At 43.6% G+C, this 249103-nt stretch overlaps 2 protein-coding genes and 1 long non-coding RNA gene across 8 annotated transcripts; 1 reads left to right on the plus strand and 2 right to left on the minus strand.

The window, feature by feature from the left end:
• Positions 1-58406: 58406 nt before the first annotated feature.
• LOC133496761 (uncharacterized) lies at positions 58407-60438 on the minus strand. Its single transcript, XR_009793851.1, has 3 exons — positions 60205-60438; positions 58879-59129; positions 58407-58690 (listed from the first exon to the last, which is right to left on the minus strand). It is a non-coding gene; the product is annotated as an uncharacterized LOC133496761 (long non-coding RNA).
• Positions 60439-64256: 3818 nt separating this feature from the next.
• Positions 64257-239260, plus strand: LOC133496745 (MAM domain-containing glycosylphosphatidylinositol anchor protein 2-like). Of its 6 annotated transcripts, none has more exons than XM_061812668.1 (20): positions 64257-64442; positions 71642-72123; positions 72248-72359; positions 125425-125564; positions 134220-134394; positions 148528-148723; positions 149843-149979; positions 150477-150746; positions 159939-160030; positions 160100-160337; positions 172157-172477; positions 182351-182623; positions 194316-194464; positions 203594-203771; positions 216262-216282; positions 220334-220489; positions 222074-222235; positions 233325-233455; positions 234860-234956; positions 237430-239260. In XM_061812668.1, exons 3-20 carry the CDS (start codon positions 72287-72289, stop codon positions 237516-237518), a joined length of 2898 nt encoding a protein of 965 aa, XP_061668652.1. In that variant the 5' UTR covers positions 64257-64442; positions 71642-72123; positions 72248-72286; the 3' UTR covers positions 237519-239260. The 6 variants fall into 6 exon arrangements, with proteins under 6 accessions (XP_061668652.1, XP_061668653.1, XP_061668654.1 ...); XM_061812669.1 differs by having other exon boundaries at positions 71642-71893; positions 72187-72359; XM_061812670.1 differs by having other exon boundaries at positions 71642-72359; positions 148528-148724; positions 149847-149979.
• LOC133496427 (low choriolytic enzyme-like) lies at positions 108336-113588 on the minus strand. The gene is made up of 8 exons (XM_061812004.1): positions 113473-113588; positions 111821-111839; positions 111638-111697; positions 111402-111548; positions 111209-111326; positions 109493-109671; positions 109314-109395; positions 108336-108522 (listed from the first exon to the last, which is right to left on the minus strand). Exons 1-8 carry the CDS (start codon positions 113542-113544, stop codon positions 108390-108392), a joined length of 810 nt encoding a protein of 269 aa, XP_061667988.1. The 5' UTR covers positions 113545-113588; the 3' UTR covers positions 108336-108389.
• Positions 239261-249103: the final 9843 nt, after the last annotated feature.

Consider the following 249103-nt stretch of genomic DNA (forward strand, 5'->3'; position numbering starts at 1 on the left):
ATGCCTGAGTATCGGCAAAATAGACGCCATCACAAAATATCCGCCGAAAGAAGGTGTGCTATTGACGGTTGAAATCGACATATCAAACGATAACGACGGCGTTTTAAAGTTTTTATTCGAAAATGTAAAAAATATAAATGATCTGTTATTAAAACAGAAACTAATTAAATCACCATTTCAAGACCTTACTGTTTTGTTGCATGCTAACCGCTAGATGGCAGCATCACCCCGTTATTATAATGACTAATCCCGGAGATTTAAATCAATTTTTGTGTCTTAATTTTTTTTTCAAAGCTCAGCAAACATCTTTTTGTGTAGGTCATCGTATCACTTTTCATCATAATGATGTCACTGACGCAAAACATCACCATTCAGTATAACAATGAGCTTCAAGTATAAGTATACTTTATTACACATTTCTAAAACCTGCCCCAAACCGAATTTTTATGGTTATCAATTTTGGCACCAGTTGACAAGGACAATTTTTTTTTTTAAAAGAAAAGTTTATAAATTGGTTACTACTACTTTATCAGACCTTTATAAAGCTCACCCAAAACAGTCACAGTAACCAGAATGTTTTCCTTTTTTTTTTTTTGGTAAAACTCAGAATAAGGAGTATAGCTTTATCAAGGTTTTATAACTGTATTATAACGCCTTTATTAATCCTATAAGTATGGTTATGAAGGGTTTATCGTTGGCTGTTTTATAAGGAAAGACAGAGTGATGTTTGTCATGGTAACTTGTTTTAGGAATGCTTTATAACAGAGTTATTACACCTATGGTTCAGTTATAAATGGGTAATCACAACCCCCCCCCCCACACGCTTAAAATAACTACCTCAAACCGTGATGTACGTTATGGTAATCAGAGGCTTTTCATTCTTATGGGTACATTAAGGCTAATATTACATATGTTCGCACTATTTTCATACACGTCTATAAGGACCACCAATTTCCTGCTTCTTCCATGTTGCTGGTTTTCATGGTAACATGCAATCATAAAACTGATGTCAAACAATTTTTGTCCCTCTTTGGCGTACGCTTATCATAACAACCCTCGGCGGTCATGCTGGGTGTATATTTAAGGTCCCCCTCTTTTTATTTTCCTCCTCTTTCCATTTGCACTTCAATAAATTGTACACGGAAATCATATTAAATACTACATTTCGGTCAGGTTGTATTGGAAAAATTCATGAAATGGGATGCAAATAATAATTTAAAAAAAAAAAACATATTGGGTCACGATGAGGCTGAGCGCTGTGAATTTGAAAGTTCACGCGCAAAAGCGACTTATTTCCATACGGCACTTACGGGAAAATGAATACACCTGTATTCGTACGCACACACGCACATATTATAAATATACATGAGCGTGACCTCCGAGCTGCAGGACGCCGCCGCGACCCGGCATGAGGATGCGGAGAGAACGCGACATTCTCTTATTTTAGCCCCAGGAGGGCGAGGACCAGCTTCTTATTAAATGTCGCCATGATCTTTTGAGCCCGTCGGGTTGCGGCTCTATGAACCTGACGCTCGGTCACAGTGCGGCTGCGGCCGGGCCGGTACCGGTAACGCCGTTGCTGTTCCGGGTAGGGATTTGTGAGCTTGCTCAAGTTTGCGCTAACATGGCCGCCAACGGAGTGCGGCTGGCCTACAAAAAGTGCATTCAGTATTGCTAAATTAACTGAAATTACCTTCTGCTCAGAATCTTCTACTCTCTTGACCCGCTACTAGTTTCACAAAAATCAGACTAGCGCTGTCAATTACCACTGAGCAACAACAGTGGATTAATTTTGACTTTTTCAGTGCATGACAAGAAACGCGCCTGCTAGAAGGCAATCATAGATTCAATTAAGGATACATACGTTTCAAGAAAAGGGCCGTTTCTTTCTCCTGGCGAGAGCACTTTCACATCTGGAAAAAAAAAAAAGTCTATTTCAGTGAAAGTTGTTAAAAGTTAATTCTGGAGAAAAATGTCATAAGGAGAAATAAATCAAATCTAATTAGGGAAAAAAGGGCCGAAATTGTTTTTTGGATGTAATAAATTAGTTATTGCTCCTTTATTAACCTGTTATTTCAGTTACAAATGTTTTCTTAATGGGTTATTACTACTCGATTAACTTTATAAAGACCCCAAACAGCAATTGCGCCCAGAGGCTTTCCCATTAATTGTTATTACCTCGTTATAAAGCCTTGTGAACACCTCCATCGAATCTAATATTTGAAACATCTCTAAGAACCGTTCCTTCTTTATTTAGAGTAAGCGTTACCAAATATAGCTAAAGAGCAAAATTCATGCTTGACACGAAATGAACTAAGCTCACGAAACATATTTTCCCCCAAACATTTTGCGACGGGCTGTACAAGTCCAGTGATATTTTTTTCCGTATGAACAATAGAGTCGCTGTGAAAGATGACGCCTTCGGCCGCGACTGTATTTATTTTATGCCTCCCACAGTCACCACCATTATTGTCCTTCTCAGGCTGTCCGGCGTATCCCAAAAATGTCCGCCATTAAATATGACATACGGGGTTCTTCTCGGGACCATTTTCCTCTCATGGGATATTAAAGTGGGCAAAAAAAAAAAAGTCCCATATTTCGGTCAGCCTGCTTTCTTCTGCCCTTGTTGCTCTATGAAAAGAAACATACTCTGCTGTTGTAGTCATATTGCAAAAAATAAAAAAGGAATTTGCGTTTAAAATAAAAGTGATTTTTATATTTTTATATTAAACACCCAAATGTTCAATTAAACGGCAATTTAAATGTCATGATAGTTAGCTAGCTTAATGCTAACGTCAAATGTGGCTGACAGAAGTTAGCATAACGGTATAAAACTTTGAACATTTTTAACAATTTTAACAGATGGTGCATCAAACCATTGAGAGCATACAAAATACTCGTGGGTATATTCCCTGCTGTGTCATGGGAACCCAAAAAATATGAAAATGGCAAAACATGAAGCTGTTACTCGAATGAAACAATGTTGTCCTCGTTCTACCTTGTTGATGTCGACCTCAGTGCTGCTTGACATGTTGTGGCACATTGTTGTCCTACAGTGCATAATCCGAAATTTGGACGAGCTCGTATATTACAATCAACCATGTCGACGGCCCTATGCCAGACACACAAAAAAAAAAATCATCAAATTCATTTTTTTTAATACGTTTATTTTAGTGAGAGAACCCTGCCAGTGTGAAATTTTGGCATGGTTCTCCTATCTTGGATGTGACTCAAAATCTATTCATCCATCCATTTTCTGAGCTGCTTATCCTCACGAGGGTCGCGGGATTGCCAGAGGCAATCCCAGCTGTCGACGGGCAGGAGGCGGGGCACACCCTGAACTGGACGCCGGCCAATCACAGGGAACATAGAGACAAACAGGCGCTCACAATCACACATAGGAGCGATTCAGAGTGTCCAATTAATGTTGCATGTTTTTGGGATGTGGGAGGAAACCGGAGTGCCCACCCGAAGGAAACCCACGTGGACACGGGGAGAACATGCAAACTCCACACTGATGGGGCCGGGATTCGAACCCCAGTTCACAGAACTGTGAGGACAATGCTCTAACCAGTTGCAAATATGGAACTACTACGCATTTTTAATGACAATACTTGTGCACTAGTAGATAGATAGATAGATAGACTGATTGACAGGTGGATAGACAGGTGGATAGACAGACAGATAGATAGATAGATAGATAGATAGATAGATAGATAGATAGATAGATAGATAGATAGATAGATAGATAGATAGATAGATAGATAGATAGATAGATAGATAGACTGAATGACAGGTGGATAGATAGATAGACTGATTGACAGGTGGATAGATAGATAGATAGATAGATAGACTGATTGACAGGTGGATAGATAGATAGATAGATAGATAGATAGATAGACTGATTGACAGGTGGATAGATAGATAGATAGATAGATAGATAGATAGATAGATAGATAGATAGATAGATAGATAGATAGATAGATAGATAGATAGATAGATAGATAGATAGATAGATAGATAGATAACTGTATTACAGTGAATTCTTCCTCACTCTTGCGTTACTAAGCAAAGAGGATCAGTCGGAATTTTGGACCTGGGTTTGACCTCAGCTGCACGGCCATCACTCCAAATCAATAGCGTCATTGGCGAGACAAATTGATGTCAAGCAGGTGTGTCCAAGGGGTACAAGCGGACGCGCCGGTCGGCGGAAATAGCGGCGGGCGGGCGAGCGGGCGGGCGAGCGAGCGAGCGGACGGACGGCGGCTTGCAAATGCCTCCTGTAAACAGGGCCTGGAATTCCCCGAGCCTTCTGCCGTGATCCCGGCTGACATTTATGAATTAATAAAACGACAACGGAACGTCAGTGCGTCTATCCGGAGCTGGGCCCAGGGAGCGCTTGTGTGCGCCGCCGTACATCGGTACTCAAACAACAACTCCACCCCGGTCTCATAGACGTTTGTGCCTTCTCCCAATGAGGCCTGCGGACTAAAACGGCCCGACACATTGGGAACTGTCTATTTCCTGGCACGCGCATTTCTCCTCCGCCACCGTCAGCGGGCTCGCCGTCCTCCTCTCGTTCTCCCTCCAACAGGGTCAGGCAGAAGCTTCCGCGGAGTTCTAGCGTGATTTGTCCTGACAGCCCAAGCCCCCCCCCGCTACGTTCATTTAAAGCGCTCGTGTGTGTGTGTGTGCACGCCTGTGGTGATGCATGGGGCCAAAGAACACTTTAATACACACACACACACACACACACACACCACACACACACACACACAACACACACACACACACACACCACACACACACAACACACACACACACACACACACCACACACACACACACACACACAAAACAAGACAATAACAACTTAATAACAAAAAATAATTTATACAATTTATGCAGGTTATTAAAAAGATTCATCACCAACACTCAGTTTTACTTCATACCTGTTGTGCTTTTACTTAAGGAACAAATTTATATTAAAAAATGTTGATTTTTTTTAACAATTTTTTTATTTTTACTTTGGCTGAACAGTCATTTTTAGTCATTTTTTAAAAATTCTGGAACAAATTTGTTTCCATTTTAAAAGGAAGATTCATTATTTTTAAAAATTTTAGTCAAAAATTCCAAGTATTATTTCTTTTACTCTTGAAACATACACTATTTTTAAAATTTTTTCTATTTTCAGTTTTTTATTGGAGGGTGAATAAATAAAAATGGTCAATTATTATGATTTTTTTTTATATGTGACTAAATACAAATGGTTAATTATTATGAATTGTTTTTTATTTATTCATGTATTTATATATATTTTTTTAATTTTAGGTCACTAAATATATTTCTTTTGCTTTTGGAACATATTTTATTGAAATTTAGGAAAGAAAATCTTTTATTTTATATTATATTATATATATATAATATTTCACGTTTTTTTAGGGGGGAGGGGGTTCAGTTTCTGTTCAACATTTCAGTATTTCTTTTTACATCAAATGTGTTGATATTCTATAAAATTTATAACCAATTTTAATTATTCCCATGATGATGATTATATTTCTTTTTGGGTGTTTTTTCTTTTTTTGGAAAAGTTATTTCTTTTTCTGTAGAAAAACATTTGTATTGAAATTTTTGGTTAACAGTTCCTTTTTTTTCAGCTTTTTTACCAAATTTAATTTTTTATTAATTGAAAACAAATTTGTAGTGAGATTGCAGGTTTGAATTCTACTTTGGGACCAAATTTTCCAAGTACTGTAAGTCATTTCTGTTGATTTATTTATTTTTCGTGTACTTTTGCCACACATTTGTGTTGCGATTTAAGGTCGACACGTGCACGTTTTTCCCAATCCCGAGCGGATTCCGGCGCCGAACCAAATGACTTCACTCGCTCCCCACGCTTGATTGAAAGGTCAAATGAAAGCCGTCGCTGATTTCCCCGAGCGCGACGGGCCGGACGTTGTCCCAAATCAATTGGACTTCGCGACAACAACGAGGTGGAAGAACACATTGATTCTGGAGCATTGTTCAAAAAAAAAAAAAAAAATCGATGGGGTACTTGAGAGAAATGAATGTTTTTAATTTTAGCTGTGTTTGCGTTCCTGTGCCGGTTCCTTTTATTGTTAACATGATGACATCACAACTCTTCATTTGACTTGTCAAGGCTCATCTTGTTTTGCAATGACCTCCATTGATTTTTTGGTTGTTTGGTGGTGGTGGTGGTGGTGGGGGGTCTCCCACACACACACATGATCAATCCTCACCTGATTCCTTTCGCTCCCAATTCTGTCAGTCTCCGTCGGCATGACGACACCGAAGAGCGGTCCGATCCTCTTGGGGTGGATATGATTCAAAATCAGCAAGGGTTCTTGTGCGCTGTGTGCAGATGAATCACGTCTGAATTTTTAAAAGTGGTGGGGGGAAAAAAAATTGAATTCTGATAACTTTTCAGCAAGCACTGGGGAACTTTTCATAAAAATGTGGTCCAAACCGATGAGAACCAATAACAGAAGGAAATGGGATTTTGTACATAAAGCTCTATCTATCTATCTATCTATCTATCTATCTATCTATCTATCTATCTATCTATCTATCTATCTATCTATCTATCTATCTATCTATCTATCTATCTATCTATTATCTATCTATCTATCTATCTATCTATCTATCTATCTATCTATCTATCTATCTATCTATCTATCTATCTATCTATCTATCTATCTATCTATCTATCTATCCATCCTTCCGTCTGTCCTTCCATCTATCCATCCGTCCGACCATCCATCCATTCATCCATCCAACCATCCATGTGATTGGGGGACTTCATCAATTGCAAATGAATGCATTTTTGGGGGGGCTACACTCAAGTGACGTCACTTTGGGTTCAATCGGGACAAATTCTCACGCCACTTCCTGGCCAAACGCCAGGCAATAAAACGAGGCCGAAGCAGCAGGCCGACGCGGTTAATATTCACGCTCTGTAATTTCCGCCAAATAGCAGGAGATTAGCGCACATTTATGCAGGCTTCCGCATGTTAAACCGTCGCCGCGTGCTACGACTTCCCTTCCGAAAGCCGGCGCCGCGGCCGCCTCGGAGCGAGTCGAAATGACATTTTGCAAAACGCTTAATATCATAAAAGTGGGATTTTTTTTTCGTGCCGCTCTCTAGCCTAGCTTTAAACGCTATGCTAGCTTGAGCCACCTGTGTCCAATTTAAATATAGAAAAGCCTCCATTTCCAGAAGAAGCGGAAGCGTCATTGTCCTCAAGGGGAGAGCGCTGGATACTCTCGGGAGTTCGAGATGCTAAAAACATTTTTAATTGCGTATTGAAAAGGGTTTACAAACTAAGGCTCGGGGGATATTTTGTGGCCCATTGTCCATTTTTTAATGGTGTCCAAAAAGTGTCGGGATTGTGATCCCACAACCAATCAAGGCTGCAATGCCAAACAACAACTAATATATGCCCATTACTAATATCACTAGGAATAATAAATTTCTTTGATATGAAATTTTCTAGATATGCAAATACACAAAAAAAAAAGAATTTCTGATTAAAATAGTACCATATCTCTTCACAAAAGCTAATAAATATCATTCATAAGTTTCAGTAGCAAAAATGGTTTGGCCCGTACTCCTCTGGTCCGATTTGTAAAGATATCACATTAATGGCCCTCAAGCAACTGCTTTAAAAATTGTATCTTACTAGATATTGTACATGATAAAATATTAAATATTATGAGCTGCTCAGTGCAAGGACAGAACCATTCCCATGAGGTACGGAGCTGTAGGCCACTGTGAAATTTGCCATATAATGTTGAACAGAAAGCGGCGACATAGCAGATTTTCAAAATAACTATGATTTATGATATTCCAGGCAGCACGGTGGGTCAGCTGGTAAAGCGTTGGCCTCAGAATTCTGAGGTACCGGGTTCAATCCCGGACCGCCCTGTGTGGAGTGTGCGTGTTCTCCTCGCGCCTGCGTGGGTTTCCTCCCACATCCCAAAAACATGCGACAATAATTGGAGACTCTAAATTGCGCCATAAACTTTAAAACTTTCCATACATTTAAAATCATTTAGTACAGTACTGGGGGGGGGGGTTGAGCCAGAGCTTCAAATTCTTGGACCCCCGCCATCCGTTCCATTGTGCAAGGGCATTATAATAAGTAAAGGATCACTTAAAAAAAAAAAAAAAAAGCACGTCGGGGCTCGGCGCCGTAGCTCCATTCCAAGCTCTATAGATCCGGCTCAGCCGTCCGAGCGCACCAGTAATGGCGCCCGTGTTTGCTAACGAAGCTGACGGATGAGAAGAAGAGATAGCGCGTCGTTGTTTACGCAGCGGCGATAACAACAGCTCAATCACAGAGCTGAGCGGAATGCTTAATTGGGGTCATTATTAGAGCGAGGACAAGCGGAAAGATAAGCTCACTACGGCGTGGAGCACAACTTGCTAGATTTACATACACAACACGCCGTTACTCTTACGATCTCGGTCAAAGAGAAAACGGCGCCGTGCATTTGGTAACTGGACGTCCCTTCGGTGGAGACTGACCCGACTTAATCAAACTCTAAATTTCACCACTCCCATGTCACAATTATAGAAACCCACAATTGAAAATAATGATGCGGTCATTTCTTACTGATTACCGTAATTTCTGGCCTGTAAACCACAACTTTTTACAGATTTATGCGGTGATGCGGATAATTTGTGCAAATTTTTATAACGGCCGCAGGGGGGCACTCGAGAGTGAGACCGGGTTGAATATATGTGCTGAGGAAGTCACTTTTACCGGTATGTTTTTTTTTTTTATTTAACTGGCCCTGTTAGTGCCGTGCTAGCGTGTTGCTGCTGCTGTGTTATTGCCATGTCTCAGTGATTTTTACTGGTATATATATTTTTTTTAACCAGCCCTGTTAGCGCCGTGCTAGCTTGTTGCTGCCGCGTCTCAGTGATTTAGGTATGTTTTTTTTTTTTAACCAGCCCTGTTAGTGCGGTGCTACCGTGTTGCTACTGTGTAGTTGCCGTGGCAGTTTTTTTTTTTTTTTTACCGGTATGTGTTTTTTTTTTTAACTGACCCTGTTAGGTCCGCACTAGTGTGTTGCTGCTGTGTTACTGCCGTGTCTCAGTGATTTTTACCGGTATATATTTTTTTAACCGGCCCTGTTAGCGCCGCGCCAGTGTGTTGCTGCTGTGTTACTGCCGTGTCTCAGTGATTTTTACCGGTATATATTTTTTTAACTGGCATTGTTAGCGCTGTGCTCGTGTGTTGCTACAATGTAGTTGCCGCAGCAGTTTTTAAAAATTAGTTTTTTTTTTTAAACCAGTGTTACCTGTTCGTGCTACCGTTTTGCTAAAAATATTAAAACTTTGAAAACTCTTTCTGTCTTTCTTTGTAAATATCTCGTGTTTCAATGTGGGCACTTGCAGCTTTTACACAGGTGAAGCTTACATACGTACCAAATGGTATTTCCTTTACAAATGTGCTGGGTGAGGCTTATAATCAGGTGCGCGCTGTAGGCCGGAAATGACGGTGGCTATAAAAGTTTTGCGCTGACCAATGAATCAAAGGAGAGAAAAATTGCCGACGTTATTGTGGGCCAGCCATCTTGAAATTTAACGTGCCGGCGCTACTGGTTCTGAAAACCCAGGGCAGATTTTGTTGACATGGCAACAAATGGAAATGCACATTTGTGAGTGAATGGAGACAAGCTTCATCGCTATTTGCGTATTCGGTGGCATTTGCTTCAATAAAAGCTGGGAATCACTGCATAATGTAGCATCTGTATTCCACCCCTCCAAAGCCTAAATGCAACACCTCTGCGACAAAAAAAAAAAAAAAAAAATGACTGAGTCGGGTCATCCTCATCAGAATAGCTCGACTGCGTGCCTTGTAATGACATGCAAAGTGCATACCACTGAGGCACAGAAATGGATCAAATCTATTTTCTTGTTTCACACGTGCTAATTTGGACCGGCGGGGAGGTGGGAGGATGGAAGTAGGGGGCCTGCACGTGTGTTTCTCAAGGACGGTAAGGAGCGCATCAATAAGAAAACTTTACTTGCCGTCTCCCCTCCCTCCCCCTGACGGATGGCGGTCCCTGAAGACCCTCGCATGCGGTGCGGGCCAATTTACGGCTTACTCCGTCTGCGCTTGCAAGCAGGAGTGCTGACTTTACGCTTTACCTGAAGACATCTGTCGAAACAGTGGAAATAGCTATGTCGCACCTAGCTAAAAATACCGACGCTGAAAATTTGAAATTTATTTGGAGTCAATTGGAGGCACGGTGGAGCAACTGGTTAGAGTGTTTGCCTCGTAATTCTGAGGACTGGGGTTCAAATTCTGGATACGCCTATGTGGGGTTTGCATGTTCTCCCCGTGCCTGCGCGGGTATTCTCCGGGCACTCCGGTTTCCTCCCACATCCCCAAAAAACATGCAACATTAATTGGACACTCGAAATTGCCCCTAGGTGAGATTGTGAGTGCAGCTGTTTGTCTCCGTGTGCTCTGCGATTGGCTGGCAACCAGTTCAGTGTGTACCCCGCCTCCTGCCCGTTGACCTGCACCTTTGTGACCCTCGTGAGCATAAGTGGTGAAGAAAATGGACATATGGATGGATGTTTCTCTCTAGAGTCGTCGGGCAGTGTACGCGTCAGTCATTGTCAATGTTGGGAATATTTAAAGCAATTACTGTCTACAAGTTTATTGTAACACATCACAGCAACGAGAACTACATTAATCCACTTCCGCTCCTGATTTCCCCTTCCACCCCAACTATTCTTCTTCGGACGAAGACTATTTACTAGTCATTTGTCAAAGGTAAACAAAACGTTCCTCATGGGCGACGGCAAATTTACGCACCGCTGCTCCGCGACATACAGTACAAATGACGCTGTCTGCCGAGTTCACCGGTGGCTGATTGTTGGCTTTCCGGGGAAACGTATTTGTAATAAAGAGTAGTCGAACCCGTCCCGTCGCAGTAGGGAAGTCGCTAATCCACAGGAGGCGTAGCGCGGCGGACGCAACATCGCTTCGCCTCTCTGCTTGGTCGCCATGAACGACAATGCCAGCTCTTCATTTGCCTCATAAATAAACTCATTAACTGGCTCCTGACAGCAAACGCAAATAATCACATGGTGCCCGCACACCTGGACTTGTCCATATATACATTACGAGATGAAGAAATCCTATGTTTACACACGCCACCTCCGAGTCCTCCACAAGAATACCAATTAGCCTAACCCCTCCATGCCAGATTATGTACGGGACCCTGGCCGGGATGACTGGGCAAGGAGGAACGGGGGCGCAAACACACAAAGATGGAAGATCAGATGGTCAATTAAAATTCAACTAAGCAATCAAACAACTACCAGTCACTCAGATTTAAAAAATGTACGGGTGTGGTTAGTCATGCCCGCAGATATAACCCATTCATGGGCAGGGTGGCAATTTTTTTGCCTTATTAAGATAAAAGTCTCCTAACAGGCCACAATCAAGGAAATAACACTTCTTTTTAGTTTATGGTAAGGTTATATGATAACTTTACTAATTTATAATCTTGTCCCACAAATGGGACGCTGCCCGCGAGAGGGTACTTGGGTTTTCTTAGTAGATTGTCTCAAAAATCAGTATCAGAGTCAGATTAAAACACTTAAATATTTTGATATACTGAAGGATATGCGTGAAAATCATGATGTCCCAAAAATAGGACGCTGCCCACGAATGGGATAAAGTTGTGGGTTTGGTCCACCAGTCATGCCCGCAGATATAAAGTTGCGGGTGCGTGTTCCGTTTGTAATTATGAGTGTACCCCTTTAAGAGCAGAGGGGGGCGGTGTCGGGTAAACTAGGAAGTAGAAGTAGGCTGAGGAGCAGCTGTTAGAGGCTGTGGGCTTCCGTGTTAAAAAAAAAAAAAAGACGTCAGGCTGTGGTTCACGTTGTATCGGTTTTCATGTGCGCTGAGAGTGTGCGACAAGTGCGCAATTGCGCAGTGTCGCAGCTTAGAGCAGGGCTCAGCAACCTTTTTGAGGCTGAGGGCTACTTTGTGAGCACCGATCATATGAAGGACGACGTGACCTGTTTGCGGCAAATTTCAGACTCAGTTATTTACATGTACATAAAATATTTTTGTTTTAATTTATTGTAGTAAATGACATTACAGATATTTTAAAATTTCAATTCACGTAAGCAAGTCAGATTCAGAATTTAAAGCACAAATAATAGCAACACTTTGTGGCCTATGGTATTTTTAGAACATACCTCGCGGGTGCCTTATATGGTCCTCGCGGGCTGCCATTCGCCCGCGGGCACAGTGTTGGTGACCCCTGGCTTAAAGGGAACATTGGTCAAGATTACCGTAATTTCCAGCCTACAAACCGTGATTTTTTTTCCACACGCTTTCAACCCTGCGGTTTATGCGGTGATGCGGCGCTAGCGTTAAACTTTTTGTGTGTACCGAGGCTTATAACCAGGTACGCTCTGTAGGCCGGAATTACGGTACACCAAATAAGCGACTTTTTTCACCATCTATGTATTTCTACTCGTAACAAATTTTATGCGCGTGATCTTTCGTGCTTGTCAAATCACAGTGACTGAACTTCCCAACCAAGCAATCAATTCACCTACCAAATAACCATTTATTAGACAAAATGTCCAACTGGCCAAACAACCAACATCAATAATTCCAACAAGCATTGCAGTTTAGAAGTGTTTCAAACTTGCTAACATGAAATACTCTATCATAAACATAGTTGGTAATTCGTTATACTTTTATTGCCGTGAGTCTTATGTCAGCAAAGCAGCAGCTGTAACATAAAATAAAAAAAAAAGTCTGCGATGTAGTTTGCTCATTTTGCAGCAACACTACTCGCTCGTGATTTGCTTTTTTTTGCCCGATCAGCAAAAAAAAGCTGCTTTCACTTGTTGGCAAAAAAGAAAACGTCTGGGATTTAGCTATCATACCATAAGCCAATGTAGTGCAAAAGCCCAAAGAGAAGTGGTGTACATTCATTTTTATTCTTTTTTTTTAATCCGTTTGAACTGAGCCGGGTCTCTATTAGCGTCGACTTCCACGCATGTCTCATTGCTTTGTGTGGCGGCGAGTGTGCGTGTATCAGCGCAATAGTGTCAATAATAAAAGCGCCACAGTAGTGCCGCTCTTCAAATAAAGCATATATATTCTCTTTAATGGCCCGGCCTTTTGACTTTGGGGAGGGGGGGAATCCAATATACTGCCTGCATGCCAGAGAATCTTTTTCCGCCTAACATTCAGGACCGCTCAACGCGCCAACTCGTAGCTGCAATTACCCGGAAATGTCCGCCCTCGGTCATCAGAGGCTTACAGTGAAAACATTTGAAAGTCAGAGACAACCTATCGCACATCTGGGAATTTAGCCCACATATTTGGTGGTGGTGGGGAAACGCATCTTTGAAGTAGTGCAATGGCACTTCACTCTATACACAGTACTGTATGTGAAAACACAGGTCAGACGATATGATAAAGCATAAAACAAAGTGATGTGGGTTTTTGTCTGCATATTTCAAATAAAAATCAAAAATAGTCTAAAAAAAGTTACTGGATCTTATTTTAATTGGTTTGGATTAGAAATAAGAAAAATATTCTTGGTCAGAGTCATTGCAGTGCAAAGGAAGCGTATTGCTGCCACACCCAAAAAAACAAAACAAAACAAAGGTCGCTATCACGTTACGTGATACGTTTCATGTTATAATGTGGATGTTTCATCTTGTAGCATGTTTCACATTATAATGTGGTTAATTACACGTTATAATGTGAATCATTTCAGGTTATAATGTGTTCATTTCATGTTATAGTGTGAAACTTTCATGTTATAACATGATATACTCTATGTTATAACGCAGAAAATAATAAATACATACATTTCCCCCCCTCTTCACCCCGCCCTCCAAAAGGCAATTATTTCTGGTTCTACTACATGTTTGACTACATTACTACATGTTCTTGCTCCATGCGTGAGAGGCAATTGGCGGGTACACCACAGAGCTCACCAAATCCACGTTTTGTGCAACACTCACTTCGAGCTGTGTCTTCCTGTATGCCACCTGAGAAGGATGTGAGTGACCACAGGGTCGCAACAAGTTGACGCCAACTTTTCAGGTTATAACATAGAACTTATTCGGTTTTACTGTGATATGTTATAATGTGATAAATTACATGTTATAACGTGGTTAATTTCCCATTATAACATGAAACGTTTCATGTTATAACATGAAATAAATTATAACATGAAATAATTCACGTTATAACGTGTAATTAACCACATTATAACGTGAAACATATCATGTTATTACATGAAACATTCCAATTCTAACATGAAATATTTCACGTTATAATCAGACTTTTTTTTTTGTGTGGTAGCAATATGTTTCCGTACAGTGCAGCTTTAATAAGGAATTTTTTTTAACCCCTTTTCTCCTGATTGAATGTGGCTATAATGAGAAATACAGCAGCCTATAAGGAGGCCAAAATGTTTTTTTTCTGGTGGGGTGTGTGTGTGCAAATGCTAAATTTTAGCTGATTCACAAATACGTGCAAGCGCGCGAGCACCCACACACACACACACACACTCGCACACACACACACACACACACACACACACACACACACACACACACACACACACACACACACACACACACACACACACACACACACACACACACACACACACACACACCACACACACACACACACACCACACACACACACACTGGGCTAACTAATCAATAGATGGAGTGAAAAGTGGATCAGAAGAAGAGTACCATCAGTAAATAGGTTGCGTGCTCATTGGGACCAAATGAATGTATCATTGACTATTAAACACATTCTGCACAGCTGCAGTGTGTGTATGTGTGTTTGTGCGTGTTTGTACGTGCAGTCCGCCGGCACTGTTTGTGCACACATTGTACGAATATTGGAGCTGCAGTTGTTTTGGCCTCAGGCATCATGCACCTTTCCCCTCAACAAAAAAATGTCTTCCATTTACTCCCACAGGATGGAGATAGTTGGACAAGTGGACGGCGCTATTGTTGTTGTTGTCATGAATCTACGCGAGCATACGTTGAGACATTTTCAAACTGAATTGGATGAATAAGAAATGTTTGAACACATGCTACTGACCAGTCGAGCGTCAAACCGACCACTTCACCCACTAATCCAACTTCCAGTCAATCACCCAAGCAAACGTTCAACGGCTGACCAGTCGCGATTGGTCCCCTCTCCCTCGCTCAAGCCATCGCACTGGAAGAAGCTCCAGATTCGGCAGAACGCCGCCCTCAGAGTCGCCACGGCTAACGAGGACCACCTGCATCATGAGACCAAAACCCTACCGGTGAAGCAACACAACGAACTACTTGCCCGGCAGTATCAGCTACGCTGCCAGCTACCCGCGCACCCGTGCCAACAGGTGTCAAACGAACCACCTTAACCGCGCTTATTTCGCCACGACGTCCGTAAATACCATCAAGACCTCGACGAAGATATCCCCACCGACACGGTGTTCGACGAACAAGCCTACCGAGACGGGCTAACGTAGGCTCCATCGAACGGCGGTTGAAGACGCAGTGCCTGGCTACAAACTGGTAGTCAGCCTTGGTGGCTATCCTACTCCTGAGGTGGACATAACCGAAATCGATCTTCCGCGGGCCACAAGATCCAAACTATCGCAACTGTGGCTGGGTTCCTGGAACTAGAAGTCAACTGAACAATGTGATTGCCTGGCTACAACAACAACAACAACAACAACAACAACAACAGAAAGCACTCAACCATCTGGCAAACTGATTGACTAATCTACCTGTTGGTTTATTGATAGGTAGTTGTGATCTGTTGGACTATTATTTGCTTGCTTGGTTGGTCAGTTTGTTAATCGAACGGTTGGTTTGGTCAGTGAGTTAGTCTGAGTCGAGGGTTAAGTAGTTATTCATTTGGCTTCTTGGTTATTGGTTGGTTGGTTTGTTTGTTGGTCGAATGATTGATTGAGTTAGTGGTTGGTTGGTAGATTTGATAGCTAGTCGATGAGTTGGTTGGTCATTTTTTTTTAGTAGGATGGTTGTTTGGTTTGGTTTGGTTTTGTTGGTCTGTGGTAGTTTGTTTTTCCGGTTGGCTGGATGATTGTTCTGTAGGTAGATTAAATGGTCAGTCGGTTGATTAGTTGATTGGTCTATTTGTTAGATGGTTGCTCATTTTGTTGCTTGATTGGATGGTTGATTGATGGTTCGTTTCATTATATTTGGGTACATCCGGTTGACGGATCGGTTGGGAGGTAGATTAGATAGTTGGTTAATTGGTTTTTGACAGTTTGCTTAATGATTGGCTCGTTGTTGTCTTTGCTCCTAAAGAAGACTTTGAGCGTTTGTTCATTGGGCATTTCAGCAACTTGATGTGCTCTTTTACCTTATTTGATTTTTTGCGATTGTATTTTATGAAAGTGAATTTCAGGTGTTCTTAATAAAGAGACCAGTGGTCCATTTTAAAATCGTTTTGCACATGCTCAATCACCATTTCCCTTCCCTCTTGTTTCTGTGTGAGGGTGGGGCGGGTGGTTGGGGGAGGGGGGTGGGGTGACGAAGTGAGTCGTGCGTGTCATGACTGCGTTTGCCCTCAGCTGAGCCCGAAATGACACGACGCCGGTCATCTCGGGATGGGGAGCAGGCGGTGACATTTAAAAAGGACTCACTTTGTTCGGTTTCCATTTTGAAAAGAAAAAAAAATGAAAGCAGAAAAAAAAAACCCACCCTTCCAAAAACACCCCGCGGCGGCGTCCTCCTCGCAGGTGCGCAACCGTTGGGGCACCGAAATCATTGACATTTTAATCATAATTGTGAATCCTGATGGATTCATATTTAAAGTGTAACCTGTACTGTGTAACGTAGCTACAAGTTGTGATAACATGTGAGCTGATCCATGATGGTGCATGGCAGAAAGACAATGTTAATGCGTCTATACGCATCCATCCATCCATCCATCCATCCATTTTCTGAGCCGCTTATCCTCACAAGGGAGTGTTGGAGCCTATACCAGCTGTCAACGGACAGGAGGCGGGGTACACCCTGAACCTGTTGCCACCCAATCACAGGGCAGATGGAGACACAAGAGTCGCACTCACAATCACACCTAGGGGCAATTTGGAGTGTCCAATTAATGTTGCATGTTTTTGGGATGTGGGAGGAATTGAACGGGATTGAACGGCAGTCCTCAGAACTGTGAGGCCAACGCTTTACAGCTGCGCAATGGTGCCGTCTGTTAATGAGTCTTTTATTTTGAAAATACTTTTACCAAATTTTCCTTTTTGACCAAGCGCTCGTGAATCAATTTATCCAAAGGTGCCTTCATAAACATTTTTAAGCCACGGCCTCCTTTCAACATCCCGAAAAAGTTGTCAACGTTGCTGCACGGCCGTAAGACCATGCCAATGTCCACTTTTATTCACTATTCGGGGTATTTTTAGAACCAGTTTTCATGAGTTGGTTCGTCTACAGCACTCCCCAGATGTGTATTTTGTTTGTCATGCCATACTTTTCTTGTCTTTCGTGTCAAGAATCTGTCACCCCTTCTCCTCTGTTTTCCCGAGGAAGAAAAAATATGAGGACTCGTATATAAATTAGTGATTATTTCTTTCCACGTCGCGTTTGCTTCAAGCGTCCAGGGTGATCATGACTGCCGGTCACGTTCCAATCTGCTCAGGTGTCGTCACAACGGAGGGGAGGAGGGCGGTTACGATTTGGGGTGGGCCTAATCGGCTATTAGTCACCTCTGCAGCGCACAACGCCGCCATCTGCTGCGGGGAGTCCCGCCTCGGAAACGGCGACGCGAACGACGCTAACCCGAACGCACCGCAGCTGAGTACAGACAGACAGGACTCTGCAACATATGGACTTAAAAAAAAAAAAAATAAATAAATGTTTTTCCTCATTTAGTCGGGTGACCTCGAACAACACAGATGGGCGGCTGCGTGAAAAAAAAAAAAAAATCCTACTGATCTTGAAGTTGAAATGAGATGTTTTAACAGCATGAACAGATGCGGTCTGATGTGAGACTTTCAAGTAGTCACAAACTTGCCTTTAAAAGTTGTTTTTTTCTTTTTTCAGCCTGGTGAAATGCGGGTATGTGGGTTACAAAGTTTGGGGCATCTTGCATTAGACAAACCAACCCACAAGAAGTGTCAAAAACTGGTCTTGAGACAATCCTGTGAGTTATTACTCTTAATGCTCCACTTGTATGATTGTCAAGAAGATGCTTGGCTGGAAAACGAGTCAACACAGTCTGATCTTGGTTCTGTGTTGGTCTTCGACTAAAAGCCTGGAAACATGAACTTGATATTCCCGCTCAGGCCCAGCTGGCTCATGGAGCTTTGCGCAAAAAGAGAAAAGAAAAACAACTACAAATAGAATGACAAAAAAGAAGCTTTTTTTTTTTTTTTTAGCTTTCTGGGCCGTGAGGGGAGGAGAATGATCGGTCCAATTAATGCAACATGGATTTACGGGCAAGCTGTGGAACATTTGGTGCCTGGGCTGTTTTGTTAGCAACCCCCCCACCACCCAGACCCATGCTTTTGATTTGTCATCTATGTCGCGTGCGTACAGCGAAAACAAATCGGAACAAATGGTCACACGCGAATGTTCCAGGACGACAAACAACACGAGTATTTGCATGCAAACATAAACGGAAATGATTACAATGTTTGACCGTCTCTCTGAAATCTGGCAAAAGCGCGGGTAAATCTGAACGGAGGCTTTTCACGACAAAATGTTGATGCTGATTACAAACACCAATCCCAGAGTAGCTATTTAAAGGTCAAGTGTCATCCCTATAAACATTCTAAAATAGATATTGAAATGAAAAAATACATATAACATTATTCACTACAATGTGTATACAAAAAATAAATATGAGCGGAGAGCACGTCATCCATGCGCAAATTTGAGGAAATCTCATTCGACTGCCAAGTGGTCGCCATATTGGCTGCGTCTACTGTCTGTGACGTCACGCCGGACACCCCCCCCCATGCCTGTGGGTTCTGCCCCCCCCCCCCCCCCTTTCAAGAGACTAGTTTTAAAAGTATGGTTTCGAGCCAATGTGCAAATCTCTGACCCTAAAAAGAACCAGAGTTTTGGAAGGGCACGTGTCTGCACACGTGCCCGACCCGAGGCCACTCTTGAGCGGGCAACATTCTGACTCGGCCAGCCACTCTGCCCTGGAGCTCAGAGAGTTTCCGAAAATGAGGCTTCTGAAATTCAGCAATATTTACAGATACTACTCGGAACAAGGGGGAGGACAAAAACAACTCGAAATGAGTCACATGCTGCTTCACTAAGAGTAAAGACATTATTATCTGATCACACGTGGCAGCCTGCTCTGGTAAATTTTCATTACCTGGCTGTATTTTTCCGCCCAGCAGCTACCGAAGCAAAACAACGGAACGTCCTTTTGTCTCCGAAGGATAAATCATCGGATCTCATCTCGACATAGCTGACTGGCTGAATTGTTTACAGATGCTCGCCGCAATCGATCGCTCTGACATACCGGGAACACGAGACCCATCTATATATTTTTTCCTCCCCACCTCTTATATCCCCTCATCCCCAATCCACCGGAGATTAATAGGAGGCATCGCTAACATCGAAAAAGGAAAGAAATGTGCATCCAGGAGAAGGTCGACTGTCCGAAGAAACGTCGGATCTCGCTTTGCTCACGTACGTTATTTGTCTTTCTGGCAATAACACAAGCAAACACGCGTGGTTTGTGCGTGCGTCGGCTGCGCGGAGCAAGTTCGTGCTTCCTCCTCGGAATCGGGAAGATGTGTTAAATCTCGAGCGCACACCTTGTGGATGCCCCCTCCCAACCCCCACCACTCATCTATGACCTTTCCCTTCAAAAGTATACCGAGGTTACATGCACATGCACACACACACATTTATTTCGCCTTGACAGCCAGCCTGTGGACAGGGGCTTCCATCTGCTGCAGCAACTTTAGAGCGCCTCGTTGTAAAGGCATGGAAACGCTAGAAAAAGCAGCAAGTCCAGCCACGGCGGGCTTTTAAGCAGATATATTTTTGCAGCTCACACATGTAGTAATGTTCAGGGATACAAAAGATGATGACATATTTATTTTGATTGACAGCTGACAATTGAGTGGGCGTGGTTTGTACGCATTCAGCGGACACGCCCACAGCATTTGAAAGGGGAGAGAATAGCTTAATTTTGTATACAGTACTTGGCAATGTTTTTAATGATCCATCCATCCATTTTCTTAGCCGCTCATCCCCATGTGGGTCGTGGGAGTGCTGGAGCCTATCCCAGCTGTCAACAGGCAGGAGGCGAGGTACACAGGGGAGATAGAGACAAACAGCCACACTCAGAATCACACCTAGGGGCAATTTAGAGTGTCCAATTAATGTTGCTTGTTTTTGGGATATGGGAGGAAACCGGAGTGCCCGGAGAAAACCCATGCAGGCACGTGGAGAACATGCAAACTCCACACAGATGGGTCCGGGATTGAACCCGAGTCCTCAGAACTGTGAGGCCAAAACTTTACCAGCTGATCCCACCGTGCCGCCGCAATGTTTTTAATCATTCAAATTTGTCAGGCTTGTTAACAACTTTTTCACTTTACCCAAACTTGAAAAAAAAAGTACTAGGGTTTGCGGTTTGAAGCCAGGTGTAGGGTTTCAAATTACTACTATTACTTGGCTACGGTTTGGAATTAAAGTGTCAATCCCACAGTTCGGGCTTTAAGGTTAGGTTAAGGTCTTGGGGTCTTCTTCAATCAGGCCATACTTTTTGATGAGATATTACAATTGTATTTTTTTTTTCATCTCAATGAAGTAGAAAAGATCATTCGTGCCTTTTTATCCTCACATCTTTATGATTGCAATTCCCTTTTCAGCCGTTTCAACAAAACCTCATTAGACGGTCTCCAATTAGACAAGAATGCCGCCACTGGGCTTTTGTCAAGGCCCCATCGGGTCAGACGTATTATTCCCGTTCTGCCGCTGTCGCACTGCCTCGCTTCCTTTCCGTTTAAGGATTCAGTACGAAATGGTAACTTAACGGTCAGCCTCCTCCATACTTGGTGGATTTGTTCTCATTTTATTGTCCTGTTAGGTCAGCGCCGTCTCCACACTCCCTTTAACTTAATGTCCCCTCGCAGGAGATTAATAACGAAAGGTGACACGGCCTTGCAGTCCGTTAGCCCAAAACTGTGGAATGCACTTTTCAAGTCAGGGCTGGGTCTTCGGTAGACATTTTTAAAAAGGAGCTTATGTCACACGCGGTTAGAGAGGCATCACCGTAACACTCGACATTTTTTGTTGCTTTTATTTCCATATATTTTAATTTGACTGATGTGCTTTTCAAAACTGCATTCGCGTTTTTATTTCAAGTCTACTTGAAATAAAGTGTTTATTGGAAAAAAAAAAAAAAGGTTTAGCAGAGATTGTGGTCCTCTCTCTAACATGAACGCTATTATATTTTTTGGTGTTGTCTATACTTTCATTTAAATGATGTCAAAGGCAACATTCCAATTTCAAAGAGACATAATTGGTATTTAAAATAAAAAAAAAAAACACCAATTAGCTTGCATAAAAATCTTTCTCATGACCCCATTGTGCATTCATTGGTACTGGGTGGCAGTATGACATAGTAATGCTCACAAACAAAACAGTTTTATTCAACGACTGGAAGTTACTCAGTACTTAGCAGTATGACATTTATATCTCTTCACAGAGGATAAAGAATATATGCCTGTGAGTGTCGTTATATTCTGTCTTCACGAGTTGCTGCTCCACTTGCTTAAATATATGGCATTTTAATGCCACTACATTGATATTACACATTAGTCTGTTAAATGCATTCGTCATCACATGTTAACATTATGTTGGAATATTTCAAAGAAAAGTGACGTTTTTTTTTCCTCAAACAAACAGCGTACCATTCTGTTTGTTTAGTTTAGTTGTATTATAAAATATCATCTTACATTTCTGCTCACATGTCAAGGCAAAAAAAAAAAAAGTCACGCAACAGCTAATTAAAAAAAACTCAAGTCGGGTGACTCATAGTTCAAGGCATCCCCTGTATTCCTTGAGAGTTGCGTTCTAGCGCGCCATTTCCTGCACAAGTGCGGGAATTCGCGTGGGAAATAATAAACGCAGCGCCAGATGGAGGCGGGTTTTGCGTCGCGTGGCCCCAGGAAAATCAAAAACCTCTTTATCGTCCCTCGCTCTCATTCCACCACCACCGCGGAAGCCATACAAGGCGGCCGAGCGCGACGCTTAATTCCCTTCCCCCGAGCTCAAAAACAGGAAATGTCAGGATGATCCGAGGCGTTGGGTGAGGCGTAATGAGATGATAATGGCGCCTCCCGTGCCGATAGCCCAACAGAAGGACAAACAGGTTTGTGTTTACGTCAATAATGCGCCGCCAGATACATTAGAACTAGTGAGTCATTATGACAATTCCTTCTACGAACATGGTATACATTAGCGGTAGGGGATGCATTTCAGACCTACCTGAAAAAGCAGAGGAAATCTGACATGTAGAGACATACTTATCCTTTAGAAATACATTTATATCATTTTCACCTCGCATTAACACATATCCATCCATCCATCCATCCATCCATTATCTACCGCTTTGCCAGGTCGGGTCGCGGGGGAAGTAGCCGAGAGACATAAGTCTCTCCAGCGTGTCCTGGGGTCGTCCTCGGGGTCTCGTTCCGGTGGGACGTGCCCAGAACACCTCACCGGGAAGGCGTCCGGGAGGCATCCGAATCAAATGCCCCAGCCACCTCATCTGGCTCCTCTCAATGCGGAGGAGTAGCCGCTCGACACTCAGCCTCTCCTGGATTACTGAGCTTCTCACACTATCGCTAAGGGAGAACCCGGACACCCTGCGGAGGAAACTCATTTCGGCTTGCTTGTATCCGGAATCTTGTTCGTTTGGTCACGACCCACACCTCATGCCCATAAGTGAGGGTAGGAACGTAGATAGACTTAGCTCCCTCTTTACCACAACGGACCGATACAAAGTCCCATCACTCCAGATGCTGCACCGATCCGTCTGTCGATCTCCTGACCCCAAGATACTTGAACTCCTCCACTCGGTGAAGGATCTCATCCCCGACCTGGAGAGGTGCACGCCACCCTTTTCCGAGCGAGGACCATAGTCTCGGATTTGGAGGTGCCGAATCTCATCCCAGCTGCTTCACACTCAGCTGCGAATTGCTCCGGTGAGAGCTGGAGATCACGGCTTGATGAAACAAAGAGCAGAGATGCGATGCTGAGGCCACCAGTTCTTGATTCTGGATATTTTAGCCAAAGCGTGTTGCAGACATGTCATAAAGACACATGAGAACTTTCAAAATGAAAAACCTGCATTCTAAATGTCTTTCTCGGAATCTGCGAGCCACACAAGGTTGGATGATTGATTCATTTTGAACCAGTGAAGTTTTTCTTCCTCTTCCCGCACGCCTCAGTCTGCTGTGTGACAGAGTGAGACACGGTGTCAGCCGGCAGACACCGGTAAGTAAAATTTAGCGACGCCATCGGGGGGATAATGACACGACTAATTGGAATAAATCTCCTCGGTGTCGCATGGAGGCTCTAATTATCGTCTGAGGTCGGACGACGACTTGAGGAGCAGCTGCCACGAAGAACGTTAATGTGACGGATGGAACGCGGCCTCTGGTGAAAGGATGGCATCTCATTGATATGAATTGTTACTCCTGCTGAGGAAGTTTTGTTTGAAAGACTCCGCAAAACTACTACATACCGTTAAAGAGGAATTCAATTTGGCTGAAGATCGGGATAAAAATCCTTAACCTTATCTATTCCCCTCCTCCCCCTTCTTGTAAAGCACTATAAAAGTGTAATTTATTTATTAGATACAGCATGTGGTCTGTTGCTATGGTGAACGTGTGCGATGGTTGCCGCGAAGCCCGAGGAATCAGTCTTACAAGAGAGAGAGAGAGAGAGAGAGAGAGAGAGCGAGAGAGAGAGAGAGAGAGAGAGAGAGAGACTGGCAGTGTACTTATCAAGTCCCTGGGGAAAAAAAAGATGGCAAATTCCCTTTTCTGCCCAACTATCTTGGATCTGCCCGTGCTGCCTTTTCACCACGTTGCTTCTTGACCATATTGGATCGGAGAACTATCAAATCAGTGCGAATGCTTTGGCATACTCCCCATCTGTGAATTTAAACACACACCCGAACCCTCCATCTCCACAAAGGTTGTCCATTCGGCACAAAAGAGATACACAGCTTCCTTTCCGCTTGACCGGACAGCTGAACGACTTCTTTTTCTTTGGGCTTGTCCTGTTAGGGGTCGCCACAGCGCGTCATCTTTTCCCATCCAAGCCTATCTGGTGCATCCTCCTCTCTCACATCCACAATCTTCATGTCCTGCCTCACAACATCCAACAACCTTTTCTTTGGTCTTCCTCTCGCTCTTTTGCCTGGCAGCTCCATCCTCGGCAGCCTTCTACCTCTGGACATGTCCAAACCATCGAAGTCTGCCCTCTCTCACCTTGTCTCGAAAACATCCAACTTTGGCTGTCCCTCTAATGAGCTCATTTCTAATCCTCTCCAACCTGCTCACTCCGAGCGAGAACCTCAACATCTTCATTTCTGCCACGTCCAGTTCTGCTTCCTGTTGTTTCTTCAGTGCCACCTCCTCTAATCTGTACATCAAGTTCCAGCCTCACCACTGTTTTATCAACTTTGCCCTTCATCCTAGCGGAGACTCTTCTGTCACATAGAACACCAGACACCTTTTGCCAACTGTTCCACCCTCCTTGGACCAGTTTCTTCACTTCCTTACCACACTCACCATTGCTCTGTATTGTTGCAAAGTAGGATGGGTTAAATTAGGGTTTTAGGGGTGTTTGCAGTTTTGCATTAGGGCTCCAAATTGGGGTTTAAAGATTAGTTATGATGATGTAGGGGGTAGAGTTTCACACTAGCCGCAGATGGGGGGGGGGGGGGGCTTCGAGGGGAGACTCTGAGGGCGGCACTTAATTGTCTTCCTCTCAGACATCTTCTAATTACAGTGGGTGCTTTAGATCTCATTAGCACTTCTTCACACACACGACTTGTGGATGAAGAGCAGAGTTTGTTCCACGCCACTTCACCCTCGCAGGGGCTGGCTCCGTAAACACGTGCGACCGCATCTCCACCTCCACCCCGGTGGGGGGGGGGGGAGGAGGAGGAGGAGAGCGTGCTCGTTGACCCGCAGGAGGTCGCCGCACGCTCGCTCTTCACCTGATGGGGCCTCTCTGCGATTCAGCGGCGAGCTGCGGTGGCGTCGAGGGTCGTGTTGAGCACTTAAACTGACAACGGCCATCCAGAACACGTTTCGCCCTCGTGCGTCCTCAGCCGCTGCAGACTGTTGATGAGTCACTTTCTTTAAAGAGTTGCTTTGCTGCAGTTGTGCGCGGGTGACGAGTATTAGCCCCATACCGACCTATTACAAAAAGTAAAAATGGGGAAAAAATATCAAATAACACAGCTAAGCTGTCTTCAAAAATTAGTCAATGCAAAATTTCTGCCTTGAAGCTCCACCGGGACCAAAAAAAACAAATGTTCCGCCAGGAGCCACATTCGTGCCGCCGGAATCAATATTTCAGATGGAGATTTATTGCAGACAGATGCAGTGTTGAGCCGAACATGATTTATGAGCGAGCTGCATTCCAAGTTAACGTTTGTCGGCCTATAATGGTTATCGGTGGTACGCTAATGCTAATCGCAATGGATGCATTTGTTATTTAGCATTTTGCTATCAACAAATTTATGCCATACATTCAAAACCAACTTATAGAGTGAAGGAATGAAGTCCATCCCACATAAATTAAAATAAAACCTGTTAGTTGTTCTACTTCTGACACAACACATTTTCCTCCGTGGATTCAAACTAGGGTTACGACTTCAAAATAGGATCTCAAGTTAAGTTAGAGGTTCAAAGAATTATCGTTTCAAGACAGAGTTAGGATTTAAAGTTAGCATGGCAGGGGTAGGTTAAAAAAAAAAAAAATGGAGTCGAGAGCAGGGGTCCTCAATGCGTCGATTGTGATCGAGGCAGTCTTGGTCGATCGCGGGACGGCGTGCAAAAAAAAAACAAAAAACAAAAAAAAACCACCACCGCTGCTTTAGTTAGCAACACAGTCTGGGCAACGTAGAACAAAGACGAGCTAGACATGCAGCTTATGTTTACTTTTGATATTCATGGAGAAAGTTTAAAAAGAAATGCTGTTGTTTTAACATGCAATGACTGTCGGAGTATGTGAATAATTAAAGAAAAAGTGGTCAAACTGCACGAGATTCTCATTTTTTGAGTAAAAAATGTCTGGTCTGCAGCCAAAGTAGAAGGTGCAGGATGAGATGGTGTGTCATTTTAAAATTCCAGCTTGGCACAACCTGATCTAGGATGAAAGCACAGACAATACAGTGCACAAAAAGCTAATTCTGTATTTTAAATACAGGAGGCAACATAACATTAACCTTAAAACGGTTTGGGAGCATCATCATTAGGCCCCCCCCCCTTCAAGTCAGGGTTTCAAGCCAGGCGTAGTCTAAAGTTAAGCAACAGGTTCATAGTTTTAGGGTTTTGGTTTGAAATGAGTTTTCAAGGTAGTCTTAGGGTTACAAACTATGCTATTAAGTCAGGTTGAGAGTTTCAAATTAGGGCTTTGACTGATAAATAAATCCCCCGCGAGCTGATTTTGTAGACTATTCAATGGACAAACTTTTACACCGAGTAAGCGTAAATAAAAAAAAAAAAGTTCTGGAGCTGCAACCCACACATGATAAATAAAATAAAATAAAAAATTAAAAAAAGTCTTGAAGTAAAGAAGCCAGCAAACAACATCTGGAGCGTAAACCTTCCTCAGGCTTCACGTCGCCATAGAGCAAACATCTGAACAGCAGTTTGATTATTTACTTCCTTTTTTTTTTTTTTTTTTTTTTCTCGTGATAGTGTGAAGAAGGCCTGCTGTCGCTTTGGACGTACGCACACATTGATCTCACACCTTCTGCATTTCAATCCTCCGCCTTCATTTCCCGTGGCAACAACGGCGCAGATGCGGCGCTTTTGACAAAACACATTTCAACACAGCTTTAACGTTTCCATCCATCCATCCCTCCTTATTTAACCGTTAAAAATGTTTTTCAGTGGGAATAGACTAAATGCTAAATGCGAGAGAAGTGTCATTTTGGACTCGCTCGGTGCTAAATAAAATTGACACGAGTTAGTTGCCACGTCGATATCCAAAAACTGGAGAAAGTCCACAAGAACTCTTGTGCTACCCTCACTAGATTCTACAAGTGTACCTAATCCTGATGTTGCACCCACTGAGTGTACCCTTTTGTGCACTCCAGCCGAGCATTCATCGCCGTTGTGTACAATCGAAACATCAAGGACAGACGCGCATTCAAACTGGCTTATTGAGTACACGGGCAGCACAATGCAAGCTGCCTCCTCCTTGCACACGCATTAATATGCCAAAGCCATAAAAACGAGATTATTGTGTCAGTCCCCCCCCCCCCCTCCTTCTCGGTGCACAATCAGCATAATAATGTCAACGTGATTAAATAAAGATTTGCGCGTGACCGTGCCGACAGCTCCCCCCCATTAATAAAATGTCAAAATCAGTTTATCGAATGCATGCTAAGAGACGGCGGGGCCGCAATCAGCTTCCGAGCTCGTCTCAGGTGGTAATTTGCTGCCTGTTTTCCATATGAAAGGGAAGCGGTGCGCTTGATTGGTCCGCCTGTGTACGCGCGCCTCTGACGGTGCGTGCCCCGCAACCTGCTACTTTCTGTGCACGGTGACTCACGTCTGCACATGCGCCTTTTATATCTACTCTGTGCGTTATATACTTTCATACATATGTTACATGTTTGTTTCCTGTGCAATCTCAGCGGAAACGCGCAGAACCACAAGATAATAGATGGACCAGTTTTAGGCAAGGCTTTCAAGTCAAGTTGTAGCTCTGGTTTACCTCAGAGGACGGTTAGGAGTGCGAAAACATCCGTCCATTATTCAAGCTGTATATCCTCACAAGGGTCACGGGAGCCTATCCAAGCATACTTTGGGTGAAAAGCGGATTACACCCTGAATTGGTCGCCAGTCAGTCGCAGGGCAGATATCGACACCATCACTGAGCGGGACTCGATCCCACGCTGCCCGCACAAAAGGCAAGCGCGTGTGTACCACTACACCATCAGTGACACTGCGAAAACTCACAACAATATAATTACCTTATAGCCATAGTTTCATTACTCAAAAACTCAAAATCTTGCCAACAATATTTGTCTTTTTGTAGCCAAAATTAATCAAAACAAGACTCGTCACGTGAAAAGTAACTTGTTTATTATGGAAGTCAATAAGTGACACCAGGATTTTAATTTGAAATGCCACAGAAAACAATGAATTTGAAATGTAAAGTGATCACAATTTCGATTGTTGTATTTCAGTGTAACTTTTCAATGTTAACAATTCAACTGGCTACAATTCGCTGTCTAAAATTCACTGTCTGTGCCACCAGGCAGGGTTACTTCAGGTCAGAATCGAACACCCAGCCAATCGCAGTTACGCTTTTTTAGTCACGTGACAACACATGCTAACACAGCGAATTGTAGCCAGTTGAATTGTTAGCATTGAAAAGTTACAATGAAATACAACGATTGAAAATGTGATCACTTTACATTTCAAATTCAAATCATGGTGGCACTTCTTTACTTCCATAGTTTCTTATTTTCAGTACAAGTTAGCTTGAATTTGAAATTTTACTACAAAAGAACACTAAGTAGACACGGATGATATGCTTAGGCAGGCCACGTTAAATGATGTGGCGGGCCGGATCTCGCCCCGGGCCTTGAGTTTGACACCGTTGGGTAAGAGTTTCAACTTAGAGTCCGAAAATTGTTTTCAAACTAGCATCAGTGTTATAAATGGGGGGATTAAGTAAGGGTTAATGTGTCTGTTTAAAGGTTCTAAAGTATGGTTTCAAGTTTGTTTCAAATTAGATAGATTTCAAACTGGGTTTTCAAGCCAGAGTTATGATTAAAAAAAAATAAATAAAAATTAGGGTTTAAGCTTAGTACCTCCAGCCTAAGTCTGGTTTAGGATGTAAACGAGTTATTGTTAAGTTACGGTTTTAAAGTAACAATGTTATGGTTTCAAGTTCCAGTCAAAATTCCCTGAATGGCCGTTTAAGGTGGAATGAAATCTTTTTGGGGTATCACTCAATATAAAAAAGGGTTATTACCACAAAAACTGGAGCTACGCTGCACTATCTGATGTGAAGTACATACTGTATGTCCAAATTTGAGCACTGGTACTTTTTTTTAGCTGGGCAAAGCAAAACACGGCAAATTTATTTGCATAACGCATTTCAAGGTAACAAAATTTGCTTTACATGGTTAAAAGCATCCAAATACACGAATAAAAACATGTGGAAAAAGTAAAATTAAAACAGCTTTTATTGCGAGAAATATCACAGAAAAGTTGAAGTATTTTAAAATGCATGAGAATTTTTTTTTTTTAAACCTGGATATGAAAACACTACACCGAAACACTCATCTTTTCTTTTTTTCTCTTAATTTAACACCGTATATTTTCTGTTAGAAGCCATGGTGTAAGTTGCCGCAGCTTTAAAGACGGGGACATAAACAGGAAATCAATACGAGGCGGTCGATTCTGTTTGGTTGCTATTGCGCCGCGCTGAGAAAATAAAATAAAAAACAAAAGCACAGAGGCTGCTATTTTGGCGAGTGAAATGACATTTTGCGGCTCAGGTCAAAAATGACTGTGAAGGCAGCGTGTCTCAGAGGCTTGTCTTTATTTCTGTGGAAATGATTTTCCTCTCTCCGACATCAGTCAGGGGCTCACAAGGCAGGGCTAAATCCCAACATGGAGCTCAGTATACACATAAATATGCTTTTATTATTTTTTTTTTTTTTTTTTGGGGGGGGGGATCGTTTGTTTTTCTTTGTAAAGCCGCTGACCTCGTTTTTGGAAGTAAACAGAACAACTCTGACGGATGGACAAGGAAGTCGATAAGGCACATGTTCCTTTGATGTGATTTCAAATGAAACGGAAACAAATTGAATCGAACCCTATATGCGTTTACTGCCTCGCCGTAACCTGTACATTATATTATCGTGTTATATTCCCTGATTGCAGAAACCTGCAGGCAGCTTTACAGCACATGTCACAATAAACAGTGCTTTGGCAAATAGAGAACAATTCAATAAATAAATAGCTCAATAAGTAAAAAGAAAAGTCTTGGAGCTGTTTAATTTACTTTCAAACTCAACATCAAACTAGGAGTAACATAGCATTTAGCCTGCTAGCCTAATGCTAACACACGGGAGGGAATGCAGAGACCCTATTAAAGAAACTGATATTTGAACAAATGGTGGAGCAACACATTTAGACATTCAATGTAATAGCACGGCGGAACGGTGGATCAGCTGGAAAGCGTTGGCCTCACAGTTGTGAGGTCCCGGGTTCAATCCTGGACCCGCCAACGTGGAGTTTGCATGTTCTCTTTGCGCACTCCGGTTTCCTTCCACATCCCAAAAACATGCAACATTAATTGGATACTCTAAACTGCTCCTAGGTGTGATTGTGAGTGCGGCTGTTTCTCTATGTGCCCTGTGATTGGCTGGCAACCAGTTCAGGGTGTACCCCGCCTACAGCTGTGATAGGCTCCGGGACTCCTGTGACCCTCGTGAGGATAAGCGGCGAGGAAAATGGTTGGATGAATTTTTAAAAATTATGTATATAGCATTTAGACTGCTAGCTTAATGCTAACTCGAACACATGGGAGGAAATGGAGAAAACCTATTATGGCAACTGATATTTGAACAAATGGTGCAGCAACACATTTAGACATTCAATGTAATAGCACACAGTCATATTCTTTATCCTCTGTGAAGAGTCGAGACTTCAACTCCAACTTCTATGTGATGTCTTTCTGTCTTAAACAGGTGGACAGCAGCACAATGGTGATTTAACTGATGCAAATTGGACAAAAACTGGGTAATTTTACTGCTATTTAATTATGTAGTTACTGCATGTTTTTATTGAGTAAATTATCCTAGAGGCGGCACGGTGTCGCAACTCGTTAGACAAGGGTTCGAATCCTGTCCTTGCCGACGCGCATTGAAAAAAATAGTGGAATCAGTCACTGTCAAGGTGACTACCGCCAGTTATCTCTTTTCTCGAGGGGTGGGTGGAATTTAAAGAGGAGTAAGGGGGCCATCTATTTGGGCTGTGACGTTTATTTATTGAAGTGGACGTCGCAACCGACTCCACGCCGGAAACTAATTGCGCTAATTAAAACAAGAGGGAAGCGCCGCGGCGCACGCAGCAGGTGGGGGAAAAAAATGCCGATGGCCGCCGTCGCCCAAAGTGTCGAGTCCTCCACGCGGTTGCAGAGGAAACGCCGGGAGAGTCGAACGCCGCCAGCTTAACACGTGTCCGAGTGACCTGAGTGCATGCGTTTGTCATGGAGGTGACACCCGGCGGCGCATCAGCGACTCATCCATATTTCATATTCTTCTTCATTTTTTTTTTTTTTGGGTTAGCCTTTCAGACCGCGTTAGGCACACAGCCAAACAGCACACACACAAAAAAAATCTGGCTCAAATGTTGCTTTTAAAAGGTACATTTTTGCTAAGATGACAAATGGTGGGGAAATTAAAAAAAAAACATTTAAAGTTAGACTTCCTGTATGAATTATTGTGATCGAATACAAGCATGCATGTCCAAATTGAGTGATTTTCTTTCTTTTTGTTCCATTATACTGATATGCATGTGTACATATAGCAATGTGAGTGAACATGTATTATTACTGTACAATTAGATTTTTATTCAATCAAATCCATTTTTTCTATATTGAAACACAAAGCCAGAAATAGAACTTATAACTCAATTTTGTGGCAAAATTCCATGTATGTACAGATGTTTTTTCAATCAAATTTCACAATAATACACTTCTTATGTATTTGTTAGACAAAAGAAAAGCACATCTCCAAAATCTGTGCGAATCATAATTTTGACATTTTGTCCTTTTGAATATCTTTACAAATAATTTAGTTTTATCTTAAACAAAGATCCATTAAAATATTATATACGGATGACCAAAATATATTAGTCATGATGTGTATGTGCCGTTTTTATATTTGCTTTGTGTCGTTTTGCTTGTAACTAACATGAGCTTTACGATTATGTTATTATTATAGGATGAATACTATGATGGCAATCTTTGTGTACTACGCAGTCCCACATGCTGTACTTCCAGTACGTCCGGGCTGTGTGCGGCGCTCTTTCGACATGCCGCACTATTACTTTGTACATATTTGACCTCCACAGCTTTTACAGTACATTACTCTTCATTTTAACAACCCGAAGGAACATTACCGCCGTAATAAGCGAATTGGAGCGTGCTCGCCCGCTGCGGGTGCGCCGTAAAGCGACTTTGACAGTCTAAATAGTCTTCTGGATATGGTGTTGACATTTTATGAACTCGGGTAAAGTATCAGCCGAATCGAGAACGCGAGGAAAAAGTACTCGGCGAGACTGACTCTGCGGCAGACCGCCGAGCGTTATTCCGCCCGTTTTTTCCTGCTAAGTGCACACAGGTACACAGTCCAGGAACCACACGTATAAATTATGCAGCCAGACGCGCTACATGAGCCGTCTTTGTCCTCCGTGTGCAACACGTCACACTTACTTCTTTCTTAAAACATCAAAACATCAGCAATTTGCATTTTTTGGATGTTAAATTTTTGAGGTGGTTTGCTATTTAGCTCATTAGTCAGGTAGGCATTGACTCATTAGTAAAAAAAGGTGTAAAAAAAACAAGGTGATGTTTTGATGTAGTACTTGAGTTAAATGCTTCGCTAGCAATTAGCTCTCTAGTTAGTTAGCTAGCTCCTTAGCGAATGTAGCGGGAGTATTGCAGGGTTATTTAGAGGGAAGCCATTTCCATTCCTAGCGCGTCCATGACACCGGGGGCATATAAATAAACTCCCCGCAACACATTTGATTAACTCCTCATATGCCCCCGAGGTACGAGGCCTTCGAAGCTCACCTTCGTTTAATCCTTGCCTCCGCTGAGAAGACTGTCGCTAACTCCGAATCGCGCGCATCTGATCCTGCGTGGCCGCCGGCGTCGGGCTCTTCTATTCCTAGCCGGGGGAAAAAAAACACCAACGGCATCGTCAAGTTAATCGTGACAAAAACACGAGCAATGGATGAAAGACTGTAAAAGGTGAGTTGATCAGAACTGCGAGTGCTATAAAGATTTTTATATTGAAGTCTTTAGTTAGTCGTGATTCAAATCTTTTTTCTGAGCCACTTATCCTCAATATAGGTCAGGAGCCGGGATACACCCTGAATTGGTTGCCAGCCAATCGCAGGACACATAAAGACAGAAGACAGCCGGACTCACAATCACACCTAGGCTGCGCTACACAAAGAAACGTCCAACCATCCAGTTTCCAAGCTGCTTATCCTCACAAGGGTCAAAGGTAAGCCGGAGCCTATCCCAGCTAGCTTCATACGAAAGACGGACTACATACTGAACTGGTTCCCAGTCAGTCGCAGGGCAGATAGACATGATACCTGAGCAGGAATCAATCCCACGCTGCCCGCAACAAAGGCAGGCGTGTGTACCACTACACTATCAGTGACTATTTATTTCATGAGGTATTATTTTAGTTATTGGTAAGGTTTCTAGTAACCTCTTTACACCAAACATCAAATTCAATGGCGGCAATTTTGTTGACTTTTTAATGTTCCTAGCTAATGGCTGCCGCATGAGCTATGTAGTTAGCTACCAGGATAAGACAAAACTTTATTTCATCAGTTCGTCAGTTATACCCTTAGTTATCGAACTGGAGCGCAAAAAAAAAAATGTATCCTGTTCCAGATGCAGCAATCCTAACCCAAAACAAAGGCGTTGGAAGGCCCTGGCATCATTTCCCAGTGATTTAGCCCGGATGAGTCGATTATATCGTGACAGTGGTGTAATTATGCGAGGAGTCGGCGCCAGCAGACATGTTTGAACAGCTGCAAATGTGGACACCCCCCCCCCCCCGACCCCCGCTGTCATTTTAGCGCAATTATTTGCCTTCATCCGACGTTTAATGGACAGCTCATGTTCTCTACGCCGACGTCTTGGCATGGTCCTGGGTCACCGCAATGTCCCTTGAATATCTTTGTTTCGGCCTTTTATTTTTTAAATTAATGGGAGCGTTTTGAAGGTTTTAAATGGGCTAGCAACACCTATGGACAATTTTTCAAGCTAAAGGAAAGCAAATTTATTTGTATCGCGCATTTCATACACAAGGTAAATCAATGTGCTTTAAATGATTATAGGCATTTGAAAATAAAGAACAACAAATGATTTGAAATGGCATAAAAACAATAAAAATGAAAATATATAAAAAAAAGACAATTAAAACCGAATACAGTGCAAGTAACCTGAGCAAAAAGTGGATATATTCCCAAATTTTCAACCTGGATTTAAACACCATTCACACTTGGGGCTGACGTCACCTCTCTTGGCAATTTAATTCCATTTTTTTTGCAGCATAATAGCTAAATGCTGCTTCATCATGTTTGCTTTGGACTCTGCGCGCCACTATTTGACCTGAGTCAGCCGATCTCAGAGCTCTACTGGGTTTGTATTCCGGAAGCATTTCTTTCATGTATTCAGGACCTGAAACATTTAGTGTTTTATAGACCAGTAGCAGAACTTTAAAATCTATTATAAAGCTAAAGGACTTCAGGATTGGAGTTAGATGCTCTGACCGCTTTGTTTTAGTCAGAACGCGAGCTGCAGCTGTTTAATACTCTTTTTTTTTTTTTTTTTTAGGAGTCCAGTCAGAAGACCATTACAATAGTCAAGTCGACCTGAGATAAAAGCATGGATGAGCTTTTCCTGGTCTGCTTGATGAAGACTTCACTCTCGATATGTTCTTCAGATGGTAGAAGGCAGTTTTTGCGGTTGATCTGATATGATTGTTGAAAGTCAGGTCGGAATCAAATCAGAACACCAAGGTTTCGGACTTGGTCTTTGGTTTTCAAAGCTAGAGAGTCGAGATGTTTAATAACAGCAATTCTCTTTTCTTTATTGCCTAAAACAATTGTCTCAGTTTTGTTGAAGAAGATTTTGCCTCATTTGATTTAGACGGTGGCACAATACCTCAATTGAACTGTCGTCATCCGGAGACACTGCGAAATGTCATTTGCATGGCTCTGGTCGTTAAAATTAAAGTTTTGAAGGTAGTCAAAACAAGCCATCTGCCACTCAGTTTTGATGATGACGCGCTGTTGTTGATGAGCTTGGCCAAGAAAATTACAGTCAGTCGCAAATGTTGATTACTTACATTGCTGATGTTTAACAAGTCATCCAATGGCTCAGTCTATGTGCTAAATTTGTTGATTACTTTGCCAATAAAAATGACAATATCATACCACAAACAGCAGTGAAACAGTGTATGTGCTAAATAATTTTGTTTTCTTATTCTGGATGATATATTGTAGGTTACTTTCCCTTAAAGTTCCCTGGAAACCTTTTTTTTTGTTGTTGTTGTAATGATAGCAACAATAAATATGCGCTCCTCATTGAAGGTAATATACCTGCTCAAATATCAACCCCAAAAAGATATTAAAAATAAAGCAGTCTGGCTCGTAAAGCAGCGCGTCCCCAACCTCGGTCCTTATGAATATCATTGTTGGGTGTTTGGGCCATTTTTATTTCCCCGAGAAACAAGGTGTCTAAATAAAAATAATAACAGAAAGCAATCTCACGCTGTTTATGATTCACCGAATTTGTGCGTCCAGTTTTTACATTTCCCCAAGTTTGCAGGCCAATCTATCGCCTCCTTTATCGACAACTTCAGATGAGATTTAAAAAAAAAATAAAAAATAAAAATATGATACAAAACTGACCAGGGTGTTCTTGAGTTCATCAAGCCGCGACATCATTCCACCGGTGAAACAACGTTCGCCCGTATCATTAAGGCTTCATTGGGAAGGACATTTGCTATTTAAATCACACTTTTCTGATATCAGACGGGATCTAAAAGCACAATTACCGTCATCGTCGCAGTCGTCCGCCTCTTAATTTTATCCCTTGACGTGATTTGAACATGATTGCAGAGCTGCCGCTGAAAATGTAATGGAAAGGTAATTAGCTGAAGGAGAAAAATAGTTCCCTTGCAGGACTGTCTGGAATTTAGATGAAAGAGTTCACATTGGTTTTTTTTTTTTTTTTTTGCTCGTTTGATTGGCGCATGGATGCGATCATTGAATGGACAACTAAAATGAAAAAGAACTTTCTGGAAACACTCAATTGCCGTGCAGTGCTAACAACTGCAACTTAGCCATTAAATTCAAGCCGTCTTGTAGCAAACTGACATAAATTGCCAGTTTTATGAACCGCGACTTACTTGTCTTGGATTTATGCAAGATTTACAGTAACTTTAACTTTACTTGGTATTCATGAGACTACATTTGAAAAGAAGGCAAAACCTAAATAATGCAAATAAAGATACTGAGTGCAACGTGGCTAATATGCAAATATACCGGATGTTGATAACTTGCATCAGTTAAATCACCATTATGCTGCTGTTTACCTGTTTAAGACAAAAAGACATCGCATGAAAATTGCAGCTTGTCTCGACTCCTCACAGAGGATAAAGAATATGGCTGTGTGCTGTTACATTAAATGTCCAAATGTGTTGCTCCACCATTTGTTCAAATATCAGTTGCTGTAATAGGTTCTCTGTATTTCCTCCTATGTGTTAGAGTTAGCATTAAGCTAGCAGGCTAAATGCTATACTACATACTTTTTTTTTTTAAATTAATCAATTTTCTTTGCCGCTTATCCTCACGAGGGTCGCGGGAGTGCTGGAGCCTATCGCGCTGTCAACGGGCAGGAGGCGGGGTACACCCTGAACTGGTTGCCAGCCAATCGCAGGGCACATAGAGACAGACAACAGTCGCAGTCAAAATCACACCTAGGGGCAATTTAAAGTGCCCAATTAATGTTGCATGTTTTTGGGGATGTGTGAGGAAACCGGAGCGCCCGGAGAAAACCCAAGCGGGCGCGGGGAGAACATGCAAACTCCACACAGGGAGGGTTGGGATTGAACCCGGGTACTCAGAACTGTGAGGCAAACGCTTCCAGTTGCGCCACCGTGCCCCCCATTATTATTATTATTTTATTATTTATGCCAGACTGACTTGAAACATGAAGTTAAAGACTTGACACTTATTTTTGGTTGGCACTTCTCCGTCTGCTTTTAAGTAAAATATTGAATTTTTAAAAATCCCAAACAAGCCTATTTCAGTACTGTTTAGCTCGTCACTTTCGTTTTCCCGATGCATTCATCACAAAAATAAGTTCTTTATAGAAATTATAGCAATTATTCCGGGACGGCTGCTTTGCATCATTTCCAATCAGCGTCTTCTATGCTGACTTGTCAGCTTTTTACAGTCACGTGAAGGCAACGTGTTTTTCATCCCCCGCCACTGTGCTAATTCACAACGCGCGGAATGCAGTCAAAGGCACAGTTACGCATGACGGATCGGCGGCGCCCAACTTGATTAAAATCACATTCGGTGGCACAACTGAGGCTGTCGTGCATAACAATGGCACACGCTAGACCAGAAACAATCAATATAAACTGTAAATATTTTTAATATACATCATTTCCACCAAATACCAAGGGAGGGTATTTTAACTGTCACTAATCTTGCTCTATTTGTTGTTTTTTATATTGATATAAAACGTTTTTTTTCTCTGTTTGCAACAATTTATATACATTCAAAATGTAAATTTGAGAAATTTGTCAGACCAAAAAAAAAAAAAAAAAAAATTAAAACTATTTGCAAAACAGTAATATTTAATTTTTTAAATAATTGTTATAAATTAAAAAACAAGTTTCCATAATTTGTAGATTTGTGAAAAAAATTGTTACATTTCTCTATATTTTACTGAAGCACTTTTAAATGCCCATATGTCATATTTTGTGCGTTTGCTGATGATCCGGACAAATTTAATGTACTTTTTATGTGGCGTAGGGCATGTGCAATTTTGTTGCGTTTATATGCAACGACGATAAAACAAAAACTTGAAACTTCAAAACAATATAGAAAATGTAATTCTGTGAAAGGAATGTGAATTTGGGAAAAATTTGAAAAACCTTCTTTGTAAAAAAATCCAATTGTAAAGTCAAATCTGTTTTAAAAATGTGCATTAAGTACATACATTTGTAAAATTGTGAAAAATACAGTAAAATTTAAAAACAAAAAGTGAAAATGTCGATGAAAACATTGTAAATATTGTTTTGGTCAAATGAATTCTACAACTTGTAAATTTGAAATTAATTAATTTAAAAACAAAAAAAATGCAATGGAAAAAATATAAAAAGTACAATTTAAAGAATAATATTAATTTAGTCTTCTCCCCACTGTACATATGTTTTGATGCAGTTTTTTAAAATTTCATTTATTAAATGAGCGACTGGTTCTGTTCTCCGAGCATGAAAAGCTGTTTGAAGTGTGCAGCGCACTGTAACACGGGATTGACATATTATTTCGTATGCATGAACACAACGAGGTCGGAGTATCATTAAAACGACGGCTGAACAGGAAGTTGCCCCCTTTCTTAACGGACAGAACCAACGGGCATTTATTTTCCTGCATACGAACAATAGGTTGTAATCACACTGGGGCAGCAGCGAGGGAGTGTACTCCACTTCCTGTATGCTGCCGCACGCCACTGAGCTCACTGTAGCCCATAATGAGCTGCCTGGTGCCTCAGCTTGCTCTGATCAAGTCTTCCCTGTGATCACTTCCCAGTGTAATCCCTCGTTGGGCGGGTTCCGAGCAGCCGGCGGCCCGCTTCCCATTAGCGCCGCCGCCGTAGCGTGCGTGGCCACGGTAACTCTCTCCAGGCCGAATTCATGAAAGATTCCGGCTCCACGCGCACATGCACGCACGCGGTCTTAAAGAACTTCGTGTACGTTCTGCAGCATCTAATGAGGCCTACGCGCTGTACAAGACGTCGGGTGAAAAAGAGCCGCAGCCCCGTGGAAGGGACCGCTTAGCCTCCAGTTTAAAATGTCACACATTTACATGAGTTTCCAGGCTCCGGGCTCAGTGCTGTGCAGCGGTGAATGTGACCTGACACACACCTTCCAAATAGCACATAAGCAAATGCGTTAAAATGTCGCCCTTTAACACGTACCCTTCTCTGAGAACCACTGAGGCCCACTTAGCAACGTGACCGGAACCAAGTGAAGTGTTGCACGGGGTTCAGCATCAAAATGTTTAACGGGCCTCCAACTGTTGGCAAACCTCAGGCACTTGAGAGAATTCTGAAGCGACGCGAAAAGTATTTATCCATCCATTCATTATTTATCTTTTCCAGGTCAGGTCGTGGGGGGAAGTAGCTTCAGCAGGGATACCCAGACTTCCCCTTTCCCCAGCCACTTCTTCCAGCTCTTCCGGAAGGATCCCGAGGCGTTCCCAAGCCAACCCAGAGACATAAGTCTCTCCAGCGTGTCCTGGGTTGTCCTCGGGGTCTTTTTCCGGTGGGACGTGCCTGGAACACCTCACCAGGAAGGGTCTTGGAGGCATCTGGATCAGATGGCCCAGCCACTTCATCCGGCTCCTCTCAATGCGGAGGAGTAGCGGCTCGACACTGAGACCCTCCCGGATGACCGAGCTTCTCACCCTATCTCGAAGGGAGAACCCGGACACCCTGCGGAGGAAACTCATTTCATTGGCTTGTATCCGGGATCTTGTTCTTTCGGTCACGACCCACAGCTCATGCCTATAGGTGAGGTTAGGTACGTAGATCGACTGGTAAATTGAGAGCTTCGCCTTTCAACTTAGCGCCATCTTTACCACAACGGACAATACAAAGTCCGCATCAGTGCAGACGCTGCACCGATCCGTCTGCCGATCTCCCGCTCCATTCTTCCCTCACTTATCCTCACAAGGGTCACGGGAGAGCTAGAACCTATCCCAGCTAGCTGAGGGCGAGAGGGGGACTACACCCCGAACTGGTCGGTCGCAGGGTAGATATCAACACCATCACTGAGCGGTAATCGAGCCCACGCAGCCCGCGCCAAAGGCAGGGGTGTGTACCAGTGTGTCAGTGATTTGCAAGAACATTTATCACCTCTATAATTTTACATTCTAAAAATTAAAACAAACGAATAAATTTAGAGTTCTCGGGACACTATCAGAAACTAGTCAAGCTACAAGCGGAACAGCAATGGCCAAAGTTCCCTTGTTCATAGCGCTAATGCGACCTTAAAATATTTATCTTAATCTTAAAATGTCGCGTTAAATGTTTGCTTTTTGTTAGCTTGAAAAATGAAAAATATGTGACGTAGTAAAATGCAAAACTGCCACCTACGGAACTGGAGTACAACAATTCCTTGTATTGTAAGTCAATATAATGAAAACTTCTACATTTGTCCAGCATTGGCTGATGTTTTATTTATTAGGTGAAGCATAGCAACTCTCGCCTGCGTACCTGTTGAAGAGATTTGAGTGATACCACCATTTTTTTTTGTTTTTGTTTTTTTGTGGTTATCAATTCACTGGCTGCTGCCTCTTTGCACTGCATTGAAGCCTTGAGTGGACAACGGGTCGTGACAAGGATAAACGATCCCCCGGCCAGGGAGTAGTTCAGATCCCGCAGGTGCGTGAGGTCAGATCTTGCAGTTATTTGGATTAACTTCTACTAACCCCCCCCCCCCCCCTCGCCGTCCTCTCTTCGGGCCTTTGCAAATCCCCCGTCCATGCATCACTGTATCAACATGGCCTCGTGTCCTTGCTGCTGCTGATGAATTATTCAACAACGGCAATGCTCATATCAGGCAGAAGCTTCATGCAGTGACTTTAACAGTACGGGTGGGAGACCAGTAGCTCCCCAAATACTGGACGAGCTAATCCCCCCCCCCCCCCCCCACCCCCCCACCAACACTACCCTTTCCTTCAACTGCACAGAAAGCTATGTAGTTTCTTGACAGTGCCGAAGCCACCACACATTTTACACAGTGTTCCTTTGACTTTGAATTTTTTTCCCGTCGATTATTTTTGCTTTTTTTTTTTTTTTTTTTTTTAACTTCTGCAACCCTCTTTTATGTGGGAAAGGAAAGCCAAAGTCACTGATGCACTTTTCAGTTGTTTATAGGATGCCAAACACACAATTACAAACATGACAACAGTCAAGGAGCTGCTGCAGCCCACAAGTCGCGCCCGATTGATGACACACACAGACTAATCTAACTCAGTCGATCTGGCTCATGATGCTGATGTCAGTCAGGAGGCCACGCCCCTCAAAGGCACAGATCCCGTACAAATAATACTGTATGTAGACTACGAGGTGGTTTATCGAGGACCCCCAGTATCCGCAGGGGATAGGGACCGGGTCGGACAGCTAATACTGTGAATCTACGGATAATCGACAGTCACGATAATTTGCATTGGATTTGGAAATTTTAAGCACTTTGGTTTGGGGTTGAAAATGAAAAAAAAAAAAAATATATAGAAACAAATACAATTATTGGAAAACAAAATATGGCAAGAATCCCAAAGCTTTTGACTCATTTTGATTCAAGGCGGCCCCCTGTAAGACAGTGCTGTGCACTGGTCACAATATAAAAAATGATTTTGTCCTTGTTGCTGCATGAATAATTCACGGTTCCTATCACAGCCAAGGGGAGCAGAGCTCCAACATACCCGACTAGCTAAACCCCCCCCCTACTCTTCTTTTCCACTCCTCCATTCACCATCACTTCTTCACCTCTCTGTTCTGCTTTTTCCCAATCCTTTCTTCAAGCCCCGCGCTCGCTATCTGCCCGCCGCTCTGCGCCTTTCCGAAGGACAGCCACTTTAAACCTTTTGCCCACATCTCGCCTCTCAATATCACACCTCTCTCGCCGTTCCTGGAAACCGACCTCCGCGGCTGGAACCAAAACCCTTTCAGAGAACATTTCAAGGCTAATTTGCTCATTAAAAGGTCATTTCTTTGGCGGTTTGGACGGACAAAGGCACAGACTTCAACGCGCCGATCATCGGTTTCTTTGCGTTTGTACTGTATGTCACAGTCTTTACGTTGAAGAAGGAGAGGATCCCTTTTGAATGTAAGGGCTCGATTACTACCACATTGATTTTGAACGGTTTTAGACATCCTCGGAACCTGAGCTCAAAAAGTGAGTTCCGTTTCAATGTTATATCGGTCACAATTTTGTACAGATTTTCTCAATTTTTTCCATGGACTATTAGTTTGGTCCGGCGAGTTTGCAGCACATCACGCACAAGAGGAACCCGGCATAGCAGGATTGAATCGTCAAGGTCACAATTTTGTACTTTCAGTGATGCTTGAATTCTGTTGACTTTGAACGATAGCTGACATGTGACTTACTATGTTGTAAAAATGACAATTTTGATTGTATCAGATTTAAGATGGCCTCAATGTCAAACCAATTTATTTCCCTTTCAGCGGTTACAATTCTGTACAGATATTTCCACAACCTTTCGGGGATGATTAGTCTTTGTCATAGCAAAAAAATCCATTTATTAATTAAATCAGATTTAAGTCGACCTAGCAGTGGAGGTAAAATGTCAAACCAACTTGTCTATTTTCAACATTTGACTGACTGACATTTGACTGACGATTGATCCAATATCAGTTTAAAGGTCATGAATAATCCATGTCCCCCCCCCCCCCTGCACCAGAGTTGAGCAGACATGCATGAATTATCCCATTTGTATGATCCTCTCACCTCCCCCTTCCCGTAATCTTCCATCATTTTTGTCACATTCATCAGCCCTCGACGTAATCGGTCTATCGGGCCATCTCCTTTTAATTAATTTGTCGACGCAGTAAACATGGCGCTTACTGCGGCACTTTTCTGTCTGGGTGAAAGAAAAAAAAAAGTCATAAAAAAATAAGCAAATTGGCCTTTTATTTGCTGTTTTTATGAAGGGGTTAAAACATTTCAGGACGTTGAAGACTAAAGTAAAAAAAAAAAAAAAGAAGTGGCGAGATAAAAGTGTTGTTTTTGATTGCGAGTCAGAAATGTTGCATGCATTGATACATATGGACGATTAGAAATAATTAGTCAGAAAGATTGATTGATCGAAGGTGAGGAGATAACACGATTTAGAACAGCCGTGGGAAACAACAGAAAGACACTGATTTCACTTGCCTTTACTACTATGTTATAACAGCTTGCTAATACAAACCCAAAAGCTAAGATGATGCAATAATACATTTTGGATGGAGTAATCCACCCCCCTCACCCGCAACCCACCATGAGCAATTAGTTCTGTTTTCTATCGCCATTTGTTTAGCTCGCCCCCCTCCGAGAATTCACAGTGCCTGAAACACACTGTCACTCGGGGTCAACATTCTGAAAGGAGAGCAATTATAATATTGTTTGTGTCAACAGGTAACTAACCAGCCAACTGCTGAGCCATTTGTAACAAACTAATTCCTGGGTCCCAAAATGAAAATAGAACATTTGTTACTTTCCGTGTAATTCTGTTAACTAGCTACATATCTAATTTGACAATTGTTAACAATAGAGCGAACCAAATAGCTAACAATATAATCAAATTTTTTTCTTATTTTTGATGTAATCCTAGTAATGAACTGCATAAATAATGAGACAAATTCTAGCTAAATAACTGGATGTTTGCTGGCTGTCACGGGCCATCGGTGCGGGGACGGACCCAAATGCAGGACTTCGAGGCAGAAGCATAACGTTCAATGTAGTTTATTCTGGAAACTGGGTCATACATACACGGTGTAGCAGTCCGACAAGGCAGAGGGACAGAAACGCGAGGCTAGGCTAGGCGGGAACCAAAAGACATGCAGCAAGGTCTGATGACTATGAGGCAAACTGACAACTCAACAGGACAGGAACAGAATCGCTGTGACTAGGGTTACTCTAACTTATGCGTGGAGCGGAGAGTCCCACAGGCAGTGAATGCAACTCACTAACACAAAGCAATGAACTGGCAAATGCCAGTGACAAAAACTCCAACTTAAATGCCTGTCTAATTACAGTCCCGATATGAAACAGCTGTGAGCGGTGACAGGTGCCACCGCCCAGAGCGGTGGCGTGGCCACGCCCCTCTTGGCAGTGGCCAAGTCTTGTTCATGACACGAGCAAGAAGCTGAACTGCGCTGGATTTGTTTGCAGAGTGAATGTGAAATGGCTGTTCCTTTTTATGCCTTTTATGCCTCGGCTACTTACTGTTGGGGAAAAAAATGGAGATTGAAAAAAAGTTAAGAAAATCTTAGGGGGTCAATACCCAAAAAGAACCAAAAAAAAATGAACCCCCCTAAATCCTAATAAAAAAACTAAATCAAATGCATGGGGGGAAGGGGGGGATCCTTGCACCTTAAGGTCCAAAACAACATCCAATCACAAACTTTCATTTTTGGTTATTTTAGAAGTTTTTCCCCGACAAATACTTATTGTCATTATGACTTTTTACTGCGTTAGTATAGGTTCCAACAATTGGTACAACCCGAGTTTTGGGATTTTGTTGTGAACTGAGGGTGCCCGTATATAACAAAAGAACAGAGTTGTCTCAGAGGCCTGTGGGTAAAACCCCAAGAGTTCCTCATCTTTACTGTCTATTTGAGACGATGCCTCGGTAAGGCACGGGGTTAACAAGCATTTTATTGTGTTTAGATCGATACTATTTTCTCCGCTCCTCCGAGACCGTCCAAGGCAAATCCTCCTCGCTGAAGGTTGTAGTCCCCCCTCCCACCCTTTGCTGTTGGTAACATACAAACATTCCATTCTACTGGGAACATTTTTTGCAGAGGCGTTTTGCTTGATTGCAAGACCGAGAGCCGGCATCACCTTTGCCTCCGACGCAACCGCGCTTGTAGGGCTACCTAGCGTTGGCGTGCGAAAGAGCTTTGAGAGGCTAATTTGGTTTGTAAGGAATATGCTTGTTAATAACTAACTCCCACTGGAGGAGTGAGGGGAGAAGGAAGAGGTCTTCCTCGATAGGACTACAAATGAGCTTTTAATCTGATAGGATAATGGGGGGAATTTAGAGGCTCCTATTGACAGGTGAGCTTTGGTTTAGCCAGTTACAGTAAATCTACTGCACAAGAATTGACAGTTATTAATTGATGCATTAATTCGACAATATGTCGGTGTGGGAGTACAACACTACTAGCTCACCTCTCGTTACAATACAGTGCAATGCTAATTGAGTTATTGCCCACCAGAGAGCAGCATAAACAAGTGGCTAACTCGCATGACATAACCACCTTTTGAATCGATTTGTTCGGATACAACGCCATAATGTGGCCTATTCTTTATCACTGCAAAATAATTTGAGGATAATGTGTTTGATGGCAACTCTTCTTCTTTCTAATGGGGGAAGCTAAAAGGGCTTTAAATGGATTGGGTAGTCAACATCGAAAGAAATACTTTTATTCATATCTGAATACCTTTCGGCTACCTCAGTTAGTCATAAGAAGGAACAGACAAGCGCAAATTCCATCAACAGAAAACACGTGCTGCTGGAGCAAACCCGGAAAGCAATCCCATCCAAACCTCTCAGGATTTTTTTTTTTTTTTTGTGGGGACCACAAATTGTTTGAGATTCAACAATTGCAGTTATTTTCACCAGAACATTTGATTGGACTTGGTTGGCACCAAGTCTGCGCGGAAAATCCCTGGATGATTTGGTGTCAAGTAATGTAACTTTCTCATCATTCGCTCCCAACCACCTAGTATGGTTTTCCGGAGAATGATCCAACTCATTGGTGGTTCCAATCAAGAAGAGGAGCCACAGTACAGAGAGTATCATCCCCTGCCATCCTGGTATTAGCTTGACCAGACCAGAAGTTAGTGATATGTTCAGAGACAGGAGAAAACCAATCAATAAAGGACAACGGATCCTGACAACAACCATTTCAGACTTGGCAGTTTAGCCGTGCAGTTATTCTCGAAAGAAACTGAGCCAAGCTCATTTCTACTTCAACTGTTTTTGCAAATTCCACAATGTCTGTCCTGATTCACCCCAAGACCCTTGTCATTGAGTTAGTGATACCTCAGTCGTCCAATAAATTCGACATTGTAAAGAAGGAGATTATCAGTGTGGGCCTCCCCAGAGCACCGTGGCTTTGCTGGTCGCTCCCTAGCCAAAGAGAGCGTCGAGAGAAACACCTGTTCCTTACTTTTCACGGGTAACGCTTTCACCTGGGAAGACTGAAGAATCATTCTTTTCAGTTTGGACATAAACGTATTCGTATAAAATTTTCAAAGCCTGTGACGTCAATCTAATATGTCAGGTTTTGGCTAATGAATGGTTCGGACCCATCAAACAGCGGAACATGTGACTAATAGAGCACCAGGAGACCATTATTTTGGTGTTAGTCAAAGGCAGTGATTTAAAAGTTATTTCCAGTGCTATTAGCACATCAACACACCACTTGGCCTTTAAAAGAAGTGAAAATGAAAGTGCATTTTAATGTAATTTAATTTCCACTTTAGACTTCCCATGCTTTCGTCAAGACATTTCTTCTACGTGGAATATGTCTGTGACATCTGAGGTCACAGCTATTGGAACCAAACTCCTCCAGTCGTGTCACTTTAGACATTTGTGTGTATGGTACTTTGTCAACTAGGAAGACAAAATGCTCTTCAAAAGTTTTCCCACAGAAAATAAATAAATAAATAAATAAAATCTCTTGCTTGGATTTCTTCTTGAATGTTATGGGTCAAATCCGTCCCCTGCTGTATAAACTTTACAAGGTTTATTTGACATATTTGAGTTCATAATGAGATTTAAAACAAACAATTGGGATTGTTTTCCAAAATCTCCTTTTTGTCACACTTTTGGAAGATTAAAGCCGTAGGTTAAATGGATCCAGGAGCGTTATTGCTGTTCCTTAGACATATGAATATGTCCTTTGACAGAACATTATATATCCAAAATTCACTTGATTAGACACTGAATGCCGTGCATTTTCAGTGCATGAGGATAAGCGGCTCAGATAATGGATGGATGGAATCAAGGTGGTGCAATTGTCGGAAATCCACAATGCTATTTTGTTGGACAAGGAAAAACAGAAACCTGGACTTCTGGATATATAGCATTTTGACAAATTATCTGATGAATGCCATTTTATAATTATCAAAAAAAAAAAAAAAAAAAAGAAGAGCTAACATTCAAGGCCCTTGTTCCAATCTCAGATGGGTTAACTCACTGATCAAGCTGTATAAGTCGCGAAAGCGATCAGATTATTTGTGCGTAAACTGGAAAACCGTCTGCTGCAGCGAGGGGAACAGTTGCCCGAGCCCCGCAGTCGCGCTCCACTGCGGCTGAAATACGAGAGGCTCATTAGGCTCACAGTTCCCCGATGAGACGTTTTAATTACAAGCCAGTGGTACTCTCCTTGCATTCCAACGCGTGTTAGCGCCGTAGCAGAAGCGCTGTGTCATGTTCCTGTGTGAGTTAGTGAAAGCTTGTCTCAAAGCACTGAAGACAATGTACCTATTGTAGACCTACAGTCGGGGTGCTGGCACAGTGCATGTGGACTGTTTTCAGGGGTTAAGGACCAAGCCCTAATGAGGATAGCAAAAAATAAAATAAATTGTTTGGATCCCGCCTTCAGTCTAGCGTTTTTGTGCCTCAGCCTTGTCGGTCTGCTACAACTTGTTTTGACCTGTTTCTGGAATAAAGCCACTCTGATCATTATTCCGTTGCCTGGAAGTCCTGCATTTGGGTCCGCCCCCGTATTGCTGGATCATGACACTCTTCGCTGTCAACTTGCCCGGCTATCAAGAGGCTACTCCTCCATTAAGATGGTGCGCCTTTGAGGGACCAGGATGTTTGGGCGCCATATTTCAGCATTACAGAAAGAGCACAAATAAACATGACTAATGATGAATTGGTGTGTTTTTCTGTCAATATTAAAACTTAAATCTGTAGGGTTTACTGTATTCTACAGGGCATGATACATGAGGAGCCTTTTGCTGCTCTGTTATGATGCAGATCCGATTAGCAACCAGCATTGCTGCGGTAGAACATTACACACGCAGATGTGGCTTTCCCAAGAAAGGAAAAAAAAAAAATTATAATTATAGAGCCCTGAATTTGTCTGGGTAATCCCACCTGTGTCCTATTACGGAGAGAAGTCATCTCCCAGGAACACATTCATCAGGTGGCAAGTGTCATCTATTAACAGGCCAGGCCAGAGTGGATGGGAATTAGACCCACCACCCTCCAAAATATAAGTAACAGCATGCACTTGTTAGTTCTTGGATTTACACCAGTCGCAAAATATAATCCCCCGGTGATTCCCTGCTGCTGCCAGATTCTGGGGAATTAAAAAGTCAAATCCCGCTCACTTTTACGAGCATTTCGTGTACACAATGGAAACCCCTGCCAGCAAAATTTATTATCAATGGTGCGAGTGCGAAAGGGAGATGCGAGAAAATTATTAGCGAGGAAAGAGTTAACGCCAGCATGTGGTGGGATTACAAAGATCCATCAGAAAAAATGCGGCACCAACAGCAAATATTCCAGGTATGCAGCAATAATAATAATAATAATAAAAAATACCGCAAACACCATGTCATAGTGTTGTTGTCATCACAATTTTGTAACAACTTGTTCGTCCAGACGGAATACTTGCAGATCTAAAATTGTTACTTTTCAGGAGAAAAAAAAACCCCATCAGGTTTAAGTTTCCAAACGGCGCATTGTTTAAGTTGCTATCACATCCGATCCCATTGCACATCCGTATCACAAAAAAAAAACCCCATAAAAATTCTCTACAATGGCTAATTTAATGTGATAAATATTTGCAAATTTAAGATTGTATTGACAGGTTGCCACCGCCAACGATTTCCCAAAAACACAAATAGCCTTAAATGCTTCATATAAGCAGAAACCTGGCGACAGTATCATCCTAAACTGTTTTTCCCCAAATCCATCCATCCATTTTCTGAGCCGCTTATCCTCACAAGGTTCGCGGTGAGTGCTGGAGCCTATCCTACCTGTCAATGGGCAGGAGGCAGGGGACACTTTCCACATTTGTTCAAATATCAGTTGCTTTTATAGGTTCTCTGCACTTCCTCCCATGCGTTAGTGTTAGCATTAAGCTAGCAGGCTAAATGCTATGCTACATACTGTTTTTAAAATCAATCCATCCATTTTCTTAGACGCTTATCTACAAGTTAACATGTGAGCTGGTCCATGATGGCGCATGGCAGTAAGACAATGTTAATGCGTCTTTCTCCATCCATCCATCATTTTTCTGAGCTGCTAATCCTCACAAGGGTTGCAGGAGTGCTAGATCCCATTCCAGCTGTCAATGGCCAGGAGGCGGGGTACACCCTGAACTTGCTGCCAACCAATCACAGGGCATATCGAGACAAACAGCCACACTCTCAATCACACCTAGGGCCAATTGAGAGTGTCCAATTAATGTTGCATGTTTTTTGGGATACGGGAGGAAACCAGAGTGCCTGGAGAAAACCCACGCAGGCACGCGGAGAACATGCAAACTCCACACAGGCGGGTCCGGGATTGAACCCTGGACCTCAGAACTGTGTTGTACCAGCTGAACCACCGTGCCGATTTTTTTCCCAAAATGTTAATGATAATTTTCGCAAGGTAACCAGTTAGTCTCTCAATCTATGAATTTGCTTGCCAGATCTCTTGTAGAATTTTATCACGCCTCTGTTTGCAAAAATTAGGGGACAGTCATGCACGTGTTTTTTCGTTTTGTACAGAAAAAAAAGGGAGTTACATACTGGCATGTTTTACTACATTACAATAAAAGCATGTCATGTTAAGACACGTGGGATCTGTTTTAAATTGTGAAAAAAAAAAAAAAAGTCAAACTCCCCAAGGGCCACTTTGTAACCCTTTTGAGTGTCGTTTAAAAAAAAAAAAAAAGGAAGCCGTGAGGTGACAAGACAAGCATTGTGTGAATAGTTGGTCCGCTGCAAAAAAAGCATGATGCGACAACATGACAAATTAGTTCTCCCTGTGTGCCAATCATCCTGACCCAGCCAGGCAGCCGGAGTTGGTTTGATGCCACGCAAATACGCAAAAAAAAAAAAAAAAATGACACTGTTCACATAAAATAAGATGCCACCAGTCTTCAGTTTTGAGGGCATTTAAAAAAAAAAAAAAAAAAAAACGAGGTTCCGCGACAAAATGATATGATAATGGGGACCTATCTCATGTTGCATGTTACTTGAATTTTTCACGTCATTAAGATGCAATTTAAGAATGTTTTTTTTCTGAGTTCATGAAAAGATTAATGACATTTCAAACAATGTCGTTGGAAACAAAGGATATGAGCAGTAAATAGAATTGTTGGTCACAGAAAAAAAAAATGAAACCTTTGAATCAAAGTAGCGACGTATTGGCTCAGATCATTGAAATTTGAAAGCGATCTCAGACTGACAAACTGTAAGATTGAGAAAAAAAAATGGAGGCCACGTTTCACACACGCCGCTGTTAGATTGCATATCTGCCAGACACCTGACAAACAGGAAAAAAACTGTTGACATGGCCCTGACACGGGTCGCCATGGCAACACAGGCGACAACGAGCACGGAAGAGCGCGCGACTGCCATTCAGCGAACTTTCTTCAATGGTGTGAAAATGCAATCCCCCGCTATAAAAATGTATTAATAATTATCCTTTAAGCCCCCCCCAACCCGTCAGTCTTTAAATCTAATCAACCAGAAAATGATTATTTCAAAATGGTATATTCTGCCTCTTTGTTCGCATGATAATGAGGGAGGCGTAGCTGATGTGCTCTTTAATTATCCCATTCTCGACTGCTTTGTGTCACTTCACAGAGGCAAATTACCGCACAGTTATTGCACTTTTCACATCCCGAATCAAAACTTCCAAAAAAATGTGTCAGGTGACCTTATGTGTCGCATACAGCACATGGCCAAACATAATTACCGAAGCTAATCTGCGCGTCAAACAACAGTCCTGCTCCGCTTATCTTTCGGCGTTGATGTTTCCTTGTTGTCTTTTGGGATTACAAAAATTTCCCATGTTGAGACATCGTAATCTGGCAAAATTCAAAATGTTTACCCCCGGAGATTTGGGCGGGAGGGCAGACCCTCCAGCGACCCAACTATGATACATACAGAGTAGATTTTCAAAAATAGTTGTTATGTGCAACTAACGTCCGCCATCGTTAAAACAGGTTGAAGCACGTAATTCCATTTTGGACTAAAATCTTGCTCTCAATATTCTCAATCTGGTTATTAGTTAATTTCTTCACGCTGTCTGTGAGTATAGAGTCCTGAGTATAGAATTTGATTGCCTTCTTTCTTTTAATCTCATTTGCATATTCCTAATGTCTAATTTATCCACTATTTTGAGCACTTGAGTGATTTTTTTTCCCCCACCTAAATTCCATGTAAAATTATTCAGTTTCTTTGGCTTTTCCTTCATACCATATTTCCTCATCTTTTCTGCATCTCTACTGCCCCACTCAGTAATTTTTTTTTCCCCAGACAAATTGACGTTTTCAATTAAGTTGCGTGGCGTGGCTCAGCTGGTTAAGCGTCTGCCTCACAGTTCTGAGGACCCGTGTTCGATCCCTGGCCCCGCTTGTGTGGAGTTTGCATGTTCTCCCCATGCCTGCGTGGGTTTAATCCGGGCTCCTCCCTCATTCCAAAAACATGCAATATTATTTGGACACGCTAAATTGCCCATAAGTGTGATTGTGAGTGCGACTGTTGTCTGTCTCCGTGTGCCCTGCGATTGGCTGGCGACCAGTTCAGGGTGTTGCCAGCCTCCCGTTCGTTGCCGGCTGAGACATCCTCCAGCACTCTCGCGACCCTTGTGAGAATAAGCGGCTAAGAAAATGGATGGATGGACGATATGGCTATCAAAATAAGATGCACCGTGCACCTGGTCTCAGTTACGCTTTGTCAAAATGCAGTCTTAGGGGTACTACCATCTGGTATACAATATGCAGATCCATATTTTAATAGGTTCCAGAGTAAAGTAATTTTAATTTTGTTATGGTGTGGAGTTGCTAGTTCTACCACCAATTCTCTATGCCTCAATATGGTTAATGACCTTGGAAACAAGATGGAAAAGTTATCCAAACAAATCTGCGCTTTTTAAAACTGAATATTGGCTCAAATAATTCAAAATTGACAAATATCTCACTCTGACACAGCGCAAGTTGCAGTATTGACTGCTGACATAGTATGAGACCACCTCCTCATTACACAGCCCCCCCCCCCCCCTTTCCCCCGGGAATGGCATCCACTCCTATGTGAGAGCAAGACGTGCCATTAGCAACACGGCAGTGACATACAATCAACACGGAGAGAGTGAAGAGGAGGATGTGCATAAGTGGAAACGGTGCCGCACAGAAAAGGAGGGTCAATACCCTGAAGAGTCATTACGACCCATCTAGCCATCCAACACGGCCTCGCCACCCACGCCGTGGCACTTTTAATTAGACCCCGCGCATTACGACGTCCTCTCCAGCACTTTCCGAGTTTCGGACAACGGCCCTGCAGGGGCTCGCGGGAAGCTGAGGGATGCTGCGTGGGCGGGTGAGGTGGGATGTCGGAGCGTGGTCCGGAATGTGTGCGGGGCTCACCTCGAAGTCAACGTGGGGAGGTTTTCATATGCAGCCACACGAATAATGAGCAGCTGGAGTTTTGGTGATTTCCTGTGAGGGCGACATAAAGAGGAATCAGCAGTCTTCAGGACTCATTATCTCGCTGCTGCTGTCACTGCATTAAAAGTAGCGGTCACTAAAACCCTCACCGCAAGCAAACGTACGTCCGCGTTTGTGTTTGGACAAAAACCTTAGTGACAATGAATGTCAAGAGTGGCGCCTGACAAAAAGCAATTGAGATTTCTTGCTTTCAAATCGTGTCCACGTGGTAACTACGTCAAGCGCGTAGCCAAAAGGTGTGACCACAAAGTAATGTCGCTATTTTCCTATTTCGGTCACAGGAAGGTGGATTTTTCAATAGATAGCGATGAGTGAATAAAGCAGTGCAAATAAATACATGATGGAGGCAAAGTGGAGTCTGTCGATATGCTCTCACGTGCTATTTTGTGGTTTATTACTTCCAACACTGTTATATCGTGTTATTTTAAACGCCGACTAACCAGGCCCCATCTCTTAAAGGCACATGCATGTACACAGACAACAATACGTGAAGTATTTTCTCTCCATTTTATGCTTGCAATTAGTTTGTGCTGAAATAAGTTTACAATCTGTTGAAAAGTGGTGAGTTCAACCTGTGCGTGTTTTCTAAAAGTGTGTGCGAAGGATAAAACCCATTTTTTTAAAATGGTATTTCCATATCGTGGATTTTTGTCAGTCTGGAACGTTTTTCCTGCATTAAACGGGGGATGAACGAAATTATGTGGACAAGCTAGCAGGCTATAATGCACCAGTGTATAGCTGACTGCGCTTTTCAAGTACGGTAATTTCCGGCCTGCAGAGCGCACCTGATTATAAGCCTCGCCCAGTACATTTGTAAAGGAAATACCATTTGGTACATAACTAAGCCGCACCTTTGTAAAAGCCGCAAGTGCCCACATTGAAACGAGATATTTACAAAGAAAGACGGTACACCGAAAGAGTTTTCAAAGTTTTAATACCTTATCTTTACTTAACATAGGAACAACACGGTAGCACGAAGAAGCTTGGTTTAAAAAAAAAAAAAAGCCACAGCAGCTACACAGTAGCAACACGATAGCACGGCGGTAACGCTAGCACTGTCAAATGGCCGGTTTAAAAAAAACAAAAACATACCAGTAAAAATCACTGAGACACGGCAGTAACACGGCAGTAACACCACAGCGCTAATAGAGCCGGTTAAAAAACAAAAGCAAAAAAAAAACATACCGGTAAAAGTCACTTCCTTGGCACATATATTCCACCTGTCTCATTCTTCCTTTTTATGCTCGAGTGCCCCCTTGTGGCCGTCAGAAAAAAGAGAAGCACAATTAGCCGCATCACCGCATAAACCGCAGGGATGAAAGCGTGTGAAAAAAGTCGCGGCTTATAGGCCGGAAATTACGGTAAAACTTGAGCATATTGATAAGATATTGTTATCAAATGTCTTTGCAGGTTCTAACTGCAACAATACTAAGACGTGTTTGTTCAGCTTATCTGTTTTCACACCCCAAATACAGTACTGATGTCATGTTTTTACAGCGTGGTGGGACCATATTTTGAAGATGTTGCTTTATCCCGTTAGCTACCACTTTTATCACGAATGCTACATCATCAGGATATAAAATATGAGGGGGGGGGGGGTCTGCAGAGAAAATGCGGAGCAAATCCGTTCAAAATAACTGCCTATATTGGATGATGAATTCTAAAAACTCTCAAATGAACGTGACGGTTCTGTCGGACTGAGGCTTGCGGGACACTCGCTGGCGCACGATGGATGTGCTGAGATTATCCAGTCGAGACGGAGATATCGTACCGTATGTTGAATGAGAGCGATGACATGTTACGGGCGAGTCGTGGTGGATATGTCAACTTGGGGACTGAAAGTCCAGTCCATCTTCATCAATTGAGTGGAACATGTTGTTATAGTCATGAATATAGAGTAGTATGGATTACTGTCACATCCTTTGAAAAGTGCCAATAGAGCCAATGGTATTGAAGGAGCTTTCACTGTGTTATTGTGTGCTACTGGCATTGGTGCAAACTTTAATAATTCACGGACAGTATGAATACATTTGTATAATATATGATAATATGAAGGTTAAACTTGATTTCTACACTCAAGGACCATTCAATAGATTTCCCCCCAGATTTCTGGACTTGTTCTCAAGGCCTTTTTGTCAGCACGTTGCACAGTCATCCAATTACAACAATTTCTGCCTTGAAAAAAAAAATGATACTTTTTATCATGAGTGATGAAAAGCTGTCTTTACGAATTTCAAAATTGATGGTTACGAAACATCAGCTAATTAGCAAGCCCTTTAGATTTTCTATTCCTAATGTAGCAGTTCTTGGAGTATGTTTTTTAAGCGAGAACACACACAAAAAAAAACCAAGAGGTAGAATTAGGTTGGCCTAAAAGTAAAAGTGAACCTCGCTACAGTTTAAAACAATCAAGAAATAAAACACATTTTTCAAATTGGTACCAGAGAACGCCAATGATAGCTGTAAACTCTACATCATGACTCCCTTTTTACTGATACTGTGACACACTGAGATGACATTTCTTGACAACGGGGTGTCCTTGAAGGCAATGCATTGACGCTAATGTGTTCCAATCTTTATCCTTGCATAAATGAATGTGGAGAAATGCTTGCATGCGAGAAAACGCAATGCAAAATGGAAGGACAATCAACAGTAAATGAAGGACACTGTGTTACAAGTCCAATATGATTTAGTTTTAAGCCACAGTCTTTAGTGAGTCTCATATACAGGTTTTACAAACCTCAAGAACCAATTCAATTAACCTTGCGTACATATTTTTGATATGCCTGTTCAGTCTTCAACAAAAAAAAAAAAGACTGCTAGAAATCTACCACAACTACTGTTATCACGTACCAGCGGGACAGGGTGGACCCAAATGCAGGACTGCAAGACGAGGGCATGGTATTGAGCGTGATTTTATTCCAAGTCAGGGTCATACACGGTGTAGCAGTCCAATAAGGGAGAGGTGCAAAAACGCTAGACTAAAAGGCAAGATCCAAACAACGTGAAACAAGGTCCGATGACGATGGAACAAACTAAGAAACTTGACAACACATGAACAAACTAAAAGGGCACAGACTCGCTGCGACAATGATAACCCTACACTATACTTATGCACAATAGTGGAAAATCCAACAGAACGAACTGGCAAATGCCAGTGACAAATTCCAAACCCAAATGCCTGGTCTAATTACCTTCAAATGAATCGCGGCTGTGCATCAGCTGTCAGTGGTGGAACCGCCCAGAGCAGTGGCCCGACCATGCCCATGACAACTGTAGGTTATGCGTTCAGGAAAAAGCTTGATTCAGAGAGAACGACACCCTGCTCTGCACAGTCGACATAGATGGTGCTCCAATGAGCGAAAACAGAGACCTGGCATTGATATTTGTTTAGAATTGGTATTTGTTTTTAGATGCCAATTAAATTATTCAAAGAGTAACTCAAGCACAGCGATTGAGGTTGGAGTCGTGCTGCCCATTCAGCCTAGACTAGGATTGTGTCACGAACTGCCGGTACAGGGGTGGACCCAAATGCAGGACTTTGAGGTAGAGGCATAATGTTCAATGTGGTTTATTCCAGAAAGTGGGTCATACACGGTGTAGCAGTCTGACAAGGCAGAGGCACAGAAACGCTAGGCTAGGGGGGGGATCCAAAAGACATATAGCAAGGTCCGATGACTCAACTAACAAGCTCTACAGGACACGATCAAACTAAAGGGCACAGAATCACTGTGAACAGGGTTAGTCTAACTTACGCATAGAAGCGGAGAGTCCCACAGGCAGTGAATGCAACTCACTAACGCAAGGCAATGAACTAGCAAATGTCAGTGACAAAACTACAACTTAAATACTTAGTCTAATTACAGTCCCTCATGTGAAACAGCTTGGTCGTAGTCCAGCCTTGCTCATGACGGGATTGGATAGAAACATTAGTTGTGACAAGACTCAGGTGAACTGACCTGGAAGATATTGGAGACAATAAATAAAGATCTGACAAGAAATGAAAGGCACAGTTGAAGAAAAAACCACACGGGCGGCATAATCCACTTGTACAGACCACAACACATTGAAATCAAGATCAGTGACAGAAAGGTACCATAATTGGACGTCAAGTACAGCAGCCAAAAGGAGATTAACGGCCCAAGGCAGCTGAATAAGCAGCGGACAAAGGCTTCAGAGCCCGAGGAGGGCATTGTCGTCCTCCAAAACAACATCAGAGACCTTGACGAGAGCACAGAAACTGCAGAATTCCAGAAAGAAGAAAGAGCAAGCAAGATCACATTCTTTCAAAGAGTTTATAAAATAACTTTTCGCCAAAGCAGTCTAACGTACATCTTTTGAACATCAAAGATGTCCTATTTGTAAGAAGACGATTTACAGTTTTCAATTAATTTGTAAAAAAAAAAAAAAATGAACTGATGGAAATGGACTAAAGTGACACAACGGCAAAAGCCAGTGGGGGGGGGGGCAATAATTCTCAGTCAGACTGAAGGAAAAGATTCATCATGCCAATCGAGAACCATTCATCTTGAGCATCTTATTATAAAAGCTCGTGTTGTACAGTCTCCAAATCATTCAAACTCATCACTCTCTCTGCGTATTTGCTTGCCTTTGATTAAGCATCAAATGAGTGGTGCATCTGGTTTGTTTAGCCCTTGCAAAAAAACAAACAAAAAAATACACATCAATTTTACAGCCTAGTGACAAAGGCTCCGAGCTAAAAACAACTGCGTACAATATTTGCAAATAATACATCAAGATACACGCAGGTACCCTTGTATATTAATACTGTATCACAAGATGAAATGATACATCAAAACGTCGATATTTATGCTCATGTATGGATATTTTATGGCATTATTGATGGTTACCTCTGTGTATCACAAGAGAAAATGGTCCACTATATTTATACTCTTGGATTAGACTGTAACGCAAGATGAAATAATGGTGATACTGTATATATTCATGTAGCTATATTGCCCTAATACAAAATATTACATCACGGAATTCCTTGTGTATCAAGATGATTTTGTCACTTACCTTATGGTCATTCTCCGCTGGTGGCGGAAAAAAAACACCAAAACAACCAACCCCAAAAAAAATAAATAAAAAAAAATAACTTGGCTTAACTCACTACAAATATAGGTCGACAGAATTTGAGTTTCAAAACTCAGCCCAAACAAAATGTTAGCCAAAAATCCCGGAAGCATGATTCACACTGATAAACATCGCAGAGGACGCTGTTCTGGGCCACTGATAAACTAAACCAGAAATACTAAAGGAGCGTCAGTAAATGAGCTTTAAAGCCACTTTTAGATGTGTGCTGTATATATAACATGAGTGAGTTGAATGCTAAAATGGTAATCGCTAGCGTGCTAATGCTAGTCGCAATTGCTAACATTTTAGAGCTCTCAAATTCTGTACACCGGATTTACACTATCCACTCAGTATCAACATACGATATTACTGCTCGTGTAGCTACAGAAAATGCTACATCATGAATAACTACTGTAGTTACTTGTGTATCAATACTGTATCGCAAAGGTCGTTGATTGATACAGAGTCACGTGACAAAATGATTAATATTAATATATTGTAGGGATTTGCGAGGAAGATATGACCAATGATTAGAAAAAAATAGCTAATGGATTTATTACAAAGGAATGTGCAGTACAGACGACCGGGTCTTATCTAGGTATCTGCCGCACACGAGATGTGTGTCTTCTGCCAGGATAGCCAAAGGAGAAGACAAAAGCTGCCGAGTAACACAAAGTTTTTGTATGTATGGGTCCATGGTAGAGTCAGATCCTGGGCCGGGATGGTAACTTTCCCCTCCTTATCTGGTGTCGTTCGTCTCCACGGCTAGGCCTGGGAGAGGAGTATGGCGCCAGCCGGTTTTCTGCGTACAAAGATCAAGGACAACCACCGGCTCCACAACACATCCTTGTCTGATTAGCAAATGGGCAACACTTTATCCGTTGATTAAATGTATAAAGTCATATTTAAGCAAATAATGAAAGTGCAATAAAAGTAAAATAGTCAATATACTACTACTACTACTTAATATTATACTACAAATAAACTTACTTAATATTACTAGCAAGAAATAGGTAGTTGTAGGTATGTATTGAAACAGGGCAGTTTCACAGTTACACTTTTGAATGCGTCTTCTGAAAGTTCTCCTCAAATTGATTGATTCATCTTCGGTGGCCTCTCCACTTTAATCCCACGCAACGAGCGGCATGCTGGTCGCTCCGTTCCGGCGCTACCGCGCTGGATGATAATGCGTCCCCAGCTACATGAATGGAAATCCGGCCACTCCAAGAGACTATGTGCAGCTGTGGAGGGAGGGGGAGTCGGGGGGGGGGGGGGGGGGTCAATGGCACTCTGTTCCACAACAAAACTCCAAACAGACACAGATAAGAACACATCAAATTTGATCAACGATGAATTATGCATTAGGCCACTTAAAGTGTTCAGGCTTTCATCTCTTCGTCTGTCTCTGTAATCACACACTGCTGCGTCCACCCCCCCCCCTGCATATTCAGATAAATTATGTGCGCACTTGAGTGGGAATAAGTCCCATTCTTAGGCAAAGTGATCTAGACAAGTCACTTTTCTTCATCCATTTCCTATCACAGCTCACGTAGGAAGTTGGAGCCTTTCCCCGTTCATTTGAAGTATAGACCGTAAGACCTGTATAAACATTGATGAAAATTTAGTCTTGAGTAATGCATGCATTTCTGTAAACAGATTAAATCTCAAACCTCACCCACTAGTTTCCGCGAACCTCAGAGACACATTGCCGTATTTTCATGACTGGCGTGAATCCAGTACAGTGCTACTGTACGTCAGACCGTTGTTGGTGATTTTGTAGACAAAAAGTTGGTGCACTACTGTCGGAGCATTTACAGTAGGCTACAGTTTGCGCCAATCCAAGCAGCTCCTCTCATTCTTAAATATGTTAGCGTACTTCAGAATCTTACCTAACTGTACCCCAAATAAATTCAGCTACATTGTGTTTAATCAGGGGTCGAGCTTGTCCAGTATTTAGACGTGGTCTGAGCAGGCATACGTCTTCTGTTTTTAGGGAAACTAACATACCCGTTTTTGAGGACGTCACATACTGCACAGTGTCTCTTCGACAAGAACGCCGTTGTTTTCATGCAAATGTTCAGTCGACATTGAAAACAATACAGTTGTCAGTGCATGTGACAGCTTCAAAACAACAATTTAGTTTTCAAAGATGAGCACGTTGCAACTGACTTTCTTTGAAAAAAATAAATATTCAAGCCTTATTGTTTTTGTAAATTGAAAATCAGTGAAGCCAAAACACTGTTTGCAAAAAACTATCAAAGACAATTTTCGGTGGGCATCATGCTCATGTTTTTGTAAACACTGAAGACAACTCACAATAATCGGTGTGTCAGGTTGATGTTTTCGTGGTGTTAAAGCAGGCAAGAAGGTGGACCCAAGTGCAGGGAAGCAGCGAGGCAAAACAGCAGTGCAGGAATCTTAAAAATTGGATTGATTAAAAAAATATGAAGGCAAATCAGACGTGTCGTTTCATCTAAAAAATAATTCAGCACATTCAAAAACCAAGCTGCATAATAATAATTGGAAACGAGACATGATGAGGGAACAGTGACTGACAATAACAATGATCTAAACTAGATTGACGGAAAATGAGGAAATAAATACAAGCAAACTGACGCGACAACGAGAAACACCTGGACAAGACACGAGTGGCTGGAGGGAGACGATTGGTAAACTCAAGAAACGGGGTCAACAAGAACAGGTCTAAACGAAAAGCGACTGAGCAGTACAAGAGAAGATGGCAACATTGGCAAAGGACAGGGGAAAAGCATGACAAAACAAAAACTAAATCCCATCAAAACCACGTCAACAAAAAGACCGATCATGACAGAGTGGATCTAATGCACGGATTTGGGATAACAAATCTGACAATCTCGAATTAGCACTTTGCTTACGTAGAGCCTTATGCTAGTTTGTATCATTGCTTAGGCTTGATGGAGATTTTATTCTCCACTGAGTTCCCTTTACACCGTGTCAGATCAATGACCCTCCTGTCATCGCTACTTGGTTTTTTTGGAAAACGAGCTGCCAAAAGGATTATGTCGTGGCAGCTTGACGGGAGGCACGAGATCGATATGTGACTAATGCGATCGGTCTTACCCTTTTGAACCGTGCTGCACGATGCAGCAGATTTATTTTTTTTCTCTCGTCTTTGTCACCGACTCTTGTATCTCGTGCCGAGACTCCCTGGAATCTGATGCGTCTGACATCCTGTCTCTTCACCCAGACCAAACGTTGGATTCTGCAGTGCATCAGGCTTCCTGTCAATAACCATTCAGAGTGCACCGTCATCCACCTGCAAGTCGAGCTCATTAAAACAGACTGCAGTGTCTGTAGAGATGGCGTTCCTCTTTTGTCCTTGCTAATATTTCCAAAATAGAATTCCCCATTTTTTTTCTGCTATCCCCACTGAAGTTAATGAAACCGTCAAAGCACCTTAGGAAATCGCCGGCGTGCAAGCAAAAACATCTGGCAAGGAGATGGCCCATGTAATATCCACACGCACACACGCACGCAGGCAGGCACACGTGCCTGTTCAAGAGTCACAGACATAAAAATATACAGAAAAAGATTAGCATGTAAACGATCCTAGATTCAAAATCTTAAATTTTCAAAATGGTCCTCAAACTGTCACTTTGCTCGTCCCACATCAGAGACCGTACGCAAATCAAATGTCGCAAGGACACCTGGAAGTGACTGCAAAATGGCTGCTTGACACCAAGCTGAAAAACTCAAGTTATTATGGGGAGTCATCAAAACTACGCTTGCTTTTGCTTTGCACACATGCAAAGCCCCGAACTCAAATTTTCCCCAATTTAATGTCTTATGTCTAACAGGGTTTAAATCCAATCAAATTTGGTTTGAAAATGCCCAAAATCATCTTAAATGCCCACATTAAAGCAAAACAATAAACCTTCTGTGTCTTTTCAGGCCCAGCTTTTTTTTGCGGGTGTCCTTATTACATGCTTACTGAAATGAAACTGACTGCAGGGGATGAATTTTCCAGAAAGAGGGAAAATTGGCACACTGAAACAAAATGACAGACTTCTTATGTCTTGTCAAACATGGCTTCTTGAGACTTTTTGGGAGGTCTACTCGTGACAGACATGTTTACCAAATTACATGTGACTCAGGGAAGCTGGTTACAGGGGGCATTTTGAGAAAAGAAAGAAAAAAAAATTGGGGAAAATGACCGTAAATTGATGTTTCGAACAGGAAATTGCAGACTTCTTATGTCTTTTTGGACATTGCTCCTTCAGACTTTTGTGTGGACCCACTCATAATACACATGCTGTACCTTGTAAATGTTATGTTGCTAAGTGACAGTAGCTGTAGGGGTCTGGCTGCATTTTAAGAGCAAAAAAAAAAAAAAAACCCTAAATGCAGCTTTGAAACAAAATGGCAGACCTCCCGTGTGGCTTCTCAAGACTTTTTTTTTTCGGTCCGTCTATTCATGAAATCCGTAACTAGTCAGTTTCGTGTTGTTAAATGAATATGGCTCAAGTGTCAGAATTTTCAAAGCATTGTGGGTGGGTGGGTGTGTGCCTCTCCTGCACCACATCTAAAATTTATCCTCACATTTCCATCAAGGATGCAACAGTGGATGTGAGAACAACCTAAGCCCGATAGAAAAGACTTGTGTGCTCTTTAATGAAGTCTTTAATCAGCCCGCGACGTGACCATCTATTTATTAAGCAGCACTGCAGGTGCCTCCCAAGTTCTTCGGCATGTGAACATCTCAGCAGTGCTGAGGGCAGCAAATTGAACCAGCTTGAAAACACACACACACTCATGCAGTAAATACGTACATCTTTTTTCTGCTTGGCTATGCTCTCGGGAGACACTCATCATCATTTCTACACTCAGCACCCCCCCCCCCCACACCCCCACACACGACGGCCTAAATCAGTTAACACGCTCATAAAAACACGCAATCTACAGTAAAGCCTCGGTTTTCGAACGTCACTGTTTTAGAACGAAAATTTTGAGATGTATTTTTTGTTGCTTCTGTTTTCGAACGAAAATCGGTACTCAAACGCCGCCAACGAAACCCGGAAATAACATATTGCGCGCGGCCAGACCAGCTGACCCACGACTCGCTTTGTTATGAATTCCCACGCCCCCGAAAAAAAAAACTGAAATAAGAAAACGCGCGCAGCGGATGCAGTTGACCCACCCACAACGCGTTTTGTTATTGTCTATTTGAACGCCCCCCCCCCCCCCATAAAAACCTGGAAATAACATAATGCGTGCGGCGCAAGCGGCTGACCCACCCACGACGCGTTTTGTTATAGTCTATTCGAATGCCCCCCCCTAAACCCCCCCCCCCCACCCCGAAAAAACACGCGCAATTCAGTGCACTTTTGTTATTGTATAACGCAGCCTCTGTACACAAACGTGTCCCGGTAGTGACTGTTGTTTTTCCTTCTTATGGAGGACTGTCGTATTAACCCCCAATCGTGGCTCCAAAGAAGGCAAGTTGCTTGTTTAAAGTTATTCTGCACTTTTGTTCATAAAAAAAGTTTACAAGGCCGGGGGCCGAGTCGCTACAGATACGGCAGTACACTCCCAGCCTAGCCTACTGTACTCCTAAGGCATACATTTCAAGCAAAAAATAAATATATTTCTTAAATTATTTTATTATAAAAGTATTTAACCTATACATGTATATCTACTATGCAGTTTATTAACAGGAAAAGCTAAGAAAAAGCTTTAAAAAGCCCATTTTTTTTTTTTAAGGCTTGGAACGCATTATTTCTTTTTCCATTCATTGTAATGGGAAACATCGATTCGGTTTTCGAACAAATCACTTCTCGAACCGTTTTCTGGCACGGATTGTGGTCGAGAACCGAGGCATCACTATAAATGAATTTAAAAAAAAAAAGTAAACACTAAAGTAAAATAAATAAAAACAACAATTGCTTTGAAATACTGAACAGTAATGTGTGCCACTCATCTTCACGCTTCATCTTCTTTCTTACAGGAGCTGCAGTCCAAATTGGTGGTCATTTTGTCACTTTGTGTCATACAGCTCAAGAACAAAGACAGTTTTACCGCATATCCTCTACCTTTTGTGATGAAGGTAAGAATTTCCTAGTTGCTTTTATGCTTACTAAGATTGCTTACTTAATTTTTGTTCTATCTGCTTTTCCCCCTTTTGTCTGTGCCTGGCTCCACTCTCAGAAAACGCAACAGTTGTATCTTTTATTCTGTGCATATGTGAAGAATTAAACTCTCTGTGACTGATTATCATCATGATTATTTGGCTTCAAGGGGACTTTTGATTCTCAATTGTCGTTTAATAATAGAATTGTGACTTATTTTTCCCCCTCCCTCTCGCACCAAAGGTACTTCCTGTCCCACTGATTCCAGAATACATCCTGTCATACTTCCTGTTCAAGATGGCAGCCCACTTTGGGAGGTAAAGTGCGGGTCAGTGTATTCCATGTTTGCGGACGGCTTAGGAGGTCTGCACGATGCGCTGTACGGTGTACTGTATATGATTGTACACAATGCTGTACAGTCGCAGCAAGGGCCCCTGGGAATTATCTAAGGTAACCATAAGTCCAAATAATTTTTGTTCTCGTTCTAAAAATATTGATAGCACATGCTTTCCGGTTGACGAAAAAGTAATAAAAACGTGACTGTTGTGTGTTTTGGACGCCACATTGGTGTACCCTTCACAGCAAGATAATAGTTTAACTCAAAGAAGGTTATATCGTACCGTGGACATTTTTGCATTGCAATATTCTTTATGTTCATGTTTAATTCTGACTTTAGGTTCAGAAAGTTATTATTTTTTCCTTTCAAAAATTCTGTCTCTCTTGAGAGCTTTTTGTCCTTGTAAAATTCCAACTTTATTAGTCTGTCCTCAACACTCAAAAACGTGCAAACTCGGCACAGGCGGAGCCGGGATTTGAACCCCGGTCCCCAGAACTGCGAGGCCGACGCTCTACAGCGGCATCACCGTACCACCCTATCCTTGAACCAGAACATTATTCTTGTTTTTCCTTTTTTTCCTCCCCATTGTTTTGCAATATCTTTAATCAGTTCCTTGGTTATCTCCTGTAGTTCGGAGTGCTTGCGGCACATTTTTAAAAAATATAATCTAGATGTGACTGACTTCATGTTAATAGGAAAATAGACGCAAAAATGATGTTTGTGTTGCACGCCAGGAGAGAAAATGATGACGCAATAACAGCCACGATGGTTTCTTTTCATGTGTTGCGAGGTGATTAGAATTCCGCTTCATCGGCCCAGTGGAAAAGTAAGCGTGTAAATCCAATCCGCCGCCTTATGACGGCGCGAGAGACGGCAACAATTTTTGTAGCATGATATGCAATATTCATCACGCATCAATAATTCATTTGTTTTCTCACAAGTCGGCGTAAAGTGATTGTGGCCCTATTTCGTTTGGCCCTGTATCCAGTGGCGAGATGCGGATCGCTGTTTGGATATCTTTCCGTGTTCTACACTTGGGTTTATGCTGCCTTATGGCCAAGTGTCGTTTCTCTCCGACGAGTCACCTGCAGGATTTTATGTGAGAAAAATCTCATGGGACAAGATTTTTTTTTTTTCTTCCCAGTACAAAGATAATGGGGCGGCATGGTGGAGCAGCCGGAACAACGCGATGGCCTTACAGTTCTGGGGACCCGGGTTCAATCCCGGACCCGCCTGTGTGGAGTTTACCTGTTCTCCCCGTGCCTGCGTGGCTTTTCTCCGGGCACTCCGGTTTTCTCCCACATCCCAACATTAATTGGACACTCCAAATTGCACCTAGGTGTGATTCTGGGAGCGGCTCTTTGTCTCGATGTGGCCTGCGATTGGCCGGCAACCAGTTCATGGTGTACCCCGCCTCCTGCCCATTGACAGCACGGATAGGCTCCAGCACTCCCTGCGACCCTCGTGAGGATAAGCGGCAAAAGAAAATGGATAGGTGGATGTAGCATACCATTTAGCCTGTTAGCTTAATGCTAACACTAACACATGGGAGGGAATGCAGAGAACCTTTTAAAGCATTTATGTGAACAAATGGTGCAGAAACACATTTAGACATTCAATGTAATCGCACGGCGGTACAGCTGGAAAGCGTTGGCCTCACAGTTCTGAAGACTCGGGTTCAATCCAGGACCTGCCTATGTGGAGTTTGCATGTTCTCCCCGTGTCTGCGTGGGTTTTCTCCGGGCAGTCCGGTTTCCTCCCACATCCGCAAAACATGCAACATTAATTGGACACTCTAAATTGCCCCTAGATGTGATTGTGAGTGCGGCTATTTGTCTCGATGTGCCCCGCGATTGTCTGGCAACCAGTTCAGGGTGTACCCCACCACCTGCCTGTTGACAGCTGGGATAGGCTCCAGCACTCCCTGCGACCCTCGTGAGGATAAGCAGCTAATAAAATGGATAGATGGACAATGATAATGCACAGATTTTTGCGGTTCCACTATATACAAGTACTGAAATAATGACGGTCCCGTCTCAATTTAACTCCCAAATGTCCTCACTCAGTGGGAACTCTGCCACTCCCAACAAATTCCAATTTTAATTTTTACGTTTCATTGTGTCCAGTCAAATGAAGTTGCCGACACCGGAACGATAGGAAGCATTTCGAAATTAGTCAGTGACAGAAATTGTATTTGAAAGTCAGAAATGAAAATTCAAAGTTAAATGGCAGAGAAAGACCTCCACACAAGTGGCTGTCCCAAACTGCCAATTAGCCACATCTGCTAGTCGCCTCCCCCAGGTCCAAACAATGATTACCTCTGGCCTTTTGGAGCGCGCCTCGTGTTTTCATTTGGCACCCATCCGAATCTGGCAGAATCCTGACAGTACAATTTGCGGCGTGCGCTCTCCTCACCCGGAAATGTACAGCGACGCGTGAGGCCCTTTTGGTGAACTTTTCTCGAAAGATAATTGCAGTTATACACCGAGCAGTGCGCCGGGGGTGTCTGCGCGGCGCGATTGCGCCGGCTCGAGCGGCGACGTTAAAAGTAAATAGGCCTTTTCTCCTTTTAAGGAGGTGTTGCTCATCTTTGCCGGGTTAATAGCGTGGAATAAAATTAGCATAAATGGACAGTTCAGGGTAATATACAAGGATAATGATATCAAACATGAAAATCTATGTACACATGAGGGAGAATAGAGTTTCCATGAATAATAAACACTTTCAGCGCAGATGTGGATGGCTACATGCAAATGAATAAATAAGACACGATATATACAGAAGACAATCTGGTCAGCAGCATCAAGTGGAATTAAATGATAGGAGCAGAAGCTGAGATGAAAGCAAGCAATTTTGATCAAAACTACAACAGGTTTCAACCCTTTTCACGCTGACAAATATCCGTGACCGACAACAGCAAGAGCCAGACGGAATTACAGTACCCGTACAGATCGGACCGCTTTCGGCGTCAGCCGAGGAGAATGCAGTGGAAAAGAAAGGGAGACCGACACGAGGGACCATTTTCATCACCAAGATGCGGTTATTAAAGCAGTTCAAAATGTTGATTAATGTTCGTTTTGATTACAGAAAAACATTTTAAGTCACCTCAAAAAATACTTAGCGCTTTGAGTACTGTACCAACATAATAACAATAAAATGAAATAAGTAGTAGGTGCATTCCTAAAAAGTAAATTAATTATTTCAGTATATTCTCAGCCACTATAACATTATGAATAATTCCATTCACACTGTGCTTTAAAATAGGAAACATACTCACCTTCAAGTTAAATTTCAATAAAACTTTTTGATTACAGAAAAACTTTTTAAGTCACCTCAAAAAATATTTAGCACTTTAAGTACTTTACCAGCATAATAACAACAACAAAATGAAATTAGTAGGCACAAGTGTTAGGTGAAAAAAAGAGATTTTATTCCTAAAAAGTATATTTATTATTTCAGTATCTTCTCAGCCACTGTAACATTATGAATAATTTCATTAACAATGTGCTTTGAAAACAAGAAACATATTCACCTTCAAGTTAAATTTCAATAAAACTTTACAAACAATGAATAAATGCAAATGTATTTTACGTAAAACACATACAGAATAACTGTAGCTATATAAAAAAGGTACCACACTTGAAAAATAAAAATATTATTAGATATTATATATATTATTATTAAAACACAAAGTAAAAAAATGGCTCCAAACTTATTTTGAATGTTGAATTACTGTTAATGTTGGAAATATTTGTTTTTATCTTTGTGTGCTAATTTTGCGAAAATTGTACATTTGTCGCAAAATGTATCACAATTAATTGATCGATCCGAGTTTTTATGCAAAGTATCACTAAACAGCGCTCCGAGCAAGCAGCGTTCCCCGGCCCACCTAAGTGGCCGAGCACAGCTTAATTAGCACGGCGCTTCGACTCTGCGCTGTCTCGCCAAAACAGCCGTGACAGAATCAATCGGACGAGTTGGGAGGAATCAGCGGGGGAGCGGCGGTGGTCGATAAAGCTGATAGAAGGTTTCAACGGTGTAAGAATGGATGGACCGCCGTGCAGGTCAATCGATGACGACGCTAATGGTTAATGCCTGATTACAGTATAGACATCTGGATAGGTTCTTCACAAATTTGAAATAGATTTTCGAGACGTGGCCTGTGGGATTTGACTAAAGATGCGTGATACTCCCATCGTAGCGTTTAAAAAAAAAAAAAAAAAATCCACTTTCGAAAAGACTAGACATGGTTCGTCTTTGCCCCCGACTACTTTGAGTTTCCGCGAACTCCGGTTAGCAAAATGGAAATACAATATCGCAAGTCGCTCGAGCTCGCCGACGCTAAAATTAAACAGCGACGCGCTCTCCATGGCCCGTGATAAAACAAAAGCAAGTTACGAGTTGAAAATAAAAGCTTGACACCGCCGCTCAAGGGCACCGACGCCCGGCGTAAAAACGGACAGCGGGACGAGATTAGTCCATTAGATTTTAACGGCAAATTTCCGACCGCCTGTTTCAAATGTCAACCCCACCGGAATTATTATTGTTATATTTTAAAAACTGGAGCTCGGTCGTAATTTGAGGACGCCAATGCGGCAGCGCCGGTGCGAATGTAAGGACCCGCCAGTGAAAGGAAGGGACGATCATTCTGGATCCTCGCCGTGGGGTGCTGTGTGCACACTTCTCACTGTATGTTTGAGGGTAATATATGAAACACTGAGTGATTAAGAGGCTTTCTTGGAGAGTGCGTTGCTAGGAAACAGCTACTGTAAGGTCCGGCCATTGATAGTGCACACACTTCAGTGTACCGAGTGCAGCAATATAAAAAAAAAAAAAAAAAAACATTCAGTAAATTCTTTTTTCCCCAGTTATTTGTACAGACCAGAACTATTTTGTCATAATGGGAGACTTTTAACATTCGTTTTGACAATAACGTGGAAAATTCATCCAAAGAACTCTTTGCCATACTCGACACATTTGACCTCTCTCAACACATTAAGCATCCAACTCACACTAGAGGTCGGATTTTAGACTTTGTAATCTGTAATGATGTTGAAATTCTATCAATTGACATTAAGGATATGGATATTGATGACCATTTTTATGTATTTTTTGAACTACCGTATTTCCCGTTGTGATGGTTTGAGCGCTTCCGGTGTTGAAAAGTCTTCTTGTGTGTAATGCGCATGGCCGTATATTACATAAACTTCTGAAACATCCGCATCTATGCTCCGACGTGTGCCATTCGACAACTTGGTCGCCAAGTGTTCATGTTCGCTACGGACGTCTCAGAAAGACGAACACAGTGAACGTACAGATATGTGTATACTATGTTATATATGTTTTAAGGTTAGGATATAAACATATGTTAGCTCGCTCTATATAGAAGAAGGGGAACGATGAGAGCGGGGGATTTCTACGTACCCAGATTTCCCCTGTTAGTAACGCATGCACATTAATCACAAGGGGACTTTTCAGCACGGGGGAGCGCTCAGACCGTCACACCGGCCTACAAAGCGTGCCTGGTTATAAGCCTCGGTACATAGAAAGAGTTTAACGCTAGTGTGGCGCTAGCGTTAAAACTTTTTCTGTGTTCCAAGGCTTTTAACCAGGTGCGCTAACACGAGCGCCACGCTATCGCTAGCGCCGCATCACTGCATAAACCGCAGGGTTGACCGTGTGTGAGAAAAGTCACGGCTAGTAGGCCGGAAATGACAGTACATGTTCTTCCAATAGTTCAGACAACCTTAATGTCTATTTAGAAAAGCAAATAAATGAGAGTACTTCAGTCCCACTTTATTTATGTAGACTAGCAGCTGTCACTCCTGTTATAACAGGCGACCTAAAACACCGTGGAGGAGCACAATGATGGTCAAAAGCGCTAAGTCAAAGTGTAGGAAAGCTTAACGGAAAAGAATGAAATACAAACCCGGTAGGGTTCTGTGAACGACTGACTCGGGTCGAATAATGGAGTCCAAAGCAAACATGGTGAAGCAGCATTTAGCTAGTATGTGGAAAAAAAATGGAATAAATTGCCAACAGAGGTGACGTCAGCTCCAAGTGTGAGGGTTTTCCCATCCATATAAAAATTTTTTCCTCATGCGTTTTAGGATACTTCCACCTGTCAGTTATATTCCTCGCACTAAAATTTGCTTTAATTGTACTTTTTTTTTTTAAATTTTTTTTATTTGAATGCTTTTAGTCATGTAAAGACCATGAATTGCGCTATGCAAATAAATTTGCTTCGCTTTGCTATTACCCAGAGGATTGGTGCCATCTTGTGGCATATAAGACCATTACCTAAAAAGCACAAAAACACTTATAATTAATAATTATATATATTCTTTTTTTTAAGCAGAGAGATTATGGTTTCTATAGAAAACCATGAATCACCGTATTTGTGAATGGCGAGTGGGTGTTTTTTAAACATAACTACATGGGCTAACATGTTCAAAGTGCCTTTCAGGGCAATTTATTAAAAAATGAAGATAAACACGACAACTGCACAGACGAACATGAGTAGGTTACAAATGACACAAAGAATTACAGTAGTTTGCTATGCTGTGAATGATAACATGGTCACTTGGTCATAAGAACGCATGCTCAGCAACGACAGTTTTTCATCTGAATGATATGTATTTACGTATGGACACAATTAAAGTAATTATACAACATGCAATGAAAATAAACAATCATTATGAACGCTCATTTAGATTTTAGGGGGAAAAAAACATTAGTTGATAAAGATATGACCAAAGTAATCCCGCCGTGAAGCTGGGATATTGCTCCAGCTCATGGGGGAAAAAAAAAAAAATTAAATGATTTTTTTTTTTGTTTTGTTTTTTTGTGGTTGGGACTGATTGATGGAATTTCATTTCAATGTGGAAAATTGATTTGATATACTCAACTGATTTTTATAGAGCACTTTAAAAAACAACTGCAGCTCTAACAATGTACTGTATAGAAATATCCAGCGTAAATAGCAACAATATAAGTTAATGAATAAAATAACTTTAAAAATAAAAATTCGGGGACATTGAAGCACTCTTTCAGGGCCTCATCTTTATCTATACGATGTAGAATTTTTGAGCAGATTTAAGTCCAGTTAATGTTGTACTGGGGGAAAAAAAAACCCATCTGACGTAAAGTAGAAAATGAAAATAGTTCAATAAAAACACGAGAAAATGTAAAATACCTGTAAATGATTCTAAATACTCTCTCTCTTTCTCTCTCACTCTCGCTCTCTCATTCTCTCGCTCCCACCCATCACATCTTCCTCCTCCTCCGTCCTCCTCTGTCCTCTTCCTCCCAGCCCCCTAGCAGCTCCGTCTCTCCAGCCTCCGCCGACGCCGACTCTCCCATACTGATGAGCCCGGGGAGCCGCTCGCCTCCTCCTGACGTCGCCTCCTTTTCCTCGCGCCGGCTTGCGCAGCAACAGTGACCAAGAGAGCCGCGGAAGCGCAGCCTCACCCCCCCCCCCCAACCCCGCCTCTCCCGGCAGCCTCGCACGCTCCCTGGCTCCTTGGCGCCCGAACGCGGACCTTTGGAAGAGATCCATCCGAGGGTGGGTGATGCGCGCGCCGCTGCCGCCGCCACCTCCGCCTGGCCGCTCTTACGTCGCCATCGGTACCTCTGCGTGGATTCGGCAAGTGTGAACACATCTGGACCTCAAAGGGGAGCCATGCCCAACACTGTCACATCACTACACGCCTGCAGTCCTCCTCCTCGGCACAATCCCTCGGGCTCCCTCGCTACCTTCCCGGACCCGATGCGAGCTTGCTAAAGAAAAGAATAAGGAAAGAAAAGGCCCACAACGGACACTTACAGAACCTTTTTTCTTTTTTTTTTTTCTCCCAGTTGAGCGGAATTGGAAGCCTTGCTCGACGTGCATATTGATCGCTTTTCCTTTGGATCATGCAGAGATTATTGCTACGGTGAAGGAGAGAGCAAATAAAGGATGGATCCGGTTACGTGCGTTGTGGGGCTACTGGTGCTGCTCGTGGAGGGCATCCGTTGCCAGGGAGTGTATGGTGAGTGACTGACACGCACGTCCGTGACCTTGCAAAAAAATAACATATCATGTAAGTCACATATTACTCTTAATGCACTGCATTATTAACTAGACACACTAAACCCAGGGAACTCTCCCTCCTTATATCGTAACCCAGCGACGATCACACCTAATTGAGTGTCCACATGCAGGGAACCTCAGGAACATGTTCGGTATCACTCTATTATGTAACATTCTTCATCTCTTTTTGTGCAACCGGTGGTACAAGCACTGAGTCGCCGTCACGATTCGGGATCGAAGCTCACGTGCGTTCTTCTTAAGATCTGTGCCGAATGTGAAGTCGTGTGTGTGTGTGTGTGCACCGAACGCTTGTTGCCTGGCGTCGTTACACGGAGTCGCGTTGTCGTGTGTGCAGGAATGATGGGGAGTCTCCGGTGTTGTCGGTTCTGTGGAAGCTTTATAGGGCCTCATCTGCAAACAAACAAACAAACAAACAAAAAAAAACCAACCTTCTCGATCACTGCACTCTGCAGTACGTGTTTGGAGTGTTCCTCCAAAACCCTCCTCCGGGCCCTCATCCAATATTGACATTGCGAGAAATCACCATCGTTAGACGCCTCACACGCATTAAGAGGCAACGGCGTATCCATCATGGCTCGCCGTACAGGGGTTGGTGATGGAACAGATGGAGCTGTGTATTTGTTTTTTTTTTTTTTTTTTTTTTAAATTCCCCTGCGCTTGTGTGCCGCCGTGCTGCGCATTCTCAAAATGGTCATCTCCGCCCCCCCACCCCCACCCCCACCCCCACCCCCCCCACCCCATGTCCTCATCACTATTCCACTCTAAGTGCCACATCTGCTCGGTTCGCACCTCTACGAGCAGGACCGTACAATGCAATGATGGAAAAAAAAAAAAAAAGATGCCAATCATCATCTAACTGGTCAAGAGGTATAATTGTCTTCAGAAGTCAACTATTGTAAAATGACAGAAAAATACAGCGACGTAAAATTTGAGTGGCGTATTCTTGCCATTCATCTTCTTTACACTTGGGTGCCTCCTGAACTGCGCTCCAGTGAGGCGCAGTTTCAAAAAAATCCAACCTTCCGTTTTTCAGATGGTACACGGGACTTACTCTCGAGAAACTGGACTTTTAAGTTGAACATACAGTGGACCGGAGTCACTGATGGTGTAGTGGTACACACGACTGCCATTAGTGCGGGGAGCGTGGGATCGATTCCCGCTCAATGATGGTGTAGATATCTGCTCTGTGACTGACTGACGACCAGTTCAGGGTGTAGTCCACCTTTTGGCCGAAGCTGGCTGGGATAGGCTCCAGCTTTCCTGCATCCCTTGTGAGGATAAGCAGCGTGGATAATGAAAAGACATACAGTGAACCCCTGTTTATCAAGGGGGATACCTTCTGGGTTCTGCAAACCCCGCAATAGGTGAAAGTCAGTGAGCGAGCGAGCCCAGTACTTTTGCCACTGTCACACCGAAAAAGCATTTAAACATATTAAAACGAAAAATGTAGACAGCGCGTATTGTCATATCTGCGTATATGCACGTACTTTTAAGAGGTGGGCCTGGTGAAATGCGGTACATTGGCGAGTATGCATGTCTTCATGTGAGCCGTGGCCGACAGCAGCTTCTGTGTTTGTTTACTTTTCTCCTGGTGTTCATTTAGGTGCTAAATGGTACGTCGGCAACTGTGTGTGTCCCCCCCCCCCCCCCCCCATAAATGCGAGAACATGACACTAAACTGTATTTTCTCTGTTGCCGTGCCTGCTAGTATGGCATAGTGAGGCGGCCATTAAGCTAAGGGACCAGAAGACTCCCAGAATGGCGTAGGAGTGCCATGGGTCAAAAGCTAGTTGTGAATTTTTCTATTCAACTCTTTGTCAGAGAACAGCAGGTTGTGCAAAAAGCCCTGAAATGATTAAAAAATGTAGAGTAGGTACATTAAAGTTCAACTGTAAAGGTTCTCATAACGAATACCAAACAAAACTTTCAGAAAATATATATACACATCACTGGAATAATGGTCATTTTGTCTCAATTAACGCATATATTTTCTTTGTTGTGTAACGTCTGGACATTTTTAGGTAAGAATACTAGTTTTTTGTATTCTGTTGTATGACTGGCATCAAGTGGATACACAGGTTACTTGTGCCTTCTGGTATCTAGTGTCCTCCCCATCATTGTACACTTTTCGCATAGATAGCAGAGTGAAGATATCATTTATAGTGAACGCATAATTTTTTAAAACAATTAAGTGAAGTTGGATAAGTCCCTCTGCAGACTCATCTGCCGGGGCACAGAGGTTGGGAATCACTTTTATAGCGTACGTACAGTGTATATTTTTCATATTCAGGCCCAAGTCAGCATCGGCGCGTCAACTGCAAAACGCTGCAAGAACGTCTGCATTCTTGCGTCAGACGATTTTCGTCAAGGTCCAGTGTGGTACAAGCAGACCCGAAGTGGCGTGGATTGAGCTCATCTCATCAATTATAGGGAAAGTCGTCGTTCGTCGATCATCAATCCAAATCAGTGTATTGATCCATAAACTCAATAAGGCGCAAGTCATTGTGCTAGATTGTTATGTAAGCACGGCCCTGATGAAATAACGCTTAACAAATGAGTAATAGACTAGTTTTTTTTTTTTCTTCTTGTTGCTCCAAAGATAAAAGCTACTTGGATGCGTGATGTGAATATGAATCAGCGTGTTAAACAAATCTCGCATTGATCGAAGGTTGCTGAATTGATTCAAAATGGCATTTTGACGGACATCGTGGCCCGTAAACAAAGTGCCACGTTCCAGATGATCGATGATATTGCGTCCCGATTGCAGCCTAAATAATACACACTCCATTGGAAAACACTGCAATTGTGATTGTGATTAAATGCCTGGTTAATTAGCGTTGTGAATTGAATTGAGTCCCAAACAAGCCGAGATGAACGATTAAATTAAGTGTCATTATGCTTATTTATCTGCAGTAATTTCTTGATTTGATGTTTTATATTAAATGTCTCGGTCGTAGTCGTCACGGATTTCCAAGGGGAAGCGAAAATGCGGCTGAATACGAAGGTGCTTCCATCGCCGCTACCCCTCCGCCCCCGAACCCCCACCCTCAACTAAACGGCGTAGTTGTTAAGGAGCAGTCAAACACCAGCGAGTTAACCGATGCTGCCAGAGTCATTAGAGGGTCCTGATGTGGGCCAGTCACCCCCGAAACATTGTGGCTCAAGGCCACACGAAAACATCTGCTCGCCGGCTTGTTTTTGTTGTGTTCACATCACACAGCGTCCGTTTCACTTTCAGCAGATAATGCTTATATTTCATCGCCAATATTGCCGGTATAGTGTGCTTTGGCACAGTATTTTTTGAAATGGTAAATCCTGAACTGGCTTGTGTTTCCAGATGTTTTTTTTTTTTTTTCTTTTTCCTGGAGTAGGAATGTGTTCTTGCAGTAGCGGTCGGATTTTGTGATACCTGAAAGTTGTGCTCCAAATGGGTCAAAATATCCAGGCTGCAAGGTGGGTGCATTTTTGAATATTAGTGGATTGGGTTTTGAAAATTAAATTTTTGCTGGTACGCCAGGGTGGAGTGACGCCTCACTGGGAATTAACAAAAATTTATGTAAGTAATTTATGCTTGGCGGAAAAATGTTTTTAACTTCCCATAGATGTCACAAGATAGCGGCAAAAGCAAAGAAATCCTTTTTACGATATGTTTATAACCTATAACCTGACTAAATGAGTCAACATACCAAGAATACCACAAGATGTCACCAATATTGGTATTAGACATGGTCTTGGCCTGAATGTAAAAAGGCGTTTTTTTTTTTTTTCCAAGTAGTTAACATAGGCAAAGTTTCAGATATAATGCAGATAACGCAAAGGGTGCACACAACATATAGCAATAAACGGGCCAAATTTAAGCATTTTTCCTCTCTTCAAAGTCAGCACAGGCCAGATTATTGGATGATTTTGTAAGACAATCCAATCGTGTGGGGTTAGGTGTTAATTTTTCTCCTCCTAAGATCTGCTAGGAAAAGGCACGATCATAAAAAATTTAACTGTTCAATATTTACAATGGGAAACAGTTCTGTTGAGTATAGTGCATTTGGTCAGTATACGTCTACCCCGCTTAATGTGTCAAAAAGCACCGCGGTACAAACAACTATTTGCAATGGAAACAAATGGTTCCGAAATGTCCGACCCCTGCGCGTACCAAGCTCCCAAGAGGGAAATAAAAACACGACTGGCGCACAATGGCGCCAAACGTTTTGTCTGCTCCGCCGCGTCATCCGGAGTTGCCCGCTGCCGTCGTGTTCCGTCTGTGCATCAAAGTCGGTCAACAACAACCTCCTCCTGATCACATTTCGTCTCATGCCGCACCGCGGAGGAAAAAGTTCCAACTGCGCTCTTTCCCCGCCGCCCCTCCACCCCTCTCCATCCCGCTTTCCCTCCCGCTCTGATTCCCGCTCGCATTGAAGTCCAAGCCATTGCAGCTTGTGTCTTTTCATGAGGCCCGGTTCAGACGCACTGGCTTCTAAGCTATGCAAATGCATGCTGCCAGTGAAACTAAAGCCGTCTTTGTTGGTGCTCAGAGGCCTCTTCCACAGGGTCCTTCATCATTTCCTTGAATCGGGACCCTCGCGTTTCCCACCATAATGAGAGCGAGGATAACTCTATCTCCACCTCGCTGTTCTTATCTCCGGGCTTGTCTCTTGCCACAATCCCCGCAGATCCAGCGGACATCTCAGGGTGTCAGCACTTCAGTGAGCGGCAAATGAGGAAATACAGTAGAGCTCTGCTGCGGAGACTATTTCCCCACCTCCACCCCCACCCCGCGGTGGAAGTGTTTCGACGGGGACGTTGGGAATAGCCAGCTAGCTCGTGGGTGGCTCTTCAGACAGCGGCAGCTTAATCAAACCAAATGTCAGTTCTCATTGGACCAGATCCTCGGGGGGGGGGATTTGCCGGCTGGATATGCACACCGTGGGACTGTGTTTTAACCGAGGGTCTAAATTTTGCCACGGATCAAGGTGGAGCCACCTTCGACCCGTCTGGTAAAATCCTGAACCGTAGCTCAAAAGACAAATGAAATCTTTAATCCCTCATCAAGAGTTCAGGGATGTTTGGCTTTGACTTTGCCGCCGTTGAGCCAAAAACAGGATTTTGTTTAATCACGTTGTTGTCATTTGCCTTCCTCAAAGCACTACTCCATGAATTAATTAATAAGAGATTGGGAACCAGTCAGGTTGAACGCGATCCATTCCAAAACTCTGGTAGAACTTTAATATTTCCGGTAACCATTTTAATTAACGATCTACTGGCACTGTCACAACACCTTTTAATCACTAAATCCATCCATCATCATCTATTTTCTATGGCGCTTGTCCTCATTAGCGTTGCGGTTGTATTAGAACCTCTCCCAGTTGACTTTGTGTGGGAGACGCCGTGCAGACTGATCTGGTCACCAGCTAATCGCAGGCCACAGAAAGATGAGTGACCCTTCCCACTCACATTTATGGGCAATTTCGAGTCTTTAATGAACCTAACATGAATATTTGAGGTTTTTGTTGTTGCTGGTAGCCATGTTCAAATAATTGACTCTTGAATAACATTTGCACTGATTCATGAATCACAAGGTCCGATAAGTCCTATGGACAGCTGCTAATACACAAACCAAGTTTAACAAAATTCACAGAAACACAGCAGATATGAGGCCTTTTTTTCTAATGGACTGACAAATTTGTTTTGTATGAGGATATTTTCACTTTTTTGTTCAATTTAATCTTTGCCCTCGGATGAAAAACATTGACGAATGTTATCGTGGAGCTCGTCAAAAGGGCCAGTGTGTGTGTGAGTACGACAGCTTCCAGAATTCAAAATGTTTTAAGGCCGCTTCCGATGAATAATCACGTCCGTATTTACTTCAAACTGCTTTTTCTCAGCTCAAATCTATGCCTGTCTTGAGTGCTACGCCTATAAAAAGCGATGAAATTACTGCACGTCGTCACCTCGGTTGATGTTTAAGTCTTTTTTGAGATGCATATGATGAATTAGCCGCTCATTATAATGTGACAGTATGAAAGGAAAAGTATTGTTTCTGGTCGGTCGTGATCTCTCGAGGCCGGATTATGCGGGGTCGGGCGCGAAACGAAACTTTTGATTGACCGCAGTCATGCACCGCAAAGCCTAAATAAATGAAGTCTGCTGGTCGGGGTTCGGGGATGCAGGCTGAAATGCAGCACCAGTCAGCCAGGTCGCAATGAGCCTCTTTTAAGCCCGCTGAATGGATTTGGCCATGACTGATTCAGGGGGTGAATTGTGTTCTTGAACTCATCACCACACCCCTGAGTATTGGACGACCATTGTCCACTCGCTATACATTATATATTTTCAATGCAAGACACCACGAGCTGCAGTAAAGCCACGTTTTGAGCTATTGACGGCGGTCTTGTGGGGGTCACTGCAAACAAGCTACAGTCACTGCCACTGTTTGATTCCCAATGCCTGCCGAGGGAATCATCCATTCGCCGTCGCTGCGCTGGTGGTAAATTTGGCTCGTTTACGTGAACTCATGTGATTTTTACACACACATGAACACACGCACGTCTTACAAAAGAATTGTTAGTCAAATTCCAAATCATACGTTGATGAGTTTATGTGTTACATCTCCACTGTAAAAGAAGGTGATCATAATATTAGAAACAGGCATCAGTGTGATGCAATGCACTTCAAAACCATTGTTAAATAACAGAAATCAGCATTTCTGAGTATTAGTCAAGGCGGTGCATTGCAAATTGCGGCCCCGGTTTTTCTCAAAATGCCACTTAATTCTTAGGATTTAGCCTCGTAATAGCCTCATAATTTGGCCCAAATGTCTTCAATTGAACTTTCTCAAGATTCCCTATTGCAATGAAATGTCAATTTTGATGCAAAAGCGAGATTTGACGTTCAAAATGTCAAAAATGCCCACGTTACATTGCAGCAAATTGAAAGTGGCAATGATTAAATTTACCTATTGTCAGATGCACTTTTGTGTGTGGGGGGCTTTGCTAGCTGCTTCACTGTTTGGGTTCTGCTTCTTTACAGCTAATCTGCCGACGCGTTAATTAAATTACCGCTCCCCTGCGGTTAAACCGATGCCTCTTTCGTCAACCTGCCAGAAGTGCGAGGTTTATGTAATGTGTTCGCAATGCGTCGAAAAAGCTTCTCCTTAATGGAACACCAGGTTTTCTTTCTTTCTTTTTTCTTTTTTTTTTGTCCTCCCCCCCCCTATCCAGAGTTATCATCTCGGTGAGTGACAGCGCTTCCAATCACAGGGAATTATACATGCTAAGAGCCATCAAAGACACGGCCGTGATGAGAGGGCCTTATTGAATATGAATGGCCGCCCCCGTCTGCTGTTATGCCTTTCCCGTCACTCAGTGAGATTGTCTTTGTTAAGCCAAACTGGCAGGAGAGTCGTTGAGACAGTGGCAAGTAACGCCGGGATGTAACGGTGGCAGTGAAAAGTAACGCAATTCCCCGCTTTTTCGTGTTGTCAGGTATGAAATATGTGGAATATTAGAAGAATTCAGGAAGAATGACAGCGATGTGTTTTTCATGGGGACCAACTGGGTGCTGGTTTGATGGTTTTATTGGGGCCACTCTGTCTTCTAATCTCTTGACATCGGTATTAACATCTCCAGGTGTACCTTTTTGGGTGGGTGGAGGAGGAGGTTTAAATATTAATTGTCCATTCTTCGGGTGCTTTTTATTGTTTTATGGTATTCTAAAAAAAAAAAAAATCATTCATCTGTTCTTTATTCATATCGAGGGGTTGTTAATCATGCTATCCATCGATTGTTCCAAATCAGGTTATAAAATCCAGATTAATTTTTCAGGTATATTTTTTGGGATGTGGGAGGAAACCGGAGTGTTCGGGCACTCCCATTTCCTCCCACATCCCCCAAAACATGCAACATTAATTGGAGACTCTAAATTGCCCCAAGGTGTGATTGTGGGTGCGACTGTTTGTCTCTATGTGCCCTGCGATTGGCCGGCAACCAGTTCGGGGTGCACCCCGCTTCCTGCCCGTTGACAGCTGGGATAGGCTCCAGCACTCCCCACGCTCCTTGTGAGGATAAGCGCCAAAGAAAATGGAGGGATGGAAGGTGTAAAATGTTCATTTTTCACAAGTGCTATAAACTGCAACCCGAGATTCTTTTCTCCTTTATTAAGGAGTGTTAATCATTCTACCTATTGCAATTTTGACATCAGCAAGTGATGAAATTATTTCCAAGATTCCATTTTTTTCATCTGGGTTGCTAATACCAAAATGACAGAGATTAACACAATAAATATTTAACAGTTGTGAAAATTAATTATTTGTAGTGCTTGTGAATTAAAAGGTGACATTTTTCATTTCACTCTTTGAGCGTTTCGTGTGAGGGGTCACAAAGCCATCTTGACAATCATTTAGCTTTAAACGCCATCCTGAGCCTCTCTCACCACTATGAATATATTCCAAGTAAATATTGCTCAGTGCCCAATTAGTGACGTTTCAAGCACTTTGGAGGAAGTGGCCGGAGATGTTTTTGTGCGCCCGCAAAAGGCTAACGGCAGCCCTCAACTATGGCACTTCAGCCCACACTTGTCTCTTAAATTCTTCCGCCGAGCGATGTCTGTTGTCATAGCGACGGTGCGCGATTCTGCTACTGCGGGGATACGTCGGCTCTCCGATCCCGCTCTTCTTCATCCGCCGGGTCTCACGTGCTCGGGAAACCGTTGCCCTAAACGCGAAGTGATTGCAGAAGTGAGAGCTGCGGTGCGCGAGAGCAGATTAAAAGGAGGGCAAAGGGGCGAGGTGGCGGCGGAGTTAGATGTCTTCCAAAAAAAAAAATGATGGCGCCGCTGCGAGGCAACCGCAATAAGCCGCCTTCTTATCTCGGTGGCCGCGGAGTGCACGCGCTTCTTCTTCGGCAGGCGGGGGCCATGGCAACCGCATCTTCAGTTGCCTTTGACAATCTTTGACAATGTTCGAATGTGCACTTTCTTGTTTTACCGAGGCCGTGGATTTGTCACTTTATTTCTTTCAGGTGTGCATTTTTATGACTTTATTAATCCCAACCGGACATTGTGTTATGGTTTTAGCAGGGACCAAAATCTTACTTTTGATCTCTTGGCATCAGATAGGAAAGAAAATATTGACGTTCACTTGATCGAAAAGTAAACATTTTTGTGCTTTTTCCACCATTATTTGGACATATAACCTATATAGTTAAAATATATGTATATATATTTTCAAGAGGAAGTTGAAGCAAATGTCGAAAATAATTCATTTGTACCTCTTATAAAATGAGACGTGGCTGTGTTGAAGCAAAAATGTTCACAGGGCCATAAAGCAATCACTGCCTTCATTTCAGCAATGTGACATTTTCACACCATTTTAGCACAGTGATGCTGACATGACGCGGGTCCTCATGCCCTCCTGTAAATCTCAAAGCGCCCGCTGAGTCCTTTTTTTTTCATTACATTACTCAATCTGTCATTGTTGTCGCTCCTCAGTACACTCTTGAAACTGTATTCTTGTAACAGGAAGCCGCACCGTAAAAAGTTCACGTTTAGGCGAACGTCTGAATCTGGTCTTCCTCCTTCATCACACTGTCAGGCTCGGTACATCCCACAGGCTGGTGTTCCCATGCGAATCCCCTGGAGCTAATCATTTCCTGCGGTCAGGCCTGCTTAGTTAAATAGAACGGAAGGGAAGGCACTTCTTCGCAGAGGAGAGATCTCAACAGGGATTCACTCTCGTGCACATGCGAGTCGAGACCACGTGGGACTGTCTACACTTTTTGTGTCACTATGCACATCTGGATCTTTGTGTTGTTCTCACATCATGCCCACATTCAGTCTACTTTGGATTGAACCATAACTTATAAAATCACAGTGACTATATTAAAGGATATCTCCAATATGCATTTATCGGCGTCATGAATCTCTGCGGTCTTCAAGGTTAGGGTAGCGCCTATTGCTGAAGCTGTATCAGGTTCCACGACCGGTGTCGCAAAAGATGTATTTCAAATCCAAACTGCAAGTTACGGTCCTTCAAAATAATCCCCCCCCCCCCGGGGTCCAAAGCAGTTTACCATCCTTCATGCGCCTCGCGCTGGAGAGTGCGATGAAAATGACAACGGCTTTGGATTTTGGTCACGTAAGAGACTTCCACTCAAGCCTCTGGCGTTTGGTCTCCGGGACGTACTCGGAGATCCTTGACTCATCAAGTGTGGTTTCGTTGTTCTCATCATCTCTCAGTCCCCTCATTGCTTAGTGAGGTCACAGTTATATTCTCCAGGGTGATTACATCGATGGGGGGGGGGAAAAACCATAGTACGTCCATGACATGTCTGGTCTATATTCTGGGCTAGTACATCTCAAATTGGTCAGATTAGCTAGATTGTCTTGGATAAGTCACATGATTCTATTGGCTCTTAGTGCGGTATCTGTTTTGAACACCCGCCGATGTGCTCGTGCCTCCGAGCCTGATGAAGAGCTCTTCATAGAGAATACAACGCCAGTGACAAATGGTGCACCATTTTCTTCCTGCAAGGTCTTTTCGAAAACCCACAAAAGAAAAAGTAGCGTCGGGCACTGTTTCCAAAAGAATTGAAAGGAAAGGCCAAGCCGCTAGAGAAGCTTAATTCGTCTTTTGCACTGGTACGAAGTGATGACCGAGGTCTTATTAAACGCTTCTCATGCATATTGTGATTAAACCTCTCACCCATGCGCTTGTATTGCATAGTTTCTCTATAGCGAGGAGCCGCTAAACGCACAAAATGGGGCTACGATTGAGGCATTTAGAATGACTTATCGAAGTCCGAGGTAACTTATAATTTACGCGAGGAAGGAGTTTAGGTGTCTTGTGTTCTCGGGCCGTAATCAAAGGTGATCGGCGGCGAGCAGCGAGGCTTTGCGAAGGTGCCACTTTCTCCTTACGCTAAGTGGTGGCTTGATTGTGTGAAATTGCAGGTCAATAGTCAATCTGCTGCTGATTGTGTGGTTACTGCTTTGCAGGGTTTATCAGAAGAACACACACTTTTGCACTCCCGAGTGCAGCCACCGCCGTCGCTTCTTCGCAACTTTCTCCACTTGGAGGTCAACAAAGTAAAAATATGTACTTGATGGCTTGAATTGTCTTCCAATGATTGATCCAAGGCCGTTATAAAACAAACTATGTTTCAGAGCTAAAAAAAAAAAAATGGAATACTCTGTTCTTGAGGGGTTTTGAACTTTAGATTTCACGAGGTTTTCTGATACATTTTGAAGGCTGGGAAAAACAGAGAGCTGTCTTTGTCATTTTGTCATCCTGTTAAGTTCTTGGATACCACTTGCGACATTGTTGCAAAATTTTCATTATTACTGTAATAACCACTGGGAAATACAGTAATTTGGTGGTAGCCATCAGTTCTCGGATACCGCTTCTGACGCTTGTTATTGTGGCATTATTTTCTATATTGGTGTAATAAACACGTTGCCTATGTTGATTTGTGCGGCTGGTCAATCCTTGGACTCCACTTCTCACGCCAATTGTTGAAGACAAGAAACACCAAGAGTTGTCTTTGTCATTTAGTGGGCCTGGTCTACCCTTGGATCCCACTTCTGACAAGTCTTGTGGCAACGCATTTAATTCACCATTTTTAATACACCAGGAAATACAAAGCATTTATCTTTTTGTCATTTAGTGGCACTCGTCAATCCGCGGATGCCACTTTTGTCATCTATTTTTGTGGCAATCATTTCAATCGTGGTGGAATAAACAGGAAACATCGATCATTGCCTTTGTCTTTTTCTGCGGCTGATCAATCCTTGTATCCGACTTCTGACAACTATTCTGACAGTATTTTCTATATCGCTTTAATAAACTGGTAAATATAAGGGATATTTTTTTTTTTTTGGGTGTGAAAAGATTAAATGTTGGAGCCCACTTCTGACACGTTTTACTAGCAGTGTTGTCTACAGTTATAAAGACAGGTAAACACAGAGAGCTCTATTTTTGTCTATGATGCATCTGAGGCGGCACGTAAATCCTGGCGAATTTTTGTGCAAGTGCAAGGTGCAAAGTGCAGGTGTTTGCCAATTTAATGCAGAATGTCCATTTTAAATTGGTCTACGTAATTACCAGCACCAGTTTAACCAACCACGGATTGCGCCAGATTTACGCCGGTCCTGAAAGTAGGGCCCAAAGAGTTATTTTATGTCTTTTTATTGGGCCGGACGGTTAGAAGGATGGCTGGGCTATAATAAATGCGGCAAACTTTATGTTTGAGGCATTTGGAGGGGCCGGTCAATCTTTTCATGCCACTTCTGACAAGTGTTGTGAAAATATTTTCTGTATTACTGTAATAAACAGAAAAGCACCGGTTGAGTTATACAAGGCTTTCTAGCACTCGCACGCAGCTGCAGCTGTCACACTGACGGCAAACACGAACTGCCTCGTGATCTTGACTCCGCAGCATTATTAAAGTTTCACGACGCGGATATTGAACACCTAAAACCACACTTTGCCGACAGATCCGACGCGTTTCAAAACGACGCGTCACAGCGGCGTCTTCGGATGCATTAATGATGCCCTGCGAAGAGGTGCAACAACGTGCCAATGTTTCCATATTTGTATCCCAAGCCACGTTCCGACGCGCACCGGCTGAAAATATTCATGAATTCCACCTGCGCCGATCTCGAGGTTGTGAAATTTTGGCAGTGGCCCTTCAGCGGTGAGAGGCCTCCTGCAGTGGGCGCCGCTGTTTGTATGTATGTGTGTGTTTGTGTGTGTGTCTGTGTGTTTTCCCCCCGTGGGTCTCTCGGATGTTACTGAGGTAATTGGATGTGTGACGCCCACGAAAAATCCCCTTTTACCTCTGGGCAAGCGCTCTTTCAATCCCAGCATGCCTCTGTGCAAAAGCGCAACCCAGAGGAAGGCTTATTCTTTCAACTGGCAAACATCAAACGCTCCCCGGCGGCGGGAAAGCCCGTTAGCGCGTCGTGACACCGGGACGTGCGTTGCCCATCACCGGGGGGGCCGCCAAGCTTGATCGTTGCGTTATTGCCGGCGGTGCGAGTAAGTTCCATTATCTGTAACCTCGACCTTAAACTCTTCACTGTTTGTTTTTGGCAAGTCCCGAGTTACCGCCGCAAAAATCGAGCAAGTGAAGTCCCCTCTATACGACAAGCAAGTCTTATGTGACGTCACGCAATTTTGCTCAATCATAACATTGCAAATTAGCCACTTTCCACTCAGTATCTGCACTTGTGTATGCCTTACAAACACACAATTTGGTTTTTAATGGTCTAAAACGGTCTCGTCATTGTCTATTACAGTAATCCCCTGCGTATTCACAGTTCACCTGTTATTTTTTTTGCGTGACAAACGATCCCCAGTAATTTCATTTGTTTTGCTCTTTTGAGAACGCTGGAAGTTTCCACACTATAGCACCAACCAATGTTCCCTCTAATTTTTTATGTATGAGCAAACGGACTAAGGCCCTGAGCGCTCGCTTTGACCACTGTGAGCAACACCAGACGTGTGCACTGTGGTCGGGTCAATGTCATCCACTGAAGTTACATGGCTCATTAAAAGATTCTGATTACGGCATTTACATTTCCCATCAGAGCGCTTTTAAGAACCATCTTCTTTGTGTTTATGCAAACTTACAATGAACACGTCAAGAGACCCCGTAGCTCAGTAGTCGAGCATTGTTTTGGTAAACCAGAGGGTCGTGAGTTCGGATCTCGCTGCGGCCTCTACTCCCCAAGAGGGGTTGCGTCAGGAAAAGGGCATCGGGCGTAAAAACTGTGCCAAGCAAATATGAGCGTTCGTCTGATATGTCACGCCGTGGCGACCCCTAACGGGACAAGCCGAAAGAAGCTCACTTTAACAGTGGACATGTCAACAAACACAAAAAATACATTGCTAACCAAACCAAGCCAGCAATAAACTATGAAATATAAATTTGAAACGCCGCTACCAACTTTATTTCATTTATTTTTTTGTAATTCACAATGATATACTTGGTTATTTTTCTTGGTGTAAAACTGAATTATTGCTTGCACAAAATATCTTTTACAATGCACGCTGAGAACTGAGCGATGCTCCCAAACAGTTTTAAGGTTAATGTTATTTTTCTCCCAATAGTTGAAATACAGCATTAGCTTGCTGCGCACTGTATTGTCTGTGCTTTCATCTGAGGTGAGGGTGTGCCGAGGTGGAATTTTAACACTTCACGCCGTCTCATCCTTCGCAACGCATTTTTCCGACCAGATCTTTCTCGTTCAAAAAAAAAAAAAACAAAGAGAAAATCTCTTTCAGTTTCATCGCTTTTTCTTCTAATTGCACATATCACAGCATTTCTTTCACCGTTATTATCGAGGCTGAACGCAAGCAGCGTATCTAGCTCGTCTCGTCCAGACCGCTTTGCTAACTAAAGCGCCGGTGGTGGGCGGCGGATAAGGACGCTGTCGTTTTAAGCGAAGCAAAGCAAATTTATTTATATACTGTAGCGCATTTCAAACACAAGGTAATTCAATGTGATTTACATGATTAAAAGCATTTGAATAAAAAGAAATACATTTAAAACAGGGGAAAAAATAATAAAACAAAATATATATCATGAAAAAGTGGAAATACTCTTAAAAAGCTTGAAGGATAAAAGAAGAGCTTTCAGCCTCCATTAAAAACATCCACATTCAGTTGTCAAATTATTCCATATTGATGGGTTGCGTAGGAACGTAAGTAAGTAATCTGTATTTATGAGTGTACCCTTTTAAGAGCGGAGGGGGCCGGCGTAAGGTAAACTAGGCGGGAAAGTGAGTGTGTTAAGAGAGTTCGGTGTGCTGCCGAAGTGCAGTAAAAAGCGGTTAAAAGAACCCGGTGGTGACTACTTTTCCTCATCGGCCATTACCGAGGGCATTATAGTACGTATTGTACGAATTGCGCCATTGGATGTAGAACCCAGTCATCCCTCACTCATTGAATCCAATTGCAAAATGGCACAAATTGAATGGTTATCCTTTCAAATTCGGGTTGAATGTTTTTGTTTTTTTTATACACATGGCAACAACGGTCTGTCTAATGTGAAAAGAGTGCATCGATGTCAAGAAACTATGTTCAAGTGATACACCTTGACTCAGAGGCAAGCTTTCCAGGAGGGGGACCAGCTTACCTGCGTTATTAGCAGAAGAAGATTGGAGAACAATCTTGCGCTCATTGAGTGCCTTTTTTTCAAACTCAAATTGTATATCTATCCATCCATCCATTTTCTTAGTCGCTTATCCTCACAAGGTTTGCGGGGAATGGTGGAACCTATCTCAGCTGTCAACGGACAGGAGGCGGGGTACACCCTGGACTGGTTGCCAGCCAATCGTAGGGCACATTGAGACAAACGGCCGCACTCACAGTCACACCTACGGGCAATTTAGAGTGCCCAATTAATGTTGCATGTTTTTGAGATGTGGGAGGAAACCGGAGTGCCCGGAGAAAACCCACGCAGGGACGGGGAGAACATGCAAACTCCACACAGGCGAGTCCGGGATTGAACCCCGGGACCTCAGAACTGTGAGGCCACCGCTTTTTGGCTGACCACCGTGCTGCCCCAAATCACATATCTATATATAATTTATTTTTAGGGGTAATGCAGTTGGATAAGTTTGAAATGATCAACTGTTTTGGGATTCTAGTTTGTAATTTAAATTATTAATGTAGGCATGAAAGAATCATTGTTGGGCATTAGTTACTACCGGATTTTTTTGAAGTGCTCGGTTCCCCCATTACTGTTCTTTATTGTCTTCATAATTAAATACATAAATGACAATGACATCCAGCTCGATGACTGGCCAACTATTGGTGAGGTACGCTATGAAGTTGACGCCGGTTGCCAGTTTTCATTTTATAGTGAAGGTTGAAGTTAGATGTAATTGTCTCTTGTTTTTTTTTTTTTTTTTTGGGGGGGGGGCGGTGTTGAAAATACATAATATAAAATATAATCCTTGAATCCAAATGTATAATTTTTCCTGGCTTCCTCATGATAGTTTCTTAATTACCGGTAACTTGCCGCTGCACGCCGCATCCTCGCCTTCTGATGGATTGCCAGATTTGTGGGCACTACGCCCCCCCCCCCCCCCCCAAAAAAAAAAACAAACATAAAAAAAATATATATACACATATATATTTCTTTTTAAATCAACTTGCCAGGTCCAAGTCCACTTGAGTCCTAAAATTGGCAACTTTAGGTATGACTTAAGTCTAGTCATGTGACTTACAGTAAGTCCTCCTCCTCTGATAAATTCATCAACTATATTTGATATCGTGTTTTGTAATCTGAAATTTAAAGGTGCTTTAAGACCATATATCACAGAAGAAGCAAACTTTTTTTTGTTTTGTTTTACTGTGCGCGAGAAAAATGGCCACCGGGCTGAGACGAGTTGAAAAAGCAATTCACTGATTGGTCGGCTAATGACATCACAAATGGATGTTTTGCTACGGCTACGTGTTCTCTTCTAATGGATTAGTCTTTTGGTCTGTTTTGTATTCAATTACACGACTCTTCAAGCGACAGATTAAAAGAAAATGCTCAATTAAAAGTTCCGACAACTTGGATTATCGAGTCCATAAAAAGAAGGTTGGGGTTTCCGAAGTGACAAATTGGGTCAAACGGCCTTAATTTATGTTATAGTTAATTGAAGATATTCATCTAAGAGTAACTGACTGGCAACAGTCTTGCTAGTAAATTACTTTAATTCAACTTTTACAGTAATAGTTATTGTAAAAGTAATTACAATCATCGTACTGTAAAGTTGTATTACACTCATTTACTGGCAACAGTAAGTATTGCCAGTAAGTTTACTGAAACATTTGAATGTATATTCCTTCTCGGCGCTCTACCAGGGAGAATTTTTAGCCGGTTTGGTCACTTGCGAAAGTCGACACACCGTCACGCTCAGCTTTTAGAGCTTTAATTACCTTTTAACCTCTTGCTATTCGTTTTCTAAAAGCTAATTAAATGCCGCCATGATAAAAATCACACAGTAGCCTATTATTATTAATTTTTTTTGCGTGCACTACCATACAGTATCATATCCTCCTATTATCAGAGCCAGCAACAATGCGAATTTTCGTCTTTTTGAAAAGCGAGTCAAATGAGCCGATTATTCAAATTGTCGTCGCTAATTCGTAAGTTGCTCCAATGATAGAACAATCAGCTTAATTGCGTGAGGACTAATCAGTTGGTCGCGACGTCAAACGCGCAGAATCGACACTTTTGACTCGAGTGATGGAATAAATAATAAATAAACAAGTGTTTATAATTGCCTTGAATTGGGTCAGCCATCACTCCGCTATTGTCGATTATTGACTGACACCACTAAAGCGATTGTGTTCCGTTTCCTCATTTAAGTGACCTTCATTTGTGCTACTGTTTAATTCCCATTGCATTTTTTTTTTTTTTTTAAATGAGGAGTCTCATTAATAATGCATGATGAGACACAGGGGGGGGGTCGTAATAAGGTTACTTACTCAAGAGGATATCTTGTTTGGGAATTGTAAGCGGCACTGTGCTGATAGTTAAACCTGGCTGTTTTGTTTTTTGGGTTTTTTTTTTTTTTTTTTAAACGATTTCATTAAAAAGCACTGTAATTGCCACAACATGTACATATTTATGTTATGAAACAGGGGACAAAATGGGGTCCAGAAATTGAACAAAAATGTAGAATCTGACCAAATATTAGGGAGACCCTTTGAATTTGACGTGGATTTATCAAAAAGGAAAATATATCCAAATATTCAATGAAAATAATATGGCAATAACAGTTTTGTTGTTTTTCATTTATCGATCCATCCATTTTCTTTGCCGCTTATCCTCACGAGGGTCGCAGGGAGTACTGGAGCCTCGGCAAGCTGTTAACGGGAAGGAGGCAGGGTACACCCTGAACTGGTCGCCAGCCAATCGCAGGGCACATCGAGACAAACAGCCGCACTCACAATCACACCTTGGGGCAATTTAGAGTTTCAGATTAATGTTGCATGTTTCTGGGATGCGGGCAGGCACGTGGAGAACATGCAAATTTCGCACAGACAAGCCCGGGATCGAACCCGTGATCCTCAGAACTGCGAGGCCAACACTTTACCAGCAAAACTTGAATTACTTGAATTAACATGACTTAACTTCCTTAATGTCCACTTTACAGAATTTCTTCATGTCAAAAACGTTGACGTAAAACGCAAAGGGATGGCTTTGAAAATCATAATCATCATGATTCTTGTGTAACTTGGTCGACTCGTTTAAGTGGTGACGCCGCAGGTCAGGCCATCAAACTGTTTCCAAGAAGCGACAGAGCGCATCGTAGCTGCACCGCTGTGTGAACATTACGGAATGAAAATGCAAAATCAAAGTCCGTACAGAATGTCCAGTTTGTAATAACCTCGAGCCGAACGCAACGGAGCCTTTTAACCTCCGCCCGCCGGGAGTTGGCTTCCGACGCACGCGGGCCGCCATTAAAGGTCTTCCATTATGGAAATCGATGTCGGCGTTGGGCAATGAAACGCATCTCGCCACATTGTTGCTGACGATACAATAATGTCGGCTGATGATGCAAACTGCTATAAAGCTAGGAACAAAATCATTAGTGGCAGCATTCATCAAAAGGGGCGGGGCAGGGGGGGGGTAAAACTAACTAGCATAGGAGTGCTAATGAATTGGGTTGGCGGTCGTTTGAATGATGTCAGATTTTTTTTCCTAATATTTATTATTTTAGTGTTTTTTTTTAAAACTCATTTTTAACTATAGTTCCTTTTCATAATTTTTCTTTCATTTGTTAATTCCCTTTTTCACCTTTTGTCGTACTTGTTTTGTTTTTCGTGGCACTTGATGGTTTTTTTTTGGGCCATTATCTGATTTTTTTTTTTTTTCTTTGAATTTACTTTCAAAAGTTTTACATTTTCCTAGTACTTTTACCGATAACGAAGTTAAATGTGGTTTCTATTTCTGTAACCTGGTACTTTTACCTGCTACTTTTTTTTTTTTTTAACACTTTTGTCCTAGTACTTTAGTCTCCCATTTTTTCTTGTTGATTGTCTATATTCTTTTGTCTTTTTTGTCATATTTGATTTCTTTTTTCTTAAATATTTTTTTATTTAATTAGATCTTCTAAATATTTTTTATGCTTCTTATTTAAAATTGTATTTTTAAAGTGTATGCATAGTACTTTATTTTTAAAACCTATTTTTGTTAAATTTGGTCAGATATTTTTTTTTTATTTTATTTGCAATTTGATATTGATAATTTGTTAAAGTGTCCTTACATCCTGATGTCTTCAAAGGAGCTCATAAATGATCTTCATTATTAGTAATATTATTATTATTAATCCGCTAAGTGCCTTGATTGAACTGTTATTATGGAAACACCCACCCTGACTGCATTGCAACACAATATATAGTTTCAAGCATATTCCTCAATTTAATGTTCCGTCACCACTTTTTGATTGTGCCCTTTTTTTACACCATTGCTCTAATAGGTTTATGGGATAATTTAATGATTTTTTTTTTTTTTTCCCCCCAAGCAAGCAGATTATGTCATCACACCCTCCCCCAGCCAACACCCCAACTTCTCCTACTCCCGCATGTAAACACCCTTGTACTATTTACCAGGGAACCATGTCGTGAATGTGTCACAAAAGCCTTCCTCCCACTTTTGTGCGCTTGCGTGCGCGCGTGCACGCGCGTGTATGTTTGTGTGCGTGGAAATGGGAGAGTTGAGGGAACAAACGTGCACACAAGAAGCAAAGGCGTAGCCATGCAAGTGTGATCTCCACGCACGTGCGAGCGTACCGCACGGTTCAGGGAGCACTTTTTTTTTTTTTATTCACTCTGCTCTCTCGCTCTTACATCGTGTGTGTGTTTGTGTGTGTCTGCGAGAGAGGGAGAGACAATGAGCAAAAATCCCTCGCTGTCTTTAAGATTCGCCTCCGTTGCCGCGCTCTCACCTCCCTTCGAGTGCACGCGGGAGGTGAGAGCGAGAAAGCCTCAGCTGTCATCGCAGTTTAGATCAGCAGTGTGTGTACCCCCCCCCCTTCGCCTCCATCCCAACCTCCAGCTGAGAATTATGCAACATCGGAAAAGAAGAAGAAGAAAAAAAAAAAAAAAACAAGGTCAGGAAAATATCCAGGGAAGGATCAGCTAAGATAAAGAGGAGGTGAAAAGAGACAGCAAGACCTCGGTCTTCCTCTTTGGCTTCCTCCTGTCGTCGCGGCAGTTTGGGATTCGGCCGACGAGTGATTTATTTTCACCTCGGGACAGTTTGGGCACAGATTGCACCGTTTGAGTTCAAATTCATGCCAGCGCCCATCAAAGATTTGATTTTCTTATTTGTGTTAGTGTTTTATTTTTTTTTTTTTTATGATCACGCTATGCAAAACAGGCAATCTATTCCCTGTCACCTGCGGACGGGAAGGCCGCCCCGCCGCCGTCCGAGAGATCCACATTAATATGATTTTGTCTGTGCAATCTAATAAAACACAAGACATCCCACCCCCTGCCTACATCACGGCGGAAGTGCGATGATTCATGACGGATGTGGCGTCGTCGCTCAGTACGTGATGAACGAAAGGCACCTTGGGGACGGTTATGAAGTGTGACGCGGCGTCCGGGGATCGTTTCGGAGGCGTGCGCGTGTCACGGCGTCTCAATAACTGCTGGAGTCTCACCGAAAAAAAAGCGACACGGCGAAAGATGATTTCATCTCGCCTCCGCCTTTTGCCCCCCCCGCCCTGCTAAAAGTTTGCATCCGATTGGAGTAGCGGCGTGCCTTTTGGAGGAAGCGAGAGGAAGTGCTAGAGGAAGTGAAGCCCAGCGGGAGGTGGAAATGCATCAAAAGAAATAATAATGCAACTTTTGTGGCAATCCAGTTTCATTTTGATTGGTGAAATTGGTGGCGGCGAAGTAGTTTTTCCCAACTTTTCAGCGAGGTTTTTTTTTTCTTCTTCTTTTACTGTGGGGGGTGGAGATCGAGGGTTATGTCGAGGAACCCTAAAATACATCCAGTTTTATTTTTCATGCATAAAAGGTAAAAGCGTTGGCCTCACAGTTCTGAGAACCCGGGTTCTCCCCGCGCCTGCGTGGGTTTTCTCCGGGCTCTCCGGTTTCCTCCCACATCCCAAAAACCTGCGGCATTAATTGGACACTCTAAATTGCCCCAAGGTGAGATTGTGAGTGGGGCTGTTTGTCTCCATGTGCTGTGCGATTGGCTGGCATCCAGTTCAGGCTGTACCCCGCCTCCTGCCCGTTGACAGCTGGGATAGACTCCAGCACTCCGTGCGACCCTAGTGAGGATAGGAGGCAAAGAACATGGATGGACATCAAACGTATCATGTATCGGTGATTCCCATTTCCTGTCGGTGGATTGGCGTCCCAATATTTTTGTCCACGCAGCATGTACAAAACGACCGTTAGCGAAATACACGCGGACATGTTGCGCCCGCGGTACGTTGTTCCGTAACCAGGAGGCGACGTCGAGCATCCGCGTGGCCGGTTGCCCGCGGCGACGGCCGGCATCCCTCCGGGCGTTCGGCCCGTGGCCTCGGGGAGGAAAGGTTCCGCCGCGTTGCGTAGCCGGAGTGGAGGTCACGGACGACGAATAAGGCCGGGGGGTACACCGAGGGGGCAGCTTTAATGATGACATGGTACAAGTTGGAATCGGACTGGGTTGTGATTCGGCAGCATATCGTTGAAATGTGTCTTTATTGCAAAACGAGAGGCCATCTTGATTTTCATATTGGACCACATTTATGGGGATGATGGGGTGGGTCACAATACAACTTGTCATCTAAAAAAACTCGCCGTTGGCTCGGAAAAAACACGACTCTTATTACTTGCCGCTTATCATAAGATAAAAACATCGATTCAAATCAATTCAACTTCCCAACATTCTTGAAAGAAAATATGACATTTTGTCATAAAAAAAAAATGATTCCCGTGACCCTTGTGAGGATAAGCCGCTTGGATAATGGTTGGACTTTATTCTTGAATGATTCTTACTCTAAGACTTTATTTTGTGTATATAAAAAAAGTTGATTAAATTGCTTTTTTGCTATATTAGTAGAAGTGAATTGCAAACTTTTGTGGAAAAAAAATCCTCACTTTCTGCCTTAATTTTTTTTCTTGTAGGATCATTTTCTTTCCTCGTTTAGACGTTCTCAAGAAAAAAAAAAAATCTTAATTATATATGTGTTCTAAAAAGCTTGTCTTTTTCCCGGAATTTTTTATACAACTTTTTGCAAAAAAAAAAAAAAAAAATTACAATATATCAATGAATTCTGATTCCACCCCACACAAAAAAAAAAACTATTTTATTTTTTCTTTTCATTGTGATCCGAGTACTCTTTTGTACAGGAGAGAGGCTTGTCCAGTGAGACCAGCCGTCATAAAAACGAGAGGAGACCATCCAGCACCACATTCCGCTTTAATGCGGACTCTTTCAATTTCAGCGTACTGAAGTGTTTGCTTTCATTCCCGGGCGTGCAACACTCACGGGTGTGCAAACTCATCTTTTTTTTGTGGGCTCCGGTGTCCTGCGAGTATCACCGTGGGTGGCGTGTAGTGACGGGTATCTATAGACGCCATCGACTTTGAATTAAGGCCGGGAGTCGCGGCCATCAATCATAGGGAGTCCGCTCGGGACAAAAGCTGGCGGCGTGATGCATGGACTTCCTTCACTTTCACTCTCCTGGCTCAATTTCCCCTTTCCTCCTCTTCTACTCGCGTCCTGACCGACCCCCCCCCCCCCAAACCCATTTAACGCGGCGTAGAGCGATAAGCTTTCCTTCCTGTGCTGCAGGAGCTCCACGGTGTTCGGTTCTTTCGAGCGTCCCGTTTGCCACAATATTAAGTACACCTGCACCCGTCTAACCAGAACTAAATGTGCTGTAAATCAAGGCACGTTAACAAATATAACAAAATAACATAAAGCCAGCCACCACAGCAAAACTAACTTTCTTTGTTCTCTACATTATGATGCATATTCAAAGAAAATTGTAAAGTGTAGAATGGTGCCTGAGATACGAGTGCTTTGACTTAAGAGTGTGTCCCCCCCCCAAAAAAAAGGACAAGATACATTAGGTACAGTTGTAATTTATGCTTGTGTTTGCATGCTGTTTTATACATTACATACATTACAAAAAAAACACATTTCTCCGAGTGCCGAAACGGATTAATCGTATTTCCATTCATTTCACTGGGGAAAGGTGATTTGAGGGCAGAACGGTGGATCAGTTGGTAAAGCGTTGGCCTCACAGTTCTGAGAACCCGGGTCCGATCCCGGACCCGCCTGTGTGGAGTTTGCATGTTCTCCCCCGTGCCTGTGTGGGGTTTTCTCCGGGCACTCCCGTTTCTTCCCACATTCCAAAAACATGCAACATTAATTGGACACTCTAAATTGCCCCTAGGTTTGATTTCGAGTGCGTCTGTTTGTCTCAATGTGCCCTGTGATTGGCTGGCAACCTGTTCAGGGTGTACCCCGCCTCCTGCCTGTTGACAGCTGGGATAGGCTCCAGCATTTCGCGCGACCCTCGTGAGGATAAGCGGTGAAGAAAATGGATGGATGGATGATACATTAGGTACATTTGTATTTGCAGGTCAAGTGGAGAGCAAATATTGCCGTTTTATACACTACGATACCTGTTTTTTTCCTTATTGAAAAAAACAAAAATTTTTAAAAATTATTATTTTTTTTTTAAAGGTGCAGGTTGCTGAAACGGATTAATTGTATTTCCATACTTTTCACTAGGGAAAGATGATTTGAACTACGTGTTCTGAGACTTGAGATTGGTCACGGAACAAATGAAAAACTATTGATCACTACAAGTGAAAAATAAATAAATAAATGAATAAATTATACCAATATCCTGCTAATGTCATAAATGACTCACAATATCAGATTTTTAATTAAAAATAAAAATAATTTTTTTGGGGGAAAAATATAAAATATAAAAAATATGTAAGTTATTATAAAATGTATAAAGTATTTGTGATATTTTCACAATTTTGGAATATTTTTGTTTGTTTGTAGTTGACCTAAATTAAATGTTCGAAACAGCAGAGGGATGCAGTGCGTTGCAAACGGCAACCGCCACGACGCGTATGAATGTTAAACGGCGCTGTCAATCAAAATTGAGCATCACGCTGCGCGATGTGAAGAAAACGGAGGCTTCGGAGGTCATTAGGAAGGTCGTGTTGGTTTATCTGCATGAAGCCAAACAGCGGGATTTCTCTCTTTCTCCCCCCCGCTCTTCCACCCTCTCCCATTCTGTTCCTTTGCTCAAGACGAGGTTACATTGCTCAATTTCACGGTCTGACGGGCCTCTCGCCTCACCAGGTATCACACTGGAGCACCCCGTGTCCAGGCGGTTATGAATAGGGGGGGCGGTTTGGCGGGAGTTTATTTCATTTAGTTTCTGTCGCAACACAACCTTCAGAGATACAGCAGGGAAAAAAAAAAAAAACAAAAAAACTTGACGTGCTCTATGTGAACCCACCTTGCTGGAATTGTAATCCCATTTGGCTCTGCGGTAATGGTAAAATTGATTATTTTTCTGCGTGGCGGCATCTACGCGCAAAAATCCTCATGTTGGACATCGGTGAGAAGGTTAGCTTATCGTTTGCTCGCGCTCTCTTCGCGAGGGTTCGTACTCGGAGACCGCTGCGCCGAGGCAAGAAAGGTTAATAAGGCAATCTCCCGGAAAAATGCACGTTGCGCGGGCGCTAGGTACTTTCGCGCTTACACTTTGCTTTATCCCATCCCAAATGGTTTGTCAGCAGGCGTCGTACTCGCGCGGTAAAAAAAGACTGCCTATCCTCAATAAAACTTCTTCCGCACTAATCTGAAGCATGCAGTCATATTATTTTTTTTCCGTGTTACTTTAGCATTTAGCTACAAAAAAAACTAAATCTTGAAAGAAATTATAGCTTTGATTGTAAGATTCTCACGTTTCCTTGCTACATTATACATTTTCTCTCAAAATATGTATTTTTGTCTTTGAAAAAGTTTGTTCATGTGACTTTTACTGTAATGGTACAAGTTTAAGAGAAATCAATTTATGGTTTAAAAAGCAAAACTATTCTCACGGTACAATTGTAGCAGTTTTGCAAAATGCTCCGAATAGCTATGACAAACCTAAAGAAGCAAATTTGAACTTTCTGAATTGGATTTTAAAAAAATATTCTTTTTCTTATGATGATTCCATTGTAACGCCACAAAAGCAGCAAAAATGAATGTTAAAAAGAGAGAATAAAAATGGTGAAACTATTTTGTTTGAGTGCTGTAGAATTGGCTCACAAAGCACTCTGACCTTTCTTGCACAGCGCCAAAGTCCTCGTGGACGCTTTTTGCGGCGAACGCCGCTCTAGGCGCGCATTCCGTAGGAGAAATTCTATTTTCCGATTGTCTACGGTGACGCGATGGAAAACATTTTTGCATTTTTTTGCTCTCCGGCGTGAATTTATGTACATTCCTATCCAGAAGTGTTGCGATGTCCTAGAAAGCGTCTGAGCACCTGTCAGTCACATCTTCCTGTGAAAATTAAACGACTCGAACATAAGCCAGGACAACAATTTGGAGTATCTTGTTTCATATTCATTGTTTATTGTTTGATGTCAAATCACGGTTGTTTTCGGCTTCTCGTAAAAACAAAATTCATTTCCTCTTGTTTCTAATACTTTTGCAGGGTCTTGTGTCAAGCTTTTACGCGTTATCCTGTTTGTTTTTTGTCATGAGATTTCTCAGAAGCATCCTTTAATTGGGCTACATATATATGAGGCGAGCAAAAAAAAAAAAAAACAAAACCCCAAACAATAAACAAACAAATAACTCAATGGGGACGAAAAGGCCTCCGAGGAACATTAAGTTGTATACAAAGTGGGGGAGGAAAAAAAAACATAATTACTTCTCACTGGTTATTTCTGGATTTTAAATGACAATATCTGAGGATGTTACAAGACCAGGATTAACAAACTTTTTCTTTTCGTTATATGCAAATACAATTAAAAAAAAATAAATCAGCACAGCAGACTACCACATGTGATTAAATAATTTATCATATACTCTCTCTCTCTCTCTCTCTCTCTCTCTCTCTCTCTCTCTCTCTCTCTCTCTATCTATATATATATATCTCTATATATATATATATATATATATATCTATATATATATCTATATATATATAGCATTTGAGTCATTGGGCAACCTTATTTGATGTAATTTTATGTTTGCGTTTTATGTTTGTGGCCACGATTGGATCGGGCGCTTATATAAAGCTACCAATTTGGTTGAAAGATCTCGTGCGCTGCATTCGGTGCATCAACGAGTACACAGGTGTCAAACTCAACGCTCGGGGGCCAGATCAATTTCTGTGATTGTTGTAAAAATCGATACCAAAATTTCAAATTGTCATGTATGATAAATGATAGTGAGATATGACAAGCATTTTTGTGTTACCAAAGAAGAATAATTGAACAAAAAAAAAAAAAACATTACCCTTGATTTCTGATTCCAAAACTAGTTCATAAATTGATGATGTAAATACGATGAGGCGATTGAATATATTTTTGTTTCACAGTCGTAACTACAATGAGACCCACGGGAAAAATGAGTTTGACACCCCTGACCGAGTATAACATCTTCCACATTCCTGCATGGAAAGAATTACCCCCATTTTCGAGAGACACCCGGTGCACAGGGTTACCCAAAATCTAGATTAGCCTCAGGGCGGATGCGTATGCTGATCGAGGCTCTTCTGAATTATGGTTAATTTCATGCTGCAGAACAAAGTTTCTCAGTCTTTATTTCAATAGTATGGCTCATATTGTCGCGACGACCGATGCATTAATTTGAACAGACAAAGGCGCTAGCTAGTATTCTCAACCACGTTTTTAGGTCCGGGGACCACCAGGAGAGAAATTCTTCTTTCGTAAAATGATGTATTTGCTTCTAAGATGAAAATATTTTGCCAAAGTAGCCTTGTCTCACATGAGAAAAGACCGGGACAATGAGGTATGCGCTATAAAACACAATTTATTCCGAATTATTTTGCAGACTCCCAAAGCCACTGTTCCAGACGACAATTTTATGAACACACCTCGCGGGATTCGCGCTGCCGAGGGTGGATACGGGAACGGCTTAGTCATGAACTTGTGTATTTCATCCCATGTTCATCTGTACTAAAGTTGCAGTGGCCACTGATTAAAAAAAAAAAAAAAAATGGCCTGACGGTGAGTTTTCATCCAATTTATTGGTTTAAAAGTGTTTTGGGAGCAGTTGGCCGCAAAGTAATTAAAAACGGCGTGTGCATGTTTGTGTGTGTATGTGTGTAAAATATGGAAAATCGGGAACAGGTGTCGGGAGATGACAATTCCACGGAGATGGCGCGAATGGGATGAATTGCGTCCCGGTGCGACAGTAATTAGCGGTGACTGGAAGACGAGGCCTCCTGCTGGCCAATAATGGAGACGTACTTTTCATAATCATACCTTTATGCCGCTGACGGGCATATCAACGGATTAACCAATTCGCTGATGGTTCATGTGGGATTGATTAATTGTTTCTCGACGCAATAGCCGTTGACAGACTTGGGACTGGAACCAAAAATAGGGATAGCGTACACAAAAATACTCTCCACTTGCGGCGCATTTTGAGTCACCAAAATAAGGTTTTACTGGAATGCTAAGTGATGTTATCGATGGTCTGAAATCCAAACTTGGTAACAAAACCAAAAATGGGTAAGAGATGGCTTTATCTAAGAGACCGTTTATGTTCCTCAACAGATGCTGCTGTTTTGGTTAGCTAGTTGCTGATTAGACTGCGCAAAGTTGGACTTCCTGTTTGTTATCGTTAATTTGTAAATACGTGACGCCTCTTGGCGGCAGAGTGGAGCAACTGGTTAGAGCGTTGGCCTTACAGTTCTGAGGACCAGGGTTTAAATCCAGGTCTCGCCTGTGTGGAGTTTGCATGTTCTCCCCCGTGCCTGCGTGGGTTTTTCTCCGGGCACTCCGGGTTTCCTCCCACATCCCAAAAACATTCATGAATTGGAGACTTTAAATTTCCTTAAGTGTGATTGTGAGTGCGACTGTTGTCCGTCTCTGCGTACCCTGCGATTGCCTGGCAGCCAGTTCAAGGTGTACCTCGCCTGCTGTCCGATGATAGCCGGGATTGGGTCCAGCACTCTTGTGTCCCTTGTGAGGATAAGCAGCTCAGAAAATGGATGGATAGATGACGCATCTTGATGAGCTTGACTGAACACCAACACTCTGGTCGATTAATGATAGAGATCTGTTCTCTCGGCAGCATCTTAACCCAAATCAGAACTACTCGAACACAACTCATAACTACTGTAAATGTATGAACAGCTCTCGTTGTTTGTTGAAATATAAAACATCAGATGAAAAGTATTACATCTTGCGGTAACTGAGGGTGCTTTCTCGTCCTTACACTGTCAGCCATTCGGAACCTCTGATCCTTGTACGTAGAGACCGAGGTAATCCAAAAACAGATGGAAAACATACACACAAGCACGGGGATCGGACGCAAATTCTACACAGGAAGGCCACAGCCAAGACTGAGGCCCAGATCCTCGTAACTGGGAATTAGATATCCACCCACTCGCCTGCGTCAATGTCGTCAATGTGTGATTTACGATCAGGATTAAGAGGCTCAAGTTCCAATGAATGCAATTGATTTTCTCCAGCCTACCGTACCAATAAGGGATCGAAACTCTAGTGGGTCCCGCTTCCCCCTTTATGATATTTGCCTGTGAGATCATCACTTATAATGGAGTTGCTGGAATCGCTTTTGCTCTTTGTGGGCGGAAGCGGAAAGCTAACCGAGCTTGTAAAAGTTAGCTCACAAGCGCGCCATGGACTCGCTTGACCTTCGCTAGGCGGCCTCTGCTGCTTAATTAAGAAATCCATCAGGCCGCCGCCCAGTGCCGTGGCTTAATGTAGCGTTGAGCGGCAGCTTGCGTTGCTCGACGGCACAGTCGGCCGGGCTCGTATTTGTCTCAGGGAATTAAGCGACTAAGTTGCAAAGAGCGGCGGCGCAACAAGGGAAAAACCACAAAATGATGACTGATGAGTACCCTGACAATCTTCAGGAAAGTCTTCACTTATTGTCGCTTCTTTCGGTCAAGTCTCTAGTGCCCCACTTCCGTCGCCAAATGTGGTTCAAGCAGAGCTCTAATTGTCCTGAATGACATTTCTAGTACAGTGGTCCCTCTACGTCCGTTCCAGAAGTTGTTTTGTAAGTGGAAGCCCATTTTACATGTAAATAGCCTAATCCGTTCCAACCCACTTGACCCACCCTCCTCCGACACCCACACGCTGCCAAAAATAAGCATTCAAAGTACATAATGTAAAGAATAATAAACTAATTATCTTCCATTTAGCTTTGGCGTTGGGCGACTCTTTGAAGAAAACGGTGGGTGACAAGCAAAAGGCATTGTGGGGGACGTAGGAGGAGGCAAACTTTGACAGCCGAGACAAAACATATAACAGAATTTAATTCCACTAACGTTTCTTGGGAGTCACTGATAGTGCAGTGGTACACGCGCCTGCCTTTGGTGCGGGCAGCGCCGGATCGAAGCCCGAAGCTAGCTGGGATAGGTCTCCGGCTTTCCTGCAACCCTTGTGAGCATAAGTGGATTAGATCATGACATTTCTTGGGGCCCATGGTAAAGAAAGATCAATAAATTTGCAAAAAAACAAACAAAAAAAGTTGTACTTTTCTGATGTGTGTTAGCTTGTGACAGCGTGATTCGAGGTAATCGACAAGCCCCGTGGGTAAGGCTTGACGCCCCTCCTAGCCAATCGGATGCAAGGAAGATGGTACGGCAATAGCCAATGGGAGAGCAGCTCTATCCCGCCACACAAACCGAGATACAGGATGTTTACGTTTAGGAAATCCAGCTCCCGTTTTTTCCTTTCGTATCCTGAATTTCCTCCGTAACTAGAGACGTAATTTTTCCGAAGAGGCGTTACAAAATCTAGGTTTTTTTTTTTGTTACTAGAGACGCTCATAAGTAGAGGTACCATTGCACTAGGAACGGCTTTTCCGATTTAAACTAGACCAGAATAGATTACGTCACATGCAAGCGGTCGACCAAAGATCTCCAGTCGTAACGATTTTAATTCGAACGACAAAAACTTGTTCATGTAAACATGGATCCAAATAAAGTTTAATCAGCGGTGCTTGAAGAAAGAGTTCTCATTTTGTTTTGCAGGATTCACCCAGAATTCTCTCCAAATTTCAGAGGGGGGGAAAAATATATATATATTTAAAGCAACTCCAGCCCCAATCTCGGCGTCGGTGAGCACGGAAGAAGCCATGAAATATGTATGCGCTGTGAGAACACAGTGACAACGCAGCAGCTTGTAAGCCGCTGTTCTTGGATCAGTAATCCAACAAGTTCACATGCGGCTCCTCGGGGTCCTTCATGAAAGCGTCGGCGGTGTGTCGGGAGTTTAGCGGGCGTCTTCTAGCAGCCTCTTAATTGTCTCGTGCTACAAAAAGCCGAGCGCGCTTTCTTAAGAAAAATGTTTTTTTTCCCCGTCGTTATTGAGCATTTAGTTATTTCAGATGACTTATTGGTGACCCTGCTAAAAATAAGCTTTCAAAAGCAGCCCCCGATGTTGTTTATTCCCCCCGATTTTGCCGAAGCATTTAATCATGTCAAGAACAGAGCGCCCCATGCTATGTTGGGGGATGGCGCCGAGAGCATACAGCGCCGGCGTATCTTGGAATTTGATGCTTATCAGTTTCATCCCAACATAAATAAACTTGTCCTTGAACAACACAAATGAAGCCCTAAAAATGCTTTTATCAAATACTCTCATAATAATAATATAGAAAAAAAATCTCACTTTAAATCTTTATAGCTACATAAAATTTGATTCTTTTTTTTTGGGGGGGGGGGACATGCAATAATGGTAAAACCAAGATTTGTTTTCTTAATGTTAAATAAATAAAAGAAATAAAAGCCTATGCGTATACACATACAAATAAATAAATGGTAAAGAAAATGGGGGTTTATAAGAGTATAATAAAGATTTTTACATCTCACCTCCCCTCAAAGGAACAAATGGTCACAATAATTATAATAATAAAGACTTTAAACTATGGAATCATGCTAGGATAAACAATTCATCCGACCTATCCACCATCCATTTTCTGAGCCACTTATCCTCACAAGCGTCGCGGAGAGTGCCGGAGCCTATCCCAGCTGTCAACGGTGCAGGAGGCGGGGTAAACCCCAAACTGGTTGTCAGCCAATCGCAGGGCTCATAAGGACAGACAACAGTTGGACTCACAATCACACCTAGGGGCAATTTCGAGTGTCCAATTAATGTTGCATGTTTTTGGGATGTGAGAGGAAACTGGAGTGCCTGGAGAAAACCCACGCAGGCACGGGGAGAAGATGCAAACGCCACACAGGTGGGGCTGGGATTTGCACCTTGATCCTCAGAGCTGTGAGCCCAACGCTCTAACCAGTTGTTCCACCGTGCTGGCTCATTCAAACTAATTTATTCTTATTTTTTATTGTGGATATCATTAAAAAGACAATTTATTTGCTTTCAAAGTGAATTTGGAAAAAGTATTTGAAAATGTTTTAACAAACAAAATCAATTTTTTTAATACACGTATATGATTTTTTTTTTTTTTGTCGTGGTCCACATTTTAGTTACACTTTTCCCTCAGAGGCCCGTTATGAATGTGAAACCATGAAAATCTTTCACATCATATTTACAGATGAAATTTATGAGCTGGTTTTGTAATAACAAATCAAGGATCATGGGTTTTTGAACTATTGCTGTTGTCAGAATATTGCTTGCAATATCTCAATTTTATCATTTACGATATGACAATTTGAAATTTTAGTCCACATTTTTTTTTAACATCTCATAATTTTCCTTCGCGGGCCACATAAAATCAATGCGGCGGGCCAGATTTGGCCCCCGAGCCTTGAATTTGACACCCGTGTTATGTACAAATCTACGCTTTGCATGTGTGGCATATCAAGATGGTGATTGGACAGCATGATTATTGCGCAGGTGTGACTTGGGCTGCCAACAATAAAAGGCCATTCTAAAATGTCACTTTTACTGTAGTCGGGGGCCGGTCAGGGGTAAAAAAAAAATATATATATATTTATGTTTTTTCTTAGAAATAGATTAATGAATACTGTATAACATAATACTAATTTCACCTATCTCGCTGTTAAAAATAGCAGACGATATGGAGTCACAATTCAACAGATTATTCAATTTATCCAACCAGAAAATCTGAAATAATAAATCATCAGGCCTGTTTTGTTTCATTGTATATCAAAAACAACCCCGAAAATGTACATCGCGCAGTCAAGTAGTAATTACATCATGAAATAGAACACGCACTCAAAGTAGTTGTGGTTTTTTTTTTTAAGGCAGCAGGGAGGAGAGCGTAATTGCTTATGAGGAGTTATTGGACACCGCTTCTTGCGCTAAATCCCTTCTCGGTACACTTTTTAATGCAAACGCCACGTGGGGGGAATAAAATCCTATTCACCGGTTTAAGTGAAGATAACAAAAGGCTTCAGTCGCTGGAATTAGAACATCCAACCGAGTCATTTTCATCTTTTTTAACAGGCTCGCTTGGAGACGGCGTCTTCGTCGCCGGGCGGCACCGCAGGGACGCGGAACAAAAGGCGCTAAATGACTGTAATATCGGGGAACGGCCAACTCAATTGAGATCGGCGAAGCCTCGCATTGGCTTCGGCTGAACTTTAGAAAGCATTCGGAATGACTGCTGTGGATTTCGCCTCGTCGTATGCAAGGGAGGAAGGAAGGAAGGAAGGAAGGAAGGAAGTACGTGAAAGCCACTGGCGCAGAAACTTGCTTTCCGGGCTTGCTTTGCTAAATCTGGCACTGGGTTTTTTGAAATCTGTGCAGTACGCAATGAAATTTCAAGACTATTCAGGCCATTCTGGCCGGTGAGAGAAAAGCTTGGTCTCGTTAGCTTCTGGGACTACTCTGTTGCAAATCAAATCTCGAGACTGCCAATGAATTCTGGACGTTTATCCTCGTCTAACTTTGAATTGTCCAAATCCTTTCAGTTCCAGCCTCTCGAGTAAATATTCTAAGATTCATCAAGTCTGCCATTGTGCTGACTCAAAGTAGAACATTTGCAAACATCTGCTTTTACTTTCGAAAAAATAATGCTCAATTTTTTTTGCCCAATTTCTGACAAACTTCTTTGTTTTTTTTTTAACAAAGGAATGGAAATGTATTGCTTTTAAGAAATCTGACTCACCGATTAATAGAAAAATAATTGACAATTGATTTATCAGCTTAATCATCAGCTGGCGGAAGGTGTCTGGTGTGTTATGTGACCGAAGAGTCTCCGCTAGGATGAAGGGCAAAGTTTATAAAACTGTGGTGAGGCCGGCCATGACTTACGGATTAGAGACGGTGGCACTGAGGAACCTGGAGGTGGCAGAAATGAAGATGTTGACTTTCTCACTCGGAGTGAGCAGGTTGGACAGGATTAGTCATGAAATACTGTGGCAAAAATGGGACAAGCCGAAAGGAAAAGAAGAAGAATCATCAGCTCCTGCCCATGTGCAATGTCACAAAGTTTTGTCCTGGGTTATGTCCGTGTGGCTTTTAGCTGCATCTGGTACTTGTTGGCAGAGTTTCCATCAATCCATCCAATGTCTAAGCCGCTTATCCTCACAAGGTTCAAGGAAGAGACGGAGCCTATCCCAGCTAGCTTCCGGCGAAAAGCGGACTATACTTTTGCACTGGTCGGCAGTCAGTCGCAGGGCAGATATCGAAAGCATCACTGAGGGGGAATCGATCCCACGCTGCCTACACCAAAGTCAGGCGTGTGTACCACTACACCATCAGTGACTCGTTGTCAAAATTTTTGAGACTATAAAAGCATTGTGGAGCCAAGTGTGCTGCCCTATATTCAAAAACTCGATGTTAGATTCTGGGGTGGGTATCCTGCAATAAATCGGTGCAGGTTACAAACAAATGTCAAGACAATTACGGTATTCTAGCGTTAAAATATACCACATGATTTAATAAGCAAACATTCCCATTTTTATCCTTTTGCGGTCCCAGTAAGAGTTAAAATATTAAACTTGATGTCTTCCACTTTGTCAGCTCAGTGCACTTTTTAGCCCAAACATGTCACAACGGTGGCCATGTTGGGACTCCTGTCACAAGATGTCACCGGAGGGGTCATTTGGTAATTTGACTTTCATCAAAGCTTCTTGGATAGTGCACGACGAGGGCGTTAAATATTAAAAAAAAAAAAAAAAAAAAAAAAGGAAGCGTGTAAATATTTCACGCCCGTGAAGCTGGATAGCTCAGCTAACCTCGGAAACGTTGAAAAATAATCGTCAAGAATCTCTGCGCTTCATAAGTTTGGATGTAAACCTCAGCGGCCCCCGACGCCGCGACGTCGCACCGCGTGCGCTCATTCATAGATCACAGGAACGGACAAATAAGCTCCGTTGGAATCTGCCTGAATCTCCACACAACACTTTCACTCCCACGAACTCTCACAACGGTGCACGATTTCAAAGAATGGAACAAAAACAAGAAGATAAAAAAAATAAAAATAAAAAACGGGATGTGATCGGATGGCAAATAAAGCTGAACTCTCAGCAGGGTTAGCACAAGTTTTGCTGTTTAGGTCCCCGCGAGAGAGAGACGCACCCCCGCACTTTTTCAGCGACTCCACAAATCCCAAACTTAATTATAACAAACCCGAGCCATGCAAATGAAGTCATTTAAGAAGACATTGCCGCTTATCTGCCCTCCAGTCCTTCTTAGTTTTTTTTTTTTTGTTTTTTTTATCTGGGATCTCATTAAATTAATTTCTTTGTCGGTATTTAATAATGTTCTTCTATCACTCCATTATTGGTATTTTTCCGTCAGGTGTAAGTTTTTAAAGATGAATACCACTGATTTGGCTAAAACAGACAACCGGCAGGAGAATTTCTTCTGAAAAAGGTATTTTGAACAGGATTCCATTTTGCATCCAGCACAGAGTGCGACGAAAATCGAATGTACTGTACGTAGGGTACATTTTCGAAGTTCCAAAGCGCTACTCGGAACAATAAAAATTCCGAGGCTGTCGGGTTCTGCTGGTGGCAAATGTCCCGTTCGGTATCGAGACTTTATCTCAGTTCTGTTCTGGATCTGCTTTGCTAAATCTGGTAAAAGATGTACTATAACTGTGCAGGGTACAATGAAAGTCTTATATTGGTAGTCTTTCTAATTCCAAATGATTGCTTGGAACTTAGCAACATTAAAATAACTGTGAGCAGTGAACCTAATGCAGCTTTACCATGTTTAATTATTAATTATATGGCCACAATTAGAGTAGCAGTCTGTTCTGGTAAATACCGTACTGAGTTAGTATTATTTAATCTCTGACTTGTAAAAAATAAAAATCCAACACACTAAACTGGCTTTTGGGAATTCAGGTTAATCAGGTTTAGCTAGATTTGTTTGTGCGTATTTTCTCTTGTGCACTTGCAAACTAATTGCTTAGTTAAAATGTAATTACATTTTCAGAAGTTCCCCCCCCCACCTCATTAGATGTGGTAATAGTTTATTGTAGATAAACTAAAAATCCGAGTTACAAAAACAACTCTACATCTAAATTTGTTTGAACAAAGGATTTGTTAATTAATTCTAAATTTAATAATAATTGCATCTAAAAGCTGAATGATTTTTTTTTTTTAATTAAAAATGTTAAAAATTTAGATTTTCTTTTTAACCTGCTCCACAAATGACCTGGTGCATCCGTCGATTTACATAATACGAACAATGTTGCCCTTGTGCTACCCTGACAATACTCTGAGCTCGTGTGTTGTCAATAATGTATTGAACGCGTTAATACAAAAGCATAACTTCAAGACAAGACATTTGAATGGTTATTTTATTGAAGGTTGCACATGACAAACTGCACGCTTTTTTTTTAATTGGAGCACCTGTAGAGGCGGTTGATCCGCAGGACGTCCAGGTCGGAGAGCTTTTCCCGCTGGCCGATTTCCACTGAGCTGTCGGGGATGGGTACGATGGTTACGGCCTGTCGCACTCCAAAGGCGGTTCTGGTGATTTGGACCAAAAAATGGCGTCATTACAAACACTCTTGGAGGGGTGTTACAAGACTTTGCAGCTGTACTAAAACCCTGCTGATCACAAATATCCAATGGTTTAGTTACTTTGAAGAAAACGAAATGCCCTTACAAAATCAGCCACATGCTCATATTAAACATCCATCCATCCATTTTCTTAGCCACTCATCCTCAAAAGGGTCGTGGGAGTGTTGGAGCCTATCCCGGCTGTCAACTGGCAGGAGGCAGGGTACACCTTGAACTGGTTGCCAGCCAAGATAGAGACAAATAGTTGCACTCACAATCGCTCCAAGGGGCAATTTAGAGGGTCCAATTAATGGTGCATGTTTTTGGGATGTGGGAGTGCCCGGAGAAATCCCAAGCTGGCACGGGGAGAACATGCAAACTCCACACAGGCAAGGCAAGAACCCGGGACCTCCGAACCGTGAGGCCGACGCTTTCCAGCTGACCCATATTAAACATAAATTTCCATAAATTTTGCGGAGCATGATGGTGTCAAAACGCTTGGTCTTGGTTACATACGGGGGCTGTGTTGCTACACCAAGGGTGTCTTGGAATTGGTGCAGTATCTCGAGACTATCTTGGGATTTTTTAGCAAGATGTCGTAGCCGTTTTATGTTCTGGGGCTGCTTTGCCATATCTGGAATAGGTGCCGCATTAAGCACAGGGTATCTCGACCTGTTGCAGTGTTTAATGAAATCTCAAGACTATCATCTATCATATTCTATGCATGGTACGATTGTTCTAGTAAATTTTCATCTTACCTTCCGTAGTGCATTATGGAGTTGTAGTCGTAGGGGATTTGGAGATTATTAGTGTCCTGCTTTTCAAAGTTGTGCTTTTCATCTGAACACAGCAACGATGCGTTAGTTACAATAAGAAGCCGAAAAGGAAGTTATTTAACAAAATAAGAGCCCGTCTAAAGTAGGAGCGAGGCACTTACACTTGTGGATGTTGCCCCAGTTGATGCGGATGTAGCGGTCGCGGTCGCTGCGTGTGTGCTCGTGGTAGAAGCCCATGGCGTGCAGCACCTCGTGCTGGATGATGCCGTGCTGGACGCAGCCGAAACGTTGCAGCGACACCAGCTGCTTGCCTCCGATGCGGCCCAGCTGTGAAAAACAGCTGGAACGGGTGGACACCCGGAGCAAAATTGTTTACTTTTGCAGTTTTGATGACTTACTAACGAAAGGTTTTGCACTTAAAGCAGCAACAGGTAATCTTTTGAAGCCCCCCCCAAAATATCACTGTCTCAAAAATTGTCACCCACATTTTTCCATTGACCAGCTCACAAAAGATAGCAACGGTATAAAAGAGATTAGAGAATTGGCGACAGACATAACTACATGTAGAAAAATGTATGATCTCGACACCGATGATTTTTGTTGTTGTTGTTGTTTTTTGGGGAAATAAAAGCTTTAGACCAAAGCAATTGGAAGTTTTAACAGTCGGAATTGCTTTGCTCTAATTTTTTCATTTTTATTTTTATTTTTTGACGACCTGTCCTCAACCACCCAAAATCGGTCCATCACCCACTTTTGGGAGTCGACCCACAAGTTGATAATCACTTTTCTGAATCATACTCCACAGTGATCTCAGACGACCTGTTGAAAGGAATTGGTGGACTAGCCTGGATGGTTTTGTTAGCTCATGTCCGATAGCTACTGTGCTAACATTTAAAGCAGTAATTTTGGAAGAATATAATTAATAACATTGTTTTTGTCCATGGGAGGTCTTGAAATGTGATCATAATTGCCCCTAGTTTTTTAAAAAGACATTGAATCAAATTTGCTGGTTTCTTATAGCTAAATCGGCAACCAAATGACATTGTTGCAAGACCGCCGTGAGTCTCTCCTTTCCCAACAGTATACGAACTTGAGAAAACCAACAGTGACAAGGTATGCTAACTTCCAATGGAGGGAAAATGCGCATTCTGTTTCAATCCAAGAGGAACGAGGTTGATTCTCAGGTTACCGAGTGTCTTATGGCCTGGAATTGGATTCTGGCTCTGGTGGCTCAAAGGTCAGGATGTGTTGTCATGCGAACAATGGAAGACTAAGCAGCATCCATTTTTCAGGTCGTACTTGTGCGTTTTGATTCAAAGTTGACAATTCAGCGGTGCGTGGTTTCGGTGAATATCACCTCTACGTTTGAGAGCAAGACAGTTGCTTTTTTTTTTTTTTTTATTGTAGTAGGTTCATTTTATATATGTGCTGACCTTAAAATACTAAATTCAAAAATCATATCGATGCTACACTGGCTTTTACTTCGGTGGGGCACTTACTTTAGCAGCAAATTATAGTTATTTTTGGACCAGCCTGGATGGCTCCGGTCTCGTTTTAGCGCTGGCGCCAAAAGCTAAATTTGATCAAATTTCCCCTAGCAATTCTCTCAAAGTGTCAATTACTTTAAATTTGACCATTGAAATCACGTCGTCGCTATACTGGCTTAGCTGCTCAACACCTCTGGTGTCATTTTAAGCCACTACTGTGTAAAAGCTGATCCCACAGAGTAGTGTAAAGTGTTTGACGGTGTAGGTACAAAACATTTTTTTTCCTAACTCTGCTTTTAGAATTTTGACATTAGCCTTCCCGAATACAAGCTTATATCTCTCTTCCCTGTCCAACCTAATGTTATCACCACTTTTGCAGTTTGGACTCACCCAAATTTGGGCTCAAAGCTTATGTAAGCCCTCTGGGTTGTTCGCGGGATGAAGCGGATGCAGGTTCTGGCCTCCATAGCCCTCAGGGCACCTATAATGGTGTTCTTCTCCGAAAAACCTGCAAATGAAATGCTTCTCAGTTTATGGTGTCAACAATCCGGAAGGAATGCGAAACCGGGAACACAAAAATTACTGTATTTGTCTATGATGTTGAAGGGGATATAGACTTTGCCGTTGGGAGACTTGGGCCACAGGCAGCTGTATGGATTGCCGGTGCACTTCATGGCGGTCCTCGTTTTCGGAATCAGTACATCCCCCTCCATAAGGTATTCAGTAGATCCTGAAAGAAATAGAGAGAGAGAAAAAAACGTCAACCTGCTGCATCCATAAACCTCGTCAATTCTCCATTTTTTTCCTATAAATCTTCACCGTTGTTCAGTCTCAGGATTGTTTCTGAGATGCTGTCATCCGCCGAATCCCCCGAGATCTCTAATAAGAAAGCAGATAACGTTCAACGGCGGCTACAAGCACCGCACACTTGGGTGCGGATTGATTTTGATCGTCCGGATGGTTGCACACGGACGGGCGAGGTCTCGAGTGACGGCCACGTACCGCTGTCGACGTCCTGGTCCTGTAAAGAGAGTGGAAGAAATGATGCACTTTAGACGGGGATGGAAACGTCGCCTGCGGTTCTCTGGTGCCCGCCCAGATACCAAAAGCGTACCTCTTGAGCGAAGTGAAGATGTTAAATTGTCTATTCCAGTGGGGTTGAGCGTTTTGTTGTTTATGAACGAGTGACCAGTCTAGAGTGTGCCCTGCTTCCCTAGGATAAAGCCAGCTCCAGTAAAGGCTACCAACCACAGTGGAACAATTCCGAGAGTTTAGGACAGGGGTCGGGAACCTTTTAGGCTGAGAGAGCCATCAATGCCAAAATTGGATTTTAAAAACTAAATACAGGTGTATTTGCGCATTTATGGAGAACCAACACTTTTAGTGGCCAAGAAGTCTCTGAATTATTTTAAATAACATTCTGATGTTGCTAACCGATGATGACAAAGGCACTTCTTACCGTTAATGTGACTTCTAGTCCTGCATGGTTTTCCCGATGGCTGTATAGTCTTTCATACGTCGTTAGATTACGCTTCATGCAGGCGGTGAGGCTTCCATCCGTTAATTGTGAATGTAATTCGATTTACCGTCACGACGGTACGATGGTAAAGAGTTCTTGCAGACAATAGCACGTCTTTAATTCGTTTGCTTATCTTGTCTTTATGTGAAAAGTTGTCAAAAAGTTCATTGGCAACTCCATCTGTGAATGGCTGTCTAGTCTTACCGAGAACTGTAGAACTCCCCATCTTTTTTTCCTTTGAGCGATGGTTTGCACGCTTAGTTATTGCTAACTGCTGCGTTGGACCGTTCTGCGCCTGCGCACATCGACTGCTACGGTGAACTACGGCAACCCCACGAGGACAAACTGTCTGCTCATTTGCGTTGCCTACGTGACAGAAATGGCATTGTACAGTATGTGGTGATGCGGTTCTCTGCAAGTCATATGCAACATCATAAGAGCCAGAAATGGCTCGCAAGCCGTAGGTTCCCGAACCCTGGTGTAGGATATCAAAATTACTTTTACCCTATTTTTACCCGCAAACCGAAGCATATCACCTGCCATTATGTTTGCAATTCGCTTTTTGTCACCATAAGTCACAGTAGGTGCGTTGCATACATATTGCCGGATGATGCATACTGTTCCCAAGTTTTTTCTCGATTATGTGAAGTAAAAAATGAAGTCCATCCTTATAATATTGACTACCAATTGTTTTGTCAAAATATTTGGCTCGGCAGACGCGTCTGGGAAAACCTTTTTAGGATGCTGGTGGAGTTTAAGCAGACTGGAAAGATAACGACATGATGCTTGAAATATGTAACGATGTCATCGATGTCAGATGTCAGCAGACTTTGACCTATATACATATTTTTTTTTTATCTGTAGCTTTCACGCAAAACAAGGATTATAGAAAAACAGTCGCTAAGAAGAGTCTCTATTCAAATATCAGCTCGGTGTCTCATTTTGAATTTCTCCCATGGATTTCCACACGACACGCCAATCCCCCTACCAGTCTCCTTGACCAAAGTATCGACTCAAGGTCTGGATCTGGAGAACTGTGAGTTGGAAACAAAAGCAATTTCTGGGTCCGTGATTCCAAGTGACCCGTCTCACTAGAAATAATGACAAAAAGCAGTTTTCGAGTGCCGGTACTCACCCAAACCGGTTGCGCATGACAGAGCGCGACGAAATGTAGCAAAAGAAGAAACATTATGGCTCTGAGATCCATTGCGTTGTCACAAGTTTGTGAAATGGTTCCACCTTCTTGCAAGAGATGATGCTGATGATCGGTCAGGAGCAGCTTTATATACAGCTGGTCAAGGTGTGTACGTGTTTGGATAACATAAGCAGTTGAGGGTCCTAAACAAATTGGGAATGCCCAACACACCCTGACCAAACATTGACACATTGGGATAATCTCATCATCCGTCCACGGGTGGCTGTCGAGTCGCTGATGATCACGTTACCGATGTCGAGCGAGCCCGTCGCCGAGTTTGAAACCCCGACGTGACAAACACCGTATCAAACAAAACCATCATGTCCTTATCGTTCCTGTCTGCCTCAACGCCACCAGCGTCCTATAAAGGTTTTCCGAGACGCGTCCGCCGAGCCAAATCACTTCCGTATGCTGATGAATGGCAACAGTAAGTACACTTAAGAAATAAATGAAATTAATAATAATAATAAAAAAAAAAAACACCGTTAGAGTTTCCAGGGCTGAGTGCAGCCGTAATTTATGTCACAATAGAAAGCGATGCAGGGATGCTGCATATCTGATTGCTCCATTAGCAGAGGACAGTTTTACAATCGTGGCTTTTGTGCTCGTTTCTTGGCACCATTAACAGCAAGCTGGGGCCGCAGAATTATTAAAGAAGACTACAGTTGATCTTAACTCATGAAAGAGGAGCCATTTAGCCCATTTGTCATAATTGTGTTCAGCTACCTCGTGTACCGTACATAAAAAAAACAACGACCACAATAATGCGACTTAGCTTTTGCTGCCTTGGAACATTTTGGGTCATTGTTTTTAATTCAAACCAGTAGGTTTCTTTCTTAAAGGTCAAGTGTCATCCCTATAAGCATTCTAAAATGGATGGTGAAATGAAAAATACATATATCATTATTCACTTCAATGTCTACACGAAAAAATAAATGTCCAAGTGGTCGTCACCCCGGACATTCGCAGTTTGAAAACACGCTGTGGCCCCCGACTATGGGACACGCCCCTTCTGACACGGAAGCTCTTTTCGGAGAAGAGAATATCACACAATGGAGTGAAGTTACCGGGGCAATATTACCGTATTGTTTTGAGCCAGATTCAGATGATATGCGATCACAGCCAAACCGCCTCCCCGTCCGATCCACTTCCACGGCGGAGATGAGACATCGCGGCCTGGCGCCACGACGAGCCACCTTGTCGACAAGGGGTGGCTTATTTTCGTCGCTTATCACGGCGCCGAACCGGGCCGCTTTACGGCGCTGTCATAGCACGCGGCAGCCTTCTCCGGCGCGCCCGACGTGGAAGCCGTCCGATGCGCACATCGACACATTTAGCACCCCTGTCACACATTCGCAGATCTTTTGTTACATTATGAGAGACGGATTACGTGGTCCGCCCCAAACTATTATTTTTTTTTTGGTAGCTGTATCCACACCTACCTGTCATTTGGAACCCACAAAGCTCTCGTCCTTTGCACCCACGCAATCCATTTTTCACGACGAACCGGGTCTCTTGCAAACTTATGGAGGGTAAATCCGTCCTCCCGAGCGTTCGAGCAATGTCCAGCAATGCAACGAGCCGGCATTTTGGCTAACACGAAGGAACAACGAGCTACCTTCCAGCAGGGAAAACTAATAGAAAGAAACGAGTCCACTTGAGGGCGGCCCTGCCATGTACGTCACTTCCTGCTTCTTCTCGAAAACAAATCCCTCGAGAGGATTTTCATGGCGGGAGTTACAAAAAACTGTATACGTCAATCATGTTTTGTGGTGAAAAACTCATGTGTCCATGTCTGCTGCCGTTTTTTCATGAATGACACTAAAAATCATGCATTTCATGACAGTGGCCCTTTAAGAAATAACGCCCTCAATTTGTAAAAGAGATGATGATACATTTACAATGGAACAGTCAAAAAGTTACATTGCACCAAATTAAAAATATTCAAATTTTTTCACAAGATTTGGAAAGTCTGCCTACATCACGTTCACATTTCAGCAATAAGAGTGGAAAATCATCAGGATTCTTGCTTTTTGAGTTCTCAGTATCGTAGTCCGTAAAGCAAATAAATGTCCCTAATGATTCGGTTTTGCAAACCAGCAAACAGCTCTTTATGACCTTCAGTTTTTACAGCGTTTGCATCACGACCGGCATCAAAACACGGCAAAGGCCCAACCCCAAAAGCGGCGAAGCAACTTGTTTAGGGAGATGCCTCGTCATCTTTATTGCACCCCCCCCCCCCCCCCCCGCTTCTAAATCACCGTTTCTCTCGAAAGGGACGCCGCCCGGCTGACTGTAAACTCTTTTTAGGATCCGATTCCGCACGTCAAGGTCGGCAGCTTCCCGACTCGGATCCCGCGGCGGCGGCTTTTTATGGGACGTCGTACATCATAATAATGTGCCGTTTATGATCGCGGGGATTCAGGAATTGTGTGTGTGTGTGTGTGTTGCTTATTGAGGCCCAAGATGGACTGCCAGCAAAAGCTTGACGTTTGGTCACTTTTGCATTGTTTGATCCTCCATTTTGCACATGTATCGCTTCGTGTGTGTATATTTGTGTGTTTTTGTGTTTATCCGGTGATGCGTGCGGGCTGCATAGGTAATCCAATTATTATTTTTTTCCTGCTTACACTACAGCGGCAGCAGAGCCAACGCCCGCTGATGTATGAGCCATCCGTCCGCTTTATGAGCTTTACGGTCTCCGCGCCTAACGTCCAACCGCAGCGGACACATCTCATTTACGCCCCGCTGTCGTTTCCGCAATTTTTTTTTTTCTCTAATGGAAGTATAACCGTAAACAATTGTGTATTTGCCGCCATGAGGGAGCTCCGTGTTTGATATAAATATGACAGCGGCTGCCGTATTATTATTCAGAAGATTCTGTATTCTTTGCAATCGGCGCCGGTGCTTTCCGCAATCGCTCTCTTTACCGTCACTTCCCGGTTCTCCGCGGTTCAGCAGGCCAAAGATTTTTGGGCTCTGCTTTGTTTTTGTTTTTATTGTTGTGGTGTTCTTTTTTTTCTTTTCTTTTTTTTTTCCTTGACGTTCCCATGACAACTGCTGGAAAAGGCTGTCTGTATGCTGCGGATTTAACAGTACGTTAATACGATCCTATTCTGTTTTGTATCCATTCATCCGTCCTATCTGTGGATAAATGTCATGTCATTATCCGAGCCGCTTATCCTCACACGGGTTGCGGGAAAACTGACGCAGCATTTCACCAGGCCCGAGCTCTTAAAGATACATGCATATACGCAGATATGACAATACGCGCTGTATTTCTATACAGTTCATTGTTACATTTTTAGTTTTAATATGTTTAAATGCTTTTTTTTTTGGTGTGACAGTGGCAAAAATACTGGCCTCGCTCGCTCACTGACTTTCACCTATTGCGGGGTTTGCAGAACCCAGAACGTATCCCCCTTGATAAACAGGGGGTTCACTGTATGTCATGTCATTATCCAAGCCGCTTGTCCCCACAAGGGTTGCGTGAAAGCTGGAGCCTATCCCAGCTAGCTTCAGGGCGAAAGGCGGACTACACCACGAACTGGTCGGCAGATATCGACACCATCACTGAGCGGGAATCGATCCCACTCTGCCCCGCACCAAAGGGAGGGGTGTGTCCCACTACACCATCAGTGACACCCGTATGAATAAATGTTAAAATTAAAATGAGGGTTGAAAACTCAACAATAGAGCACAAATTAGTATAATTTCATGAAACACATATTGGAATTTATGATTTGGTCGTGTTTAGGCCAGCAGAGAAGTTCTCGGTTGACCCTGAGGGGTCCACTGCCGCTGCTCAGCTAATAACGATCAATGCCTCCGGGCTCGCCTCCGCTCAGCATCTTAGCGATCGGTTTGACGGACGATCCGTCAACAGCGTGACATTAATGACGAGGTAAATTACAGCGAGAGGGCGTGACGGAGAACAGGTTTAATTATCATCTCCTTTTTAGTCCTCGGGGGGCTCGGCGTACTTTATGGATGGCAGGACTGGTGAGCTCTCGGACGCGGGCGATTATTGGTCGCCAGCCACGCGCTGCTGATGCATCAGCTGTACATCAGACCTTTTATTGAGCCGCTGTGACTCATCCGCATAGCGCTCCCCACTCTTCACATTTATAAACCCCGACCGCAAAAGCCAATTTCCAGTGCTTAAAAAAAAAAAAAAAAACACAAATATAAACACCTTGAGTGGTCGTGATTATTTCACTTCCAAACACTCAAATTAAAGCACTTACATTTTACAGCAATAGTCAATCAACACTTTTTTCAGCTTCTGTATGCTATGATTCATTTTATCCTCGAAACAATTATGTATTTGTGCTCAAAAGGTGGCACGTGTTTGTGTAATGGCGGATCCGTAATAGTCAGAAGACCTTTTATACTTAATTTCTTGTGACTGTCACTATTAAAGCAGTGTGGCTCATTGCGCCATGTTGTTACTAATATCTTTTTAACACTGTTTTCATCTTACAGCCTCATTCCAAAACAGAATAAATTCATGCAATTTTTTTCCTTAAAATTCTACACGCATTTGCCCATAATTACCATGTGAAAAATGTTTTTTTTAATATTTTTATTTCAAATAAAAAGTGAATAAATATACTAAATATTTTTTTTTAAAAATGAACTTTTTTTCACTTTTTAATGTGGCAATGTGTATAGAATTTTGAGGGGAAAAATTTATTTATTTTAACAAAATGTTGAAAAAGTGAAGATGCACTGCATTAGTGCCTCTTTACTGTATGTTATCATTTTACTCTGTTTTCTGGGACTATAAACAATTGTGTTTTTTGTGTGAGAGCAGCTGCCAAGTTAGTAAGAAGCATCCTTGGATGCCGCATCGTTGGCATCTTTGTTGTGCGTCTTCAAGTTAAGCACAACGTGACAATTAGACAGTGATGTACAGTATTTGTACTCCGTGTTCTGAGTAACTGTAAACAGTTACGCGTCCATCTGGTCCTTTCAATCCAAACGTTTTATCCAGTACGATAGCGAATATCACCGCGAGAATCCCGCTTGACGGTGTACTAGAGCGAGCTCACTGACATATGAGACTCTGCTCATGTTTTTTCATGTTTTGCATTGTCTTATTTTTGTTTGCCTGCGAGGCTAATGGGTGGTGACACAGTGCTGCCTACTGTGTCACGTTGCACGACGCCAGAGCCACGCCAGAATGGCTTTCTTTGCTAAGAGCTTAAAGAGGTTAACTCCCGAGAGCGTCTCGTTAAAAGAAGGACGTTGTTCAAAGATAAAAAAAAAAAAGCCAGCACAGTGGATGAGTTATGTGCACGGTTGCCTTATGAATCGGCTGCAATCAATATCATCATACATAGGCTTTAAAAAGACATTTAATCCAGTCAGGCTTCACTTGAGTTGTTTTTTTCCCCCCTTCTCCTCATCAGGAAATCTCTATTCTGCATTCATGTGCTCTTTATATTTTGTCTCTGTCTAAATTCTTATTTTCTTTTGTTTTTCTACTCGTAATATCGATCCAGCACTCTGCATTTTATATGATTTTATTGGAAGGAGTGGAATCCTATAACGAGCATTTTTGGCTTCATTCCCTCTTTTCATCCATCCAGCCATCCATTTTCTTACCTGCTTATCCTCACAAGGGTCGCAGGGAATGCTGGAGCCAATTCCAGCTGTCAACTGGCAGGAGGCGGGGCACACCCTGAATTGGTTGCCAGCCAATCGCAGGGCACATGGAGACAAACAACCGCACTCACGATCACACCTATGGGCAATTTAAAGTGTCCAATTAATGTTGCGTGTTTTTGGGATGTGGGAGGAAACTCCACACAGGCGGGTCCGGGATTTGCACCTTGATCCTCAGAGGTGTGAGCCCAACACTCTAACCAGTTGTTCCACCGTGCCGCCTCATTCAAATTAAATTATTCTTATTTTTTATTGTGGATATCATGAAAAAGACCATTTATTTGCTTCTAAAATGATTTTGGAAAAAGTATTTGAAAATGTTTTAACAGACAAAATAAATTTTTGTAATACATGTATATGAAATGTTAAAAACATACATTTATGGGTTTTTTTTGTGAGGCCAACGCTTTCAACCTGATCCACCGTGCTATATTAGCTATACTATATGTATTCAAATCCCAAAATTAATGCAGTTCGAGAAATGTCGAGGCCCTTACAGAGGCGTTTCATTCATCGCAAAAATAATATATGCATCGACGCAATCATCGTTCATCATCATCATCATCATCTTTCAGTTAGGAATAAGAAATGAGTCAGAAAGGCTCGTGCACACATTAAATTTTTCTATACAGCATAATTGTTTTACTTTGCTTGGCCAGCTGGACTTCAGAAATAATGACGCGTTGAAAGCATGAGCTGCATCTCCCTCGACCTCCACTCACCCCCCCCCCCCACCACCACCACCACCACCACCACCACCAAACATGCATGCGCAATCTCACACACACATACACACAGTCGCATATCTCCAAGCCAAGGCGTCCCCGTCAGCCATGCACCGCTGTGGGCATTGATAGGACAATCAGCTCACAGGGGAGTCGCTGACATCCAATCGAAAGACATTTTTTTGGCGTCGGCGCTCCGAATCTTCTCAAGCTCGCCAGATATTCTCCCTTCAGTGAGCCGCCGCGAGCCAGGGCCTATCAACTGACAGCCACCGCTTTGGACGCCTTCCACGTTTGGACTTTATCCGTCCCCCGCAGATGTCTGATTAGTGTAGCGTAGGGGAGTCGGGCGCAGCGCGGTGCGGTAGCATGGGTGGGAGAACTGGGAATGTGGGACGATGACACTTTTGACAAACACCCAATGGGTTGACGATTGGAATGGAAATTCCCTCGAGGCTGCATTTCTATATGTTTTACATATTTAGACTTAATGTAACCGGACCTGACTCACATGGCGTGTTAGCAAGAAGATTTTATAAAGTGCATCTCGTCAATTTACTGTCGTCTGTACGATGTCTTTGGTGAAGCAGTACGCGGCTCATTTCACGAGGTTTGTTTTTGCGGTTTCTGTTCCGAGTAGCCGTAAACAATTGTACGTCGTTACGAGGCAGCTCGTGTAAATGTGACAGCGGCTGCGCTGTTAATCAGAAGACTTTGTTTTCTGCATTCAGAGTTCCTGTTATGTTAAATATGTCTCGAGTCTCGAAAGCACTGCGTGCATGTTTTTGTGCTCCCTGCGCAGAGTCGTATTTTTTAATTTGTGTTCACGAGGTGTCTTCTCCTCAGCGGGACCGACAAAGCAACCGGTGTTTTCCGTTCATTTTGCTGCAGTCTTCGTGTCGGACCGCGTGCCGCTTCATCAAGTCTAAGGACAAATACGTTGTTATCTGCTCACATGTGGCAGCCACTTCCAGTAAATTACCATTCCCAACTGTGCGCCGCTGCGGTGCAGTTGTCCTCTAAAATCCAACCCACTCACGCCTCCGCAGGGGCCGGCGCAGCTAGACTCTGGCATCTTGGCAGTAGCAAAGTGTGTTGCGGTTTTTGTTTTGTGTGCTAAAAATACCGCTGTCCTGCCAAACGGACGCTCCGCGACTCCTCCCACGCGCGACAGTGCTTGAATCAAGTCACTGGTTCGATGCTCGATTGGAAGTAGTCTCGTTTTTTGTTTTTGTGTCCTCGCCGTCCCACACACCTTATTAATGTCTGTGTTCCGGTTGTGATGGATGATACGTGCTGATTGCCCCCGGCCCGGATCCATACGGACTTTCGTTTACAATAACAGAGCCTGGGCAGAGGAGTGCAAGCGAGTGCATTACAGTGCGTGATCAATAGCGCTTGACAAGGCCTGATGTAATAATATGAATGTGCTGCCGGCAAGACGTTTAAACCCATGCATGAGGCCACTCTCCATTAGGATGGAGTGCTCACGTGGTGACAACTGTAAGACAAATTGTTCATTTCACGTGTAACGCTCAAGTCAGACACCAATTGCACGTTGCGCTAAATTACCATTCTTGCTCATAAAATGGCGCAGGGACGGTTAGCCGCAGATATAAAAACGCAACGGTCAACGTCGGGGCTGTTAGCAAAGGCTGTGGTGAAGGTAAGGAGGCAGGTAAGGTTTGTAGTCGAGGTAAGACGAGGGTAATCTTGAGAATTCGTTGTTATTGTTAGCTTTATGGTTCAAGATTACAGTAAGGATTATAGTGTCAGATTAAGTGTCAGGGTTGGGGTTGATGTAAGTGTTTGGATTAGGGCTAAGGGTTGCTTTAAGGGGATAGTGTTTGGATTGGGATTCAGGGTGAGGTCAAGTGTTAGGCTGTAGTTGTTTGAATTGTAGAATTAGCGCCACTGCTAGTGTTAGCACGACAGACAGCGTCAAAAGAAATATGACGGATTGACACTGATTTTGTTTTCTTTATTCCAAGATGGCGTAGCCTTTTTATCATAATTTATGCAAATCACTTCACGTGAGATTCCCGCTTCTCTGCTTGTTTGTCAGTTGTGTGCAGTTTGTGTTTGTGTGTGTGCGGGCGCCGCTAAAGGGTTTTTTGGTGTTAAAGGAAGTGAGTAGGAGTGACGCTACAACCCAAAATAGACACGATTATGTAAATGAGTCCACATACACTGAAACAAACCCACATTTTCGCTGCTCTTTGTAACAATGCCATTAAATAGCAGGCACTTGGATGCCAAAATAACAAGCAACTTTAGTGCATCTTATTTTTATTTTTGCTGCTAATATGGCTGCGCGGTAATATAGTGGTTAGCACATCTGTCTCACATTTTTTTGCAATCTGAGTGTGAATGCTTACGTATCTACACGAGCCCTGCAGTCGGCTTGTGTCCAGTTCTGCCCTGCGCTGCTAGCAGCCAGTGAGGATAGGTTGCAGCGCACCAATGATCATAGTGAGAACGGATGGAATTATTTTTGTTGTTGTTAAATAGTACAGGCAAGTGTATGAACAATATCTCATATAATGCAGCAATCCGAGACTGTGGTCCTCGGTCGGAAAAGGGTTGCGTGCCCTCTCCAGGTCTGGGCTGAGATCCTTCCCCAAGTGGGGGAGTTCAAGTATCTTTGGGTCTTGTTCACGAGCGAGGGAAGAATAGAGCGCCAGATCGACAGACTGATCGGTGCAGCGTCTGCAGTGATGCGGACTTTGTATCGGTCCGTTGGGGTAAAGAGAGAGCTAAGTCGAAAGGTGAAGCTCTCAATTTACCAGTCGATCTACATTCCTACCCTCACCTATGGGCATGAGCTGTGGGTCGTGACTGAAAGAAGAAGATCCCGGTCATCCGGGAGGGGCTCAGTGTCGAGCCAGATGAGGTGGCTGGGGCATTGATTCCGATGCCACCCGGACGCCTCCTTGGTGAAGTGTTCCGGGCACGTCCCACCGGAAAGAGACCCCGAGGGCTACCCAGGCCACGCTGCAGAGACTGCGTCTCTCCGCTGGCTTGAAAACGCCTCGGGATCCCTCCGGAAGAGCTGGAAGAAGTGGCCGGGGAAAGGGAAGTCTCGGTATTCCTCCTGAAGCCACTTCCCCCGTGACCTGACCCGGAAAAGCGGTAGATAATAGATGGATGGATGGATAATGCAACAATGTTTTAGTGTTTGGGTTTAGCGATGAGGAATTACTGTTCGTCGGGTAGAGGATAGCTTTAAGGTTAGTGTTGGGGATAGGATATGGTCGGTTTTGATGTTTGGGTAGTGTTACGGGATTAGTGTCAGGGTGTGAGGGCTGGAGTAAGGGTTAGCGTATGATTGAATGATTAATGTTCGGGTAGATTTTGGGGTTTTAGGTGATTAGTGCTGGATAATCCTTGGTTAGGGTTAGGGTTTCCGGGTTAAGGGTAGGTTTTGGGTATTAGTGTTTGGGCTTAGGGTTGGGGTTCAACAGAAATTGAAATGAATTTAAACTAAATGCAGTAATAAACTGCTCATGATTAAAGATTTGACAGCAAAGCCCCTATATTTGCTTAGACTTTATTACAAACAGCGCGTCTCGATATGGCAAATGCTATGAGTGATGAAATAAAGTAGTTCAAATGACACATTTGGAAACGGCGTATTAATGACAGCGATTTGTTTCACTGCTAGGGGTTTGTGGGGGGGTGCGAGGAGAGCGTCTCTTCACTATCCAAGCATATCTGCGACTGCGAGCACATTATTGTGGCCATTATGCGAGCTTAAGCGAGTCTTGTTTGTCGCTGTAAGCTTGTTTGTGCGTAAAGAATATGAGGTATGTGTGTGCAGAGTTTGGGATCATTAATTATGGGTGTTACCCTGACTTCTCCTCCAGGACCCATATAGCGTGCAGCACAGACACGAGCTCATTGGACTAAATGGCATTAGTACTTTGTTGGACTGCAGCCCTGGGGTCTTGTTACCAAGCCTCCTTTTTTTTTTTAAGTGGCAGCCTCGCATGAAGCTCCCTGACTGCGAGCCCTTATCGGGCTCGCTAGCCACCAACACCCCCGTTGGGATCTGGCACCAATGTATCAACAGGCAGGGAGGTCGGAGGAGAAGGGCAGCGACTTATGTCGCGTATGAGGAACCCGTTGAGTGGAGTCGAAAAGAAAAAAGCCTCCGTGCATACGGATGCCGTGCCTCAATTAATCACCGGCCGCATTGTCCACTTGAATAAGAGCCTCACCTTGATGTAACGTATGAGTAGCCCCTCAAATAGTAGTAGCCTCCACTTAATTAGACGCCATGCTTCAACGAAAGGCCAAGTGCACTGCCCACTTGAATAAGAGCCCAACCCTGACGTTGCGCGTGGGCAGCCCCTCAAATCGACGCTTTCACTCAAATCAAACCAGTGCGTCAATTTAACAGTAGGCGTGTCATCCACTCTGCAATTTGCCTCACCTTAAACATATGCAGCTCAATGCTACCTTCAGATACTAGTTTAATTTGTTCCGTGACCGTGCTCCTTACTCAACACACTCATGTCAAATTGTCTGTTCACATCAAAATGAATACAAATTACAGTAATCCGTTCCGGCCTTACTTGTATTACTTCATAAAAACATGGCGTACTGTTTGGTCTTCTCCCCATCTTGGCCACCTGGGGGAAGTTTAAGAGAGTGTTATAATGTTCATTTCGATATTTTGAATACTCTTTGCTTATCAGTATGAGACCATTGTTACTCATTCTTTGCAGAGGATAAAGAAAATGACCAAGTACGTCTATATTCTCTCTCAATGTGTTGCTGCACCATTTGTTTTTAGCATAAGAGCTCTGGTTGTTTTAAATATACCGTTTGATGTAAGCGTCTTGTAATTAAGAGTGGCAACAAACAGCCCGAAGCCTCATATTTTTTTTTTTTTTTTTGGAAGAACTGATCACTATTTGTAAGAGTGCTTCTTCTTCTTCGTCATCTCAGTTGAGCTGATTTGTCTGCGACCAGCTCACGCTTGTCTTCAAACGTGAAAAAAAGATGCCATTCCTCAATTCATCACTGTCATCCGCCCAAACACATAAATCCTCAAATAGACACCTCAGGAAAGAGTAGCAGGTGGTACCGCTAGGTGTAACTGCTTTTTGTCACGGAATTAACCAAACATACACCGTCTCCCAAAATAAAGCGTCGTCTGTAAAGTTGTTTACGATGTTATTCAAAGAGGAAAAAGCGTCAGTGTATTCCTATTGCAAATGTCAACAAGCCCTGAGGCGTGTAAAATGAGGCAGGAAGTGTTTAATTAAACATTTTTTTAATTGGGGAATTTGTATCTCTGAATGGGAGGCTGTGGCTATGTACGGATATTTTCTTTATTAAAAAGCTTTCCTTTGGCTAAATTTATGTTAATATTATCTAGGGTCAACAAATTAAATATGTGACGCCCCCCACTCCAACACCGGCCAATTGAGAATGTGCCAACTGTCAGGTTACAATCTAATGACATGTTTCCCCTCCCTTGGCTCTACAGCGCCCCCTACCGTCCGCATCATTCACTCGGGGCACGCTTGCAACGTGGAAGAGGAGCGGCACACGGAGCGCGTCTACACCATCCGAGAGGGCGAGACCCTGGAGCTCAGCTGTCTGGTGACGGGACATCCTCGGCCTCAGGTGAGCCACTCAGTGTCTTGGAGTTTTGTTATCCCAGAAGAGACTAAGGGCAGCACGAATGAATTGGACACGGTAGAGAAGGTTCAATAGTTATCAGGACCGCGGCAATCTACTGTGCATTGGAAACATTTCCATCACTTGTTGACAAATTTTATCCTAGTGGAGATTAATGGCTCCAAGTGGAGCTTGTGTAGTATAACACGGTGGAATCGAGAGATACGGCACAGAAACACCGTATGCTAACACTAGCACGGGATTTGAATTGGGTCATTTCTCGGCTTGTATCCTCAAGTGTTGAATTACAACATTTAGAATTTTGGCTGCAGGGTGTAAAACTGCCAGAGTTAAGGCACTGGCTAGTACCCATTAGCATATGTGTTTATTTTGGTGTTAGTGGAGACTAATGCTAGCAATAAAATGGAGGACAGCAGCAAAGTGGCGACTGTGGAGTGTAAACGTGCAGCATCCAGAGATGAGGCACAGCCTATGCCAATGTTAGAATGTGTGTTTATTTTGGCTTATTTCTCGCCACGTACCCTGAAAATGGCGCTTGGTACCGGGACGTATTGACAGACTATATCGACTGAGAACAGCAATGAAACGGCAAAGTGGAGACTGAGGAGGGAAGACGGCATGGAGACAAAAACAACACGTTAAGATAAAGTTAACAAATGCGTTTATTTTGGCTAAGCCTAGTGCCTGCTGCAAAAACATTGTGTCACAACAGCGTGGTAAGGCAAAGGCTAAGCTAATGTTCGAATGTGTTTGTATTGATCTAAGAGATAACGAAGAACAGCAAGAAAAAAGAAGCAAAGAAAAAAAAGTGTCATGCCAAAGTGGAGCCTGCAGAGTATAAATCATCCAGATCTAAGGCATTCGTTAATTTAACATTAGCATTGGTGTTTAATTTGCTCATTTTTAGCCACGTGTTGTCAAATTTTGCGGGTGTAATGCACTCGCAATTCCCTATTGACGTCATGCAGTATCACTGCGGTTCATTATTTTATTTAGGGGAGTCTGGGGGGGTTGACAGCCAATCAGCTCACTCGCACTTAAATGCCAGCTAACTTAGTCCATTTAGGGACAAATGTCAGGCGTGTCGCCATCACATTTACAAATGCTGGCAGGATGTACACACGCTAACCTTTTAAAAACTTGTCCAACGTTGCTGTAAATCTACGCCGCGGCGAGCTCGTCCGCATTCTTTGACGCGCCCCGCCCCCTTTGATCGATAGACGGCATGCGCGCCGTTTCTCGAGCAACAGCGTATTGATTGTTAGGGTTCAACTGGAAAAAGGTGACACTCTTTTAAATAGCAGGTCACCAGATTGTGAGGGCAGAATTGAACCATCTTGCTTTCGCTTCGCAGAGAACCCAATAGCGATCGTAGCGGACACGTAGCGGCAACATAATGTTTACCCAGAGTCGGCATTATTTTGGAATCGTTTAAGAAACTGCGCAGGTCAGGCACATAATGACCGCACAGCTTTATCCAGCCTCTACATAGAGGAAAAACGTGAATAAACGCAAATAATAACACTTGGGGGAACCAAACTTTGAATTTTGCGGAATTCAAATGACGATACGATTGGGTGAACGCATCGCAAGCCTGGAATATGTTTTAGAAGTGCGAATAAAATGACATTTTTTTATTTTCTTACAGATGAAAAAAATGTGCATTTCCTTTGTGAATTTCCCCATTCTGGTACTGATAAAGGTTATCAAATCATTTATTACTGAGGGATTTAACTGGCGTATTTCGAAATGTGAGCCCATATCAATGGAATCACTGGAACAACTAAAGATGAGGCTGTTGATTTTTCGGACAAGTTCACAATTATGCATCTAGGTGACCGGATAGCTTGACTGGATTTTTTTGAATGACCAGACGCACCGAGTTGTGATTTTTTTTTTTTTTTTGTGCAGTGTCAGTAGCCCTCGTGAGGCTCGTTTTTAAACATGGACAACAAAATCCATAGTGTCTGGAATAAAAAGTGTTGTCTATTAAATATTTTTGAATATATGACTGAAATCAAACAGATTTTCCAAGAAAATTCTGAGGACTTAGATTGAGTTGAGCGTGTTGGGTGTTTAACCCGGTCCATTTTGTTCGCCAGTGTCCTTTTTTTAGACTTGCCCTGGTCTGTTTTGTCTAAAACTGTTTCTTTCTACCTGCTACGGTTCATCTATTGCCGACTCTTTTCGGCGCACAATCTTGTCAGTTTTTCCTTTTTGTTCCTTTTTGGTACTTAACCTAGCCTCTCTTTTTTTCACCAGACATTTCTTTTCATCGCCCTTCCTGATATGGTTCTCCCCCTCCCGCGCAGTCTTGTCAGTTTCGGTTGCAGTTCTTCCTTTTTGGCACTTAAACTAGCTTCTTTTGTCACGAGACATTTCTTTTTCAGCGGTTTATCTGCTCTGTTTCATCCACAGATGTTTCTTTTCACTGCGCTACATTATCTGTTTCATCTGTAGATGTTTCTTTTTTTTTTCGGGCCCAACTTTGCCCGTCTTTTGACATTTCTATTCAAGCGCTTGGTCTGTTTCCATTTGTTACTTTTCAGTGCTCTACCCAGTCTTATTTGTCTTTTGACGTTTCCGGTCAGTGCTTTACTTTGTCTAGTGTTTATTTTCAAGGCTTTAATTGGTCTTGTTTGGCCACGGATGTTTCATACACATGCCCGACATTGTTATTTACGGGAAGAAGTTTCTTTTCAGGACATTCTATTCAATATATTGTGTGAGTTTGATTCCATGCGAGGGCAAAGCAATTACGCGTTGCTTTTCATGCATTCACTTTACAGTAGTCGGGCAAAGGGTCAACATCTTCATCAGACAGCTATGATTTGAACTGTTCACACTCTGATAACTTCTGCTCTTTGGCCTCCGCCGTCATTGAAAGAGTCCGCAATGATGAAGTCATCTGCCCTCGTCTCCTTTGGCCTGGCCTCCATCCATTATGTCCACACAACACTGTTTGACTACCAGCCTCAAACAGGCTGCCACCACACAGTGCAAACACATTCCCCCCCCCTCCCTCCCTCTTCCGTTTCAATTATTCTTCAGCCAGATTCGACTCGCAGTGCCATGGGTCAGCAAGTACGAATAGGCCAACCTCTGACCTTTCGGAAATTTCACTTTGAGGCAGAGCTCTCGGCGTATGTGATCTGTTTTCCGAAGTTCCCGAGACGCTCGGCCTTCACTATCAGTGAGGATAAACGCGGTGGAAAATGAATGAGTGAATCGTTTTTCTTTTCACAGTTTGCCTTGTAATCATCCTCAATGGAGCCGCACTTAACCCTCAACCGTCACTTGGAGTTCAACCTGCAATTAACAGCGGCAGCATTCAAACATGGGAGATAAATACAGATATATAGAGTTCAGCTTCTGCTTCTGTTCCTCCATAGATATTTCTTTTCAGCACCTTACCATGTCTTATTTTTTTGTTTCAGTGCTCAAACGCTTTCTGTTTTGTAGATTATGGGTGTTTTGTTTTCGGCATTCAACTTGGTCTGTTTCGACTGTATACAATTCTTTTCACTGCTTTACACGGTCTAGCTTTTCTTTTCAGTGCTTAACCTTGTATCGTTGTCGTTTCCCCTAATCAGTTTTGGGCCATAGATATTTCTTTTCAGCGTTCCACTTTGTCTGCTCAGTGCAATCTGACGCTTGTTTTCAGAGCTTCCTGTCATTAATTTTCCCTTTTAGCGCGAGACTTGGTCTTTTCCATTCCCAGGATATTTTTTTTATTCCGTGCTGTTTCATGCATGGGTGTCTCTTTTGGCTCCTCTACTCTTCTTCTTTTCCTTTCGGCTTGTCCCGATTAGGGGTCGCCACAGCGTGGCATCTTTTTCCTTCCAAGCTCATCTCCTGCATCTTCCTCTCTAACACCCACAGTCTTCATGTCCTCTCTCACCACATCCATCAACCTTTTCTTTGGTCTTCCTCTCGCTCTTTTGCCTGGCAGCTCCATCCTCAACACCATGTCCAAACCATGGAAGTCTGCTCTCTCTCACCTTGTCTCCAAAACATCCAACTTTGGCTGTCCCTCTAAAGAGCTCCTTTCTAATCCTATCCTACCCGCTCACTCCGAGCGAGAACCTCGACATCTTCATTTCTGCTAGCTCAAGTTCCGCTTCCTGTTGTTTCTTCAGCGCTACCGTCTCTAATCCGTACACCATGGCCGGCCTCAACACTGTTTTATAGACTTTCCCCTTCATCCTAGCGGAGACTCTTCTGTCACAAAGAACACCAGACACCTTCCGCCAACTGTTCCACCCCGCTTGGACCCGTTTCTTCACTTCCTTACCACACTCACCATTCCTCTGGATTGTTGACCCCAAGTATTTGAAGTCGTCCACCCTTGCTATCTCTTCTCTCTTCAACCCCCCCCCCTCTCTCATTCATGCACATATATTCCGTTTTACTTCGGCTAATTATTCATTCGTCTCCTTTCCAGTGCGTGCTTCCATCTTTCTAATTGTACCTCCACCTGCTCCCTGCTTTCACTGCAGATCCCAATATAAATTTTGGCTGCTCTATTCTGATACTTCATTTTAATGCTCTACCTGGACTTTCGGATCACTGATGCTTTTTTTTTTTTGTAGAACTCTACATGGGCGTTCCCCAGGTTTAATTTCAATGTTTGACATTCCCTGTTAGGTCGATATTTTTTTTTTTTTTCAAGCACTCTACCTAGCCCGTTTCATCCTTGTCATTTCAAAATGTCGCCCACCTAGTTTACGAGACATCGTTGGCGCAATAGGTTGCAAGTCTACGTATTTTCTTCACTTCTCGGCCAGTCTGTACTTCCGCCATTATGTTTCATTTCCTCCCGAGAAATAGGACATGCCGTGATATCAACGTCTCCATTGGGCCGTGTCACAAATGGTCAGGGTATTCCGTTAATATAGACCCGCCGCCCCTGCGCTCGCACTCTGTAATTTGCACCCCCCCCCACCGCCTCTAATCGGTTGATTGTGATGCTCGGCCACAGTCGGCTGCGCGGGTGAGTGGCACGGACCACCGCGGGCGTCTAAAAGGAAACACGGTGGGCAATTAGGAAAGCGTCGCACGGAAGGACGAGGGGAAGCGTTGCAACAGGAATTATGGGAGATTCGCCGGCATGAAGGCGTGCTGCAGCATGCCACGCTGGCATAAGAGCAGACGCCGGGCGCATTTCAATCAGCCCTCACCGCCGCACCGCAGCATGTGCGGCTTCAACCGCTGCTCAGACTAATCTGGACGGGTTGCACTTTCCCCGTGAGCAAATGTCGATCCTTCTATTGCAATGTCGGAATTAAGTAGGCATTATTTTTTTTTTTTTTATTGGCTGTACTTGTCCTTGTTTTATACATTTTTTTCCAGACAATGTTTCTCCAACTGCGGTCTGCAGACTTCTATCTAACAGGTCGTGAACATTTAGTGTGAAATATTAGGGAAATAAATCACGTAGCATTCAATCATGCACATTTAATCAGAAGTAGGATTGTTTGGGGGTCCTCAGAAAATATTCTTCATGGACACAAAATTTTTGACAAAATCATGAAAAAATATAATAATCCGTCAGCGTTGATGGGAGAAAGAGCGATTATCATGTCGCTAGAATCTGCCAGCGACTCTCAGATCAAGAGTGTTGGCGATGCACTACTTAGACCCAGGAGGGGTCAAACTGTTCTTAGCAGGCATCCTCATGGTTTTAGGGGCTCCTGTGGGGTGGAGTGGGGTGGGTTCGGTGTGGGGTTCCAAGTAGTTTGAGGCTAAGCGAATGTCCCAATCTTATATTGCGGGAATTCTGCTGAGGTCAACACAAGCCTCGCTGGCTTCTGTGTTTTAAGATCCTCAGCGGCTGTGTGAAAGCGGTGTGGAAATTCCTAAAAACTTTGTAATTTATGCTGGCGAATTCAACTTTTGCTGAACTCATGGTGTTTCTAACAGTTAGCATCGATCATTTGCTGAGTTTGTGCTTCCCCCCCCCCACTTGTATGGTGTGCTGTTCTCTTCATCAATTTGAATCAGACCAAGAGAAGTATTCTCTCTTAAGGGTGCTCATTTAGAGCCTTTTTATTTTTAATGGTCACAGATCCTAATAAATGTTGCCATAGGACTTCGATTGTTTGTACAGCGTTGGTCTCATGGCCGAAAAAGATACGTACGGTGATGTCGGACTATTTGGACTACAACGTACAATCTAGATGCTTCCATTTGGTGCTTCGCTTGACCTTTGCGTCAATAGGTGTTTCTTTTCTGGTCTTTTTCATCCGTAGATTTTTTTTTTTTTTTCTGAATCACCAGTCTATGCAATTTGTTTTGTTCGTATCTTTTCAGGTATGTTTCTTCCATAGATGTTTTCTGTTGGTGCTCTACCCTGTTTGTTTCATCCATTGTCCGTTCTTTTCTAGTTGGTCTCCCCTGTAGATGGTCCTTTTCAGCGATCTATTTGTCAATAGAAATTTCTTTTTTTTTTTTTTTTTTGTACTCTAAACTGTCTGTTTCATTTCTAGATGGTTCTTTTCAATGCTCTACCCTGTGTGTATTGTCCAAAGATGGTTGCTTTTTTTTTGGGGGGGGGGGCAACTACCACCTCTGTTTTGACAGTAAATGTTTCTTTTCAGCATGCTTCCCTGTCTTTCATCCTTAAATGTTTCTTTTCTGTGTCCAACCACCGTAGATGTTTCTTTCTGGCACTTGAACCTGCTCGTTTGTCCGTAGACATTTCTTCTCGCTCTCGCCGCTCTACTTGGTGCATTTCCTCTGCAGATGTTTCTTTTCGCCCCTCTACCCAGCTGGTTTCCCCTCTGTTTCCTTTCAGCAGTCTGCAGTTTTGTCTGTCAAGTTTTTGTTTCCTCGCTCTGTCTGGTGTGTTTAATCAATCGACGCTCTTATTCAATGCTCCACCCAGCGTTTTTTTTTTTTCTATCTGTTGGATACACTGTATACTATTCTTGGTATCACCATCAGCCTAAGGTAGACTTCAAAACATGCCATCACTTTGCCTTTAGCTCCTTAGCAAGCATCTACTACAGGGCAACATTTGTTTGGTTTGTGGGCAGCTATATGAGTGGGTTCCATTTAGGGTCTACCTCAGGGTGGTGCTGTCAAGATAAAAAAAAAAAAAAAATCAGCAGTAGCAGCAGCAGCAAATCTCCGCACGAAGTGATATCCCCCCGTTTCATCTGATGCTATCTGTGTGGATGTTATCAGCGTGTGGAGATGATGCCAGCACTTTCCGGTGAGAAAGGATTGGATTCTAATTTGCTGACAGTCAGACAGGCCTGGGATACGTTGAAGCTTTCTGGGCACAGCCAGTCCATCTGTGGCTTACTTAGGATGAGGCATTGAATGGAGCCGTATGCTGGCCGACTCCGGCTGTGTGTGCCTTCCCCTCAGGCCGCAGTTGTCACACTACCTGTTCACGCTGCATGCTTTAATGAGGACAGGGGAGGGCCATGATGGAGAGTCAATTACAAGTCAGTGTTAGGTTTGGGTGGGGGGGGGGGAGAGTATTGCTATTTCACCTTTCATTACACAGCCATGTCACGGGCTAACTGGGTTCCGTCACTTAGTGAAAGGCAGTCATGCTTTCGGCGCTGCAAGAGAGGTCGGGCTTACCTGGAACAGCACAGACTTCGGGTTTTGTGCTCATGGCAATCCTGAAACAGGATTATTATTATTATTTATTTTTTTTTTTTTAAATGTAAGAGGTTGTATTCGACCAGTACATTTGAGGATGGCTGAATCTGAAGTTTCCTCAGTGGACTGTGGTTTGCGAGGTCCCTTAACCGGAAACTGAAACTTACCTCCACCCTGATCTTTAAACCACATGGTGTCAAACTCACGGCCCGGGGGCCAGACCGTGAAGGCAAATTATGAGTACGAACTTCCATGATTTGTGTCCAAATCTGTAAAAAATGTCAAATTGTGATACAATAAATGATAATGTTGAGATATTGCAACCATTACTGTGTCCCCAATCATCAGCAATACTTAAAAAAAAACACATTAACCTTGATTTCTAATTCCAAAACTAGCTCATGAATTTCATATATCAATATGATGAGGCGAAATAGGTTAATTGTTTCTCAGTCATAACGGCCCTCTGAGGGAAAGCGTAACTTCCCTACAACATGGCCCGTGACAAAAATGAGTTTGACACCCCTGCCCCATACCTAGCGTAACCTCACCCTCATCCTAACCCTAAAACTAAAAAATCCCTAAAACTTAACCTTAATTTTTTTTTCCTCATCATGTATCATGTCTGTTATGAGATATCTTAACATTGAATTGATTTTCTAAAGCACCGAAAATTCCAATACACTATTAAATTTTTTTTTAGATAACTTCCACTGCCTTATTCTGCTGTCTTCTTATCTACCTTTTTATCAAAATACTTTTGAATTTTTTGGGCGAATAATTGCTTCCGCTTATATGATGGACCCGGTAAAAATGTACTTTTTTATACTTGGATTTATCTTACTAGACCCAAAAAGGGTACCTATGTTTTTCTCTAACTCTATTGCAGTATAATCCATACCTGAACCCTAGTAGTAGGTAGTAGTAGTATATGCTTAGTCACCTCCATGCAAGTTTCTTGAAAAAAACAAACACTAAATATAAATTAGAAGTTTTGAATGTTTCTTTGTTTGCTGTTTCCAGATCAGATGGACCAAGACCGCCGGCAGCGTGTCGGACCGGTTCCAGGACTCCAGCGTCTTCAACGAGACGCTGCACATCGCCAAGATCCTGAGGACGCAGGGTGGCCGCTACTACTGCAAGGCAGAGAACGGCCTCGGCTCGCCCGCCATCAAGTCTATCCGAGTGGACGTCTACTGTGAGTAAGAAGCGTAAACTAAGACCTCGGTGCCGCTAGCTAGTCGCGACCCGACAAAGGTTAGCATGTGTTTGAGGCATGCTAAACCACTCAACAGTGGAGCCAGCAGCAGTTCCGGGTTTTGTTACCAATTCTCATCTAGCGGAGCGGGTAAAAGATGTCGACAGGTGAGGCAGGGGTCCGATTGAGAGTGACGCCACTTTGGTTCTGGTGGCTTGAAAGCTAACTTTTGCAATCTCTGGCTGCAATCGATATGTCCCTGCATAAAAATTAGCCACTTATGCGCGTTCCACCTTCCACGCATTGTCTTCTTTCTTATCCATACCCCTGCCAAATGGTACCATCTTATTTGGAGAGGGTCGAAGACTAGAAAATCATTCAGCAAGACTGGTGGAGGAGGTCCTGGATAATTCACGGCGCGAAGACTGGGGGGTAATCAAATGACGGCCTCGCACTCCTAGCTCCTTCTGCTGGATGGCATTTCGAGGTCGCTCCCGAGAAAAGTAAATACGAACCGGAAAGCTCTAATTGCGCTCCCGTGGAAGCAATTTCAGATGAATGCAATATCTACAATAATGGAATGAGTTGCTATGTTGGAGAGGAAATATACTCTACGTGCAAAACACCGCATGAATAAATAATATATATATACAGTGAAATAATTTGGACAGGCTCATGAGATTTTACAAAGCCTTTATGGGAGTCCCATGTGACATCATTTACCAACATTTTGGTCAAACTGGATGTTCGTACTGAAAGATAGAAATGAGAAATAATTTGTACGCACGACATTGCAGGAGGTTCTGCGCGATTTGTAGGAAGTCTCGTGTCATATCACGTTTGAAAAATTTGGCAAAACCCTAACTTGTACAGCAATGTAAAATAGTACCACAATTTATTTTATCGCTTTCTTTAAGCAAAGACATTTCTTACCTTCAAATAGTTGAACAAAAGGCAGAGTTGCCATTTTTTTGGGCATATTTAATACGACGCCCTGGCATGTGGCCTTGTCCACTCATGTTGTACATTAGTTTACATTGTATTGCAGTATCACACAACTTCTCCTCCAGTGGTGACACGAGTGATGGCCGTTTGCAGCGCACACTATCCTTGACTGGCTGCTTTGCATATGCATTTTTTTTTTCATAAAGAAACTGATGTTTTGGATTGGGACCTTCCAACAAAAATAACTTGCTACATGAACATGTGGTTTTCACATCATCTTAATGAAATACATGCCACATGTCGTCCAAAGTTAGCTGGCAAAGGCTCCAGCGCCCCCACGCTGCTTGTGAGGATAAGCGGCCATGAAAATCGATGGATAGATGCCACATGCAGGCTGATGTGTTGGCTGTGTTCGAGTTTTAAGGGTATGCATGTAATGTCACGAGTAGAATTGTGAGCTATTCTCAAGAAGATATGGCAGAAACGGCACAGGAAGTTCATCATCATTGTGCAAAATGGACATTTTAGAGTCGCCATAAAATATGAAACTCTAACCTGCTGACTGAAAGTGCAGCCCCCCAAAGCCAGTTGAACTTGTCAACATAAAACTTGGTCGGCTCGTGTATCATGAGTAGGTCTGCAAGCAGCCATTTTAAAGGTCATGTTGGCCATTTCCAGGTGAGCTTGTCTTGAGAGATTTTGTGCAGTTTCTACAAAATGGGTGTCAAACTCATTTTTGTTGCGGGCCACATTGTAGTTTGGGTTTCCCTCAGAGGGCCGTTATGACTCATCACATTGACACATGAGATTTGTGACTTACTTTTGGAATCAGAAATCAAGGGTAATGACTTTTTCAACGATTGTTGATGTTTGGTAACGTAAAAACGCAACGTTATGATGTTTGATGTGACAATTTAAAATTTTGGTACAGATTGGAACAAGAATCACGGAAGTTGACATCCATGATTTGCCTTCGCGGGCCACATTAAATCACGTGACGGGCCGGATCTGGTCCCCGGGGCCTTGCGTTTGACACCGGATGTCCGTGATTAACTTGTGAAATGTTTGAGGATTTTTTTTTCTTTCCATGTGGGTAGAGCGATTTTGAAATTTCATGACCTTAAAACGCAAAACCCTCAAAAGGTTGACTTTGTAGTTTAACGTAGTAACGTGAATTTGTGTTGGCATGACTAAATGTAATTATTGATTCAAACCCAGCGTGATCTTTCAAAAGTGGGCTCCACAAGGTTTCGCTGCCCCTTGCAGGCTTTTGGTCTCGTAATAATCGCGGCAAGATTTTATTCATATATGCGGCTATTATTAGATCAAAGGCAGCTTCATAAAGGCGTAACTCCCCATCAATAGAATCAAAGGACATTTCCACGGCGAGATGGATGGCGGATAGAGGCGCGATGACACGCGGCGCCATCATTTACACTGATAACCGAAGCCAGCAGCCCGCGGGAGCCGATGATTGGTCTGCCGCCAACTCCGCTCTAACACATTTTGTCCGACAAAGCGCATTTTCTACCTGCTGACACCTCTGTTGTTTGAGGTCCGCGGAGGACGGTCCCGAGGAAAGTTAATAAAACAAACCAGCCTCAACTCTTAAAATGGATCGATCCTCGCCTTTCCCTGCTAGGAGCTCGTTTAGCCTGTTTTCCTTTAATTTTGTCCGCCGTGCGTTTTGCCGCAGCGGCTAATGTTTTGCTGATTGAAGAGGGCTTAAGAGTTGTGCGGGGGCAGCAAGCTCATTTCAGGCTCAGGGAGCACATTGACCACTATAGCTAAAAGAGATTTGCGGCGGTGGACGTGAGTCCCCAAAGGGGGATGGAGTCAAAAAGCAAACACTTTTTTAAAAGACGGGGATGCTTTTGGAAGTTAGTTTGTCGGTGTGCTTAATCCGTTTGATCTGTTTTATTGGCAGCGGGGGGCTCAGGGAGGTTACAGGACGCCGGCGAAGTCGCGGCTGTCATATTTAGCGCAATGCCGCATAATTCCGACGTCTTAGTGGAAAACAATGCAAAGGCAAAGCCGTTTGTTTAGTCAAACAGAACTAATCCAAATGAGGACTGAATATGCTCAGTGCGCGCATGTTCAGAACTCAGGGGTTCTTAAACTGAAAGTCTGGGTCCAGAAATGGGTGGCTGGTGAACTTTTATTGGGTTGCTGCACATTTTCTCATCGAAGGGCTTTGTTTTAATACATTTTATAATAAAGTCACGTCTGTTAAATTTTCTTTTGTTCGGTTCTCGGCAGTGTTTCGTTCCTACGCCACGGAGGTAGCACTAATTTCTACCTCCGTTGGAACTGGATATATTCTATCATTAACCAGTTGTAAAGTCATAGTAATAGCAAATATTTGTATGAAAAACACTTTTTTCCCACATCTATAAAACAATTGAATGAAGAACTGATGACACAGTCTGACCTTTCTCAACTAGTTCAATACGCGGCATCCCTCGAAGCTCGAAATGTCGGATGTTGATACCGTTGTAAACGAAGTACCCCCTCTACTGTATGTGCATAGAGCTCGTGCACGTGACGTCACCATTTTCACAGCGCCATATTGCCGGTCAAAAAAAGCTGCTCGACAGCGTGGGGGACATTGTTCTCAAATGAGTCCAATGCCTTTTTAAAACGAGAAAATAAACCGTCCCTCACACGGAGGTTTACGTAGGTTAACATGTGGCCGCAACACGCTTCTGCGTACGCGGGTTGAAGCCTATCCCAGGGGTTTATTTTTCTATTTTTTCTATTCTTTTTAAATATGCATTGGACTCATTTGAGAACAGTGCATATTTGCTGTCACGGAGAGGTTTACCGAAGTTCGACATGTGGCCGCAACGCGCTTCCGTGTACGAGGAGCCAACTCGCTGTCTTTTTTTTCCCTTTCCAATCATAATGAATGCGAGTTTGTGTAAAACCAGGGGTCATTTATTTAAATATTGGTATTTGTATTGAAAAAATCTGAGTGGCTTCATCACTATGTGGGATTTATTCTTGATTGAGAACAGATCCAGCAAAGATGTATTTGTAGGTGTCCAGACTTTTCTACGCTTTTAAACTCTTCCGTGTAAATCTCGACGACTTACTCGCCTGATACGCGTGTAGATTCAGTTGTCCAAGACAATCGGAAGCGGGTTAACGGTCCAATTTCTTATCGGGGAAAACAACGACTTCGGCATTAAGTATGGGTCCTCTATGCCAAGTGTCTCTCGTTTTTCCATGTACTTTCGTTTATTACCACCTTCTAAATGTTTAACGGTATCGGACAAAACTCTGTAAGACGTATTTTCGCGTCGTCTCCAACCGACTTAGCATTGAAGAATGCTTTGTTTGACCGGCACTTCCGGCCAGTGATGTAATTTCATGAAGTAGGTGCACGAACTCTATACACTGACAAAGAGCACCCAGTACAGGAGTACCGTTGCCTAACAGGTCACATGATAGTTTACCAAGTCAAATACATTTTCTGCTTATTACACGTGTGTGACCGTCTTTTTTTATTATCTGGAGAAAAAAAAAAGACAAAACAAATAACAGTGTGCTTTTTTTTTTAATCTTGTAACCACCAAATCAAGATAATAGTTATCTTTTCAGGCGACAGCAGCATTCATCTTGTCCTTTGAATTTATTTGTCGCTGCAACAACAAAGTTAAAAAAAAAAACCCTGATAATTATCACCTCCTTCACTTTTGTCAAGAATTTCATTTTATTAAATATTTATTGTGATTCATCCGTGTTTACGCACGGAGGGAACCGAATTTGGTACTGCCCATCAGGTTCAAGAAGACGCTCGCGCATGAACGCGCTTCACACAAACAAACACGCACGCCAGGCCGGATAAAACCAGTGCGTCGGCTGGTGTGTGTTTGCCTTCCATCAGCGGAGTTCACGGAGATGCTCGCCGAAGGCGTTTATTCAGGCGTTGCTTCATCCGCTTTCGACGCAACAACTTTCTCCAAAGCTCATCCGGCATCAAATACTGATCTGTGCGCTACGTTCAAAAGATTTTAAATTCCAGCCACCAAAACTGAGGACTTGCAATGGAACATAAAACTAATAAGTTTAAAAGTCCAACCAAAAGCATGTTTCACTTTGTGACATCATGTACAGAATTTTGGTAGGATGGTCTGTCAAGAGTAAGACCCACCAAAAACGTGCCGGCGTCCTACTTCTGAAGCCTTTTGGAGGAATCAAATTTCCCTTACGGGCCCTGCTGAGCCGCACTTTCCAAGCCTCATGATGTATGTAGATGAGGATGCGCGAAAAGCGTCTCTTAAGTGCTTTTGGATGTAAATGAGGCGGTTTGATAAATGCGGCGGCGCGGAGAAATGATTCGAGCCTCGTCGGGATGGCGTCGCACAATGCGCGTACATTATGGAAATGTTTGCTTAATGGAGGTAAAGGCGGTTTGTGATTGCCCATTAGTCTCTCAAGGACTTATCAGAGGATTGTCTCGACCTCACCTCCTTTTATAATTGACTGTGTTTGTGTCCGATATGCTAATGAGATTAATTCCAGCATTTTGTTTTTTTTTCCTCCCCTATTGGATATTTCTCCTCTTTGTTCTCGCTGCATTTTGTTTTGGCTGGAATAACTACAGATTACCTGATGACTTTACTCTCATCCATATTTTTATTCATTAAAGGTCAAGTGTGATGAAATGGATGATTTTTTTTAGTATGTAATTAATGAAAAAAAATCGGCAGCCGGTATGGACCCATTCGTTTTTTTCACCACAAAACATGATTTTGTCATCAATGGCTTTTTGTAGCTCCCGCCATGAAAATTTGTTTTCGAGAATAACCAGGAAGTGACGTACAGGGCAGGACTCGTTTGTTTCTATTAGTTTTCCCCGCGGGATGTTAGCTCGTTGTTCCTTCGTGTTAGCCAAAATGCCGGCTCGTTGCATTGCTGGATATTGCTCGAACACTCGGGAGGACGGATTTATCCTTCATAAGTTTCCAAGAGACCCGTTTTGCCGTGAAAAATGGATTGCACAGACGGAAGCGACAAGAGTTTCCTGGCTCCCAAACGACAGGTAGGTGTGTATACAGCTACTGAAAAAAATAATAGTAATCCACGTAATCCGTCTCTCATAATGAAATCAAAGAGCCGCGTACGTATGACAAGGGTGCTAAATGTGTCCATGTGCACGTCTGACGGCTGCGCTCGGGCTCGCAGACGGCGGCTATGAATAACACTGCCGACAACGGCGTAAAGCGGCTCGGTGCCGTGATAAGACATCTTGGCGCCGAAAAAGAGTCGAGTCGGGTGGCTCGTCGTGGCCAGCCACCGGCCTCGTCAGCCGGGGTGGCTTGTTGCGCGGGGAGGCGGTTTGGCCGTGATCCGCACATCATCGAAATATGGCTCAAAACAATAGGATAATATTTACCCAGACACTTCACTCGATTGTGAGATGTTCTCGTCCGTGTCTGAAGGGGCGTGTCCCATTATATGGGCCAGAGCATATTTTCAATGGCGAATGTCCGGGGTGACGTCACGGACAGGAGATGCAGCCAACATGCCGACCACTCGGATTTCGAATGACACTTCCGCAACTTTGCGCATGGGTGACGCGCTCTCCGCTCATATTTATTTTTTCGTATAGACATTGATGTGATTAATGTTACATGCATTTTCCATTGCGATATCTATTTTAGAATGTTTATAGGGATGACGCTTGACCTTTAATAGTTGTTTTTGAACCGATCCTTTTTCGTTGTGCGCCTTTTCCAGATGTAACTTTCTTCTGGCCTCTGGTTGGCTGAAAAATGCTTTCCATTCAGCACTACCAGTTGTTGCTACTGCAAGTGGTAGATTGCCAGGATTTTCAACAAAAAGGCAACCAAATACGGACAAAGCTATTGATGCTACCTACCGTCGCTCTATCTTCGGAGTTGTTTTTTTATATTTGCATTGTGTCACATATTTTTTGTGTTGTTTGTTTTCCTGTGTAGATGCATTAGAGAGGACATGGGGGGGGGCAGATGCAAAGTGAGTGGATGAACAGGAGATTCATTACACACACACACACATGCATATGCACGTAGACATGTTTGTGTAGCAGATGAGTGCTTAATTATTCCCCCATCTCATCAATGGGAGGAAGAGAGGTTGCTGAAGTCTTCTGTTTGTCGCACACCAACAGCATTTTTCCATGGGTAGGGTACTATGAAAAAGTGTCATCTGTGAGGATTGTGGAGCCATATACATTCTAAATTTTTTAAAAAAAGAGAGACTCTTTTCTTAGGTATGTGACTGCAAATGCTAATTTGTCTGTGTCTTGTGATTAACCAGCGACAGTCCAGGGTATTGCGGGCCAAATAACGGTCGAGCTCCACCTCCGCCGCAACCCTCGCCTGATGAATAATTACAAGCTAGTCATGCGCCCTGTACTGCATCGTAACTCTGTTCTTAGTGTAGCGGTAATACACATTCACGCAGTTACGAGCCATAAAGTGCGCACCAATTAAATGCGCATTAAAAGCTCGCCGTCTTTTGTTGGTCAACATAATCTATTTGATTATGCGCGCTAATGGAATAAAACCAGGTTTACCGGCCCGATAGCGGAGCTGACTGCTGATGAGCGCGCGCGCGTGTGTAAAGTGGAGGAAGTGCTGCTTTGGTTGCAGAATACTGTATTTCCACAAATAGTTGGTCCGTGGGCATTCGTTTCCTCGATTGAACCAGGGATGCGTTCTTGGATTCGAGCTGTGCTGATATACAGGTTTGCCTTGCAAGATGGTTGTGAGACCATCCTTATGATCATTTTGTTTATCAAATGTTTATCATTTAGGCTTGCGACTGCTGCGGGGTCATGAAACCGCGCCGTTGTCTGTTTTTATTTTTTTGTTTTTCACACATTTGATCAAATCAGTTATTTGTTTGTCGTTGAAGATTCGAGCTGTTCTCTTATGTAGTATGTTTGCTGAAGTGTGTACTTACTACACACACATGAGATCATGCTGATGTCCATTTTTATTTGTCACTTTTTTTGTATTGATTGATTTGTGTGTGGGTCGGCACGGCGGATCATTTGGGAAAGCGTTGGCGTCACAGTTCTGAGGTCCTGGGTTCGATCCCAGACCCGCCAGTGTGGAGTTTGCATGTTCTCCCCGTGCCTGCGTTGGTTTTCTCCGGGTGGGCACTCGGGTTTCCTCCCACATCCCAAAAGTCATGCAACATTAATTTTTACGCTCTAAATTGCCCTTAGGTGTGATTGTGAATGCGGTTGTTTGTCTCCGTGTGCCCTGCGATTGGCTGGCGACCAGTTCAGGGTGTACCCCGCCTCCTGCCCGTTGACAGCTGGGATAGGCTCCGGCACTCCCCGCGACCCTTGTGAGGATAAGCGGCAAAGAAAATGGAAGGATGGATGGATGATTTGTGTGTAGCTTATCCAATCAATGGGAATGAACCACGCGGCATTTGGCTAGGTAAACCACTCCACTAGCGTACACCATAGCAAGTAACAAATGTGATTCCACGTGAATAAAAAATACATATCAGCGCATTACTGCCTAATTCTGTTAACAGTGATATGTATGTGAGGCTGCCATATTTCTGGGCTCTGACCAAGGCCGGTCCCCCCCCCAAAATTCCTCATTCCCCCCGGAGAGCCACGTCGCCGGATATCTGCGTTACACAGGTGGCAGCGTCATCATCAAAGCGGGGACCCCATCGCTCACCCGGGCCGTTACAAAACACATCCATCCGCGGATAGACGCAGCGAGCAGGAGGAGCGGGTTATTGCGGAGATAGAGGTCAGCGTCGGCAAGATGGAAAATTACCTGCTTGGATTCATGTTTTTCATCAGCACGCCGACGGTAGTTATTGATCACTAATAGTGCTTATTAGCCTCTTGACCAGCACGGGGGGTAATGCATTGCCGCCCACGCACACCGAGGTGGCTGCCCTATCGTATTTAAAATGGCACCCGTGTGATTCCCTATGCATCATGCACCGTGTCGTTTTGTCACCTTTTGTCATCTTTAGTCTCTGCTCTCCGTGAGCATGTGTCATTTAGTCCGGACTGGAGGAGCGATTTATTAAAAAGTAGCAGAGTGGACCATTGAGCGGAGTGCAGTCTTGCGTTCACTCCCTATTTACAGAACCTCGAAAGTGTTTTGCTTGCGCCGGTGCCAGAGGCTCAAATCACTCACTGTGCTATTAAACCTTGAAAGCAATTGAATTCACACTATTTCATGATATTCAGCAACATAACTCAAGGTACTAAAATTACTACAGTCACTGACAATGAAAATATATCAATTTGAACTTCAGACCAAATGATGATACCATGGTCTGATATCGTACTGCTATTGTCACGGACCCAAATGCAGGACTTCGAGGCAGAGGCATAATGTTCACTGTAGTTTATTCCGGAAACTGGGTCATACAAGGTGTAGCACTCCGACAAGCTAGGCTAAGCGGGATCCAAAAGACGTGCAGCAAGGTCCGATGACTCTGGGGCAAACCCACAAACTCAACAGGACAGGATCAAACTAAAAGGGCACAGAATCGCTGTGGCTGGGGTTACTCTAACTTCGGCGTTGAAGCGGAGAGTCACACAGGCAGTGAATGCAACTTACTAACGCAAGGCAACGAACTAATAAGCACTAGGTGTCACCGCCCAGAGCGGTGGCGTGGCCACGCCCCTCTTGGGACTGATGATATGTTGTAGTTTTGTAGCTATTGTGATCTATAGCGTTAATTTTTTTTTATTCCCCAAATTCATTATTTCATAATCAGTATTATTCGGCTCTCAGCCATTTTAAAAACAGATTAGTAGGGGTGTAGTTGGAGAAAGCACAGATATTATCACACATCTTTAATGATTCTGTGGCTGTCTGATGACAAAGTACCCGCGGACAAGTAAAACGTTCTCTTCGTATAACTATCGTCGAGTATCACGGATGTTCCCGTTTCATCGATTAGCGCCGTATCGCATCAACGGTTGTGGCGCGAAGAGCTCGCGGTTGACGGCGTCCGGTTTGTGTTTTCTTTCCCGATCCATCTCGGCGGATCAGGCAAGAGGAAGAATCGCATCAAAGTCAAGGGGGAAGCAGAGAAGTGTTGCGCTCGGCGAACACCCAAGAGGCTCCCGAGGAAGAAGAAAAGGTCTGCTGTTGGCGTGGGTTTTGCGCGCTGGTATACGCACTGCATGAAAGGGATTTTTGATGTGATAATGAAGTACCTTTCTTGAGTCCTTCATCCCAACCTGTCTGCCTATTTGTCCGACAAATGTTTTCATAGCCCCCGTAAAGCAAAAGAAAGGAGAAAAAAAAAATCTGACATTCCGGAATGAAAAGCTCATTTTTTTTTCCCCCCTTCATAGGTACTTGAGTACCGTTAAAAGCGACATGGACGCCTTTTTTTTTTTTTTTTTTTTTTATTCTCCAGGATTTTTGAGTTAATTGCACTCATGCAGCATCGTCACATGCTGGTTCGTGGGGGTGGAATTTTGTTTGAAACTCATCAACTTTTTAATCCGCCGTAAACATTTCCATATTTCAATATTTATCTCCCGCTCTCTCTCTTGCGTGTATGCTGGGAGCATCCGCTTCATCTTTTAGCCCTACTTTACTTTGCTCGCGGCCAACTGATAGACAAACACACGAAAATAATGCAAGACATTTATGTTATGCAACAATTCTCAATTGGGTGGGTCGGGACCCAAAATTGGGTTGCTGACCCAACACGGGCACGTAATTGCATTCAATTTAGACCGCATTTACTTTTCGCATTTAATTAAACGGCTCTGGATGGATGAATTTACATTTTTTTCTGCCCACATTAGTCAATTTTATTTTTATAGCCTCTAATAAAAATTGAAAAAAAAAAGATTTCAAAGGGCGGTGGTGCGACTGGTTCACAGCATTGGCCTCACACTTCTGAGGACCGGGGTTCAACTCCCAGTGCCCCACATATTCGGAGTTTGCATTTTTCTCCCCGTGCCTGTCTGGGTTTTTTCCGGGCACTCTGGTTTCATTCCACATCCCAAAAACGTGCATTCATTGGAGACTGAATTGCTCGTAGGTGTGATTGTTAGTGCGACTGTTGTCTGTTTCCATGACAGCACGGGTTGGCTCCAGAAACTCTTGCGACCCTTGTGAGGATAAGCGGCTCGGAAAATGGATGGATGGTATTTCAAAGAGCTTCTCTGACCGCACAGTTGCTAAAAATCAGGGGGAGCTATTGAGTGACATTTTTTTTTTTTTTTAGGGTTCTGTCCGGGATCCCTAAAACACAAAGATTTTGACCAGGATGCTTCCAAATTTTTGGGGCGTTTGCAGGCATGTTGACACATTCAACCAGTTTTCCCCTTCAACAGTAAATTGAGTGGACGTGTCTACCAAAACAGCATGCACGAAAATGTCTCATGGGCACATGCTCAAAATTGAACTGGAAGTCGGCCATTTTGCTATGAGTCACTCTGACTTCTCTGGTCTTCAACTATGAAATTTGTCCAAATGAGCTCACATTAGCCGGAGGTTTCCTAGACAGATGATTGACAGGACAGGGAGCCATTTTTTTTTCCGTCATTTTGAGAATAAGATTTGGAAACTAGGCGTGAGATTGTTAATTTTATACATGTCCAATGTGCACGTCAAAGCAAAAGGTGGCACTGCAGGTCCACACCTAAAGCTGGAGGTGAATCGTTTCCCCACACCCAAAAAAAAAAAAAAAAAGACATAATTAGTCAGACACGTTTTCATCAGCGAAGTTCTTCAGGGAAACGTGACATATTGCAAATTCAAAATATTTACAATACCCGAGACCTGTTGTGCTGCTGGTTGTCACAACAGACGAGACCGATATTCAAAGAGGTCATTCTACGGAGCACCAGCTGAAAAGACCGGAAAATAACGAAGGATTTCGGCAATTAAACATGACGATAGGATGTTGCCCAACCAAAATACACACACGCCTGTGTCGCGATTTCTGGTAGAAATTATTCTTCTCAATCTCAAATTACCAAAAAGTATTTATAATGCCAAGTTGTCTCATTTGAGAACAATGCGTGTTTAAAAAAAAAAAAAAAAAGAGGTTCATGAGGTTTAAGGTTTAAGTGTGGCTGCAATCGCTTCCATGTACGTTCCGTGGAGACCACTCCGTCCTCTTTTTTTTTTTTTTTTTTTTTTTCCAATCATAGTTATTGAATGCGAGTTTGTGTAAAACCAGGGGTCATTTATTTCAATATTGGTGTTTGTATTGAATGCTAGCTGAAAAGATCGATGGATTCCGGCAAAGGTTAACGTGTGGCCGAACACGCTTCCGCGTTCACGAGCCGTCAGAACCGTGACTATGTGATGAGAACAGATCCAGCAACAAAGTATTCGTAGGCGTCCAGACTTTTACACGCTTTCAAACTTTTCCCTGTAAATCTCGACGACTTCCTCACCAGATCCATGTGTAGATCCAGTTGTCCAAGACAAGCGGAAGCGAATTATCAGTCCAATTTCCTATTGACGAAAACATCCATTTTGATTAAATACGGGTCCTCTGTGCAGAGTTTATCTAATTTTTCCACGTACCGTCCTTTATTTTCACCATCTAAATGTCTGACGGTGTCGGACAAGACTCTGGGCGTCTTGCTCCAAGACATATTTCCTTGTCGTCTCCAAGCGACTTAGCATTGAGCAATGCTTAGCTTGACCATCAGTATGGCGACGTAAACAAAAGTCACGTGATTTTATGACGTAGGTGCACGAGCTCTATGTTCCCTTCGTTTTCTCTACATGTCCTGGGAGTGACCACGTGACAGAAGATTTGTTCCCATCTTATGTCGCGCTGAGCAGAGCTGTCACTGTGTATGTGTGTGTCTATGTCGCAAATGAACCGCAAGTATCCGAAAGGTAAGAAGGTGATCCAGGGCCAAGTTCTCGGTAATGAATCTGTATACTTACTGAAAAAGGTCCCGAGAAAGCCCCCGCGATTGCCCCTCGCCTCCCTTGTCAGTTCCCCCAAAGGTAATGGGTCTTACCTGGGATGCCGTAATGGATCCTGGATGAAGTATTGACCATTGCTAGATTTTGATTAAGGGGGTTGCAGGGGCAGAACGTCTTTAATGAAATGCAGGAATCAGCATTCTTTGGCAGAGGCACATGTTCATCCTCTCCCTTGTGTTCCCCATCCGCTCGTGGACTTGAAAAAGCAAGCTCGATGGCCCGGTAGATGGGTTTCTTTGAAAAGGTGCCGATTTGCATGTTAAAAGACTCGACGCCACCGCCTGGTAAGGCGTAAAACCTTTTCCAATCCATTCACTCAACTGAGAAGTGCCTTTCTAAAATGGATGACCGGTTTGTTGACAGCGACCCCGTGAAAAAGACAAGAAAATTCACAAGTAGACTTTGGACCTCTCAAGTCAAGCTGTCAACACCCAAAAAAAAAAGTGGTGCATTAAGAAAAAAAAAAAAGCAACACCAAAATGACAAGTTTGTTTAGTGGACCCGCTAGTCTGTGTCGAGAATTTGCAGGTTGACTTCTCAACACTGTACCACCTTTTTGGTTCCCTTTTACACAGACAGGGACCATCCCGCCTCTTCGACTACCTCCCAAACCAGCACATTTTTTTTTGGGAGTGTTGACTCCCCTACTTTGTCTGAAGGACAATCGATTTCAACACAGCAGGGGTGAGAGAAACGAGTTTCGTGCTTTTCACCGCGCTCCCGCCGCTGTTAAACCCGCAATACTACCCCTTAAGCTGGTTAATTCAAAGAGCGAGCCCCTATTCCGCGTCGGCTTTGTTGACACAAAACAGCAACAATTGCTTTCAACACAACGGGGTAGCGCTATCGATATTTCACGACGTAATCCCGACTACCCGGAGGCTGCAAATTCACAGGTCAGCCGGACTGTCCAAGGATAATTCCCAGCGTTCAGTAGGTAGTGTGAAAGGAGCTTTAGCTTGTCTGGTTTGTTGTCTTTGCCGGAGCTCTCGTCTGATTGGAACGGTCGCGACTTGGAGCATCGGCCGAGGAGTGCCTTTGAGTTGCATCCTCTCAAATTCAGCCGTTCAAGTCGTTGCCTCGTCACCGGAGCGGATAACCGGGGACCCCTTTCACACTGTTAATCGCAATCAAGAGCCGGGAGATCATCCGGAGAATATGTAGCGGCTTTATTAAAATCGAGTTCCCGCTCAACGTGGATAATTGCAAAATGTCCAAATCTGGTTTCCAGACCTCGATGACCCAGTGGTGACGGTGCACCAGAGCATCGGCGAGGCGAAGGAGCAGTTTTACTATGAGCGGACGGTGTTCCTGCGCTGTGTGGCCAACTCCAACCCGCCGGTGCGGTACAGTTGGCACCGCGGCCGTGAGGTGCTGACCCAGGGCTCGGACAAGGGCGTGGAGATCTACGAGCCCTTTTTCACGCAGGTAAGACAGACGCGGCGTGGTGCGGAAAAGTCATAGTAGAGTACGCAAATATTTGTAAAACGTTGTTTTTAGCAAAGAGGAATTGCGGCAAGACAGTCAGTGGTCGGTAGAGTCGGTAGTTTCCTAACCCTACCGTGGTTAAATTCCCCCTACAGCAGGGGTGTCAAACTCATTTTTGTCACGGGCCACATTGTCCTTGCATCTTCCCTCAAAGGGCTATTATGGCTGTGAAACATTAAATCATCATATTCACACATGAAATTTATGAACTAGTTTTGGAATCAGAAATCAAGGGTAATGGGTTTTTCTAACCATTGTTGTTTGGCAACACAAAAATGCTTGTAATAGCTCGACATTATCATTTATGATCGGACAATTTAAAATTTTGGTACAGATTTGAAGAAAAAAAAATCAGTTGTTACACACGATTTGCCTCTGCGGGCCGCATAAAATCATGCAGTGGGTCGGATCTGGCCCCCGGGCCTCGAGTTTGACACCGGTGCCCTACAGTCATGTGAAAAAAACAGTAGTTTTGTATCATCAGAGGTTCTGCTTGTATGTCTGGGTAACACATGGAACCATTTTGGTCCTGGAAAAGATGCAAAAGGGTGAACTCGAGAGTTTGCAAATGCGGTTTGTCAGTTGCGTGGTACCCCGAAAGACTTGTTGCGTGTGTGTGCGTTCGGAGGGGAAGAGTGGCGGCCATGTTGCCGCCGACTCTTGTTCTTAATCCGCCCTCGCCCCCTTGCTGCCAAAGTATCAGAGCCAGTCGGATCAAAGCTCCACATCCTCATCACAGGCTTGCGGACCAGGGGGGATAATGGCTGACAAGTCCAGCGCGCTGCTTCAGCGGAGAGGAACCCCTCCCCCTCCCCCCCCCCGCTGAGCCCATCAGTGCTCCTGGAAAATAGCGGCAGGGCCCCTTATTGACTCAAGAGTCATCTAGACGTCCGTATGGCGCCGCGTGACACATTTATTTGCCAGCGCATACCCATTTCCGCGTTCCCCCCCCCCCCCCCCGCGTATAAATATTCATCCCCGTGACCTTTTTTTTTTTCCGTCTGCATCCGTGCCCTGGCACACATTTGCATACCGCTGTCGTGGTTGTCGTCCGAGCTGCAGGGGGAAACGAAGATCCTGAAGCTGAAGAACCTGCGGCCGCAGGACTACGCCAACTACAGCTGCGTGGCCTCCGTCAGGAGCGTGTGCGGCATTCCCGACCGTAGCGTCATCTTCCGGCTCACCAACAAGACAGGTACTGGTCAAGTCAGCCATCATTACAATCTAATCTTCGAAATGAATTAATAAACAGAATTAACAAAGTGGTTAGAAAGTGGTAAACTACATTTAGATGAGAACTACTAAATGTTGACTAAAACTAATTTGAAATTAAGAAAATATTGCAGAAAACGGTACTTATATATGACGAAAAAAAAACACTTTTACCATGTTTTGCCATTTTGTTTTCCAAATCAAGTATCTTTGTTTTTTCATGGCTATTTGTCATTAATTTGAGCATGAATCCACAGAGTTGCAGCAATAACAACAACAAAAAAAAATTAAAATGTATAGTCCAGAGTACACTTTGCTGCAGATTATTTCAGTATACAGACGCCATTGTTCTCATATACTGCTATATTCACCGCTTAGTCCATTTGAAGTCTGTTGCTAACCAAAACAGCAGCACATAAAATTAAAATATTTAGCCTCACCGCACGCCGTAAACCTTCTCGCTCCGCCTCCCCTTGACAGCCTCGCCGTCCATCAAGCTGCTGGTGGACGACCCCATCGTAGTGAACCCCGGCCAGACGGTGTCGCTGGTGTGCATCACCACCGGCGGGGAGCCGCCGCCGCTCCTCACGTGGCTCAGCGCCAACGACAGCTTGCCACAGAGGAGCATGGTGAAGGGCGGCACGCTCACGCTGCCCGCCATCAGCTCGGACGAGGCCGGCGTCTACAGTTGCGTGGCCAGCAACAACGTGGGCAACCCGGCCAAGAAGTCCACCACCATCGTCGTACGAGGTGACCGGAAACTTAAACCCATTAAAACACACTCAAAGTTTCTGCCAAGTGAAACGACGTGTCTTGTAAATTTGACAGACCACAAAGATGAGTGATGTGTACATTGATACCGCGCTGAAAAATGGATGCTAGTAAGTGTAGCAACTTTCTCGCGCTTACACATTCCTACATGTTTTTTAGCCGTGAAAATATATGAATATGATTATGCCCAGTGAGTGGTCGCAGGGCTTTTTACGTAACGACACGAGGCGCTTGCTTACTTGCTTGCTAGCTAGCTCGCGAGCTAACTGGCTCTTTGTGCCATCCAGTGAAGATTCGTGTTTGGTAAGGCTAGCTAACTGCACGGTGTCTGCAATGTATAAAGCACGGACAATAATTCAATCACACTCAGAGAAAATACTTCTCCCTCACTTACCTTCGAACATACAGCCTTGTGTTTGCTGATATTGTCCGCATTTATTTGTACCTGCGCTCTTCCGCGAGCCTTAATCCATCGTAGACACTTCGTCAACTGTGTTTTAAGCTTTGGAAAATGAATCAACCGGCACCCTTGTAAGATAGCAGGATAGCTTTCATCAGAATTGCACCCCAATTCCCCAAGCGCATCTGAGGACCATTTGCTTCGTAACATTAACTTTTCCAAGCGCACGCTACTGACAACCAGCCCTGCTTGTGGGACAATACGGCGAGAGGGGCGTGGCAAGACAATGCGGCTATCTGATTGGCTATTATTGGACGGGTGATTAACGGGCCGGAAAGGTCCATTGTGCTTAATAACCGCTCATACAGTGGATGTCATGTGGCACAGTTTTAACAACACGCTCCAAAAAATGAGGTAACTTGAAGTTGTGAAAAACTGTTTAACACATCCCCACAATGGATTACGTTATAGTTCTCAGTCTTTGCAGATTTTCAGCAATTACCTTTAAATATGTATTACAAATTTACAAGAAAATCTGAATTCACTTCACAAATTATCTTAAAGTGGCCACTTTAGAATCTGAATCAGCTTTATTGGCCAAGTATGTAACAACACACGGAATTCGGTTCGGTACGACTTTCAGAACAAAGAACAAACAAACCCAGAACTCTTCTTCAAAAGAGTCACAGATGTACAAGATGCGGTTTTCTTCATTTTTTCATTTATTCATTTCCAACCAAAACTTCAGACGTCCTGCGTCTTTTCAAGCACGTTTTATTGGGACTTTTTTTTTTAAAATCACATTTCATTGAGATAAATGAAGCTCGCTTCGAGGGCTGAATTTTCAAACTCAATTTATGAGTTTCCGCTCAGTAAATTCCATCTCCGCGCTCTTTCGCACGCCAAGACGAAAAAATATTTAGCAACGCAGCGCCGTCCGCCCGTCGAGAAAATGGGGTTAAAATTTGGGAAGAACGTCGAGGACAAGTTTCTTTTTTCGAAGGACCCCTGTAATCAGCTAACATGACCAGAAAATATCCACTTCAAAGCATAATGGCGGACTTCCCGGGTTCGTTCCAAAATGGAAAAGCCCTTGAGATCCCGTTTCCATCGTCCACGGGAGAATAATAACGACAAAGAAGCAGAATAATGGCCGAAATCAATTACATGATGACTCAATGCATTTTATCTTAGCTATTAAGAACGTCTGCAACACGGGTTGTGTATTATGTTTCATATCGCCCACAGTTACAAAGACCGGGGCGTAGGGGCAGTCCCCAAGGTCCATCAAGCCGAGCATAAAATATTGAAATCTGGGAGGAAAGAAAAAAAAAAAAAGAAACAACAACAGCAGCAACACTCTGAGAAACCGTCTTTGCCTTTCCCTCTTTTCCAAATCCGAGTTGAGCAGATTGGCTGACTTTCATGTTCCTGAACTTGCGCTTTTCCCTGCCGAGAACGCCGCTTTCATCTGCGAGATTACTTCACGGGGTCGCCTCGGTGCTAAACTAAGCCCGCGTGCGGAAGGCGTTTTTATTTATGCTGCCGTAAAGTCTCCGGCATGGAAATCAAATCATCCACCAATCACGTCTGATGCCCCCCCCCCCCCCCCTTCCCTGACAGATAACCCCTCCGACTGTATTTTGCCGCTCACCACATCCCTGCCGACTTTAGAGGCCGCCAGCTTATTTGTATTAGGCGGAAGATGCCGGGCCTCACTGCAGGCATTCGCTGCGGTAAATATTCCGCTCTCGTTGATGTGCTGCTGCACACCGATGAACTCGTGCACTGTTCGCGTTTTCTTCTGCGATTTCTTATTAAATGCGCACTCGGCGGCCCGCGACATTTGATACACACTTTGCACAATCTAAGCACAATCTTATAATGTGTTACCTATATTACATGCAGCTTCCTTTTTTTTTTTTAATCCTTGTATATATATTTTAAACATCTTTTTGAATCTTTTTTTTTTGTCGTTAACATTATTCAACTAGCTTTATTTAATATATAATTTTTTACCTGCACTGTGGTTCAATCGTTTTTGTATTTAATTTCATTTTCTCAAAGTAATTCTACTTTTTCCTTTTGCCGTGATTTTAAGGGCGCCTTGTTGCACCCTGTCCGTGTAATCATCCATCCTCCATGCATTTTTTTTGCCACTTATCCTCACGAGGGTATAAAAAAGTGCACACTTTCTGCACTCTTTGTGTGTGTTTAGTATGTACGGTTATGTTTGTAAAAGAAAAATTGACCTTATTTCCAAATATATCTATAAAGGGTCAACAGTTGTGAGCATCGCAAAGATTCAAGCAATGTTTTGATGTGCCGTAGACCATTGCCACCGACATTATATTTGGCTCATTTTTATTTAGTAGACCTCCATCCATCCATCCATTTTCTTAGCCGCTTATCCTCACGAGGGTCATGGAAGTGCTGGAGCCTATCCCAGCTGTCCACGGGCAGGAAGGCAGGGTACACCCTGAACTGGTCGCCAGCCAATCGCAGGGCACATGCAGACAAACAGCTGCACTCACAATCACACCTAGGGGCAATTTAGAGTGTCCAATTAATTTTTGGCATGTGGGAGGAAACCGGAGCACCCGGAGAAAACCCACGCAGGCAAGGGTAGAACATGCAAACTCCGGGATCGAACCAGGGTCCTCAGAACTGGGAGGCCAACGCTTTTCCAACTGACTCACCGTGTCGCCCATTACTAATTATTCTTTATTTAATATAGAACTTTTACCTGCACCTTGGTTTAGTCTTATGGTCTGTATATGTTGTTTTTCATAATGTTTGTATTTAATTCTAGTTTCTCAAAATATTTGTAATTTTTCCTTTTCCCGTGATTTTAATTGCTTATTGATTTATTTATTATTATAATTATTTTATTATTTGATTTCGCCTTGTTGCAATCTTTTATTTATAGTATTTAATTTTGTTTTTGATTCTATTTCAGTTGATGGATTTAAGTGTGCTTGTATAATTTCTTATTCTCCAGCATAATTCTACCATCTTTAATTTAAGTCAGTTAATTTTATTAGTATTTATTTTATGTATCAACATTTTGTTTTCCTATTTTTTTTTTTTTTGCTTATACAGTGCTCCATCATAGTTGCACCATATTTTTTAACCTCGCAGTTTTACCCGATGTTTTACTGAATGTTTATTTAAAAATATACATAATTGATGCTGACATCTGATAGAAACTTACATTACTTGACTCGCGATGCTGTTTCCTTGGTAACTGCAGTATATTTGTGTCGAGTGAGCCACTTGTTTAAAAAAAAAAAAAAAAGGCAACATGAGCCGCAAAAATGTTTTTGCATGAAGCTTTCTCGAAAAACAAGAATAGCAATTTCGCAGCGCATCTTAAAGCCTGTTTAACCTTTCCGACGAGTGGACACGTCGAACTACTGTACATTTGGCGCAGGCAAGCGCGCGCACAACCGCACGGCGTTATCCGGGAAAAAGGAAATTCTGAAGTAGAATTGCCTTGAAAAGGAACACGAGCTCCAAATTACATTCTGACAGGAACAAACCTTGGATGATAAATCGCCAGACCTCAGTTTAGTATCAGAGAATTAAGTCTCTTTGGTTTTTTTTTTTGTCTGGGATGCTAGCGCACTCTTGTTCAAAGCACTCAAGCATCGCCAGTACTTGCTATTAAGAATAAATTAGCTTGTTTTTAAAGTGAAGGCACGGGGGACTAGCGGTTTTACACGTCTGCTTCACGGTTCTGAGGCTTTAGGTCCGAATCTCAGGTGCTGCAACCATTGAAAGTTTGTTGGTCGTTTCTTTTAGTTGAAAGGATTACAAAAAAGGGCGGAAAAGATGTCAAAAATCTTTTTAGCGTTTTCCCGTTCTCGTCGAAAAATGCTAACGTACTGTAATTCCTGGACTACAGAGCGCACCTGGTTATAAGCCTCGGTACACTGAAAGAGTTTAAACTCGAGCGTGGCGCCTTAAGCACCTTAAGCGTTAAACTCTTTCTGTGTACCGAGACCTATAACCAGGTGCGCTAGCGCCGCGCTAACGCTGGCGCCCCACTAACGCTAGCGCTGCATCACTGCATAAACTGCAGGGTTGAAAGCGTGTGAAACAAGGCCGTAGTTTTAAAACTGATCGAGGGATGGATGTTTCGTAATCTGCACATCTTGGTGGACTAGTGTTTAGCGCATCTGCCTCACACTTCAGAGGTCCAGCATTGTTTTCCTTGTGCTTGGATCGTTTTTCTCCGCACACTCCACTTTTCCGAAAATTCCCAAAACATGCCTGTTGAGTTCATTGAAGGCTTTAAGGCACAGGTGTCAAACTCGAGGCCCCTTGGGGCCAGATCCGGCATCATGTGTATCAATTTCCATGATTTTTGTTCAAATCTGTCCCAAAATTTCAAATTGTCATGTCATAAACGATAACGTTGAGCGATTACAAGCATTTTTGTGTTACATAACAACAATAGTTGGAAAACCCATTACCCTTGATTTCTGATTCCAAAACCAGTTCACAAATTTCACGTGTAAATATGATGCGGCAGTTACATATTTTTATGGGTTCACGCTCGTGATGGCCCTTTGTGGGGAAACCCTAAGTAAAATGTGGACCGTGACAGAAATGAGTTTGACACCCCTGTTTTAAGGCAATAATAAGATTTTTAGAGTTGTGTATTGTTGTCAATAATCACAGGAGTTTTTGATCCCGGTTTTTCAGGATTTTTAAAAAAATGTTTGTACACAAATGGATAGGGTTCAATTGAATTGAGCTAGTTTTCGTTTTGTTGTCCGCACAGATTGGCGTCGCATCCTGATGAGCAACGCTTAAAATGATCAACTGTGACGTTGACGGGAGGAGAAAAATAAACAAAACACGTCTCGAATAAAACGTATCAGCAGATATTATTACGAAGTCAGCAAAAGCCACAAAAAAAAAAAAAAAAAACGACGCGGCGAGCAAACAAGATGGGACGCCAGCAGCCTGCCGTGAAGACGGAGGGCCTAGAAGGCTGTGAGGCTGGTGGGACAGTATGGCCGCGAATGCTACCATCTGCTTGTGTGTCTGTGTGTGTGGTGCGGGCTTCTCAAGGTCGGTGGGCGGGCGTAACATGCCGAGAGGCTGCGGGGCGACGCTGTATGCAAAGTAAGCAAGGAAAGAAAAAAAGAAATATTGCCAATGTGACAGAGCGGCGTGATGCTGTTTGACACATTTAAACGCACACACGTCCTCTCTACTATGTTGTTTGCAAACATGCTGATGTAATACAAAGTGTTTGACCCTCTTATGTTGTGCGGATGCAGTGTAACAGTTTCCCGAGGTGGGATTTGAACCAAGTTTTTGGGTTACTGGACGTGAAATAACCAATTATACCGTAATTCCTGGCCGACAGAGCGCACCTGGTTATTAGCTAGCTAGCGTTAAACTCTTTCTGTGTATCTAAGCTAATAACCAGGTGCGCTAACGCGAGCGTCACGCTAGTGTTAAACTCTCTCTGTGTACCGAGGCTTATAACCAGGTGCGTTAACCCTAGTGCGGCGCTAATGCTAGTGCCGCCACGCTACCGTTAAACTCTTTCTGTGTACCGAGGCTTATAACCAGGTGCGCTAACGCTAGTGCGGCCCTAACGCTAGCGCCACGCTAGTGTTAAACTCTCTCTGTGTAACGAGGCTTATAACCAGGTGTGCTAATGCTTGCGCCACGCTAGCGTTAAACTCTTTCTGTGTACCTAGGCTTATAACCAGGTGTGCTAACGCTAGTACGGCGCTAACGCTTGCGCCACGCTAGCGTTAAACTCTTTCTGTGTACCGAGGCTTATCACCAGGTGCGCTAACGCTAGTGCGGCGCTAACGCTAGCGCCACGATAGCGTGTAACTCTCTCTATGTACCGAGGCTTATAACCAGGTGCGCTAACGCTAGTGCTGCGCCAACATTAGTGCCGTACTAACGCTAGCGCCACATAACCCCATAAAGCGCAGGGTTGAAAGCGTGTGAAAAAAGTTGCGGCTTGTAGGCCGAAAATTACGGTACTTACTTCATACAGTTCTGCCCTCAAATGTGGGAAAGGAGAAACACAGTCGGAGATGCACATTTCAGACTTTTATTGAACACCAGGAGAAACTTTTAAGTCGAGGTACCGTTGCTTCTCGTTCACCAAACTTTTTGCTCACTTCCTGAATTGTCGATTCTTCTCCTTTAAGTGTTGCAAAAAGCCAAAGAAAAAGCCATTAAACGAGTTAGTCATTTGATGCTTGCCGGGCTGGAGTCTCTGGAGGTTATGCTGAAGGCTCTCAAAACATCATACATTATGATGAATCCAAAAATATTTGTGTGAATTTAGAGATTCATTTTCCCCCAAAACGTTTTTTTTTTTTCTTCCCAGAAAAATCTCTGAATATATTTTCCATTGATGGACCCCTTTAATGGCAGGGGGAAGTTAAATGTGGCCCACCGACGTCCATCTGTGCGTATTTTTGCGGATTCTTTGACGCCGACGGTCCGCCTGAAGCTTGAAAGCCGCGATTGCGACTTTCATCCCTCCGCCGGAAGCCTCGGCTTTCCGACGCGTCGGCGTGCCGTGCGGAGGGCGATAATGGCGAGATGAAAGGCGGGGGGGGGGGGGGGGCGCACCTGGCCGGCGCCCGTCGACGCAGTTTTGGAATTTAACCTTCAGGATGGGAGGGCGAGACGGACATCCATCTGGCCCCGTAAAGAGAGAGCGGTCCGGATATTTTTTATTTTTTATTTTTTCCCCCTGAAGAGCTGAGGGGCTTCCGGCTGTGAAGATGGACGGACGGCAAAAAGTGAGAAATGAGTCGGAGGGATGATGATTCATCTGGTTCGCACAAAAAAAGCCAGCGGAATTCATTAGAGCCAGTGGAGGGAAAAACACATTGCAACGTCCTTTCTCATTTGCATGTGTACACATCAGCCCGCGCTATTGTGTAGCTTTGGCGTGCCACAGCCGGGGAGATGCGCGCGTGTCAGAACGCCGCCGTGGTGCTGTTGCGCCACAGCCGTGTACACGAGCCGCCAAAGCCTTTTCCGCTCTTTTTGTGTGATTGTTTGACACTCCCCATTACTCCCGCAATAAGCGCAGGAAGAAAAAAAAAACACGCGAGCTCGCTGCAGGCGCGTCGGGCGACAGAAGTGGGATCTCGAAATAGACCCGGTATGACTCACCAGGACAATTAGCGTTCCAGTAGAATCTGATACACAGCACGCCCGCGTTATTGTGCCTTTTATGTGATGTTGTGTGATGTTCTTTGCTCTTCAAGGTGCGCAGGAACATACTTGGTGACAGAAGTGGGATCTGGTATCCCTCACCATAAATCTGGCAAGGGGATCAATTTAGGTGGATTCCGACATGTGCGTTGTGATGATTTTCTTGTCAGGTTCCACGCTCTTTGTGGGACACCGAAGCATATTCTGTTACAGAAGTGGGATCCAGGATGTTGGACATGAAGCTGGTCAACTTTAAAATGTGGTCACTCTGCAATGTTGTGTCCCGTATGTCTTTCCCAAGTTCCTGTTAGATCTTTAGTACACTGTCCGCCTGCATTATTGTGCCTTTTATGTGATGTTCATTTGATGTTCTTGGCTCTTGAAGGAGCGCAGGAACATGGTTGGTGACAGAAGTGGGATCTAGTATCCCTCACCATAAATCAGGCATCTTTAATGAGGATTCATTTGGGTAGATTCTGACATGTGCATTGTGATGTTTTCTTGTGAAGTTCTACGCTCTTTGTGGGACACCAAAGCGTATTCGGTTACAGAAGTGGGATCCAGGATGTCGGACATGAAGCTGGTCAACTTTAAAATGTGGTCAATCTGCAATGTTGTGTCCTGTGTGTCTTTCCCAAGTTGCTGTTAGATCTTTAGGTGAAAAGGTAGAATATGGTGAGTGAAGTTGGATCCAGTATCCAGCTGTTTTAGTGTCCCAATGCTTGCCAGCATGTGGCGTTCTTCCTGTGATGCTGTTAACTGTTTATGGGATAAAGAATTTTATTTGACAATAGAGGTGGGATCTTAAAATGAACCCAATATTTTCTTTGTGCGAGCTCACTTCAGGCATATTGGGCAACAGAAGTGGGATCTCAAAATGGTCTATTGATTTGTGTCTAAAAATACAGTCGATCAATCAAGCACTTTTTGCAATATAAGCTTGAGCGAGGTCTGTGAGGTTAGCCGAGTTTGTCCCGTGTGCGCGCGTCGAGCAAAACACCCCCCGGTGAAAAATTCATGATGTTGTGGAAAATTGTACTACAATCGTCAAGAGTCGCAGTTTATCTCTGTCGCAAATGGGAAAGTTCTGTTTTCCGTCAAGAGCGCTCATTAAAGATTCATTTGACTTTTTTTTTTGTGAGGAATTGGTTATCAGAAAAAGGGCGGAGGGAGGGGGCAGGGGGGCTGAAAGACGGAAAGCCGACCCCCCGCGAAATCTGCCGAGCGAGCACTTTTAACCTGATCGTGTTTTTTTTTTTTTTTTGAGAGAGATTCCCTGCCCACCCGAGCGAGCGGGCCGGTGAAATTTGTAGCCGTCCCACTTATCTCGCTTGTACACACGCCCGCGTCGTCGATTTACAGAAACGCCTACTCACCGTGCAATATTTATGCCCGGGATAAAATAACCGGAAAATGATATTTGAAATAGGAGGAGGACAAAGAAGCAAGCAAAATGTACATGTGTAACGTCTGCAGCCCCGAAGTGAGTCAGTGACCCTGCAGATGGCGCTATTACATGTTATAACATGATTTTTTTTTTTTTTCTTCCCCCCTAGCGTTGAAAAAAGGCCGCTTCTGGATCACGCCCGACCCGTACCACAATGACGACAACATCCAGATCGGTCGCGAGGTCAAAATATCGTGTCAGGTAAGACGGTGAAAGAACCGAGCACGTATCCGTCAGGAGGAAAATAGTTACGCGATGGCGTCGTCGCAGGTGGAGGCGACCCCCCCGGAGGAGCTGACTTTCAGCTGGCTGAAGAACGGCCGCGGCCTGCGCAGCTCGGAGCGCATGGTCATCACGCAGACGGACACGGACATCTCGCCCGGCACCACCAACCTGGACATCATCGACCTCAAGTTCACCGACTTCGGCACGTACACGTGCGTGGCGGCGCTGAAGGGCGGCGGCATCCCGGAGATCAGCATCGACGTCAACATCTCCTCCACTACTGGTGAGCCTCGGACGCCGCCGTCGACGACGCCGCGACCGCCGCTGTTTACCGTACCTCATTCAGGGGGAGTCATAATCTCCAAACAATAATTTGATATTACTCCCATCTCCACAATGATTTCGCCTACTAAACTTCCATCGTCCTCGCACCTGATTGGTTGCCTTCAACCCCCCCCCCCCCCCGACGCTGCCGTCTGACTAACTTTGTTCTCGTGTCGATGACAATCCATTAATCCATTTTGCATCGCGACATCACCGACGCCGTCTCTCTTCATTGCGACGAGTCATTTCTGTGGAAAATGATTATTTGACGCGCGGCTGTGAAAAGCAAGTCATCGTCTGTCAGCCATCTTTGTTGTCTTTTTGTGTTGGTTTTTAGCGTCCGTCAATCTCTTCTCAAAGAGAGTTGCCTGGAACAAAAGACTCCTGTAGGCTTTGCATTGTTGCGCTTGAAAATAGCATCATTCGCATTAGCGCTTATAAAGGGGGACGGGAGCGTTTGAGCAAGGCAGTAATCACGGCGAGGGATCCATTGTGCGCAGTTCCGGCGGCTTTGATAATTAAACAGGCTGGGGAAGGACTCAAAACCGGCACTTAAAAGCAAAAGTCGTGCCAACGCTACACAAAGAGAGGATGGACGGGAATTTGACAGCCAGTTCGTTCTCTTAATTTAGCAAAGGAGTCATGAAAAGACTTTCTCTGACAGTTTTGTTAGCATGTGAACTGAATTATGAAAACGTGTTTTATCGGCGGATCAGCTGGTGAAGCGTTGGCCTAACAGTTCTGAGATTCCGGGTTCAACCCCGGACCCGCCTGTGTGGACTTTGCATATTCTCCCCGGTTTCCTCTCACATCCCAAAAACATGCACCATTAATTGTACACTCAAAATTGCCCCTAGGTGTGATTGTGAGTGCGGCCGTTTGTCTCGATGTTCCCTGCGATCGGCTGGCGACCAGTTCAGGGTGTACCCCGCCTCCTGCCCGTTGATAGCTGGGATAGGCTCCGGGACTCTCTGCGACCCTTGTGAGGATAAGCGGTGAAGAAAATTGATGGATGTTTTATCATGGCGGCAAGGTGAAACAACTGGTTGGCCTAACAGTTCTAAGGACAGGGGTTCAAATCCCGGCCCAGCCTGTGCGGGTTTTCTCCGGGCACTTCAGTTTCCTCCCACATTACAAAAATACGCGTTAATCGAAGACTCTAAATTGCCCGCAGGTGTGATTGGTTCTTTGGTTCTATGTGGCGTGCGATTGGCTGGCAACCAGTTCAGGATGTACCCCGCTTCCTGCCCGAAGAACACTGGGATAGGTTCCAACACACACTTGTGAGGATGAGAAAATGGATGGATGGGAATTGAAATAGAACTTTAAATGTGCTGAAGCTGCATCCACAAAGATCTGTCCAGTGCCATCGCGGATCCTCAAAGCATTTGACGTCCTTTTATAACCCAACAAAAGAGGTTATATCACATTCAACAAGATGGTCGACGCAACCATCCTGACTAAACTTTGAGGAGGCGTCGGCATCGGGAAGAAAGGACTTTGTTTGATTTATTTGAAATTTCCGCAATGAATTATGTAAAACAAGCTGGCTAAACAGAGAGGATGGAGATCAGACCCAGACCATCTTAAAGTAGAACTTGCTTATTTTATTTTATCACTGCACACAAAGAACTTTATATCCTCTGATTTAAGCTTGTTTTTAAGTTTGAGTCCTATCTCATGGAAAGGAAGCGCTGCCCGCGCTGCCGGCCTCTAGCGCTCGCTCGACGGCGAGCGCGGCGTTTCCGTGATGACCGGGGGGGGGCCCCGGAAATGTGAAATAAACGTTTTGTGTTTTCACTCGTGGTGGCCACATTTCATCATCGAGCATTTTCAAAACCGCGTAGCGGACCTGCGCGGCACGCGCCGTCGGTATGCACGGCGGGGGGTGTCAGAAATGGTTACGGGAGAACCGCCGCACCTTGTCAGAGTGCAAACCGAGCACGGGAAAAAAAGAAAAAAATATGGGGCGCTATGCCATTCAACCTGCGCTCTGAATTTTGCATTCACGTGGTGCCGCCATTCCTTTTTTTTTTTTTTTTTTAAAAACCACCCAACAAACACAATGCCGCATCACAGGCGCACCTCATCATCGACATGAAAGAGGCACGTCGACCTTGGCGGCATAATTATTCTTAGATAATCCTTTGATAATCCCCGCGCTCCGAAACAGCAGGATCAATCGCACCTGCCAAGACGAAGACGAAGGAAAAGAAGTTTGCTCATTATCTTTTAAGTAGTGGAGTCTGTGGGCTGCAAATAATGAGTGTTGTCGAGTGTTGTTGTCAAGTGGAATGGAAATGCCTGGGCGATATCGTGTGTGGAGATTTACCGCGAGGGGGGGGGGGGGGTGCGTTCCAGCAAAACAATGTTTGGCGTCAGAAGTAGGAGCTAAAAATGTTGTCGTCCAAAGATTTATCGTATTTATATTATGGTACGTGGATTCTGACATCTGGTTGCTCTGCCTTGTGGTGTGCTTCTGTGTTTATATTACAGGGAGTTATTCCACCTATTTTTTTCCAGCCTCTTTTGGTCTTTTTAGTTAAATGATGGTTTTCCTTAAAGTGCCACTGTCATGAAATGGCTGATTTTTAGTATCTTATTAATGAAAAACAGCAGCCGGTATGGACCCATCTGTTTTTTTCACCACCAAACATGATTTTTACGTATCTGGGTTTTTGTAACTCCCGCCATGAAAATCCTCTCGAGGGATTTGATTTGGACAAGAAGCAGGAAGTGACGTACAGGGCAGTAGCGCGCTCAGGCGGCCTCGTTTCTTTCTATTAGTTTTACCTGCGGGAAGGTAGCTCGTTATTCCTTCATGTTAGCCAAAACGCCGGCTCGTTGCATTGCTGGATATTGCTCGAACACTCTGGAGGATGGATTTCATACTTCATACTTTTCAGATGGATTTACCCTTCATAAGTTTCCCGGTTCCCCAAGAGACCCGGTTCACCGTGAAAAATGGATTGCACAGGTGCAAAGGACGAGGGCTTTGTGGGTTCCAAATGACGAGTAGGTGTGTATACACCTACCAAAGCAAAAACAAAAAAATAGTTGGGGGGGGACCACGTAATCCGTCTCTCATAGGGTAACAAAAGATCCGCGTAGGTACGACAGGGGTGCTAAATGTGTCGATGTGCGCGTCGAACGGCTTCCGCGTCAGGCTCGCCGGCGAAGGCTTCCGCGTCGTGCCTCGCGGACGAACACGGCTTCGGTCGGGCTGGCTCATACATACTGTCTGGGAATCTGTTGTTAGTTAGAAGTGATCCGCATATCATCTAAATATGGCTCGAAACGATAGGGTAATATTGCTGGACACTTCACTCGATTGTGAGACGTCTTCGAACAGATCTTCCGTGTCAGAATGGGCGTGTTCGTCTCCCACAGTAGGTGGCTACAACGTGTTTTCAATGGCGAATGTCCGGGGTGACATCACGGGCAGGAGATGCAGCCAATATAGCGACCATTTGGATGTGGAATGACACTTCCGCAACTTTGCGCATGGATGACGCGCTCTCCGCTCATATTTATTTTTTCGTATAGACATTGAAGTGAATAATGTGATACGTATTTTTCATTTCAATATCTATATTAGAATGTTTATAGGGATGGCACTTGGGCTTTAAAACTTTAATGGCATTAATGCGTTAGCGGGAAAGAGACAAAAATTCCTGGATATGCTGTTTTCCTCGCCCACTGCCTGGAAGGTGCCACATTTTTGTACACCGAAAAAAAAAAAAAGCCGTTTCTCCCACAGCAGGAAAGCCCAAACCGCAATTAGGCTTCTTAATAAAAGCGTTTAAAGAAGATTACGCTGCAGGTCTGTCTGGGCTCAGGGAAAAAAAAAAAAAAAATGGAGAGCTTACACAGTCTCTCACAGCTCCGGCTTACACATTCTGAAAGATGGGAATTTTTCTTAGCAACTTTTTTTTTTTTTTTTTTTTTTTTGATGCATGCAGATTGCTTTCGCCACATTCTACCGCTAATATTTTGGAACCGTGACGCGCTCATTAAAAGCGTTCTACCCCGTCTCCGACCGCCAGCTAATGCTTATTTATAAGCAGGAATGAGGACGTGGACCTCCCCGCTGGATGCTGTCAGGATTATAAGACAGAGGGACAGCTGAAAAGGACTTACAAGATCCAGTGTATTAAAAAAAAAAAACTTAAATATCCCATAAACTTTTCACTGGGAGCAGCCAATTAATCCTCTCATTAGCTCTTGTGTATGGATTATTGTTCAATTACTCGCCATTTTATGAAATATTGTTTGTCTCTTAGCGGGACACAGCTCGGAGATAAAAAACCCGTAATGGAGTGTCAAGTTGTTACAGGCAGATCCTTGACATTTTAACACCGCAATCAAAACTCCGGATTCCAACCGGGCCGGAGAAACGAGATCCCCATTCATTACGCTCCCTACGGGAAGAATGCGGCAACAGCGATTAGGCGGGTCTGTTCGTTAAAATTAGCATAGCGGATCCGCAGCTCGTCGCCGGTCTGATGAACGATCGCAAAGTACGCCGGAGGACTCCAAAGTCACCTCCGCCGGAAAACTTTGCCCGCTGGATCGCTCCATTAGCATCCCGCGCGCACCTGACGCTTTTGGCACCGCCCAGTCCTGACCGTCAATCACGGGAATTGCGCGTGATGGATCGAGCGAATCAATGAAGTGTGCAAGTTCTTTAATAAATGAGCCGCGGGTGTTCATGAACCCAACAAAGAACTGCTTTACATCATTTTGAATTGTTAGCGACACATTCAACGAGCGATCAGCAGCAGGTTGTAAACGACCTCCACGCGTGCTATTAAAAATGGCGCCACAGCGCGTGGAGATGACGGGCTCTATTTTTGTCAACCTCTGCGGTGGGGTGCAAATGCCGGATTCTGATTTTCGTGCACCCTGCGCGTTTGTTGATTCGGCAAAACAGTCTGCGCCATGCGTCATGCAGCAGCATGCAAAACGTGTTCGTGTTAGGCATTAGCCACGCAGCATGCGAAATAAAGAAAAGTTATCTTATTAAAGGTCCACTGTCAGGAAATGGATGATTTTTAGTATGTTATTAATGAAAAAACGGCAGCCGGTATGGACTCATCCGCACCAGAAAACGTGATTTTTACCTATATGACTTTTTGTAACTCCCGCCATGAAAATCCTCTCGAGGGATTTGTTTTTGAGAAGAAGCAGGAAGCGGCCTAGACTGTTTATACTAGTTTTACCTGCTGGAAGGTAGCTCTTGTTCCTTCGTGCTAGCCAAAATGCCGGCTCGTTGTATTGCTGGATATTGCTCGAACACTTGGTAGGACGGATTCGCTTTTCATACTTTTCCAAAAGATCCGGTTCGTTGTGAAAAATGGATTGCACAGGTGCAAAGGACGAGTGCTTCGTGGGTTCCAGATGATAGGAAGGTGTGTATCAAAAAAAAAAAAAACAATAATGGGGGGGGGGGGGCGTAATCCATAAATCAGGGGTGGTAAATGTGTCGATGTGCACATCAGAAAGTTTCTGTGCAGCAGCCGCTGAAGGATGGCCTTCGCAGGCCTTGTGGATCGCACCCCGGCAACAAGGCCTGGGTGGCTCATCGTGGAACCGGGCTGTGGTGGCTCCTCTCCGCTGTGGAAGTGGATCGGACGGGGAGGCAGTTTGGCCGCGGCGTTGTCGTAACTCACGGGCGGCATTGCCATGCAGAGGTGGATCGCGCAGGGAGGTGGTTTGACTGCGATCCGCATATCATCTAAATATGGCTTGAAACGATAAGGTTATTGTCCTATTGGTCACTTCACTCTGTTATGAGATGTTCTCTTCGTTGAAAAAAGCTTCCATCTCCCACAGTAGGGCCACAGCGTGTTTTCAATGGCGAATGTCCTGGATGATGTCACGGGCAGGAAATGCAGCCAATTTTGAGCCAATAGTAATGTATTTATAGGGATGACGCTTTAATATTTGTGTATAGCTGCAGCTTTGTTGCCACACGAAGGACTCTGGCAAACAAACCAAAGGAGAGGTGGGATGAAGGTGCAGAGCATCTGTCCTGCAGCTGGCTCCATCCCCTCCCCAGCCCGGGAAAACTTTCCACGTGAAAGCAGGCGCGAGATGCCGCATGTCGAACACGCGCGTGACAACCTGGCAGCTTTGTTCCTCGCCCGGAGAGTCGTTTTCGCGCCATAACCACCTGCAGTTGTACGTTCCAGAGGCGGAGGCGGCTGTACGCGAGGCTCTTCTGGGAAATCACCCGCCTCTCCTGCTGAGGGGGGGGTTGGGCCTGACAGGAAAACATGAATAAGAAACAGGCTTCCTTCCCTCGTTAACCGCTGCCGATAGGCCCACGGCGATACGGCTCACCTTCCAGATGAGACGCTCGCTGCGTGGAAAAACGACGACGACAAAGGAAGCGCCGTACGGCATTCCATCTCGACGGAAAATACGTCTTATTGCACGACGGCCAGAATTCTGTTCGATACTGTTAAACATTTAGAAGGTGATGACAAACAAAGGTATGTGGAAAAATTAGAGACACTTGGCATAGAGGACCCATATTTAATGCCAAAGTCGATGTTTTCGTCTTCCCTGACTTTAATTTCATATGCATTGTTCTCAAATGAGTTCAACGTGTATTTAAAAAAAGCAAATAAACCGCTGGGATAGGCTTAAGCCCCCGTACACGAAAGCGCGTTGCGGCCACACGTTGAACTTCGGTAAACCTCTGTGTGACCGGCTATTTATTTTTTTTTTTTTTAATACGCATTGGACTCATTTGAGAGCAATGCATATTAAAAAACAAAATAAAAATAAAAACTTCTGTCAGGGAAGTGGTTTTACCGAAGTTTAACATGTGGGTGCAACATGCTTCCGTGTACATTTGAGACGACTCCGTCTTTTTTTTTTTTAAACGCATTGTTCTCAAATGAGCCAACTTGGCATTATAAATACTTCTTGGGAATTTGAGATTGAGAAGAATAATCCCTACCTGAAGTTAAGTGATTGCGACACAGTCGTGTGTATTTGGTTGGGCACCTTCCATCACGTTTAATTGGCGAAATCTGTCGATCTTTTCTCGTCTTTTCAGCTGGTATTCCATAAAATTATCTCTTTGAATATCTGCCTTGACCAACAGCACAACAAGTCTCGGGCATTGTGTATATTCTGCTCCGGTTCAGGTCCCCCACACTGTCGAGCGGCTCCTTTTTGACCTGGAATACGTGCATGAGCTCTATCGCTGTCACTTTGGTATACTTTTTTTTTTTTTGGCAGCACTCGTTGACTGAACGTTGAAATGCTCGTTTATCAACAAGAATGTGAGGAAAAAATCTTTTTTAGCGCCTAGCTGCAGTAGCATGTGAAATAAACTTATGTAGGGCACCTCGATAGGTGTCTATACCGGCAACTTCGGTAACTTGTGAGCATGGGAATCCCAATGTTCCCATGCCAATTTTTCTCAACACGCCATTGTAGCACAATTTGTATCGGTATGTGTGTATTCCTCCACCATTGCGAGACGGACGACGTTGACGTGCCTGTAATTCTCAACAAGAATTAACAAAGCGACTTGTTGGCTGCCTTAACCAGCTGCTGTTGCGTGTGAAATAAACATAAGATGTCACTTTGGTAGCTTTTGAGCAAGGGGCTGACGATGTTGCTCGTCTTTCTCAACGAGAAAAAAAAAAAAAATGAATCGGCTAGCTTGCCGCACAAGTTGCTGGGTTGTAAGCACATAAAATGTACAGACATGAGTTATTTATACATGCATGTGACTACAATAATGCGGGTACCTTGTCAGAAGTGACAATATTGTCGTGGCTATTTTTAAGAAGAGCAAACGAAGCACCTACATTGCTGCCTTATGTGTCTGCGGAAGCACGTCAAATAAAGCTGCATACCTTCTCATCACACGCTCTCACATGCAGTCCGTGGAGCAGAGCGCGAGAGTGCTACGTTGCCATGGCGAAAGGGAATGATGTCACCGACCGAATAAATGGGACAGCGGAATTATGAGATCTGTTTTGAGCGCTAAATGGTTCTGACCGCATTCACGCCAGACCCGGCGAGTGTTTCCAGGCAACGAGTCCAGACCCGGTCGAAAAAATGCATTTTGAGTTTGCGATAATTGGCCGGCTAATCTGCACTGAGAAGGCTTGGCGTAATGATGGTGACCCACCTTGGTTTTGCCACTCATAACCGCAACGTCGCTACGACTGTTTACCGATTGGCTTCTGTGGACAATGGGAGAAATTATGCTTTTGACGTGTCTCCTGATGTTTGACGGATTGCGGTCAACGGCCAGGTTTCATGCAAAGCCTGCATTTATCTGTTAATTTCTTTTCTTTTCTTTTTTTCCAGAAGGAACAAAAAAATCTGAACACAATTTAAGACTTGTGGGGATTTTTAAATGGCTATGCAATCAATCACATACAGTAGATATGTCCAAAGTCTGTATTTTGCTTGGGTATTGAAAGTTTCACACTAACCTAACCAAATTATCATGAAAATTATGACTTGCAACATGTGGCTGCACAGTTTAATTGTATTTTTGGATGTCCGGTGGATGAGTATTTAATTGTTCTGCCTGTCACTATGCACCATTGGTATAGAAAGAACACCAAATATATATTTGATGGCACAGTGGATTAGCTGGTAAAGCGTTGGCCTCGCAGTTCCGATGTCCCGGGTTCCATCCCGGACCCGCCTGTGTGGCGTTTGCATGTTCTCCCCGTGCCTGCGTGGGTTTTTTTCCGGGCACTCCACTTTCCTCCCACATTCCAAAAACATGCAACATTAACTGGACACTCTAAATTGCCCCTAGCTGTGATTGTGAGTGCGGCTGTTTGTCTCCACGTGCCCTGCGATTGGCTGGCGACCAGTTCAGGGTGTACACCGCCTCCTGCCCGGTGACAGCCGGGAGAGGCTCCGGCACTTCCCGCAACCCTCGTGAGGATAAGCGGCAAAGAAAATGGATGGAGGATGGATTATTACCCATATAGGGTGCAACAAGTCACCCTTAAAAAGGATATTATAATTCAATAAAAACAATAATAATGATTAATAACTTTGTGAACATACTGTCACTTTTAACCGAAAACCAAAAAACCCAACCCAGACGTCCAAAATATCCTAAACACGTGTCCTTGAATTCAACAGAGCGGCGCCATTAAAAAATGTGAAGCCTCTGTTTTGGGCTGCGCCACGATTGGCCCGCGAGCATTTCAAGAGGGTGTGGCTTAGCGAAAGATCCAGCTCATTCCGGCGGATGATGGTCCTCCGGGACTTTTAGTGCATCAGTCCATTGTTTTCCCAACACGCTTGGCTCGGGTTCAATGTTGACGGCGCCAGTGTCAGCGCGCCGACCGTCGCCGCGAGGCAGCCGGCCAGACTTGTCGCTATCTGCACGGACACCGCGAAGCGCTCGGCTTTCCAGAGCAGTCCGCAGGTGGCCAGACATCGCGCGCCAAATGAATGCTACTGCTAATCCGCCTAGCTGCAAGGTGTTGGCATATGACTTTTTTTTTTTTTTTGTCAATGCAGAGCAGCAAAGTGTCAACACAAGTGGCTGAAATGAGTTCCCTCCAGCGGATGGATTTGAATTTTCTGCTTTTTATCACAGACAACTGTTCACTTAATAATCGTTCCCCGGTCCCCTTGTTGCTGTGGTGACCGCTCACATCCAGCGTATTTGCCTTTTCACACCGTCTTCCAAATGTCAACGGTATTCGTCATTCCCTCGCCAGTCGCCCTCAGGCACATCGCTCAAAATGAAGATTAAAATTAACATCATGGCAGCGGCGGTTTGGTGTTTTAATTGCAGGATTCGACGGCCGGCAGCACACTGAACTAGTGATTAGCACGTCTTCCTCTCGGTTTTCGAGGTTTGTTTTTAAATCTTGTGTCAGGCCTCCTGAACGTGGACACCGGGCAGGTTTTGAACCATCTTTATGGGGCTGGAAAAGTCGTATGAAGCTTCCCTACCGGACCCGGGTCCAGAGTCGACATCAACGTAGAGGGGAAGACGTAATGCCGATCAACAAATTTTTGACACGCTGGGGGAATACAATGCTTCTTGTCCCGCTATGGACATCCTTAGAATTTTGTTACTTAATATTATGTACTGTCAACTTTCCCGGAAGTTGCGGTTACCCTGTTTTCCACACTCTCTTTTTCCTAGTTTACCTTACAACCCGCCCCCCACCGCCGCTCTTAAAGACGTACAATCATAATTACAAATGTTACGGTGTTTAAGCAGCCCATCAATGTGTTTTATGTTGACAGCGTCCGTCCACCACTGCTGCTTTAGTTCGCAATCTGGGCAACGTAGAGCAAAGAAGAGCTAGACGTGCTGCTTACGTTTACCTTCGATATTGATGGAGAAAGTTAAAAAAAGAAATGCTGTTGTTTTTAAAATGCAATGACTGTCGTAGTATGTGAATAATGGAAGAAAAAGTGGTCAGACTGGACTAGATTTTCTCTTTTCCGAGTGGGAAAGGTCTGGTCTGAAGCCAAAGTAGAAAGTGCAGGATGAGATGGTGTGTCATTTTAAAATTCCACCTTAGCTCAGGCTGATGAAAGCACAGACAATACAGTGCACAAAAAGCTAATTCTGTATTTTAAATATAGGAGGCAACATAACATCAACCTTGATACGTCATCGGTAGGTTGTGAGTGGCTAGCTGCTTCAAAAGTAGATCTTGGGGTAAAAAAGTCTGAGCACCCCTGCTCTAAGATAGCTGAAAAGTATATCGAAATGACAGCCACTGTATAGAAAATGGGTGGTTGGATTTGGAGGCTATTTTGTGGCAAGGACATCGCTGCACTGCACTGAGAGTCCAACTGTCACCCTTATGATCACAGTCTGGACTCTGGTTTCATGTCCCCCACCCCACCCCCTCTCCCGAATTGCTGCCGATTTCATCAACGTTCCACGCCAGCGCCACTGCCGTCCAGCCAGCCGCGTTTTTTTCTGCGCGGCCACGTTAGCCATGTGAGAATCATCGGGGACGACGCGTGACACGGTTTCATCAGCGTGGAGGACATTTTCACTCTTCCTCTGGCTGGCTGGCTGTAAACTATTTTGGGAGGCGCACTTGTAAAATAGGCTCGGAGTCTGCTTGATGGTTTGAAGTGGGGAAAACACACACACACACACAGCGCTCCAGGAGCCAATGCTATTTGCCAGGTTTGCTAATTAAACAAATTAATTTGGCCAGGCATGTGTGATGAGGAAGCAGACTACCCAAATGCAACCTGCTGCCTTCCTTTTTACACACACCCAAACACACATCCAGACGCATACTGTAATCAACCATACCGAACACGAGCTAACACCGAGAGTTGCCTTTTCAGTGCGTAACTTAGCGAGACCCAATTTCGTCTATTACACGGAAGAAGGTGTGTTGTTCCATCGAGACGACGTATGAACTGCAGTATGCAAGGTCTTCTTAATAGCAACAAATTGTGCCTATGGAACTTACGTTGCTGTGAGTTTGGACTGCTTGCTTGTTAACTTCCCAGAGAGACGATTTATTTTTCTTGATTGCTGTTTGTGCTATATGACGCTACGCTAGTTAACTAACCAACTAACAAGCTCTGTGGTGACAACGGTCTAATGTCTTAGTTCTGTAGTGCCTTGGCATCTGGACGTTTGTGGTTCTTGTTGATTTGTTGGCCCTTCATCGCATTCATTTTTGTTTGCTTGCGTCCGCACCCGCTGCCTGCGAGTTGGTTTCACGCCGTCATTCGACCGTCACCCTGTACCCCGCCCGCTGACTTTCTAGAGCCCCATATCAGTCCCTCCTCTGTTTTTCTCTTTCTTAGTTCCCCCCAACCTGACAGTCCCCCGGGGCAAATCCCCCCTGGTGGCCCGTGAGGGCGACACAGTGGAGCTGGAGTGCCTTGTTTCAGGGAAGCCCAAGCCCATCATCCTGTGGTCGCGGGCGGACAAGGAGGCGCCCATGCCGGACGGCGGCATGCAGACGGAGAGCTACGACGGAGCGCTGCGCGTCGTCAACGTGACGCGGGAGATGACCGGATCGTACCGATGCCAGACCAGTCAGTACAACGGATTCAACGTCAAACCCCGCGAGGCAGTGGTTGAGCTCATCGTCCAGTGTGAGTGCAATATTACTCCCTCAACAATGCTCGCGTACAGTGCCTCCTGCAAATGTCTACAGTTTTATGCTATGTTATGCGTTATATTCCAAAATGAAATACAGTGAAGCCCTGCTTAATGCTCGGGGGGTATCTCACGGAAAGTGACTGAGAAAACATTTCATGCTTTCAAGACATTTCAACTTACAAGAACAGACTTACACTTATTTAAAGATATTATAGATATATAGAAGTATTTCTTAGTACTTGTCATTGGTACTGGAGTAGCTCTCTAAATTAAATTCAAATCATGCTTGCTTCAAGCTATTTGTCATCACAACTAGTACATAATAATGACAAAATTAACATACTAGCATACATGCTAACATTAGTTTACCTTATTATTTAAACCGCAAGGTGTAGCCAATCTGGCATCCATAGAGCCTTGGCACAACTCTGGATGCAAACCTTCTTAAAGAGGCGACATCCAGTGATTTCCAACCTTCCAATTAGCCTCTAGCTAAATTATTAACCACCAGCATTCATTTGCTATTCATGTATGGAGATTTTGAACAGAATATTTTCCAATGTGTCCGGGGATTCAAAGCGGCATCACTGATTCTTGTGGCAGGTAAAAAACAAAACAAAACACGAGAGTAGGACATGACTATGTGCAGGAAATGAAGGGTTCGCATTTAGCATTCAAATTTGAGCTATGGTATTATAGTCCACGGCAGGGCTCAGCAACCTTTTTGAGGCTGAGGGCTACTTCGTGAGCACCGATCGTATGAAGGGGCTACGTGACCTGTTTACGGCAAATTTCAGACTCCATTCATTACATGTACATAAAATATTTTGGTTTTAATTTATTGTAGTAAATGACATTACGGGTATTTTAACATTTTTATTCACGTAAGCAAGTCAGATTCAGAATTTAAAGCACAAATAATAGTAACAATTTCTGGCCTATGGTATTTTTAGAACATACCTCGCCAGCGGCTCATACAGTCCTCGTGGGCTACCTTTCGCCCGGGGGCACCGCGTTGGTGACCCCTGGTCCACCGTCTCCACAGGCCTGCAGAATCGGGCTTTGAGTCTGTCCTTGTTCAATACAAAAAAATGACAACAATCAAAGAACATGCTTAAGCTAGTGTGTTTGTGTCTGTGTGCGTAGTGACAGCCTATTAAAAATCACACGCAAACCATACTCGGTGACAGAAGTGAAGAATTGAAATATACTACACGTCGTAAATGAGTTCCCCAAGCAGTGCTCAGGAATATCTTGTTTTATGTGGAAAATCCACGTTTATGGATAGTTAGCGTTCCAGGTGAGAGAGTCATATTTGGTGACAGAAGCGGGGCTCAAAATGTAGACAAATCTTTGGTATCTGTGTCTTATTGGAATATTTTACTTTGAAGTAAGTTTTTGACTTCAAATACTTGGGGTCAACAATCCAGAGGAATGGTGAGTGTGGTAAGGAAGTGAAGAAACAGGTCCAAGCGGGGTTGGAACAGCTGGCAGGAAGGTGTCTGGTGTTCTATGTGACAGAAGAGTCTCCGCTAGGGTGAAGGGCAAAGTTGATAAAACAGTGGTGAGGCCGGCCATGATGTACGGATTAGAGACGGTGGCACTGAAGAAAACAACAGGAAGCAGAACTGGAGGTAGCAGAAATGAAGTTGTTGAGGTTCTCGCTCGGAGTGAGCAGGTTGGATAGGATTAGAAATGAGCTCATTAGAGGGACGGCCAAAGTTGGATGTTTTGGAGACGAGGTGAGAGAGAGAGCAGACTTCGATGGTTTGGACATGTTCAGAGGCAAGAGAGAGTGAGGAAATTTGTAGGAGGATGGTAAGGATGGAGCTACCAGGGAAGAGAGCGAGAGGAAGACCAAAGAAAAGGTTGATGGATGTTGTGAGGGAGGACGTGAGGACAGAGGAGGATGCACGAAATAGGCTTGGATGGAAAAAGATGACACCCTGTGGCGACCTCTAACGGGACAAGCCGAAAGGAAAAAAAGAACAAGAAGATGTTACTTTGAAGTGAAATTGTACCCTTGTTGTAAACGGAACCGCTCTCCGGTTGCAAAAGCTACTCCAGATGTTTTAACATCCAACAATGAAACAAATATTCACATTGGTCTTTGCTATTTGTGTTCACGTACCAGCTAGCCACATGAAAAGAATTAATTAGATTTTCCCGGGCTTTGAAAAAGTCAGTGTGGGTGTTGTTTCTTTTATGATTGTGCAGTCGCAAGCAGATCAAAGGTCAGGATACAGTATAAACTGCAACAAAAATAAAACCCAATGATTTGGACTCTTAAGAGGAATGGGAAAAACTCATGAATTCCTCATCAAACGTGTCAAATGACTTTGCGCTACCGGAGCCAATCGTGTAAAATGTTAAGCAGCCGAGTCCTAAGAAAAAAAATATGTGAAGTTTAGTGCAGTGATTTGCCGAGCAGCGGGAAGCGGAGCAGAATTACAGCACGCATAGCATAGTCTGACGGCGGCGTAATTAGAGCGAAGGAAACGGCTAAATAACAACTCGGAGCCCGCGAGCTTTCGGCACAGCACTTCCTCGGCTTTTATGATGTTGTTTTCTCTCAGCGTTATTGCCGTCACGCGGCTACGGAGTACTCACAAATGAAAATGTGACTCGGTAATGTTGACTAGTGCGCCAAAGAGAGAGTCTGTCGGCGTTAAAATCTTCCCTCGACAAAGGAATGGGTACCCGCGTGTGTGCCAGAGCAACAGGTGGCACTGCAACCTCTCAGTATAAAGCCCACGTTAAACCAGTCATTTGTAGAATGTTAAAAAGTCATGATCATTGGCTCTCGCCATGGAGATGGCGTCTTTAAAGGTCAAGTGTCGTGCCTATAAACAATCTAAAATACATATTGTAATGGGAAAATACATGTAATATTATTCACTTTAATGTCTATACGAAAAAATAAATATGAGCGGAGAGTGCGTCATTCACGCGCAAAGTTGCGGAAGTCCCATTCGACATTCAAGTGGTAGCCATATTGGCTGTATCTTCTGTCAGTGACGTTCGCCATTGAGAAGACGCTGCGCCACCTGCTATTGGAGGCGAACAACAGGGATGTTCAGATTTTTCCGACAACCCTTCAGACACGGGAGCTCTTTTCAAAGAACAGAACATCTCACAATTGAGTCAAGTGAGTGAAGGGCAATATTACCCTATCGTTTCGAGCCATCATTAGATGATATGCGGATCACAGCCAAACCAGCTCCCCGTCTGATCCACTTTCATGGTCACGATAAACAACGCCGCCTGTGAGCGACTCCGACGGCGCCGCGGCCAAACCGCCTCCCTGTCCAATCCACCTCCACAACAGAGATGAGCCACCGCGGCCCGGCACCGCGACAAGCCACCTCGATCACGCCTTCGGCCGGGGTGGCACCTCGACACATTTAGCACCCCTGACTTACGGATTATGTCTCTCCCAACTATTGTTTTTTTTTCACACACCTACCTGTCATTTGGAACCCACAAAGCTCTCGTCCTTTGCACCTGTGCAATCCATTTTTCACGACAAACCAGGTCTTTTGGAAAAGTATGAAGAACGAATCCGTCCTCCCGAGTGTTCGACCAATATCCAGCAACAAAACGAGCCGGCATTTTGGCAAACACGAAGGAACAAAGAGCTACATTCCCTGAGGTAAAACTAATAGAAACATTTCAGCCTAGCCTGAGTGCGCTACTGCCCCGTACGTCACTTCCTGCTTCTTCTCCAAATCAAATCGCTAGAGGATTTTCCAAAAAGTCATATACGTCAAAATCATGTTTTGTGGTGAACAAAACAAACGGATGGGTCCATACCGACTGCTGTTTTTTCATTAATAACATACTAAAAATCATGCATTTCATAACAGTGGACCTTTAACGATGGTTAGCAATCTAGTAGAAGCATATTTGGTGGCAGAAGTGGGGGCTCAAAATTTTCCACGTTATAATTCCCGCGCACAGTATTAAACTGTACAGTTTTGGAAATGAATCAAATTGCAATTTTTTTCCCCTTCGGGGATTAGTTGAAATGTATACAAAAACCCGTCCAAGTAATAAAAATGTCAATATCTTGACGATAACAAAAGCAACGACAAACTTTGATTTGCGGGAGCTCGCATGGGCTTCAAATGAGTACTTTGCATTGGGATAAAGGGTGGCGTTTCTGGATGGAGGCGCGGCGCTTTCATCCGCCGACCTTCTTCAAAGCGCCGCACCTAATGAAGAGCGTTATTAATCAATCATCCCGCCGTCTGCGGCCCAGCCTTAATGGCCGCCATCAAAGCCGGAGCCGGAGCTGATGCCTGGCTCACTTTGAGCGTGAAATGAAGACGAGGAAATTTGCTTTATCTTCTCAATCCAGCACTGCTTCTGTACTCCCCCCCTCCCCGCGTACCTAGCCCCCACTTCTTCTTGGCGTGTAAGCACACGCCGATCCCTTTGCTCGCCTTCGTTTTTCCAAGCGCGAGTTAATCAAGGCGCCGAGGTACGGTCCCTAAAAGAGCATTAGCAATGCTAGCGCGAGTCAGCAGCTTTGATATGTGAAAAATATATATATTTTAAAGCTGCATCTGTCTTGTGCGGACGGCTGGCGGCGTTAAAAAAAAAAAGAAGAAAAAGATGTCCGCCGTTAGCTAATAGAATTGCAAAAATCCCGAGCTGTGACGCCCCTAATGTTCTTAGGCAAACCGGCTTGGCACGGTCCGCGGCAAGAAGACGACGACGACGACGCCCGAGCTATCCAGTGTTCTCCCGTCCTAGATACCGGCGCTCCACTTTAGCCCAGATGCGAGGGAATTCTCTTTATCCCGGCCTCCCTTCTGTTCCCCGTCACAGCCGGAGCCCGCGGCCTTCGCCGTCTGTCTCGAAAAGCCTCCCGCAAATACAAACGCCGCTGCGCCGTTCGCCGCCAACTGGTAAAGTAGCCGCAAATTGTACTCAAGTACCGTTTCTTACCAAACTGCGCGAGAGTTGAGTCGGGTTTGGCTGCGTCGCCGCGGCGTGCGGCTGGCTGAAGAAACACAAAATGTCGAATTTATCCTTTGATGCGCTCACCTGAGAAAAATGAGAGCGTTTCCCACTCGAGTTTAAACGGAATCACTTGAGCGGGACCCCACACATTTGGACACACCGGTAACAGTGAGGAAAATATTGTTTTTTAACATATTTAAGTGCTCACTGCAGATAATTCGTGTTCCACTATAATTTGGTGACAAAGGCAGACGTGATTTTTCATGTGTGACGTGATTTTTGATAGGCGGAATTCCGTCTTTTTAAATTGCGTTGATTAAAAAAATAAATAAAATTCTGCAATATTCCGGCCGTAACCTGCGCAGGAATCGACAGGCGTTCGTATTCTGGTCCGACTTTTGCAAGCAAGGTGGAAGATTAGATACTTGTCTGTTGATTGGTCGAGTGTGTTCCCCCTGACTAGGGGTGTCAAACTCAAATTCGCAGTGGGCCAAAATTTTAAATTGAACAAATTTTTGATTTAGCAATGAATATTGAACAAGCAAGGCTTATATAACTTAAAAGTACGGGCGTGCAAAATCGAGTTGCTAATAATACGACTAATAATAACAATAGTGGTAGTAATATCCATCCATCCAACCATCCATCCATCCATCCATTTTCTTCACCGCTTATCCTCACGAGGGTTAGTAGGTTAATAATAATAATACAAATAATAATAATAAAAACATCAATGGCATATAAAATAAAATGTTAATAAAAATTTAACGCTTCTTTTCTGTTTCCAGCTTTCTGAGATGAATGTCAAAATTAGCTTCTTACACAGGCTAATACATTTGAAAATAACATAACTATGAATAAATCAACCATACAGGCCTTAATTTGAAATTGCTTCGCTGGCCAAATATAATTAGACTGCGGGCCAAATTTGGCCCACCGGCCAGAGTTTGACACTTTGCTCCTGACCAATGAAAACGCTCGTCGTATATGAGGCAGTTTATGGGGCCAATGGCGGTGCTCGAGAGGAAAGACGCCTCTTGCGTGAAAGAAATTGATACATACGTCAAAAATAAGTTCTGATGGGATTGGATGGAAGGAGAAATCGTCAATACAGTCGGAAAGAAGGAAGTTACCACTCTGTTAATCGACTTCATTCGTAAAATCGATCGACCTGGTAATGCACTGTGCACGTGGCGTCGGGATACTATTGATTATGGATCAAGAGGTTTGAAGGCATTGGAGGTTCACGCAAAACGACAATCACGCGTCAAACATCTGAAAGCAACAAAAACAAACATACGTTAAGATGTCAACCCAAAGCCAACAACCAACCCCAGTTGCAGACGGTGAGCGTTCAGAAGCAATTACTCGTAAAAAAATGTCTGTATTATTTACTGATAACAACACATGACATTAAGGCAGGGTGGCAATTTTTTGCCTTATTGAGATTAAAAAAAAATCTCCTAACAGGCCACAATCAAGGAAATCGCACTTCTTTTTCGTTTAACGCATAGAATAAAGGGCAAAAAAGATGTGCCCTCTCGCAGGACGGGTATGTTATCAGTTCTGTGAAGTGGTACATACTACAGATATGTTTATTCATTAATTCTTATTCTAGAACGACGCTTACGCATGAACAATACTGATGGATTAGCATTTTGAAGACCAACTTGGTTGCATACTGACCTTTCTCCGTTTCTTCTCTTGGAAAACGCTCCGTGTGTCCTTGAGGCAGCCATGTTGGGTCAAGAAGGAAAGGGAAATAGCTCAGTGCTAACTTTGACCGATGAGTTATCCTCTCCTGACGCCAAATTATGGTTTCAGATTAAAACGCTTAAATATTTTGATATACTGGAAGGATGCAATGCGTGAAAATCATGATGTCCCAAAATTGGGACGCTGCTAACGTACGGGTTAATAATTGTTGTCCAATTCATGCGTTTCAATCATTTACTAAAACAAAAAATGTCAACATTTTTGAATGGATACCACATGCGCGCTATGAAAGCACGCATGTGTGCCATGATGCAAATCTGAATTCAAGTTAATAGTTTAGTTTGTAACTTGAATTTTTATTTGAATTTGTCATTTTTGGGGGGGTAAAGGTATGCACCTAAATAATGAACATTTTGAAAACAGAATAGCATTTATTTATAGATGTACTAGCTATATTTCATTCATAATACAATTTATAAAACTTGCACATTAAAATTGGTGATCATTCTTTGATTGTCCTTGCGGCCCCCAGATCCCCCCTCCCCCGTCTTTTTTTCATTCAGTCAAATCACACGTCTGATGCTGTAAACAAAAGTTTCCAATCAAAAACTAAAAATAATCTCACGTTTATTTGAGGACAGGAATCAATATTCCAGCGGAGTCAGCGGTGTGAGAAGTGGGGGCTCAGAATGTATTCCGTGATGCAAATGAGTTCCCGGTATGACGTGTGCGCTTACGGCACACGGACGGAAGGTTACGTGGACGTGGCTTCCGTTACGGTAATTAGCATTCCAGTGCACAACCGTGTTTGGTGAGAGAAGTGGATTGGGGGGGAGGGGGGGGGGTCGAAATAAGACAGATGCCGTGCGAAGCCCGCCGCGCTTACGTAAGGCGAGGCTCAGACGACGATGTCATCCCGGGTCCTTCTGTGGCCAAGCAAAGCGCACTTATTGCAATTTGCTTCGGTGCCACTCAGCTGCGCGGCCGTGACTCACCGGCAAAGCCTCCGTGCTGGCGACGGCGATGATGATGAGCACGATGATGAGGATGTGGAGGATGAGGATAGTGATAATGATGAGGAGGAGGAGGAGAATTATGATGATGATGGTGATGATGATGATTTCCACATGGTGATTGTACTTGCTGTCTCTCATGATCATGACTGACAATGAACCATATTTGGTGACAGAAGTGGGGCTCCAAATGCACATTGTGTCAAGACTGGACCCTTCTAATAGAATATATATTTTTTGGGGTAAGTATTACATAATTATTACCGAATTACTATCCCAATTAACCATTTTTGATGACAGAAGTGGGAGGTAAATATCTAATTGAGTTTTATGTATGGTGTGTTTTTTGGGGGGACTGTAATCCATCCATTTTCTTTGCCGCTTATCCTCACGAGGGTTTCGGGGAGGAGGCGGGGTACGCCTTGAACTGGTCGCCAGCCAATCGCGGGGCACATTGAGACAAACGGGCGCACTCACAATCACACCTAAGGGCAATTTTGAGTGTCTGATTAATTTTGCATGTTTTTGGGATGTGGGAGGAAACCGGAGTGCCCACCCGGAGGAAACCCACTCAGGCACGGGGAGAACATGCACACTCCACACAGGTGGGTCTGGGATCGAACCCGGTTCCTCAGAACTGAGGCTAACGTTTTCCAGCTGCGCCACCGAGACTGTAATCTTTGGCTTTAGATTAACATTCATTTGAAATTATTGCGGCCTTAAAATGTGCGTTATGTGGCGACCACATTTTTTTTTTTTTCAATAGTGACCGTGACCCATTTTAGGTGACTCAAAACGTAGCGTAGGTCATTAATGAATTACTGACTTAAGATCAGCTAGCATTCAAAGATAACTACAATTTTTTTTCAGGAAATATCTATCCAGAATGCTATCTATATGTTTATATTAAATATAAATTAAGACATCATTCATGCACACGTCAAGTGAGGAAGGCTCAGTAATTACATTGTAATACCAATACAGCGTGCGCCTTCCAATTTCAATCAGCTAATCAGCCATGCGCGCGGTCTAATTTTGAACCTGACATCCCTGTGACAGGAAATATGCAAATTGAAGGCAATTAAGAGGTGGCGGGAGCTTCCGTTTTTTTTTCCGAAGGTCGGCCGTAAAGTTTCTCATAAGACGGGAAATCATTTAGAAGCGTGTGCGTAAAGTTTATGCGTCTAATTAATCTCGTGACATCGCGGCAAAATATTTTCTCATTTTCGTTGCCCGTCAGCGGTATTCCAATAAAAATGGCCAAATATGAGAAGAGGTCAGTTGACCAAGTAACTGTGCTCAGACTTTCTAACATTTGGGCTTTATTCTAAATTCCTTTTTTTTAAAAAAAATGTGCATTTTTGCATCAATTTAATTTGAAAGAATTGAATAATTCATTTTTACACTTTTTTTATAAATATAATGTAATTAACATTGAAATAAATGCTGAAAACATCAACTGATCAGTTTGTTCAGCAATAGAACACAATTGAAATTGAAAAAAATAATTTATCAAATTACTTTATCATTTATAATTATCATTTATGACATTGGATTTGGGGATTAAATTAGTAATAAAAAATAATTTATCGGGTTATTTTTTTAAAGAAAATAATAAAACAAAATATTGAAACGCGTTAAAATATTTTCCCAGTTTGAAAATCACTTTGTAAAGTTATTTTAGCTCGTTTTAAATCCTCAGTGACGATTTGCAGTTAAAGAATTAAAATGTCTTTAAATAAATAAAATGATAAAATATTAAAATTAATTTTGTTGTATTTTTAACAGCTTCTATTTTTTTAGAAATTGAACTCAAGTTAAGTTAAAATAAATGATTGAATAACAATATTAGCTAGCTGCAATTAGTGCTTTTAGCACAAGTAGAACAGTTTTTCTTGGATAATATTTTTTTTATTATAAACTTGGTGTAATGTACGACGTTATCATGTATCACGCCTACTCTATATCATTATTATATCATCATTATCTTATCTGAAGAATCCACTAAAACAGTATTGAGCATTTATTATGGGATTACTATGACGTTTGGCTTTTGCCAAGGGACTGAATCTGTTGGCCATTTTTGAAAATTGCCATTTTTATAAAAAAATAGACTTGGGCGGAACTGACTTTGACTCTGATCCGGTTTTCTCTGTCCTCGTCATATAGACCCGCCCACGGTGGAGCCGGTGCACACGGAGCTGCGTCAGGGCCTGGGCCGGCCCGTGGTGATGACGTGCCGGGTGCTGCGGGCGCACCCGTCGCGCGTGCTGCGCTTCGAGTGGCTGCTGTCCAACCGGCTGCTGCACGCCGGCGCTTTCGACACGCAGCGGGACGACACCGAGTACATCATCCGCAGCCTGAACCGCGACGGCTGGGGCGAGTACACCTGCAAAGTCATCAACGAGGCCGGCGCCGGGAAATGCACCTTCCACGTCACGGGTGAGCTGTTAGCCTGGCGCTACCGTGCGCCAACAATTACTTCTTTTAGGCTATTTAAACTTAAGCCGTTGTCATTTTAGGTTCTAATATCACAGCGACTTTTTTGGGGGGGGAGGGGCGTATTATTATTATTATGGTATTCTTAAAAAATGTCCAGTTTCTTCTCACAAAATTACAGATTTATTTCCATTTATTTAAATTTACCTATTTTTTTATTTATTATTTCTTTTTTTATTTTTATTTTTTTTTACATGATGTGACTTTTTCCTCGTAAAAGAAAAAAATCAGCTTGGAAAAAATTGTGCTTTTTAAGATTTTATCTCTTGTGAAATTTTCAAATTTATTTCTCACAAGGTTACAATTATTTTTTTCAAATATAAATTTTGAATTTTTTTCTCTCCTTCAAAATTGACTTCTTTTCTTGTAATAGTTCTTTTTTATGAAGTATACCTAGTAAAAAAATTCTCACAAAATCAATAATTTATTCTTGTAAAATTCATTTATCTTTATAATTTTTAATAAATACATAGATTGATTAATTCATTCATTCATTCATTCTTTAAGAATTTTTATAGGGTGACAAACGGGACAAGCCAAAAGAAAAAGAAGAATCTTTATCAAATTAATAAAACTTTGTCTTCAAACCAAATCTTCATCAAAGGTCATTGTCCTTGTTAAATTAAAAGTATATTCCCATAAAAAAAATTTGATGTATTGTACCTCATTCAATTTCAATTTTTATAAATTCTGATCAACTTTTTTTTTGGTGCTAAAATTCCATCTTTTTCCTTTTGAATTTTATTTGTTCAGCCAAGACTAAAACAATTCCACGTAACAAAAAAAAAAAAGAAAAGAAAAACAAATGACCCCCAAAATCAAAGCATCAGCGTCACTTGAGCAGTTGCTGGTGCAAAGCCGGGCATCAGAATTGACTTCCCTTGACAACAAAATCGGCCAGCGTGTACATCCATCTCCCCCCCAGACGTGCCCCCCGATCCTGCATGTAATTACGGCGTTTTTTTTTTTCTCGCGGACAGCCCAAATTGTCTCCTGGCGTACAAAACGCTCCTCCGCCGCCGTCGTCTCGGCTGCAGATTGACAATTCAATTGAACGCGCCGCCAAGGAAAGGAAAAGGAAAAGTCCGTCTCAATAGGAGGCGTCGCTCAAGTCGTTGCGACTGCGGTCCGCTGCCAATTTTTTATTTCTTTTTTTTTTTTTTTTTTTAAATCAAGAACTGTAAGCTTCTGTCTACTCGGGGACGGCTGACGCCATCAAATTAATTTGGAAAACGTTTTCAATCTGGCGACCCTTCCATTAGTGTCACGAATGACTGGAGTAAAGTAATGAAGCTCCCGAGGACCCGTTTGATGCTATTCTATACGCCGTACGTGTACCCTCAAGTTATGGTCATTTAAAGCTCAACTGACATCCAAATATATACATTTTAAAATAGATATTGTTATGAAAAATACATATATTATTTACTTCAATGTATATACGGAAAAAAAAATGAGCAGAGAGCGTGTTATTCATGCGCAAAGTTGCGGAAGTCTCACTGGACATCCCAGTGGCAGCCATATTGCCTGCAACGTCATTTGCGGATGTCACACCAGGACACTTGGAGAGGAACAACAGAGATTTTCGGATTTTTCCGACACCCCCTTCTGACACGGAATCTCTTTTCGAAGAAGAGAACATCTCACAATCGAGTGAAGTGACCCGGGCAATATTACCCCATCGTTTCGAGCCATATTTAGATGATATGCGGATCACTTTTAACCAACAACAGGCTGTCGGGGAGCAGTATGTATGACAGTATGTAGCGTACACAGGAGTACCCATGCCGGGCGAACTTAGTACTTCAGGGGTGCCCAGACACCAGTGGGGCGGAAAATCCAAACCACCTCCCCGCCCGATCCACCGCGTTGGTCGCCAGCGCGGAGGATAACAAACGAATGAACAACGGCGACACTTTTGGCACCCCTGGCTGACGTAATTTAAGTTATTATGACGCCGATCTTTTGTTACGTTCTGAGAGAAGGATTACATCGTCCCCCACCCCAACTATTATTTTGTTTAATAGCGCTATACACGCCTACTTGTCATTTGCAACCCACAAACCTCTCGTGTTTTGCACCTGTGCAATCCATTTTTCACGACGAACCGGTGTTTTGGAAAAGTGTGAAGAGCGAATCCAGCCGGCATTCTGGCTAACACGATGAAGAAAAATGAGTAATTTTTCGCCGGTAAAATAGGTATAAACCAATATAAAGACTCGACCCCGCTCCTGAAAAAATGGTCACTTCCTGGTTCTTCTCCAACACATATGCCTCGAGAGGATTTTTTTGGTGGTAGATGCAAAAATCCATATTCGACAACATCCTCATATGTGGTGTAAAAACGGATGGGGTCCATTCTGGCTGCCTTTTTTTTTAAAATTAAAAACATACTAAAAATCATGCTTTACGTGTCAGTAGACCTTTAAATCAACGAATGTCCAGTCACTATGCACTACTGTCCATTTTTGATCCTACTTTTTCAGGGTGTCATATATGGTAATATATGAAATCCTGTTTGGATTCATTTTGATTTCTGTGGCGGCCGACTTCAGAACTTCAGAATCACGTAATAAAGCAGCCTTTTGCACTCAAAGTGCAAAATTTCCACAGTGACTATCCTGTTGAAGTTAGTGGCGTTTATACAGAACTGTGATACATAAAATGGTGGGAAAATTCCAGTTTTTACAGGCATTGTAAAATTGCTGGATTTTCTAATCCGGTTGTTTTGCGGGTAGTAAAAAAAAGGGAATTGTTACCAAATCGGAAGACGGAACATTGCCAGGTTGTGCCATTGTTGTGTTGTACATAGTGAATGTGATCTTTCTATCATTTTATCAACCCTGAATGCAGAAAAATACTCGGGTCGGCATTGTCACCATTTTTTTTTTTTTTTTTTTTTTGTCATTTAAACAGAACGGCTCAACTACCGCTGAAGGCGGGAAAAATTACGGGATGGACTTTTCTCTGTTTTCCGCGTCCTTGCTTTTTATGCAGAAACGGAAACAAAGAAAACTGCCGACTTTTTCGAGTCTTGTGAAAAGGACCTAGTATTACCTCTGGAGTGGGGGGGGGGGGGGAATGACCCCGTTGTATTCTGTCGCTATTCCATCGGCATGCTGAGAGATACAGAAAAGCAACGCGGAAAAATACCGAGCCTTGTGACTTCCTCTGGAGTGGTAAAATTGCAGAGTGGCTCGGAATTTCTTCTCTGCGTGGCTGTTCTAGCGCTGTTTCTAATTGTCAAGCCTTCCCCCTTCGCGTGTGACACAAATGTCATTGCAGCAGGTATAGCCGAGGTGTCCCGCCCCCCGCTCCCCCCCTGCAGCCAAATAACATTTTCCGCCTTCTGTCGCTCGCGCTCCTTGCCTTTCATCCTCCATCCCTCCTTCCTTCACCCTCCCGCCCCGCGCTCCACATTCTCGCCATCTGGACTCGCCGTTTGCCAAAGGTAAAGGAGGGCCGACGGGAAAAGTGGCCGGGTGAGGAAGGGGGGAGGGGGGGAGGTCTAGTTTGAAGTCCCTTGACGTCATCCGTGAAATGCGCCGTGACACATTCCCTTAACGCCCGCTCTTTTTCCTTTCAAAGATTTTCATCTGTCGTCGTTCTTGCGGCTGACACGTTCATGAAATATTTGTCGGGCTTGATCCCGCCGCCGCCGCACGGAAAACGACGGCGGCCTGTCTGGCAAATGAAAATTCTGATTGGAGTCCCATTTTGTGGTTGTACACGCAATTTTGCCGCTTTGCTATTTCTCTTGTTGAATTTCAATCTCACATAATTGGGAATTTTTTCATCTTATTGTGACTTTCCCATAAAATTTTTATAATTATTTTTTGTAATTATGTACTTTTTTATAAAAATTAATACAGATTTTTTTTTGTTACTGAAATATTTTGACTTTTTTAAAAATCTAACTTTTTTTCCTATGACGATTCCAATTCTTTTCCTCTAAAATGATGATCTTTTTTCTTCTCATATTGGGACTTTATTCTCATAAAATAGCAATTTTTTTTATCCATACCTTAATTCCAAAAAATGTACCTTTTTTTCATCCGCATATAAATTCCAGACATTTTTTTCCTCAAAATAGTAGAAATTTACTCTCATATTTTTTCTCCCCTCGCGAAATTACGGTTTTATTCTGTAAAATGTCAGAATTTTTCATGACTTAAAAAAAATGAGTTTCCCTCTCATAATATTGTTACTTAATTCTCATAAAAATAGTTTTTCTCCAAAAATGACTTTTTATGTTTTAAACATAACTTTATTCTTGTAATATTTCATTTTTTTCCTCACACAATGACAACTGCATTGCCCCCTAAAATTCTCTTCAATTAGTTTATTTTGTGTTGAAATATTGTTACTTTATTTTCATAAACGGATTGTCTTGTAAAATTGTGACTTTTCGTGTAATATTTTTTAGTCACAGATTTTTATTTTTTATTTTTTTTGGGAGGTGGGTTGTAAAACTGAGATCTCATTACCATACAGTATAATGCCAAATTTTGTTACTGTATATTACAATTTTTTTATGTAAATCTGCAACTTTACTCATGTAAATTCTGACTATTTTCTCATAAAATTCGACTTTATTCTAATAAATGTGACATAATCTTACAGCTTCTGGTTATAGAGATCATATCGGTGAATATCTCCTCCGCCCAAATAAGCATTTACTACTTTTTTTCCCCATATTACAATTTTTTTCATGTAAATCTGCAACTTTACTCATGTAAATTCTGACTATTTTCTCCTAAAATTCCAATTTTATTCCAGTAAATGTGACATAATATTACAGCTTCTGGTTCTAGAACTCATATCGGTGCATCTCTCCTCCGCCCACTAAGCATTTACTACTTTTTTTTCCTCCCCGAATGAACAAATACAAGGAATTAGGGTAGGTGGGGGGGGGGTAGGATGATAACGCAGTGGCTTTGTTCTTTGGCGCGTTTTACGAGTCACCTCGTGAAATTAATCCTTCATAATAACGCTCTTCTACGCTCGCGGGTTTTCATTGTCGCTGTTAAAAAAAAAAAGAAAGAAAAAGACGGGACGCAGGATTCGTCTTGTAAAACGCAACCGCGCAGTCTTTTAATTCAAACTCACAGGTACTTTGTTTTAATTTCATCCATCTTGACGGGGAAAAAGTAGGAACTTGATATGCACATGAAAGGTGGGACGTGTCGCTTTTCCGCTGGAAGGTTCTCACGAGCAAGTTGTCTTTTTTTTTTTCGCGGTTTGGCTGCGATTCTTCATGTATCTTGGATGAACGGGGTCGGAAGTTACTCGGCATTATCATATACCCCCATTCTGTCATTTGTTGGCTTCTTCAAAAAAAGCAGCAAAACTCTTAGCGGAACTCCAGAGACGCTTCTCAGTCCTCCCCCTTATGAATAAGAGTTGCCTTTAAAGATGCAATGGGGATCAGCAGCTTTAACGTATTCCTTAAAATAGCACCCCCCCCCCAAAAAAAAAAAATAAAAAGACAAGATTTTACATTTGCTCCAGGGCTCCGCCTACGGTTGTGAAGTTTAATATATCGCTGCTAAAAGCAATCAGATCACGGTAAACATTTAAGAGATACTGAATACCGAAAGCGCTAAGCTAATCAAAGTATAATAAACGATAAAAAAGAATGGAATTCGGTCATATTTTAGGCCAGAGGTGTCAAACTCATTTTTCTCGCGGGCCACATTTTCGTTCCCTCCGAGGGCCGTTATGACTGTGAAACAATAAAAAGATTTAATCGTCTCATCATATATACATCATCGATTTATGAACTAGTTTTGGAATCAGAAATCAAGGGTAATGTGTTTTTCAACTATTCATGTTCGGGAACAAAATTGCTTCTAATATCTCAACTTTATTATTTTTATATGTGACTGTTTGAAATTTTGGTACAGATTTTTACAAGAATCATGGAAATTGACACTCTAGATTTTGCTTCGCGGGCCACGTAAAATAATGTGGCGGGCCGGATCTGGCCCCGGGGCCTTGAGTTTGACACCAGTGTTTTAAGCTAAACAATGAACAGTATTGTTGGAAAAAAAAAAAAAAAAAGCAAAAGCAAATTTATTTGTATGGTGCATTTTCATACATGAGGAAACTCAACGTGCTTTACATGATTAAAGGCATTTGAAAACAAAGAGAAAACATTTAAAATGGGATAAAAACAATAAAAATGACCAACAAAATATTTTTTTCAAAAAAGGCAATTTTATGTTAATGTCAAAATTTAAGCTAACACAACCGGCAAAATGATCTTGATCTTACAAACCAAACAAAAGAAGGTGCCTTATTTATTTTTTTTTTTTTGGGGGGGGTGTTAAAAATATATATACTATGTATATAATTTTGAGGGTTTTTTTTTTTACTATGAAATTTAAAAAATAACTTTCCGATGATTTAAAAAAAAAAAAAAAAAGTGCACTAAAGTGCAACTGCCCTGTCATCGCAGCTCGCAGCTTTAATTATTTTCATTTTTCCAACGTGGCTATAACGCGCCTTTGAAGATATAACGTTGACAATCTCACTCTTCCTTCTGTTATCTTTTATTGAAGTTTTTATAGGAAGCGAGACTTAATAGAGAGCAGGCCGGCTTTTATACCAGTCTAGTGGGAAACCATCTGTAGTTGCATTAAATCAATAAGCGTGGTCAGCAATTTGTAAGCGTCTTCGTTTCGGGTTCACGCGGAGTGCCGGGGAAACGTTGAGCGGAGGCGACTCTTGCTTGACTCGATTTTTGGACTCCACGCTTCAAAATTTCCTTTTGTTTTGTCGGCGGCGGCGCTCACGTCACCTTGAACCCACTTCTCCAGACTACCCCTCCTCGTCGTGACACCTCTTAGTCAGACCCGAGGAGGTTCAAGAAACCTTTAGGAGGAAAAAAAAAATGCAAAAAAAAAATAAAGTCTGGAAACAAGGTCAACGTGGCGCCTGAAGGGTTCCACTGAGCCCCTCTTCTGAGTCATTGCGTCGGTTCTGCTGTTCCAAACAGGATTTGGGAAGAGATCAGTTAAGCCGCGTGTACTTTTATCTTTGATGTCTCCCACCCAGGGTTATGTGTTCCAAGGCGGGCTAAGTGGGTTAGCTCCTGTGCCATAATCGCAGAGGTGAGGCGATTTGCTGGCGCTATTTTTATAGGCCCAATCTATTCAATGATAGTTTGATCGCTTGTCCCCTCCCCACCCCGCCAAAAAAACAAAGTTTTAGATACAACTCTGAAGTGAACACAAGTTAATTTAGAGTCGGGATTTACCTCTGTTGAAGTTATCGTCACCACGTAGCATAAAGTCACTTTTAATTCTGTGCGGTGTACTCAATGTATTGCCCCCACATCTGTCACCAAATATAATTTGACGAGAAGGCTAATCATCCTTAAAGGCTCCGTCACAATAATGACGTTCTGGTCAACGTTCTCTGAACATTTCAATCGTTCTATTTTTCAGCGTTCTCAAACGCGGATGACACATCTGCCATGTGATTAACGTGTGTCTAACGCACGAGAAGCGTGTAACAGCGACCATATCAGATACCCCTAAAAACCATTAGCGTGTGCTAACGTGTCACTGGCGCCCGACGAGCGATTTGTCGACGTTGGACGAGCGTGTTGAGCGTGTGACTAAACGGGTGAATAACGACAGAATAGCGTTTTGCCGGCGTGTAATTTTTACAGTAGAACGGGAACGAAAACGTTGGGAATTTCATACTCACTTCAGTTGTTCTCGTGAGTTTGAACAGTCAGCATCATGCCGCCTAGACGAAAAAAACGTGGGGTGCGGACGTCAGCAGCTAGCGCTGCAAGTAAGAATGCAAAGCATCGGTTTATATACCCATATGCATGGACGTTCAGGAAACGCTCGAATGACGCTCAATGGACGCCAAAGGACGTTCGTTTGACTTTAGTTACACGCTTTGTGCGCGAGGGGATTGCTTCAGTTGTCGTTGACAGGTCGCCAGTGAGTCGTTCACTGCAAAGCAAATGCTTGAGTAACAACCAAGTAACGCTACAGTAACGACTGACTAACGATAGCCAAACGCGTGCAACGCTCGGCGAACGTTAGTAAAACCTTCCACAAACGTTCTTGAGCGTTCTGCAGCGTTTAAAATTAAACGTTGATGAATGCTGGTCTCGGTGAGAACTTTTGTGCAACTTTTTTTCCGGAGCGGCGTTCTCCGCCGATTCCCAGCGATCATTGACGTTCACTAGCGTTCAAACAAGGCACTTCTGGCGCTATCCCGGCGACCACGGGCGACTACCAACATTTCCTCAAACGCTATAGAACGCTGACCAGAACGTCATGGTGTGACGGGCCATTAGGATGATGTCTCCACATTGCGTAAGATCATCTTTAATAGCGCACAACAGGTGATCCCACTTCGGACACCAAATACTTTTTACTGGAATGCTAATTGTTGTTATAACACTTTGGTTTTAGGCTAAACAACGAACAGTATTGTTAGTGTCAAAACCTGAGCTAACGCAAACCGGTAAAGTGAGCTTGAGCTTACAAAACACAAAAGAAAGGTGCCTTATTATCATATTTAATACTGCGCGAGAAACTGGTTCACAACATGCGTTCTATTTTCAGCCCACGTTTCTGTCACTAAATGTAATTCAATTTGAATGATAATCATATCAAAAAAATATCGTCTCCGCCCAGGGGTACCCCACTTCCGTCACCAAATGTGTTTCTATTGGAACACTAATCATTGTTAAAGTGCCACTGTCATGAAATACATGATTTTTAGTACGTTATTAATGAGGAAAAAAAGGCAGCCGGAATGGAACCCAGCCATTTTTTCACCACACAACATGATTTTGACATAAATGGCTTTTTGTCCTGTCAAGGGATTTGTTTTCGAGAAGAAGCAGGAAGTGATGTTAGTAGCAGATGCCCACTCAAGCGGTCTCGTTTGTTTGTACCAGTTTTACCTGCTGGAAGGTAGCTCGTTGTTTCGTGGTGTTCGCCAAAATGCCGGCTCGTTGCATTGCTGGATATTGCTCGAACACTCGAGAGGATAGATTTACCCTTAACAAGTTTCCAAGAGACCCGGTTCGTCGTGAAAACTGGATTGCACGAGCTTCATGGGTTCCAAATGACAGGTAGATGTGTATACAGCTACTAAAAAAACAATAGTTTGGGGGGCATAATCCTCTCAGAATGTAACAAAAGATCCCCGCACGTAAGTCAGGGGTGCTAAATGTGTCGATGTACCCGTCGGCGCCGAGCACAACTTCGAACGAGGGGCACGACTTCGGCCGGGCTGGCTCATACATACTGTCAGGGAGTCTGTTGTTAATTAGAAGTGGGCCGCATATCATCTAAATATGACTGGAAACGATGGGGTAATATTGCCCTGGTCACTTCACTCGATTGTGAGACGCTCTCATCTTTGAAAAGAGTTTCCGTGGCCCGTAGTCGGTGGCACGGCGTGTTTTCAATGGCGAATGTCGTGGTGTGATGTAATGAACAGGGGATGGCTACCACTTAGATGTCGAATGAGATTTCCGCAACTTTGCTCATGGATGACGCGCTCTCCGCTCATATTTATTTTTTCGTATGGACATTGAAGTGAATAACGTTATATGTATTTTTCATTACAAAATCTATTTTAGAATGTTTATAGGCATGACACTTGACCTTTAAAGACAGCGTATCTGCGTAACATAGGATCAAGTTTGGATACCGGGTACCGGGTACTGATTTACAACATGAAGTACATTTCTCGCCCCGACTTCTTTTGCCAAATATAATCCCAGCTCCTGTAAAGATCTATGGAAATCCTTATTTGTACAAATGCATTTTTTTTAATAATCGACTTTGGTTGGTGCTTCTGTTTTGATCAGCAACAGACTTCAAATGAACTCTTGTCATGTCCACGTGTGAAACGTGCCGCGTCTGAACTGCAGTATTTCAACTTACTACAACGATTTAGGAATCCATGCCATAAACAATGGGCGAAAAGGAGCGTGCCTAACTTTACAAGGTCACACCCCCCCCCCCCCGAGCGCTTAAGCCGGCGGATCGCTGCCGCTCACGATTGGGTAAACCCTTACAATTCCGACAAAGCAAAAACAGAAGAAGAAGAAGAAGAAGGAGGAAAAAAACAATTTGGACACTTTTGGATGTTGCTCGAGTCGATCTTATATTATGTGATATGCGCTTTGATTGCGTGCCATGAAAGCAAAGTCTGTCAGATGATACACGCTGTAAGATAAATCTTTAATGATTCTTGGGGGGGGAATTGGGTCACGACAGTAGCAAAAGAGATATGATATAGCGGCGATAGAAATAGAACAAACACAAGATGGCAGAGATAAGAGCCACTGTACATCTTTGTCATGCTAATTCCAGCGCCACACTTGAAAGAAATCAGGTCGTGTTTACAAATGAAACATTTACACAGTGGTCTTGAATCGCACACTACACATTAATAGTATTTAACGATGATAATGATAAAGTAACAGGATTAGCAACAACATTTTGGCAACATTTTGCACGGTCCGTTTTAAGACCCGATTCTGTCACTAAACGTGACTCATATACCAATATAATTCCGGTTTTGTCATCATGGAAATAGAGCCTCTCTAAATTATCCCCCAGTCACTCCCTACATTTTTTCCCATCTGTTTTGGTATGCGTGGTCCATTTTGAGGTCCCACTTCTGTCACCAACTATGGCACCTCTTCTCATTTTGGGTGACAAAGTAATGCAAATCTTATGTAAATGAATCACTGGCTCTCCATGATTCATACTTTTGTTTTGGAATGTACGGTCCATTTTGAGATCCCACTTCTGCCACCAAATATGTATATCCTTGCCCAATATGGAGTAATGCAAAATTTGTATTCAACCAAAGAAAGGGAAATTGAACATCATGACCAATGTTCCCTCTAAGCTGCGCAACTGCGCATTTGCGCACTTGTCGCGCACTCTCAGCGCGGAGGAAATCATTCTCCATTTTCAAGGGGTACACTCATAATTACAAACACCGGGGTATGTGAATAATACACGAAAAAGTGGTGAAACTGGACGAGATTTTCTCTTTTTTTTTTGAGTAAAAAAGGTCTGGTCTGAAGCCAAAGTAGAAAGTACAGGATGAGATGGTGTATAATGTTCAAATTCCACCTTGGCACATCTTGATTGAGGATGAAAGCGCAGATGATACATTGCCCAAAAAGCTAATTCTGTATTTTAAATATAGGAGGCAACATAACATTAACCCTAAAACTGTTTGGGAGCATCATTCAGCTTTCAACATGAGTTGCGAAAAATATTCAGCAAGCAATAATTCAGTTTTACACAAAGAAAAATTGACGGGAATATCGGGGATGTGTGTTTAAAAAAAAAAATGAAAGTTCGGAGCGACATTTCAAATTTATAGTTAAAAGTTGGCTTGGTATGTATTTGTATTGTGATGGGTTTTTTTTTGGTTTGTTTACATTTTCAGTGTAAGTTAGCAAAAACACAAAATTGTTCTTAAAAAATGTTCTGATGGGAATGAAATGCTGAATGTTTGTTTTTGTAATGTATGGCTCATTTAAAGACCCCGCTTCCATCACCAAATATGGTTTTCCCCCCTCCCCCAACAATGGAGTGACGTGTCTTTCTACCGCGTTCACGTACAGGGAAGGCCTACGCTCCCGAGTTTTACTACGACACCTACAGCCCTCTGTGGCAGAACCGGCCCAGGATCTACGACTTCAAGCTCCAGTGGACGCAGATGAACCCGAACGCCGTAGACCGCATCGTGGCTTACCGACTCGGCCTCAGACAGGTAGGCTGTTCTTCCTCGCTTCCCGTATTTTAACCTTCAGTGAAATGTTTTTTTTTTTTTTTTATTGCTTCTGGATCTTTCTAAATTTGGGATAATCTGATAATCTCACATCCCTGTTATTGATCTGCCTTTTCCCCACTTCTGCGCGGGTGCATGAGTTTTGTTTTTTTTTGCCACGGGGAGATAAAAAGAAACCTTCTCCCCCCCCAAAGTTTGCTCGCTTGAGTTGGCTCGTCGGCTTCACCTTGACGCCGACGAATCTTTACACCTTAATTCAGCCTCTTGCCGCGGCATTCGAGGGTGGGAGTGAGCCTCCGGGGGGGGGCGGGAGAGAATCGCTAAGAAGCTGTCAGATGCAGTCAAGAGTCCTGTGGCTTTCTCTATTTTTATTTTTATTTTTTCAGGAATCGTTCCCAAAATCATTTGAAGCGTAGTTGAAGAAGGGAGAGAGGAAGGGCCGGCGGAAAAAAATAAGACTGCAAACTGATGGATTGCTCGCTTAGACTTGCAGTTTTTTGGTGGGCCTTCCTCTTGCTTTAAATCCCGTTTTGGCAAATATAAAAACTAGCAATAGCTGTGCCTTAGCGCTGGAATGCTGCAGTTTTATGCTGCACAGTACCCACTTTAGCACACTTTTTCTTTTCAAGTGCTAAGCTAGCACTAGCGTGCGACGATGCTGTGCCCTAGCGCTGCAATAGAGCTCGTTCCATTTTCACGGCGCCATATTGCCAGTCAAACATAGCTGCTCGACGTTGTGGGAGACGTTGAACTGGAGAAGAATATTTACAATACCCGCGACCTGTTGTGCTGTTGGTTGTCACGACAGACGAGACAGATATTCAAAGAGGTCATTCCAGAAGACCAGAAAATATCGATGGATTTTGGAAATTAAACATGACTGATGATGCTCAACCAAAATGGACACATGCCTGTGTAGCGGTTATTCTTCTCAATCTCAAATTACCCAAAAAGTATTTATAATGCCAAATTGGCTCATTTGAGAACAATGCGCGTTAAAAAAAAAAAAAAAAAAACTCTGTCGCAGAGGTTTACTGAGGTTAAGTGCGGCCGTAATCGCTTCCGTGTACGTTCCGTGGAGACGACTCCGTCCTCTTTTTTTTTTCACTCATAGTTAATGAATGCGAGTTTGTGTAAAACCTTACATTGAATAATAGCTGAAAAGATAGATTGATTCCTGCAAAGGTTAACATGTGGCCGAACACGCTTCCGCGTTCAGGAGCCCTCTAAGGCGTCACTATGTGGGATTAATTCCTGATGAGAACAGATCCAGCAACAAAGTATTCGTATTCGTCCAGACTTTTACAGGCTTTCAAACCTTTCCGTGTAAATCTCGACGACTTACTCACCAGATCCACGTGTAGATCCAGTTGCCCAAGACAAGCGGAAGTGAATTAACAGGCCACTTTCTTATCGGCGAAAACATTGACCTTGGCATTATATACGGTTCCTCTATGCCGAGTTTACCTAATTTTTCCACGTACCTTCATTTATTTTTACCTTCTAAATGTCTGACGGAATCGGACAAGAGTCTGGGCGTCGTGCTACAATACATATTTGCCTGTCGATTTAGCATTAAGCAATGCTTAGCTTGACCGGCAACATGGCGAGGTAAACAAAAGTCACGTGATTTTATGACGTAGGTACACGAGCTCTATAGTACACCCCACAGTCTCCACTTTGCTGCTCTCAGGTTATTGTGCGTACAGTAGCTCTGGAACACCGTTGTACTATGCGGCGCGGTCTCCCGAGTTTTTTTCTCCTGTGTTTTAAAGTTAAAGTTATTTCTGACTTTGAACCTCGTTCTGAGAAGGAAAAGGAGGAGAAGAATGCTAACCACGGTCGTTTGCATTTTGCCCAATTTGGTAACTTTTCAGGGGGTCTTCCTCTTCCTCACGCTTGGTATTTGTAGTATTTGTAGTATTTTCTTTCCAGCTAATGCGGCAGGCGGGACGCCACCTTCGGATAAAGCCGTACGCCTGCCGGCCGCATTAATAAGACAGATTTACAGGTTACCACCAATGTGAGCTGACATCCAAGAGCCAGTTTAGATAATGTAGCTTCCGCGCTAAAAAAAAAAAAAAAAAAAAAAAAACCCCGACACGGTGTTGCATGTATGCGGCAAACATTCCGAGTCCATGTTTGTGTCGTCACGCTTTTTGTTCCCCGTCAGCTCTCTCTGGGGAAATTGCAAAGAAAACTATTTCACGCTTTCTCAAAGCCACTCACCAGTGGTTTTGTCTGAAAAGTCGCCAGCCCCGACGCATCCCTAAGCCGGTTCGGCTCACAGCTGCTCCTCAGCCTTGTGCTAGCATGCGTGTTAATTCAGTAAATCTCATTAACATTTCAATGTGTTTTTTTTTTTTTTTTTTTGCACTCAAAGAGAACATTGCTAGTCCATTTAGTTTAGCCCAGAATTGGTGTTTTGGGCAAATGAATTCATTTCTATCTTTTTTTCCCTTTGTATGTCAGGAGAGTACACGGTGTGGCCATTATTTGCCTCCTGCCAGGCAAAACAACCTCCTCCTCTGTCCTGAGATTGGAAATTATTTGCTGTGTGCAAACCTTTTATGCCAGCAATTTAACAAAACAAAGCAGGTTTTTTTTTTTAATGGCTTTTAAGGATACCGAGCAAGGATTTAATCTTGATATTCTTTTTAAACTAATAATTGCGTTTACGTCCAGAGAGATACCGTTGTTGAGAAGAAATGCCAAAGAAACCAGGTACTACGAGTACGATAACAATCTGGTTTATTGGGTTATGTATTATTTTTTCTGTTTTTCATGTAGGCGGCACTTTGGTACAGATGGTAAAGCGTTGGCCTCACAGTTCTGAGGTCTCGCGTTCAATCCCGGACCAGCCCGTGTGGAGTTTGCATGTTCTCTTCTTCCTCCCACATCCCAAAAATAGGCAACATTACCATATTTTCCCCAGCTAAAAGCCTTTCATTTTCTCAAAAGCCGACGATGCGCCTTATAATCCGGTGCGCCTTATATATGGATCAATATTGAGCGTTTAGTGGAGCGCCATCTAATGGATGCATAACATAACCCCAGCCTCTACTGTAGCATCTATTTTATGCGCCTTATAGTGCTGTGAGCCTTATATATGAAAAAAGTTTTAAAATATGTCATTCATTGAAATTTCACCTTATAGTGCGGAAAATACAGTAATTAGACATTCTAAATTGCCCCTAGGTGTGATTGTGAGTGCAGCTGTTTGTCTCGATGTGCCCTGCGATTGGCTGGCAACCAGTTCAGGGTCTACCTAACCTCCTGCCCGTTGACAGCTGGGGCAGGGTCCGGCACTCCCCGCGACCCTTGTGCGCATAGGCGGCTAAGAAAATTGATTAATGGATGTTTTTCATCTAAACCACAGCGGATTTGTCATTCAAACATTTGAGAATACACTGCTCGTCATGACAAAAATAAACCCACAAGCTAATGTTAGCTAAGCATATTGTTATGCTTTAGCTCTGCAAAAGTATACGCCACATTCTCCACTTTTGATTCAGTACTCAACGCATAAAATACAAAATGACCTGCTAAGATTGGACGTCGTAACGATGGTCGAGGTAGCTAAGGTGGAGGCTCATATCTGTAGCGGTTTCCTTTTTAAATTTTCAACCTAAATTGTTCCATATCATAGCTTTTGAATCATATTTGACCCTGATTGCTGAGGTCAAAATTTACAGATAGCTCTGCGGGTGCACAACAGTCCTGCAGGACAATAAGCTCCACAACTCATTGATGACAACAATTTTGACCAGCGGCTCTCAGAACTCTCATTTTCTTGGCAAATTTCAAGCTCGAGATGTGGAAGTTTGTTTTTTTTCCCCCCTCTCCCTTTTGTAATGGATTGTTTTGTTATGTCTTCTGTGGCCGTAGGAGAGAGACGCTGAGAAACAGTTTGGCTCAAGGCAGAAACGGCAAGCTCGGGAATAAATCACAAACACGTACTGTTTCAAGACACCTCTCAAACATTTACCGCCTGCTCCTGTTGTAAAATCTTCCCCCGGGAGGCAAAAAAAAATTCTTCCTCCAAACAAACCAGGCAGGATCAGGCCACATCATTTGTCCCAAATTGATCTGTCAGCTCGATTTGTATACGTCGGTCAATACCGGCAACACTAATTACATGCTGGCAATCTACAGTAAACCGGCGGTTGCTGTAACATTACAACCCTTGCAACATATTACTGCCATCAATCCTCCCGGTTTTCGCCTTGGTAAAAAAACAAGAAAAAAAAAACAAGGAAAAAGTCTCATGCAGCCCAGCCGCAATCAGAGGATGCTAAATCAATAGGGCACGCTGCCAGGGAAAAATCGTCCGGAATAAACGTGAATAGGATGCGGACGGAAGCCCGTGCCGTGCCGTGAATTTAGTGGTCGTTAATGCGTCAAAACAAATGTGTGAAATCCATAAACATACGTACACCTGTGCGGTTTTTGCGTGATCACCTGATATGGAATTGCGACTATTTGATTTAATGGCTGTTTGAAACCCAAATCTAGCGTCACGGAAGCCAACAGTACTCTGCATACCCGCAAGATCATCCATCCATCCGTCCATCCATTTTCTTATTGATAGGCGCCATTTTCTTGCATTTTTTTTTTTTTTGTACCCGAGTCATAATTTTTCTGTTGCCCAGCTACAAACTGTGTGAATTATGCAATTAAAATGCAGTATGTTATTGCTTATATGACCTGCTGGACTTATCCTCACGAGGGTCTCGGGGAGTGCCGGAGCCTATCCCAGCTGTCAACGAACAGGAGGCGGGGTACACACTGAACTGGTCGCCGGCCAATCGCAGGGCACATTGAGACAAACAGCCGCACTCACAATCCCACCTTGGGGCAATTTAGAGTGTCGGATTAATGTTGCGTGTTTTTGGGATGTGGGAGGAAACTGGAGTGCCCACCCGGAGAAAACTCATCACTCTCATCACGGGTGCTGTTGTAGAGTTCCAGCTGCTTTCATTTAATGAACCGGGAAGCGCTGGAGCCACGTTGACCACAGAACACTAAATTATACATTTTGGACCCTTTTCAAGAAACCTGTAAGAACAAACAAAGCGAGTATAACCCGAGGATGAAATCGGCGCTCAGCAGCTTGATCAGTCGTATTTGTACGGTTTGACTCGGCATTGCGCTGCATAGTGGGAGACGGTTTTTCACATCTTCCTCACAGTTTTGAGGTTTTTGTGCCGGGATATAGCTGAAGCCTTCTTGAGTGGGGTTTGCATGCTCCCCCCTGTGCTTGCGTTAACCCGAAATTGTTCATAGGTGTGAATGCGCACTGCGATTGGCTGGTTAGTATACTCCGCGGTGCATCCTGCCTCTCAACAAAGGTTATCCGCCTTTTGGGAATGCGGGGCCTGAAGTTGACCCACAGATTTGTCAGCTTCTGAGGTGAGGAAAGAGGCAAGACTCTCGCTTCGGGAAAGAGCACACAAACGAAGTTTTCCAAGCGAGACAAACTCGGAGCAGCCCGCGATCTCTCAGCCGCTCTAAATATCAACAAACTCAATCGGAAATGGTATCAGGAATCCGAGCGAGAAGGAATGAGCATCTTCGCTGGAAAATCTGCGCCGGTCCTCGGGGACCGCGTGAGGCTGGAGAAGATCCCCGGGGAGCCGGCGCTACTTCACATCAAAAAGGAGTCTGTTGAGGTTGGCTGAGCCATCTGATAAAGGCAGAACGGCGAGCTCATCTGGCCTCGCCTTCCCCTGAGAGTCGCTGGAATGCAGAGGAAAGAGGACACTTGGGTCACCTCGCTCGCGTCTGCCGGTGAGACATAATTCTGTGATAAATGGCCCCGGAGTTGTTTTGCTCGGCAAGCTTTGTCTCGGTGATTGTTTGTAATTTGACAGTGAGATCAACGTGGAAGAGGAAACGCCACGATGCTGATGGGCTGCTAAAATACCGTCAGAGTTAACTTACCAGAGTCATCATTTTTCTGTCGCCCAGCTACAAACTGTGTGAATTATGCAACTAAAATGCAATTTGTTATTGCTTATATGTCCTGCTGGAATTTGTATAAAGATCATGTCCCCCCCCCACATTGGATTGAAGTTATGGCAAAAATTATACCACTGGCCAAAGGCTAAGTTGTACTGCATTTCTTCATGGAGTAGATGTGTGGCTAGAGCTTGAGGCAGTTAAACCCCCCCCCCCCCCTTTTTTTTTCCCCTCCTTAACCTGCCCTATTCATCTACACGGCCATGCAAAATGGTGGCTCTGTATGCCTTTTTGTGCTCGAACAGTTTTCCTGTGCAACAGGGGAGTACTCCTTCTGCTTATTTTTTTTTTTTTTTATTATTCAATTATTTATTAAAAATGCAGCCAGACAGCAAAAGGGTTTGAGGGGACAGAAAGAGAAACAGAACAGAGAAGAGGAATTCGGGTGCAAAATCACAGCAGAACATTAGCTAGTCTAGATCTTTGATCACAAGTTACAGTCATCCATCAGTCCATTTTCTTCACCCCTTATCCTCACGAGGGTCGCAGGGAGTGCTGGAGCCTATCCCAGCTGTCAATGGGCAGGAGGCGGGGTACACCCTGAACTGGTCGCCAGCCAATTGCAGGGCACATGGAGACAAACAGCCGCACTCACAATCACACCTAGGGGCAATTTAGTCTCCATGCATGTTTTTGGGATGTGGGAGGAAACCAGAGTGCCCACCCGGAGGAAACCCACGCAGGCACGGGGAGAACATGCAAACTCCACACAGGTGGGTCCAGGATTGAACCTTGGACCTCAGAACTGTGACGCCAACGCTTTACCAGCTGCTCCACTGAGCCGTCCCCACAAGTAACAAGTCAAATTGAGTTCTTCTTTCTTAATCCTCTAACGAATATGTTCAATGTGTGTACTGAGAAATCAAATGTACTGAAGTCAAAATTCCGCTGTTGAATTCCCACCCGTAAAATATATAAAATACCTTATTTTCCGCACTATAAGGCGCACCTAAAAGTCTTTCATTGTCTCAAAAGCCGACGGTGCGACTTATAATCCGGTGCGCCTTATATATGGATCAATATTGAGCCTTTAGCGCAGCTCCATCTAATGGATCCATAACGTAACCCCAGCCTCTACTGTAGTGTCTATTCTCTGCGCCTTATATATGAAAAATGTTTTAAAATTGGTCATTCCTTGAAGGTGCGCCTTATAGTGCGGAAAATACGGTACTCCTGAGCTCAACACCAGGGAGAAAACTGTTGTTGTTGTTGTTTTCATCTTAGTAGCATTCCATGCTGGGTTTCAAACCCCAGACCACAGAAGTGTGAGTCAGGAACGCGTACTACGAGTCCACTGCGCCGGTATTTGCATTTTATGATAATAATGTCCAATCAAAAAGCTTTAATATGGTTATATTCATTAACTGTCAGGAATTTTTGTTCGTTTTGACTCGCCAGTACACAAGCGCGAATGTCTATTTACTGGCAAAACTAGCTGTAATGAAAAGCTTATAATAGCGTAGTATTCTCCAGACTGTAAGTAATTACTTCATTCAGAGTGTTCCCCGACACACACTTGCCACTATTTCGTTGGATTTGCCGCCGGGACCGAGAAGGGCGCGCATACATCGCTTCCGTTTGGGATGCAGGAGTCGTCTCCCCGTCTTTGTGAAACGGCCGCCTGCCCGGTTAAAGCGATTCTCAAGGATAAAACGTACCTCGCCGCCCCACCTCGCCCCCGCGGCCACTGCGGCAGCAAACCGTTGTTTGTGCTTTTGTGAATCTCAAAATAGGAGCCGCAGCTCAGCCGTCGGATGTATGGAATTCCATCAGTCTGCCGTCCTTAAAAGTAGCGTTACCTTTGGGGGGGTTGCACTCGGGCTGATATGGCCGCATCCTGGCTGATGGGCCCAAAGCCGTCTCTGAATTCAAAGGCTCGCGAGCGACTTTGAAAGCAAATGTGCCTAATGAGCAGCGAGCTGTCAACAGCTCGCACAGAAAAAATTGTTTTAGTTGTGTAGCATTTAATTTTGCCGAGTCCCTACAAACGCGTAGAGACGAGGTTAATTGGCAGATGAGAGGGAACATCCTGCCGAGGATTTTGAAAAGGGATGCATACTTGCGCGGATTAAATGTAAATACGCCAGGGAAAAATGTCCTTTGTAATGTTCATCCAATAAAGATGAATGCAAATACCACTCTGCAGCCTTAAGATCACTTTACATTCTCAATTGTGGGGGGAAAAAAAAAATCGGATATTGAAAGGATCATTTGCAGAGCTGATGAAGCTTCTGGTTTCACAGTAATCCAAATCAATAGGAGTCAACCAATTAGCAGGAAGTCGCTGCCTAAAAAAAAATGTGCTGATTTGGCTCTCCGTGTTTCAAGTCTTCATTCTACATTCAGTAGCTAAAATAAAATAAATGATTCATACTGCATGCAAAATAAAATGCAGGAGGATCGAAACGCTTCCTTGCAGGACTCCTCGTGTCATCGTTTTACCTGTTTGTTTGTTTGTTTTTTTACATTTGCTTGTGAAAGAAACGCTGAGACATCTTGTATCTCATTCGTCTTCCCCTAAATATGCTAAAATTTCTCACTATTATTTCAGCTACATACGGTACAGTACATACTTTTCGTGGCATTTTTGTTTGGTGGTGTGCTGCGAAAGTTATGTAAAATATGTCTTGGGTCAATAAAGGTCTTTGCAAGTGACCCCATGAAACAAAATACAGGGGGCTTGGAATACTTCCCTGCGGGACTCCACGTGTCATCGTTTTACCTGTTTTTTGACATTTGCTTGTGAAAAAAATGCGCTGAGACCTCACAATTTAAATAGCTAAATACAGTATAGTTCATTTATCCATCCATTTTATGAACCTTTCAAAGGTCAAATTTGTGATTATATTTAGACATTATTATTTCAGGTACATACAATACAGTACATACTTTACGTGGCATTTTTGCTTGGTTGTGTGCTGTGAATGTTGTAATGTAAAATATGTCTTGGGTCAATAAAGGTCTTTGCACGTGGCGCCATAAAACAAAATACAGGGGGCTTGGAACACTTCCCTGCGGGACTCCACATTTATTTTATATATTCTCTTCCATTTGTATTTATTTTCGCCATTTTGCTCGTCATCGCCGCAGATGGGACAACAGCGGTGGTGGGAGCAGGAGATCTCCATGACCGGGCCCATCAACAAAGGAGAGCTCATGACCCACAACCTGACCGAGCTCATCAAGCCAGAGTCCTACGAGGTGCGTCTTACCCCCATCACTCGTTTCGGCGAGGGCGACTCCACCGTGCGGATTGTCACCTACAGCGGTGAGTACTGTTTTTGTTCAGCAATAAATGCGAGCGTTAAATAAATACCGAGAACCAATGTTAACATACACAGAAACAATAAGGAGAACAATAAACACATTAATTATTGCAACAACAACAAAAAACCCTGCTTTGGATCATCACGTATGCTTTTTTTTTTATTCTGGTTTAGTAATTGTTGTGTTCTCGAGAATTATTCTTGTACTGTATTTTTTTTTTTAATTCACTTTACTTAGTACCGTCATAACAAGATGACAGACTTGTTCCTCTTATTATTTTTAAATCAATCCCTTGTATTTTTGATAAATAGAAACTGCAAGTTTAAACTGAAATCTATATTTGTGTTTAAATTAGTTTATCCCTACACGTAATTATTCCACTAGAATTGGCAGTAGGATATTTAATCAGCGATTGCGGCGCTATTGGATAGAAATTATTTGGTCTGTTTAATGTTAATTCAGACATAAAATGAGAAAAAAGTGAGTCATAGCATAGCATTATCACAGAATACCTAAAAAGCTGCTCTCGATCAATTTTGAAGTAATAAATTCAGACCCCTGCCCCTTAAAATTGGCTTTGATGGTGCCAAAATTTGATCAGTTTCCTAGTTTTATTGTAAAGGTTCAATGCACTTATCACATGATAAATAAATGTGGATTTTGAAATTTATTAAAATGTATAGATGCAATACATCCATCCATCCATCCATCCATCCATTTTCTTAGCCGCTTATCCTCACGAGGGTCGCGCGGAGTGCTGGAGCCAGCTGTCAACGTTGCAGGAGGCGGGGTACACCCTGAATTGGTTGCCAGCCAATCGCAGGGCACATAGAGACAAACAACCAATCACACTGACGATCACACCTTGGGGCAATTTAGAGTGTCCAATTCATGTTTTTGGGATGTGGGAGGAAACCGGAGTGCCAGGAGTAAACCAACGCTGGCACGGGGAGAACATGCAAACTCCACACAGGCGCGTCCGGGATTGAACCCAGGACCTCAGAACTGTGAGGCCAACGCTTTCCAGCTAACCCACCGTGCTGCCTAGATGCAATACAGTATATACATATTAAATATAAATATTGTATGTCTTCCATTCCATTCGCAATGTGGCTTACCCTGAATAGGGTTGCGGTGTGTTGGCACTGACTTGGGCCGAAATGTGGGCGTACACCCTGAACTGGTCACCAGTCAGTCACAGGGGACATACTGTAGATATTGAAATATCTTTTCTCGGTAAAATGACGCAAAAGGACTTGAAACTCAAAGTCTCGGACTTGAGACTTGACTCGGGGGCTTGCATTTCCCAACTCAAGACTTGACTCAGGACTTGCCCGTCTCGACTTGGGACTCAGGACTTCAGGGCAAAGACTCGATACATGACTTGAGACTCGCGAAGGAGTGACTGTAGCCCTACTGTAATGAGAATCAATATTTTCAAGAATATCATCCTAAATACTACAGAGGGAAATTCTTTTACAACACACGCTACAATTTTTAGCCGCCGCTTGAGGAAATACGGTAGTCAGGGTTGGAAGATTCAAACCGCTGCTTCTGTTACCCTTCAGGAAAGTCACTAGCACTGCGTTCAGATGAGCTCAGTTTTCCGGACATATTACTCAGCGAAACATCAAAAGTTCACCCTGGCACGAGGCGTCGGCACGTTCACGACATGGAGGATGCGCCGGATTATGTATGATATGCAAGAGAGGGTCGGGGGGGGGGGGGGGGGGAGTGAACTCATTAAAATAATTAGAATTGCATCCAACACCGTCACCAGGAGACGGCCGCAAATCGGCTTGCTTTGCTCCTTTTGCCCGTTTGAGCCAAATGAATGTTGATCAAGCGACTCATCGCCTCCTTCCACCGTGACCTTTATTGCCTGAGTCAGGTCTGCTTTCTTTGCACGAGAGCTCGGAAGCACTTGAAACACACTGCGTGAGTCAAACGTTTAGCTCGGGTCAAAGGAGCAGACAGATCAGCAAGTGACTTAAGTTTCCTGTCATTCAACTTTAAATGACATTTTTTGGGAGGTTTTGCTCTGAACTAGAGCCTGAATTTAGTAGGATTTGAGACAGAAAGGTGGTTTGTTCTGTTTGCTGAATATATATGACCAAAATTATGAAACTTTTCTACCATATTAAGATTTATTGAACGATGCCTGTATATACGGTAGCTGTTAATAAGTTGGTAGTAAGCGTGAGGTCGCAAATCAACCCGATCAATGTAATTCCATTCAACTAGCACTCAAAAAGTTTAAGCACCTGCGTACAAGGTCACTGACTTCCTGGTTTTCCACCAATGACCGGCTACGGTACATTCAAGGACTGCCGTGATTTAGATTTTTACAAGAGAGGCTTACTTGCTCGTGTGGTAACTCAGTGACTATTTGATGAGTCATCATAAAATGTCAAATACCTACTGAAAAAAATTCTTTGGTTTCAGACGTACTTAATAAAATTTGTTTTGAATTCTGATTTACCCGTAAGCCAACCACCATGTTGGACATTGTTCCACCTGCGGGTACAATCAGGGAACTCGCTAACTTCCCGACACAGAATCCGTGTTTGCAAACTGAAGCTGGATATCTAGGACGACACTCTGGACTGGAGATCCAGCACGGCCTGTTAACAAATGCTCCTGTTGCAAATTTTCCATACGGCTTATTCGTTAGGGTCATAGATAAGTGAGCTGGGATCATTTTAATTTAATTTGGGCAAGAAGCAGGGTAGACTCTCGACTGGTTACCAGACAAGTGCAAGAATCATTCACACCCTGATACCTAAGAACAATTTAGCTGTCTATGAACCTAACCCGAGAGTACCCAAAGAAAACCCATGCAAGTACAAGAAACTCTCGTGCTTGGATTCCGCCAACCAATGTTCCCTCTAAGCTGTGCAACTGCGCATTTGCGCACTTGTCGCACACTCTCAGCGCAAAACAGATCCAGCGCAGTGAACTACAGCCTAACGTCTTTTTTTAAACACAATGCTTCTCACAATGAACTGCTGCTCGGCCACACCGGGACACACACTCTTCTTTGTAGTTTACTTGAGACCCCCCCCCCCCTCCATTTTAAAGGGGTACACTCATAATTACAAAAACCGGGGTATGTGAATAATAGAAGAAAAAGTGGATAAACGGAATGAGATTTTCACGTTTTTGAGTAAAAAGGATCTGGTCTGAAGCCAAAGTCGAAAGTACAGGATGAGATGGTGTATAATGTTGCTCACGGTGGTCAAAGGAGGCGCTCACGGGCTTAGTGTGTTTGCTCAGACACACACAAAATTCGACGGAACATTCCCCCAACCTCGGAACAGTAGTGCAAAAGTGCTTATCCACTCAACCATAATTTTGAAAGCTCATTATTTTAAAACCGGCTATTCTTTTTTTCCAGGCCGTAGTCACGGTCATGACGTGAAACGGAATGATTGCTAATTCCGACGGTCCCTGTTATGTGGTCGACTGGTTACGAGGAGTATTTGTGTAAGGTGTCTCACAAGCCGTTCCCCACAACAAAAATGACACTGTGGTTTTCCAGCACAGTGCGTTTACCAGATAAGTCCTGGTACAAAGAGACACAATTATTTGTGTCGTGTGCCGCATTAGCTGTCTCGAGTGCACGTACCGAGGTTTGTTGAAAATCGGTACGTGCGCCACCCCGCTTTCCGAGCCGCCGTCGTCGGCTGAACCGAACGCGATTGAACGCAATCAAAGAAGAATGAAGAGAATTGAGGCTAATTAGGACAGAGCAGAAGGAGAGAGGGCCCAGATAGGGGGAAACAAAGATTTCTTTTTTTATTTATGATGGGAAGAAGAAGAAGAAGAAGAAGGAGCCTTCCCCTTATGTGCGAATCGCCTGCCCGACGAGAGACCGGACTAATTATCACTCTAGGGCTGCTTCTGTTCTCCCACGCACGGTTGTAGCGTCACGGGCTAATGTAGATCTGAGACGAATGCGCCCGGCTCGCTCGACTCCTCTCGTCGCAAGAAAACGGGCCCGAGATCTTCTGCGTATTGACAGTCCCGTTAACGTGTTTTCCTTATTTTTATTGTCGTCGTTACTTAAGGGAAAGCCGCAGCTGCAGTTAAAGATGGTGTTGGAATTCTGTCGGAAAAGCCCGGGTTAATGTGATCCCCGTACGCGAGATAGATGCGTGCCGTCCGCATAGACCCGCCATTAAATATATATTGAGTTTTCCTTTTTTAGAATTCACTTTGAAAATCAGGAACTAATATTTACATTTGGCAGATTCGCACAAAGATCTCGGAGCGGTTTTGAACCACTGAAGTCAATAAAAACAAGGAGGAAAAATCTGACTCATTCATACAGTACAACCAAGCAGGCCTTTTTTTTATAAAAAAAATAACCTCTGAACTGAAATTAATATATTGCAATGAAAGAATTGTTGTCTGATTTTAACATTGCACACGGGTGTTTAACATTTTTCAGTGATAAGACAATTACTAAATCTTTACACAACATTTTATCGACAGTGGAGGTGCCTCGTAGGTGCATAGATTTAACTATCGAAGGATATTGCATGTAGGGTATTAATGATCTGTGATAGTTAATCTTTATTTCTAAAAGATGGGGGGGCGGGTGTTTATTTGACTTTGGACTGCTATTATTAGAGGAAATTGTCTATCCAGGTCAAATCCTGAGTTGTTCAGTGATCTGACCGTTCAGTTTCTACTCTGAGTCCATTTGTTATCGCTATTATTATCATTAAGGTGGAGGTGGGACTGCATCAGGGATCCGCCCTGAGCCCCTTGCTGTTTGCGGAAGTAATGGATGGGCTGACAGATGATGTTAGACTGGAATCCCCTTGGACCATGATGTTCGCAGATGATATTGTGATCTGCAGTGAAAGCAGGGAGCAGGTGGAGCAACAATTAGAAAGATGGACTGGAAAGGAGAGGAATGAAGAAAGTAAAACAAAGTAAAACAGAATGTATGTGCGTGAATGAGAGGGGCGGAGGGGGAAGAGTGAGGCTACAGGGAGAAGAGATAGCGAGGGTGGACGACTTCAAATACTTGGGGTCAGCAATCCAGAGCAATGGTGGGTGTGGTAAGGAAGTGAAGAAACGGGTCCAAGCGGGGTGGAACAGTTGGCCAAAGGTGTCTGGTGTTCTATGTGACACAAGAGTCTCCGCTAGGATGAAGGGCAAAGTTGATCAAACAGTGGTGAGGCCGGCCATGATGTACGGATTAGAGACGGTGGCGCTGAAGAAAACAACAGGAAGCAGAACTGGAGGGAGCAGAAATGAAGATGTTGAGGTTCTTGCTCGGAGTGAGCAGGTTGGATAGGATTAGAAAGGAGCTCAATTAGAAGGACAGCTTAAAGTTGGATGTTTTGGAGACAAGGTTCGAGACGGCAGACTTCGATGGTTTCCACATGTCCAGAGGCGAGAGAGAGTGAGTATATTTGGTAGAAGGGTGCTGAGGATGGAGCTGCCAGGCAAAAGAGGGAGAGGAAGACCAAAGGACAGGCTGATGGATGTTGTGAGGGAAGACATGAGGACAGTTGCAGTTAGAGAGGAAGATGACACACTGTAGCCACCCCTAATCGGGATAAGCCCAAAGGAAAAGAAGAAAGAAGAAGAAGATTATTATCATTATCACTTAATGACCATAACTAATGTCGGTATACAAGATTTTGGAGGGTTGTATCTTTTTTTTTTTTTTTTTTTAGTAAATGCCGCGGTGTATCGTGGTTCTTAGGATTCAACTAGCTCGTGAAGGCTTTTTTTTTTTTTTGGGGGGGGGGGGTCTAGCGGGGAAAGGAAAAGTAGTTACGGCGTCCCCAGCTGGAGCGTTGATGGATGAGCTGTGTCACCGCCGCACAATGACTAACTCAGCACCTGCTCAGACTACATCCTGGAAGGAGGAGTACGGATTTAAGCCGTTTGTTTGGACGGGGACGGCTGCAGCGCGGCGCTACGCAGCTAAACATCACGCTCACATCCTCAAGATAAGAAATACTACAAATAAATGAAATGTTCGCCTCGTACGTCGCAAATCATCCTTTACCTCGCGTGAACTCATCTGGCAAACGGTCTGGAACTGCACACGTTTTGTCTCCGCTTTTTTCTGCTTTTTTTTTTTTAATACGAGAAATGAAGCGAGTGGACTCTCGTTGAAAACAATAAGAATCCAGCGTCGCTCCACACATTATCAAATGTGGACTGTTTTATTGCATTTATATGTTCGGAATCGCCACGGGGAGACTTACCATTTGATAAACACAAGCAATTACCTGGAGCCTGGAATTTGCAGGGGCCCTAAATGTCTCATAAAAACTAATTAATAAAGTTTTCTTCAATTCAATTACTTTCCAATGCCCCCCCCCTTTCATTCCTCATCCAATAGACTGTTCCATCATTTTTCAGGATTATTCAGGAAGACTCTAGCAAAGCTCTTGTGAGGAAAGTCAAGTGTTGATACCTGAGTTGAGTGGAGAAGGGACAAAATGATTATTGATTACCAAAACTTTGACATCGAAAGCGATTAACAGACAAAAACGAGAGCTAATGAATGCTTTTGCCAGTCGCTGTAGCACTGCTGTCGGTGTCGACAACAAATAATGCAGTTTAAATAAAGTGGAGCGTGGCTTTCTCACAAATACTGAGTTTTAAAGCATTTATAAATGCTCAACGATATTAAATGTTGAATAATGTTCCTGTTAATTAAAATAAAAGCGCTGCGATGCTGAGAAAAATCATCAAAAAGGATTTTAATGACTTTATCATTGAAGACCTGGTGTTGAGGTGAACGTGAAAAGTGAAAAGTTTTTGTCAGTACAGTACGCGGCTGTGGAGGGACCCCCCCCCGTAATTGGGTTTGGCTTGGGCACCCGAATGACCGAATAGGCAACAGCTAATAACAGCAGTTAACTAGCGTTTACAGTCGCGCGGCTGTTAAGAACGTCATCAAATTTCATTTTACATTTTGCCTTCATCATTCAAGTTAGCGCAGACTCACTAATGGCAAAAATACAAAATGCCCAATAAAAGTTTCGCGCCAGCGAAGGACATCAATCCCTTTTCCGCTTTGAAGTTGGAAATGATTATTTTCCCGTCGTGTCAAACGTTCCCGGGATCATAAAACACCGGTAAAGGCATATTAATTACACGCAGTCACCAACCAATCATCAGAAATTATTATTTTTTTGTTAAGGTCAGTCCAATGATTCATTTTCAGCGGGCAAACACTCGAGCGCACACGGCAGTAAATTCAAGTCGCGCGCACCTCCTGTGCGCCGCTGATTCAGTGCCGCACTCCACGCGGCATTGTATTACGTCTTTATGAGTGGACGTGCGCATTCTTTGTACGAGTTTATTATCAGAAAGTGTGTGCAGTCACTGTTTAATGGAGTCACATTGAAAGAAGACTGTTAAAAATGTTTTCTGGCAAGCTTTTCCATGTAAGTGCGAGCTCTTTATCAGCCCCTGAAAAATTTGTTAAAATGTGTAGTGGATGCCCATTGCGGGGTTATATGAATTATCATCTGAATTAAATTCTGGGGTAATTTATGTGGCCCAAAACAAGACTTTAGTTCCTTGGAAAGGTCCCGGACATGTTTGGGTTAGGCTCCGAATAAGAATCAAGGAAGTAGAAGTCCAAAGAAAATGATTTCATTCATATCCATTACGCGATTAAAAGAAAATAATAAAGAAAAACAATACTTGAGTAAATTAAATGCCTGACAAATCTACAACAATGAAGTACAAAGATATATTGAGGTATTCGTGGCCTGACATGAGATAGGATTTTTTTATTCAAGCAAAAACTTGATACGGGTCAACAAATACGGCAAATAGAGAAAATCTATTTTTTTGAAAAACGATGAATTTGGTCAAACTAAACTTATAATGAATGATCGGTTATAGAGCAATAAACAGAGCCATGTATTAATTTATCCTCTGTCGAAAAACAACCAAAAATCTTGCAGTTAGTGAGTCACAGTAGTTGTGAAAGTCTTCTTTTGTCTGCGGGACTGTATTATACTGCCCCCAATGGCCAAGTAACACACACCAAGTTGCGATGAAATTATCATGATGCGCAAACTTGAATTCTTCACATTCAGTTTATTTATTACTACTTGTAACATGATACAACATGATAGAGTGGTTATTTCAAAACATATTACAGACATCTTTGGTTGTATTTTAGGTGTGGCTGGAACGGATTAATGACATTTCAATTCATTTCAATGGGGAAAGATGATTTGTATTTCTAGTTTATTTCCCACCGCTGGTTCGCCCAAACGAGATGCTTTTTCTAAATGTCACGCTTTTTTTTAATGTGTTGCTTCAGCGTACGAAAGTGCCGCAGAACGTTTGCGTCGGCGAGCATCTCCATTTCATCATCAAGTCATCGCGTGAGGCTCTTTCTTCGTCCTCCATTTTAAAACGCCGTATCGCGTGAAATAGTTGCATCAACAGTCGCAGTGTTCACCAGCCCGTTTGTTTTCACTTATTCAATAAAGTTCCCCGCGTTAAATTGCAAGTTGAATCCTATTTGCGGGTGTGTGCAAAGTAGCCTCTGGGCTCCCTCGGCTCGTGATTTCCTCGGTGGAAGAAGACGCATCGCTCGAGCAGACAAATTCATGCGGACCATACCAAATAGCGAGCGCGCTGCAGGTAGCGACAACGTGAAGGAAGTTAAATGATAATAGGTGACAACAAAAATGATCAATGAGCACTGTTGGGAAAGAAAGGAGGGAAAGAAGGCCCCCGGGCTACGAGCGGTCATTCCATTTTATTTTTTCGCCGCGCCAACCACCGACTCGCACAAATGCGCACGCGTACATGCACGCACACTTGCTATGCTGCAGTGCTATTCATTCTGCGCAGTCCGCGGTGGTTTAGATTGGCAGCGTAAAAGATTATTAAAGGGTTTGCACGCCGAGCACACACCCGCCGTTGCGGCGCAGGCACGCTCACTGGACACTTCATTAGGTACAGCACGCTTGCATACTGAACGGTCGTGCGTGACGGTTTCTCACATTGGATGTGCTGTTGAAATGAAATCAATGAACAATGATTTCAACATTACAAAAAAATCTAAATAATGAAACATCCCCCCACCCACCCCACAATATAAATTGCTTTTGTCAACCAAACACGGCTTTAGACCAAACTATTAAGAGGGACATCCGTGGCCCGTACCATTTATAAAGAAAATAAGGCATCTGGTAACATACAAAAACATCAATAACTCATTTTGTTTATTGGCGGTAATAAACACCCACTTTGTTTGACTTTTTATGACTGTAGTGTAGCAAGTAGCAAATCGGTTTTCGAACGAAAATTTCAAGATTTTTTTTTTTGCTTCTGTTTTCGAATGAAAATCGGTACTCGAACGGCCCCCACAAAACCCGGAAATAAGAGAACCCGCGCAGCCTTACGCGCTTTGTTATTGTCAATTCGAACGAACTCCCCAAAAAAACACCCGGAAATAACATAACTCGCGCGGAGGTTGATTCGGTTTTCGAACCGCCTTCTAGAACGGATTGTGGTCGAGAACTGAGGCTCCATTGTACACGAATGCATCCATGGTCACGCGTATTATCGTAATCATATTTCAGGTGTCTTCTTAGCTCAAATTGAATGAGAACTGGTGTCATTCCTGGAAACTGGAAATTTGCAGCAGTTGTCTTTCTTCTTCTCAACTACTTTTAGGAGAAACTCTGAACCGTCTCTGATCCAACACCATCCCGTTGGTGAAATACTTCCAAAATGACACCAGTGCCAGGTCGTCCAAATAGTCCCACTTTCGAGTTTATTTTATGCAAAGATCCCCGTAGGTGGCAGCATTTCTCGGATTTGGTTCTGAGGTCAGCACAGCTTTTGAGTAGAAGATAAAGATGATGAGAACCTACCCTTGTTGTGCCCTTTATTATTAATGACGCGGAAAGAGCGAGAAACTTTTACTGGTGATAAAAGAGAATCTATGCTTTCTTTTGGAAGATTCTGCTTTTATATTGACACAATCTTCTGCAGCCCTCCGCAAGCCGAGGTTCCAGGCGGCGGCGGAGGCCGTTACCCCCGGACGCCGAAGCTAGGTTAAAGTCCTCCGCCGCCGCCGGAGCTCGCTCGTCGGACTGCGCGTCATTCCCGTCCGAAGAACCATCCGAATATTAAACATTTACACCCAAAGGTTCAAATCTGTATGGGAGTATTCCTCCGTCTTCCTGAGCTACCAATACTGCTATTTCTTCATCAGATGAGGATAAATCCGAGAAATCAGCGCTGGGCATGAATGGTGTCCCATGCAATCGAGCGTTTGGAATAGCACGTACGCCCACGTAGCTCATGTGACTCGCCAAAATGGCAGCGCGTCGGCAAAAATCTTCTCAAAACACTGTTAAATGAGAGAGGATTTAGCATCGCATTGTCAAAATAGAGTGCATATTACATGACCTATTGGATACGTTGTTAATGCAAAGCACTGGATTTACCCTTTAAAAAAGAATTCCCACTTCTAGGCGCTTCCCGCTGAGCTCTCCCAGGACCAGTTTTACCCAGCCTTGCATTTGTGCAAGTCTACCTATTGTGTGGCCAACGGTTGTATGTTACAAAGTTTTTTTTCCCATAAATCCATGCAGCAACGATCAGCCCGCAAGCTCGGCGCATCCAGTCTGTGTCTCTACAGACCAAGGGACGACTTTTCCTTTGTCAGGATGATTTGTTATTACTGGCTTTAATTGTTTGGATTGTAATCAATCCCCACCCCCTCCCTCCTCTCCCTCCGCGACTGGGGGGAGCGTCCATAAATCACGCGGCTACATCGTTTTGTGCTTGAGCTGCTGCATCACATCTATTCGGCCAGTCAGCCATCGATCATTGGAAAACGCTCATGAATCTTCCTTGGCAGTTTAAACGCTGTTTACTCTGCTCGGAAAACACTTTTTTTTTCTTTCAAAATTTTGAAAGTGCGGACGAAGTGGGCCGGTCGCGGTAGCCTCAACCTTTGCGGGGCTGGGTCTGCAATGGAGTCAGGAACGAAGAGTGAGGGATTTAATGTGATTAGCGGACGCGTTCATTTGGATGTTTCGGTGGCCGTATGAAATGGGTTTAGTGCTCCAAATGGGAGTCACCTTGGACGGGAGAATGCCACTAAAAGCATTTCCGGGAAAGAGAAATCCTATTAAAGCGGTCAGACTGGCATACAATCATTTTTTTTTCCGATTGCAAATAACGAGAAAGGCCCCGACTTCCAAGTATCTCGAGTCGCGAGTCGTCACGTGGTCGTCGTTTTGCTTTATGCGATTGATGACAAAATTGGGGACCCGAGCGGCTTTCAGATATTCCGTCGTACGCGGCTTTGTGAGAGTAAAGTGGAATGAAAATGGAGCAGTTTGGGAATACGAGCATCCAATTCAGGAACAAAGGGCTTAAACACTGCGAAATTGTATTTATTGTTTACAATTTCAGTTAGGGTTAAATTTTGGTCATTCATTTCTTTAGTTGTAAACATTACGGTAAGAATTAAACGAAAATGAAATGTAGTGCAATGCAATTAAAGTTCCTTCATTCGTTCAGTTTCCGAGCCGCGTATCCTCACGAGGGTCGCGGGAGTGCTGGAGGCTATCCCGGCTGTCAACGGGGAGGAGGCGGGGTACACCCTGAACTGGTTGCCAGCCAATCACAATCACACCTAGTGGCAATTTAGAGTGTCCAATCAATGCATGTTTTTGGGATGCAGGCACGGATATATGCAAACTCCACATGGGCGGAGCTGGGATTTGAACCCTCGGTCTCAGAACTGTGAGGCCAACACACTAACCAGTTGCTTCACCATGCCGCCCTCAAAATAACTTCAATTTAATCAAATTAATTTAAAAAAATGATGAATAAACAGTTGGAACGATGGATCTGCTAGTAAAGTGTTGGCCTCACAGTTCTGAGGTTGAGGGTACAATCCCCGGAGTTTGCATGTTCTCCCTGTGCCTGCGTGGGTTTTCTGCGGGCACTCTGGTTTCCTCCCACATCCCAAAAACATGCATGGACACTCTAAATTGCCCCTAGGTGTGATTGTGAGAGTAGCTGTTTGTCTCTATGTGCCCCCTGCGATTGGCTGGGAACCAGTTCAGGGTGTACACCTCCTCCTGCCCGTTGACAGCCGGGAGAGGCTCCGTCACTCCCTGCGACCCTCGTGAGGATAAGCGGCAAAGAAAATGGATAGATAGATGAATAGACAAACTTAATATTATTAATTTGGTTTGTATTTGTTGTACTTTTATTGTTTAATATAATTTTATTTAAGTATGCTTGTATTTAATACACCATCATTTAACTGTCAATTATTTTTGTTTATAATTTCTTTATCGTATTTAATTGTATTAAAATGAACTTTCATTTTCTCCATTCAACTCATTTTATTGACTTGAAGTGAAAGGCCTCGTTGAATAAGATTTTCAGTTTGTTTTGAGTGTCAACATATTGGAAAGGGCTGTCCTAATGTTTGCTTTTCTCTTCCGCAGCTCCCATCAACCCTCACCTAAGTAAGTACGGAGCCTCGCACATTATCACTTGTACAAAGTAATCACGCCCCCCCCCACCCCGCCCCACCCCGGCCGCGAGACGTTCCCACCGCCAAGCGTATGTGACCGGCATCAGTGATTTCACACACAGTGATGGATGGCGTCACGCCATTTGCATGTGCAAGTGTTTCCTCCCGCCTAATGGAGTTCTTCGTTGTTGCGCTCAACTTCACAAAGTCGCACGCTGGGACCGATTGAGGGAGGGGAGCGGCACCGTGCTGCTGGATTTATTTACTCACGTCCATCCATCCATTTGGTTTGCCGCTTATCCTCACGAGGGTGTGCCGGAGCCTATCCCAGCTGTCATCGGACAGGAGGCGGGGTACATCATGAACTAGTCGCCAGCCAATCGCAGGGCACATAGAGACAAACAGCTCCACTCACAATCACACCTAGGGGCAATTTAGAGTGACCAATTGATGCCCCATGTTTTTGGGATGCGGGAGGAAACCGGAGTACACGGAGAAAACCCACGCAGGCACGGGGAGAACGTGCAAACTCCACACAGACGGGATTGAACCCGGGTCCCCAGAACTGTGAGGCTAATGCTTTACCATGCTGTGCCACTGTTTTTAAATGATGGATGCTCGCAATAAATAACAAGCACGTTATTCGCCGACATCATCATAAGAATCCGTGAGGTCGTCCCTGTGGGTTCAATTCCCACTGGGTGAAGGTGTGATTGCTTGTCGAGCTCGAGACGCTTCCCGTTTGACCCGACAACGAAATCTGCCGCCTCCGCGAAGTTTTTGCACCTTGGAAGCACAAACAAAAGGTGAAAAGTTTCGAACGTGATAAATCGTTGATATTTAAAATATTTCAGGACTTTGACAAAGTAGGTGTGTTTTTCAGCAAATAAGGAAGGATAGGTTTTTGAAAATATATCAAGAATAGGCCAATTTTCGAATATGCATATAGGAAATAGTGCATACCCTTGATTGACATTTTGTCTAACACAGGATTTTAATAGGGTAAAAAATATTGTTACCCTAGCAGCATAATTGCGCAAATCATTTTGGAACGTTTTTGAAAAACAGGATTGTATTTTTGGAATCGACATCGTGACAGTTTGTTACAGAGCAATGGTGAGTGTGGTAAGGAAGTGAAGAAACTGGTCCAAGCGGGGTGGAACCCTACGAGCAACGCAGCATGTGGCAACTCAGCTTCTGTTAGTTAGCATGACAATTAAGAGTGGCTATTTGTTGGTGGAAAGCTAACCATCGATCAAACGCAGCAGCGCGTTATTCAGTCTTTGAGTCACACCGCAGATATTTGAGCACATCATGCTAGTTATAAACCCCACAACGTTTCAACGTATTACGGTAGCTTGAACAACACAAAACGGATTCTGAAAAGACGCATTTTTCAGGTTGTAGCTGTATCCTAATAGCTTGCTAATCGCACGATGTTGTGGTAGAAATGGGTCTTGTGATTAAAAACGAAGTAAAGTGATGGGAGGAGGTGCTCAACTTTTTAGATACGTACTGGGCTAAGATTAGCCAAAGTAAAACAGAGTATATGTGCATGAATGAGAGGGGCGGTGGGGCAGGAGTGAAGCTCCAGGGAGAAGCGATGGCGAGGGTGGACGACTTCAAGTACTTGGGGTCGACAATACAGAGCAATGGTGAGTGTTGTAAGGAAGTGAAGAAACTGGTCCAACCGGGTTGGAACAGTTGACGGAAGGTGTCTGGTGTTCTATGTGACAGAAAAGTCTTTGCTAGGATGAAGGGAAAAGTTGATAAAACAGTGGTGGGGTCGGCCAAGTTGTGCAGATTAGAGATGGTGGCACTGAAGAAACAGGAAGAGAGGAGGATGCACGAGATAGGCCTAGATGGAAAAAGATGACATGATGATCGGGACAAGCTGAAAGGAAAAGAAAAAAGAAGAAGAATCGTGATATCGTGAGTTAAAAATGAAATGGGGAATTACAGGTATGCTGCCATGCTAGCAACATGTGCCTTAGCGCAATAAAAATGCTCGAGAAAATATGCAGGAATAAAGTTGTCTAATCTTGCTGCATCACTCTCTGTTCGGGGGAGGAAAAAAAAAAAAAAAGGAAACACCACTTTTGGAGCGCGACCTTCATTTTGAAAATCGCTGCGCCCACGAGCAGGTGAGAGCGGGCGAAGGGTTGCCGCTCCCTCCCGACCTCGCGTTCAGCCACTTTCAGCTTCGTTCCTTTTTTTCGGCGCGCCCACAGAACTCACCTGATGAGACGGCCGCCCACGCCGCTTCGCTTCGGGTCGCGACTCGGCAAACGGCTGCGAGCTAGGTTTTAATAAATCAATGAATATTTATCGGAAAAGGAGGCGCTCGGCGCGCTGAACGCCGGTGCTTTTCAGGACAGCGCCGATTAGACGTTTTTGGCTTTGTTTCTTTTTACGGATTAAGCGGAGGTTCTGCGTGTGCGCCCTCGTGTCTTCTACATTCGCTTTCCATCGACGTTTATGCGTGTTCTCTTTGTTCTTTAACATCCAATGTGCATCTTCCCCACAGAGTTTAAGTTATGTATTTGAACAATGTTAAGATATATAGTTGCAGGATAAAGTATCTGATTAGAACTCAAAACTAGTGAATTTTTTTAATAGAGCACGGCAGCATTAACCAACACCTCCAATCTCACTTTTTTCTTTTTTTTGACATTATGATTCTGTATTTTAACCACGATAAAGCATTTTGCGTGTCCCCCTCTGCGAGAAGAGCTGTAGAAGCGAAAATGCGTTTTTTATTCTTTCTCTGTATGATGTGACACACTCGAGGCTGACAACGAGGCACTCTAAAGGATTATCTATTATTATCTATTGGTATTGAATTTGTATTTTCAGGCATGTACAGTAGCTGGCTAACTGCACATTTCAATTTCCCCGAATAACCCTTGATCCCAACAATGCGCTCAAGTTCTTATATAGTGGGGGAGGGCCAACGCCACACCACACCCTCCCTAAAAAAAAAATCTGGAAAACTGAAATGGTGAAAAACATTTTAACACTATATTCCACAATTGAATACATTTTTCAGATATCTTGTATATATATAATGTATTTAGAACCAAATCTTTGAATTCATTTCACAGGGTCTTCAAAACAAAGACATGGAACTCTGATTAATGCCGTGCACATATAATCCATCCATCCATCCATTTTCTTTGCCGCTTACCCTCACAAGGGTTGTGTTGTGATAGCCAGCGTGACGGTGTTGCTGCGTCGACGCAGATAATCACGCGAAAGCGTTATAGCCAGAGGAAAGTGGCCGCCTCGCTCCATCCTCACAAGGGTCGCAGGGAGTGCCGGAGCCTATCCCAGCTGTCAACGGGGCAGGAGGCGAGGTACACCCTGAACTGGTCGCCAGCCGATCGCAGGGCACATTGAGACAAACAGCCGCACTCACAATCACACCTAGGGGCAATTTAGAGTGTCCAATTAATGTTGCATGTTTTTGGGACGTGGGAGGAAACCGGAGTGCCCATAGGAAACCCACGCAGGCACGGGGGAGAACATGCAAACTCCACATAGGCGGGGCCGGAATCGAACCCGGGTTCTCAGAACTGTGAGGTCAACGCTTTACCAGCTGCTCCACCGTGCCGCCTGCACACATAAATAAATAAATGAACATTTTAAATAAGAACTGTGTTTACGTTCATCGAATCTGTGGCTGTGGGCTTTTTATGGCGTACATACACGCCATCGTGATTTATTTTTTATTTTTCTGGCAGTTGTACACACACAAGCTAATGTGGCGTATGTGTGCTGCAAAAAAAAACAAAAAAAGAAAGCCGCAGCAGCAAATCCCTCCATTGTGAGCGCTTCTTTGACAGGGAAACTCGACGCGTGGGCTCGCCAATGTTGCAGTCAGCGGAAGTTCACGTCCTAATTTAGAAATCTGTTCGTTACATCGTGTGGCGTAATTAGGACTTTGCCGTTGTAAATCCCCCCCGAGACACGTAAACACCGGCCACAGGTCTGATGAATATACAGTATGCACGCTGTGACTGTACGTTTCTAACTCTCGCCAGGGGAGTTCCACTGCAGCTTCGAGGAGGAGCCCATCTGCATGTTCACCCAGGACAAGAACGACGACTTTGATTGGACGCGCCACAGCGCCGCCACGCGCGACACCAAGTACACGCCCAACACCGGGCCCAGCGGCGACCGCGCCGGTTCCAAGCAGGGTGAGCGCCGCCTCCGCCCGCCCCCGGTGGCCGACGTTGTCCGGGTTTCGAGTGTGTTGGGAGTATAAAATCAAACCAGTCAATAATGTACATCCATCCATTTTCTTCACCGCTTATCCTCACGAGGGTCGCCGGACAGTAATGTACAGTATATAGAAATTAAAACACATTCGCACCCCATGCAGTAATACATACATTTGCACTATAAAATGAGCAACATTCAAAACTCTTTTCAAAGCTTGCTTCAAACACGCCCCGAAAAGTACCACTATTTTGAAAAAAAAAAAAAAAAAGTCTGAATTATTTAAAGTACGAGGCTGCATAATGGATGCCGCTACCAATTTGCTCGACAGAAAACAATCAAAACAGCTTGCGCGCTCCCCTCCGCCGTGGTTGCCGTGGCTACCGCGGCCCGGTGTTTAGCATGCGGCGTGTTCATTACCAGGTATTCAATAGTGCGGATGAACAGAGGAGAGGCGGAATGGAGGACGCGAGCTTATCTGCGCCGCCACTTTTGAAACTCGGCGGAACTCCGGCGGCGGCTGAAGCAGTAAATAATGCATCGGCTCTAATCAGCTAATGGTCTCAAAATGTCCGGCATTTCATTACTGGACCCTGTTCCACTTTGAGAGTAATTATCTGAGATTCGGACCACGGAGATATTCCATTAGCTTTTTGGCTTTTGGGGGGGGGTACCTCCCTGTGACCCATAATGCCAGCAAACTCTTAAACCTTGCTGACAAAGGCTCTCATTAGGAGATAATATATGTCTTAAAGTGTAAAATAGGTTTGTATCATCACCATGGCAACCTCTCTCTCTTTTTTTTTTACATATAAGCCACTCTATCCATGTCAAGGTCATATAAGAAAGAGTCGTATTTTATCAAAAAAACTGGAAAGTTGAACGTAGGCGTGCAATTGATTCATCAACACATGATCAAATATCAATTTAATCTCGTGTTTTTTTTGGCAGTTTATTAATTGTCCAGTCCAGTGATTCCCAACCAGTGTGCCGTGAGAACTCTTCACGTGTGACGCGGGAAATGATCAGAATTAATTTCCAAAATTATTATTTATGAAACAAAATGGATATTTAGTCATCTATCCATGCCAACAATTATAGACAGAAGAAATAAATGCAAATAAATGTTTTTCTTTCAGATGGGAGGTTTCCAGCATTTTACTTTTTGAGTGTGCCATGAGATTTTTCAAATATAAATTATGTGCCGTGGCCCAATATTAGGTTGAAAATCACTGGTTTATAAATTGTTTGCATTCAATTTTACAGAATTTGAGGCTCTCAACCGCAGATATCGGTAATTAATAAGAACGCAGGCTTTTTCTAATCTCATCAAAATAAGACATCTGCAAATATATTTCACATGGGGAAACAGTTCGTTGCCGCCGTTAACAATTGATTACTTTGCTAGTAGGTAGACACTTCAGACTCGCGGGTCAGGTTTGGGGTTGTGTTGGAAATGACGGGTTCATATGTGTTTCCCCCCCCCCAAAAAAAAAAAACCCAAAAAAAATACAAAATTCGGGTGAAATTCCAAACGGTTTGTTTCATTTTCTTGCTCAAAGGTTTCTACATGTACATCGAAACGTCGAGGCCACGGAAGGAAGGGGATCAGGCCCGGCTCGTCAGTCCGTTTTTCAACATCGCCCCGAAGAACCCCTACGGCATCGCCAACCCGCCGGCCTACTGCTTCAGCTTCTTCTACCACATGTACGGGAAGCACATAGGTAAGCTACATGCTAGTATCCACGTGGGACAATTTGCCGTCATTTACGGCCTACGAGCCGCGACTTTTTTCACACGCTTTCAACCCCACGGTTTATGCGGTGATGTGGCTAATTTGTGCAATTTTTTCTAACGGCCGCAAGGGGGCACTCGAGCGGAAAAGGTAAGAATGAGACCGGGGGAATATATGTGCCGAGGAAGTGACTTTTACCGGCCCTGTTAGCGCTGCACTAGCGTTAGCACTGTGCTAGCGCGTTGGTGCTGTGTTACTGGCGTGTCTTACTGATATTTACCGGTAAGTTTTGTTTTAACCAGTCCTGTTAGCGTGCTAGCTTTAGCGTGACACTAGCGATAGCGTTAAATTCTTTCTGTGTACCGTCTTTCTTTGTGAATATCTCATGTTTCAATGTGGGCTTATGTATGAATGTACCAAATGGTATTTCCTTTACAAATGTACTCAGTGAGGCTTGTAACCAGGTGCGCTCTGTAGGCCGGAAATTACGGTACACATCCTGCCGTTGGGTTGCTGGAAAAGACACTTCGTGATTATTATGGGAGCAGTCAGGCCCTCCTGAAATTGCTTAAACCCCTTGGAATTTTTTAAAAATTCTGGCCCCAAAGCCAGTTTCACGCGAAATTTGGTGGACGTGTCCATCACGAGTCAACCCACAACAACAACAAAAATCTTAACCAGCCATGCCGGAAAGCAGACAGCGAGCAGGAACATTTCGGTTCCATGTGGCCAATTCAGGATCGATTTGGCTCTTTCGTCGTGTCCTTCAAAAGCAAACACGTCCTTGAGCGTTTATCCTTTTGCTACCAAGTCCAAACCACGTAGCGTCAACAGATGGGTGGTGCTAAATTGCAAAGGTGATAAACGAGATTTTGCCATTCTGTGCCAAAAAATTGGCTGGGTAGCTTCCTAATTAGTTTGTTGTCATGAGATCCTGAAGCCAGTTTCACGTGATTACGAGATCTGGTGGGCATCTCCGCCATGTGGAGATCCATATAAATAGTCTCAAGAGGGCACACCCGAAAAAAATACAGGAAGTCTGACATTTTTGTTTTAAACGGACATTTTTTTTTGCGTCCTTCAGCTCCTTCACATTTTGTCTATTGCCACAAAATTTGCTTCTCAACTGCATTTTCCTACAGTATCCAAGTCACGAGCAATCTTCATAGATCTTCACAACAATAAAACAAAAATGCTTTGTTGCTTTGTGAATAAATGAAGAAGTCCTTGATCTACCAACGAGATCCGTTCCAATGCTGAATCTTCACGAGTCAAAATTTACGTTGAAATACTTTGTCTAAAAAAACTAAAATAACATATTTTCCGCACTATAAGGCGCACCTTCAATGAATGTGCTATTTTAAAACTTTTTTATATATAAGGCGCACCACATTATAAGGCGCATAGAATCGACATTACAGTAGAGGCTGGAGTTACGTTAGGCATCCATTAGATGGAGCTGCACTAAAGGCTCAATATTGATCCAAATATAAGGCGCACCGGATTATAAGGCGCACTGTCGGCTTTTGAGAAAATTAATGGATTTTAGGTGCGGCTTGTAGTGCGGAAAATACAGTCCATGAAAATTTAAAAAAAAGAAGTGCAGACGAGACATGGGCGTCTTAAAGTCGAAATTGGAGGAAATGGAGGTCGAGTACGTCGCAACCCGAGGACTTCCTGTACTCTAAGTACACCACAACAACACAAAACGCAAGTAAATGCTTATAAACACCTTCAATCTCCCAACAATTTCAAACTCATCTTACAGTACTACCCTTAAAAATAAATGAATTTGCAGATGATTTGATTTTGAATGTATGTCGGCCATGATGTATGTAGGAATGATTCACGCCTGAAACAACCAGTTGTGACTATCTGTACCGTTCTGGACGGATGGACGACGGAAAGTTGCGGAGGAGCAACAGCAGTGGTCAATAAATGTCTTGTTGAATGTCCTCCCCTATAGAAATTTATAAGCATACACTACTGGGTTATTACGCGGAATAATGGACATCGTGGCTTCTCGCACATTAAATATCATTACCGCTCACCTGTACATAAGCAGAAGTAATGAAAGCGCCACAGCGAACGTTATTTATCATGCGCGAGACTTCACTTCGGCCTTGGGGCGACTTGACGGATGAACGCTCTCGAACCTGAAGCTATCTGCCACCTGCGCATCTGGCACAATAGCGTGCGCGCGCGTGCTTGTCTTTTTGCCGTGATGGAGCGGTTGTTTGTTTACGCCATGAAAGACAAGGAAAAATGGACGCCCGCCTTCGCGGGGGCGAGGGCGTTTTTCTCATCGCTTCCCGGCGGCGTTCGCGGCGACCGCTGAGAGGATTTTTGAGCGGCTGTCAGGTTGTTCCAGCTAAAGATATTTTACCGTGTATCTCCTCCTCTTTGCAACACAACCTTTTAACCGTTTGAAGGTGGCAAAGCTATCGAGGGAGCGCTCTTCCGGCTTTTTGTCAGCCACTTCAGCTTACTCCACCAGGGGCCCAATCAGCTGACCGCAAACATTGCGCTATTTGGATTTGGGTGTGTTTTGTGTGTGCGCATGGGACTCGACCACACGCCCGAAAAAAATAAATCTGATATAGCGGCAAACTCAGGTTTGAGCTGAAGGGAGGTTATAGGCGGCTGCGTGACAGCGCTACAGGATAACAGATGTCACAACACGACTGACTGGTAGGTCCGCAGCGTAACTGGACAGCGTACGCAATTGTGCACCGCTGATGCAATCTCTTTGCAGATATTAAAAGTATAGTATAACATCAGCTATTCAGTTTGTGGCATTTTTCAATGCGATTCAATGACTGAGGGATGACTGGTTGTTACATCCAATGGCATAATTCACATATGTACTGCAAAAAAATGAAAAGAAGAAGCCAGTGGTTTCTTTCAGGGAGCACACGGAACTTTCTCTAACAACGATTGCTGCTCCACCACACTCTGTTTTTCCTAATTTACCTTCCACACCCGCTTCCACCCTGGTCTTAAAGACGTACACTCATAATTACAAATGTTACACTACTTACGCAGCCCATCAATGCGTTTTATATTGACAGCGTCCACCGCCGCCGCTTTAGTTCGCAACACAGTCTGGGCAACGTTGAGCAAAGACGAGCGAGACATGCTGCTTATGTTGATTGGTTTTAGGATGCAATGACTGTCGGAGTATGTGAATAATCGAAGAAAAGGTGGTTAAACTGGATGAGATTTTCTCTTTTTGCGTGGGAAAGGTCTGGTCTGAAGCCAAAGTAGAAAGTGCAGGATGAGATGGTGTGTCATTTTAAAATTCCCCCTTGGCAGTGCACAAAAAGCTAATTCTGTATTTTAAATATAGGAGGCAACATAACATTAACCTTAAAACGGTTTGGGAGCATCAACATCATCCCCGTCGTCGGTAGCTCGCGAGAGGCTGGCTACTTGAAAAGTAGATCTTGGGGTTAAAAAAATGTCTGGGCACCCCTGATCTACAGTTTATAAAGGAAACATTCTTTCGGATAACGTGTTGTGATCATATGATCTTGAATAATTCATGTTTGCAGTTTAATACATGGCTTATTGCAGAATGGTTGGGAAAATAGTAATCCACTAGGTTATCTGCAACCGGTAATGTCTCAAACGCAGGGTTATGCGCAAAATATATGCGGTTGCCCCTTGAAGGATTTGACTTATCGGCCCGGTGGTTCTTAGCACTTGCATGTCCCCCCCCTTCGTGTCTATGCGAGTGTCCTCCCCGCCGATGTAGTAGCTTTACGGTGTATTTTACACAAACCAATAAAAATGTAAAACCTCCCCAGAGCTTAGGGCACGAACTAGCCGGGATGCAAGTACAATGGCGGGAAAAGGGGATTGACATTATTATTGCACCCGGTTTAAGCCAGTGAACACCTCTCATAACCGCTCGCAGCTTTGTGGAGATTACAGGTGTAATCATGCATTATGCGTCCTGTGGCGGTTCAGCGGGTGGGGGGGGGACAACCCAGTCCCAGTTCAGCGTTGCCTGCGCCGCTGTTTTGGCTTGGTCTTTGTTCGCTAGTTCCAGAGCCACCAGGTGTTTTTATCAACCCACGGGACCACCGGTCCTTTTTTTTTTTTTTTTTGCCTGTTTGTGTCACCAGCTACGGACCATCACCTCTGACATTTATGAGCTTAACAAAGCAGAAAATGAAGTCTTGTCCGATCATTTTGGAGCCACTTTACGCGGGGAACCGGTCTCCGAGGGAAGTTGCCGAGCTGGGAACATTCATCTCGTAAAAAGGTTAACTCGCTGCACTACTTCAATTATTCCCGCAGGAAATAAAACTTTTATTAACTGTACAGGCTGTATTTTAAGTAACGGGTTGATTGTATCGGGGAAGGGATCGGGTCTAAAAACTAAGACCCAAAAAAAAATTTAATGGGAGTGACTAGCTGTTCCAGACCAACTCGCAATACAAAACTATTTTCAAGCATTAACCGTAACGTTTGTATTGTAGTGTCTGCGTCCAGGCTTGTCGCTTTAAGAGGCGGGTCCTGGCCGTGTGATGTATGGCTTATTAAAAATGATCAGTGATGGAGGGGGGGTGGGGGCTGAGCCATAAAGCAGGGAAACACTGACGCGACTGAAGTCAACCGCTGCGCTGACGTCTGCGCTCCTCTCCCTCGATTAGACGTTGGCAGCAAGCGTTTGGCAGCGTTTAGCTCGGTATTCTAGAGAGACGCGAGCCGGCGTCGCTGCCATCGCCGTCCTCCACCTGCTTGGCTTCCCCCAACCTTCTGCTCCACATACAAACCCACTTGGCTGACTCCTTTCCTCAGTTCCTCATCCAGCTTTCCTCCAGTTCTACTGGCATTAATAATACAAGTACACACACACATCAGAGTTGGCGCTCCACTGAATATTTTCGAGAAACACAGATTTTTTTTTTCCCCCCTTTGCAATCCTTTTTTGGAATTGCTTCATTTCTCTCATTTATATTTTTTTGCCTCAATACATTGTGTGGACTTGAAAGCACTCAAAACAGACTTTTGTACAACTTGTCTTAGAGACCTTGTTTAATGGAACTTTCCGACTTGGGATCCTAAGCTCCTCCCCTTTAGCTACAGTTGCTATCTCCCACCTGCTTGCAAAATGGCGACAGGACAGAACAGGTTCGAAGTCGATTCTCTATCGCTTATTCCAGATAATATATGTTTTTTGCCAAATGCGTCAGACTTGTCCAAGAGAGTTCTACAAAGAGGTCTCAACTATTTCACGCAAGGATATGTACACGGAATTAAGATTTTGGACGGAGCAGGACGCAATGTCAGAGTTACAGCGAAATGGCCTGACAAACCTCATATTGAAATAGTGGAATCGTACTGCACATGGAAAGCAGAGTGAGTTCTTTTTACCTGGAAAAATCATGAGTAACATCATTGTAGTCTTTATAAGTGAGTTAGGTTGGATTTTCTACAAGTGCATTTAAACAATGGCGATTAACTCCGTCGTCACCAGATGAAAAAGTTTGATCCATCGTAGACACTTTGTCGACGGTATTTTAGGCTTTGGAAAAAGAATCAACCGTGCCCCTTGTGACCTAGCAGGACAGCTTTCATCAGAACTTCGCGTTCCCCAAGCGCATCTGAGGACCATTTTCTTCGTAACATTAACTTTTCCAAGCGCCCGCTACTGACAACCGGCATTGCTTGTGGGACAACATGACAGCAGGGGTGTGTCAAGCCCGGGGGTTAAGGCAATGCGGCTATCTAAATGATTGATGGGTCGGAAAGGTCCATTGCTACCAAATTCGAACTGCGTAAAAAATAATAGACGGATGGCTGATGGAAAATCGCAAGGGAAAAAAATGTTTTTGTCATTTCATGCCAAAAATTCATCTGTAGCACCCTCAGGAGTTTTCTCAAGTTGAGCTCTCCGAAGCCAGTTTCACATAGCAATGTGAAAATGTAGGAGCCACATCTAATATAAGTCGACTTTCAAAAAAAAAAAAAAAAAAAAAGTTTCTAGAAATCAAGTCTGAAAAGCTATTGGAGTTTGAAGTGGCCATTTTCGTGTCATTAAAAAGCAAAGGCCTTGAAGACATCGTGTCGGCTTACTTCCATTCTGAAATAAGTACAATAGCTCGACGGACGTGACTAAATTGCTTGACCAAACATCTTGTGTGTGATGACGATCGCGCCTTGAAGAGATTCACACTTGGTCCTGAATTAGCAGAAAACTTTTGGGAACTTTTCAAAGACCCTATCTACCCTACCTAATAATTGCCAGAATTAGACAGTTCCCCAGTTACCACTGAACTCCCGTCGCTATGCTCCACCCATTTATCAGGTCGCAACATCCATGTGTTGGGCGTTAGAATTTTCAAACTGTCCAGATGACCTCAGGAGTACGGATAAGTGCGAGTGTGGCGGTCAAGGGTCCAGAGCGAACATCTGGTGGGATAAAAGGAGGAGCTTGGAAAACGAAAAGCAGGCGGCGAGATGAGAGCTCCGCCGGGCCTCCTGCCGAGGTTGAGTAGGCCGTGACATTTCCAATTTGCTCAAATTGATCACCAGCCAGATTCTCGCTCGCTTGCCTGGCCCGGTTCGTCTGTGGCGAAGCCCGAGCCCGCTCCGTGCTGTGTTATGATGAATGAGCTAAATGTCAAGGACGTGAAACCGGGCTCAGATCTTTTTGCAGCCACGATCCTTTTAGCACTGCGCTTCCCAGGTCGGGGGAGAAGTTCACCCGTAAGCCCCGCGTGATAGATTTGCGATGACCCCCGCCCCCGTGGACGTGTGTACTCGGAAAATGATGCAAATACTAAGTGTGCGCGTGTAGAGTTCTGGTTGCTGTGAAAGATGAGGACCCGACTTCATGCCGAAGAGAACACGGAGCGAACCAGACATTTTGCATTCAGCGAGGAAATCGAGCTTACCTACAGTTAAAGCGTGGTGGAGGATCCATAATGTGCTCGCGGAGGACTTCAACGCATCGGAGGAATGAACAGTGAAACATGACAGAAGATTATCGAGGCTTTTAAGCGCAAAATACACTTTGCAGTGCTGGGGCGGAAGACAATAACCACACGTCTGCTAGCGCCAAAGAATACTCGGGGAAGATTTTGGATGGGCCTGCGGAATCGTAATCTCACGTAGAAAATCCTTGGGTAAACCTACCCAGTGAATATTGGCAAAGGCGGCAAAGGAAGAAGTAGATTGCTGTAAACCTGATTGTACAAGTTGTCAACGAGCCTCGTTTCGAGCGCGATTCTGATTTCAACGCTGGTGTCCTTACATCATAAAGGAATGATCCGGATCCGTGAATTGGAGGCGGGTAGCTCCCAAGGACGATGTTAGGCTTGTAGGCCAGCCTGATGTTGGTGACGGCCGACGTGTGGAGTTCAGTTAGTCCTCGCTTCTATTGTTGGTCATCTAGCCGTCCGTCGGTACCGACGAACTGGTCTATGTCCGTTTGCCACCGAGGGACGTCATAGATTTTGAGACGCTGTGACGGACCAGGTCGCTGTTTGGATGACCTGGTCGATGGGTTTGAGGATTTCACGACGAATGTGCTTGTCAGCAGCAAATCCTAGTCAACCGTTTCCAGCGCAGTTACGCTGCGTCGTCGTCGACCTACTCTAGTAGTCAAGTTTGAGGGTCAGTAGTCAGAGCATTGGTTTGGTAAACCAGGGGTTGCGAGTTCGTATCTCGCTGGGGTCTTCCACTCCCCTCTGAGGGCTTGCGTCAGGAAGGGCGTCCAGCGTAAGAACTGTGCCAAACAAATATCAGCGTTCATCTGAGATGACATGCTGTGGCGATCCCTAACGGGACACGCCGAAAGAAAACTACTACTGTAGTAGTCGGGTTTCAAATCAAGCAAACATTTGTGTAAAAGGAGGTGAATATAAAACAAATGACAGCGGTCACATGAGCATGTCTTCTTGTGCCGTTTGCAAGTGCAGCAGGAACTGAATGTGCTTTGCTACATGACCTCATATTCTGACACCGCACCGCAAACTAGTTCATTCCGTGCTTTTCCTAACCTCAAAACCACTCGTGTCCGGACAGTCGTAAAGCAAAGCCCGCGCAGCAAGTTGCCGTGTCGTGTCGCTATGAAATTTTTAGATGCTATTTGGGAGTCGTGCGCCTGACTCAACTCGCGGCTTGGCAGCGCTCCAGGCCCCCGACGTGGCTGATGAGAGGCTCCAAAAAGATACTCCTCCGTCGTTAGCTGTCGGGCGGCTTACCTGAGATTAGGGTCACGCTTCATTTAGCGAGGCGCACATCAAAGTTGGCCCGTGGCGCCGTTGTCGGGTGGCTTGATGGGATTAAGCCCGTGGCGAACCGCAGAGCGGAGGTCTGACCTCATCACCGGCCGAGGAGGGACCCTTCTGTCGGCAAGGCGGGTCGTTCCTCGCCCGACGTTGATCACAAAAAAATGAATTTGCAAAGAGTGAACCTAAAATATGTACTGTGTACTTTTCTCCTTCAGTTTGTGTCGCAGGTCTTTGAATCGAACGAAAGTCAGGATGTAAAGCCGAGCCAAAGTAAAAGTCGGCCCACACTGGAGGTAAAAAGCGGCAGGTCAAGTTCGCCTCCCACTGGGGCAAGGGGGGGGGGGGGTCTCCGATGAACGAACGAGGCCTGAGGACGTACAGCACAACCTTCCCACGTTTCGCCGTCATGCCGCTCGCCCTTCCACTTCTCAGAAACAAACGAACACAGGCGCAATCTACGTGTTTTCCGCATAGGGTGATGCGGTTGCGCTCGGTGTCGTCATTGCTGCTTTCAGATCAAAGCCCGGCGCCAGATGAGAGGTCTCACCGAGGGGGGGCACGCGTTCAACCGCCGTCTTACCCACACAATGTACCAGTGTTCTTTCCTGTCTGAGTCACAGTAATCTGCTCCAATAATACGCATCACGATTTAAGCGACAGACTTGGGTAGCTGACAATCTCACCAACTCCAAACATGCCGCGTCGTGTCAGAGCGCGCCCGACTGACTGACTGACATTTCACGAGTCCGTCTCGGAAAGCCGGCGATGATAGCTAACGCGCGTTCGGCTTTCGCTATCTTCTTACGGCCGGAGTGACAGATTGTGTCAAATGTATCACGTCGTAATTCAAGCTTCAAGGGTTCCCTTTATTTCTCCTCCTATGGAAAAAAGAAAAAAAATCCTTGAGCAAGGGACAGCCAGCCGCATATAGATATGTACCGTCATTTCCGGTGATGCGGCTAATTTGTGCATTTTTTCTGACGGCAAGGGGGCACCCGAGTGGAAAAGGTAAGAGTGAGACCGGTGGAATATATGTGCTGAGGAAGTGACTTTTACCAGTATGGTTTTTTTTTAACCGGCCCTCTTAGCGCTGCACTAGCTTTAGCGCTGTGCTAGCGTGTTGCTGCCGTGTCTCAGTGATTTTTACCGGTATGTTTTTTTAAACCGGCCATGTTAGCGCCGCGCTAGCGTTTTTGTGCTGTTACTACCGCGTCTCAGTGATTTAGGTATGTGTTTTTTTTAAGTGGCCCTGTTAGTGCTCTGCTACCATGTTGCTACTGTGTAGCTGCTGCGGCTTTTTTTTTACCAGTATGTTTTTGTTTTTTTAACCAGCCCTGTTCATATTACCATATTGTTTCTGTGTGTTAGTGTATTACTGCTGTGTTACTCGCGCGTCTCAGTGATATTTACTGGTAAGTTTGATTTTAACCGGCCCTGTTAGCGTTAAAGCTAGCGTTAAACTCTTTCTGTATACCGTCTTTCTCTGTAAATATTATATTTCAATGTGGGTTTCAATGTGGGCACTTGCGGCTTTTACACAGCTGCGGTGTGTGTATGTACCAAATGGTATTTCCTTTGGAAATGTACTGGGTATCATGTGTTGACCATTTATTTTTAAGAACAGTGTCATAAAACAATTTTGAAATGGTCATTTATTTTGAGGTACAAACAAAACCTGAATCCGCTTCATTATGTTTACACATGAAATTTACAAACTGGCTTTGGAATCAGAAATCAAGCGTAATGGGTTTTTCAACCAATGTTCATGTTTAGTAACACACAAATGCTGATAATATCTCAACATTATCATTTATGATATATGGCAATTTGAAATGCTGGGACATATTTTCACGAGAATCACAGATTTTGACGCCGATGATTTGCCTTCGCGGACCACATAAAATCATGTGGTGGGCCGGATCTAGCCCCTGGGCCTTGAGTTTGACACCTGTGGTTTGGGCTATTTTTTTTAGTAGACATGAGCATTTGTAAGGGGGAGGTATCCACTATTTGGATTTGGGTTAGGGATCACGCTCTGACACGAAATAATAAAAAAAAATAAAATATATTTAAAACTAGCGAATTGGGTGACAGTCACACTTTTTGGCTAGCCAAGTAACTGACTCGCAGGATGAGGTCAGCGGGTCTCCGCTAATTGGCGCTAACGTTCTCAAACAGTGGGCATGTGTCACCGGGAGTGCCAAAAAAAAAAGTTTTTATTTTATTTTAAAACTCTTTGTGATAATTTCATGAGATGGGGAATAATTTATGTGAGCACCGAGCACCCCGATTTAAAAATGTATTACTTGCCGGGACTTTGGGTTTGACCTTCTCGGCCGGGCTTTGAATGTCGGTCTGAGGCGAGGGTTTGAATTGGAATGCGTGCGTGACAAAGGTGACTATCTGAGGAAAATGAAATTACTTGAAAAAAAAAAGCCCGAAAAGGTCTTTAACCGGTGCTGAAGAACATTACAGTGTGGTTAACGAGCCTGGAATCCATATTGAATATTCCATATTCAGCATCTCTGAATCTATTTTGTATTGTTTTGTGAATCGATAACTTTTTCTATTCCAGGTCCAAACGTTTTAAAGAATGTGAAGGAAAAATTCTTCTCCTTGCCTTGTTCTATCTGTATTTTTTTCCATTTCCGTTATATAAAATATATTGTCCCGGCACTAACACAAGAGGCCGAAAGGTCCAATTTGCTCGCTTGAAATATTTGGTGCACCCAAAAAAAAAAAAAATGCTTATAAAGTTAACGTCTTGCGATAGAAAATAAAATGTCGCAATCTTTATTTTTCATAAAAACACTGACGTATTCCCCGCAGGTACACTAAATGCCTTAGTGAAGCAGAAGGGCCTGTCCAGCCTGGATGGGCCGGTTTGGTCGCTAAGCGGTAACCAAGGCGAGCGCTGGAAACAGGCTAAAGTTAGCGTGCATCCGACGGCGTCATTTCAGGTAAGAACGCTTTCATTTTCTTATTTTCTTAACTTCAATATTTGTGTGGTGAAGATCGGTTTCGCATCTGTACTGCTGCTGTACCGTAATTTCTCGAGTATAATGCGTCCTGAAGTATAACGCGCACCCCCAAAATTAACCTGAAAAAAATCAGGAAAACCCTTCTACCAATGTACAATGCGCACCACCATTTCCTGCTATCCATATGCTCAAAATATTAGGAATGATCCGTATTTATATTTTGTTAAGTTTGTACTTGTATTGGTTTTCCAAAAACTGTCCGTACAACAATCATTAATATTAATCTGCATGTGCTGATGTCGCCGTAATATAATCTCAGGACAGGTCACAGGACACACTGTAATTGCCAGAACAGAATCCCTCAACCGACTAAAATAATTGCTCAATGATGGCATAACATTTTATTAATACTGTCGATAACACATATTACAGTCTTAAATAAATATTTAACACTGTTGGACATAATCATTTTTTGCATTAAATATTTGTGTGTAAATGTTTGTGCGTAGCGCAGTTTATCCTCTACATTACACATCGTTAGCCAAGACTTCAAAAGCAACATCTGGCTCATCAGCAATCTGAAAAATATCCATCGTAGCATCGTTGTTTCCGGCTGCGGCGCTACTTCCGGGTTGTCGGCGTCATTGGCACAAATGATGAAATATTTATTTTAAAAGCAGCTGCACAACTAGCCGTTGTAGTCGACATTTTTTTTGTCTTGGTTTGAGTTAAAACAAACTCACGGGGAGTCGTTTCTGATCTTTGGTGCAGCGGCAACAAACATGCTACGCTAACGATTATAAAATGCAAGCACCCCGAGGAGGTCCTAGAGTTCAGGTTGGGGGCGCATATTACCATAATACATATAAATGTGTAACATGGGGCCTAACAAGGCCGGTTAAAAAAAAAAACATACCGGTAAAAATCACAGAACACAGTAGCAGCACGCTAACACAGCGCTAAAACTAGTGTAGCGCTAACAGGGCATCGAATATCATAATGAAATGTATACCTTTTTTTTTCTATGTACCTGTATACAACTATACAATGTGATAGTATTTTTTATCTTTCATCCATACCTAAATAATGTCTATTTGTCTAATTGTCTATATATGCACTCTATGAAAATATTTTTTTGAAAAATGTGCGCATTATTTTCGAGAAATTACGGTAGTTGTTTACTCGCCAAACATCCCGGCAACCACGCTAATACCAAATACCAGTACAGAATCATTCAACCAACTAAAATTAATACTCAATGATGGCATAACATTTTTATTGATAACACATATTACAGTCTTAAATGAATATTTAACACTGTTTGTCATTTTGATGACCGCTCTGGTGCACGCTTGTACTTTTGCCAAACTTCCCGTTTTCCAGGTGGTCCTGGAGGGAATCCGAGGACCGGGCATCGAGGGCGACATCGCCATCGACGACGTCACGTTGGAGGAAGGGGAGTGTCGAGACCCGCCGCCCAGTGAGTAGCGCCGCCGCCTTTGAGAGGGGGGGGGGGGGGATTAATCATACGCATTTGCCGGCCTGTCCACGCGGAAGAAAATGAGACGGTTGCTGTGGCAACGGTGTTGCGCTCGGGTGAATGACAGCCGCGGCGGTGGTCGAAATTGGACAGTATTAACAAACGAAAGGTAAAAAAAAAATAATAAAAATAAGTAGGGCACGGAAAATGGTCTGAAATTGAAGAAGTAATCTGGGGCAGGCAAAATTGATGCCGTTGCTTTGATTGAATCGCGCTTCCTTATGCTCCAAGGAGCTTTCACCTCAGAAATATCTCAAACTCGCACGTCCCGTTTAACAATTCATGGCAAAATGAGCGGAAGAGTCTCTTTTCATCATTGTGGGAGAAATCAGTTGGCAATTTTGACTTGGTGCCCTGTATTTATTTTATGATCTGTCATTATTGAAAGTTTTATTTTTTTTTTTTCTGGAATTCACTCCAGGGGAGCGGCCGTCACCCCCCCCCCCCCCACACACACACACACACACACACTCCGGGACACGCGGCGACGACGCCGTGAATAATAAAACTCAATCTGGCGTGGTAAATCTTACATGACGCGGCGTGAGGTGCAGGAGGCGGACGTCTGAGGGATTTGATAATGGGGTCTGACGGAATGTGACCTCCGGCTGATGCTGTTAATCGGGAAGAGTTCGGCGCGACCTCGCAGGGGTTGATCCCGCCTGAAGGGGATCGGCGGAAGATCGATGCCACCCGCGCGCCAAAAAAAAAAAGGGAGACATGATTAAGGGCCGCGTTCGGAGCGCCGCCTTTGTTTCGCTTGCGGCTTGTCGGCCCATAAAAAAACGTAGTTACGGCTTCTTGGTAGTTCTTAAAATATTTAAAGTCACAAGGCCGGTATTTGTCAAGATCACAAATAGGGGCCGCGGAATTTATGCAGCCCAACCAAATGCACGGTTCGTCACTATTTAAAAGTGCTCCGAGGCACGCGTTTGTCCAAAAGTAGTCAAAATACGCCAAGGACGAGCATCATTTACTGCTTTCCAATTGCATGTTGGATGTGCCTTTGAGGGGCGTGGCCTAGTGAGGGCCATCTGGAGGCAAGGTTAGGTTGGGTGTCATTTGCGGTTCTGTGTTGTTCTGTTCACTAAACAGCAACAGTAAAAGTCCGTGGACCACTGTGGCTCCGCTTGCCCATGGGCACGGGCATCAAAATACATAACTGCTGAATTTTTTTCCCCCGCTTTAATCGAGCGGTGGCACATGGGCCGCCGGGGCTGTGGGGCTTTTTCACACCTCAGATTTGTCCGGCAGCAAAAAGCAAAAAAAAAAAAAAATCAACCGCTTCGACTGCAATTCTGACTGCTTTCAGATCATTTTTATTCGTCTAAAATGGCGAGTTTATTATGGGGGGGGCAAGGTGGACACTCTAAGTTGGCCCTAGGTGTGATTGTGAGTGCAACTGTTGTTTGTCTCTGTGCCCTGCGATTGGTTGGAAACCAGTTCAGGGTGTACCCCGCCTCCTGCCCGTTGACAGCTGGGATAGGCCCCTGCACGCCCCGCGACCCTTGTGAGGATAAGCGGCAAAGAAAATGACTGCATTTTATTGGGGGCGGCACGGTGGATCAGCTGGTAAAGCGCTGGCCTCACAGTTCTGAGGTTCCGGGTTCGACCCCAGCCCCGCCTGTGTGGAATTTGCATGTTCTCCCCGTCCGTGCCTGCGTGGGTTTTCTCCGGGTGGGCACTCCGGTTTCCTCCCACATCCCAAAAATTAATTGGACATTCTAAATTGCCCCTAGGTGTGATTGTGAGTGCGGCTGTTTGTCTCCATGTGCCCTGCGATTGGCGGGCAACCAGTTCAGGGTGTACCCCGCCTCCTGCCCGTTGACAGCTGGGATAGGCCCCAGAACGCCCCGTGACCCTTGTGAGGATAAGCGGCAAGGAAAATGGATGGATGGATGGATGAATGGATTTTATTGTGGGGTGGCACAGTGGATCATCTGGAATGCACTGGCATCACTGTTCTGAGGTCCCGGGTTTGATCCCGGCCCCGCGTGTTGAGTTCGCATGTTCTTCCCATGTCTTCGTGGGTTTTCTCCGGCCACTCTGGTTTCCTCCCACATCCCACAAACATGCAACATTAATTGGTCACTCTAAATTGCCAAAGGTGTCATTGTGAGTGCGGCTGCTTGTCTCTGTGTACCCTGCAATTGGCTGGCAACTATTTCAGGGTGTACCCCGCCTCCTGCCTGTTGACAGCTGGGATAGGCTCCAGCACTCCGCGAGCCTTGTGAGGATAAGCGGCAAAGAAAATGGATGGATGGATGGATTTTATTGTGTTCTTTGTAGCCCGATGTACTTGGTTGTGTAAGTTCCCAGGCGATAGTGAAATGTCAATTTCAACACAATCTGTCCCCGCTTGTGCCGCAAATATCAATCCATATTTTTTTTTTTTTTTTCCCCCACCTTGCAGACCTGAGCGCCATTGCCCAGTCCACCTCCCTGCATATATGGCTGCTGTGCGTCACCGTGGTGATAACCCTCCTGGAGGGCCAGAGGTGACCCTCCCGGCAGCCGTCTCAGACGCCGACCTTCAGACCCGCAGTCTGTGAGCTGTACCCTCGGCAACCCCCATCACCAAAGATTCACGCATCCCGAAAGCGGCGACGGTCCCCTCCCAGCCGGCCCCACCAACACCACCACCCAACCCCCTCCGGTGGGTCGCTTTGGGACGCAAATGAAAACATTGAACTGTGATTAAAGGCAAAAGAAATCGGAAGGGGGGGGGTAATAAAAATGTGCTCTTTTTTTTTTTATGAGAGGGCGGGGGGGGAACCCGATACTTTGGCAAGTTGGGCGTTCCTCGGTGCGGGACTCTCTCCGCGAGCACAAAGGGTGAACTTTGCCGGCGCATCGAGGGAGGGGCAGTTTGTAAAGCACAAGAACAATTTTATGAAGTTATATGAGGAAAAAAAAAAATATATATATATATATAAATATCTAATCTTTGCAAGGCGGCGGAATATAGATGCTGCTGACATTTTGAAGGAGGAAATTGAATCAGACCTTTCTCTGTGTAACTTTATCTTCATTTCCCTGGCACCAGATGCCAATCGCTTGGTTTTTGTTCCCCCCCCCCCCACCTCATGTTTGTTTTGTTTTTTATCTGCTTGGTGCTGTTCTGAAGAAAAACAAGACGTCTGGCCACATTTTGTTCAGTCTGCTTTAAGACCCCCCCCATTTCCATCCCCCATGGCTGCCTATGTACTTTTTACACTGTGCCCACCAGTCCAAGTGGCCAACTTGATGGTACGATGGCAGAACAAAAAGGGGGAAGGAAAAATAAAAATGGCGAAAAGACATCTGGACTACATGGCGGCGGGCGAAAAAAAAAAAAAAAAAGTGAAGGTCGAGAAGTCCGGGACGTGATTGATTACGGGACGCCGGTCCGTTGAGCGAAGCCTGGCACGGAGTCACGTCGGTCGGTCCACTGGAGACAAAGAAGAAGCCACTTTTCTTTCTGCCATGAAACAAAGTGCCTTCGATATGACGACGCGGAATATCCCGAGCCCAACTTGTCGCGTGACATCGAACACGCGCGTCCACGCTTCGCCTGATGGCCTATTTTCTACGTGCGCCTCTTTTTGCCCACCCCACCCGCCCACCTCCCACACAAGTGCTGACGGGGTATTGAGTATTCGTGGGGGGGCCAAGGACCGTTGGCTAGACCGCATGAACAACAAATGCAGGCTCTGGATATTTTTCAATGGATAAAAGACACTCATTGGATTGACTACCACCCAACTTTAAAAAAAATAATAAATCAATCAATCAAAAAAATCAGAGGGACTTTGGGCGACCCGCTCCCCTCTGCCGCCATTTCTACGACAGCGCTACCAGAACGCAAAATATATGAATAATAATGATCGTGAGAATAATAATGTTGATAATAGTCCTGATATTTTATTACTGCAGCGGGAATGTTTTTTTTTCTGCTTTTACACAAACTGTGAAGACTTGACTGGACGATCTACCTGAGACCATAACCTTAACCAGCGGGGGTTTTTAAGAAATGTATTGTAAAAACAAAACAAAAACAAACAAAAAAAAAAGAAAATGAGAAAACTTCTGTTCATCGTTGGTTGTGAGAAATGCTTTGAGGACAATTTACTATTTTTTTTTTTTTTACCCCCTCTCCCGTTCTTTCGTTGCCCTTGCATTGCCGAAATATCCAAGCGGACGGAAGCGTTACGAACGATGCTGATCGTGTACGTTGTATAACTTTTCAGTGTTAAAGAATCTCTATGGCAGAGCTTTTATGATCAGTGTTTTATGTCGGCGTCCGGGAAGCACAACATTTCAGTTTATGAAATACATTTTTACATTCGGCCGCACAAAGCAGAATATACTAGGCTCTGGTTCAGCAGATACCGTAATTTCCGCCCTACAAGCTGTGATTTTTTTTTTCACACGCTTTCAACCCTGTCGTTTATGCAGTGATGCGGTGCTAGCGTTAGCGTCGCGGTGCTAGCGTTAGCGCAGTGCTAGCATTAGCACACCTGGTTATAAGCCTTGGTACACAGAAAGAGCTAGCTAACGCTAGTGCCACGCTAGCGTTAAACTCTTTCTGTGTACCGAGGCTTGTAACCAGGTGTGCTAGGCCGGGAATTACGGTAATTAAGAACTGCCATTTTGTTTTGTTCCTACAAAAAAAAAACTAAACAACCTCGCATCAGAGGTTTGGGGAGTCCTCGGTTTGCAATCAGTTTCCGTTCCCACGACAGCGACCTAGCCCAAATTTTTCATCGGGCAGTGCTGTTAACCGAGGAGTGAACTCATCAAGGAGATATTTGTATGAAAAATACTTCAAAACAATCAAGTATAATGGTAGCTATCAAATAAGTACGGTGGCCCTTGGTAACCTCAAAACGTATGTCGGTTCCATCATAAACCGAGGACCCTCCTAAATTCAGTTTCTGGAAGCCGTTTTTCAGGCTTGTCTTAGATATCAGCAACTTGAGGCTAAATACTGCACCAACAAACTTCATTTGGTACAATTTTCTCCTAAGTTAGAAACTGAATGACTTCAGGGTGGCCAGCTGTACGTGTTCAGCAAATGTAGCGCAGTAGCGGAAGCCCGGATTTGCCGATTTAAGAGCGCGACGAGGCCCTGATGCGATGACAAAGATGCTGAGCAAAACAAAGCAGAATCACGGGCATCCTACTGTTTTTATTTAAGACAACCCCTCCCTGTGTTTATCCTCCCACACGGCTCTGCTCATAATGAATGTACAGTACGCAGGCCCTTCGGGGGAACATTTTGTTTGCGGTTTTTTTACAGAGAAACTTTCCACATATGCACAGGAGTCCCAACTTTTCCGGCTGTTGCTTGTCGCTAGCATTTGTCGCTAATGAAAAGTGCCAAAGTTGCCCACGGAAGTGTTTAGCAAGTATGCTGCTCTTTCCTTTTGTCGAATTCTGTCTCGGTATCACTTGTGAGGTTTAAATGGTCTGATATTCCAAGAAATGCGACGATACGACGATGGATGCGATAAGACCTGCCGGGGATAGCTACTGTCGGGGAGTAGGAAGTCATTACGAGATCCGACTTGAAAGCGTTTCAGTCAAACGTAAAAAACGTGGTGAATGTCAATCAGTGATAAGCGTTAGATGGGGTGATGTTGAAAATGATATGCAACCTAAAAAGCTCATTGTTGTGTCGGCAACGTCCAAAAAAGCAGGATTCGGTTTTGTGGAATTGGACGTGTATCTCTTCCTGCTTTATCTACAATGGCAAGTTGCATTTTTACAAGACGTTTTGAACACAAATCCTCGCTCCCAGAAATCCTATGAATGGATATTCATTATAAATGACAAATATGATGTAGTTTCAAACACAGTAGACGTACTGCTAAATGCATATTGTTGGAAAAAATCTGAATACAACTACAGTGAAGAAAATGAGTATTTGAATACCCTGCAATATTGCAAGTTCTCCCACTTAGAAATCATGGAGGGGTTTGAAATTTTCATTGTAGGTGTATATCCAGTGTGAGGGAGATAATCTGAAAAGAAAAATGCAGAAATCACAATGTATGATTTTTTAAAATGATTTATTTGTGTGAATCAGCTGCAAATAAGTATTTGAACACCTGTCCGTCAGTCCGCCTTTAAAAATTCACCTCCACTCCGCGTATCATCCTGAATCAGACGCACCTGTGCGAGGTCATTAGCTGCATAAAAACTTTTCTCTCCGTGTTTCTCGGCGACAGCCCAGAAACCTGCCCGATCTAGAGAAGATCTGCGTGGAGGAGTGGGCCAAAATCCCTCCTGCAGTGCGTGCAAACCTGGTGAACAACAACAGGAAACGTTTGACCTCTGTAATTGCAAACAAAGGCGAATGTACCAAATATTAACATTGGCGTTCTCAGGTGTTTAAATACTTATTTGCAGCGGTGTCACACGAATAAATCGTTAAAAAAAATCATACATTGTGATTTCTGGATTTTTCTTTTTCGATTATCTCACAGTGGACAAGCACCTAAGTGAAAATTTCAGACCCCTCCATGATTTCTAAGCGGGAGAACTTGCAATATAGCAGGGTGTTCAAATACTTATTTTCTTCACTGTACTTGTACATGTACCTTTAGCCCCCTCCACTCCCCCGCTGTGCTAAAGCTTTTAAGCAAAGCCTTAATTTCTCTACTTGCACACTTTCGGCAGGGATCACGGGGCATGAATGCGAAGGATTAGCCGGTTTCAAAACGCGTGAACGGCGAGACTTGATGGCGGCGCCCGGGTTGATGGGAGGCATCTGCGAAAACGCTTGACGGCTCACGAGGAAAAACAAGGGCTCCAAAGTCGAGGTTTCAACATCAGTTGGGTTCTGTCGTTTGTGTCAAATCCATTCTCCCCCCCACCACCACGGATAGCGTTACAGTGGTTCCCCGAGCCTGAGGCATTTCACATGTGCCGCTACGCGTATAAAGCAACACTCGCTTGACAAAAAAAAAAAAAAAAAACAAACGCACAAACAAGACCGTTGTTAATGCATCTTTAGATTCGGCACCGAGAGCTGAACGCTGTCTGAGTAGTTTGGGTCAGGTGCGTGCAGAAGTCGTGATATGCAGTGGAAATTGCTTTTTTTTTTTTTTTTTTTTTTCCCGTTCCTTGTAGCCCTGCAGAAAAGGCATGACACTAATTGATTTTGTGTTGCACGGTTGCCATCTGGTCGGTGGGCGGATGCGCCGCCGCAGACGGGGAATAGCGCTTTCTTCGCGGCGGCGCTCCGTTCGGCACGCTCCGCTCGTTACCTCGGCGCGAGATAAATTGGATGAGTTAATTAAATATTGGGGGTATTGACGGCGGAGGCGACGAATAAGGACGCGGTGCCATCTCGCATTCTCTCAGAGTTTTTGGGCTTTGATGAATTAATAATACGTTTGTCAGGAGAGCTTCTTGGTGTTTAACCGTATTACAACGATATAATGAAAGTGGAGGTAATCAGTCAGCTTTTTGGACGCAAAATTCAAATTAAAAAAGGCAAGCAGTCGTCAAGAGGCTCCCTCGCCACCCCGGAATGATCAACAAACTTTGACGACGTACTGAAGCCACATTAAAACGTAACAAAAAAGTCACTTATCGAACGAGGACACCTGCTCTGGAATTTGCCCAAAATGGCGGCTTCCAACAAAAATGTCGGACTTGCAATGCTTTTAGGTGTCCTGGTCACTGATCTAAAACAAAAACAAAAAAAAGGACCAGATAGCGCATAAGCATCGAGCGGTTTGTCGAGTGGCTGAAGCCAATTGGCCGCCATTTTGGTACTCCCAAAACGTGTGGAGAATATGGTTTACAGGTTGGATTATGGCGGGGTTTTTCCTCAAAGTTTGGCATGTACAATTAAAAATGGTCACGTGAGCTTGACATTTTTTTCAGTTCTGGTAACATGAAGGATTTTTAATTCGGCTTGGTCAGCCAAAAAAAATGCTAAGTGCAAAGGAAGGACAAATAACACCGGGACTACCAAGAAACCTTGCACATTACCTTGGGCCCGATTTCCGTGAAATGTTAACATTTCCCAAAATACGCTGTGAAGCACTATCATCATAACATAGCAAAAAACGAAGCATATGTTTTCATAAAAACATTTTTTAAAAATTTAAAAAATTTAAGTCAATCAGTTTGATATACTTTTGGAAATAAGGACTCGCAATGGGAAAATACATGCTAACCGCATTGTTCATTTGTTGTCTCTGTGATGTCCTATTTCAAACAGAAATTTCCTCGCATTTGAAAATCAAATTCAATTTGCAAAGTCCTGTGTTATGAAATTCATCAAAAATTTCCCAGAAAATGTGTTTTCTTGCTTATCCACTGATGAAGTTTGGGAAAACATTTTCATCGCTTTATTCGCGAAAAACCGTCGGCCGAAAAGTTGAAGCAGAGAGTGAACAGTGAACAACAACAACCGTAAACAAAACTTTGTTCAAGTGAATTAAGGTCATCAGAAAATTAAAAAAAAAAAAACTTTACAAACAAACTTTAACAGTGTCAAAGTAAATCTTTCTAACTTACCTGTGGAATGTTTTCTCACAGCCACGAAACGCTGCAGAGGTCGGCATGGTTTGTTTTGGGAGTATCAAGATGGCGGATGGCGACTTCAGTTTTGGTGGCCAATGAGCCGTCCAGTCTTTTTTTTTTTTTTTTTTTTTTTAGATCAGTGGTCCTATTACGATAGACATTTCCCATCAATTTCCTGTCATTCGGTGAAAACTGGTGTCGGGGACTCCATTTTTCCCCGACTTGCCCTGTCATTTGCCCCAAAAAGCTGTTTCCAAACAAAATGGCTGACTTGTTATTCACTTTTAGGTATAAATCCTTAAGACTTTTTTATGTGACCTGTTATGATCGACATGTTCACCAAATTTCTTGGCGATCGGTCAAACTTTTTTTTTAACTTTCCAGGGGGCAGCACCCAGTGAGTTTCTGAGGGTTATATTCATGTTCAAAATGAAAATACATAGTTTTCAGGCGAGTTCGGGACCTGAAAAAGGTGAATTACATAACTCAATCCCCATACTGGTATATTTGAGAGTTGTGCGCCACTACAAACAATAATGAACTCAAGCTAGCCGCTTATTTTCATAACTGAGGCCCGGTCCGCTGAAGGGAAAAGTATATTTACATAATGCAAGCGTTAATTAAACGGAAGCTAGTGCACCTATACGGCGGACGTTAAACATCATAAATGAGTCAAATTCTTTTTATTGGACCATCTAATCCTTTTTAGAAAGAAAAGACATTGGCCTGATTGCTAGCGTTTGATTCGATGCGTAGAGTTCTTCGCGATGGGCTCGGAAAGGAACAGCGCCGACATTTCCCTCGTCCCCTTATCAACCACCAAAAGGGCTGAGCCACGTCGTGCCATTCATCGTCCCACCCCTTTTTTTTTTTTACTTTTGTCAGCCCCTCGGTGCAACCGTCCCCTCGTGTGGTATAATTGCATCTGGCATCCGCTAATTATCACCCGCCGCAAAAAGCGTCGCATCCGTGAACCGCCAGAACTTGCCCCTCGTCGCTGTGATCTTTTTCAGCGTTTGGAGCAGAAAAGTGTTCGATCCGAGAAGGATTCTAAACAGCTCGTGGCCGCGCGGAACATATAAAAAACATTTGCTGTGTCTGAGTTGTGCTTCTGCGATGCTCGTTCATCTTGTTTCCCTGTAATAACCACCTCTCGCTCTTCTCTGTTTTGTGCTCAATATTTATATTTATGACGATCGGGCTTTTCTTTTTTTTTTTTCCCACCACGGTCCTTTTGGATTTATCGCCCGTTTTTAGTGCCATACCTGCAACTAATGAGAGAAATAAAGAAAACAAATGTTTTTATATGCAACGCAGATCATATTTGTTGTAGCCGGGCATGTTTGTTTGTTGTTGTTGTTTTAACTGAAAATGGATAAGTTTTGGGGGGGGTGCTTACACAACATTTGATCAACGATTGTATGTTTTCCTTCCCACAATTCAAAACAGTATAACAGCGCAATTTTTTATGTGGCAAATTTTCTGGATGGTATCCTCCAGGGCAAACAGGTTCACTGCAATACAATATATATATATATATATATATTTTTTTTTTTTTGTTAGTGCCTTGCTGAAATTAGCCTGTTTTGGGAGTGGGGGGGGGGTTATCTCATGCAAATGAGCCAAACTACGTGGAATGCGGCATGTGGCAACTCAGCTTCTGTTAGCATGACAACTAAGAGTCGCTATTTGTTGTGGGAAAGCTAACCGTCAATTAAACGCAGCATCACCGCAAACATTTGAGCACATACTTCCTGCTAGTTATAAACCCCACAACATTTTTACATATTACGGTAGCTGGAACAACACAAAACGGATTCCCAAAAGACGCATTTTTCAGGTTGTAGCTGTAGCCTACTAGCTAGGTAATCGCACGATGTTGTGGTAGGAATGGGTCTTGTGATAAAAACGTAATTTGTCGTTGCACAGGAAGACAAGTGATGGGAGGAGGTGTTCAACTTTTTATATACCTTCTGGGCTAAGGGCCAACTTATGCCAGGGGCCCAAGTGCGTCAGTCGCTAGGCTTCGTTTTAGCCATGCGAACTGAAACGGTGAAAGACGGTTTCAAAGACAGCAATACCTAAAAAAAATCTACTGTACTACCTTTTTTTTAAAAAGAAATTTCCACCAAAAAAGGCAAACTTAAAAGGTATTTGTATTTTTTTTTTAAATATATATTTGTTAAAACTGTCAGTACAACATGAGCGCAATCCCTCGTTCTCTCTTTAGCTACATCGTGTTCCTCTAGTTTTACCAAATCACCATGCCCAAAGAAAAGTAAACGGCAGAAAACGTGACAGACGAGGTGGCAGTTGGGGGCCATTCACAGCAGATACCCCGCCCCAGCATCACGGTGACCTGTTGCCTTGGGCTTCAGGAGATTTGTTGAAACTATGACAGAATGTCCACAGAAGCCGAGTCACGGGACTTCGGGCAAGCTGAAGCGACCTTTCTGCTTGACAGGTACGTTTATCACTTCTTTTAGATTTTTGAAATGAGTGCACATTCCCAGAAAGTAAAACTTCAACCTGATAGCAGTTTGTTTTGGCAACTCTCAATTGCGAAAAGGTCATGCTAACAAAAGTAGCAGTGCTAATGGTAGCTCACTATCATTAGCGCGCCCATTTTGTTTAAGCTAGATACGCGTTCTCTGTGACTCTAGTATTTATCAAGACTACACACGTTCATAATTGTATGCCATGATGGATCACAATACTGTATTTGTCACTGAGGGGCATGTCTTTGGTCCGAAACTCAAAGGACAGGCATTAGTTGAGTATAGCTACGTTCAAATCTTGCTAGCAGTTTAAGCACACAAGTCCCCAATCAAGTCCATCTTATAGTGTGTACTGCACGTTTACCACATTTCTAAAGATGGAATATTATAAAGCCGCCCAACATGACGCTAACACTAGCCACGTTTAGCTTTGTGAGTACTGTATCGGTTTAGCCTGAGTTTGAACGAGGCCAGCGACCCCGACCCTAACCCCGTTAACCAGCGCCCCCGCCCCCGCCCTCATGAATATTAATGACCCGGCAAGTTGGATCCAATCTCGCGGCACCCTTCACCAGACGTGAAGGTGATATCAGTCGTCGGAGCATCTGGCTCTCAGGAGCCAGCGACTTGCATTCCTCACACGCTTGAGTGGGTGCTTGTTTACGCTCACTTCTTACGCTCACTAATTACGAACACATTATATCATAACTGCTCATGCTTGCACATAAATATCAAGTATTCGGCGCTTATTTTGCCTTTGCCTCTGCGCCGCAGTGGCAGCCTACCTGAAATGACCCACCTCCTATGAGTGTTGTTGTTTCACCTCGTCCATATAATCAGTAATGGGGAGAAAAAAATGATGAGCGCAAACTGAATAACGGCAAAAAATAAATGAACCTCATCAATCCTCCATTGCGTCCTCAAGGTCTCTCCAGTGTGCTCTCGTTATATCGTGGGTCAACTCTTCAGATTCTTGCCCTATTGCAGGATATTACTTTGTGGGGAGAAATAAAACTATCTTAAAATTTAAATGAAATATATTCATGAAAACATAACTAGGAAGTGTAGCCTATAAGAAAACTGTTGTCAGGGCTTGGTGGAGGTGAATTTTAGTCTCGGGAGGTTCATAGAGCTTCAAAATATGCATAAAAAAATCTAATATGTATGGTTCACTACTTTGCTGATTTTGCTTCTTGCGGAGGTGGTCCGGAACCTAACCCCCTGTGATAAACGAGGGATTACTGTATTGGATTTTACTTCTACCATGGCGGGTTACTAGCTCACAGTGTTTTTTTCAAATTATTATTTTATTTTTAAAAAATTAAGATTTACATTTTGATGTCTGATGGCGGCACGGTGGATCGGCTGGTAAAGCGTTGGCCTCACAGTTCTGAGGTCGCAGGTTCAATCCCGGACCCGCCTGTGTGGAGTTTGCATGTTCTCCCCGTGCCTGTGTGGGTTTTCTCCGTGCCTGTGTGGGTTTTCTCCGGGCACTCTGGTTTCCTCCCACATTCCAAAAACACGCAACATTAATTGGACACTCTAAATTGCCCCTAGGTGTGAGCGTGAGTGCGACTGTTGTCTGTCTCCACGTTCCCTGCGATTGGCTGGCGACCAGTTAATGGTGTGCCCTGACAGTTGGGATAGGCTCCAGCACTCCCCATGACCCTCGTGAGGATAAGCAATGAAGAAAATGGATGGATGCATGGTTTTGCACCGACATCATCATTGGGTCTTATCAGAATGGTTCAGTGATGTGTGACTCGCATAGACGTGACACTGCTGGAGGATAAAGCGTGACAACCCTGACCGTTCGAGGAAGTACGGTCCGTACAGGAAGTGGTTCATACAGGTGAAGCGCTGAGGAATTTGTAAAAAATGAGATGATACAAATCATATAAAATTGAATCTGTCACATTAAAAGTGAAGAAACTCACCTTTTGACATGTTTGACAGTGCTTCTTGGACCTTGTTTCTTGGATGAGCTCTTCTTTCGGGACCTCAAAGTGCTCCCATCGTTAAGGCCACTTCCAGCCACAGCTTCAAAAAGGTGCGTTGTTCCATTTTTTTTGGTCTTTTTCCTTCCTTTTTTAACAATTTTTTGAAAGAGTTGACAAACGCGAGACATTGCGGTTTGTACTTCAGCCCCGTTGCCCAGAAGGGACAGCTTGAAATTCTTATTGTTTTTGTTTTGTTTCGTTCCAGCTAGCCCCAGGCAAGTCCTGGGGCTACTGGGCCCGAGGTACCCACCAGCGTGGGCATGTGCGGGGTTTACAGTGGCCGGTGTCACTCAACGCGCCCTCGTTGGAACAAAGCGGACCCAAAGCGAGATTCGACTGCAGCCTCACATTGCGTGGAAGTAAGCGACGCTTGCCGCTGCTCAATAAATCCAGCCGCCGTTTTAACACATACAAGCTGTGCGTATTATTCACAAGGCCGGAATTCTCGCGCACACCCAATATCTGTTTATCCAGTCAAAGTTGCTATTTAAAGTATTCAACAATTTGTTCCCGGTAAACAATTCACGGATTTAAACTGCAATGTAAAAATACATGTATGGTCACAGTACACAGAGTGTTAAACTAAGTACTAAGGTACTAAGATACGGCCGATACTGATATAATTATTTCTGTAACCAGGGATTAGGCTGCTGATATACTATTATTATTTTACTTCCCGTATTAACCGGCCTACTGAGCGCACCTGGTTATAAGCCTCACCCGGTCCATTTGTAAAGGAAATACCATTTGGTACATACATAAGCCACACATGTGAAAAGCTGCAAGTGCCCACATTGAAACACGAGATATTTACAAAGAAAGATGGTACACAGAAAGAGTTTTCATAGTTTTAATACCTTATCCTAGCTTAACATAGCAACAACACAGTAGCACGAACAGGGCTGGTAAAATAATAATAATTAAAAAAAATAAAACATACCGGTTAAAAAAAAAAAAACAGCCCCAGCAGCTACACCGTAGCGACACGCTAGCCCGGCGCTAACAGGGCTGGTTAAAAAAAAAAAACATATCGGTAAAAATCACTTAGACACGGCAGTAACACAGC

The sequence above is a fragment of the Syngnathoides biaculeatus genome, chromosome 23 (genome assembly GCF_019802595.1).
Source record: "Syngnathoides biaculeatus isolate LvHL_M chromosome 23, ASM1980259v1, whole genome shotgun sequence".
In the NCBI taxonomy this organism is placed as follows: domain Eukaryota; kingdom Metazoa; phylum Chordata; class Actinopteri; order Syngnathiformes; family Syngnathidae; genus Syngnathoides; species Syngnathoides biaculeatus.

Coding starts and splice junctions, on each gene's coding strand:
- LOC133496427 (XM_061812004.1), bottom strand. CDS start 113,544: ATGGATCTCAGAGCCATAATGTTTCTTCTTTTGCTACATTTCGTCGCG. Junction 111,549..111,637: donor AATCCTGAGACTGAACAACG/GTGAAGATTTAT, acceptor TATTTCTTTCAG/GATCTACTGAATACCTTATG. Junction 108,523..109,313: donor TCCATAATGCACTACGGAAG/GTAAGATGAAAA, acceptor CCAAATCACCAG/AACCGCCTTTGGAGTGCGAC.
- LOC133496745 (XM_061812667.1), top strand. CDS start 72,287: ATGGATCCGGTTACGTGCGTTGTGGGGCTACTGGTGCTGCTCGTGGAG. Junction 150,747..159,938: donor CACCACCATCGTCGTACGAG/GTGACCGGAAAC, acceptor CTTCCCCCCTAG/CGTTGAAAAAAGGCCGCTTC. Junction 182,624..194,315: donor ATGCACCTTCCACGTCACGG/GTGAGCTGTTAG, acceptor GTTCACGTACAG/GGAAGGCCTACGCTCCCGAG.